Genomic DNA, 288,358 nt, shown 5'->3' on the forward strand with positions numbered 1-288,358 from the left:
ATTTACTAAAAATGCTATACCACCTCCTCCCGACCGAATTTTCACAATATTTTTTCGCGAAAATTTTTGTAATTGTATTACTTTACAATACATGTCTTTGACTTAATTAAAAAAAAAAATAATTTATGTTTTTTTTCTGGATTTTCTTCAAAATTACCTAAAAAGATTTTTTTCGCCATGATAAGGAGATTCTATCATTGATATAAGCACTTTTTGTAAAAAACTTTTAAATGGGATTTATTCTCTAACGACTACTAAAAAATGAAAAAAATATTTAAAAAATTATAAAGGATATGAAAAGGTTGCAAAAACCGTTTATATAAGACAATTTTGCTCAAAAATACGTAACAAATCGATGCAGTGTATGTAGATTTTTCGAAGGCTTTCGATCGTGTTCCTCATCAACTTGCTGTGGCAAAACTAAGTCCCAATGGATTTCAGATTTGGCTGACAGATTAGATTTCATCGTACCTTTCAAATCGCAGTGCTTCTGCGCGACTTGAAACTACACTCTCAGATCAGTTCCACATCCACGGATGTTCCTCAAGGAAGCGATCTCGGACCGCTTCTTTTTGTGTTCTTCGTGAGAGACCTCTGCAGTGAATTATCGTCGTCCTAAGTCATGTATGCAGATGTTCTTAAAATGCATAGTCTTATAACAACTATGGCGACAAAAATGGAATAAGTGTGAACAATCAGAAATTCAGCATAATCATATTCGCGCAATATTTTCAAATACTTGATGTGTTCTGTTCACGTAGAACGAGTTCCATCCATCAAGGATCTATGTATCACTCTCGACCCCAAACTACACATAAACAAATATGAATTTTATCGTTGACTTGCAGTTATAAGCAATAATTTAACAAACCGTAATTCACGAAATGACGAAATATAAACGTGCTCCGTTTAATTTTATATGAAACATATACTTTACATGCCGAAAGCCGAAAATGGAAGTGAATGAATATGATTTCTATATTCAGTATGAATTGAACTTGTAAATGAAACAGAATTTGATTATTCAATAAAAAGTTTGATCGATTTACACACAGTCTTGTTTTACCATTTTTAGATCGTAACACCCTTTAGTATTTTGTCATACGGGAGACCGGGGCTAATTGGCGGTGTTTTCAGTTTTCAATTTGTACCGCTTTGATGTAGGTATATCTTGCAAAATAGAACACACGGCATGAAAGAGCAGACTGTTGGCAACATCTTTGATTTTTAAAATGTTTTTCATAAATTGTCTCCATTTTTAGAGACAAAAATATGTGACGCGAAAAACCCGCCAACTTACCCCGGGTAAGCTGGCGGTATGTGAGGATACGCCAAAAACTAAGCAATCAAATGGAGATGCAATTATTTCAAGGGTCCTTTTGGAACGTGCTGAATGTCTTTTCGAGAAAATTTATATTAACCGACATTTGCTATTATATTTCAATTTCAATACCCCGATATTTTGACTTTGACGCGAACTCCTTATTCAAAAGCAAATTATAGAAATTATTCATGCAATTGGCCGGAATAAATGTCTCCTACATTGGTGAGATACACAAGAAAAAGATTTTCTTACTTTGGAGTGAATTTCAGAAAAAAAATTTTTGATGACTTTTTTGCACTGTAAATAGTACCGCCAACTTACCCCAACCGCATATTGTATTAAAAACTATTTAAAAAATAACTTTTGTTTGTGGATAGATGTAATATCTGTACGGATACTGAAAGCTCTTTTCACGCGCTATCGATAAATATAATCATTCGGGAAATAGATTGAAAATCAATCTAAATAACGCGAAGTATTTAAAATTTAGAAAATTTACTTGGTACGCTCAAAAACACAATATCACCCACAACTTCCACCAAACAAACCGTTTTGCAACAAAAACACATTGGATAACGGGTTTCACATAACATGAGGTACACAAGAAGAGGTAGCGCTATATGTCTAATATAAACTGAGAAAAAGGGATTCCGCCAACTTACCTCAACTGCCGGGATCCCCTATTTCAAGTTGAGTCCAATTTTACATTCGCTGTGATCCGTTCTTGCGTTACTCTCTGCACTATTGAAATGTGGCATAATATTTGCTGAATCAAAAATTTCAGCAATATGAAAACCGACCAGTTTCCCTAGCTTTTCGTCAGAATCCCCTGAAAGCATTGGCAATGCTCGTATCGACCGTGACCAAGGTAAATTACAAAACCAGTGCTCTACGAGGTTTCGTGGTAGAACAAACAAATCAAGGATGAAAACGTGGTCGAAGCGCTGTGGAAACCATCCAAACTAGGTCCATTGTGTCGCGAAATTGGAAAGCCTGATAAATTCCACTTTCACGCAACGAAAATTTTCAAATCATAAAATATGGTTATTCGTTTAAATAGCTTTTCGAAACGTGTGTGCTGGACTCTTGAATGCATTCCCGTTCGAGCTTCCAGCACACGACGATGGTTTGGGGGATCGGTTCTGCTTATTGAGAGAGAAGTTACTCACCTGAAATCGTGCGTCGAATTTACCGGCTATGCATTGTTTGCACAGTGCCAGTGGCGTGCATTTATAGCGTGGATTACCAAATATCATCACGCTTGCAAAATTTGTCCATCGGAATTGAACACGCATATACCACTTTTGCACAAACCAACCCCATTTAATCTGCTTCCCGGTATCTCGCGAAATAAAAATTTGATTAAATGTTCACCACACGTACGGGCTACGGGAAGGTCTACGAAAATGAACCTAAAGTATTTGACGTTCGGGCAGGGAAAAAATTGTTACGCGTAAAAAAAAATCGAACGGATACATCTATAATAGATAGTGTTCAAAGGGATAATTTTCATATATTACAACACGAGAGCGAGCAGAGAATCCTGGGAACATGGTTCGAGAAATATGGGGTTGAGGTCTATTATTTTACCACTGTTAATTTCCGCTCGCTTTTTTTGTTAGTAGACTTGTTCGATGAAGCCAAACCGGTATTTATTTTAAGCCTTGTCACGCTTTCATGTATAATAAATCCCCAGCACATTGCATACAGGTCTCTTGGATGTATGGTTATGCGGTTCTGAAAGTACGAGCAACTCGATGAAGCGCAACATTATTTTGCACATGAGCATTATTTATTTATTCTTTATCATTCAGATCTGCTTTCATCTGCAGTCAAAAGGCAATGTAGCAACAACTACGCCGAAAATGAGGACAAATGCATTGGAACATGGCAGTAAAACTCATTTCTAAACACCAATTCGATTCGCATCTCTGCTACGGCCGAATGATTCATAATCGGTTTAATTATCATGAATTTCTACACCCCTTAGATGATCCCTCAGTTCTTGGAAGCATGGGGATATTTCGGGAGAGATGCGCTCATTTCTACACATCAATCCTGCATCAACGTAAACCAAACAATACATGATAAAATCATTTTTATCAATTGCAACAAGTGTCTAAAATACACTGTAATGTTCTTGTTTTGAAAAAAAAAATCATCAAATCTTCATGAATAACTTTTAAAACAAAAGTTCTATTCCGGTAAGATTCCGCACCGTGGTCCTAAATCTAAAATGGGGAATTAAAAGTACTTTCTGGCTCTCGTTAATGTCTTCGCTATTCGGTGTCACCAGTAAGGTTTAATGAAACCTGATTACACACACACTTAATTTGAATTACTGGGTACAGTAAAATTTTGCTGGGGTTTTGAACAGCAAACCGTTCGGTAATCAATTCAGTAAGACAATTCGGTTACCGAACTCTCCGCAATCCGTTCTCTCCAAACGTCAAAAATACTAGCCAGTCAGCAGTTTCCTCTGAAAATGGCGACTTGACAGATGATTTGCTGTACCTGTTTTGTAAGTTTTTAACGAGGGTTTGTAATGTTGGTACAGTTTTGCGGAACAATCAGTCAGTATTTTACTGGATAATGTTTATGTACCGAAAAAAACAAAAGTGCTGATAAATTCAGTGAAAAATATTGCGGGTTTCAGCAAATCGTTGGAAAAATTACTGAAAATCGCTAAAAAATGAAAACTTTGCAGCAATTTTTTAAACAATTTGCTGGTAGCTCCGCAAAAATATCACTTTACTGTTCAAGTCGTTAAAAGAAATTACTGAACAACTTTTGGCAGGTTAAGTGTGCATATAAGTTGGTTTGCACCTTAACTTTCCTTAAGGGCGTATTGTTATAATCAGAAAAATCTTTTGTTTTCAACAATATAATTTTTTTTCGTTCGCTGCCTTGTGTAATGCTACGGTACAAGCCAAAGAACAAATAACAAACTCTCGAAACCCGTTAGGGAAAATCATCATCGATTTTCGGCGGGTTAAATTTTTGAATAATACTAAAACTACAAGGGGCAGCCCAATGGTTGCACGAACTGTAGATCTAGGACTATACTACTTAATGTAAAATATTTATTTTCTTAGTACATTTGGAGTAATAATAAATCAAATATATTTCTTATGTATAGTTTAAGTACAACCAATCAACATCGAATGTTACATATTGAATCAAACCGTCTTGGTTATCAGGTCATTTCATTTGTAGTAGGTGATCGAATCCGATTAAACTTATTTGAGAAGATCTAAGGAAAAAAGACAGAAAACCGTGACCGAACTAATATCTGGAAATAAATCTTTATAGCACAAGATCAGCTTTTAAAAATTGTAAAAACTTTTCGATTGTGTGTGGTAAAAAACCCGAACTTGTGAAGAAAAATCAAATTTTAGATAATATAATCTCGTTTCATGTATAGACCAAGCTTTCTAGTTATATTTTGCTATTATTGTAACTTTCCTAAAGTACGCGTACAAATGTAGAAAATGATCTTAATCATATATCGAAACTATAAATATACAAGAATCGAAAACAATTTTACATATTGACTTAGATGTGTATTCGCAACGGTTTCTCGAGTGACAGTGTATTCATTCATAAATAGGCTTTGTAGTGTATATCTATTAGCAGAATCGAAATAGGATAGGCTGAATGGAAATGAATCACGTGAAGTGGAAATGAATCAATGAATTGGTCGAACGTAAATAAAAAACTTTCGTTGTGCTTTCCATCGATCCGCGTTGTTGCTAAGAAAATTTTCGTCTTTGCGCAACGAAAGCACAGATTGCTTTCATGCAGGTTACGCATGCAACCGCCAACAAAGGGAGCTGCCACATTGAAATCTGTCTTTCGGTCAAAAATATCTTTTTACCATCTGTGTTAACTGAAGCAGGAAAAAAAATCTGTTATAAATTTCCGAAAAATCTGTGGAAAATCATAATATTTATAAAAAGCTGTCAAATTTTCATGAGAATGCCAAAAATCTGCCATCTGTGAAAAAGAATCTGAGATCAAAAATTGTGAAAAAAATGTGCGACATTATAAAAAAATCTATGAATATGGTAACCCTGCTAGATATACCTACCAACACATTCGCCTCAAACATTGAACTCAAGCGCACAAAGCAAAATGAGTCAACGCTGATGATGATGGGTAGAACGAAAGAGACAACTAGTATCACGTCACTATGTTAACAGTGTTTGCAAATGGTGCTCGAATGTACAAGCGATTTTGTGTACGAATAATTGTGTTCGAGATTGTAGGGTAAGGTGGGGCAAATCCGACCATTGGGTAAACCCGACCCCCTGTGCTATCGAAAATCGGAAGCACTACGCAAACTAATATCAATGTTGTCGTGTAGAGCATCGAAAATAATGGTGGTATGACTGCATTTTAGTCTACATTAAGATGCTCAAACGACAATAAGTATATTTTTACAACTTTTGATTTGATTTTTGTGCATCATTGACTACAGGATATTTCTGATTGTTAAAGTGATAGCATGAAAAATGTAAGTGGATTTAAATTCTTTGATTGAAGTCCTACAAAGTGCATTGATAAATTTAGTCCAACTTTTTTTTAATTGCACCGTAATGAAAAATGACGCGGTGGGGCAAATTCGACCTCTAAATAGTGCGGTAAATCCGACCGCTTTTTTGCTGTGAAAATGATTATTTATCAAATTGAAATATATTTTTATTGTTATTATTTATTTTTTGCACAATGGTTCATAATTACAAACGAAAGACACAGAAACGTGATGAATATAGTATTCGTCGAGCAATTTCTCCGATGCAAATGGGAATATCTTTACATGCTACTGCTCATGATTTTGACATTCAAAGATTGACATTGAATTTCATTTTCTTCATGTTGCAATTCAATAACACAACATTCATTGATTTATCATTGAAAAACATGTTTAATCCACCTAACAGTGTGATGAGACATTTCTTATAACTCTTATCACTCTCTTCGGATATTATATCGTTTGAGAGCATTTAGAACTTGATGCTTCGCGATGTTTTTGATAACACATACTACATGGGATAGTGGCAGGACTCAGAGAATCGCTCAAATCAGCATAGGACAACATCAGTGCTAGAAATCTCAAACCAAATCAATGGGAAAGCAAAAAAAATGGGCCATAAAATAGACATACCAACGAATTATTGTTAATGCTGTGTTAATAAAATATCTATATTGTGGTGGGAAAACTGAATTTTCCTAAAGGGGTTATATATTGTACTGAAACAAAAAAAATGATTTTTTTTGAATCGATTTGAAGTTTATATTTTACTCAAATTTACAACGCGACTGAGAACTGAGAAATCAACGCTTTTTCTTGAAAAGGGCGATACTAGCAGTGATACCATTCAAAGAAAATCAACAGTGAATATTTCCAGACTTGGTTTTATTTCCTATTTAAAAACTATTGTGTTTTTTGACATCCTAGCTTGCATGATTCAGTGATCGAAACCCAAAACTTCATAAAGTATTTGAAATTATTAAATTAAAATTTGTTTTTGCTATTGAAATTGACAAAATGATAGTATCACCCCTTTGGCGATTGTTTACTTTTTCGGTCCCACCTATCAGCATTGAAGTATCGCCCTTACGTTTTTTTTCCATAACTACCGTTTTACACCACCGATTTCGTCCGGGTTTTTTCAATAAAGATCATTGTTACTATTTACAGCTGGTATCAGTTTGATAATCCTAAAAAATACGAAAATAACAGATTCGCCTCTAAACTGCTAGCAAAAAAGTATCGCCCTGTTTGTTTGCATGGAGCGTGGAGGGCGAAACTTTAAATAAACAAACAAAAATACAGTTTCGCCCGTTGTATTTTTTGCTGTAGTTTAAGAAAGCAATATCGTAGAATCAAAATTATTAGGTTAATTTGTTGCGCTTCAAAGCCCTCATTCGCATGTATGAAAAAAGCCCTATGTTTACATTTGTAAGTATCGCCCTTTTCACAAAAAAGCGTTGAAATGAAATCGCAGCTCCTGATATCACGCTATCTCTGAAGTACATGCGTGCATAGTTTCAAATGTTACTTCGACATCGACTTTTTCTAAAGGTGACTTCCCAGTAGTATTCTTGATTTGAATTATTATCGCTAATCCTAATGCCAAAGAACAAATAAAAACCTCACGAAAACAAACCGTTTGGGAAAATCATCATCATTACTGGAACTTTCATTTTCACGAAACTTTTCGATAACCTTCCGTCACTTGCGTTAATGCACTGGGTGCACAGTAGGGTGACAAAAAAATGACCCCTATCGGCCCACCTCTGCGTCGATTCTTAGTCCCACCAGGAGTACTTGCACCAAATTTGAAGCAAATCGGACAAGTCTAACTACCGGACCAACGGACCTGAAATTTGTATGGGAATTTTCAACAATTTACATGGAGAAAACCCACCAGCACGCATTTTCGCCGCTAGGTGGCACTGTATGCATCGTATTATCACTGTAAGTGAAAATAAGAAGGATAATTGAATTGTCTGCAACTTTGTCGAAGACTGCAAGTAAATCCGACTTTGTTAAAAGAAGTTATTAAACTTTTAACGAAGTGATGTCTGAGTCAGTTTTGCATGGGGCCTAATAGTGCATGGTTGTGTATCAGTACTCGATTCACACGAACTAAACATTTTTGTGAAATAATCGTTAGGTTTAGCTCAATAGTATGTTCAGAAGAATTATAGTAAATAATACGAGTCATGCTTTGATTAGAAAATTTTAGTTCCACCTGTTACCGCATAGAGGGCGCCAACACTAACTTTTCAACGGAGAGAGATAGAAATTTGGTGTCTTCTACAAAGTTATAGAACAGGCATTTTCCAGTATTTCTTCTGAACATCTTGATACTCTATCTCTCTTCTACGAAAAGTTAGTAGTGGCGCCCTCTATGCGGTCACAGGTGGAACTAAAATTTTCCAACCAAAACATAACTCGTATTATTTACTATAATTCTTGTAAACATACTATTCGGCTAAATCTAACCATTATTTCACAAAAATATATAGTTCGCGGGAGTCGAGTACTGATACACAACCATGCACTGCTAGGCCCCATGCAAAACTGACTCAGACATCACTTCGTTAAAAGTTTAATAACTTCTTTTAACATAGTCGGATTTACTAGCAGTCTTCGACAAAGTTGTAGATAATTAAAATATCTTTCTTATTTTCACTTACAGTGATAATACGTTGTATACAATGCCACCTAGCGGCGAAAATACGAGCTAGTGAGTTTTCTCCATGTAAATTGTTGAAAAATCCAATATAAACTTCAGGCACGTTGGTCCGGTAGTTAGACTTGTCCGATTTGCTTCAAATTTGGTACAAGTACTCCTGGTGAGACTAGGAATCGACTCAGAGGTGGGCCGATTGAGTTTTCAAAAATTCATAATTTTTCTGGGCAGTCTAGTGCACAGTGCTCTAAAAATCTAGCGAAATCGTCTTAGGGCACCAGCGGGTCTGTAATGAATACTAAAAATTAATTTCTATTCCATAATTTTCAGTTCAGCAATTCGAGAGTTCGTGCTCACCGCAAACCATGAAAAATAGACTACGTTGTGAAGCGATGATCACTATTTATTAAAAAATCACGGTTAAATAAAAAATAAAACTATTAAAAAATTTCAAATAGTTTATAATTTTCACAAACCTATTAGGAAAAATTGTGTAATAAGCTTTCGTAATATTGTGTAGGAAAAAATCTGAAAATTTGAAAAGAAATCTGAGGATTATGATTGATTACAGAACTCTAGAATTTTCTATTGGAATGTTTTCAGGCATGAATTTGATATTGATGCTATTAGACAACTGTGAAATCAAGACCAATAGATTAGTTACATATCAGGACCCCATTCCGACAATTTATCAAAAGTCCTCTTGATGTTTACAACAACAGGTTATCAATCTACGGATCAGATAATATTATAGTAATATTGAATTAAATCAGTTTGCATCAATAAATTTTCAACTCCAATCCAATATTTTTTTTGTGTGGTGGGGGGGGGGGGGGGGTGTATGGTGTTAAAACCTTCTCTTGGGTACGCCGTTGCTTGGAGTTATTTATTTCGCTTTTCATTTTCCGAAAGGTTTCAGATCGATCCGATGGTCATAAGTTAGAAAAATTGCAGTCAGAAGGTTCGCACAAATGAACATTTTTGCACTGATAAGTTATCAAGTTCCTTCCAGGCAACTTGGAAGTGTTCGGTGATTATTTCTAGCGGTTGTAGATAGAAAAATTAAATACAAAATTCGATTTATCGAAATAATGTTTGGCTTATTTCAATGGATTATTTCTATATTGAACAATAAATAGGCGACAAAGAATAATCCACAAACAACAAGCCATAACTTTTAAAGTATTCAAAATAGATATTTGAAGTTTTCAGTAAAGTTATTCGCAAAAGTAAGAGCTACAAATTTGCTGAAGACATCATTTCGATATAATCACTTCCACGAAAATTTGTGAAAATATCTCACTCATAGGGGGATTAATCAGCAAAAGCACAATACTAAAAGAAATGGAATATTGCCTCCATCAAATTCTCCGAAGATACTATTGACCTAAAATAAGCCGTTTTGGCGTTAATAATAGATTACATGTTTTTGGTCATATTTCTGGCAATGGGAAATGATAAAAATCTTTCGTCCGCATTTAATGTTAAATATCTCTTTTGATAATAGTCCGATTTCAACAATCTATAGCTTGTTCGAAAGGTATTCGTTCGGTATGTCTAAAAACATATAAAATGTTAATCTATATTGTCAATTTCGGCAGATAATTCAAAAAAACCTACAAAAAACGCCATTTTTACACATTCAAACATTCATATCTTGGAAACTAAACATCAGAATCAAAAAAAAAATAAATAGCGTTCATACTGTTTTTAGTTCTTTCATTTAAAATTGGTTTGGATAAGATCGGTTCAGCCATTGCTGAGAAATACGAATGAGAATTTGTCCGTTACATACACACACATACACACACACACACACACACACAGACATTGTCCCAAATCGTCGAGCTGAGTCGATTGGTACATAAGACTCGGCCCTCCGGGCCTCGGAAAAAATCTTGAAAGTTTGAGCGAATTCTATACATTTCTTTTATAAGAAATGTAAAACCATAAAATTTGGATAATATCTGTACTAAATCAACCAAAAATAAAGGCGGTCGGGTTTACCCCACCATTTTTGAAAACAGCAAAAATGAAGGTTTTCGTAAAACGCTTGAATCTCAAAGTTTTTCCAGGATGCAAATAAAATGCTACACATGGAAAGTTGCCCAGAACCTTTAATTTGGTATACAAAACGACTTGATCCGATGTAAAATGAGCATTTTACAGCCAAAACCATTTTCTAAGTCGGATTTGCCCCACCTTACCCTACATATAAGTGTGCTGGAAACGAACACAACACAAAAGCAAGCATAGTGTTTGAACGGACATGCTTAGTCGCGTGTTGGACGGAAACGGGTAGCGCACTTCCACATCCAGTGTACTTCTAACTCAGCTACACTGGCTGTGAAAACACATAGCGCAGGGGAAAATATACTTTATATGTACATATAAAATATTTAAAATAATCCATAAAGAATTGTAAAACGATCCATAAAAAAGTTGTCCATGTTCCATAAAACAAAACTGAAAATTCATTAAACAGTGTGAATGATCCATAAAAAAGGGTGATTTGATCCATAGATTACGTAAAATTTAACCATAAAATGGTCGCAAAAGAGCACTAAAATCGTAATAAAAGATCAAATAAAATCGACCAATGCCCCATAAACATATTGGAAATGTTCCATAAAATGTTAAATTTTGCGCCATAAATTAACTGACATTGATCCATAGAATATTAACAATGTACATTAAATCACGTCGATATGTTCCATAATATTGACAAAAATGTTCCACGGTATTACAAAATGGAGCAATAAAATGTCAGAAAAAGTTCCATAAATTTGATGAAAATGTTGGCTAAATAATTTTTCTTGGTCAATAGAAGATGTAAAAATGAACATTAGAAATGCTATGTATTGATTAATCGAACGTTAAATTATGGTTCATGCATATTTATAAAACAATCCATATTATTTACAACATAAATACGGTTATGACGGTTATCTTATTACAAACAACAAGCTATTATTAACAAACAGGCAGTTTCACACAAATAGCTTTGCATAAAAGAAACAGAATGGTGGAGAAAAAATCAACAAAACGCCGCATGCTGCCTGAATACAATAGACTGATAATATTTCGTTGGCCATACCAATACAAAATAAATGGTACTCAATCTGTCTATCACTTAAATGCGCTCTCTCTCTCTCTCTCTCTCTCTCTCTCTCTCTCGCACGGCTTCTGTGAGAGATAGTTAACTGAAACACTATGCGAGGAAAATGGAAACGAAATAACTGTCATTTTTGTGGTGATACGGTTATTTCATATTTATCGTTACAATTCAAAGACCATCGTGAGTTGCACAGCGCTGGTTCGAGCTCTTTTGCATTGTTCCATTCCAATGATAAGGCGGACACTTAGATAACGAGGATAATGAGAATGCGGATTCTTAGGCATTAGAAGGTGATATTTATGAAACATCGCGTAGCTTCAAAGAGTGTTACAGTATTTATTGTCAGAGGACACTCAAAAATTAGTAAATTTCGTGGAACGATAGATGTTTAGGAATCCCAAAGGTATCTTTCAAGGGATGGATAAAGGTCGTGATTTTATTCGGGTGATATTTCGGGTCATGTCCAATCCACATTCAACGCACATCTACGGTGTATTGGTGTTGTGGAGCGCAGTATCTGTGCTTGTATCGACATCGCGACATTAAACATGTTGTCTGGTCGTACGCCAGATCTACATTAAACGAATCCCTTCTGACTGTCCAAGGTGTGCTCAATTTTGACCATTTATGAATTTTTAATGGTTCATGCATTTAATGATCTATGCATGTATGCTAACTAGTGGTTTCTCACAGTGAAAATCATCCGCCAAGTGGTATTTTGAGAGATCGTCTTTAGAACTGTGTATTGTGTTTTTCCTAGAACATTTTCATGAGATTCATCATTGATGTAAAATTCTGGATAATTACACGCAAAAACAACTACATGTCGGGTTATTGTTTTATCCAAAAAATACGTATGTTCTGGGTTGAGTAGTCACCGAAAAAGTAGTTACAGTCGTGATTCGCTGGTTGGGCCACACCTCTGTCCAACCAACGAATTTGATTCGTTAGTTGGACCGACCGATAGATGTCAAAAACTCTCCAAAGGAGACGTTAGTAGTGTAATTGCATTTATTCACATCTCTAATAGTTGTCAGATTGATTGTCAAAGTAAATTCGACATAAGATTTTGGCATTCAGATGCTTTTTTAGTTGGATAATGGTCCAACTAGTGGAGATACAACTTAAAAGCGGTCCAGTTAAAAAGTGTCCAACCAGCGAATCACGACTGTACCTCAGTATTGTACAAGCTTACAAGTGTCTGAATAAGTACAACTAGCTGAATCGACTAGTATGTTGACCACAACTGTCTTCAAATTCCATTTATTATGTGCTGAGTTTGTGTAACAAAAAATCAAAGTTTATGTAGACTTTTGCAATTAGCCTCCCTCTCCCTAGTAGACAAACGTAAACGTTGACTAGACCCCCCTCCGTCCTACCATGGGTCCTCGTGGTTTATGAACTGTCCTTCAAGACTTTTGTGACTTCCGCTGCTGCATGGCTGCTGCAAAACTGCTAGATTTCAATAACTTACCTTACTTTTATTCCTATGCTGATGGTAGCGTTTGATGTTTTTTTTCTTGGAAAGCAATATTATTATCGACAATCAACATAAAATTAACGATGAATCGCCAAAAGTTCAATTGGAACGACCAATTAAGCACAAATCAGTCATGATTTCGGAAAATAATTATAAACACATTGCGTTATTAGTCAACTGAAGTCCTATATATATTTATCTCCAATTAATTTATTACACGGTTTATTTACAATTTTGTTACTTTGAATCGTTCAATTATATACATACACAGTTTAATGGTTTAATGCGCTTTACGTTGCACCACAGTTTTATTATGTGCTGAGTGTGTGTGTGTGTGTGCGGGTGTAGTAGCGTTCGGGTTATATTGAATATTTGTTGTTGGTAAACTGCTTACACTGCTTTTTAAAACATTATTGCGTCTATTGGAGATTAGCGTTCAGTTTGTCACTTTTCCTCTGCGCTACAATGCTACCATCGTCGATCATAATTTGTGGAGAGTCGGAGGGATGTATCCGTCTTTTAACGTCCCGTCTGCCAAAAAAATTTATCACATATGTCTAAATGGGGAAAACACTAGATTTTATCGTCATCGATAAACTGAGATGAGCTTGTTAAGTTTAGCTTCCAGTTCCAGTGAAAAATGTTGTAAAAATGAGCTAGAAGCAACCCCCCGGGTAGTTCCTCAAACCTTAATCAGAGAACCTGGCGAATGGAAAATAAATACTTGAAGGCAATTCAAAAACGACCCATTCAAGAGTGTTTCGGATGGGCAGATCAGTCACACTTTCTTGTGCATAATTTCACACTCCATTCAATAAATGTGTTATAATATATTCACTGAAAGCATGGGTGTGTGCATGTATTTGATCATCGATGGATCCAATTTGCTTGCATGGCACTTGAATGCGGTTGTTATGCCATTATGAAAACCCATCAGCAGAGTCCATATAGCTGAGAGGGATTGCGGTAGGTTCGAGGCACAATTCATCCCACTTGTCGATAATGGGTGGTGTGATTGTGGTGCAAATTCTGTCGCTTCTCTATGTACTCACTAGGCATGCCCGATGAATTGTAGATGATTGGTTCAAGAGTTATAAGGAAGAAGTGTTCACCCATTTAGATAAGATATAGTAATACCAACCGTAGTAGTGCGACTTGACAGACTGAAGACGATTGTTCCCAATTGTTTGCTGCTCCAACTATAGTTTTCAAAATTGTTTTTGAATGCACTGTATCTGTACAAGACTGCTTACATAAAAAATAACATTTCATTTCATTTTCGTTGAATTCGGCTAGCTGTTTGCTTTTTTGTTGTCGCAAAAACTTAACGATAAAATTCGCGATATTATATTTTTGGTCTATTTACAGCGCCAAGTAACAAATATGTATTTATCCAAAATGTTGTAAGCAGAAATTGAAACGTAATGGGACCAAAACTAATCATTGCTTTGACTTGCAATATTCATCCTCTATATGCAGTAAGTGTGTAGTCGATATATATATTTGTTCAAAAATTTACACTGACATTGTATTCAAAATTCTACGTTCATCACTATTTGCTAAGTCATTTTGTTTACTTAACCTATTCTCTTATGCTTAAATTTGTTTCAAATTATCTAGTTCATTATTTCCGTGCAACACTTTCCGCCTCCTGATCGTTCAAAAAATATAAACCCCCTTTGTTTTGAACGTCAAGAACAACATCTCTCAGCTCTCTGGTGTACATATAATTAAACTGCACTTACTTTGCTTCATTTACAGCGTCATTAACGTCTATATTTCTCGCATTTTACTTCAAATTGCAATTCTGCATATTAAACACTAGTGGGATCTTTTATTCGAAAAAAGTTCCTCTTATAGATTTATTTAACTGTATAAACGGATTTGTTGTCATTTGTTTCGGTTCCTAAAGAAATTAAAATTACCTTAAATTTCGCTGATGAGTAGCAATTATATTCAAAGCTTGATTTTTTGAATGAGATAAAATCACTTTATTACGAATCGTATAAGACTAAACAAAATGATTAGTATAGCAACTGATCATGAACCACATGTAAAACTAAAAACTATATGGCTATTAACGTGAAATAATCTATACATGCAATTGATCACGTCAGAAACTAATTATCCGATAAAATATTTATCCCCACCGTAGGTGTTTTTGAAAAGGGATCATCTCACACAATGACCTTGAATGTTCATGAAATCACTTCTAACTAGGGTTCGTCGCGGTTGCGGTAATTACCGCAACCGCGCGGTATTTACCGCACCCGCACCGCAAAATCTGCGGTGCGGTAAGGTACTTTTTCCCGTAGATGCGGTGCGGGAAAGAGCTTTTACCGCGCGGTTTTACCGCAACCGCACCGCAAAAAAATAATTGATGAAAATAATTTTGGTTATTCTAAATTGATAAACAGCCTGCTATTACGAAAGAAAGTCTAGCTGTGTCCGAAATATTTTGACGCTATTATTTTTACGACATATTTTGGACACTAGTTATTTTATACTTCTAAGTAAAACTTCACAAACTAACCATTTCAAACACATAAAATGCAAGATCCAAATAGAGTCCAAATTATTGGATCATCTAAAAATAATAAATTTGTACTCTTAAATCCAATTTAAAAATGTATAACTTCTGTTTGAAATCGTATCAATTTTTCAACTGTGAATTTTGATTAATTAAAAGGAATTAGAGATGAACTAATTTTGCTGGGACTTAAACACAACCCAAAGAATAGAATTATCTTCATCAAATCAAACGAATTTGGAGTAATTGGCAGTAAAGGATACAAATGTATGAAAGCGTCCAAAATAAGAAGGGGTCCAAATTAGGATGATTATTCTATCATTCGTTCATCAACATCGTATTTCTATCTTCTTTGATTGCTGTGTAAATTCAATGTGAATTTTTCTGCAGTCAATTTTATTGGACTCTTTCTCAAAAAGTATGCTACATAACTTTTTTTCGCGTACTTCCACTCAAATTTACGATAGTTTTCTACCAAATTAAGTCCTAATATTTTTCAGTTAAGACTTTTTTGTAGCTTTCGAAGTTAGTGTTTTTATAGTGTAGGGTATTGCATCTTTTTTTGTAATTCTCAAAGCCCCCTCTCATATTGTGACAAGTGTGCAAGTTAGCTCAGATGCCAAATACCACATAGTTTGACTCCCGTTCACTTCAATTGAAGTTTTTGCCATTGGCTCTTTGGGAAAATATTAGAGGCAAATACATTAAATGCTAGAACTTTCGAACTAGCCTTTAGAAAATTACACTTCATACATTTTTAAAGGGAGCAATCATAGTTTCTGAATAAGAATACATATGTTCATTGAAAAAGCGGAATTAGAGTTTTGGGATATTTTGTCCATAAAACCCCTTTTAATAATATTTCTGCTGTATGTTACAAATCTTTTTGCAGTTTTTCTAATGTTCAATAATTCTGTACCGGTAGAGACCGGACTCCTGATTAGATGTAATGTATAGAGTAATTTTTTTTCGTCAAATATGGCGTCCCTCTTATTGATGAAATACAATATGTTTTTATTTCACTGTATTAGAATATATGCGCTACTATATAGAAGTACTGGTATTTCGACTTTAAATTTTTTGTGTTGAAATTCCTTTAAGAATGAAAGGTGGTTTTTACTACATAAATGCGAAAATGATCCATTTCATTTTCATAAATGGATTGAAAATAAGACATTTAAAGAAAAAAATATTTTGTTTCCTATTCCATTTTTTTCAATTAACTGAAGGGTTGCTAAAATAAGTTTTCCAATTACTGCAGTAGAACGTTTTTAAAGGTATAATGTTTGCCTTAAAATGTACGGAATTCTATTAATAGAAAATGAAAAAGTTGATTTTTTCTTGAACATTACATTCTGAGGAGTCTCTTAAAGTTAAATTTCGTGTAAATAAGAATAACATTTTATTATATATACATTATACAAATGAACAATTTTGCAACACAATTTTTAAAAATTTAAAAATTTTACCGCATCTACCGCATTACCGCGCGGTGCGGTGCGGTAAATAAAGTGCGGTTGCGGTAAGCGGTGCGGTTTTATTATTTTTTTGCGGTTGCGGTGCGGACAATCCATTTACCGCACACATCCGCACCGCGACGAACCCTACTTCTAACAGTTCAAAAGTTCAAAGGACGGGGCCTTTTTATTCCGTGCATTGAATTATTGTTTTGGCCCAATTTCAGTTTTCAAATCGAGTTTGATAAATTGTTTAAGAGATGGTTGATGGTAACGGATTAGAGCTATAGAGTTTGTCAGTCACGTCACCAGAGCTTAACGAGATTGAGAGGGCCGTCGAGTGCCGCGTCGGGCTCCAGGGCTGGTATTACTGATGGGTCCTTCTATAGCTACTTATTTGAGTCTTGATTATAATCGTGTATATGAATCGTATCGACATTTCGAAGGACCCTCTAGTACAACATTTAATGTTAGTACCTCTAGACCCCTTGAAAACTCTTGAGTTCCATGTCTTTATTAGTCTGTGGTTGACCCATATTACTACAACTTGTTAATCCGTGCTATCCAAATCGGCTAAAATTGCCATAGTTACGACTTTTTCAATTTTTGAATATCCGGGTAACCTTTCAGCCTGTTAAATGTGTACGTGTCTGTTAAGGGGTTACACACCTTTATGTGAGAATAAAATGAGGGAAGTTTGATTTTATTTTAAAAGTATGTGGCAATGAATTCATTACTACAAAGTTATTGTTTTTTCATTTTTCAGCGAAAAAAACAAGCATGAATTTTTGAAAAAATATTGGAAATTGATGGAGTTATGGTCGTTTTCCTAAAACCCTTTTTATTTAAAGGGCGAACACGAAATTATTGCGACACATTCAACAGGGCATAACTTTTTTACCATTGGGTAAAAATCAACCAAATTTTGCACACTTTCTCATTGATGTGTATTGTTTACATGCTGTCAAACTCGAAGTCGTGTTTTTCGATTCAACGAAAATGGAGGTGAACCAACGCGAGTCGAGAGAACAAATTCTTTCCAAACACCTGGAATTTCCTGACCTGTCGCACTGGCAGTTGGGAAAAATGTTGAACATTCACCATTCAACCGTCTCCAGAGTGTTGAAGCGGTTCCAGGAGTGGTTGACGTTGGACCACGGCAAAGGAGCTGGAAGAAAACCGGGACCGGAGAACAAAAAGACGGAGGGAAAGGTGAAGCGGATGATTAAAGCAAATCCCGTCTCAAGCCGTGATTTGGCTAAAAAGATCGGCATGTCGCAGAGCTACGTCCAGAATGCAAAGAAGAGAGCTGGACTACATACATACAAGGTACAGAACTTCCCAAACCGCGATGAGCGGCAACAATCGACGGCTAAAACTCCGGCACGGAAGCTCTACGAGAGGACGCTGACAAAATATGGCTGCTGTGTGATGGACGACGAAACGTACATAAAAGCCGATTTTAAGCAAATTCCGGGGTTGGAGTTTTTCACCGGCAAGAGCATGTTCTATGTGGACGACAAATTTAAGAAGAAGAAAATGTCGAAGTTCGCCTCCAAATATCTCATTTGGCAGGCCATCTGCTCTTGCGGACTGAGGAGTGAGCTTTTCGTGACAAAGGGCACAGTAAATGGCGAGATCTACAAATCTGAGTGCCTCGAGAAGCGCCTTTTGCCGTTCTTGCGGCAGCACGACGAAGCTCCGCTATTTTGGCCAGATTTGGCATCCTGCCACTATTCTAAAAGTGTCCTGGAGTGGTATGAGGCTAATTCTGTCCATTTTGTTCCAAAGGACCGCCAAACTGTCCGGAGCTGCGCCCGGTGGAGCAGTACTGGGCGATGATGAAGCGGGAACTTCGGAAGTGCAAGAAGACAGTCATAGACGAGAAGGACATGTTAAGAAAATGGAAAAAAAACTGAGAAACTGGTACCGGATGACACTGTAAAGACTTTGATGGAGGGCATCAAGTGAAAATGCGTTCAATTTTACACCCAAGGCTCCTTCGATTAACTTGTCTTTTGATTTTTGAAGTAAATATATGTATAAAACTACCCTAAAATTTTGGTTTGATTTTAAACATTATAAGAAAATTGGCATGACCTTTAAGCATGGCTCTTATCATCACGATAGAAGGCTCATGGTGATCACGATAGAAGTCCAGCAGATCAACTAACATCGCAAAACTCAAAAAGTTCCATTAGTAATGAAGTATTCCTCGTTCCTTAACGATTAGATGAATAATTAATATTTTTCCTGCATACGGGAACGTTTCTTCCCAAAAAATCGACGTTTTGAGCACTAGAAATTGTACAGTGACCCGATTTTATCAGCTACCGAGTTTATCTACCCCCGATTTTATCAGCTTTTTAACCCGATTTTATCAGCTTCGAATGAAAATTGATAGTTGGTAGTTTGATGGGCTCTAGCAGACGATCCAAGTTGAATCCCCTTAAAGGAAGTTTAAGCTAAATAATCGAAAAGGTTATGAGGCTATATCAAGGGACCAAAGAAGAATAGTTTTAGAGCTTTGGCTAGTTAAAAAGAAAGAAAAATATATGTCCCGATTTTATCAATGTCCCCGTTTTATCATCCTAAAATTCACCAAGGGGCTGATAAAAACGGGTCTTCACTGCATTAAAATGAAAATATATGCATAAAAATGGAATCGTTAAGGTACGAGAAAAAATATTTACGAGCAATTGAAAAAAATTGAAGTTGAGTAGCTTTTTGACAATCGTAATCATGGATAAGCCATTTTTGTAAAAATAACATTTTGAGATAATTAAAAAAAAGTTTAAAGTTTAAAATTTCAAGTTACTACTGCTCTAGGTAAACGAAGCGTGCTTCGAAGCGCTGTAACTTTCGATATACTTTCAAATAAAGCAAAAAAAAATTTTTCGATTTTTTGAAAAATAAGAAGGTATGTAACCCCTTAACAACGTTATTAGAGGTACACGGAATTTATTCGTGTATTCGAACCTCGATGTTCCCATCGCCTATATACAGAGGCACTCATGTCATATTGCCATATTCAACGATATAATTTGTTTCACTAAGCAAACGCTTCTGTTTGATTAACAGTCTGGAACATAATCAGTGCGCTATGTCTAACATGGTGAAATTGTAGGGTGTAAACATTAGCCATCAATAGCTCCATTAGCACTCTTAATATTTTTTCACTTATCAAACCGATGATTTTTTTAGGGGAACTGAATAGTAAATAGGAATATATTTTAACTACATCCCATTTTTGTACATGTTCGACACAGTAGGTATTTTATTACCTACTGTGTCGAACAATATTTTGCGTCGGGCAGTAATCAACATTCATTTTGATAATAATTGACTGAGACCGCCGTTCGAATTCTCATAGAAAATTGGACGTTATTCAGATTTCACAGGTTATGCACCCAGTTCCTATGTGCAAATTCAGCAAAAATCACTGCACAAGGGAAAACCTTGTGCGGAAGTAGCGAAGAAAAGTCCGCGTACTATAACCATAAACAGCAAACTGTTATCTTATGCCATGCCACCAATATCTACCGATCTGACAACTTCACTCAACAACAATCGCGCCCAGTATCTCCACGCCAACAACCGATGTATTTTATGCAGTTGTATTGAAATTTTAAATGCACAAGTCTTCTTTTCCGGCCATCACATCATGTAATGAGTATACTTCATACGTATGACTATGAATGAGGTGTGACACTCAATTACCTGACAATCCTGGTTTTCATATGATCGTGTGCTTTTTAGATATCAATCTAATAATATTCCAAACATCAGTAATAGGGTAATACGGCCAAATTCCCCCCGTGTAGTGCTAAACTGACAAGCCACTGCAAAAAGTAAAATTATTTTGTTTGTTCAGTTTGATAAGCTAGGAACTGATAGCGGAAATTTTAAAATGCATGGAAAATACGTATTGCTTGGTCTGAGTAGGATAACGACTGATGTTTCTTGTTATCAACCAATAAGTGATCTCTGATTAAATGGGGCTTTCAAGTATATTTTTACTGAGATGGAAACCAGTTAGTGTTGAACCTGTAGCCTTCGTCTGGCATGATCCATTCTCGTTGGTACAGATGTGTTCATGACTGGTTTATGAATGAATGTTCCTACTTACAAGTGGATTGATCACTTCGCTTGGTTGGAGATACATGTCGTCCTTGGGTAGGTTGTTCTAAATGCGAACGAGAAGCACTTTAGTTTGCATCAAACCAGAGAAAGTGCGCATTGTTTTCTTTTGTTTATTGCTACTGCTGTTTGTGGTTGACATTTCAAGCAATTTTGACGTTGTCAAACTGACTCCCATCAATCGGTGGAAATACGATGTTGCCTATTGTCAAACTTTGTATGTAGAGATAGGGATGCCAATTGCCTGAATTCAGCAGATCGCCAGAATTCGAAATTATTGCATCGCAAAGTTAGAAACGTCTCGGGGCAGTGAATACCACAGTTTCCAGAGTGCCCGATATTTACCGCCAGAGATAAATTTAATTTCGCCGAAAAATACAAACAAACGAAAATCCGTAATCGGCCAATTTTTTTGTCTGGCAAGAAATTTTCAGTTGCGCTAACGAAATAAGATTAAAGTTACAAGGGATCTTGAACTAAAGTAGCGAGCTTACCAAAAAAAGTGTCTTCATAAATGTAAAATATCTCTTCAGAAAAGACGGTTTCTTCTGATATTTAACCTGATTTGCAAAATCAATTCTAGAGTTGTTTTGAGTTATCAAAATAAATTTTGGGCCCAAAAACTGTAATACGCCAAACTAAATTTTGAAGCGTCAAATTTGGAACCCCAGTGCTTAATACGGTTCATATTTAGAGAGTAGCGAAAAATGAGACAAATCGCATTTTTTTTAATTTGTTTATTTAGCATCGCTCTTTGCAATGACTTAACGGACCCGTAAACATTTGCAATATTTACCATATGTAAGTAAACATATAAACAAATATTATGATCGCCGGATCTCGAGCACGCAGCTTTCGATTTCGCTTCTTTCGCAATAGGGAAACATTACTTTAGTCGTCCACTCATTTATAGTGTTGGCTGTTGAAGTTGGGGTGCTTGATGGTGCGTTTGTAGTTAACGTTATGGCCTGAGCAGTTGCCACAAAGTTGACAACCGTTTTTGGCTCAGATAATGATATTAAAGCCTGTGTTTTAAATTAATGTGCCGCGGATGAGTGGAAAACTGGTTGTGATTCATTCTTCTCACGATTCGAATTCTGCTCTTCATGGGTGCATAGTTTGTTTGATAGTAGTTCCGTGAGGTTTGAGTATAGTATAGTGAAGTAGGCGGGAATAGGTCGTACGACCTGCATCCACACTAAAAATAATACCCGAGAAGAAATTTATCCTAGTATCAGGAGTAACGGATTCTACTTCTCTTACTTGCGGAATGTATTTTTCAATTGGCCATATTGTCATTTTCCATATGCACGAGAACCTTTGTTCATAACTTTTTAGCGTGTGGGTAACAATAGATAGCTCGGAACCGCACAGTATCCCATTCGACCAAGATGTTTAAAGGGCACCAAAGCGGCAGGAAACGAGGGACAGTATAACTATTGAACCAGTTCAAACGTCAATCCGACATTTCGATTCAAGTTTCAATTTATTTTAAACAACAACATTCAAACGTTTGGTACACCAGGTATACAACATTTGGACCAACCAACCAGAAAACTTTGTTTGGATGGCGATCTGTGGATGTAGAAAATATGCAGTTCTGCCAACGACACGACTAGACACTTGCATTCCGAAACTGTATCGCAAATCTGACTACCCCTCAGTAACTCAGGTAACTGGTACTGTCAAATATGACATTTGGTAGGAAAATGTATGAAACCTGCAACACTGAATATTCTGTTATTTTTTCCAAACAACCTTCCGTGGCAACCCCTGGTTACGCTGTATGAACTTATTTGTTTACAAAATCGTTAAAAAAAATTCGGATAAATATTTTGAGTAGTGTAAAGAGTAATTTAACGTTTGATTGCTTTTTATAATGTTGTGGCCACATTGCTGATTCAAAAGCAACTATGAGTAAGCGGCAGTTCAAAAGTTAGCGCTATGGGTGATTATGCAGATACATTAAAGAGCGATTTCATCGGGAGCGGCTTCATCGAAAAGCAGCAAATCTACAGAAAAGCAATCTAAAGAAGTTGCCGGCCTGGAGCCAGCATTCAGCGAACTGGACATAGCTAAAGCAAATTAACACAGTGGTTTCTAACACCGATTTTAATGCGCACCGTCACCAAATATATGCTTGGTATATTTGTCGTTGGTATCAAAATCCTGTTAAGCATCCAACATGTATGAAAACATTCATACAGATTCACCAATACAAAGGAGGGTAATGCAATATCATGTAATCATTACTTTGAATGATGAAGGTCAACGGAGACTGGTGTACGTTCATCAGCACTAAGTTGAGCATGCCGGTAGCTACATGATAACCCAAAATTACGCCAAAAATTCGAAAAACTAAAACAGTGATATTAATACTTTATATTATTTATTTATTTATCATGGTAATTCATAAAAAATACTCGTTTAACATTTACTTTCCTCGCAGATTTAATTTTTTAACTGATTTTCTAGATTATTTTCGATACTCGAAACCAGCATTTTCCTGCTCCAATGGCTTTTTTTGGCTCATGATTGAAAATTTGTAGTGTTTTGTAAGCTCTTTTTTCACTCAATTTGAGTTCATAATTTTTAGACGCACCACATTGCAGCGGATTTAGCGTGAGTTCGAAGGATTCCACAATTTCTGGGATCGACGTTCAAGTCGTACGTTTGAATATGTTCACATATATACATTGGATGATATTTGTCGCCTGGTTTGGCGAATTCTTTAAAAAGGGGTGCATTTTGGGATGTCTGGATGGTTTGGACATTAGTACTCGCATTTGCGAAAAATGATATCAGTAAGAAAACGGGTAGTTTCAGAAACATGATAATTCGACATAGAAACAAATGTAATATTCCTAGCATCATCCCAATCGAAAGTTTTATAAATTGTCTCTTAGCTGCAAGACTTTTATAGAAATGAATTTTAGCTCACTATTAGTGTGATAGTTAATGCTGAATTGGTGTTTAGATCCGAGTAAAGAAAGGTGATTATTATTCATTTCGCCTTGGTGGAGCATCGATATGCCAATACCGATCGCAGCATGTTACTGTTTTATCTAATTTTGGATTACATATTGTCAAGTCATTGGCACTTAGCTTAGCTTTGCTGCTGAACGTGCCTTGGGACCGCTAGACTCCCCCAAAAGCATCTTCATGTGCTGAGTGTGGAGATTCGAGTGTAGGAATGTCAGGGAGCAAGTGTGAAATTGATTTTATTGCTTTGATCGTATCGCGTAGAGCACGATCTACCATCGCTTGCAGCAGTTTTTGTAACAAAGAATCGACTACTGTCATTTCGTTTAGGATTTGTATGTGTGGGGAAGGTTGATGTGGTCACTTTATCGTAGTAATTTTACTTATTATGGGTCTTTTAAGTGCACAAGTGCTCAACTATCTCGGATATTGTTGGCTGCTGAACAGGACTAGAATGTTTTTGATGTACTTGTAAGTTTATAGCGATATGCAGCCGGTGTGGTAGTCTGACTGTGAAAGATGACGTTACGAACTGCTGGTTCACTGCACCGTGTTACTGGTAATATTCGTTGTTTGTAGTCCGAATTTGTGATTTCAGAGGTTGTAATTAATTTTCGAACAAATTCGTCAACTGATTATTTTTCACATTGCTCTGAAATTGAGGGTGTTCTGCAGTCAAACGTAATACATTGGAATTTAACGTACCAAGTTTGTTGAGGATTTCCGGAAAACGCAGATAATTCCGCCGACTAAAAGCTCATAATTATTTTCTAGTTTCAGAAATTTCTTTGAGCAATTTGATGTTTTGTTTTCTTTCCTGTTGTGGATTGTTAGGATACGCATATCAATATTGAGAAAATCAAGGCAGTGTTGCCCGAGAAATTCATTTCATACCATTAACGAGGGGTTGCTCAATGTTCTGGTAACTGGTGGTAAATTTCTCGGACACTTTTTCTTCGAAATTTTTCATGAAGTTTCAGGTCGTGTCGTTGCCTGTAAATGGACAATTGGACACATGGAATCGCCCAAAAGTAACTTTTTGAAGGCGATGGCTCAACACTTTTTGGACAGATTTAGCATGTTTCAATCTTCCTGTTAAGTCTTATATTGGCACAAAACCAATAAGGGACTATCCATATACCACGTGGACAATTTGGGGGGGGAGGGTAGGGGGTACGAAAAAGTCCACGCTTGTCCATGGAGAGGGGGGTAGGGGTACAGAAATAGTCCACATGGACACATACTTATATTTTTTCGTAACGAGGTCGTAAAACAAATTGGCATCATTGGCATAAGTGTTTGATGTTTTCCTTCAAATCATCCCAAAACTGTGCAACATTTAAAGAGCTCCCAACAGCATAGCATGTGCATGCCACAAAATCAGTGGATATCAAAACCGAACAAAATGTTGCTTCCAGAAACACTTGCTACAATCTTGTATATCGTTTTCAACAAATACTTTAGAATTATTATAAATCATGTTGTTGATTTTACATGGTTCAACACAATACGAATATCTGAAATTGGAAACCCTTTTTATATTACTTGATAAAAACATCGTGAAAGTTCACGTGGACATTGCGTGGAGGGGGGTAGGGGTATATCAATTGTCCACTTAGGGGGAGGAGGGGGTCAAAAACGAAGGTTTTTTGGTCCACGTGGTATATGAATGGCCCCTAATGTTGTTTTGTATTGCATCCGCCCTATCGAAAAAAATTTAAACCGAAGACAAACGTTCATGACATCCCAAAAAATAGTTTGAAAATGCCCAATTGGAAGTGTTTAGACATATCAACTCTGGCTTTACTCTACATTCGATTAAATCAGTCACGGCAAATGTGCCTGCATTTGAGGATATATGAAGAAATTCGCACATTTGTTAGCGTAAATATTTTTATAAATATTCTTGTATGATGCCTCACACAAGCAATTCTCCTTGCTAAATACACCTCAGTTTTTGGACAAATGAGGAATGCTAAGGCATATTACGTGTCGCTGCAACGTGAGCTCAGCGTTTCGACTGTTTTACAGTACTGCAATCGAAACGAATTGTACCGATCATATCGATAAATTTGAGTAATTTTAAATTTCGTTCTGAGAGCAATGTTAAACAAACTTTACGTGACAACTAAGGTATTGAATACCTTTTTGTTTCACCTGTGACCGAGTAGAGGGCGCCAACACTAACTTTTTATAGAAGAGAGATAGAATATCGAGATATTCGGAAGAATTACTGAAAAATGTTTGTTCTACAACTTTGAAGAAGACATAAATTTCTTACCTCTCTCCTTTGAAAAGTTAGTGTTAGCGACAGTTAGTTAGTGGGAATCGAGTACCGATACACAATCATGCACTGCTAGGCCCCATGCAAAATTGACTCGGACATCGCTTCGTTAAAAGTTTAGTAACCTCTTTTAACAAAGTCGGATAGACTAGCAGTCTTCGCCAAACTTGTAGACAATTAAATTACCTTTCTTGTTTTCACTTATAGTAATAATACAATGTATACAGTGCCAGCTAGCGGCGAATATGTGAGCTAGTGCTTTTTCTCCATGCAAATTGTCGAAAAATCCCATACAAACTTCACGTTGGTCTGGTAGCTAGACCGATTTACTTCAAATTTGGAGCAAGTACTTTTTTAGATACCAGCGAAACGTCGAACGTCAACTGAAATCCAAGCCCAAGTCGTTTTGGAAATATGTGAACGAGCAGCGAAAAGAATCCGGGTTACCATCTTGTATGTCATTAAATGGAGTTTTAGGCACCGACACTAGGGAAATTTGCCAATTCTTTTCCGACAAATTTTCAAGCGTTTTTTCCGACGAGAACCTTTCCCCACAACAAGTCGCTGCCGCTTCAAATCTAACTCCTTCTCTTGGACGAACCATCAACCGAATTTGTGTCGATAACGCTGCCATTCTTGCAGCAAATTCCAAGCTGAAAGCATCTAGTTCCCCGGGCCCAGATGGCGTTCCCTCGATTTTTGTCAAAAAAGTGCATCAGCGGGCTTCTTGAACCACTTCGGCGAGTCTTTGTGCTATCACTCAATACTGGAACATTCCCTTCCTGCTGGAAAGCAGCGCACATGTTTCCAGTTTACAAAAAAGGAAACAAATCGAACATTGACATTTATCGGCGAATCTCGTGTTTAAGTGCAGTATCAAAAGTATTCGAGCTGGTTGTCTTAGACCCTCTTTTCTTTCACTGCAAACACTACATTGCAGACGATCAACACGGATTTATGCCTAAACGATCGACAACGACTAACCTGCTCTCGTTCACAACATATGTACTCGATGGATTCGCTGACGGATTGCAAACCGATGCTATTTACATGGATTTATCTGCGGCCTTCGACAAAATCAATCATGATATCGCAATAGCGAAGCTGGGCAAACTCGGTATTCATGGACAACTACTGCGCTGGTTTCGTTCCTACCTCGATGGAAGGCAACCCCAAATCAGCATTAAGGACTGTCTATCTACACCATTCTTCGTTACATCCGGCATCCCACAAGAAAGCCATCTCGGTCCAGTGATATTCCTCCTCTACTTTCATGACGTCAACATCAAATTACAAGGACCCCGCCTTTCTTTTGCCGACGACATGAAAATTTTACAACAAATACGGGATAAAACCGATGCCGAGCTTCTTCAGAGGGAACTGGACAGCTTTAGTACGTGGTGTAATCTAAACAGAATGGTTTTAAACCCGAGCAAATGCTCAATCGTTACGTTCACGCGGAAACGCCATCCGATTCAGTTTAACTACCATCTCTTCGACTCGAGTATTCCAAGACACTCTAACGTCAAGGATCTCGGAGTCATCATGGATTCGGCACTAACGTTCAAACCACATACATCATCCATTGTGGATAAGGCTTCAAGACAGCTTGGGTTCATCTTCCGAATAGCGAAAAACTTTAAGGACGTATACTGTTTAAAATCTCTCTATTGTGCGCTGGTTCGCTCAACACTGGAATATTGTTCTGCTGTTTGGAACCCTTACTACCAGAACGGTGTCGACAGAATCGAGGCCGTCCAACGCCGGTTCATACGCTTTGCACTCCGACATCTTCCTTGGCAAAACAGATTTCAGCTGCCGAGCTACGAAAACCGTTGTCAGTTAATACAGCTCGATACTCTAAGCATCCGGAGGGACTGCTCTCGAGCCCTGTTCGTCTCGGACTTACTGTCTGCCAGGGTGGATTGCCCTACAATCCTCGGACGCCTCGATCTTCAAGCTCGCGTTCGAGCTCTGCGCAATAACTTTCTTCTGCGAGTCCCGTTCAGGAGAACTAACTATGTGCGCCAGAGCGCTATTACCGGACTCCAGCGTGTGTTTAACAGTGTGGTGACGGCGTTTGACTTCAACCTGACAAGGAATTCGATAAAAACTAAAATAATGCGTATTCTGAAATGTAATTAGTTTAAGTAACCACCATTGGGGCCAAGGGGTCTGTTGGTGACGGTACAACAAATAAACAAGTACTCCTGGTGGGACTAGGAATCGACTGAGGGGTGGGCCGATAGGGGTCATTTTTTTCTTGTCACTCTAGTGCACAGTAATGTACCAATATTGATTACTTGCATGACTGCTAATTTGATGCCAAACTGAGAAGATACGGGAATACCAGCTACCATTTGCCCAAACAAATGCCGTCAGTCAGTAGACTTTTTGTTATGATTTTCAGATGGTCTACTAGGAACCTTGAAATTTATATTCTTTGCTGTCACTAATTGAAGTAAATTCCTCGTTTCATGAAATGCAGATTAAGAAAATTCCAGCCAACCCCTCGAAGCGGAGATGGCCTTCCCTTTCCGAGTTGGTATTTTCAGAAATACACCAAAAGAAGCAATAAGAGGAAAACTAGCACAAGTCCAAGTAGATGTTGACGTTGAAGGCCAGCATGTTGTGTTTCCCAGTCGCTGGCCAGTTGATTGTTATCCGATCCTTTTCGACGTAGGGTCGGCTCAATTTTAGATAAGTTGTCTATGGGTTTCACACAAGGAAGTCACCTATTGATCTTTGGTGCATTCGATATATATGCAGTTATGTTTGCAAAATTGCTCAATGGTGTCATCGTGATGACCAGCAAATATTGAGTTCTAGAAGCGATAACAGCGCTCCCAGTTGTCGAATATGAAAGCTTTTTTAAAGTATTTTGTTGTTCGTTAACAGTTCCGCTCGGTCTATTTATTTCAGAGTAGTTCCGAGATATTTCTCATGCAGAAGGAGAAAAGTGCAACCCGAGTGTCGGATTCGAACCGTTTACTGTCAAATGCATTCAAAGGTCATTCGAAAAATCAAGGCGAATTATGATTTCACGAAAAAAATGAATGCTGCACTGTACACAAGTTACCAAGCAAGTAAACAATCCAACCTCAAATAACAAATAGCGTTCAGCTCACTGCCTCGTAGGCTGTACGACCAAGTGCTGATGAAATTCGATGGATGTGACTTGATCGAGGACGAAATATATGAGAATTTCAAGCAAATCCCTGGGCTGAAATTCTACAAGGCGGGACCCACGGTAATGTTCCTAGAAGATTCGAATTCGTTTTCGAGAAAAATTTTGCGAAAAAAATATGATTTGACAAGAAATCTATTCCTGTGGCTACAAAACCCACTTTTTGTTACGGTTAAGACCATAAACATTTAAAAAGAAGTGCCTCAATAAACATAGTTTTCCCATCATTAAGCTCTATGATGGTATTGTCCTACGTTGGTACGAAATTAGTCAGTTGGTCATTACCCGATATTGGTCCGACGATAGTCCAACCATGGCCCGACATTCCATCTTATATCCACCATCATCACCTTTCAATTTTCTTACATGATCAATTTAGTTCACTATCGTTCAGCAAGTGAAATGTTACTGTTGAATTGATTTTCGTCCGAAAAGGTGATAGCTCAATGCGGGAGGATATCAGCTATAAGCTGACACCACTAAAATTGTTCCGCTCTGGACTGTTTCTGTAATTAAACCTAACAAACGTAAAGAACTGAATGAAATTGTTTATACGATGCAGTCTTTCACTGGCCTTGTTGCAAACTCATCAGCAAAAGATATGCGAAATAAAAAAATGTCCTTTGCTCTTATTTTCTCTTAACTTTCATTTTGGAATGCACTTTTTACAAACTTGTTCAATCCTTTTTTACTCTCGGCCCCCGTCAGTAATCCAACAGAGGAATGATACCTACGGATATTTGTTACTTTCATGCTTCGTCTATGTATTTTATTTCCATTCGGTTCTTTTTTCCGATGGAAAAGGCAATGAAAAACGAAAACAGATTTTTCTTTCTCGTATTCCCTCTTCTGTGTTTCACAGAGTAATCAAGTACGGTTTAGTGTGCGGTTATCATGCCTAGCAGGAATAGCATTTTTATGCAATCTACGACAAGTTTTGAACCTGTTTAACTTTCAAATAAATTTTAGCCGAAGAAAAGGTGGAAATTTTCATCAAATCTTAATGTTGAACGGAACACTTTACACTTGACTTGCATAAAAATGTCATCCTGAGATTGCACAATTTTTTTTGCTAAATGCGGTTTTGCGAAGAGGAATTTTCTCAGATTGCACAACGCTTGTGTAATTTTGTCTACATTTTTTTTACAACTCGTCTTGATGCTTTCTTCGTTCCGAGGGATGCCACATCGATGGTGATGTTGATTCCTGGTGGGGTGGTGCTATGTGGGTGGCTGTCTGCTGACTAGGCTCTCCGGCTATGTTACTATAGCTTCCAATGGCGATGTTCTATCATCTACCACTCCACTGACGACTGGCGGGATAGGTGCTTTCGACATTCAACTCAGCACTAGCCGCCATCAATGGTGGCGATGGCTGCGTTGAGGATTGTTTTTTTCGTTGTCGAACCGGTGTACCATCGAACTGCCGAGACAAATGGCTGTTGGGGGATTTCCACTCATCGCTTGTGAACCGTCGTGACCAACAGGGCGAAATTGCCAATCGAATACCATTCATCTGCCATCGGATCAGAAGCAGCCAACTGGTGAGTATGGTTCCGAAGGAGATCACCAGCAGAAATGGGAAACCTTGCCGCTTGCCAAGTTGAGAAGCGGCTCCAGTTTGCATTGCCTCTGGATGTTCGCCTGAAAGAACCGCCCGGACTGATATGAGCGTTAATAAATACACAATGAACCGTAAACGAGACGGTGAACTGATCCTGCACAGAGCGTGAGACGGTCAGTTCGATGTGTGACAGCTTTTGTTGCCATGTGGCAAATCCAAAAATGATGAGCTGGCAAACAGAATCTCTGTGCAGGATCGCTTACGGAAGGCTCGAAACAAACTTACCGTTCAACACGTGAACCCGCACGCTGGCCACATCTGCATTGGACGGCGAACAGCTGTATTTGCCGGAATCGTCCAAGTCAGCATTCTGGATTAGCAGGTGGGATGTGGTTACATCTCCCTTCTCGGTAATAACAGACACGCCACCGCGGCTCGAGTCGTAACTGATGACCTCGTCGTGGTGGTACCAGAAAATGTATGCCGGTGGTTCCGGGCTGTACTTGACGGCACAGGTCAAATTGATGGTGCTGCCCTTGTCGACGTGTAAATCCGGACCACCAATGATGGTCGCCGTGGGGACTGGAATGGGCGAGAAAATAAAAATGAAACGGGGATAAGTAAGTCGCGGCAAAGTTTATTATTTTGTGCTACCAATCGTCGAATATAGTTGCTAACGGATCCGGAACCCTCAATTATTTCAGTATAGGATTTGAAATATTTCCTTCCATGGGGTGGGGGGTATCCCCCAATGCTTTAAATCAGATTTACTTCCAATGGAGAAGCTCGTTAATTTTCTCCCTTTATTTTTCCTACATGGTTTCAAAACAGACCTACGCGAACGGACGAAGTAACGTGGGTTGTTTTTAATGGATTTTAGTACCGTGCGAAGCGTCAAAACAAAAAGCGTATTTTTCTTTCTCCTTTCCCCCATGAGATTTGATTTATCGTACAACTCAGCAAGATGATTTCTCTTCTCGCTGATTGCGGTGTTGATTAAGTGAGTCAGCGAATCTAGCATTTGATTGTGGTTTGGTTCGGTGTTGGTACGTGGCGTCGTTGATGAGAAATAATTTCAATTAATTAGTGTTTAATCAGGATGTTTCTAAATTAAATCAAATATATTACTAGATCAACGAATTCCCTCTCAGAATACTAAGCATAGATTATTATACAACATTAAGTAGTTATGAGTGGAACTCGTGTTGCAAAGTTGAATTGATTTTTTTGCCTTCACGGCGCTATGACTGGATTTTTTCGAATTCGGCGAATATGGACAAGAATTACATTCAGTGCCGTTGAACGCTAGATCAACGAATTTCAGCAAACTTGAGTCGCATATACTCCAGCATCAGTTAACATTAGTTGTGGTTTTTATAGTAAGGTTTAAAAAGCTTCAAAAGCCTGACCTGTACTGTATTGACGCTGTGTGGGACTCACGACTTACGTTCGTGTGTAACCACTTAAAACACACCTTACTCTTTACGCCCTTCTTCCCCATGGAACTACGTTAAGGTATTACTTCGTGGGGGGATCGTTGTGCTTTCGTCGCACCTATTTCTTCTGCTATATCTTGGAGCCTCACTTGGTTCATGAAATGGATCGCCATTTGATCTTTAATTTAACTCTCGACTGTTCTCATGGTTCTTATCTCCATCTATTACATCGCCGTTTATCTCTCGTCCTCGTGAGCCGTTTAGGTGCTGATATCTTGAGCCATTTAGCTCCTGTTTCCGTGAGTCATTCAGCTCCCGGCCTTTTCACGATCTACTTAGATAGTCCCCGACGGTGAACTCACCCTATTCCGACCGACAGTTTACCAACGGAGGAATTTCTCCCAACACCGATACTAACTTTCTTGAGCCATTTAGCTCCATGCTTTATTGAGATCAACTCGGATATTATCTTACTCCGACTGAGAGTTTCCCGGCAACGGAATTTCTCTCGGTACCGGTGTTTGTTTTGTGAGCCAATTAGCTACCCTTTTCGTCACGATTCTGTCGGGCAGTCCACGGCGGCGAATCTACCCCACCATGAATTCCCCGGCGGTAGATTACTCCCGATACTGATGTTCGTTTTCGTGAGCCATTTAGCTCCCCACTTCGTCTACTTAGTCAAGTCCCCGGCGGTAGATCTAGCCTACTTAACGGGCCATCGAGTAGCTGTTGAGCGTCCACTGGCGCCCCAACGCTCCAGGTTACTCACGAGCTTCCCGGTAAGGTGTTGAGGTCGGTCCGACGATTCCGGTGAAGCCTGACGTCCGGCTCACTGGTGCCCCGACGATCCGAACCCAGTGCTACGTCGCGTACTACTCAACTGGTCCCCGGCGGTGGACCCAGTTCCCCGGTGGCGTAATTTCTCCCGAAATCCGATTTGTGGTTTCACGGCGTCGTTCTAGCCAATGGCACTATTTTGTTGGTCCTTTCTCCACTTTCTCTGCTACTGGAAGAGTATACTCGTAGTCACTTTGTTGACAGCGTCCCAGATATGCTCGTCGTGGCACATCTCTTCGACGATATTGTCAACTGTCACACCAAGCATACCTCTATGAACTTCTTCGAACGTAGGGCATTCGAAGACCACGTGTTCCGGTGTCTCTTGCACGTCCACACACTTCGAGCAAAGGGGTGACGAAGCGTGTCCAAACCTATGCAGGTACTTCCGGAAGCATCTCGCAGTGCTCGGAAATGCCAAAAAACTTAATTCACTAGATGCCAAACCATCGAATATATTCACAGGGTGTCTTTGGAGGAATTGTTCGTATCAATATTCCCCACAATCTGATAAAAATTAAAATTAGTCATGGCTTACTACGATAGAACTAAAAAAAAATTATACTGATGAGGTAGAAAGTTGGTGTCTTTGACAAAGTTTTGGAAATGCTCATAGTGAAGAATTTTGTTGAAGAACTTGAGCTTATAAGACTAAAGGTTATCGATTTATAACGCCTTTGCTATAGCAAACCCCTTAAATCTAGTTTTATAATATAACTTTTTTCATTCTGACTTTTCGTGCAAACGATGCTTACGACAAATATGTAGGTATCAAAACTACATAATATTGTTGAAGACTGTATGCAAAAATACTCATTCGTTTCAAAGTTATTTAATTTTTTTACATATCTTTACACCAACTTCAACTACATATAAGAAATAAAGATGCAAGCCAAAATGCACGAACAGGCACTTTTTTCACTGTCTAAACTGTGTACAATAAATGTAAGAAAGTTTAGTTCGTGGCACTCTAGAACCCTATAAATTGAGTAAGCTTACCTCATCGTGTTTTTTTACTTTTGCCATACAAAAATCATATCAAAGTTATTTATTTATCTTTCAGCATAAATTTTTACATGCGAACGAAACCAGAAATACCTCAGTTCCAGATCATACCTGTCCCAACCTTTGAACGGAACGGATCGTTATATTTCACAGTGGTGTTCGGTGTGTAAATTTCAGTGATTGAAGGTCATCCTTTGTTCGTTCGTTAGCTACCATTCTGCTGGTGCCGGCAGTAAATCCAGTACATTGTTTTCGCTGGTGCGGAACAATCGACGTTGTTTGCAGATAAGTTTTGCTTTATTTTTTTTTCCTCGTTTGCTTTCTTTCCTTTTCCCTACTTTTACTCTACCTTGTAATCAAATAATAAGACACATTCCCGTTTATATAACGCTCTGCCCTCGTGCTTAAATGGCCGAGGGCGAAATACCATCTGATGTAATCATGGAAGTCCCTGATCCCCCTAATACTCGCATTGCTCGCCGTATAAAGCAGTACCCAGAAGGTTCCTCTGGGCCATGGGTGGTATATTTTCGGACCGGAGAGAAACCGGTTAATATATTAAAACTTTCTCGAGATCTGACTGCTAATTACCCGGCCGTAACTCAGATAACACGTGTTCGGGCAAACAAGATACGTGTTCTAGTGAATGATCTCGGCCAGGCAAACGCGATTGCTTGCTGTGAGCGCTTTACGCGGGAATTTAAAGCGTACGTGCCTTGTGTGGCCTGTGAAATCGATGGGGTAGTGTCCGAACCGGGCCTGAAATGCGAAGAACTGTTGGAGCACGGGGTTGGCTGCTTTAAGGACCCCTCACTTGAACAGATTAAGATCTTGGAATGCAAACAATTGTATACCGCAAACACCGAGGGAGGTAAGACTACCTACTCTCTATCAGGCTCGATTCGGGTGACATTCGCCGGGTCCTCTCTTCCCAACTACATCCTCCTTGACAAGGTTCGCCTACCAGTTCGCCTGTTCGTACCGCGGGTCATGAACTGCAGCAATTGCAAGCAGTTAGGCCACACAGCCACATATTGTGGAAATAAGAAACGATGCGGCAAATGCGAAGGAGAGCATGAGGATGACTCTGCGACAAAGAAACTGAAAAGTGTATTTGCTGCGGGGGCCCTTCACATGCTCTTAAATCATGTCCTGCGTACAAGCAGCGCGGGGATAAAATTAAGCGCTCCCTTAAGGAACGCTCAACGCGTTCTTATGCAGAAATGCTAAAGAATGCTTCGCCATCTGTCCTGTCCGAAAATCCCTATGCTGGTTTGGCTAACGTTGAGCAAGAATCTGACGACCCACGAGAGGGAACATCTTTGGTTAACCCAGGGGAATCCAGGAAGAGGATAAATCCAGCCTCCCCTACATTGCCTCGTAAGGGTGCCAAGGTGTCGTCCACTCAGAGTGCGCCATCTACAACCAATAAATCCAACGGAAGTGATGCACAAAAGCCGAAGCAATTTGCTCCAGGACTTGGAAATATTAATTCTAACAAGGAGTACCCACCACTTCCAGGGACACCAAAAACCCCAAGTGTCCCCTTTTTTCAAACAGATACTCAGTCCAGTAGCGGACTAATGAAATTTTCTGACATAGTGGACTTAATTTTCACAGCTTTCAATGTTACTGATCCTCTTAAAAGCCTTCTGATACGTTTTCTCCCTATAGTGCAAACATTTTTGAAGCAGTTGACTACTAAATGGCCCCTCCTTGCAGCGATCGTATCCTTCGATGGCTAAATCATCGAACGAGGTCACCGATTCGATCACTGTTCTACAGTGGAACAGCAGAAGTATCCTCCCGACAATCGATTCCTTTAAATTTTTACTAAATAGTTTAAAATGTGATGCTTTCGCATTATGTGAAACTTGGTTAACTTCCGATATAAATCTCAACTTCCACGACTTTAATATAATTCGTCTGGATCGAGAAAACCCCTATGGAGGAGTACTTTTGGGGATCAAAAAGTGCTATTCTTTCAACCGAATTAACCTCCCTTCAACACCAGGCATTGAAATTGTCGCTTGTCAAATTTTAATCAAAGGTAAAGACCTTTGCATTGCTTCCATCTGCATTCCTCCTAGAGCCTCGGTAGGGCACCGAACGCTTTGTAATATCACGGAATCCTTACCGGCACCGCGGCTGGTTCTGGGAGACTTTAACTCGCACGGTACGGTATGGGGCTGTCTTCATGATGATAATAGATCAACATTAATCCAAGATCTTTGCGATAATTTCAACATGACCATCTTAAACACGGGAGAAATGACGCGGATTCCTACACCACCAGCACGCGCAAGCGCGTTGGATTTGTCGCTTTGCTCGACATCGCTACAGTTAGATTGCATGTGGAAGGTGATCCCTGATCCCCACGGTAGCGATCATTTGCCTATCATGATTTCAATTGCTAACGGTTCAAGACCATCGGAAACAATCAATGTCTCGTATGACCTCACACGGAACATTGATTGGAAGAGTTACGCGACCGCGATATCCGTTAAAATCGAATCCACTCAAGAACTTCCTCCGGAGGAAGAGTACAGGTTTTTGGCTGGCTTGATTCTCGACAGTGCGAATCAAGCTCAGACTAAACCAGTACCCAGCGCGAATACCCATGGACGGTCTCCCACTCTGTGGTGGGATAAAGAGTGCTCAGAGCTGTACGCGGAAAAGTCCACTGCATATAAGGCCTTCCGGGAAGACGGGTTACCCGCTAGCTATCAACAGTACGCGTCGTTAGAAAGGCGAATGAAGAGTCTAATGAAAGCCAAAAAACGCAGTTATTGGCGCCGGTTCGTCGACGGGTTAACGAGAGAAACAGCGATGAGCACTCTTTGGGGTACGGCTCGACGTATGCGTAACCGTAATAGTACCAACGAGAACGTGGAATATTCAAACCGTTGGATATTCGCTTTCGCCAAGAAGATCTGTCCGGACTCTGTCCCGGTACAGAAAGCGTGCCGCGCCGCGTCTCCTCACGATACCGCGAACGAAACACCGTTTTCGATGGTGGAGTTCTCACTTGCTCTCTTATCGTGCAACAATAACGCCCCAGGGTTAGACAGAATCAAATTCAACTTGCTGAAGAATCTGCCTGACACTGCAAAAAGGCGCTTGTTGAATTTATTTAACAAGTTTCTTGAGGGTAACATTGTCCCTTATGAATGGAGGCAAGTGAAGGTCATCGCCATCCAAAAACCAGGAAAACCAGCCTCCGACCACAACTCGTATCGGCCGATTGCAATGCTGTCCTGTATTCGGAAGTTATTCGAGAAAATGATCTTGTTTCGCCTCGACAATTGGGTTGAAGCAAATGGCTTACTATCAGATACACAATTTGGCTTCCGCAAAGGCAAAGGGACGAACGATTGCCTTGCGTTGCTTTCTACAGAAATCCAAATGGCCTATGCTAACAAAGAGCAGCTGGCATCAGTCTTCTTGGATATTAAGGGGGCTTTTGACTCAGTTTTTATCAACATTCTGTCAGAGAAGCTGCACCAGCATGGTCTTTCGCCAATTTTAAATAAATTTTTGCTAAACCTGTTGTCTGAAAAGCACATGCACTTTTCGCATGGCGATTTAACAACATCGCGATTTAGCTACATGGGTCTTCCCCAGGGCTCATGTCTAAGTCCCCTGCTCTACAATTTCTACGTGAATGACATTGACGATTGTCTTGCCAATTCATGCACGCTAAGGCAACTTGCAGACGACGGGGTGGTCTCTGTTACAGGGCCCAAAGCTGCCGACTTGCAAGGACCATTACAAAATACTTTGGACAATTTGTCTGCTTGGGCTCTTCAGCTGGGTATTGAGTTCTCCACGGAGAAAACTGAGTTGGTTGTTTTTTCTAGGAAGCGTGAGCCGGCGCAACTCCAGCTTTTATTATCAACCAGGTTTTCACATTTAAATATCTCGGGGTCTGGTTCGACTCTAAAGGTACCTGGGGATGTCACATTAGGTATCTGAAACAGAAATGCCAACAAAGGATCAATTTTCTCCGAACAATAACTGGAACATGGTGGGGTGCTCACCCAGGAGACCTGATCAGGTTGTACCAAACAACGATATTGTCGGTGATGGAGTACGGGTGTTTCTGTTTCCGCTCCGCTGCGAACATACACTTCATCAAACTGGAGAGAATCCAGTATCGTTGCTTGCGCATTGCCTTGGGTTGCATGCACTCGACCCATACGATGAGTCTCGAAGTGCTGGCGGGCGTTCTTCCGCTAAAAAATCGATTTTGGGAACTCTCATATCGATTGCTCATCCGATGCGACATTCTGAACCCGTTGGTAATTCAAAATTTCGAGAGGCTCGTCGAGCTTAATTCTCAAACCCGTTTTATGTCCTTGTACTTCGACTACATGGCACAGAGCATCAATCCTTCTTCGTACAATCCCAACCGTGTCCGTTTCCTAGATACTTCTGATTCTACTGTATTCTTCGACACATGAAGGAAGAGATTCGTGGAATCCCGGACCATATACGCCCTCAAGTGATCCCCAATATATTTTATAATAAATTCCGAGAAGTCGACTGCGACAAAATGTTTTACACTGACGGATCAAATCTCGATGGGTCCACTGGCTTCGGTATCTTCAACAATACTATCACCGCTTCATTCAAGCTCAATGATCCCGCTTCAGTTTACGTCGCAGAGTTAGCTGCAATTCAGTACACCCTTGGGATCATCGACACTCTGCCCACAGATCACTACTTCATCGTTTCGGACAGCCTCAGCTCTATCGAGGCTCTTCGTGCGATGAAGCCTAAAAAGCAACTCCCGTATTTTCTGGGGATGATACAGGAGTCCTTGTGTACGTTATCTGAAAAATCTTATCAGATTACCTTTGTTTGGGTCCCCTCTCATTGTTCTATCTCGGGCAATGAAAAGGCCGACTCATTAGCAAAGGTGGGCGCATTAAATGGTGACATATACGAAAGACCAATCTGCTTCAACGAATTTTTTAGTATTTGTCGTCAGAGGACGCTCAACAGTTGGCAAACCTCGTGGAGCAACGGGGAACTTGGACGATGGCTACATTCGATTATCCCAAAGGTATCAACGAAGCCTTGGTTCGGGGGGATGGATGTGGGTCGGGATTTTATTCGCGTAATGTCCCGACTTATGTCCAATCACTACACCATGGATGCGCATTTGCGGCGTATTGGGCTTGCGGAGAGTAGTCTGTGCGCTTGTGACGAGGGCTATCACGACATCGAACACGTTGTCTGGGTATGCGCCGGGTATTGTGACGCCAGGTCTCAGTTAAAGGAATCCCTTCGGGCCCGAGGTAGACCACCCAATGTACCAGTCCGAGATATGCTGGCAACTCGTGATTTCCCCTATATGTCCCTTATTTATACCTTCATAAAAACGATAAATATCCCAATTTAGCCCCTCTCTTTTATTTCTCGTTTTTAGAGTTTCCTCCTGCCTTGTGGAACCGATCAGCTCCAGAGTGCCACTATGTAACCGCCGTCGCCCTTACCACTACGCCTGCACAGAAGGAAACTGAAGCGAGAGCGACTCGAGGTCCGATGACTTTTGAAGGATTCCCCGCGGGTCCGAAGAATACCATCCGCCAATCCGGTACTCGACGACTTACTAGACTGAGGCGCAAATTTGTTTCGCTGATCCCCCTCCTCCCCCCCCCGTTCGAGCGAAAGTTGCAAGTTTTGCTCTTCTTTCCCTGTCTCTCCCCTGTCCTTGATACAACTGCTGCTACACTGATGCGGAAATAAGCCACCCTCTGAATATCTTGACCAAGCATAAGTTTTAGTTAAAAAATTCAAATTAGTGTTCTGTATTCCTAGTTTTAAGATAGCTATAATTTTTACTCTTTATTGAAATTCTTGTCCTCCATCTTGTAAATAGAATTGAATCCCTAGTTTTAAGATTTCTGTGAAATTTCTCATAAATATTTGTTCCCCCTTTTGTGTACTAAACTATATTGTTAGTTTTAAGATAACCGTAAAATATTTCGTAAAATACTATTACTCCCCCTCTTGTATATCAAAGTGAATCCCTTGTTTTAAATTTTTTCATAAAAAAATCTTTTGGCCCTCTCTTGTATATTGAATCTTATTTCTAGTCTTAAGATAGCTGTAATTTTTTTTTTCCTTTGTAAAAAAATATTTCAACATTGTAACCTCCTAGTTTTAAGATATCCAAAATGTAAAAACATAAGCATTTGGCACCGCCAAGCATTTGTGCCTATCAAATAAACGAAATGAATAAAAAAAAACCTCAGTTCCAGATTTCTCTCGGCGACAATAACTGACATGGAAACTGCCATTAATCACGATGTAGCTAGTGAAATGCGAGAACATTTTTTCCGAAAATATTTTACCGTGAAATCGGGATATATTTGAGCTTATATGAGACTTCTTTTAGTAAATTTTCCAAAAATCATCTAAACAAACATCAACTTTATTCTAAACAACGTCAGATATTCTTCAGCGGTAAATTACCGTAGGCCATTTAGCTTCTGATTCCCTACGCCGTTTAGCTCCGCTTTCCGTGAGCTATTTAAATTCCAGCTTCGTTGCGATCTACTCGGATAGTCCCCGGAGATAAACTAACCTTTTAGCGACTGAGAGTTCCTTGGCAGCGGGATTTCTCCCGATATCGATATCCGTTTCCATCAGCGGTAGTGGAATTTCTCTCGGTTCCGATGTCCATTTAGTGAACCAATTAGCCACGATAGTGTAACAAGCCTACCCAACGTGCATAACGGTAGGTGCCGAGGTCTGCCTCATAAGCTATACGTAGCTTATAAAAAATTCTTAGAAGATAACTTTTTCAAAAGGAACTTAGAGAATTTTATTTCAAATGTTATGCACATTTTTGACGAACATATTACATTTTTTTATACGTAGAATATTTTCGGGAGTGTTTTGTCAACTCGACACCACCCGCTACTACGCCACTGCACAGTGGTCCAGAATGCAAATTTAGCAGGAATTTTGAGATTCTACTAAAACTAAACAACTTAGCCTTATTAAGTCTTTGGAAAAGTTGTCGTAGTTTTTGAGCCTCCTCTTTTTGTTAAAACAACGGTTTGGGTGGTTCTAATTTTACCAAGATCAAAAAATTAACTTTTTAATCATTCTAGCTAGAGTCAAACGGCCTTCAGCGAAGTTGTAGAACGACAAATTTTGGGAAAGTTTGCTGAAGACATGTAAGCTCCATCTGTCATACTTTTTATTTTACGACAAATTTAAATCCAGAGTTTAGGGTGTTTCTTCGAAATATAGTTTTATTCCAATTACTTTTGCTGTATTCATTTAAAACTAAAGTAGTCTTCAGACAACTTTAACATTGTTTCAAAGCGAACAATCTGTTTCATGGCACCATATATCTAGCTATTTCCATTGAAAAGTTATGAGCATTTTTTCGCCAAAAATGGTATTGTTTGGAATAACAATATCACTCATTTGGGGCAAATAAAAGATAGTTCTTTTTGAACTATAAATAAGGTCATGATTAGAGTTATAATTGAGCAAAAAATGGCGAATACGATATTTTTTTAAATTTTATAAAATTGATTTAACTGTTATGTGTCCAACAAAAAAACACCTTTAACAGGCCAACGAGGGTACCCGGGACCCACAAATTGAAATGCTCATAACTATGGGTTCCTTTATCCGATTTGGACGCTTTTAGATTTTTTGGAATCAGGAACTCGTCCACTTTTTGATTTGTAAAAATGATCGTAAAAATGTAAAAATCGGATAAATGGATCTGGTGCTTGGTAATCCGGATTTGTCGCGGTAATGTTCCAGTACTAGGGTATGATTTGTAAATTTTAATAATCTCCAAGCAAAATGAGTATCAAAACTCTTCAAATTGTCTCGGAAGTTTGATATTTATTGTTTCATTGACTCTATGGCAATTTAAAAAATGGAATTGGAATGGAATGGCCACTCACGGCCCCACGGGAACCTGCTCTGGAATGTCCGTTCCGGGGTCAAATCACCCGATGGTTCCAAAGCCACGAGATACAGTCTACTGATGCAATTCCAAGAATATTGATACCCATATTGCTAGTATTCCATTGAAGTTCACAAATAGTATCCCAGTACTGGAACCTGCTTCCGGAAATCCGGATTCCCGGGAACCGAATGAAGTAACCCGATTCATTTTTACCAAGTCCAAAAGCGGATGAGTTCCTGAATCCAAAACACCCAAAAGCATCAAAATTGGTTGGAAATTACCTTAGTTATTGGCATTTCAGTTTTGTGGGTACCCACGTCGGCCTGTTACGTAGTAAAAAAAATCAGGAGCCCCTCCTAACTCCCCCCTTACTATATCAAATATATTATTAATTCAAAAGCTTGACTTAGTGAAGTTCTAAGATGTCACAAAGTTTCAATTTCCAGCCATGGCTAAAACAAAGGAATTTCATTAATTGAAACCTAAAAAGGTACCCACGTTCCGCGTCGGATACATAACGGTTAACAAAATCTATTTTTGAATTATTAAGTGCTTATATCTTCTGAACAATAAAAGCTAGAGTTTTGATGTATTAGAAATAAATGTTCGTCTTCAAAAACTCTGAAAAACATCTGAAGGATAGGTTGGAAAAAATGAAAACTGAAAAAGTTATATTAAAAAATTGGTTTTTCATGAATTGACTCTTTGTAATATGTTTAAATTACTTTCACGGTGAACAATATAAAAAATGTAGTTTCGTTTTCATGATAAAATATTGCACTTTACAATACTTTTCTATTATTTTAAATAGTGGTTCAATTTTTTTTAAAATCATGAAACTAATTTTTTAATGGTTTGAGATAGAGTTCCAGAAATTTGAAGAAAATGAAATTTTAAAAAAACATTGTCGAAGACACTAAAACTCTATGTCGTTTACTTTTCATTTTACAAGAAAATTTGCCAAAAAAATTTAGGGTGTTTCTTAAAAAATGGTTTTCTTTGTAAAACTTTTGCAGTTTTGATTTTTCATTAGGAAATACTTTCTGATATTTTGGAGGAGAACAATTTGGCTTAATATATTGAAACTCTAGCTTCGCTCGTTAGAAAGTTATATATACTTTTTACTAAAAATAGATAATTTTTGAGTAAATATTGCAAGATATAAAAAGTATCGTATCTGACATTTTTGGTGATCTCTACTACAAAGCATGCTATTTCATACGAAAGCAACAGTATTTAATGTTCAATGCCCGAATCGAAGATAATTCTTATAGAAGAAGTTATATTTTTTATATAAAAGTTCTTATAACTGTAAAACGAAAAAAGTTAAATAATTGGTGTTTTAAAGCAAATTATGCGCCCTAAAATAATCTTCAAGTTGTCCAAAGCGTAAAATAAAAACTTCGAAAGTTATAGAAATAAAACCGTTTTTTTAAGGAACACCCTAAAGCCCCCCCCCCCTACATTTGAATTTCTCGTGCAATGGAAAATATAAAAGCTTGCATGTCTTCAGCAAATTTGTCTAAAATGTGTTGCTCTACAGCTCTATTTCAAACCGTTGAAAAGTTCTTTTTTAAATATTGCTAAATTTAGAACCACCCTAGCATCGGTTTAAACAAAAAGAAGGGCCTTGCAAAGTACAACAACTGTGCCAAACATGTTGTGAGGCTAAGTCATTTAATTTTAGCAAAACGTTAAAATTTCTGCTAAATTCGTATTCTGGACCACTGTGCACTGGTTCCCTCTAAGTCTAAATTTGAGATATTTTAATTAAAACTGGTTAGCAGCTGCGAAAGAAATTTGACAATACTAGTACACCTACTGTGATATGTCAATTTCATCACTATCCTCTTACAAACCTCCACAACCAAACCACCGACCACCGGCAGTGCTGTTAGAATATTATCAGAAGAGCGTTCGTTCTGTTTATACGTTGGTAAATACAGTAGACCAACAACAGCGACTGCGTTCCGGAATGCGTTGCACTGCGCTGCTTTCCAACGGAAACCTTCACTAGGTGAACGCGGTGAGATGCTCTCGTGTATCAGAGTCATTAAATTTAAATTAAAGTCTTTCCGTTTAATTAGTAGAAAATCATGTAGGACGGAGAAAATGAAGTTTGCTTCGTTATCCTTCCCGTATTCCATTTTCTCACTGCATCGGATAATTCCACCGCATGGCACTCTAATGGTTCGCTTTGCAGGAGCTGCACGTTCAACCTGTGATCCTGGTAAGGGGAAGAGAAGCACGTTGATCGGATGGTGGCACTCTGTCGGGCTTGGATGTTTTGCCTAGATAGAGACTCATAATGCGTATTCATGTATGTATGTATAGTTGTGGAATTATGCCTATATATGTGCATAATTTAATTACAGTCTCATCAGCAGCTCTAAGAGCCTGTATCGGATCTGGCACAAATCGGCGCTAGATTGGTGATGCGAGCATCAACCAGACAATACTTCTTAATGTAATAATCACCCTGTAGCTAACGTGTAGTTATCACACATAACTGATGTTGGCAGGTATCTGAACAATTATTGTGAGTGTCACTCTTAGGAATTTTGAGACCAAAACAAGCGATTTAATTTATCTTTAGATGAGATTAGTTATCATACCAGAGAGGAGTAAATAGAACGCAGCAATGAAATCGTGTTCTACCATAGCTAAGCAATTTTATATATCGGGGGGTACATATAGGACAAATTTAAAATCACTTCAAAACTGCATTGAATTTTTTTTCGTTGTTGTTTGCAAATTCTTCGGATCGAAACACTAGCAGAAGTATTAAAAGAAGCTGAGCGTATTCCAATTAAAAATGCAGTGAGTTTCCAAGAAATCATTTATCATTAAGTTTAGATTGATTCAAATACTCGATAGTAGTTCTCCAATTGAAGCACGTGTATTCTTTGAAGCTGGTGATACAAGTTATAGTCATAAACAGAGGAGGGATCGATCTATTTTTACTGGTAATACTTACCAACAGCTTCTTGCTGCATGGAGAGTATAGGACACCAACACATTAATCAAGGGAAAGTAGTTCAAAAAGTACTTGCGTTACCTAAAGGGTGTTTCAAGACAAGCTGCTGACAACTTAGATTAATTAAAACCGTGCTTCTTTTGCAAGGATTGGAAAGTTTTTTTTCGCTTTTTCTTTTCTGTTACCTTTAAACTTTTTGAAATTGTAATTGAATCTTGCTAGTTTTAGCTTTTCATTGACTTTCATCCTTTTACAAGAATTGCAAACAACAGTGCCCGTGTACTGTTACCGTCAAAAGGCAGTGATTAATGTAGAAAAGTTTTAGACTATTGTCGTTCACGCTGAACTTTTCTGTGTTGACTTTCAATTCTACCATTCTCAAAAACGGCACTATTGACACGAGGTCAATATTTACACTCCAAGCGAAGAATTAAGTGATTCGTAGCAACGGCGAAGATACGCCATCGTTTCCGCAAATGGGGCCCAGAAATTTGCGAGAATGGTGTTACGCCCAGTTGATAGTGTGGGAGTGGGAATGGGAGTTCCAAGCCACTCCCACAAAGCGTGCGAAGCTGGAGCAGCATCTCATCCCGCCTGCTGTGTTGCGTGTTATTATGATGAAGAAAAACAAACATCGCGATGATGATGATGGTAATTATGACAGAAATTAAGCGGAACGCAAACAACTGCTTCCGCGGATAATTGTTAAAAACGTTCGAAAGTGGATGGTGTAATAGGGTGGCCACTTTCAATTTTTGACGGATGAACTGATAGATTTTTTTGAAACCCCAAATACGTAATCTTCGTATTGTCAATTCAGAGTTTACTGACTGAATTAAAAAAGTTGCTTGCGAATTGGTGTGTCACACTAGAATGGTACAAGCTTCACCCGGAAATAATTAGACAGTCAAATTAGTTTGCTAGGTAAACGTAGGTTGCTATGCTGCATATAATGATCGATTTTCATAGTGTTGGTCTTTTTAGACTGAAGCTATAAACTGAAAATAACAACTCAAATTAAGTGGAAGAAGCTGCTACGCTACCGGCTAATTGGTTGGATACAATTATGTTGTTTAGATTCAGACAATTTAGATTTGCTAATCTTATTTCACTGGCCTAATTGTTTAATTATGTCTGCCTGAATAATCCATCCAATATTGATTTTGTGTGTGTGTTTTTTTAATTATAGTCTAGCCCGTAGGGTATTGGCAGTGTGTGGGACTCATTTTCGTGTCCAACCACTAAAAACACTCCTTACATTACAACTCGTTGGGTTTTTGTGGCATCTCGTTCTTTTGTTTGTGAGTTTCCTGCAGCTATCTCGAAGCCACATTTGCTGCATGAAACGATTCGCTCTTTGAGCCATTTAAAGGGCGAACACGAAAATATTGCGACACCGAAAATGTCATGCCAATTTTCTTATAAAGTTTAAAATCAAACCAAAAATTTAGGGTAGTTTTATACATATATTTACTTCAAAAATCAAAAGAAAAGTTAATCGATGGAGCCTTGAGTGTAAAATTGAACGTATTTTCGCTTGATGCCCTCCACCAAAGTCTTTACAGTGTCATCCGGTACCAGTTTCTCAGTTTTTTTTTCATTTCCTGGCCATGTCCTTCTCGTCTTTGACTGTCTTCTTGCTCTTCCGAAGTTCCCGCTTCATCATTGCCCAGTACTGCTCCACCGGGCGCAGCTCCGGACAGTTTGGCGGATTCATGTCCTTTTGAACAAAATGGACAGAATTGGCCTCATACCACTCCAGGACACTTTTAGAATAGTGGCATGATGCCAAATCTGGCCAAAATAGCGGAGCTTTGTGGTGCTGCTGCAAGAACGGCAAAAGACGCTTCTCGAGGCACTTAGATTTGTAGATTTCGCCATTTACTGTGCCCTTTGTCACGAAAGGCTCACTCCTCAGTCCGCAAGAGCAGATGGCCTGCCAAATGAGATATTTGGAGGCGAACTTCGATATTTTCTTCTTCTTAAATTTGTCGTCCACATAGAACTTGCTCTTGCCGGTGAAAAACTCCAACCCCGGAATTTGCTTAAAATCGGCTTTTATATACGTTTCGTCGTCCATCACACAGCAGCCATATTTTGTCAGCATCTTCTCGTAGAGCTTCCGTGCCCGAGTTTTAGCTGTTGATTGTTGCCGCTCATCGCGGTTTGGGAAGTTCTGTACCTTGTATGTATGTAGTCCAGCTCTCTACTTTGTATTCTGGACGTAGCTCTGCGACATGCCGATCTTTTTAGCCAAATCACGGCTTGAGACGTTGGGATTTGCTTTAATCATCCGCTTCACCTTTCCTTCCGCCTTTTTGTTCTCTGGTCCCGGTTTTCTTCCAGCTCCTTTGCCGTGGTCCAACGTCAACCGCTCCTGGAACCGCTTCAACACTCTGGAGACGGTTGAATGGTGAATGTTCAACATTTTTCCCAACTGCCGGTGCGACAGGTCAGGAAATTCCAAGTGTTTGGAAAAAATTTGTTCTCTCGACTCGCGTTGGTTCACCTCTATTTTCGTTGAATCGAAAAACACGACTTCGAGTTTGACAGCAGGTAAACAATGAACATCAATGAGAAAGAGTGCAAAATTTGTTTGATTTTTACCCAATGGTAAAAAAGTTATGCCCTGTTGAATGTGTCGCAATAATTTCGTGTTCGCCCTTTAGTACTAGCTAGGAAGCAATCGCCCATTCATTGTACAGTATGAGTAACTTTGCAGGATATTACAGAGCTACTTTCAGTACCGAACACTGATCTATGAAACAGACAAGGGAGAATGACAACTACGACTGACGTTCCTTGGCCCGACGCTGTGGAACACAGTGTACGATGGAGTATTAAAGCTGAACCTTCTCAGAGATGTAACGATTTTCAGTTTCATGGATAATGTGGTGTTCCAAGTAACCGAAGAATCACTAGAAGAGCTGGAGGCACTCGCCACGGAGACGATTACCCATCATAAAACAGAGTTGGTGTTTGTGAATGTCTGAACTGTTGTTTAGAAAGGAATCGTGTATTACCTGTAGGACAGTTGAAACCTGAAAGAGGCAAAGTAAAAGATTGCTTGGATTAACTGCATATGTTGTCACTTACAATGAGTGCAAGTGCACAGTGTGATTCCGTAGATGTCCGGTATGGAATGCACTGTATAATTAGAGCTCTTAAGTAACCCACCAGGTGTTGACTAGCAGCCGAAAGACAGCAACAGGCGAAAATCGCGGTCGGAGAACATATCATCGACTCGAACTTTTAAAGTCACGACGATTATGCTAAGCGGAAGACTATGATAGTAACCACAGCTTTGGTTGAGGCGCCAGTGTACCGGGCACCATGAACCATCTGGAATCGCCGGACCGAAGACCGTGAGCAGACTAGTTACACCGTCAGGAACTAGATCGAGTGAAGCGCCAGCGGTTGGTCGTCGAGTTTTCAGCGAAACGGAAGCAGCGAACCAGAAGCTACGCTCCATCCGGTATCGCCGAACCAACATCGCCAAGTACTGGACGGCCATTTGAGTAGGATTTATGTAGGGGAGAGAGGGTAACAATGAAACACATTGTTTCTACAATTTAATTTTGATGATAATACATGTTATTTGTGTAATCAAAAGTGATACATAGTGCCACTATGTTGTTAACTAATACATATATTTTTTCCAGCTGGTAAAATTCACGGGAAATAACATTTTTTGGATAATAAACAGTTGGTGGTAAAATGTATCAGTGTGCCCCATGGGTAGGAACTATGAAACACGATGTCGTCTATAGTGAAATATTCTACTTATAAATTTTATTCTTTTGTTTTGACGAAGAATGATCCTAACGCTTTGAATTAAAGTTATATTGAGGCGAAAATCGTTTGTTTACGAAAGAATCCACTATATCATCGCGTAACATCGAACCGCCATATATGCATATTAGCTGCAATCCTGAAATAAGAGACAATTTCTACAAAATTTGGCCAAATTTACTAATTTTGCACTATATGAGTAGTATTTAGTGTGGAAAATCGGAACCCATTGACATTTTGAGACAGACCACAAAAACAAACAAAAATCACTGTTCCCCATACGCCATCGTTTCACAGTTACCCAATGGGAATTGTGAATTGTGAAATCACACAGAACCATGAGTAGTTACCAAAAAACTTTGTTCGCGGCAAATGTTGAGCATAAAATTTGCTATAAATAGCAAGAGACTAAACATTTATTCAATGAATGGTAATTCATAAAGATGGAATAATGTTTATCATTGCAAATTTACTCTGGCTATCACAAAACAAACAAATATCCATTAAAAGAGATAGAGTTAGCAAATCTCTTCCAAAATATAGCAACACGTGTAAAGAATTAGAAATTGTGAAATATGAGGGAATTAGACGATTGCGATCATGCATTGTGATTTTATTGCGAATGTTTCATAGTTCCTGCTGATCCACTGTTACCCTCTCTCCCCTACTATCCGAGTAGGCTGCGATAAAACTGGGAGCTAAATGACTCACGTAACGGGCATCGGTATCGGGAGAAATTCCGCCGCCGAGGAATAAATGACTCACTGAGATGACTCGCGTAAATAGGAACTAAATGGCTCACAGAAACGGGAACCAAATAGTTCACGGAAGTTCCCCACTGCGATTAACCGAATAGGTGTTCGGATCTAAACGGCTCGAATGTATGCTCTATTGTATCATTTTGTCATAACTTGTCCGGAATATATATAATCATTTTTATATAAAGACATACCTTAAGTACCACCATTAAAGCTGAAATAGATTGTTAAAATCATGTAAATGGAACAAGCAAATGGAAATTTCAACAAAAGAAATATCTTGTGATCTCGATCTTGTACAGGGTATCTATCTTCGGAAAACCTGTTCGGAAGATCAAGAGCTGTGAAAGAGCAAATAGTTTTCAACTCTACCACTAGGTAGTGCCAGTGATCATGTTATTTTTTGAGTTCACTGTATCTCAAGACGGAATCAGTCTCCCCACGATATAACGCTTTGATGCAGTCTCGTGGGGCAGAAGGAAGGAAGAAAAGTAAGGGCTGTTTTAAGTGGTTATGCACGAAAGTGAGTAACAGGTAGTGTCAATGCACTTTTAAAACTTTTCAACTTTACTATAATAAACACACACAGACATTTTCACATCTCGACGAACTGAATCTAGTGATATATGACACTTGTAACGGACTTACTTTCTAGCATCACAAATTATTCCCACAAAACCAATCCCTACATGCACCAATGTGAATCCTTCTCAGGTCACAGGTCATAAAAACCAAATTTAACATACCCTTTAGTCAGGCCACTTGAAACGAGGCCACACTCATATTTTCCCACAGATCGTAAATTACTTGAACGATCGTTTTCAAATCCAACTTGCATAACCAGATGGGCGCATTCCAGTTAAACCATTCTGGGTCGCACCACTTGTTATAGCAACATTCTCACTAGGTCATTATTATGCAGAGGCGACAAATAAACAGCGTAACCAAACAAAAGCACCGATAGCAACCAAGGCACCCATACTTATTCATTGATTTGTTTTCCCTTTTTTACGCTACCCGTACATAATTATGTACTTTGAAATTGTAACTGACTCCTCCCATTTTGATGTACATAGAATAGTTTAAGTCAGGTTAGCTAGGTTAGCTCGTAAGATTTTTAAATGGAATAAACCAGATTATGAAAAACTACCAACAAGGGAACAGCCTTGCGTTTAAATTATCAAATATCCAAAACACTCGACACTCCGAGTCTAGCTTGACAAGTCGAGTTTCAGAGTGATTGCATTCCTTATATGAAAAAGGCAAATATGAACTGATGATTCCTATACGTTTCGTAAATCCATACGACTGCACAACAAGATGGGGGAAAATGCAAGTATTTTGAAGATGTGCACGGAACAGAGCCAAATGAATATCATGTACCAAACAAACAAATCTACAAGTTTTCAAAAACAAGCAATAAACCAAACCTGCCGTTTCCACCAGAGCTCGAAAAATTATAGTATGCACAGAATGTACGCTCGCCAGTTCGCCAGTCCATATGTAAAATGCTACAATCCTGTTTCTGTACATTGTTATCAAGCAGGGTCATCTTTGACCAATTTGTGTAAAGTCGGTCCATGTGCCACTACAACGGTACGAAACTATCCAAGCAACCAAAAGTTCGGATAATACCTAAAAGTTCTCCTTAATGTTCATATTAAGTTCTTGCTGATCATTCAAGCTTTTATTGGGAATTTAGAAACAGATTAAACCGCTATTAGAAATTGTACTGCTCGGAAAATTATTTAAACGAAAAACTTAACCATCCCTTTCTTATATGAACTTTTGAATGATTCAATAGTTTGCTTGAATTGCTTTAGTAAAACAACCCCGCTATCCGAAATCACCCTGCGGAAACGTCCACGAGAACGATCGCAGGAAAATGTAAAATGAAAAAAAATATATGCTTTTTTTTGTTTTAATAAAAATAAATATTTATTTTTTGTTTGCCACCTCCTTCAGAAAAAAATGTACTTGGACATTATTTGTAAAAAAGATTTGTAATGGCCTTAATTCTCGACTCTTCTCTTACATTCCATTTCGTTCCAGTGCACAGAGGAGTATTTGACCCAAAAAGCTGGCCAAAAACGAAAACATCAAACTCGTGCAATAGCTTCTAATCATACATGACTGGTTTCCTGGATAGCTACTACACAATTTGGAAGCCTTGTTTAATTTGCTTATTTAATTTGCATCCAGCGGTAGCCGTCGGAGTCAAAATAAAATAAAAGCGATTAATTCTCGTCAAAAAAGTTACTTCAGATATTTACCTTCATTTCTCCAAGAACCTGTATTATCTATCGTCTAGTCCTAAAGTATCAGCTAAATCCATTGGTATGTACATTCGAAAATCTAAACTAACCGCATATATCAATGAATATGACAGTTATAATTGAGCTGAATATATTGTACAATATTTTCCAAATATGTTGGTATATGACACTTCAAAAGTGATATTTACTTATATTCTCACCATTTCTCACCTCAAATTTCAATACCATTAGATAAATCAGTGTCCCAGTAAGTGAATCAAGAGCAAAATTGCTGCCACTTTCTGCCATTTTGTGTTTAATAGGCATTTTACAAAACGATATATTATTCAGTTTCATACCACTTATTTATGCAATTTTGGAATGGACTGCTTTTTCAAAAATTTTAAACAATTAGTCTACTTTCTGAGAATATCTGTGCAAAATTTGAGTGGTTTATTCCAAATATTGTAAAAGATACAACGTTTAGAACTAAATAGAGGCAACACAAGTCACGCACAGCATAACGGTCTCCTTTGCAAACCGCACTTTAAGATGCATAAAAACATAATTACAATATAATTTCATATGAAAACTTCTTAGCACATCTTATTACACTGGTTTCCAATTCATTACGAGATCGTTTTCGTAGAACAAAGTATATTAATACTTTTGGCCAGCTTTTTGATACGAATACTCTTCTGTGCAGTGATCCGTTTAGCTCCTGATACCATTAGCCATTTATCTTCTGTTTCCTGTGATTGTCTAATTTACTGAACCCTTCGGCTCTTCTGTGCCATTCATCACCACAACTTTATGAACCTTTTGGCTCCCTGTCCAGTTCCATTCAGCACCGTAAGTCCTTTAAGCTCCCGACTTGTTCGAGAACTACTCGTTCTAGTCCCCGTCGATGAACCTAGCCCACTCCTACGGAGAATTCTCCGGCGAGAGAAGTTCTCCCAAAACTGAGCCGACTAGCCAGGTGCCAAGTTCAGTTCGGCGATTCCGGTGGAGCATGGCATCCGATTCACCATGTCTGGTGGTGGTGTCTCAGCGCGGTCTAGTTAGTCTAGTCCCCGGCGGTGAATCTAGCTTACGCCAACGGAGACTTCCGTGATGAAATCTCCCTGTACAGATTCTACTTTAGTTTTCGATATATTCCTCTCGGATCAATCGGCAGGGTATCGAGGTCGGTGAATCCGGGTGGAGCCTGGCGTTCGTTTCGTTAGTACCCCAACGACCCGAACCCGATGCTGCATCGCCTACTACTCAATTGATCTCCGGTGGTGGATCTACTCTACTCCGGTGGAGTGTTCACCGGCGGCGGAATTGGAGGTTATGTCGATATCAAAACCAACACTAAACTTCCATGATGCATACTCAGAGCACAAGAGACTATCCTCCTCGAATGAAGTATTATTTTTCCTATGTGCGCTATCTACATAGGTTCTGGAATAATACAGTGCATCCCACATTTATAGGTTCACCCTAAGTTTTCAGAACAACTTATTTGCTATTCAAACAAACTGCGCCAAAATTTCAGCGCTTGTTTTACAGCTTATGTTTCTAGAAGTTTGGAAACTCTGGTGCATCTTGTTTGTTTGTTTGTTTGCAATTTAAATGAAATATGTGTCCCACATTCAATTGGTATTACTTTTGTAGTTAACTTTTTCCATCATGCAAAACTCTGGCATTTGATGTGAAGAATTTGTTGCTTTATGTTGAGTCGAAATATGTGGGATTTCAATATTAGAAATAGAGAAAAAAAAGTTATTTCCTACTATATTTAGGTCATACGATGACGACGTGTGTGATGTTATAATATGAGTGAGTGAGTTACGTTTCATGGTAGTGTTTTATTTTGCCTTGCTGGCATAACGCACGAAAAAAGATAATAAAGAGTTACACACAGTCACACATGCTCTAATATAATAACAATCCAAACGAAAGAAGCGAAATGAAATGCCCAAGTGTGTTGGTCTAATAGTGCTATGGCAGAGAGCACTTCGTGTACAAACTCAAACACGCTGTTTCGTGCCAAAACGCGTGAACATGTTCGCCTGCCCACCCGAGACCCATATACGAGCACGGTATTCGTACACATAGGTTCGTTGCAGCAGTTTTCGCTCTCTCTCACTCTCATCATCACTAGCGTTGACTCTTTTTGCCTTATAATCTACCAACCCTGCCACTAAGCGAAAGCCACACCATAAATATTTTTATTTGTCACACAAAAGGATGGTCTTCCATCTGTACCAAAAAGTTAATAAAAGAGATCACCTTGCGTTACATAGTGTTCATTTGACATGAGCTGCGAAAGAGAAATGTTCGTCTGTGTGTATGCAGCAGAAACGAATCACCGGCAAGGTTCGAATTGTTTCAAACGATTCTCGTCCCGTATCCCAAAACATAGTTATTAGCGAACTGTCCTTATTAGGACGAATATATAATGAAAAAAATTGATTTATGCCTTTAAGGGTTAATAATGCTGCATTTTTCATAACTCTCCGAGCTCTCGATCGAAGCAGTTCGTTTTCTGGTGCTGTGCATAAAGTGAACAAGAATATAGATTGACAGTGAAGGTCAACTATTGTTTGAGGCAGTCTTTGTTCACCGGTGCCCAGGCTGGTGAAGTGAATACCAGAATTGCCGGACACGCCGCTATATAAACTAAGTATTATTTTTCTTTCTTTCGTTTTCCTTTCCCCGATCGGTCTACTTTTCCCTTTCCCCTGAATACAAGTTTCATCTCTCGTTTACACCACGTACTATCCTCGTGCCTAAATGGCCGAGGGCGAAGGAACATTGGATGGGAATGATATTCCCATGGATTTACCGGATAAACCCGATATTACTCCCTCCCCTGATTCCCCCAGTCCTCCCCGTATTAAAACATATCCAGCCAGTTCAAATGGACCCTGGGTGGTGTATTTCCGGCCCAACACGAAATCGCCCAATATTCTAGAAATATCACGGGAGCTGACTGCTAACTACCCGGCCGTAGCTCAGATAACACGTGTTCGAGCTAATAAGATACGCGTTATAGTAAATGACCTCGATCAGACAAACCAGATTGCTCGCAGCGAGCGTTTTACGAAACAATTCAGAGTGTATGTGCCTTGTAGGGCAGTGGAGATCGATGGAATAGTCGCCGAACCGGGTCTAAAGTGCGAAGACCTGTTGAAGTACGGGGTTGGCTGCTTTAAGGACCCTTCACTTCAAAAGGTGAAGATTCTGGAATGCAAGCAATTGTATTCCGCAAAAACAGAAAATGATAAGACAACTTATTCTCCGTCAGACTCGATTCGGGTGACTTTCTCCGGGTCTGCTCTTCCCAACTATGTCCTCCTGGATAGGGTTCGCTTACCCGTTCGCCTGTTTGTCCCGCGGGTAATGAACTGCAGCAATTGCAAGCAACTGGGCCACACAGCCACTTATTGTGGCAATAAAAAACGGTGCGGCAAATGCGAGGGAGAGCATGAGGATGACGCTTGCGGTGGAGAAACTGAGAAGTGTATTTACTGCGGGGGCCCTCCGCATGCTCTTAAGTCATGCCCGGCGTACAAGCAGCGCGGGGATAAAATTAAGCGCTCCCTTAAGAAAGCAGAAATGCTAAAGAATGCTTCGCCATCTGTCCCTTCCGAAAATTCCTTTGCTCTTTTGGCTGGCGTTGAGCAAGAATCTGACGACCCACAAGAGGGAACATCATTGGTTAACCCAGGGGAATCCAGGAAGAGGAGAAATCTAGCCTCCCCTAAATTGCCTCGTAAGGGTGCCAAGGTGTCGTCCCCTCAGAGTGCGCCATCTACAATCAATAAATCCAACGGAAGTGATGCACAAAAGCCGAAGCAATTTACTCCAGGACTTGGAAATATTAATTCTAACAAGGAGTACCCACCACTTCCAGGGACACCAAAAACCCCAAGTGTCCCCTTTTTCAAACAGATACTCAGTCCAGTAGCGGACTAATGAAATTTTCTGACATAGTGGACTTAATTTTCACAGCTTTCAATATTACTGATCCTCTTAAAAGCCTTCTGATACGTTTTCTCCCTATAGTGCAAACATTTTTGAAGCAGTTGACTACTAAATGGCCCCTCCTTGCAGCGATCGTATCCTTCGATGGCTAAGTCATCGAACGAGGTCACCGATTCGATCACTGTTCTACAGTGGAACAGCAGAAGTATCCTCCCGACAATCGATTCCTTTAAATTTTTACTAAATAGTTTAAAATGTGATGCTTTCGCATTATGTGAAACTTGGTTAACTTCCGATATAAATCTCAACTTCCACGACTTTAATATAATTCGTCTGGATCGAGAAAACCCCTATGGAGGAGTACTTTTGGGGATCAAAAAGTGCTATTCTTTCAACCGAATTAACCTCCCTTCAACACCAGGCATTGAAATTGTCGCTTGTCAAATTTTAATCAAAGGTAAAGACCTTTGCATTGCTTCCATCTACATTCCTCCTAGAGCCTCGATAGGGCACCGAACGCTTTGTAATATCACGGAATCCTTACCGGCACCGCGGCTAGTTCTGGGAGACTTTAACTCGCACGGTACGGTATGGGGTTGTCTTCATGATGATAATAGATCAACATTAATCCAAGATCTTTGCGACAATTTCAACATGACCATCTTAAACACGGGAGAAATGACGCGGATTCCTACACCACCAGCACGCGCAAGCGCGTTGGATTTATCGCTTTGCTCGACATCGCTACAGTTAGATTGCATGTGGAAGGTGATCCCTGATCCCCACGGTAGCGATCATTTGCCTATCGTGATTTCAATTGCTAACGGTTCAAGACCATCGAAAACAATCAATGCCTCGTATGACCTCACACGGAACATTGATTGGAAGAGTTACGCGACCGCGATATCCGTTAAAATCGAATCCACTCAAGAACTTCCTCCGGAGGAAGAGTACAGGTTTTTGGCTGGCTTGATTCTCGACAGTGCGAATCAAGCTCAGACTAAACCAGTACCCAGCGCGAATACCCATGGACGGTCTCCCACACTGTGGTGGGATAAAGAGTGCTCAGAGCTGTACGCGGAGAAGTCCACTGCATATAAGGCCTTCCGGGAAGACGGGTTACCCGCTAGCTATCAACAGTACGCGTCGTTAGAAAGGCGAATGAAGAGTTTAATGAAAGCCAAAAAACGCAGTTATTGGCGCCGGTTCGTCGACGGGTTAACGAGAGAAACAGCGATGAGCACTCTTTGGGGTACGGCTCGACGTATGCGTAACCGTAATAGTACCAACGAGAACGTGGAATATTCAAACCGTTGGATATTCGCTTTCGCCAAGAAGATCTGTCCGGTACAGAAAACGTGCCGCGCCGCGTCTCCTCCCGATACCGCGAACGAAACACCGTTTTCGATGGTGGAGTTTTCACTTGCTCTCTTATCATGCAACAAGAACGCCCCAGGGTTAGACAGAATCAAATTCAACTTGCTGAAGAATCTGCCTGACACTGCAAAAAGGCGCTTGCTGAACTTATTTAACAAGTTTCTTGAGGGTAACATTGTCCCTCATGACTGGAGGCAAGTGAAGGTCATCGCCATTCAAAAACCAGGAAAACCAGCCTCCGACCACAACTCGTATCGGCCGATTGCAATGCTGTCCTGTATTCGGAAGTTGTTCGAGAAAATGATCTTGTTTCGCCTCGACAATTGGGTTGAAGCAAATGGCTTACTGTCAGATACACAATTTGGCTTCCGCAAAGGCAAAGGGACGAACGATTGCCTTGCGTTGCTTTCTACAGAAATCCAAATGGCCTATGCTAACAAAGAGCAGATGGCATCAGTCTTCTTGGATATTAAGGGGGCTTTTGACTCAGTTTCTATCAACATTCTGTCAGAGAAGCTGCACCAGCATGGTCTTTCACCAATTTTAAATAACTTTTTGCTAAACCTGTTGTCTGAAAAGCACATGCACTTTTCGCATGGCGATTTAACAACATCGCGATTTAGCTACATGGGTCTTCCCCAGGGCTCATGTCTAAGTCCCCTGCTCTACAATTTTTACGTGAATGACATTGACGATTGTCTTGCCAATTCATGCACGCTAAGGCAACTTGCAGACGACGGGGTGGTCTCTGTTACAGGGCCCAAAGCTGCCGACTTGCAAGGACCACTACAAAATACCTTGGACAATTTGTCTGCTTGGGCTCTTCAGCTGGGTATTGAGTTCTCCACGGAGAAAACTGAGTTGGTTGTTTTTTCTAGGAAGCGTGAGCCGGCGCAACTCCAGCTTCTATTAATGGGTGCAACGATCAACCAGGTTTTCACATTTAAATATCTCGGGGTCTGGTTCGACTCTAAAGGTACCTGGGGATGTCACATTAGGTATCTGAAACAGAAATGCCAACAAAGGATCAATTTTCTCCGAACAATAACTGGAACATGGTGGGGTGCTCACCCAGGAGACCTGATCAGGTTGTACAAAACAACGATATTGTCGGTGATGGAGTACGGGTGTTTCTGTTTCCGCTCCGCTGCGAACATACACTTCATCAAACTGGAGAGAATCCAGTATCGTTGCTTGCGCATTGCCTTGGGTTGCATGCATTCGACCCATACGATGAGTCTTGAAGTGCTGGCGGGCGTTCTTCCGCTAAAAAATCGATTTTGGGAACTCTCATATCGATTGCTCATCCGATGCGACATTCTGAACCCGTTGGTGATTGAAAACTTCGAGAGGCTCGTCGAGCTTAATTCTCAAACCCGATTTATGTCCTTGTACTTCGACTACATGGCACAGAGCATTAATCCTTCTACGTATACTCCCAACCGTGTTCGTTTCCTAGATACTTCTGATTCTACTGTATTCTTCGACACATCCATGAAGGAAGAGATTCGTGGAATCCCGGACCATATACGCCCTCAAGTGATCCCCAATATATTTTATAATAAATTCCGAGAAGTCGACTGTGACAAAATGTTCTACACTGATGGATCAAATCTCGATGGGTCCACTGGCTTCGGTATCTTCAACAATACTATCACCGCTTCATTCAAGCTCAATGATCCCGCTTCAGTTTACGTCGCAGAGTTAGCTGCAATTCAGTACACCCTTGGGATCATCGACACTCTGCCCACAGATCACTACTTCATCATTTCGGACAGCCTCAGCTCTATCGAGGCTCTTCGTGCGGTGAAGCCTAAAAAGCAATTCCCGTATTTTCTGGGGAAGATACAGGAGTCCTTGTGTACGTTATCTGAAAAATCTTATCAGATTACCTTTGTTTGGGTCCCCTCTCATTGTTCTATCCCGGGCAATGAAAAGGCCGACTCATTAGCAAAGGTGGGCGCATTAAATGGTGACATATACGAAAGACCAATCTGCTTCAACGAATTTTTTAGTATTTGTCGTCAGAGGACACTCAACAGTTGGCAAACCTCGTGGAGCAATGGTGAACTTGGACGATGGCTACATTCGATTATCCCAAAGGTATCAACTAAACCTTGGTTCAGGGGGATGGATGTGGGTCGGGATTTTATTCGTGTAATGTCCCGACTTTTGTCCAACCACTACACCTTAGATGCACATTTGCGGCGTATTGGGCTTGCGGAGAGTAGTCTGTGCGCTTGTGACGAGGGCTATCATGACATCGAGCACGTTGTCTGGGTATGCGCCGGGTATTTGGACGCCAGGTCTCAGTTGAAGGATTCCCTTCGGGCCCGAGGTAGACCACCCAATGTCCCAGTCCGAGATATGCTGGCAAATCGTGATTTCCCCTATATGTCCCTTATTTATACTTTCATAAAAACGATAAATATCCCAATTTAGCCCCTCTCTTTTTATTTCTCGTTTTTAGAAGTTTCCTCTTGCCGTGTGGAACCGATATGCTTCAGACTGCCACTATGTAACCGCCGTCGCCCTTATCACTACGGAATCTGAAGCGAGAGCGACTCGAGGTCCGAAGGATTCCCTTTGAAGGATTCCCCGCGGGTCCGAAGAATACCATCCGCCAATCCGACCTACTAGACTGAGGCGCAAATTTGTTTCGCTGATCTCCCGTTTGCCCGAAAGTTGCAAGTTTTGCTCTTCTCTACCGGTCACCATCTACGCCTTCTCTCCCCTCCCCTCTTGATACAACTACTTCTACACCGATTTTGGAAATGACCAAGCATAAGTATCCGATAAAAAATCAAATTTGTATTCCGTATTCCTAGTTTTAAGATAGTTGTAATTTCTACTCTTTGTTAAAACTATTGTCCCCCATCTTGTAAATAGAATTGTATCCCTAGTTTTAAAACATCTGTGAAATTTTTCATAAATATTTGTTCCCCCTTTTGTGTACCAAACTATATTGTTAGTTTTAAGATAACTGTAAATATTTCCTAAAAAACTATTACTATTGAATTCCTTGTTTTAAAAATTTTCATAAAAAAAAAAATCTTGCCCCCTCTCTTATATATAGAATTTTTTTTTCTAGTCTTAAGATAGCTGTAATTTTTTTCTCTTTTATAAAAAAAATATTTCAACATTGTAACCTCCTAGTTTTAAGATATTCAAAATGTAAAAACAAAAGAATTCGGCACCGCCAAGCTAACGCATTTGTGCCTATCAAATAAACGAAATGAAAAAAAAAAAAAAAATGCTGCATTTTTAATGTAACTGCGGTCGTGTCTTGTACACAACCCTTTAATTTTTTGTCCAGTACAGTTGATAATCGGCTGAAAATGACAGCGTTGCTATTGTTTTAGTATTAGTCGTCCCAAAAATATGTTTGTGCTATACATCAAAACTTTGAAGGTATTTTATGTGATATTTCCTAGAAATATTATCCAAACGAAGATGACGTTGAATGAACTGTGGGACATTTGTGACCAAGCAGGATCGCTTCAAACATGTACGGTTCATTAAACTGGGGAGCGACTTTTTTTATAAAAATGTACAATAAATTGAATCGATCGATCGTCTTCGTTTTTTATTATCCGTCACGAGAAGCTGAAATGGAAGCTCTATGTCGTGCCACGAGTAGAAACAGCTAAACACTATCATAGCAGAGAAACTACTGACTGATTGCCGAACAGCATAAGTGATAAGTTCACTGATTGGGTTGATCATTTACGTGATCGGCAAAAGCAACGGAGGAATAAATTATACCGTCGACTTTGTGCCATTTTGTTCACATCATTACCGGATAGATTACAGTATACTGAAGACTAATATTGGTTCCCAAGACGATGCGATGGTGAGCAATCCGGCACACTATCGATGGTACACGTCTTCGCAAGAACTTCTATATATATTCAGAAAAAAGTTTGTCATGAAAACAGAACGCTTTTAGCTATGAGAATCGAGTATTGAACTTTTCGGTGCTCTTCCTTCCTCTCCATACCAAAGAGGTTTATGGCAGGATCGGTTGGAAAGCAGACAAACCAGGCGCCATGTTCGTTGCATATGAGAAGATACTAAATTTTCTTCGGATCGTTTGCTTTTGCTTGCTGCTACCAAAAACCATCCACATGCAGAGGGAAAGATTGTGTGGCCAAAACCACGATAAACACGATTTATCATAATAATTCAAGAGAAATTGCGGCGGTTGATGTATGATGGAACCATTCCAGGGTATGCCCGTAGTTATTTACTTTCCGGTGGGTGGACCGTGCAAAAATGCAGGTCAATTCAATTTCATTTGTTTTTCCCTCGAGTTGAAACTTGCAGAGTGTGTTGTTATGTAGCTGGTAACTTTCCTGCTAAAGGGAAGTTTTAGACGGTAGCCGTGGGTGTGGACAGTTGTAAACTGTTGAGAATTGACAACCACGTCAATCGGGAAAAGTTTACGTTATGGTGCGACTAGTTGTATCGAAACGCATTTTAAGTGTTTCTGTAATTAGTCATTCAATAAATAAAGTTGTACTTGTGTTTGTGGTTTTGAAGTGCTGGTTTTCAAACTATTTCAAAATATGTTAATGCAGAACACTCCATTGGCTTTCTACGCAGATATTAAATTTTGTAATAATATTTAGTCTTTCGATATCGTCCGTCACAAATGTGGGAATGGGAAGTCTTCTTGGACGGTTAGACTCAAATAGAAGGTTTTTTGAGGGGCAGGAAACTGATAACTTTGCTGATTTTGCTTATGTGGACACATTGCCCAACACAAGACTGCATATTAAAATAAAGTCGATTGACTACTCAGCAGTTACAACAGGGATTATAGAATTACCAAGCTGTCTGTTTTATCACTACCATCCACGCTGATGAAAATCAAAGAATTGGGGAAGGAATGGGCATCGAATTCATCGCTTCATATAGTCTGATGGTCCGAAAGAATCTGGAGTTAAGTGGTGAATGGTTAAATAATCGTGGCAATAAATACACGCGCTTAAGGGGGTCTTCTACTCTCACGGTTTCAAAAAATCGATTTTTTTTCTTTGTTTAATATATCTGAGAATATGCCACAGAAAGGATTTGGTGAAAATTGTATTCCTTGGCATGTTTCTGGGACCCGAAAGGTACACATCTCCGGCCGTTTCTGAGATAATATAAGCGCGGCGCAAAACGATGGCGCTTATCTATGGAAAAATCATTGTTTAAAGAATTCACCGGTCCATTCTTGACGGTTTATGTATATGTGAGCATCTGTGAATGGTTCCTTGTTTTTTTTGGACGATATTATTGTACGGAAAAAAGAATGCGTCTGGCATGTTGAGAAGCGTATAAGAACAAGATTACGAAAACTTAAGAAAGTAAATAAAGGTATCGGTGGGAAAGGAAAGGGAAAGTTGACGGACAAATCAATCGGCCAGCTAGAGAAAATTTTATAGACTGGCGATTCGAAGAAACTCAAATTCTGTAGAACATATGCGAAATGCAATCTGGGCTTCCCTTGAACACTGCTCGTCATCGAACGAAAATCCCCAACACTCAAAGTCTTCACCCGGCGAGACCAGTTGGTGCTAGTGGCGCCAGGCTGAATTAAAAAGAACTTAAGAACTATTCGAACATGTCAGGATCTACTAAAGTTTATCATCTAATGATTTATTAGAAAGATGCTTTGTAGCTTACACCCAAAACATCAATGAGTCTCTGAATAGAGGATCTGTTCCTTAGCGCCAAAACACACGCACAAATTCTGGCAGGCAGGTGGTCAATGTTCTGACTTATTTGGCAGTTAGTATCTTCAACCAAGGATTTCCATCGACCTTACAAGCTATGGAAGTGATGGGAATTACCTTGGGGACAGAAGCTGACAGATGTGCTACTCTACTCGACAGTGAACGTATAACTCGTTCTGAACGCAAAGTGGGTGTCGCTACAAAACAGGTCCGCAATTGAACAGAGGGAGCAAAATGTGGACAACCAACAACATTTTCGTGATGAGGAAGGTGAGCTCTATGACCCCGGTATAGTAGATTAACTAGTAAAGTACTACAATCGAGTTATACACGGAACTTTATCTTTAAACGCGTTTTCCCGAAAGTAGTGTTTTTTAAGTGGTCAAGTAAGACTTTTCATAGAAGTGCTGATTCGATTACAATAATTTTTTCTTCAATTGTTTAGAAAACATACCGCTATGTTTGATCAAGAGGGTTTTGCAAAATGTCAATATGTTCCATTTTTATGGTCCCTAATAGGCTAAAAAATATTGGAAATTTTCACAAATCGTTACATAAATTTTACAAATTATAAAATATATGAAATCCCTTTCGTTTAAAAATAGCCAACGTGACTATGATTATAAAAAATATGAGTTTTCTGATTACAGAATACCCAATTTATCACAACTTTACTTAAGCGGGACCCATGCAGTTTCAACATCAATGAAGTTTCAAGGTCGTGAGAGATTTTTCTTTTCGTCTTCAAAAGTAAAATTTAAAAGTCAAAACATGTATCTTCAAAATAAAAAAAAATTCTAAATCCATTGAGTAGATGCTTTACAATTTATTTCCAAAAAAGTGCTCAATTTTAAGCCTCGCGAGTAGAAGACCCCCTCAATAAAACCTGAAGTGTAGAGTAGAGTGGGGTCAGGTTTCTTTGGTGAGCTCGCGCGATGGTACTTTTGGACTGAGTTTGACAAATAAGCACTCGTTGGAAAGGTTACACATCTGGTAACGTTTTGGCTATAACGGTTTTGTGCCAGGCTAAATATTTTTCAAGACACATCCAATAAGGCGAAAGTTTTTAAAATCTGGGGGTACGATATACGAGGATAAATAAAACAATGTACACACCTAGAAAATCACCGGGTAAACTTTTATTTGAAGTGTATTAATCCTACAGATTATTTAGATATTAGTGAGACAAATAATAAATGGAATCCATTGACGTCATTCAGGTAAGAAAATGAGGAAGTGGCAAATGATGTGAAAGTCATGAAACCGCGGAAGGGTATAGTGAAAAATCGTGTTTTTCAGCACCTGCGTCTGGTATGTACTTGTGAATGACTTCTTTGGTGTCCTCGTCGTCGCCAGAGTGTGGAATGGAAATTGTGCATTTCAGCTCACATGGTTGCCGTTCACTATAAAAAAGCACAAAACTTTTGCCAGAATATATACCGTAAAACGGGTGAACATTGATCATTTTTTCGAATAACTTTCTTCAACTTAAGTTGATATAACCGTTTGCATTTTTAAAACAAGTACTGGTACCCACAGATTGAAAATGTTCAATTTTTTTGGGTATTTTATTTCGCTTTACTATAAAAATAAAATCACTTTGTTGTAAATTTTCATCCGTCGTTTTCGGGGTAACTTTGATCAGCAAAATATTTGTACCGAAATGAGTTCGAAATGTTGTGTAAATTGCATATCCGTAGGCAATTTCATGGCCCGATATTGTGTCGTCTCGTAAGAAAACAAAATTGCTTTGAAGGATTCAGTCGACTTTAATGGAACTTTTCGGGAAAATAGTCCAAATTAAATAGTTAACAAAAATCTCGAATTTTTAAAATTAAAATTGGAGAAAAATATTAACTCATATCATCTGATATGACTGTCCAGCTGTAGCGCAATTGTTATTTCGAGTTTTCGGCCGTCCTTACATAGACGCCACCATGTTTGAACGACTGAAACTCAGAGACATACTAAAGTTTATTATCCAATGTGTTAAAAAGCTTTAGACTTACTCGCAGGCGAGTTGAACTGCTTGTGAGATTAACTTACCTGTTTGTTTTTGTTTTTGTGCTATTATTTTGCCCACGCTTCCAATTCTACTTCCTGCCTCCTCCTTCTCCTTTCCTTCCGCTCAGGAAGTGATGAAAAGACACGACAAGGCACAAATCCCCGACTACCTACGAGGAACGTGCCAGTTGAGCCAATATATTTGGATTCCTGATTCTGTCATTCAGTCAGCACATTTTTTCGTTCTAGTCGAACTGAGTTAATTGTTATATGAAATTCATCCCTTCGGGTTTCAGCAAAAATTTTGGCTTTCATGCGATTGCATCATCTTTCTACATCTATATGAAAGCGGCAAAGATACCCCAATCACCCGAGGCTGCAATTTGGCTAATGTTCGCAAAGGAAATAAATCAGTCGTAACCATTTTGTCGGCCTAAATCGTCTCACAATACAACAGGGTACTGAAATTGGGCTGAACATACGTGCTTAATATTTTATCGTCCCAACAGAGATGCTTCTCCCTGGTGGCACACTCTATCAGTTGGTGCGGGGCAAAAGTTTCTGGTGGAACGTTTTGTTCCAACAAAAACTTCACAGAGTACACTTAATCTCCGACTGTGGCTTGTTTTGATTCTAAAAAGTACCCAGTCACCCGCCCGTCAGCTCACAGACAAATCCAATTGCGAGAAACCGCTGCCGGAAATAAATGGAAGCATAAAAATATTGATTCGCTAGCTACTTCAAAATTTTGCTCACGTCGTTTGTTGGAAGATGCTCCAAATGTTTCGTACTACTTTCACAAGGAAGATTGAGTGGCATCAAACTTTTTTGGTGCTGGCAAACAATCGCAAACACGGAAGTGTCATTTAGGTAAATCTAAAATCCTTGCACAATTACAAAACTCCACGGTTTTGCTTATGTAATAAAAGTTTAAAAAGTTTTTGTGACAGTTTTCAACTTTCGAGTGTCAGGATTTGAGTGTGGTTGAATACATGCAGAGTGGGAGCCGTGGTAAAATATCTGTACTGTGAGTTGAATCAAAAACGCTATTTTAATTTTTTTCAAAAACATGGAACATTTTTCAGCCGTTTAAAAACCTGAAAATTGTCTTCTTATTTTTCCCTTGAAGTTTTTTTTGCAGTCTTCATCCTTGCTGAAAACAAGGCCGCTTGCTGTGTTACGTTTCCAACGATGTGTTACTTAGTAATAATGAAATTTTCTTTTATCTCATTGATGTAGCCGAAAATTTCACTGTGGGCTTGAGGAAAATTGTCGTTTTTTTCAGAAAATGTTCAAATCATTACACACCGGACATGCTTGATACGCAGCTTTCATGAATTGGGCTCGTGGATGGTGGAATTTGCGCTTTTGGCGACAGTTATCATGGTATCGAACATACTACACGTCTTGTCGTGCGCCGAGTATTGCTCAGCAAGGTTACGGCTAATGTACTTCATGCGATCCCAAGAAAGATCATTTATCGTTCCAGTACGAATTATTCTGACACGTTGAGATATTCTCTATATGTCACAAATCTACCAGTTCTTAAAATCTGTCAATACCAAATATCACGTTTTTCACTCTTTTTCATACCATGTCCCACTGTGTTAGTGTTATCGCTGATCAAAGTAGACACCAGGTTCTATCTCTTCTCTATCATCAGAGGAATTCTACGAAGATCCGTCCGAAAATCTTCATTATAATGACCGACCATCTTATATTTCGATGTAACTGTACAGGTTTCACAGGTATGGAAGACTTAATATTTTCCATAGTTTTTTTTTTAAAGGGGCGTAGACGTTGCTAGGTGCATTAATTTCAATTTTATTGTTCAATTTTATACAACAAAATTATTTGAGAATGAATACTTCTATACAAAAAATACTATACACTCAAAAAATGTTGGGTCTTTTTTCACAAAAAACAAAAATTTATATTAAAAATATAAATTGCGAGAAAAACCATTTTTTTTTAATTTTCTATATTTTGTCAACAAACACCTAAAGAGAAATAAATATTTTAAAGTGACTGAATTATGGAGAACTTATCGGTAAAAAAGTTTTTCCAACAATAACTTTATACATTTTTTAAATTTCATACTAATTCACATACAAAACTGTAATTTTATTACAGAATATAATTCTAAGTGTCATTTTTAATCAAAATGCATTTAACAAAAAATCTTCCAAAATGCGAAAGTTTTCGAGATATTTGGAATTATACTCATTCCCTGTAACTCGTTCTCATATAGTTTTGTTGTATAAAATAGAGTAAGGGACCATTCATAAATTACGTAACGCTTTTAGGGGGAAGGGGTACAACAAGTTGTGACATGTTGTGACATGTTGTGACATAGGGGGGAGGGGGAGTTAGCTAGATCGTTACGTAACATGTTTTCACCGAAGAAAAAAAAATTTCTGGGAATTTGTTACGTAATAGGGGAGGGGGGATGGAGAAATTTGTGACAATTTGTTACATGGAGGGAGGGGAGAGTCAATTTTGGGCAATTTTTGCGTTACGTAATTTATGAATGGTCCCTAATCAATCGCACCTGGAAATTAATGCACGTTTCTACGTGCATTAATTTCCAATAAATTTTTTATTGGAAATTAATGCACGTAGAAACGTCTACACACTTTTGAAAAGTTGCTCTTATATCAAAATATTGCAATTGCCAGAAAAAAATCATGAAAATTCATAAACCGAACACATCTGCAAAGTTTCGTTCGAATCGATGATGGTCATATTTTGCGGTCGGCCGCATTCTCATAGAATCCCTCATCATTGTCCGCCCTCTCACTTTTGTTTCCGATAGGAGGTTTCCATAATGTTAATTAAATTGAATAATATTTCTTCTTTAAACATTTCCAAACTGTATCCAGAGTCATTAAAAATAGCTCTTTTATTGATTATAATCGCAAGTCAGTTTGATATAGATAGGAAATCCCATAGAACATGGGACAAATGTGCGATTAGTATTACTATTTATTTAGATTCCACTTGTGCATGAATCTGTATTTCTAGCTTAGAGAAAAAATATTGGCGAAAATGTTGTGATAAAAATGCGGTTGACCAAACCTATCCCTTTCTATCTGACTTTGGAAGCAATAGGAAGAGAAACTAATTATAAGTCAACAACGTTTTGTGGATACCCCGGGCATGTGTCAACGTGCCAGTTTTGTTGCAAGATGGCACATTGCGAAAAGCCAATGACAGCTAAAAAGACACAGTCGAATACAATTAACACAAATCAACAACACAATCAACCTTCGACATTTGCTGCTAAAACAATATCCAACCATGAGTTTTGAATTTTAAAAGCAACAGCCAGTTTCAATAGTGAAGTGACAACAGTTGCACCCAATATCTCCAAACAAACGACCAGCACCAGCAATGAAAAGCTAACGCCGATTAAGAAGGATACACATTAGCTACCTGTAAGAATAAGAAAAAAACAAGAGCTGTACCGATGATAACACGTATGTGTATGCTAAGACGAGAGAGAAGGTAGACCAAATGGATTTCAACTTGCAGTGGAAAATACTGAAAATCATTCGGAGCAAAGGAAATGGATGTCTTCACACGACAGCAAACTACATCTACTCAATGGACAAAAACAAATTTTCATCAGTCAGGCAAATTAACGAATTGAGCCGTGTGCGCAAGCTTCGGCCATATTATTGTATAATACTTAACCCAAAAAATGTCCACCATTTAAATTACAATACATGTTCAACATTTGATAGATATAGTTTAAAAATAGACCCAACTCTAGTTCAAGCAACCAAAGCAAATATTCTATTCTATTAAATATTTGTTTGGTGACAAATCACCAACCACCTGAGTGTATCCACCTTGAATTAAAGAAACGTTGCAAACACCAAGGGAAAGGCGGAAAAGATGGTAAGAAATGATGGAAGGCGAAAAGTCGAAACTTCACCCGAAAAGCTATAGGAGTTTCTTGAATTTTTCACATAAGAAGAACAAAATGATACTGTTAGCGTTTTTCGGTAAGTTATCTTCTCTAAAGAAATGAGTCATTTTGTAGACCAGATTTCATGAACATCATTATAGAAACAGTATTATTAGGAAGACATAATCTGATAAAATCGGAAACAGGAGAAATCGAGTGTTAACAAAATTAGGTCATCACTGTTTCATTTTGCTATGATTAAATAATTTCTGGATTCGAAAAAAAAATTTTTTTTATAGATTAACATCTCCAACTTTTCTTTCTGTCTGTTTTTTTTTGTATATTTACATACATAATGTGTGGTTATATTGCGTGTTGTTCTGATGAACAATTAAATGTTACCTCATATGTCAGTGGTTAAAATCATTTGGAACAAAGAACAATACCGATGCTATTTTCTCAACTCTCTAATTATTCAGTATGGGAACCTTTCCTGATTCAGCAACATTTATCACAGAACCTTCAATTACTGTTTTTCACCACCCACGTATACATTCTCCTGTCGTTGTTCGAAAACCACACTGGGAAAGAAAAAAAACAGTCGCCCTAAGCAGAACAAATTATTCATTCATTTGCATATAAGTTTTCCTTGTTCTTTCTAGACTTTTCATCCCAAGAGTGAAGCAATTTTTTCGCGAGATTTGAAACGCGAGATAGGTAGAATGGCTGGCATGCTTAATCATCATACTTAATTGCATTTTAATTTCAAACACATTGGACTGTAATTACACTGCATATCAGGCCTCAGCGGGGCGTGCGGATGTGCAACTTGCAGTCTGTGGGTGCATAAGTCGGATCCGAGCAATAGGAGCTCACTGTGCTGTTGAAAGCCTTAGCAATTCCTGCCTGTCGGCAGTATTTTTTTTCTCTCGTTCGCCTGCTCCAGGACTTTGGCTGCGCCAGGTGTAAATTATGCAGTTTAGATTTAATCAATTCCATGCTCTGCCCTTTTCTACCGTCTTTATAGGTAAAGTGTGTGTGTCCCTTTAAACGTATACTATGTACTGTAACGATGGAATTTCTCGCGCTCTTTTTTCCATTGTTTTCCATTTAAATCTGTTGACTTTTTGCTGTGTTTTTCTCCAGTTTCTGTTGGATCCGCCCATACATGCACTTTGCACCTGACTCTGCTGACCTGACCGTGTGCTGCACAAGTACAGGTAGATTGTTTTTCCAGTGCATTCGTGTTATATTTAACACCCAATGAATTATTCATGCGATACTTGACCGGACGGAGCACAGGGTAAAGCTCTGGCAGGTTGTAGGTATTTCCGTTCTCTACTAGCCTACCTATTTACATTAACGATCTACGACGTGAAGGGCAACTCAGGACCGGCCTTTGTATGCATAGGAATCTATTTTTGATTACTTTGAAACAATGACACCAATCTAGCTACAAGTCGGTATCTGGTGAGAATCATCTTCTATTTGGTGTAGTGAGATTACAGAATGGTGGATTCGGTTCCTTTTCCATATATATCCACCGAAACTGTTTCCGCATCAATTTATCTAATTAAGAAACTAGGTCAGCAACAAAGCATAGTTGTAATGAGTAATGCCAGTACGCTTCCTGGTGGAGGATTATTCCCAGGAAGAGATTTTTGTATTGCTGCCATCTCAATTTTACTAAGGACTAAGGGCTGATTCCTACACCTTCGCTTAACGTTTAAGCCAAGTTTAAACGTACTGGAGAACCTGGTTTAAAAGTTAAACGAGGGTGAAGAAATCGGTCCTACAATTGAGAAAGTACCAACGCACGCATAAATTATGAAATAATTTTGTTTAATAAATAAGATGAACTGATAATACAAACACTTACCACACCAACGTTTTTACAAATTACAAATCTCAAATAATAGGACATTTAACTGCTTATTAAAAACGCTTGGACGCAACCCATGAAGCGGAGTATATTTTTTACTAGGAAAGTTTCATTTCAAAGTATTAATTTTTCATTTCGTTAGTAATTTGTTTCTGATCATTTACTCATCATGTAGAGTAATGTACCCTATTATTGAGTTTACCGCATTATTTTGTTATATATCGATGGAATGCACACAAATTGGTATCAATTTCTTTGAATTAATGCGAAGAAGTAGTTTAACAACAAACGAGGCATACACACTTTTTTGTGCGAATCAAAAGCCCGAATCGAGTGTCCTAATTGTCGCCCTACGATTTAAGGCAGGGTTTTTTTTTCAAAAAGGTGGGATAAATTATTCACACTAAAACGGCAAAATGTACGGAAATGTCTTCTAGGATGTTTATGGATGATCCAAAATCTCCATTTTAGTGATTATATTTTAAGTGTAATATTTGGTAATTTTTGACGTAGGACTACGTCTTGGTTTCGATATGGGGGTGCACTTTTCAAATTCTACAAAAATGGTATGTAACGAAAAGTGGTGCAATTTTAAACGCATATAATTCAGCCATCTCACGACAAATTGTCATTTCTTTTGCACATATCGCCCCGAAATACTTCTAAGAATATATTCCCATAGATAAACCGAAAGATTTTAGACATCATGACACTAAAAATTTAATTAATGTACAACGTAGTCAAAATATCGCGCATTTACACACAGCAGATAGCACTTCCCAAGTCCGGCATGACAGATTTGTGTACCTAGTGCGCTACGCTTCTATGAATGACGTCATCATCGATTATTTAAAGAACGGATTTGGCCGGACAAGCTCAGTTGCCTGTTGAACGGCAGGCGGAGCAGATCACTGCGCTGTGTGTTTTTACAGCCCGTGTAGCAGATATTAGTTCGGTTACGGTTTTCTGTCTTCTTTCTTCAGATCTTATCAAATAAGTTTAATCGGATACTACAAATGAAATGACCTTATAACCAAGAAGGTTTGATTCAATATGTAACATTCGATGTTGATTGTTTGTGCTTAAACTATACGTAAGACGCCCCATTCACAAGAAAGGCGACCATTTGGAGTGTGAGAACTTCCGAGCGATCACCATTTTGAATGCCGCCTACAAAGTGGTATCCCAGCTCATCTTCCGTCGTCTATCACCTAAAGGAAATGAGTTCGTGGGAAGTTATCAAGCAGGCTTCATCGATGACCGGTCGCCAACGGACAACATTTTCACCGTACGTCAAATCCTCCAGAAATGCCGTGAATACCAGGTCCCAACGCATCACCTGTTCATCGACTTCAAGGCGGCATACGACAGTATCGACCGCGTAGAGCTACGGAAAATCATGGACGAAAATAGCTTTCCCGGGAAGCTGACTCGACTGATCAAAGCAACGATGGACGGTGTACAAAACAGCGTAAGAATTTCGGGTGAACTTTCCAGTCCATTCGAATCTCGACGGGGATATTGAGAGAAGGTGATGGACTCTCGTGTCTACTATTCAACATAGCTCTGGAAGGTGTGATGCAACGAGCCGGGCTCAACAGCCGGGGCACGATCTTCACGAAATCCGGCCAATTTGCATGCTTCGCGGACGACATGGACATTATCGCCCGAACATTTGGAACGGTGGCAGACCTGTACACCCGCCTGAAACGCGAAGCAGCAAAGGTCGGACTGGTGGTAAATGCGTCCAAAACAATGTATATGCTGATAGGCGGAACCGAAAACGACAGGATCCGGCTAGATAACAGTGCTACGATCGACGGGGATACCTTCGAGGTAGTGGAGGATTTTGTCTATCTAGGATCCTTATAAACGGATAACAATAACGTGAGTCGTGAAATCCGAAGACGCATCATCAGCGGAAGTCGGGCTCCAGAAGAAACTGCAGTCAAGAAAGATTCACCCCCGCACCATATACAAAACGCTTATAAGACCAGTGGTTCTCTACGGGCACGAGACTTGGACCATGCTCGAGGAGGACCTGCAAGCGCTAGGAGTTTTCCAGCGACAGGTGCTAAGGACGATCTTCGGCGGTGTCCAGGAGAACGGTATGTGGCGGCGAAGGATGAACTATGAACTCGCTGCAGTCTATGGCGAATCCAGTATCCAAAAGGTGACCAAAGCTGGAAGGATACGGTGGGCAGGGCATCTTTGCAAGAATGCCGGATAACAATCCTGCAAAGATGGTGTTCGCTAATGATCCGGTTGGTACAAGAAGGCGAGGAGCGCAGAGAGCACGATGGGTGGAACGTGATTTGGCGAGTGTTGGGCGTTACCGAAGTTGGAGAGCTGCTGATACAAATCGAGTATTGTGGAGGCGAATTGTTGATTCAGTGTTAACATGAAATTGATGTTGAACTAAATAAATGAAATGAGTATAGTCCTACGTCTACAGTTCGTGCAACCCCATAGGCCTGCCCCTTGTAGTTTTTTGATGAAAGATGATGTGAAGTTTAAACAAGCGGGTTACTGTGTCTAGTAGTGTTTCCATGACAAGGTCTGCTAGAGCTGGTGATAGGGGGTTCCCCATTGCTGTGCCGAATATTTGTTGATAGTGTTGGCCATCGTATTTGCTGGAGTCTACGCAAAACTCTACTATTTACAGAAACAGGTCTAGATTAATTAAGTACTTAAAGTTCTACTTGTACTCGTAAAGGGCGCAAGCATTTTAATGATAGATTTAAAGGACCACTTCAATATAAAAAAAATGTTGACAATATCCTAGAAACACTGTTGCTTACTTTGATTGATTTGACAAGACATGCCAATCAAAAATCTGGCGTTTCATTTGAAAAAGTCGTTTTTAACAAATGTTTATAACATATAACAACATAACAGCATTGCTCACCAACAAACATGGAGTGCAAAAATAGGATCATATTCTCTAATTTGAGTAGTGCGTTGAAGCATCATCTGGCTTATTATATTAGGCGAGTAAAAATCCAGGACGGTCGAAGGAGTAACCACACCCCCTCCCCTCGGTTATTTTTGCTCTGCCATTCGAATTTTTGCTACATCGCAGACAGCGAAGGTTTCAAGGTACTGTTAGAGATATTTTCAATCCGCAATTGAACGAATGAAGCGAAGTCTTCGGCACTAAATATACGCCCTTGAAGTAAAGCAGAAACATCAGCGGTCCCAAGTAGCTTCTCTGGGCTGCTCCTGGCGTAGAAGTAAATGTGTGTGCCTGACCATCATTTCTATGACAATTATCTATTCATATGTGGTGGCGATCAACCGCTGAATTGTTAATGAATGCAAGTAGGCTATGCACAGTAAAAAATGACAGTTCTATCATTTCATTTGTGACAACTATGGCGAAAGTAGTGAAGCATCTACGTTCGATAGTTTGTGATCACCACCGTCTTTACCCCGAAGCGAAGAAATCAACCAGCCTGTTGGAAGGTGAAGTTGTGATATCCTTCTGCGCCTTGAGCCGGGAGGTTGGTGCGACCGTCCAGGAAATCAATTACAAAATTTTATGGTGTGAAATTCGGCACAGACCATATTTATGGTCTTTTCAAACAGGTCTCATTTGATGTGACATCATCAATTTATACAGGAATCAATAAAAAATTGTTTTGTTTTTTTCTATCTATCCGAAAGTTGTCTCTTTGTTGAATGCAAGCATCAAGTAAGAAATCATTGAAAAATTTTAAGAAGCCGAGTCGCAAACGTGCCAGAAGGAATCTGTTGGGTCCTGGATTGCAAGACGATTATGATTCGAGTATATTAGGCTTTCTTCCTCGTACTCTGCTAGAGAGTGAATTGGCGTTGCAGTTATTGTTGCGTAACAGCAAACTGGACCCGAGTAAATGAAAATCAAAGAAAACAAATATTTTAGGCTTATTAAAAAACCCAGGACAAATAAATCGTTTTCCCCGACATTCTAGGACATCAAGACATTCAGTTGAAAACCAATGCATGCCCTGGGAAACCAAGGCATATGGTCACCCTAATTATGATAGTTACTGTGGTCTATTTTTTTCATTATTGGCTATTGATTTTATAACGGTATACATAAGCGAGACAAAACTAGACTGATTCGGCGTATATAAACCAATCTTCTCAGTCTAACAGCAGGGTAGGAAAGCAAACGTATCTCATTATTATATTTACGGAAGCCTTCAAAATATTCTTCACAAACCATCGTTTTGGAAATGGGCACGCAATCGGTACAAATGATATTTGAATCTGCTACACGTAGTAATTATATGCTATCTTTAGAAGCCTTATTCATTATGGCACATCGAGTTTTGATATAATCGTAACCATCGATTTATTTTTTCATTTTTGTTGCAGTTCCAAAAAATTATATACATAATCCCTTTTCAGTTGGCTCGCTAGCTAAAATATTTGACAGCAATGAAAATGATTTCAGTAGTGTCAACAAATAAGCGAAACTATGAGTAGGTGGCCATGGGATGTAATTTTATGCAACGAGCTTTCACACTGTAACTAACGAACAACTCTGAATTATGTCAATTATGTCGACATATTTCATTCATTTGTTGAACATAAATCGAAAGGAAATAAGCATCAAAATTATTTTTTTCGTATCAACATGTTCTATTGATGCGTTGGTTCATGTATGTGCATAAGGATCTTTCAATATTTATGTCCCAAAAGATTTAATATTGAATTCTGACAACGATGCAACAAAATACACACAGTGCACACTAACTGTTTCAAATTCCCTGGTGTTGCCGATTTAAATGTAAAAAACAGTTTACTTTTACAAAATTTTCAGACAGAAAATTTCGATTCTTGAACCGTTTGGCTGGATTATGGTGCTATGAAATACTTCCTTTAGGTGTTGCAAAGGGATCAAGGTGAGCTGAGTACTATCTATTTGGTAGAGGCTTAGATAAACTATCCTGAAAGCTGCAGCGTCAGAAAACGCCGTGTTGTTTCAATCTGTACTAGGCTTCTGGTTTTCTGGACAGGATATTTTCGCTAAGAAGGAATACAATAATGTTCATTCTAAAATATTCTCTATGCTTTGTTTTAGGTATTGAAGCGAATTGAATGTGGGATACGCCGTATGTATGATGGAAAAAATCGGGTGTACCCCATTAGGCATAAATACGTTAGGCATACGAACGTTTGGCATACGTACGTTAGGCATAATGGACGTTAGGCATAAAGACGCTTGGCATAATGGACGTTAGGCATAATATACGTTGGGCATAAAGGACGTTTGGCATAATGGACGTTAGGCATAAATTATCATGTTGATATATCCTTTACGAAAATAACTTTTTGATGGTGACAGCATCGGGTTGTAAGAGCGCAAATCTTTGAAATTTTTTGATGTTGTAGAATTACTCTGGAAGCTGATAGAACTCGATCAACATTTTATTCTATTGTAAATACCTTAAAAAAGCTTAACTCAAATAAAAGATGTAGAACGAATGCACATTGAATGAACGAAAAAAAATTGCACCTCTCTAAAATAGGCTAATACTCTTGTTTAAAATCGGTCTATTTTGTATTAACGTATGAATAACGCACATCCCTTCATGCCCATTATTTTTGTAAACAACATTTTTAAACTGATAAAATTTTTGATTTAGGCAGAATTTACTCAAAAAAATAAGTAAGACCAGTAACTGGTACTATTATAACCTAGAACTGAAGTTATTTCTATTAGTGTGATATAACTCTGTTGGAGTACTACCAGAGATATTTACAGTTAGCGTTGATAATCAAAATTTTGGTATATCTTCATTATGTTACATTGAAAACTGATAAAATGCATGAATTTGGACCGGCTTCTACTATCTTTTCCTAGCATATAGAATATTGAAAATTTTCTAGGAGAAATTTTGTTGAGCACCGGAAGGTAAATATTGAGCAGCTTCCAGCACTGCAAAAAAGCATCTTTCAAAGCGGGTTTTTTGTGTTTCTTAAACTCTATGAACACTACAAAAAGTTGGGCATGTAAGGGTTAACTTAGATTAGTTTTTCATGCATGCAAGATGAAATTATCCAAGAAAAAAATACATAACCTTGAAGAACAGTTTATAAAAGAAAGAATGATGCATTTTATTATTCATTCAACGAATATACTGATGGTTCTATATTGATTGTCTCCCATATTCTTGAGCACAATGATTGTATTCTCGAGGCCATCACAAATAGAACTACGGAATCTCTTTGATATGAGAGAAAGTTTAATCCTGTACTGTGACGAGTTACCGAAACGAAAAAGGTATCATCACAAACGTAGAAACCGTAGCCTAATGTTGATTCTGTACATGACACTGCCAGTTTCCATAGGATCAAAAACTTAATGTCTATTCATTATTTTGTTTTTTTTTAAATATTTGGATGCAACTGTATTAGTAATAAATCCAAGAGGCTTGAATTGTTCTTGTACCAAAACTGTTCACTTAAATATAGGGATATTTTCTTCATCTCTACAGAAAAAATAGAAAAAAACTACACCTGCAAGGGTTAAATATCTCACATGGTATTTTTCCTTTTGGAGTCTCCAGCTAAAGTTATGCGAATGTATGGTATAGCGTCCATTTTTTCAAATCTGAAAAAGCAAGCGCAATCTCTATAAAAACGAAAGGCTTCCGATTATTTTTATATTTTTGTGAATTATGCCTATCGTCCATTATGCCTAATGTACATTATGCCAATCGCCCATTATGCCTAGCGTCCATTATGCCTATCGTACTTATACCTAACGTATTTATGCCTAATGTCGCGCACCCGAAAAAATCATTATATGTAGTAAATAAATATTCACAGTTTATTGTGAAGTGGTCCGTTAAGTATTTCAATCTGAACAGTTTTTCTTTGTGAAGAAGTTTTATGGTTTCAGATGTTTTGAGGTAGTTTGTAACATTAAAACAGATACCGTCGTGCGGGGTATCTTTGCGCACTTTTTATCAATTTTTCAATTTTGACGAATTATAACTCCTTTAATAATCGATGGATTTGTATCATATCAGCACAGATTTATCGTCATCGTGTATGTATTATTTAGGCCAAATATGAGCAGAATTGGTTCACACATAAAAAAGTTGTTCATATAGCGTTCAACAAGATTTTTTGTGGACTATTTGGGGCCTACTTTGCACACTTCTTGAATTCGATATAAAAATTAACCAGTTTTATTTACTTTTATTGAAATATCATTAATTTATCATAGGCTTTTTCAACAATAAAGCATCACCCATCTATCGCATTTTCTTAAATGAGTGATTCATTTTAATTTAACATTTACAACGTTACTTGTCAAAAAACTTGAATGAATTGAGACTGCATATTGTTTTTCGTAGAGAGAAAAGAGGAAAATGATGAAAAATGGCAATATCGGTTTACTTCTAGCATGTCAGAATAGGTTTTTAAGAGCATTTAAAGATTTTTTGTGCTATCAATTATAAAAATAGCCACACGGTGGGATTGAAAATTTCGCAAAATAAAAAAAAGTGAAATAAGGGGCTATTTATGATGTGCATTTGAGTGATAAATTGATGGTCCAATTACTACACAAGACCACATTCTCAAGTTATGCACTTTTATGTCAATAATTCCGAAATAAAGGTTCGAAACCAGTTTTTTCATGGCCAAGATCACATTATTTCGCTACCACCAACTTTGGAGGTTCAATGTCTTTAAAGAAATTATACAACATAATACAGACCATCTATTAAAAAAACAATTTTGATAATTAATTCTCTTGGACATAATTATGGAGAATAAACTCAAAACATTATTTAGAGGCTCGCTATCTTCGGTAAAGTTGTTTATAATGATATTAAAAACAACTTTTTTAAAGACACAAAAATCTTCAAATGCTCATAAAAACCGATCCTTACATACTAGAAACAAACGAAAAACGCCATTTTTCATATTTTTTCTTCTTCTTTCCAAAAAAACAGTATGTGGTTTTTGTAGAGTTTAGATTTTCTGTTTTGTTGAGCAGTTTTATTTTACAAGCCTCCAATCACTTTTATCGACCCTTGAAGTGTTTTGTTTGTTTTGGTAAACAGTGTTAAGAAAAATGACAAAAGGCATATGCAACATGGTTAAAAGACATGACTCTACGAATGTCAAAGGTATATTAAAACTAATAAAAGCGCGTCTGTTAGTAAATATTGAAAAACTACAGTGTGCCAAGTAGCCCCACATATCCAAAGTAGCCCGGCACGATGGTAATGAATTTGCGTCGTGCCTTATGACGCATTAAAAAAAATCGGAAACGAATTTGGGTTGAAACTTCAATTTTTCGGATTTTATGACTCACACTCAATTTCTGATCTTATGACACACAGCTTGTGCGTCTTAATGTTGTTGCGTGCCATGCTAATAAATACATAATGGCATCGACAATCCGCAAATTTTTAAAAAAAAGGTGCCCTAATGAAATATAAATGAAACTCGTGAGTCCGCCGCGGCGTCTCAAATAGTCTGTGGTTTTGTGGTCCTAACGGTTGGTCGGTGTTAAGTCAGACCGGACTAAGTTGCAAAACATAAAAAAATGAGTTAATGATAGCACTGGATAAAGAGTTTCTTCATCTACATTCCATTTTTACCAGATTTGAAATATGAAACAATAAACAAGAATTATGGCAAAAATTATTTTCCAATTATAATGGAAAGGATGCTGCGATTCAAACTTTAAACGCGTTTTTCTCGAAATCAATGCACTGTCACTTAGTCCGGTCTAACCTAACCCCGGCCAGTTTTGTGTAAAAATGGTTGTTCTAGGAAACAGTTGGCCATGCAGAGGTTAAGTTTTATAGGTATAAAAATGTGACAAGGAAAGCTCGTAAACTTAACCCAGCTCGTAGTTGGTAGTGAGTATGGGACCAGTTGGCTGTACGCCACAATAAGGCAATCAACTAGAGAACATGTTTATTCCAAAACTTGATAGAAAGTATTGGATGTCATTTCCAAAATGTAATTTTGGTGCATATTAAATTTTCAAAGACAAGTTTTCTATATTTGGCTTTTGTAACAAATTTTAAGGTGTTTAGTGAACCCTAATAGCTAAACATGCTGAAATTGTTCACGGTGTGAGCGGAAATAATCACTGACAGCATGCCCCCTTGCCTCTACTTCAAACCACCCTAAATACATAATTATTAAAAAGGTGCGATACAACAACTTTGTCAGTTGTGAAATATGAATGGAGAATAATTTTAAACACACCATGTATAACACCAAAAGTGTAAACAAGTAAAATTTACTTACCACACTTGGAAATTCAATATCGTCCACAACATTCACAAAATAAAATAAATTGGAGCATAAACACATTGGCGTTGTATTTTATCTACACAACGAGCGGCTGTGCTACCTGCCAACCCAAACGGGGTGAAAAAGGTTTCGCCAACTAACCCTGGACTTCAAAACTACAAGACCAGCACCTTACCTCTTATAGCTCCATGCAAAACTAGCAAATAGAGATGGATATTTTTTATTACATGCGAACATTTCTAGAGTGTCGTAATTGAAGACAAGATAATCGAACCCAAAGTAAAACTGGTTGCTTCAGCGATTTTTTTTTTGATTTGTAGCACCATGTTCTTAACATCGAATGATTCCAGATTGTAAGATTTTTTTCATAATACCTATTCGTCGACTTCCACATTCTTAGTTTTTCTAATTACCGTTTGCCCAAAACGACTATTGAAAATCGATGTCGCAAAACTTTGCGACTGATATTTAAAACCTGATCATTTACTCCTCCTTCTCTAGATTGCTTTCGATAACTTTTTTGTGTGCGGTTCTCTCGACTCTTCTTTACAGATTTAGCTAATCATTATCTCCAAACAGCTTCATCATCCTTCCTTCGAATGCTGCCTGCAGTTTTAGGTAAACTGTTACTCGTCTAGAGCCAAGCATCGCCGGCAACCAGAAACTGCTCTAAATTCCTACCCGACTATAGCGCCATTTCTTGCACCGCACCGCTTAAGACCAGCCACTGAACGTCGCCAGAGGAAGGAAACTTTCGAAAACATTTATGATTAATTTCTAGCGGAAATGCGCTCGGATACACCGCATAAAAGCTGGAACGCTGCCGGCACCGGTCTGTTTGAAAGCTCTCTTCCGTGCACTAAGCCCAGCGACGGAGCGAGAGCATGTCTCAAGTAGGTCTCTATATAGATTTTACAACCTCGACACATGCACACATACAAAGACTGTGCGTGGGAGAGGTGGAATAACTGGAACGTTTGTGAAGCTGCCAGTGTTAAACAAATTGGTCGGGAAGAAGTTTTTCCAAGTGGTATTTCACTGCCTTTTACAACTGATTTTAGTGCGATGCCATCCGGTGCACACTACACGATCAACACACAGTTCCGAATAGGGTGGCCAGTTGAATTAGGTATAATTAGGTTTCAAACTCAATACCATTTTTAAAATGGAATTTTGGTCCAGAAATTTATCAGCGCTTCTTCCGTGTTTTGTTCAAAACATGGGTTAGACGTTCCCTAATCTAGCAACCAACAATTGTTTGTGCTGTGGGGAACCTTGCGAATGAAATTTGGAAAGAAAATGGCATGTTCACAAAAGGATCTCCAAAAGAAACAATTCAATTAGAACTAAATTATGTGAAAAGTTAAGCCACCGACTAGGGGGCACAGTGCAGGGCTGAATAAGACTAAGAAAGAAAGGTGAAAATTATTGCCACTTTGCTAAAAAGATGAATGGATTCTAAACGAACTTTGTGCGTGCAACTGTGGTGCAATCATTTCGCTCTTGAAACTGGTAATTTTGTTGGTGTTGCTTGATGTTTTTCGAAGGATACTATAATCTTCTCCCATGAGATGCTACGTATTAATAGCTGGCGGGCAGAGACAGGGGGAGTGAGAAAGATTGCCACATGAGATTTAGTTAATTAGTTTTAAAGTTAAACCGGTTGACATTTAAGGGGGTTAAACCACAATAGAACGGTTTTTATTGGTTTGGAAGTGCTTGAGGGGTTATATACATTTTATTGGGTACAAAATTTCGATTTTTTGCGTTTTCTTTATGTACGTTTTCTCAAAAATGTTTTTTTTCCCAAAATTTCAAAAGAATTTTACACTTATAACTGAAGTTACAGTATTAAATAGCCGAAGGTGTTCTGCAACCTGAGTGACTGTTCAGTTTTCGTGCGTCAGAGTTTTTCGCAAAAGACAAAACGCTCATATATTTGGAATGAATACCGAATACTCGTTCATTCCGGAAGTTACTTTCGTTGGAATGTACATTAGCGTTAGTGTATTTTGACATATCTACTGCTTTTCGAAGTATCTAAAGCCGTTGTCAGGAATCAGTAGCGGTTGGCTCAAATGGTACGTTCGCCATGTTGATCGAGCATTTGTGCCTGAAGTATTTTTTATTCCCAAGAGAATCAAATACATTTCTCGATAAACGGATATATCAACGCCCCCGAGGGGATATTGAAATAACAGACCGACAACAACCCCCCCCCCCCCCCCCCAGAAGAGACTGTCGTTCAAATTCGGCTCAAATTCTTTTAGGTTTATAAACTTCGCTGTGACGTTTTGGAAGCCATAATACAGTTTAGAACCCTTTTCGCCATAAATTCCAGAGATCAGACGTCGTTACTGCAAAAATAATGTTGTATTTTTCTGTATTCGACTTTTTTCTCAGAACTTCCCAGTAAACCACGTACCAAGATTATGGAAATCTAGCCACATCATATATTAGTACTCTTTAAACATTCCTTGGGATTCCACGAAATGTAAAAAAATACGGACGTCCTGTGACCTCACTCCTTCAATTCCTGTTTCAGTCAGGTACAGCTTAATTTGTTATCCGGAGAGAACCAAACAATACCATGCTTCAAGTCAAACCCACTAAAAGGAGGGATTGAAAAGAGCCACCCGTGAAAATATTTCAACAGATTACCCTTCAGCGCAATCGAAAAGTGACATTACCTCAGCATTACGCGATAAGTATTGAGGCTCTAAGACTTTATACAACGAGCCGATGCGTTGTTCGAGAGTGCAGCTCAGCGATAGCGATTTTTCTTTGATTTTATCAAAAATTTACCCATTTTTAAGGAATTAGAAGAAGCACACTTTTCGTAGCTCTCACTATTCATACCTAATATTGTGGGAAGTGACTCAATTTTCGATTCACCGAAAATCCGAAAAAGAGTGAGAATGATCTGCACATAGTAGAACCGCAAGAGGGTGCTAATCTAGACGTTTACATGACTAAAAACGATGTACTTCTGATCAGATAACGGCGGTTCAAGCTGGTTGGGTTCAATCCAATTTGCCAGCTCATGCGTAATACCGATAGAGCAGAGAATTTCTTCTAACAATTCTCATCTGCCAGATCGTGCAAATGTTGGGCGATTTCCTACATTAAGTGTTTGTAGATTTGTTCTATTCAATTATAATACAACGCTTTTGAAATCATCAGACGCGACGAATATGCCGAACAAATATCGTGTTTGTATTTATGTTTTCAACATTGACTGTGACAGATTGATAACTAGTTATAAAAATTGTGACACTAACTTCAGTCAGAAATAAATAGCGACTGGCTCAAATGGCACGTTCCCCATCTTGATCGGAGATTTATGCTTTGCGATGTACTGCTTTTTCATCATTTCCCTGATAGTAAGTTTTGGGGAAGTGTTAACCCAAGTAACAGTTGAATTTTTATAGCATGCTATAAATGCAATCTAAGTTTTATGAATGGCTATAAAACTACTATAAAACCTCTATTGTTACTAGGGAAGGTTAGGGGTAAAGAAAATAACAATACAGAACAATTAAAACAGAGCATGCTGAACGATCTACAGGTGCTACAATAGCAGAAATAAATTTTCCAACCCCCGGAGAGATTTAGAATTTTTATTTTAACAGTGAGCGGATATATCAACACCCCCGAGGGGTATTGAGATAACAGAACGACAACACCACAGCAGAGATATCGTCATTCCAATATGGCTTACACTATACTGCCCATATAAGCATAAGAGTCCCATATGGATTTTTGTCAAAAATGACCACCACTGTATCACCACTGAATTATAATGCACAAATAGGATTACCAGGTTTGTTCAGAAAATATCGAAAAAAATAACACAACATGGTTGTCCCATCCATAAGGCTCAATGATAAATGTAAATCTTGAACAGCTTTTTTCTCGGCTTGCTGTTTTTCAATGTGGGACTCTTATGCATATATGGGCGGTATAGATCTTTACTGCACTGGTTTAGGGACAATAGCATATCCTTGAGATTCTGCTCTCTGTACATAGGTTCATCTATATATGAAGAACTAAAAATCCGAATACGCAATTGCATTATTGCTGGGCAGTTACATATCAAATGATCTGAAGTACCGAAATTGCATTCACAAAGATCACATCAATAATACAGAGCACGCTAAAAAGTAGCCATGTGGAAATTGAGTTTTCAATGTCCAGTCAGAGCCTTGACTGGAATACTGGAATTGTGCTTGGAAAAACGCAAGAATTTTTTTTGACATTTTCGGACTCACATCCAACAGAAACGTCTTTGTTTGAACACAAGATTGCAAGCTACGCCGATGGTTGGCATGTTTGGATGCAGCCCAAAAGCGAATCTTTTGCTTTATCCAACTTATCGAAAGTTTTAGAATTGGTCCTGGACGGTCGCAGCAACCGCTCTAGCTAATTCGTCCGCCTATTCGTTTCCAGTAATACCAGATTGACCAGGAACTCATAGAAGGTAGATAGCATTTGAAATGCTAAGATCTTCGACTTGAGTTCGACATGCGATTACCAATTTCGATCTCGAATCTATCGAACTAAGTGCTTTCAGGGCAGCCCTACTATCAGAGCAAAAATAGATTCTTTTACCACAGTTTCCCTGTTGAAGTGCCAATTGTATGCCACACAGAATCACGAAGATTTCTGCTTGGAATGCGGTGCAGTATCTACTAAGCTCATGAAATTGGTTTAATCTCATTTCACGACAATGGATTCCAGTACCGGCTCGGTCCTCCAACAAAGAAACGTCAGTACAAACTATATATTCTTCAAGTTGTCACTCCATCCAGCCGGACAGCCATTCCTTGCGAGGAGGAATTCTCACATTGAAAGTTTTAAAAGGAAAACTGCATGTGAGTGTAAGGTAACCATTTGGTGCCACAGTCTTCTGTGGCTAGTTGCACGATTTTTTATTTCGATTATAGAGGTTTTAACCTTCAGGTCGTTCGCCTCTTCGGGTTAGAAATGTCTCTTATGCAAAATTTCTAGCCCTATGTGCGGGGTCGGGACTCGAACTCAGGTGCGCTGCATACAAGGCAATTGATTTACCAACTACGCTTCGTCCACCCCCAGAAGTTGCACGATCTATTGGGTTACTGTTCCAAAGCCTAGTAACTTTAAGACGTTGTGCACAAGAAAGTACTTCTTGTTTCATACAGTGGCTTTATGTTCAAGCGGGACTCTAGAGCAGCAGTAGGTGTTGTCGAGAACGCACTGGTCATCGCCATCTCCTGAAGATGGTTTAACTTTGAGTGGGTTGTCATGACTTCTCCCTTCTGCCAAAGGCCAAAGGCCATGCAAGTTTTCTTGATTCTGAAAGCGATGTGAGCTGCCCAATTAAGTTTTGAGTCAAGAATTACTCCAACGTACTTAATTTGATCTGCAACAACAATTTAAGAGTCAACTGCAACGGACGAGCTCCGGTTGTGATCCTTCGTTGCGTGAAATGCACCATATATGTTTTATTTGAATTTACTGATAGTCCAAAATGAAGACAACATTGCTCGACAACACACGCGACTTGTTGTTGCATAATATCAAACAGTGTGTTAAAGCAAATACCGGTGATCATTAAATGATAATCATCGGCGAAACCATATGTCGGAAACCCAAACTCAATAATTTTCCGCAACATTCCATCGGTGACAAGGTTCCATAGAAGTGGTAACAGCACACCACCTTGAGGACATCCGCAGACAGTCAGTTTCCTTATCTCTACTTCCTTTAACGATGAGCACAGATATCGGTTGATAAGCATTGCGAGTATCCAGTTTGTGATATACGAAGGTACTCCATGACTTCGTGGTGTTACAAAAATGGATTCGAAAGACCTGTTGTCCAAAGCACCTTCAATATCGAGAAAAATTTCTAAACTTGATTGATTTTGCGAAACAGCTTTCTCAATGTTGTAAACAACATTGTGTAACGAGGTGGTAGTAGACTTCCCCCGCTGATATGCATATTACATTGCATACAGCGGATATAGTATTGTTGAGACTTGAGACATTTGTGCGTAGGCCTTTCCAACCACTTCGCTCAGGAAATCGAAGGACATTTCTGTATGCTTTGCGAGCTTACTTAAATGCCTCCGACCCGTCCCTGCGTCTGCGGTTCCAAGCTCTTCTACTTAACTTTTTGAGTCCGACAAGTTCGGTATTCCACCAAGGTGTTCCTCTAGAAGCACATATAACTTGATGCGGGCAAGCCTCCTGGTGTGCTGCTGCTATGAGTGAGTTTGTTTTATCCACGACCTTATGCAAGTCACTTGGAGATTTATTCGTCGGAAAATACTACTGAAACCTAGTTGCCAAGCCCTCTTCGTAGAGGTCCTAGTTCTAAGATTTGGGATCACGATATGTGACGATATCTAGCGAGACGCTTAAATGATCAAAGACGATGTACTTATGATCAGATAATGACGGCTCGAGCTCGTTCGGTACGAGACAGTTTGCCAACTTACGCGTAATACTGTCAGAGAAGAGAGTTACATCTAACACCTCTTCTCTGTCAGCTATTGCAAATGTTAGGCGATTTCCTACATCAAGTATGTGCAAATTTCTACTACTTAAGTCTTCTATCAATTCGGTGCCTCTCAAATTGTTATCTGAGCTGCCCCTAATTATGTGGTTGACATTTGCATCACTGCCGATTATGTGCGGAAACCCATTTCTGCCGCATTATGCTACAACCCTTTTGAACTCATCAGAAGGTGGTTATTCATTATGCGGCAAATATGCCGAACAATAGATGTATTTCTTATTTCTTATTTATGTTTTACATTTCTTATAAAAGAAATGTATAGAATTCGCTCAAACTTTCAAGATATTTTCCGAGGCCCGGAGGGCCGAGTCTTATATACCAATCGACTCAGCTCGACGATTTGGGACAATGTCTGTGTGTGTGTGTGTGTCTGTGTGTGTGTGTGTATGTAACGGACAAATTCTCATTCGTGTTTCTCAGCAATGGCTGAACCGATCTTATCCAAACCAATTTTAAATGAAAGAACTAAAAAACAGTATGAACGCTATTAATTTGTTTTTGATTCTGATGTTTAGTTTCCAAGATATGAATGTTTGAATGCGTAAAAATGGCGTTTTTTGCAGTTTTTTTTAAATTATCTGCCGAAATTGACAATGTAGATTAACAATTTATATGTTTTTAGACAGCTTTAACGAATACCTTTCGAACAAGCTATAGATTGTTGAAATCGTACTATTATCAAAAGAGATATTTAACATTAAATGCGGACGAAAGATTTTTATCATTTCCCATAGCCAGAAATATGACCAAAAACATGTAATCTATTATTAACGCCAAAACGGCTTATTTTAGGTCAATAGTATCTTCGGAGAATTTAATGGAGGCAATATGCCCTTTCTTTTGGTATTGTGCTTTTGCTGATTAATCCCCCTACGAGTGAGATATTTTCACAAATTTTTTTGGAAGTGATTATATCGAAATGATGCCTTCAGCAAATTTGTAGCTCTTACTTTTGCGAATAACGTTACTGAAGACTTCAAATATCTATTTTGAATACTTTAAAAGCTATGGCTTGTTGTTTGTTGATTACTCTTTGTCGCTTATTTATTGTTCAATATAGTAATAATCCATTGAAATAAGCCAAACATTATTTCGATAAAACGAATTTTGTATTTCATTTTACTATCTACAACCGCTAGAAATAATCACCGAACACTTCCAAGTTATCTGGAAGGAACTTGATAACTTATCAGTACAAAAATGTTCATTTGTGCGAACTTTCTGACTGCAATTTTGCTAACTTATAACCATCGGATCGATCTGAAACATATCGGAAAATGAGAAGCGAAATAAATAACTCCAAGCAACGGCGTAGCCAAGAGAAGGTTTTGGGGTTTAACACCATACAACCCCCCCCCCCCCACAACACCCAAAAAAAAAATTGGATTGAAGTTGAAAATTTATTGATGCAGACTGATTTAATTCAATATTACAATAACAATTATCTGATCCGTAGATTGATAACCTGTTGTTGTAAACATCATGAGGACTTTTGATAAATTGTCGGAATGGGGTCCTGATATGTAACTGATCTCTTGGTCTTGATTTCACAGTTGTCTAATAGCATCAATATCAAATTCCTGTCTGAAAACATTCCAATAGAAAATTCCAGAGTTCTGTAATCAATCATAATCCTCAGATTTATTTTCAAATTGATCTCGTTTTTGTAGAGATGTACTGTAATAAGGGTCTTTATTTAATAGGAAGCGAAGTTAAAATTGATTTAATTCTATGAAACATAGAACTGCTCAACAAAAAATGCATAAATTTCAACAATTGCTTAAAATGTTTTTGCCTTTCTCATTCACCGGAGGACCGAGTGTCATATGCTAATCGACTCAGTTCGTCGAGATCGGAAAATGTCTGTGTGTATGTATGTCTGTATGTATGTGTGTGTATGTGTGTGTATGTGTGTGTATGTGTGTATGTGGAAAAAATGTGACCTCTGTTAATCAGAGATGGCTGGATCGATTTGCACAAAGTTAGTCTCAAATGAAAGGTACAATCTTCCCATCGGCTGCAATTGAATTTTTTATTGATTGGACTTCCGGTTCCGGAGTTACGAGTTGAAGAGTGCAATCACACAACAAATTCCCATATAAACTGAAATGAAAAATTTTCAAAATCAAATTTGTATTTTTGATGCCAAATGACATTATAATGCATGAAACATTGAGATTTGATGTAAACTCGAAAAAATAACGTTTGACAAAAATTGATTTTTTTGGACTTTGGTACTTATTTGCTCTGTTACTATTTTCTGAAAAATTAATTCTGCATAATTTTAAAACTTCAAAAATTACGGTTTCGGAATTATGCCGTTTAGACATTAAGATCGATTTTCACCAAACCCCCACCAATTGTAAAATTGGTATTGTAAAAAAACGTAAGGGCGATACTTCAATGCTGATAGGTGGGACCGAAAAAGTAAACAATCGCCAAAGGGACTATATACTATATATACAATCATTTTGTCAATTTCAATAGCAAACACAAATTTTAATTTAATAATTTCAAATACTTCATGAAGTTTTGGGTTTCGATCACTGAATCATGCAATCTAGGATGTAAAAAACACAATAGTTCTAAATTGGAAATAAAACCAAGTCTGGAAATATGCACTGTTGATTTTCTTTGAATGCACTATGAGTCACAAGGGCGATTTTTCGGTACAAAAATCAATAACTCCCAAACCGTTCATTTTAGAGAAATTATGCTGAGAGAATATTTTTGGGGATTAAATTCGCTTTCTTTTAAAGTAAAATGTAGCTAGGGTGGTCCTCTCAAACATTCTTTTCGAAAAATTATATTTCGAACAAAATGATATAGCAAGGTACTTACTTCAGCAAAGTTGTAGAAAAATGTTTTTCAGTTAACATTTTCAAATGAATTAAAGTTATAGCACTATCGGTTTTTATGTTATAATTATTTTTATTCTTTAACTTAGGGTGTTTCTGAAAAAGTCAGTTTTTTAACTATAACTTTTTAAATAGTTAGTCTATCTTCATACTCTCTATGAAGCAATTTTAGTACTTTTCATTGCGCATATTTCTGCTGAAGAATGTGAATCGATATCATTTTTCGTTATCGAGTTACGATCATTTTTTTTAAATAAAAATGATAGTTTTCAATGTCCTCTAACTCAGAAGGTTGCAAAAACTAGCAGCTAAATTTGTACTCTTTTGAAAGTGCATCAAAAATACTATAAAATATTTCAAAATCAAAGTCAGCATTTTTGCCCTTCGATGTCAAATATAAACAACAACACCACGAGTCGTGACAGTTTAATTGGTATCAATCTCATTCATGAATCGAATCGCAGTAGCCGACGACTGCTTTGATCAACGCGTGTAGTGCTTTGTATTATTAGTGCTGTTAAAATGGATAAAATAAAGTTGTTCGATCTCTGGAAAGTGGCCAAAGGTGAAAATAAAAATAAAATAAAAGTTGTGTTTGAGGAAATAATGAGATAATTTGATGTGGGACAAAATGAAAAAAATAAGTTCACTCAGAATGCAAAAGCTGTAACAATTAAAACATGTAAAAGGTTTGATCAATTTTGGAAAGACAGTAATCGAATTGAGACGAAAGTGCTCGATAAAAATTCGAAATATTTTGAGAAGCCGTTAACAGTTCCTACAAAAGATTCAAACTGCACTTCCTCCCAAACCAGCATTCACAGAAATTCGTCGCTTACTTAGAACAGAATGAAGGGTAATCCTTAATTCATTTGCTTTTTAAGGCAAAATGCGCTACATTTTATATTATGTCAACACTTCCATTACCAACAAGTTTCATGAGCGAACAAGGAGCTGAGGCTCGGAACGATCGACTGAGTCACGGTAGAAATTGTTCAAGAGTCGCGAACATGGAAGATGTTTTCTTTAGAGCAATGGACTCGTCTAATCCGGTTCTTGCAGTTAGAAGATCCCGATACAGTAAACGCACTGAAATAAGTTCAATATTAAATGAGTTAGCACTTTGAGAAAAGAGACACGATTCAGATAACTATAACGACGACGATGCTGATGATGTTGATGATTGTGATTATAATAATTATGAGGATGACGATGATAATAAAGTAGTTACGTAGAATAGTAAAATAAATATCTGTCTGAGCCTAACGTTTTCAATATTTGTGTACATATATTTGACAAGTTCAAAAAATCATTTAACAACTCGACTTTTTGATCTAGTAAAGCAGGTTCTAAATGGCAATGACCAGACCCTTAAAAACAGCCGAATGCTGATGTCATTTAATCATAATGTTGATGTCAACATTTTTCGCTGAATGACAAAAAAACAAAAGTTGATTTTGAGATATTTTACAGTATTTTTGATGCACTTTCGAAAGAGTACAAATTTAGCTGCTAGTTTTTGCAACCTTCTGAGTTAGAGGTCATTGAAAACTATCATTTTTATTTAAAAAAATGATCGTAATTCGATAACGAAAAATGATATCGATTCACATTCTTCAGCAGAAATATGCGCAATGAAAAGTACTAAAATTGCTTCATAGAGAGTATGAAGATAGACTAACTATTTAAAAATTTATAGTTAAAAAACTGACTTTTTCAGAAACACTAAAATGACACCCTAAGATAAAGAACAAAAATAATTATAACATGAAAACCGATAATGCTATAATGCTATAACTTTGATGCATTTGAAAATGTTACTTGAAAAACATTTTTCTACAACTTTGCTGAAGTAAGTACCTTGCTACACCATTTAGTTCTAAACATAATTTTTCGAAAATAATGTTTGAGAGGACCACCCTAGCTACATTTTACTTTAAAAGTAAGAAAATTTAATTTCCAAAAATATTCTCTCAGCATAATTTCTCTAAAATGAACGGTTTGGAAGTTATTGATTTTTGTACCGAAAAACCGCCCTTGTGACCCATAGTGGAATGGTGGGTTTTTTAAAGAAAAAGCGTTGATTTCTTAATTCTCAGTCGCGTTGGAAATTTGAGTAAAGTATAAACTTCAAATCGATTAAAAAAAATCGATTTTTTTTGGCTCAGTACAATATACATAACCCCTTTAGAAAAATCAGTTTTCCCACCACAATGCATTGATTGAGGAATTTAGATATTTTATTAACAGAGCATTAGCAATAATTCGTTTGTATGTCTATTTTATGGGCCATTTTTTCGCCTTCCCATTGATTTGGTTTGAGATTTCTAGCACTGATGTTGTCCTATGCTGATTTGAGTGATTCTCTGAGTCCTGCCACTATCCCATGTAGTATGTGTTATCAAAAACATCGCGAAGCATCAAGTTCTAAATGTTCTCAAACGATATAATATCCGAAGAGAGTGATAAGAGTTATAAGAAATGTCTCATCACACTGTTAGGTGGATTAAAAGCGTTTTTATTGACTGTAACAGCACAAATATCGCGAGTTGTGAAACCGGATATTAGAAGTGCGTCAATAGCACTATTCGCAAGAATACATGCACGAGGCATTTCATGTGGATTCGTCATGCCATTTTTGTTGATAGCCACGAATACGGAGTTAAGTAGCTTTCCAAAATGTAAGTATCCTTTATGGAAATACGGTTCTTGAACCAAAGTTATAGAAGCTTTTCCTTCCTGCACAAGGCGGGATAGATTCATAGTTGCTGTGCATTTATGCTGAATATAAATTTGGGCTACTCTAACCATACTCGATTACAGTACTACACATTTCATCATCAGTACTTGTGGTACAGAAGCTAGAAGATAGTGTTTGGTATCTTATAATCGCCTATAGCGAACCCCGAAATGGGTATTAGGGACATGACCATCATTTGAATCCCACGATTTGCGAAGAATCAAACGTCCACTGTGTCAGAGATTCGCTTAACACAGTAAGGATAAGACTCACGACACTCCGTGTGCGACTGGCATATTTTAGTCCTGCCAGCCATTCGACACGGAGAAACACCTTTACTTGAGGAATCTTGTTTTAAGTCGCCTTTCACAACGTGGGAGCAGGAACCCAGTGGGTCAATTCTTGGATGAGAAACTTCAACCCGCCGGATGCCACACGGCCTCTAGTCTGGTTTTGTCCGGAGAAAGATAACAGACCGTTATCAACCCCGCAGTGGACCCCAGTCACCGTCTCATCAGAATCCGACACTAACTTAGTGACAGGACAAACTAGCTCCAAAGACGAAAACATTATTTGTGTTTCTGAGCAAACGCCTAGACCTTCGTAAGATATGGATGATAAAGCTCATGCGAAATCGATACTTGGTTTGGCTAGCAGTCCAAAGCAATATGCACTATGCTATATTTCTCCCTATTGGAGAGAAATTTTGGTAAATACCATTTCTTCCCACTAAGGCAAAAATTGTTTAAAACCCGAGAATGGCATAAAACCTGTAACCAAACTAGTTATGGAATTTACGTTTCGACTGTTTCATCAGAATCCGATATAAACTTAATGACAGGACTAAGATAGCGCCGGATTGACGCAAACTTCAAAAACGAAAACACACTCGCTGTTGGGATATCTTATTACAAACACCATTAAACAAGCACATTTCCTGAAAAAAAACGATTTTTAAGATTTAATATCTCTTCATCAATGTTAAAAGCTTTTCGGAGAAAACAACCGATTGTTTTATGTTTTCTGTAGTAAATTTTCGATTTATGTGAAGATCGGTTGACTATATTGCAAGTTGTTACATAGGTATCACAAGTGTGCATTGATGATAAAATATGGCTGACGTGTCACGAATATACACAGAAGATTTCTTATAAAAATGAATCATCAATCATTTGTTATATTATGCGGTTTAGATCACTATGCCCAATGGTATACTTTTCCACACAGTAGCAGCAATAACAGGCTACAAAATTATAATATTAGAACACAACATTTACAAAATTTTCGTTTTTGCGAAAAAAAAATGGATTAAGAGTCTTCCCATAAGTCATCTTAAAAAAATTGATTTGTTTGTTTCAATCGTCAGAATGATTATCTGACAAAATTCTTGCAAAGTTGCAGAGTCCAGCTGATTACCACCTTATGGAGGGGCGGGCATGGCGTAGTTAGTAAATCGATTGCCTGGGACGCAACTCACCCGGGTTCGTGTCCCAACCCCGCACATAGGATTAGAGATTTTTTTGAAGATTTTTCTAACCCGAGGAGGCGAATGACCTTAACGTTAAAACCTCTATAATCAAAATAAAAAAGAACACCCCGTGTTCTTTATTTTGTTTTTTTCGCTTCTGTTGCGTTTAATGAAAACCATATCTTTGAAAATTCCGTGCGGAATCTATAATAGCTATGTAAAGTTAAATACTGTTTTTAGATACTTATTTTGTGCCCACACTGAACTAAAATTTTTTTGAACATATCATTTCACAATGGTATTAACGCACTTAGAGTTAAAAAAGCTGAAAAATGCAGTACTTCATCAAAAACGACTGAAATATTTGAAATTTCAATTTTATACAGTACAATTTTTTTTTTTTTCAATTCGATTACACTATTTTATACAGTAAAACTATCTGAGAACGAGTTACAGGGAATACTTCTGCACGAAAAAAATACACTTAAAAAAATTTTGTGTCATTTTTCACAAAAACAAAAATTTATGATAAATTTACAAATTGCAAAAAAAAAACATTTTGTCTAATTTTTTATATTTTGTCAACAAAACCTAAAGAAAAAAGAAACATTTTGAATGTGATTTCATGATGGAGAAAATAACACCAAAAAGCTTTTTAACAATAACTTTATACATGTTTTTAAATTTCATACTAATTGACATTCAAAACTGTAATTTTATTACAGAATATAATTCTAAATATAATTTAAAATTAAAATGCATTTAATAAATATCTTGCAAAATGCGATATCGAGATATTTGGAATTTTGCTCCAACAAGAGCAATTAATTCATGTAATTAAGTCCTTTTTAAAAGTTATTTGCGTTACCCCATCATAAATTGTGAAAAGTCTCATGTTTATCGTTTTACAGACATAAAAAAAGCTTTTTCAGTGTATTTGTATCATGGAGAAACTTTAACGCCCTTTTAAATCAAAATTCTTATAACAAAAATTTTCTGAAATGTAGTAGTTCTCGAGATATTTTAAATTTTGTTTTAACAGCACAATTATTTTGTTTTATTACGACCTTTTCAGAAGTTATTCGCGTTTTTCAACCAACAGCAATTAGTTTTTTGTAAGGCCCATAACATTTTCTGTAACTTTTCCATTGACATCAAGGCGATATTGTAAACTATTTGAAAGCTATATAAAATCAATCATAGTATTATTCAACCATAGGATCTGAGGATTAAACTATATAGTAGAATTATATTGTGGTTGTTTTCATGTAGCTTTCAAATGGTTTACAATATCGCCTTGATGTCAATGGGAATGTTACAGGAAATGTTATGGGCCTTAAGAAAATCTAATTGCTGTTGATAGAGAAACGCGAATAACTTCTGAAAATGTCATAATAAAACAAAATAATTGGGTTTTTAAAATAAAATTTAAAATACCTCGAGAATTACAACATTTCAGAAAATTTTTGTTATAAGAATTTTGATTTTAAATGGCGTTCAGAATCATATTCAAAAATAAAATTCTACTTTTGACTGCAAATAGTATGAATTATGAAAATTTGTCAAAAGTTGTTGTTAGGAAAAAATTTTTATTTAAAGTTTCTCTATTATCCAAATACACTGAAAAAGCTTCTTTTATGTTTGTGAAACGATAAACATGAAACTTTTGACAATTTATGATGGTTTAACGCCACTAACTTTTAAAAAGGAAATAATTTTATGAATTAATTGTTCTTGTTGGAGCAAAATTCCAAATATCTCGAAAACTATCGCATTTTGGAAGATATTTGTTAAATGCATTTTGTTTTAAAATTTAATTAAAATGATTATATTCTGTAATAAAATTATAGTTTTGTATGTCAATTAGTATGAAATTTAAAAACATGTATAAAGTTATTGTTAGAAAAAAAAAATTCTGATAATTTCTCCATCATGAAATTACATTCAAAATATTTCTTTTCTTCTTAGGTTTTTATTGACAAAATCTAAAAAAAGTAGAAAAAGTTTTTTTTGCAATTTGAATTTTTATCATATATTTTTGTTTTTGTGAAAAATGACACAACATTTATTTCAATGTATATTTTTTCGTGTAGAAGTATTCATTCCTTGTAACTCGTTCTCAGATAGTTTTACTGTATAAAATAGTGTAATCGAACAAAAAAAATTAAATTATTGCACGTAGAAACGTCTACGCCCTTTTGAAAAATTGCCCTTGTATTAGAATACTGCAATTACCAGAGAAAATCATGGAGATTCATAAACCGAACACAAATGTAAAGTTTCGTTCGAATCGACGATGGTCATATTTTGCGATCTGCCGGTTTCTCATGGAATCCCTCAAGGAAAAATGTTTTGGGTAAAAATTACGGTCTGAATTGTGCACGGAGTTTGAGTAGCCTGCGGCGAGTAGCTGTGCGAGATTCTTTACAATTCCGCCATTTAAAAAAATTATAAATATATGCTCAAAAATACACTAAAGATGATTTGTTTTTCTTGTTGTTCTCATGTTAAAAAAAACTCCTGAAAATCACCTTTTTATAAGCTACTGTCAAGGAGACTTCTTTAAAGTTTGTTTCATTGACAATTTCGAGACACTAAATAGTTAACAATGATATTATTGACATGCGACTAGACGAAACAACGTTTGTCTTGCATAATCCATCATTACATTTCAGCATACTTTCCAAAAGTACCGCAAACCGGGGTGACTTTGATCATCGGGGTGACTTTGATCACTCGAAACTTTTTTCGTAGATCGCTTATTTATCCAGAATAGTCTACCGAATCGTTTTAATTTGAAATGATTTTTACTCTAAACTTATAAAATACTGGTTTTTTAAACTTTTTGTCTACTTTTTATAAAACAAATAAATCTCAGATTTGAGCAAGAGTAATAAATTACAAGCGAGTTTTTATTTTCCTTTAGAGTGAGATGTGCCAAATTTACTTTTAAGAGTTTGTTTATTTTAAACACAATTTTTTGTGAAACTAGTTGGCAATTATTTCAAATTATTTTAAATTGAAATACGCAACATTTTTTATATTGTTCAATATTTCATCCTGTTAAAATGGATGAAACTTTTTGTACATTGATAAAGCACTGAAATAAATTAATTTTAGCAGTGTTAAAGATTTTCAGAATCTTTTATTCTAGTTGGACACAAATTATACGAATTTTGTTACTCGAATTTTATAGTACAATTAAATACTTTGTATAATATCAACTAACATCTATTTAACAATGAGTTTAAACAAACATTTGAATGAAAAACATTGACATCAATAACTTAATGTGAGGTAAGATGCAGGTTATCAAAGTCACCCCGGAATACGTAAACGGACTTCAACTTGAAATCATCTTTGGAAAAATAGCTGAAAGCGGACAATTTTAGGTAAAACCATTCAATCTTGTTCTCCATACATCAGTACATGGTTTGAAAATCTTAAACTTGAAAAAAATGAGTTGCGTCTAAAAATATGTAATGATTACTTCGAAAAGTGATCAATGTCACCCCGGTTTACGGTAGTGAAAAACTCGAATGAAAATTTGTTTATTATTTTGACGATACTAGTCAACCAACAGCAGAGAAAACTATTGTAGGAAAAATTTTGTTCCCGAGACAAAAACCTAGCTGATAATTATGGTAGATCTGCACAGGAATGATATATGTCATCAGAGACATCCCAAGTAGCATTCCTAGTTTTATAGCACACTAGAAGTGCATTCTAAGTTTTAAGAAGGGCTTCAAGATTGCCATAAAACCTCAATTGTTGCTAGGGATCTGTTTTATTGCTTTAAGCACTTGATACTAGGATTGTTGTCTGGTTGTTTGTTGTTACAATATAATATAACTCGTTCAATCGAGAAATTGGCGCTTGTCATAATCGTGTTGCGCTATATTCCAGTAATCAAACAAACTTTCATAACATAGAATTCATAACACAGAATTCTCATCAGCTTACTCAGACCTTCTCTTCTTGCGGCACGCAGGCTTAGGAGTTTGCTCAGAAACACAAATAGAGTTTTTGTTTTTAGAGCTAGTGTCAATTTGGCGCTAGCTTCATCCTATCGTTAAGTTAGTGTCGGATTCAGATGAGACGTATGTAAATTCCCTAACTGGTTTAGTTATAAGTTTTGTGCCCTTCATATGCAAATATGGTGTTAAACAATTATCTCCTTAGTGGAGAAAAATAGTTTTTATCTAAATTTCCCTCCATTTGAGAGAAATATAGCATACTGTCACACTATATTCGGAGAAATCTCAATCTTGTAAAGTGCGCTTCGGCGATACGAAAATGACGCACATATCTTCTTCTACATACCAGAAAACTGTTCTTGATTATCCTAATATCGAATCCGGTGCTGGTTCTCCACCTCCACGCTGAATATTATTCACGCCACGCTGGTTCCACTTGAGCGAACTGCTTACTTCAAGGTGTTCTGTAGGATCTATACATATGTATGCATATATGATGAAACACCAAACCTCTATGACAGTAGGTTGTTTGATGTGGCGCTTTATGCATCCTTTTGTGCTATAGCAGCTACTAGCTAACACATATATCCTAGTGAAGTGGTTGCTTACTGTGGGCAATCCTCTTTATATCGATTCGACACGAGCGGAGGATGAGAAGAAATTACGTTCATTGGAGGTGTACTTAATTGTTGTCACGGGTTCTAGTAAGAAATATACCACTACCCTCATCATCGTCATCATGATCATCATCATCATTATCCAAGCTACATTCGATAGCTGCCACGTGTTCGCATTCTGTATAGCCATGGGCATCTGGATGGAATGCACTGAGTCCACAAGATTTCAATCCCATGAGCATATTTGGACGATTTAAACCAGGTCTGTGGGAGACGTAATGAAGGTGTAAATTGTTGGCACAGGCAAGTACGAAGACCACGAGTCTAAACATTCCCACCGGAGGCTCAGATGAGGATTTTGCATTTGTGCTTCAGCGGTTTGTAAGTGGGTCGAGGCTGTGCGAAGTGAACCGAAATGTAATGATGTGCACGCAGTTCGCAAAGAGAAATGAGTACATGAGTGCTACAAGCACAAACGTATAGATATATCATACACTCGATTCGATGTTTCATTGCGCTCAAATATGAAAATTGTAAATCATTTATGTTAATTTACTATGGTGCTTGGGAATAAAGCAAAAATAGTACCAACCAGAGTCTCTCAAGGAAGTCACCTTGTGCCACTTATTTTTATTTTATTGATAACCGATCTCTGCACTTGAATCAAATCTGGAAAACTCATATTCGTCTACGATTTAAATTTTTTATCGTTCCATTGCTTCTGGGCTTACCCTGCTGCTCTTTAATATGACATACTTAATATTAAACAATGCACAATCATATGCAGGTAAACGTCAATAAATGGAAGATGATAAGTTTCAGACGATCGTCCACGCCATTATGAGTTCTTGCTACAATGCTGCGTTATCGAAAGAGTGGTGTCTATTCATGACTTCGGAGTACTGCTTGATAGAAAGCTCAGCTTCTCGGATCACTTTACCGCAACGACGGCGAAGGCGTTCACAACATTTGGTTTCTTGAAGCGATATACCGCTGGCTTCACGCTGTGGTCACGCATACCATTCAACCACAGGTGCCGCCTTAGATCAAAATTTGGTCAAGCAAGATTTTTTTTATCAAAAAGAAAACTTTTTCTAGAAGTTAATTAGAGTTTTTGTCCTTGGGCGCCACCTAAACATGGTTGGCGTCAATCCCACTACATGTCCTTTTTCCGGAACAGCAGGATTCAAAATCCGGCCAAAATGGTATGGAACAATCGTGTTGCTTTATGAAAGCTGAGTAAAAATTTCTGAAGTGGCCCCCCCATTTTTCACAAAGTGATGAATTTTGCAAAACATGTTTTAATTTTATTGTTTAGGTACCCCTAAACATCTTCGTGAAATATTTTGTCGTTATTCGAAATATTTCTAATAGTTTTAGTTAATTGAAAATTTATACACCTTTTTATTATAATATTTTTTACAGCCAAAGCTTAATTTCGAATTGCACCAAACTTCACTGGTGGTTTAACAAATGTTTAGTCTAGAAAATGTCGAAAAAGGTTTTAACAAATGTTAACTATTTCTACTATTTTTTAAACAATTTTTCAAAAAAATGCAGTTTTAAATGGTTTCTTCACGCGATATTCATACCGTTTAAGTTGTAAAATGTTGCATATATTGTCAGCTTTCAATTCCAAGAAAAAAAAAATTGAGCAAACATAAGGTTTTTAAAATCTTTGATTTTTTGTGTTACCCGGCATGCGAAAAACAACGCGCGAGCGAAACAGACGCTGGTCGCCACGGCACGCTTCGACCAACATCGCATGAGCGAGTCGGTGGGAGCTCGCCACGACTCTGACTACATCAAATGCAAAGCAAAAGAATGAGTTTCGTTGCGATAGTCTTATCGATAATACCCAGTGTAACCTGTGTCATCTGAAAATTTACCATCTAATTTACCTTCATCAATTGTTATTGCATATCCAGGACAAGTTTTTTTTTTGCTGAGAAGCGTGTATTTCATAGTGTAAAATAGAGAATCAATATTTTTGAAATAACTCTTCGTCCAATCAAACCATTGTAATTTTATAATAATTGTACAAACAGTATAATGTAAAATCAGTACAAACTAGCTCTATACGCGATAGTTCATTTATTGCTTCATTAAAGATCTGTTCTTGCTCACGGGAGAAAAACCATTTCTTTAGCATATGTAAATATCAATTCGATTGCATATTTGCAATCGAAATTTTATTTATTTTAATTTATGTGTATCAATCAACGGAAAGATTTTCCCTCGCGCATTGGTTATGTTTGTTTTATTTTATGCAAAGAATTACTGCATTCTTCCGGGTGACCTATCAACCACAGAACAATAACTTATTTCAACAAACGAAAACGATGATGTAATAAACAGTATGTACAAACAATATAAACAGTATGTATGTATCAAGTATAATCGCACCAACTGGTCTCCTAAAACTGATTGATTGAGTCCATCACACGCCATTTGTCAACCGAAACTCATTATTGCCAACTTTTATACTTGTCTAAACGTGTCGCGGAGCGTACGGCAGGTTCGCTAGTGAAATGTTGGTCCAAGCGTGCCGTGTCGACCAGCGACTGTTTCGCTCGCGCGTTGTTTTTCGCATGCCGGGTAACACAAAAAATCAAATATTTTAAAAACCTTATGTTTGCTCAAAAATTTTTTTCTTGGAATTGAAAGCTGATAATATATGCAACATTTTACAACTTAAACGGTATGAATATCGCGTGAAGAAACCATTTAAAACTGCATTTTTTTGAAAAATTGTTTAAAAAATAGTAGAAATAGTTAACATTTGTTAAGACTTTTTTCGACATTTTCTAGACTAAACATTTGTTAAACCACCAGTGAAGTTTGGTGCAATTCGAAATTAAGCTTTGGCTGTAAAAAATATTATAATAAAAAGGTGTATAAATTTTCAATTAACTAAAACTATTAGAAATATTTCGAATAACGACAAAATATTTCACGAAGATGTTTAGGGGTACCTTCACAATAAAATTAAAACATGTTTTTCAAAATTCATCACTTTGTGAAAAATGGGGGGGCCACTTCAGAAATTTTTACTCAGCTAGCAGACGTTTTTGCATACACTCTTTCAAGTAAATTTCCTGGTTGACGGTCTCGGTCGCAATGAAAATGTCACTTTTCAAACCACCGGTACAGAATGCCTGCCAAAACATATATTTCTGTGTGAACCTCGACGGCTTCATATGCATGAAGCTATCGGTCACTTTTTCCTTCCGGTTGCCATTACGCTGGTGACAGTTGATTTGGCCACCTTTAACGATTTCGCTAAATCGTTGTGCAAGTAGTTCAGATTCATGCGATACGCGAGCAAATTTTCACTATGTTTACATCTTTCGGTATGCAGGCAAATGAAGGTTTATCCGATTTTTGGAATATCGTGCAAAGAAATGCGTCAAATCGACCAAATTTTGATGGCGGAACCTATTAGGAGCCGATTTATCAATAATTCATATATATCCAGAATTCGTTAAAAACAAAAAGAACATTAACACTCTTGAGGTAAAGAAAGTTATTTCCAAGCTACCTGCGTCTGCATCAACCGGATTCGATGGAATCCAAACAAAGGTGTTCAAGACATTGAAGGACGAACTTTCACCATATATAGCAGATGTTATTAATTCTTCAATGCAGCCATCTCGGATTCCAGCGGATCTGAAAGTATCAAAAATTACAGCCGTCCCAAAGATACCGCTGCCCAAGAATTTCTCAGATTTTCGACCAATCAATATCCCTAGTATCGCTGATAAGGTTCTCCAAAAGGTCATCAATAAGCAGCTCATGAATCATTTGGATGAGCATAAATTACTTTCTTCACGACAATATGGATTTCGACCAAAGTCCAATACACAAACTGCACTGTTTGATGTGGTTACTGAAATCCAGTCAAACTGCGATAAAAAGAAAAAGGTAGCAGCAGTGTTTCTCGATCTGATCAAAGCTTTTGATACCTGTGACAAAACAGTACTCGCACGTAACCTTACTGAGCTTGGTATCAACGGTAAAACATCACAGTGGTTTCGGTCGTTTCTCACCGATCGTTTACAATTTGTACGAGATAAAAACATATCCAGTTCAATGGAAAAGGTTGAATGCGGCGTGGTACAAGGCAGTACTCTAGGTCCCACATTGTTCAATTGCTATGTAAATAACTTGAAGGATCTACAGTTGCATGGTACGATGTTTATGTATGCAGATGATATTGTGCTGATATATGCTGGTGATTCATGTACTAAACTGCAACAACTAATCAGTGAAGATTTGCTCCTGTTAAGAAGATGGATGGAAGATGGAACACAAACTTTCAGTGAATATTAAGAAAACAAAATACATGCTGTTCAATGTAGAAAAAAGTTTTAATTTGGATGTGTTGTATAATGACATTCCAATCGAGCGTGTTGATGAATTCAATTATTTAGGTGTTTGGATAGACAGTGATATGAAGTGGACTACCCACATTAAAAACTTAAGTACCAAGTTGGCCCAAATCGCCGGTGTATTTAAAAGGATTTCTGAAGTGATTCCTGTTGAAACCAAGAGGAACCTCTACTATTCTCTCTTCCATAGTCACTTGGTCTATGGGATTCTTATGTGGGGTGCAGCTAACAAAACAGCAATCAAACCAATGCAAGTGCTGCAGAATAAGGCAATTAAAAATTTGTTCGGATATAATCAGAGAACACCTACGGAACACATTCACAATAAACACCATTTACTACTAGTTGAACATGTGTATAGTACTGTGGCATGTTTGCACATACAGAAAATGTTGCACAACAGTATCCACACAAACACAGCACTATCCAGAGTCTTCGAGCAGCATCAGCACTACACACGCGGAAGAGATCGCCTAGTTACTTGGAGAAGCAATACTCGGAGATATGGGCAGAACGCAGTCCTCTACAAAGCAACTGCACTCTACAACAATCTTCAAGATGAATTAAAGGAACTTCCTGTAACTAAATTCAAACATCGACTGAATCAGCAAAAGCTCTCTGAACAACTAAACGTTTTTTCTTAGGCTTCAATTAGCGCTTTTAACTTTGTCTCTATAATAATTTTAATTTAAATTTTAATTAATAATTTGGATAATATTGTCATTTTTATGTCTTGATTAATATTTTTATAAATTATTTAGATGAAATCTCCTAACTTACAATGATAAAAAAGTATTGTTTGCTAATTAAAACTAGTCAGCCACTAAGAGCTTTAAGCTCAATGGCAAATGTTAAGTGAATAAATAAATAAATAAATAAATTAAGGTGAAGATATGTGGAAGCCAGGAACGCACGCTTGTTGCTAGACACCGACGCGCTTGTTTATATTGAGAAAAAATGGAATTCGAAGTGAAAATTCAAACGCACAAATGAGAGTTTTCGGACATTTTCCTTCGGTCATCTGCACATTGGCAGAAAATTTGAAGTTTAGTTAGTAAACGATTAAAGTTTCACGGGTGTTTTTTCAGTGGTTTGTGATTAAAGTGCATTTGAAAGTGTTCTGAAAGTGAGAAGACGAAAAATAAAAGTGTTTCGTAATGAAACCCCAAGTGAAGAGGGATGATATTTTCGCACAAAATAAGAGCTACAGATGGAATTCCGTCAAAAACTCGGGTTGACTGTATAGGAAAATGTACTAGCTCCTCAAGTAGCAGTTTCGTGGTACACCGGCAAGGTTAGGGTATTGAAAAACGTATTTTTATATTTGCTCATGTCAGATACTTGGTTCGGCAGGGAAGAGGGTTGTATGCGGCGTAGGAGCTATGGTGCAGCTCGCATGTATAATGTCCTTAAGTGGAGGGAAAAATTAAAGAGAGAAAAACAAAAAAAGAACAAGCTAGGAAAAAATTACTAAATAGATCGAAATGAAACGAAACGAGAAAGCTGAAAATGGAATTTAAAATAATGGAAAAAGATTAATCATATGCAAATAGTCAAAAACCTACCAATATCGAAAATTGAAAAAAAACTCGAAAAACGGAGAAACAACAGAAAATGGACAGAATTAATGCATTGAAAAAGTTAAAATTTGAAAGTATGTAAACAATTTGAAGACATAGAAAAATAAAATAGATTGAATAATTGAAACGAACAAATTAAACGAAGGAATTAAAAAAGGAAATCAAACAAAAAATGAAGAAATAGAAAAATATTGCTAAATAATTAAAATAATGAGAAACGAGTAAAAGGCAAAATTAAAAATAACATCGAAAGCACGAAATATAACAAAAAAGGACAAATGGAAGAAAAATGAATGCAAAAAAAGTGAAAGCAAAGCTACAAAAGCGTAAAAAAATATTGAAATGACCAAAATGGATGAGTCAGACGTAGAAATAACAATAATACAAAATGTTTTTGGAAAAATGTAAAATTAAAATGAATAAAAGGGGTAAAATGAAAATGCTAGAAGAAATGCGAATATTACAATAAAGAAGGAATATTACAATATTGAAATATAAGAGAAGATTTGAAAAATAAATGGGTTACATAATAAAATAAATTAAAAGGGGGAAAAAATTCAAATTAAGCGAAACACAAAAAGATCAAAATGAAATACTGGGCAATATGTTCTAATGAGAAAATTTTAAAAATAGAGAACATGAGATTCCAAATGGGTAAAAAAGGAAAAATGCTTAAGGTGATGGAACATAACAATTAAGAAGCGAATATTGAAAAAAAATCCATACAAAAGAAAAGTATAAAGTTTGAAATAAATGGAGAATATAAAAATTGACAATTAAAACGAAATTTAAAAATTATAAATATGGAAAAAGGGCGGAAAAAGAAAATACCAAAATTGATTTGTTGGAAAACAAAAAAAAGTTAAAATATAATATTAAATAAAAGATTAATGAAATAAATTAAATAAATAGGGTAAGGTGGGGCAAATCCGACCTAGTAAATGGTTTTGGCTGTAAAATGGTCATTTTACATCGGATCAAGTCGTTTTATATACCAAATTTAAGGTTAGACTCCTGGACAACTTTCTGTATATAGCATTTTATTTGGATCTTCGGAATATCTTGAGATACAAGTGTTTTACAAAAATGTTCATTTTTGCAGTTTTCAAAAATGGTGGGGTAAACCCGACCCCCTATGTTTTTGGTTGATTTAGTGCAGATATTACTCAAATTTTATGGTTTTTCAATGATAAATCAATGAATGTTGTGTTATTGAATTGTAACATGAAGAAAATGGAGCTCAATATCAATCTTGGAATGCTAAAATCACGAGTAGTAGCACGTAATGATATTCCCATTTACATCGGAACAATTGCTCGACGAATACTATAATCATCACGTTTTTGTATCTTTCGTTTGTAATTATGAACCATTTTGCATAAAAATAATAAATAATAACAATAAAAATATATTTCAATTTGATAAATAAAAATTTTCTTAGCAAAAAAGCGGTCGGATTTACCCCAATATTTAGTGGTCGGATTTGCCCCACCGCGTCATTTTTCATTACGATACAATTAAAAAAATATGAAAAAGGTTGAATTAAATTCTTCTATGTACTTTGTAGGACTTTAATCAAAGAATTTAAATCCACTTACATTTATTATGCAATCACTTTAACAATCAGAAATATCTTGTAGTCAATGATGCACAAGTCAAATCAAAAGTAGTAAAAACACACTTTTTGTCGTTTGAGCATCTCAATGTAGACTAATTAAATGCTGTCATACCACCATTATGATTATTTTCGATGCTCTACACGACAACATCAACATTAGTTCGCGTAGTGCTTCTGATTTTCGGTAACAGAGGGGGGTCGGGTTAACCCAACGGTCGGATTTGTCCCACCTTACCCTATAATAAGATCAATTGAACAAACGGATACAAAAGAAACCAATCAAACGAAAAGATTAAACAAATTGAAAAAGAGAAAATATGGAGCAAAAAATAGGTGAAACCGGAGTGATTCGGGTCTACCTAAGTAAATAGCCTTTTAGGTAGGTAAATGTAAAATAATTTATCGGTTAAAGGTGTTAATTGTTTGTTTGAAACCTCAGCAATATTTCGGAACCACAAAAATTATTTTGCATTTCATTCAATTGATATTCTAATTGAGAAAATCAAATATTTGTTTTCCAACATGCTGCAATTATGAATTTAAGCAAGCTAATCTAATTAAAGCATACCAATATTGAATTTCTAATTGCATTTTCAAATAAATTGTTATTGAAATACTATTTGTAGAATCATTCCTTCTGTTTAAAACCCGGGCCCCTTCTACAACTCCGTGCCCGGGGGGAAACACTCCAATTTGAAGAGTTTTTATACTCATATTGCTAGGACATTATTAAAATTTACAAATCATACCCTAGTACTGGAACACTACTCTGGAAAATCCGGATTACCATGAACCAGATCCGTTCATTCGGTTCTATTTTACAGAATCAAAAAGTGGACGAGTTCCAGAGTCCAAAACTTCTGCATCTACATTTAACATGTTTTTATTTATTTATTAACAGATTAAGGCCGAAGTGGCCTGTGCCGTATACAAAAGATTCCTCCATTCCACTCGGTCCATGGCCGCGCGTCGCCAGCCACGCAGTCTGCGAAGGGTCCGTAAATCGTCTTCCACCTGGTCGATCCATCGTGCTCGCTGCGCGCCACGTCTTCTTGTACCGGTCGGATTGCAATTGACAACCGTTTTCACCGGGCTATTGTCCGACATTCTGGCTACGTGCCCGGCCCACCGTAGTCGTCCGATTTTCGCGGTATGACAGATGGGCGGCTCCCCCAACAGCTGATGCAACTCATGGTTCATTCGCCGTCTCCATGTGCCGTCTTCCATCTGCACTCCACCGTAGATAGTACGCAGCACTTTCCGTTCGAAGACACCAAGTGCGCGTTGGTCCTGCACGAGCATGGTCCAGGTCTCGTGCCCGTAGAGAACTACCGGTCTAATCAGCGTCTTGTAGATGGTCAACTTCGTACGACGGCGAACTCTGTTCGACCGAAGTGTCTTGCGGAGGCCAAAGTAAGCACGATTTCCTGCCACGATGCGTCTACGAATCTCTCTGCTGGTATCATTGTCGGCGGTCACCAGTGAGCCCAAGTACACGAACTCTTCAACCACCTCGATTTCGTCGCCACCGATGCAGACTCGAAGCGGGCGGTTCTCATTCTCTTCTCGTGAACCTCTTCCTATCATTTACTTTGTCTTCGACGTGTTGATGGCAAGTCCGACGCGCTTGGCTTCTCTTTTCAGTCTGATGTAGGCTTCCTCCATCTTCTCAAAGTTTCGTGCAATAATATCAACGTCATCGGCGAAGCCAAGTAGCTGAACGGACTTTGTGAAAATCGTACCACTCGTGTCGATCCCTGCTCTTCTTATTACACCTTCCAGCGCGATGTTGAATAACAGACACGAGAGACCATCACCTTGCCGTAACCCTCTGCGTGATTCGAAGGGACTCGAGAGCGTCCCTGAGACACGTACTACGCACATCACCCGATCCATCGTCGCCTTCACTAATCGTGTCAGTTTGTCCGGGAATCCGTACTCGTGCATAATCTGCCATAGCTGATCTCGATCGATAGTGTCGTATGCGGCTTTGAAGTCGATGAACAAATGATGTGTGGGCACATTGTACTCGCGGCATTTCTGCAGTACTTGACGAAGAGCGAACACCTGGTCCGTGGTAGATCGTTCGCTCATGAAACCCGCCTGGTACTGCCCCACGAACTCTCTTGCAATTGGTGATAGTCGACGGCATAGTATTTGGGAGAGTACCTTGTAGGCGGCGTTCAGCAGGGTGATTGCTCGGTAATTACAGCAATCCAGCTTGTCGCCCTTTTTGTAGATAGGACTCACGACAGCTTCCATCCACTCCTCCGGTAAAATCTCCTTCTCCCAAATCTTGGTAATCACCCAGTGCAGCGCTTTAGCCAGTGGCTCGCCACCGTGTTTTAGTAGCTCGCTTGGTATTTGGTCAACCCCAGCGGCTTTATTATTTTTGAGCCGGCTAATCTCCTCCTGGATTTCTTGGAGATCCGGAGCCGGTAGTGTAATGTCTTCCGCGCGTGCTCCCAGGTGCGTTACCGTGCCATCCTCGTCGTCTGCTGCATCGCCGTTCAGGTGTTCTTCGTAGTGCTGCCGCCACCTCTGGATCACCTCACACTGGTCCGTGAGAAGATTCCCGTTTGTATCTCTGCACATGTCGGCCTGTGGTACGTGGCCCCTGCGCGAGCGGTTCAACTTCTCGTAGAATTTCCGTGTGTCTTTAGCGCGGTACAGCTGCTCCATCGCTTCGCGATCTCGGTCTTCCTGCTGGCGCTTTTTGGTCCGGAAAACCGAGTTCTGCCTGTTCCGTGCCTGTTTATATCGCGCCACGTTCGCCCTCGTGCGGTGTTGCAGCATTCTCGCCCATGCTGCATTCTTCTCATCGACTAACTGCTCGCATTCGCCGTCGTACCACTCGCTTCTTCGGTCCGGGCCCACCGTACCTAGTGCAGTGGCTGCGGTGCTACCTATAGCGGATCGGATATCTCTCCAGCCATCTTCAAGGGCAACTGCGCCTAGCTGCTCTTCCGTTGGTAGTGCCACTTCCAACTGCTGCGCGTATTCTTGAGCCACTCTGCCATCTTGTAGCCGCTCGATGTTTAGCCGCGGCGTTCGGCTTCGACGAGAGCTATGCACTGTTGAAAGTTTTGAGCGCAAGCATACTGCAACCAGGTGGTGGTCCGAATCTATATTCGCACTGCGATAAGTGCGGACGTTTGTGATGTCCGAGAAGAATCTACCGTCGATTAGAACGTGGTCGATTTGATTTTTTGTTACTTGGTCCGGTGATCTCCAGGTGACTTTGTGGATATCTTTGCGAGGGAAGAAGGTGCTTCGGATTACCATTCCACGGGAGGCTGCGAAGTTCACACATCGTTGGCCGTTGTCATTTAACATGTCCAAATTGGTTAAAGGAAACCATAGTTATGAGCATTTCAATTTGTGGGTACCCGGGTACCCTCATTGGCCTGTTAAAGGTGTTTTTTTGTTGGACACATTACTGTTAAAAAAGTATACTTCGTATTTTAAATCTTTTAGTTCCAGTGGAAAGGTGAGAAAGGTACCTATTGAAAGGTCTCTACATTTGTTTCAGTTAATCAGGTTAAGTAAACTTTTAGAACTAATTTATTTAAAAGTTAATATTTTTTATCGATTTTTCGTTCAGTTCTCGAAAATCTTAATAGTTTACATCGCCATTTCAATGATTTAGATTGTTCGTCTGGAAGAGCTGCATAATTTGTTCCTTGTACATTATATACTATGATATGATAGGTTATAAAGCATACATATTAAGGGACATCAAATGAACAATCGATACAATAAATTTTGGTAACTAATAATTTAAATAATTATAAAACTCATTTGAAAAACGCTAATTTTAAGCTATTTTACTAGTTAAAAGTCATTTAGTGCTCCTAACTAAAATATATTTGTACATTAATTCGGTAGGGATTTTTGTTTTGTTTTGATTATAGAGGTTTTAACCTTAGGGTCATTCGCCTCTTTGTCGGGTTAGAGAAATCTCTTTAGAAAAATCTCTATGTGCGGGGTTGGGAATTGAACCCAGGTGAGCTACGTACAAGGCAATCGATTTACCAACTACGCTATCTCCACCCCCCTGGTAGGGAATTTTCTCAGCTTTTTTAGAAAGCTCGAGAGTAAGGATATAAAGAACATTTTTAGACTAGAGTCTCTTAAGCACTTGCAAGTCGACTACAGAAAAAGTTTATTAATGAAATTGCAGAAAAAACTAAAAGAGACAGCTATACGTTGTTGCGAAACAATCGCCATGAAATTCGCCTTTTGGATAATAGATACACCTCCCTAGTGAAGTGTCGCCGCAGAAGTAGTAACAACACCGGAAAAATTCAGGAATGTTTGGTATACTTATCTTCGCCACCTTAAAACGAAGGGTTAGTCGGGCAAAACAAATCTGAATCAGAGTAATAGTAAACTTAGACTTTTTAAATATTTTGCAAAGAATCAATTAATTTCAACAAAATTAAAATTATGCTTTTTCTCACCAAACCCGGAGAAATTGATTTAAAACCCGGAGGCCCGGAGATCGCTTTCGAAAACCGGAGCCTCCGGTTCAAAATCGAAGGGGGGGGGGGCAACCCTACTCCTACATGTCCGTCTCACCCCCACCATATGTCCGTTTCAACAGCAATCTGACAAAATCCAGATATTTCTTCATTTTCTAATCCTCTGAACACTCAAAAACCAACCTATGGAACCACAACGTTGGGTATTAAATGCTGACAAAAATAGTATATTCTTAATGCCTGTCTTACCCTCAGTTCCCCTACAGACGATAGGTTACAATAAAAGTTGTTCGTAATTGCTCAGGGTATCTTGAAAACACTCAATTTTACACACTGTCTTGCCGTCAAGATATTACCATACCAAAGGCAACCAAACCCAAGCAAATAATAAATTTCAACTTGGTTTGCTATATCCTTGGGTTCTTTCATTCAAGCAAAACGTAAAAATTAAAATCATCTTGCGGAAACACAAAGTTTTCTTCAGCAGCTTGTTTACTATCAACCCGCTCACCGCCATTCTCTTATTTTCAGCTTGCTGTTGTTTCTTTTCCATTACAATATCATTGTCATAGCCGTAATCATGTTCTTTCAACCAACAATCTCTATCAGGATGGGTGAAAGTATATACTTCAAGATAAACACGACGAAGAACACAATTTAATTTATCCTGTTACTTACGCAGAATATTACAAGAAGGTACCTAGTAGTAGAAGCATCATCAGCGTCAACAAGAGCTCCATTATGTTGTAGGGTTTATAAACGACGAAAGAAGGCGACCGGGAAGTTGTATTTTCCTTCTCAGAATGCTTCCGGAATGGTATATCTTTCTGTGGAAGAATCAACTTTTATTTGCACACATGGCACGAGCGTTAGAAGCTATACCTCAGCTTCCTGATGTTAACTTCGTCGCCTGCTGCGCTGTGCCCTCGAAATCTTGGATATTTAAAAATACACCAAAGTCCTTATTGTTTAGAGGGACTTAGGGTACACACAAAAATATATCGATTTTACAGTTGACTTGAGCATGAATGAATGGATTTTTCGACAAATGGATCTGTGTTAGTATTTTCTAGTTACAGAGCCGAACTCAGTGATCAAATGATTACCGGTTGCCATTTTTTAAATGACGCTGTAATCATTAAACATTCATATTGCATCACGTAACATTCCGTTATATTTGATGGATGTTTTTTGTTACAGCTAATTTAATGGATTCATTTCTAAAGTGCAGGTTTTTATAATTACTACTAACTACGAAGTAAATTTTTACCATCATTTTACTATGTTTATTTCACGCGGAGTTTGTGAGAGCTTTTATGCGTCAAAGTTTCTTTTTCTGCATAACATGTTACAATAAAGTGACCAGTCGTCCATTATTAAACGGGACAGTCCCGGATTTCAAGGTTTTGGTCCAGCATAGTAAAAGTTCCGGAACGAGTCCCGCTTTTACCAAAATGCTGATTGTTATTCTAAATACCCAGAGTACCCAATTTCTTCTGTTTATTACGGTTTCCATTTTGACCTCTAATATAAAGCAGGTCATGCATCCTTACGAAAGATTCTCAGTCTTAAACAAGTTGTGTAAATATTTGGGAAACGAGCATCGTTAACAGGTTTCTTGAGCGTGTCCGGCATTCATCGTGAAAACTTCTGGCCAATTTTATGTTACAATTTCCATTATAATAATCTTTCTCCCAATTTCCAGCTCCCTTTTTTTACTTTATTTATTTACTGATTTGCTTTGCCATCCTAATGATTTTTTCCATACTGTCTCTTTGTCTTCATTATATCTGTACTAACTGCCAGTCTTAAGGAAAGCATTTGTATTATAGGAAATCTCATTTATTAACGATTGGCGTGGGTTACGAGCAGGACAGTTTAAATGCGATACCTAACTCAGGACAGTTATGGTTTTCAAGAAATAATGGCTTTTCTCGGGCTCCCAAGGAATACGCCAATTTGGAAGTGCCTTCACTCTGTTTAGTTCACAACCACGACATGCTTATTTTTTTCGCAATCCTTTACATAAGCACAATGAAGAAAACAAATCTTGATTTGGGAATAATAGTCCTTTCCAAAACAGTATAAATATTTAAAATTAGTTGAAAACTAATGAGCTAGGAACAGAAACAAGGATTTAAAACAATGGGCGAATGACCATTTGGTTTAAGCCCCCAATAAACAAAATTACAAAAATTACAAATTTACGCAACAAGTAGTAAGTTTGAGGTTGTACCAAAGTTTTTAACATGGTTTTGTGCTAAACTCGACCAGACCTACAACGTCACTCCAAATGTTAATTCACATTTTTAATCTAATTCGTTGAACAGCACAATATTTGATATTGACGGAAACCCACGTTGATGAAGTTAAACTGAACGAACATCGATGAAAACTGAGTCTTACATGTCTGAAAATACAGAGTCCATTTGTTCATCTTGTTCATAAGCAATATGAATTTTTGATGGAAATTACACAAAGCAACGCCGGGGGTATCTGATAACAATTCGCTTAGATCAACCTGCTTGCCGAGATGGTGTAGAATAATTTTCTCCAGCAATTCCCTGATGAAGTATAGCATTGCAATCGGTCGATATGAGTTTCCCCTGCTTTGAAATGGCAATAACTTATAGCTGTCTTCACGATGCTTTTCCGCGTAAGGACTACGAGCTTGGGTAAACTTGTCAAACTAATTTGACAAATTTCGAGTCTACATTCTTCTGTTACAAACAGGGACCCATTCACAAACTACTTACACTTGTGGCTGGACGGGTGGTCTAGCACAATTTTACCTTTGCCTACGTTTGCGAAAGTCTACGTAAACTTTGATTATTCATTATTCTCGTATTACTTATTATAAATGGTATTTAAAGAGTGTTCTGCTCAACATACTAGTCGACTCAGCTAGATGTATTTATGGAGACTCATAAAACATTTTCTGATATATTCATTTTAGTGATAAATCCTCCTAGACATAATCATGGAAAATCAACTTAAAAAAATAGTAAGAGACTTGGTGTCTTCAGCAAAGTTGTTGGAATTTAAAACATGGTTATTTAAGGTATAAAAGCTCTATGTATGTAGCATATCGAAATATAAAACAATATTTACGAAATTATGCTTAAATCCAGTTTTATTCAATATTACTGTAAGCTTCAGAGACACATGGTTTGGATAAAATGTTTATTTTATTGTCTACTAATAGCAGTAGAGATTGATCATATTCAGTAATATCAGAATAACTTGTTTTGAAGGTTCACTTTCGCAAATAGATTAATATATCTCGATATCCTGAACATATTCAGCCACATTATTTGTAACAAAATACTGGAGAGCTTTACTGAAGACACTAAGTTTTTCGAAACTAAATTTGTTTGAAAAATTAATGCATCCATCTGGGAGGATTATTCACCAGAACTATTTTATCAGAAGCTGTTTTTCGTTGCAAAATTCGTCGAAAATACCAAACCTTGACGGTTTCGAAGCTATGTGATATTGACCTAACACTGTTTTCGACCATTTGTTTTACTTTTTCGCTATAAAATTTCATAACATAACAACAAAACCTTGTATACCAAATTGAATTCAGTACTTGGCCACTTATTTTTTTTCTTCATATTTTTGTTACATTTTCTTCATTTCTGGTCCTATTTAGTAGTTATTCAAATAATTGATAGTACAAAAGAAAGTCAAACGCTCATAAAAACTCATCCAGACCTACTACAGGCCAACAGAAAACGCAATTTTTCATCAATTTATAAATGTTTTCATTCAGGTATTTTATTTGATATTGACATGATTTGTCAACTATGAGATCAGCATTAAGAGATCAGTCCCAATCCCACAATTTACCAAAAGTCCCCATGGTGTTTGAAACATTATGTTCTTATGCGATGATCATATAAAAAATTTCCAAAATTATTATTTAAATATTAAATATTTTTTTTTAAATTTAACTAGTCACCACCAATAATTTTTTTTCGAAACCATTAATTTTGGTTGGAGGGGTAGGGGGTATTAACCTCCAAAACGTAGCCACGAGGGCTACGCCACTGTTGGACTTTGTGAACAAGTTTTACATAGCAAACAAGGTATCAGCAGCAAGTGTTTTTAAGTCGTTTAGTACGAAGAATGTTATTAAGGTTCGAAGTGAACGTAACGATTCCACTGAAAATATTGAAGTAACACCTAGTGGCCAGTATAGTAAAGAAAGACGCAAGTTTTATGTCGAAACTGTTTTTTCGCTACCCTTTACACAACTGAAAACCAATTGATGTATTCGAGACATTGTTAGAATACTACTCCAATGGTGTTGCTTGTTGCATTGCTCTTTCCATTTTCATAGATGGTCAGGTGTGCAAACATTTGGTGATTTCGGTTTAAGATCAGAGTCGCTCGATCCTGTCATTTTTACATTTTACGAACATTAGAGCGAACATAAAGCGACCTGAATTCACAAACTACATTAGGCGTTAGGTGATTATTTTCAGACAAAAACTGACAGTTTAGCCGTTACTGGGTCAACTAGTTTCCTCGTTGTTGGCCAATGCTCGAAAATACTATATAGCACGCTGCTGCGCAAATAGAAGTGAAATCTATCTTTTTTTTTCCACCAAAACGTTTCCATGCCTGCCCATTTACAAAACTATGTTCCTACCATATATCGTAAGATCAACTAAACTGCCAACCATGGCATCCGTAATCGCGTTAGGAATTGTATCCCAATTGCAAGTAACGTTGTCCTAGAGTCGCAATACACCCGACCGTAACTAGGTGAAGCAACTCGTGCCAGCACAAACGCACTTAATTTACTCAGAATTGAAACTTATTTCCATGGATATGGACTAACGCTCACAGGCCGATGTTCAATGTTACCTAACGAACAGCTTTACGAGGAATCAGATTGTAACGTTTCCATCGTTCGCATCCTGTTTCGTATTGTATAAGCTTACGAATTGGTTCTGCCCGATCTATCCGAGGGATCAGACTGGTACTAGCAGGAGCAATAGAAGCAATAAACAGACAACATCCCTATGCGGTTACATCGTCCATACAATATTCATACTTTCGGCAAGGATCGCACAAAGCACAAAATTTAATTCATTCAGGTGAATATATAGAACTACCTACAATCAATAATTATGATTACGCTCACCGAGCCCCAAGCCTGACCTGCTTAATCCCAAGCAATTCGTGCATAGCCAAGCGTAAAGCCGCAAACAATTATCAAACTCTCAATTATCACAACTGATAATGGCTTGTTGCTCTTTAATATACGCAAACATACCACCACCCGTCACTGATGCCGGGAGTAAAGTTCATTCTAAAGCTTTGCGACAAATAGTTTGCTAATCATGCATCGATTCAACAGCCTAAGCGTAGCCCCACAAACACACAGTACGATTCGCGGAGAAACGAGCCGGCTATAATTGAATTTGTTTCTGTTTATGATCCACGCCTCCCACCGTTCACTGTGCTATTGAAGGTAAATAATTAGTGCACCTAGACTAATCAGTTGTTTGGAGTCTCATCGGGTCGGATGCCTCCGTAATTAACATCGTGGTGGCGATTCCGTCTGAATGCAATTGAATTTCGGTGCGGCTCGATTAGTGCCGGGCAATAAATTATACTACGACAGGATAAAAGCCACAGTGACTGTCTGCAGCGATTGGTAAGGTATTGAAATGGTGTGAAGGGTGTGATAAAGGTAATTTATTATAGATTGTTAATCTGATTTTCGGCACGTAATTGTAGCTTCATGTCTGAAATCCCACATTGTTCCGGTTAATTTGGGTACGCGATAACGACCCGTGCAAATATTAGCGTGATAATTGTATAAAATTACGACATTAGCCTACCGAAGATGGTACCTTACTCAGTGCTAAGTCACGCTTTCTACCATTTTCATTGGTCATCGAGCTGCATTTCGTGGATACGAAAACTTGCTGGTGTATTTCAGCTAATCAGTTAATATCATTCGGGTGCATGTGTAATTGGATTAACCCTCATGATGTACGTACATACGTACATCGTTTGCTGGCTACCGTTCATGGATCACAAAAATTTATGCCGGTGCAGAAGAAGCGCCATCCACTAACTTCGAGTTGTTACGTCCTACATCGAAATTGAGCTGTTTCATGAGTACTCGGATTTTTCCCCAAGCCTCCATCCATTTAGTTTTATTTTCAGGAACATATGCGGTTCGCTCTTACCGACCACTCTCTCAACGGGCTAAATGTTCAGCAAATACATCCCATCAAGTAAAACATTGCTAGACCTCGAGAACGCTTTTTGAAAAGGGTGGGCCTGAACAAGTGGCTCTTCAACGTATCCCAGATAGTCTTTAGTACGTACTATTGCGTACGAATCGCACGCAATCGTTTATTAGAAAGCTAAAAAAAATCAAAAAAAATCTTCAAATTGAAATGATCGATTGGTGAAATTCGTCAATCGGAAACCGAGACATACTTTAAAACTTTACAACATGTCTTAAAATGCATTCATCGATTTCCGGTCCAAAGACAAAACATGTTGGATTTCTCGAGTTTTGACGGGTCGATATTCGGCCGTGACATAAATGTCAAAAATTCACCCAGATAAGCTTCTAGTGGTGGTGAATAATTTGTAGCAGGCAGACGTTATCGCTGGTCACTCTGATGAACCCTAGGAGGGAATATCTTCTACTGTACCTAGAAGCAATAGAAAAAGGAAGAACATTTCCTCTTCTAAACTCCGTTGTAAAAGCCAGAAGGTGTCTCTTCAAGGTCCTCCAAAAATAACAGCTCGAGGAAGTCCCAGAAATCTGATTTAAGAAAAGGCACTTCCTAGGACACTAAAAACTCCAAGTGTTCCCATGTCTTCGGAGAAAGAAACCGGCGCTGGATTAATAAAATTCTCTGACATTGTGGTCCAAATTTTCACAGCTTTAAATTTAGCATCTTGTTAACCTTTTTTGATGCAGTTGGCGGCAAAATTCATTGAACGAGGTCACAGATGGAAGCCTTATCCCGAAAGCTGATTCTCTTAAAATCTTATTCAATAATTTAAAATGTGATGCATTCGTATTACGCGAAGCATGGCTTGCTTCTAGAGTAGACTCAGCTTTCACGATTTTACATTATTTGCTTGGATCAAGAAGATTCTTATGGAGGAGTACTTCTGGGGATCAAAAGGTGCTATTCTTTCAATCGAATCGACCTTCTCTCGACACCAGGCATTGAAGTTGCCGCTTGCCAAAATATAATTAAAGGCCAACATCTTTGCATTGACAACTTCAATATGACCACTTGAAACATGGATGAAATAACAAGGATTTCTGATCCCCCAGCGCGCCCGATCGCCACAGACGGGTCACTCACTATGCTTGTCATCGTTGCGCACAGTAACGTGAACTTAATTCACTAGAGGCTAAACCGTCGAATATATTCACAGGGTGTCTTTGGAGGAATTGGTCGTATGAGTATTCACCACAATCTGATAAAAATTAAAATGAAGCATCGCTTACTATGATCGAACTATAAAAATTAAATTTTTTTACTGACGAGGTAGAAAGTTGGTGTCTTCGATAAAGTTTTAAAAATGCTCTTAATGAAGAACTTGAACTTTTAAGACTTAAGGTTATAGATTTATAAAGCGTTTTCTATGGCAACCCCCTTAGATTTAGTTTTGTTAATATAACGTTTTCCATTGCGATTTTTCGAGCTAACCAAGTTCCAAACAAATGCGGAGGAATTAAAACTCAGAATATTGTAAAATACTCATTCGTTTCAAAGTTATTGAAGATTTTAACATTTTTTACGCTAACTTCAACAACGTTAAAGACAGAAAGGTGCAAACCAAAATGCACAAGCAGGCACTATTTTCAATGTCTATACTATGCACAATAAAGACAAGAAGGTTTGATGCGTGGTACTCTAGAACCCTATGAATAGGGTAAGCTTACTTTATCATGTTTTTTTTAACATTTTCCATACAATTTTTTTTTTGGTTTGCACCTTTCTCTCTTTTTGGTTGCACCTTTCTCTCTTTAACGGTCAAGTTAATGTAAAAAATTAAAATTCTTCAATAACTTTAAAACGAATGAGTATTTTTACATACAGTCTTCAAGAGTATTATGTGATTTTAATACTTCAATATTTGTCTGGAACGTCGTTTGCACGAAAAGTTATAGTGAAAAAAGTTATATTAAAAAAACTAAATTTATGGAGTTGCCATAGAAAACGCTTTTTAAATCGATAACCTTAAGTCTTACAAGTTCAAGTTGTTCGACAAAATTCTTCATTAGGAGCATTTCAACAACTTTGTCGAAGACACCAACTTTCTACCTCGTCAGTATAAAAAGTTAATTTGTCTAGATCAATCACTGTAAGCAATGCCTCATTTTAGTTTTTAACATATTGTGGGGAATATTCACACGAACAATTCCTCCAAAGATAAAACCCTCAAAATTTATTTTCGATTTCCGTGTCTTTTATATTTTTTCCTAAATGTACTATATCTAAATCTGTATTCGCCAAATTTTTGAGTAAATCGCTTGAAAAATATAAGTGCACATTTTTTGACCCGTGCAAGGTCTTGTAAATATACAAGTATTTGAGCGACCAAATTTTTTGACATTGAAAATGTCTCTCTGCGCTATCTAGGGCAGGGTGTCATTCTAAAATCTAAAATCAAGCGATGTCACGTTTTTGCGTCACTATTTTGAACGCTAATAACTTTGTTATTTATGAACGGATTACCGTCTGTTTGTTACCAAACAATTCGGAATTAACTGAAATTATGTTTTATTGCTATATTGTTTTTTGTATTTCAATAGCAAACTATTAAAAAACAAGCAAAAATGAGTAGATCTCGGAAAACGTGAAAACTCCCATACATCAGTCAATTTATCCTGAGGAGAGCCGTCAATAGAGAGTACCTAAGCAACTCAATGGGAGGCTATTTATAGAGGTACCGCATGTTCGTTTGCGTCAGTACACCATTGATGGTTTGTTGCGATTTCAAGGTGACACGAAACATCTCTGTCGAAAGAGTTGACAAACATGGGACCTACAGCATTAACATCACACCCGCAACTAGGTGTGTTGCCGATCCGCATCTGAGCCATACCACGCAATCGTCTGGAGGAAACCCTGCCGGTTTGGTTTTCATTTTCCTTTTTCCCGAAACTGGCAATCAATAGTTCTTTCTCTGATACCAAGATGTATGAATTCACTCTCTTCCTGAATATCTAAACCACATTTGCCCTCTCTTAGTTTTTCTAGTTTTAATTGCTTGATTCAATAATCTCAATGAAAATACCCAACTGTACTACTGCTCATAGAAATAGCTCTAATTGAACTCACATCTTAATGAAATTCAATCACTCCCTCTAGTATACCGAACAGTATTCGTAGTTTTAAGATGGTTGAAAAATTGTGTTTAGGGTTACCGTACAGAAATTCCGATGAGAGTGTAGGGTTTACTCTGTAACCCAACTCGCGCACGCTAGCCGTGTATCACTTTCGTCTTCTACTTTTTTCGTCACCCATACTACGATGATGATCAGCTGCAGCGATACGAAAGACACGCAAGGAGCTGATAGTTGAATTTAGCCGTTAAAGAGCGCACATCGCTGGAAATAAAGCTGAAGTACCAAGTACTATTTCTTTTCTTCGCGTCGACATTGACGACCAGAATTCGCACCCGTACCAAATTTACGTCGCGAGTTGAAGGTTTTAAAACCGCGATTTACGACCGATCACAACAAATTGTTTCTTGTTGTTGACCGGCCTAATCTTACTAAAATCATATTATTCCCTTTTGTATATCGAAAAGTAACCGTATCTTCAAGATTAGGGCATTGCAAAAAAAAACTTTTTTTTGAATTCTCAAAGGCCCCCCCTCCCATATTATGACAAATTCCGAAGTAAGCTTAGATGCCAAATTTCAGATCATTTGGACAATTTTAGACCCCCGCCCACTTCGATTGAAATTTTTGAAATTGGTACTATGGGAAAATATAGAGGAAAAATATACTAAAATTTATAATTTTTGAAGTAGCTATCAGAAAATTACAATTTATACCTCTTTTTAAAGGAAATGACCTAAGTTATTGAAAGGAGATATTCCTCCATCTAGAAAAATAGGGGAAAGTGGGGTACTGGGTCATTTTGGCCCCAAAATCCCCTATTTTTCATAATTTTTCTGCTTTGTGATGTAAATCATACATATTTTGGAGTTTTTCTAATGTAATCAAATCTCAGAAATCGAACGGAACCTTTTTGACTCGTGTCCGAATACGGGAAGTTGGGGTTATAGTTTTGTCATTAATATTAAATTTTATAATTTTTTCGTGCATATATCTCTATTATTCTTCAATCAATTTTCATGAAATATAGCTTGTTGAACGCGGAATATTCTTATGAATACAAAAAAAAATGAATTTGTTAGCGGTAAAATTCAGAAACATCAAATTTTTGAACATTAACTCTACAAATCACATTTTTTTCGTTAAATGTCCTAATACTTCAACTTCCCCTATTTTTCCAGGATGCAAACTTTTCTCATGCGATCCTCAAGCGTATTTTACACTAAAAGTAGTAAATTTAGTAAGAATTTTGTTGTTAAACGGACTTAATATGTGCAATTTTATGATAAAAATGTGAAATCGAGACTATTTATCAGATAATTTGATGTTTCTGAATTTTACCGATAACGAATCTATTTTTATTGTGTTCCTAAGGATTTTTAACGTTTAACAAGGTACATTTTATGAGAATTGATTGAAGAATAATGGAGATATATGCACGAGAAAATGATAAAATTTAATATTAATGACAAAAGGCCCTATAACCCCAACTTCCCGTATTCGGACAAAAGTCAAAAAGGTTTCGTTCGATTTCTGAGATTTTTCACATTATAAAAACTCCAAAATATGTATGATTTGCATCACGGAGCAGAAAAATTATTAAAAATAGGGAATTTTGAGGCCAAAATAACCCAGTACCTCACATTCCCCTATTTGTCTACAAACAGGAATGTCTTCCTTCAAATACTAAGGTTATTTACTTTAAAAGAGGTATAAATTGTAATTTTCTGATTGCTACTTCAAAAGTTATGGCATTTAATATATTTTTCCTCCATATTTTCCCATGTTACCAATTTCAAAAATTTCAAGCGAAGTGGGCGGGGGTCTAAAATTGTCCAAATGATGTGAAATTTGGCATCTGAGCTTACTTTGACATTTGTCACAATATGAGAGGGGGGGCCTTTGAGAATTAAAAAAAAATTTTTTTTGCAATGCCCTATTCAAGATAGCTGATAAATTTCCTTAGCCTAATTATAAAAAAAACATATTCCAATGTTTTAAGAAATTTAAAATGTTAAGCAAAGAAAGGCCACTTCCAGCTAACATAAACGTACCTTATCAAATAAACGAACGAAATAAAAAAAAACACATAATTGCAATTTTAAAAGAATTGTTATCTATGCTTATCGCATTCAGAGGAACAATATTCTTTAGAGTTTAATTCGAAAACAAAAGTAGGAGAACCGGGGCTAGTTGGCGGTTGGGGTAAGTTGGCGGAATCCAGAGTAGAGTACTACTGTACCAAACGAACAAAGGGCAGAAGGCAATGCGAGTCGCAGCGGGCGTTCCTCAGGGCTCCATTCTCTGTCCAACTCAACGAGATGTACGATGGGGTCTTAAGATTACGGCTGCCCGGAAAAGCGAAAATCGTGTATTTCGTGGATGACGTGTCACTAACAATGATGAGTGAGACACTTGAAGAAATGGAGGTGTCGGTGACGCAGACAATAGATGCGATCGAGAGCTGGATGGATGGGGTCAACCTGCAAAGAGCTCACCACAAGACGGATGTGTTGTTGATCAGCAACTGCAAAGCGGTTCAGCGGATACAGATCATAGTCGAAGAGCATGTGATTGCATCGAAGCGTGCACTGAAGCAATTGGGAGTGATAATCGACGACTGGTTGAGCTTTAACAACCAAGTTGAATACACCTACGAAATGTCGGTCTATTATCTAGTGTTTCGTCATCGATACTGAGATATGGGGCTCCCGCCTGGGTGCGGCACTGAAAACCAAGTGGAACCGCGAAAAGCTGAACAGGATGTTCCGGCTGGTGATCGTACGAGTTGCGATTGCGTACCGGAGGCAGTATGCGTTATCGCCAAGATGATCCCCACCTGCATCGCCCTGGTTGAGGATATCAGTGCTACAATCAATGAAACGTCAAAAACGTGAGGAAGATGATGAGAGTCGATTCGATGGCATCTGGAATGGGACAATACGGAGAAAGGAAAGTGGACCTACCGACTCATCCAAACCTGTCGACGTGGGTCAATAGAAAGAACGGAGAGATTACCTTCTACCTGAAACAGCTCCTATCGAGCCACGGCTGCTTCAGGAAGTATTTTCATCGGTTCGGGTACACAACGTCACCACTGTGTCCGGAGTGTGAGAACGTCGAGGAGACACCGGAGCATGTGGTCTTTTAAGGTCCGAGGTTTGAAGTGACGTGCAGGGAGCTACTTAAAGCGGGAGGACTGGATATCAACCCGGATAATATAGCCTACAGAATGACAAGCGACGTAAAGAGGTGGAACGCAGTAAACAGAGTTATGACGTAGATCATGACCGTCTATAGCGGAAACGGCGTGATGAACATCGAGCAATGGTTTCGGGAGAGCAATCACCGCCAGGGAACTCTCCGCAGGAATAACCTAGATCCACCGCGGAGAACTAGTTGAGTAGACTCCAACAGAGCACCGAGTATGAATCGTCGAAACGCCAGCGAACCGGACGTAACGTTCCATCCGGAATCGCTAGACCGACCACGGCACCCCACCGGTTGTTCCAATAGAAAAATAGAAAAAAAAAACAAAGAAGAATCGATATTGGGAGAACTTTTTTCGCCAGGGAACTCTCCGTCAACGTAAGCTAGATTCACCGCTGGGGACTAGACTGAGTAGACCGCGACGAGACACCACCAGTCGCGGGTCATCGGGGCACCAGTGAATCGGACGCCCTGCTTCACCGCAATCGGCAAACTGACCTCGGCATCTGATTGGCTCGGTTTCGGGAGAACTTCTCTCGCCGGGGAACTCTCTATTGGAGTAGGTCAGGTCCATCGTCGGAGACTAGACCGAGTAGTTAGCGAACATGTCGAGGAGCTGAATGGCTCATCAAGGAAGTAGTTCTAAATGGCCCAAGAAAAGAAATAAAGGGCTTAATGGAGTTGTGGTGCTAAATGGCACCGGTCACGGAGCCAAAGGGCTCAAGAAGTGGTGGTACTGAAACCAAACAAGAATCGGTATCCGGAGAACTTCTTTCGCCGGGGAACTCTCTGTCAGCGTACAGTCAGATTCACCGCCACAAACTAGACTGCGACGAGACACCACCAGTCGCGTCGCGGCTCCAGCAAACCGGACGCCCTACTCTACTGGAATCGCCGAACTGACCTCGGCACCTGGCTGGTTGGATTGCTTTCGAACTTCTCTCATCGGGGAACTCTTCGTCGGAGTAGACTAGATCCATCGTCGGGAACTAAACCGAGTAGTTAGTCGGAAGCTCAACGAGAAAGTGATACTAAATGGCACAAGGGAACTGAAGGGCTCAGTAAATTAGATAGTCTGAAGTTTGCCGCCCAGATTGTCCTCGTAGGGGAAGAGCACTAATTCTAGACCCACAGCTAGCTTTTCTACTACTATACCGAAATTGCCATGTTGTGTGGATGGTTGAAAACTAGTAGTGTGTTGACGATGGATGCTGTAACCCTACTGAAAGAACTAGTTGGATAAGAGTGTGTGCTGTGCACAAAAAAAAACTCTTCCCGAAGCAATGCCGTAAGGGAATGCCGGGGAGGAATCAGGTTCCGTGTAAGATTAGTTGTATTAGCGGGTCGGGTTGTTGGTTTTTGTGCATTTTTTTCTTGCTCAGAATATTTTTGAAAAATTTTTCATGTTAATATACAAAAATATTCAAATCCTCCCCCCCCCCCCAAATTTTCTTACTACGCCACTGGCAACTTAACCAATACAGAAGGTTGCGAAAGAAAAATATGCTTAGATTGTTGGATAAAATCAATGTTTCTTGAAATTGAAGCACCCCCTTAAGAAAAGTGAAGGTGCTAGCCGATTTGTAGTTGTAATCAAGCCTCATGAATCTTAGTTGAAGTCACCTCATCTCGAAAACATCAACGATATCTAAAAATACTTGTGTCTCCCGAAATTACCCTATTTCCTGTCTATGGTTCTTTCCAACATCATCGTTGTTAGAGGGTGATTATCTTCAAAACGAGCTTTGCTACCTCAAACCAGAAATGAACATATTTGAGCTACAATGGCGCACACCAGTCTCCTCGGGAAAAAAGTTACCAAATAGAGCAGACTACAGAAAGTTCATTAAAACCGAACGAGCAATTTGCTTTTCCATTAAAATCGCATAATTGAAACCTGTTCATGCTTGTTAATTTCACCTTCATACCGGGTGTGCTCGAGCACGGGTCGCTTTCTCTACCTTTTTAATCCATTGCAACACACTGGATTTGAAAAACCTGAGTAAAATTGTAAACTTCTACCATTTACGTGAACGAGAATGCTATGGGGATGTTTTAGTTGGTATAAATGCATGTCGAACTCCACAGCGTGGTCTATTTAGTAGGAAAGGTGAATTTTCTCGCTGAATATAAATGATGTAATTAATTATATCGCTACTACCACACTGATTGTGGTTTCCGTGGTGCATCTTGAGACTTTGGCTATGGGACCATCTATCTATTGAAAAAAATACCGCTCAATCTGATTGTGTGATGATAATCTAGCTTGGGATACCACAAAACACAAGACAACGAACTTTCAATACACAAACAATACCTCCGCAAAAATCGATGCGCAAGACGAGACTCGAATGTTGCTGGCAGAGTACCAACAAGTCTTAGCTATCTTTTAATTTTATAACACACACTGCTTTTGAACTACATATTCCATTTGAAGTTTGGTTGTTTTGGTGCTTCAAATCGATTTAAAATATTTGTAGTGTAAAGTTTTCTCCTTCAAGATTTTAGTACTACGTTTTTTAGCCGGTTGTACATTTTTGAACTTCACTATACATGCCAAACCGTTCAGGATTGGAATGAATTCGCGAGACATACAAGTACATGTGTGTATATAGGATTTATTGACTTGGAACAGCACGATTTTGATAGCTAGTTTCATGCAGCGCCACACTTGGAAAAGGTGACATGTGCTAGAAAAAAGGCTTTCTGCCACAAGCCAGCAATTCATTCGCTACCAAACGCATCAACCATACCGACAGGGGATATTCGTGTACTTCCGCAACATTTTTTTTGCCTGACCACGGCTACCATTCATATACCACGTTTAACCAAACCAGCGGGATTGCTCGGTGTTCACCGATTCTCCACCAGCCAGGAAGCTAATTACTGTTTCAGGCTGGGATCCGCTGCGTACAAACATATCTGCGGCCAAATTCACGTTTCAACCAGTACTCACCGACAACGCTCAGCGTGACGAAATAGCTGCGCACCGGTTGTGTCGAGATCTGACACTCGTAGATGCCTGCGTCCCGCTTCTGGGCCCACTTGATCTGCAGCGTCCAGTCATCCGTGTTTTTGTGATGCGTCGCTTGGAAGCGCTGGTCCGAAGTGTACGTGTAGCTTCCGACCGTTAAAATATGGATATCACGATGCCGTATCCAGGATACCTGCGGATTTCGTTTGCGTGTGTGTGTCCATTTGTGGCAGCATATTGGTCCCCGGGGCCGTGTTTCCATTGAACAGTTGAATCGGGAAAACAGAGAGATAGGAAAAAATGTTTTAAAAATATCATCACAGATGGAATATCTTATACATCCGGATGGGTAGTATGGGGGAACATAACTGAAAAGTTTCGAAATGGTTTTGAGTAAAAAATATTTGTTTAAATCAAAACTTTATTAGCGTCGGTAGTTCTCGGATTGTTGGCGAACTGACACAGGCGGTCGTAAAAATAGTGGAGAATCGAACGGCAAACGAATATTGCATCATTCCACTGCAAGATGCATTTCACCCATCGTCAGCAGTTGAGTGTTATTTATTATGATAGGTACCAACGGTGTGTGTGAAAAGAATCACGACAGAGGACTGTTTGATTAACCTCGAAATGCAAAATATGATCCGTTGAATTCGAGTTTGGATTCCCCTGGATGTCGCACGATGGAATTTTAATGATATTGTTATCAGTATCCGGAAATGGAAATTTAATTAAATTGTTGAAAAAATTCCCGCTGGTAGAGGAAATATGCACGAGTTATACTCACTATTTATTGGGAAAAAATGTAATTGCCTTGCACTGCGACATATCGTCGCTGTTGTGCTATCTTATGACAAACGCCGTTTTGGGGTAAACTGAGTTAGATATGTCACATTTCTTGTCTAAAAAATCTCTACAAAGTGGCGTTTTTAGAATTCTGACATTCTGACACATGTGAGTGCGACTTTTGTTTACATTTTTTGTTAAAACTCGCAGTATAGTCAACCGATTTTTGTAATATTTGAGAGATTAATACAGAATAGATAGTGGCATCAATTGCCTTCTCTGAATTGTTTATACCATTCATAAGTTTTAGGATATTCAATCTCAAACTTTAAAAATCGTTTTTCTCGAAATTTGCCAAATGGCGCTTGTCATAAGATAGTACAACAGCGAACATATATGCTTGGATATTCCTCGCTGTTTGATCAGACGCGACGTTCTTAGCTTTCAATTAAACTCCGTATATGTATTAAGGCGAAAGGTTACAGGATCGACTGCGGTGCTTTCTCGAATTTTTAAAACTTTTACGTAAAAGATATCGACAATTCCCCTTGTTTAAAGTTGAGTAGAGAATTAAGCTATATTTTGGTATAACTAAAATTTTAAAAGTTTGATGATCCACCTCGGTGGCACGGCTGTCATCTACATAGATTTGTCTTGAAGCCAAAAATTTTGGTTGTTTGGTTTTATTAGCTGTCAAAAAATGCGTTTAAGCTATGTTCATATCTAGTTTTGTGCGACATCGTCTCTGTGCGTAATAAATATTTACTAAACAATTAATTATTTTATCCGTCATTATGCTAACTGAATATTGTTTAACTTCATAAAAATGTATAAAATGATTGCAGTTGGTATTAAAATCGCAGAGCAACATTTGAAGATATAGTGAATTATTTTATTGATAAGTTTTGTGTTTTTTTATTTCGTTTATAGAGGTTTTTACCTTAAGGTCATTCGCCTCTTCGGGTTAGAAAAATCTCTTATGAAAAATTTCTAACCCTATGTACGGGGGTCGGGACTCGAACCCAGGTGCGCTGCGTACAAGGCAATCGATTTACCAACTACGCTACGCCCACCCCTAAGTTTCGTGTTTAAAATTTATTGGCTTTCCACGTAGCTTAACAACTTGTTGAAAAATAACCACTGTAAGCAAATTTCATCCCTCTGATTTAACCAACGATACGATTTTTGCAACAACAGGGGTAAAAAATCTCAAGTGACAGATAGTAAACAAATCTTTCTCGGGGTTTGAAATCGATTTGAATTTGCAATGATTACAGTAAAACAACGAAGTCATGAATATCATTTTCCCATTTGTGGAGAAAACGGCTTATTGTCATTCTAATGTTCTGTGTCGAAAATTCAAAATGGTAGAATTAGAGTAACCAACCAAGTTTGAGGTAGTGACTTTTCGTTTACGTCGAAAAAGATGTATTACTCCGGTTAGACATAAACTGTCAATGGATGTTTCAATAATTGGCATTACTTTTTTAACATCATGAAATTCCTCATTTTGAACCCTTCCATTTAATTTTGACGGAGTCAAAAATATATGTTGGACACACTGAATGTGATCGAAAAATTTTTGGAAACTGTAAAGTTCATTCAACTAAACCGGTCTTATTGCAGTATATTAAATGTATTTGAGATAAACTTAGTTAAGACAGTTTTCAAATAAAGTATGCATGGAAGAATATCATAAACAAGTCAGACAAAACATCTATGTAACTGATATTATGTCGTTTTCTTCACTTATTTAACAAGCTTAAGTTATTCCGCTTGGTTTATCTGGAGCAACTCCAGATCTTGGCTGATGTTCATAGCGTTTATTCACCAAGCATTGTATCTTGGAATGCCGTACCGTCCACAAGATGATCTGATTGCCATATCATTGCGGATTTCACCCCAGCTATTTTTAATAACTCCTCCGTACGAGACACTCGATGCTTTTTGTTATGTTTTCCATTTCGTATCAACTGGCAAACAAGACTGTTAGCCTAAGTAACCAAAAGTTCGGATAGTACTTAAATACTTAAAAAGTGGATTTTAAAGCTCGCATAAATTTCTTAGAGTACTTTCAAGCAGCCTATGCTTTAAGGGTACTTGAAAGCTGCTTAAAAGGCTATTATTACATCATATGGCTAGAAAAATTACTTTAAATGGGAAACTAGAGCACTGCTTGGGGGCACTCCGTGTAAACTACGTTTGTAGTTAGCGAATGTTTAGCAACAGCATTGTTAGGAAAATTCCTCCGTAAGAACGATAGAGTTTTACTTTTTACCCCACAATAGAGCAACATAATCAAACATTTAATTGTCATAAATTCCATTGACTTGCTAATTATTTGAGAAGAAATTCGAATGTAATCCGCATTCGTCCCACCGTTACTTGATTTTTTACATGTTGGTTGTTCTAAATTGATAAAACACTGCTATTAAGAATGAAGAACTAGATGTGTCCAAATAATTTGGTGCCAATTTTTGCACGACATATTTTAGGCACTATTTATTTTATACTCCGAACTAAAACTACAAAGGAACCTTTTCAAATACGTAAAATGCATAACCCAAAGACAGATTCAATTATTAGATCATTGGAACACTATTAAATTGTACTCTTTAATCTCATTTGAAAGCTTCTACCGTCTTTTCTTGCAACCGTGGAGTTATGAATTGTTTTCGATAACTGTGAGTTTTTATTGATTAGCAATTAATGATAAACTAACGGTGCTGTGACTTAAACAACAATCTAAATATTGGAGACGGGCATAGCGTAGTTGGTAAATGGATTGCCATGTACGCAGCTCACCTGGGTTCAATTCCCAACCCCGCACATAACGTTAGAGATTTTTCCAAAAAAAATTTCTCTAACCCGAAAAGAGGCGAATGACCTTAAGGTTAAAACCTCTATAAGCAAAATTAAAAAAAAAAACAATCTAAAGAATGTGGTTTCATAGAAGTCCAAATTTGGTTGGTTTCCCTAAATGGCTTTGCGGCGAGCATTTTAAATCTGTAGAGCTATGCGCTATTGAAAATGCAGCAGAATGCAAGCATGGAAGGTCTGTTGCCGAAACTTCATCTATGGAAATGATGTCCCAATCACCTACTGAGCATTTTAATGTAGTACGTATATATCCGTGATCTCTATTAAGTTTATAGTTTAAATAATACTTTCGTATAAATTGACCAACTTTTAATAATTCTTAGTATTTCTGTAATTGGCGATTTAATTTTTTTCAAAAAATGTCTCGTTTGTGGTTATGGTATTTTAAATATATGAACTATCCTCGACAAGATCGCATGAATGAAACAATAACTCCTTGGGGACATCCGCATACACTCAGTTTCCTAATCTTTACTTATCTTGAAGATGCTAAGTTAGATTGCTTATGCGAAAAAGCTTTTCGAATGTTAAATGACATTGTAGTGTCTATATCCTATGTAGAGTTTCATGTCTAATTGAAACATTGGAATAAAATCCCATATCTAACTTATAATGTTTTTAAAACGTTTAGTGCCCCTGTAAAACTAAAGCCGGGGACATAAAATACTCCTTCATGTTCAATTACAAAAGTAATTCAGCTGATTAAGATCAATTGTTTTCCTCGACCTATCAGAAAATTATAATAGGATGATCAAAACAAATCGTTAATCACACTAATCAGCTACAGATTGGAAAATATTCTATACCCCTGAAGATTCCTATCACACCGCACGTTAGGGTTGGGTCATCACATACTGCTTCTTCAATCGATATTTCTACTCGTTCCTTATTTCATCTAAATTTTTAGCTCAGTCTTTGTGTCGAAACAAATGCAATTTATTCGAATAACATTGAAAACCTTTTAATAGATTCTTATATCTCTGTATGCATGTGCGCCATACGTAGTAACAGTATCAATATAGCTTAATAATTTGTTGACAACAACGCCACCACAACAACAAACGGAGGTTTCAGGAAACTATCATCGTGCCACCGGGGTGCATTAATCACGGGCAACATTTTCTAGTTCGAACCTTTTTTTATTTCGATTATGGAGGTTTTAACCTTAAGGTCATTCGCCTCTTCGGGTTAGAAAAGTTCGAACCTAAATATCTCAGATTTTTAATTCAAAAGTACCCCATTATATTGCATAGGATTGTAGCCTGTTTTATGTAAAATTTTTCGTTCGCTTACATTATAACATTTTTTTTTCAAATAAATAAATAACCCCTTGATTGAAAAATTATCTCAAAAACGTAGGGGTTAGGTATTTTTTACATAGAATGTGTATGCAAAGTTTGAAATAAATTGGTCAAGTAGTTTTTGAATGGCAATTTACACCGCAAATCATGTTTTTCCAGAGACGTTCTAAAAAAACGCTTCGTCACCGAGTCCCTTGTCGACACTTTTGTATACAAAAATTACAGTATGTTACTGAAATGATACGGTTCCCATATCGTAAGAAACGACTGAAAACAGGAGTCCTCAAGTCAAGGTGTCGGCTACTCCGAAGGATCGGTTAACGTTTCGGAAAGCTTCGATATTAGCAAAAGTAGTGAGTAGACAGCAGATGTCGGTCAGCGGGCTAGCAACGGCAGTCAAGGAAGAAAAACACGAAGTTGAAGAAAATCTGGATATCGTTGTCTTGAGAAATTTTACTGCCGATGATTATTCCGTTAGAGTGGCAGCGAAATGGATCGCGAAAATGGGCATCGGTATAGGGTGAAATACTGCCGCCAAGAAGTTCTCAGCACCAGCTAGCAGATAAATAGGAACGACAAGCACCAAGAAGGATAAGAAACCCGACAAAGGTGGTTGTAAACAGATGTAAATTCTTATGGTCGACACCCCCAGATCGGTTCATGTCTCAACAGGGTACGATATTTGCAGCAGACCTGAGCTGGTGAGATATATCGCGAAAGTTTGACAGCAAGTAAGGAAAAGTAGCTATGGATAAAAACATGACAATTAACACAAAACAAAATAAGCAAGAACACAATCCTTACTAAAGCAGTACTTCACGGTTGCCCCGGATGGATGAGGATTGCGAGATACAAGAGGTTTAAGTTTAGTCGGTTGGCTTAATAACTACTACAAACCAATCCGAATCCACCACGAGCCAGCAGGCAACGCACAGTGGTCGAAAATGCCAAAAACGTCACTAGATCTGAAATAAAAATTAAATTGAGGCATGACTCACTATGATTGAACTAGAAAAAAATAACTTTTTATACTGACGAGGTAGAAAGATGGTGTCTTCGACAAAGTTTTAGGAATGCTCATAATGAAGAATTTTATTGAACAACTTGAGCTTGTAGGACTTAATGTTATCGATTTATAAAGCGTTTTCTAAGGCAAACCCCTTAAATTTAGCTTTTTAATATAGCTTTTTTCGCTGTGACTTTTCGTGCAAACGATGTTCCAGATAAATGTTGAGGTATTAAAACCACATAACATTGTTGAAGACTACATGTAAAAATAAAATTATTGTTGAACACTGTATGTCAATATTTTTATATTTGAACACTGCATATAAAAATTGTACCTGAAATCGGCGGAGTGGCGCACACCTCTTGTAAAAATACTCATTCGTTTTAGAGTTGTTGAAGAATTTTAATTTTTTTTACACCAAGTTCGACTGCGTTTATGAGAGAATGGCGCAAACCAAAATGAACGAGCAGGCACTATTTTCAATGTCCGGACTACGCAAAATAAGGGTAAGAAAGTTTTAAGCTCATTTTGCAATGTTTTTTTTTACTTGGGTATTTTTACTTACAGTCTCAACAATATTATGTGGTTTTAATGCCTCCACAATTGTCTGAAGCACGGTTTGCGCGAAAAGTCACAGTGGAAATAGATATTTAAAAAAAAAATTTGAGGGTGTTGCCATAGAAAAAGCTTTAGAAATCGATAACATTAAATCCTACAAGTTCAACTAGTTCACCAAAATTCTTTATTACGAGCATTTCTAAAACTTTGTCGAAGACACCAACTGTCTACCTTGTCAGCATAAAAAGTTTTTTTTTTAATTTGATCGTAGTAAGCCATGCCTAATTTTAATTGATACAAAGGTTTTCTTACGAACAATTCGTCTAAAGATACCCTGTGAATATATTCGATGGTTTGGCCTCAAGTGAGTTAAGTTCACGTTTTTGGAGTTTCCGACCACTATGCAGCGGTGACTTTTGATGACTCCTTCTCGATAACAAACATTTACCCAATTTGTTGAGCAGAGTCGTTTGGTTCACAAGACTAGGTCCACGCCTCTGAAAAAAATCTTCAAAGTTTGAGGGTTTCTATACGTTTCTTTTAAAATATCAACACCACCCCCCTCCCCCCCCCTTGAGGAAGTACATCGTCTGTGATATTTTAAACTCACTATATATCTTTACATATCGTAGTCCCCAATCTACGAACTGGGACTTCACCCCCGGTTGAAAACCACTGTTCTAGAGGAACACCTGGGTGGAATACCGACCTTGTTCGACTCAAAAAGCTACGTAGAAGAGCTTGGAATCGTAGACGCAGGGACGGGTCGGAGGCATTTAAGTTGGCTCGCAAAGCATACAGAATTGTCCTTCGATCCTCTGAGCGAAGTGGCTGGAGGGGCCTCTGCACAAGTGTCTCAAGTCTTACCGAGACTAGTAGATTAAATAAGTTGCTTTCGAAATCGAAAGACTTTCATTTCAGTTCAGTTGGAACTGCTAATGGTGAATATTCGTTTGACGCGCATGTAGTACTCAACTATCTTTTTGAAACACACTTTCCAGGCTGTACGGAGCCATCACTGACGACTGCCTCTGAATTCTTTTCAGGTGGTTCTGATTCTTGGGCATTTGCTCGTAGAATTGTGACAACCAAATCGATCAAATGGGCGATAGAAAGTCTCCGGGAAAGATGGAATCATTCCAGTAGTATTACAAAAGGATACGAACCAAGGAAATAATTTGGGCCCACTTTAATTCACATTCTTTATTGATGGTCTAGCTACAGTATTACCCCCGGGGTATATTGGTTGACATCAAATTATGATCACCAAGTGCATCATGGATTGCTTAGTTATACAACAGCTCTTCGATAGCTTCAATGACTGATGCTCTTTATACTCACTTACAGTTAGTATTCATCGCAAGCACAAGCCACATTCATACGACTACTATATTGGAGATTAGCATCTTGAGTGTGTACTACAAATGTGTGATCTTAGTATCACTTCAGAGCTAGACGTAGGATGCAAAGAGCTCGCACCGAGGATGCAAGAGAGAACCGCCGTGAAGCGTTTCGAGCTGCGAAATTAGCCCTTAACAAGGCTATTAAAAGCAGCAAGAGAGCGTGTTTCGACAACCTGTGTGAGAGTGCCAACGCGAATCCGTGGAGTGACGCCTACCGGATTGTGATGGCCAAGACCAAAGGGGGCTCCTCACCCCCAGAACGGTCTCCGGACCGGTTGGTAACGATTATCGAAGTACTCTTCCCGTCTCGAGCCACAAGCCCCTGGCCACCTGCACTACGAGACAGTGCGGGCACGGTCGAAATGGTGGCTCCAGTGACGAATGAAGAACTACTCGCAGTGGCTAAATCCCTAGCAATGAACAAAGCTCCAGGGCCGGATGGAGTTCCAAACAACGCTCTCAAGGCAGCGATCATAGCGAACCCGAACATGTTCAGGCTAGCTATGCAGAGATGCCTTGACGAGTGCCGTTTCCCCGATAGATGGAAAAGGCAGAAACTGGTGCTGTTGCCGAAGCCCGGGAAGCCGCCAGGCGACCCATCGGCGTACAGACCAATCTGTCTGATAGACACGACTGGCAAACTGCTTGAGAGGATTATCCTCAACAGGCTCACCCCGTACGCGGAAGGTACGGACGGTCTGTCAAGCAACCAGTTTGGCTTTCGGAAGGGTAAGTCCACAGTGGACGCTCTCAACTCAGTGATAAATACTGCCGAGATAGCGATCCAACGAAAAAGGCGAGGTATTCGATACTGTGCGTTAGTGACACTTGACGTGAAGAACGCATTCAACAGCGCAAGCTGGGATGCCATCGCGCTCTCGTTACACCGGCTTAGCCTACCGGTGGGTCTGTACCGGATCCTGGAAAGTTACTTCCAAAACCGCGTACTGCTATACGAGACCGATGCCGGTCAGAAAAGGGTTCCGATTACCGCCGGAGTCCCGCAGGGCTCGATCCTAGGCCCGGTGCTATGGAACCTCATGTATGACGGGGTTCTGAGACTGAAGTTCCCTCCTGGGGTCAAGATCGTCGGCTTTGCCGACGACGTAACCTTGGAGGTCTACGGGGAGTCAATTCCTGAGGTAGAACTAACCGCAGAACACGCGATTAGCACGGTGGAGGAATGGATGAGCGCGAGAGGCCTGGAGCTCGCTCATCATAAGACGGAGGTAGTTATCGTCAACAACCGCAAGTCGGCACAACATGCAGTTATCCATGTGGGAGAAGTCGCGATCACTTCACAGCGAAGTCTGAAGTCTCTCGGAGTCATTATAGACGACAAGCTGACCTTCGGCAGCCATGTCGACTATACGTGCAAGAGAGCGTCGACTGCTGTTGCGGCACTATCAAGAATGATGTCCAACAGCTCAAAGGTGTGCGCCAGTAGACGTAGGTTACTGGCAGGCGTTGCCGTATCTATCCTCAGGTATGGCGGCCCGTCATGGTCAAGAGCACTGAGGGTAACCAGTTACCTACAGAAACTGGAGAGCACCTACCGCGTGATGTGCCTCAGAGTGATATCTGCCTACCGCACGGTATCACACGATGCATCCTGCGTGATAGCGAGCATGATGCCAGTCGGGCTGGTCATTCGGGAAGATGAGGAGTGCTTTGAGCTACGTGGAAATAGGGGAGCCCGCGAGCGCACCAGGGTGACCTCGGTCGCCAGATGGCAGCGTGAGTGGGACAACTCCTCGAAAGGTAGGTGGACCCACCGGCTGATACCTAGCATATCGAGCTGGGTGGGAAGACCCCATGGGGAAGTTCACTTCCACCTGACACAATTCCTGTCAGGCCATGGCTGTTTCCGTCAGTACCTCCACAGGTTCGGGCACGCGGAGGTCCCAGTCTGCCCGGACTGCCCAGGTGTAGATGAAACTGCCGAACACATACTGTTCGTATGTCATCGGTTCGACGTCGAAAGAAGAGCAATGCTTGACGTCTGTGGCTGGGACACAACCCCGGATACCCTTATTCAGCGGATGTGTCAAACGGTGGAGAAGTGGAACGCAGTCTCGGCTGCTACCATCCAGATTGCCAGTAGGCTACAGGTAATCTGGCGAACCGAGCAACAGATGGCGGGCACGGCTAACTAGTGATTGGTTAGCTGGAGCGAAAAAAGCCAAGCGCAAAATAAGAGAGTGAATGGTCTGTTCATGCCGAGGTAGGTTGGCGCAGCGAATGGCAACCGCGTAAGGGGTAAACCCAGCCACCCCGAAGCAAGACAGAAGAGTGAGTGTATAGGCGTATAAGTGGTCTGCCTCATGCCAAGACGGGAGGGTCGTAGCGTAGTATGTTGGAACTAAGCTATCGATGCCTCATGGCGTGGCAGAGGAGTGAAAGGGTGAGCATCCAAGTCAGTCTCACATTGCATGTTAAGGGTGAGCATAAAAGTCAGCCTCACAGGTTGGTAGAGGCTAGCACAAAAGTCAGCCTAGCAAGGAATGAAAAAGGTGAGCACAAAAGTCAGCCTCGCATGGTATGTCAGAAGTGGGGCCTAAGAAAAATGTCCCACATGGGATGCCAGAGGGAGTGACAAAGGTACAATAGAGTGGCACGATTGAGAGTGAATCAGGTGATAGGGTGAGCACCCAAGTCAGCCTCACATGGATGGGTAGGGCGAGCACAAAAGTAAGCCTAGCAAGGAATGAGTAAGGTGAGCACACAAGTCAGCCTCGCATGGAACGTAAAAGGTGAGCACAAAAGTCAGCCTCATGTGGGAGTGTTTGAGAGTGAATCAAAGTGTGATTGAGAGAGCACCCAAGTAAGCCTCATACAGGATGTATGATCGCGTGAGCGAGAGTGAATGAGTACATTGAGTACAGCCATCCCCCCAGAAGTAATACCGAGAGGTAGTTCCTGGGAGGAATGATGGCGGAGCCCAATGGAGTTTAGTCGGTATTAATGGCTGGTCACCATTCGAGTCCGACACGCCCCCAGTGCACCCCGTGTGGTAGATTGGACCCTACCGTTAGCACGTGTACTGGGCTAGGACATAAAGGTCTTCTCCACTGTAAAAAAAAAAAAAAAAAAAGTATCACTTTGGATTCTGCATTCATTTTCCAACATCATTTCGACTTTAAGAAGGCGAACCACCAGATGGAATTCATGGTTAAAATTTAGAAATAATTGAACGACCCTCTCTGTCTCCGCTAACTGCACTGCACATTGGTATAGTTGATATTGGAATCTAACTCCATAATACGGTGCCAGTATCAAGCAATATGGTTAGCATGAATTGAAGAAATTCAAAGAAAATTCGTTATATATGCATTAACCCTTAAATGCGCAATGTTGTTTTAAAACAACATTTCGAAAACCATCTCAAAATTATCATAGCAACGTATTAAAGCTGTGAGACAATTTTCAGAAAATTTAAAAAAAATCGATTTGCGCCTTTAAGGGTTAAGACGCCTTCCGTGACACAACCCTACTTCCGTCATACGAGAACCACTGTAGATTATTAGGTCTAAATACGTTAGAAAAAAAGGAGAAGAGTACCCCAAGTTGTATTCGTCCTTACGATTCTTTTAGGAGAGTTAAATTCGTCGGAACTTTTGGGTAAACTGCACCGGAACGTGTGCTCCGTCAACGAAGTTTTTTGCTGTTGGAATATAGAAACTCACTGTACGGCGGTCATGACCCGACTCGCTTTATAACTGCCACATTCGACGAAGTGTTGGACGAACTTCGCGCTAAATCGTATTCAGAGTTGGCAGCACCCACTCAGATTTTAATGAAACTTTCTGTGCATGAATGCTTTATCACAAAAAGCCAATTTGCATACTTTGTTTTTGTCTTTTGAAAAGACAGTATAGATCATTTTTATTAATCAAAAATCGCCTTGAAAAAAGTTTATGTCATTAAACAAATATTACATTATTACTCTTTTATTTTCTTGTTTAGTTCTGAGGAAGGACAAACCCGTTAACGTATAAATGTTTGAGCCCTTCTCGACCATCCACGGCACCTACACGCGCGATCTCGCAAACATAATGACATCCCGTTGATCTGGTGGACGTCTCACTGCTTATAAATTTTCAAACGCGGTCTCAAGCGTGAACCTAATAACTCCCGCGCTCGCACGATCATGAATCGGTCACTTCCGAAAGTTTCTATCTTTGGTATCAACAGACATGACCGGGAACTTCAGTGGTATGGGGCAACTCACTCCCTGTCAGAATGTGAATTGTACACCGAAAACTAAATATCGGAATGACGGTCCGCGTGACCATCCACGAATATGTGAATGGCCACACGGTTACAAAATCGAGTTTTAGGTACGCGAAGTCACATGCACGCGAGCACATGCGACAAACATGCTAACATACGAACGCTTAAGCCCTTCGCGATCAGCCACGTACACCTACTTACGCGACCGCGCAAATTTGAAAACACCCCGGTAATAAGATAAACGTTTGGGCACTTACGAAGTTTCAAACACGGTCTCAAACGCAAATCTACTAACGTCCGCGATCATGAATCGGTCACGTCCTGAAAATATTTCCCTCCGTCCTAGCAACTTAGGTCAATACAGTTCTATCAATAAAAAAATAAAGCTCATATCCACTAGACAACACGTTCCATGGCGACATGACCGGGAACTCTAGTGTTATGGAAGATCTTACTTTCTTCGAGCATCTAAACCGTACACCGAAAATTAAGTACCAGATTCACGGTCCGCGCGCGATATTCCAACAACACACGGGAATATGCGAAAGGCAGACGGTTATAAAATCGAATTTATACACGCGAAGTTACATACACGTTAGCACACGCAACATACAAACGCACACGCGAATAAACACGTTAACGTACAAATGCTCAAGCGCTTCGCGATGATACGCGAGATCGCAAAATCTCTACGCCCGCATGTATCTGAACCGTACAATGAATGTAACAGTCAGAATCACGGCCCGATGCAATTAGCCTTAAGCAGTGTTTTAGTCGGCGACATTGCATGCCTCGTCTGCAATTGTAGTGTGTGATTCTGACGGAGAGCCCTTCCGAGAACCTTTACAGCTACAGTAGGACAACTCTCGAAAAAAAAGATTTTAAGCATTTCAGTTCCACAAAATTGTTACCATAATAGAAATATACTATTACATCGAACAGTTCTTGAGTTATTCTCATTTTTTGTTTAAAAAAGGCCTACCTTGTATTCCCAGTCAGCTTCAAGACACGAACGCGTTCGGTTGTATAATTGATTGCGAATAGTTAGCAAAACCAAAATCGGTCCCGATTACTGTATTTTCGGTAGATTTTCTATTGTCGAAGTGCGTAGTTCACATAAATTGGCATTGTGGCAGTCGTGGAAATGTTTTTTGTGTGATAAAGCATAGGCACAAGCGTTGAAAAGTGTTTGAAAAGCCAAAATTACATGTTGTAAGTGGCATCAAAATCCGAAGAAAAAGTGAGAGAGATAGGAGAAAAAACCTGTGTGGATAATATTACCAGGTAGAAAAGATAGGAAGAAAAGACCCACGATAGCAAAGTGGGCACAAGTGTGGTTGTGTGTGGCTCTAGAAAAGCTCTATAGTAAAAAAGAGAGAAAATGAGAGTGCGTCGCACTCACGAGAGGAATTTGCGCATCAACCGAAGCTTGGTGCTTCTCGCGTCCACGTGAAACTGGGCGATAGGAATAAGAGGCTGTATGGATAATATTACCAGATAGAAAAGTGTGGAAGAAAAGGCCCACGAGAGAAAAGTGAGCACAAGGGTGGTTGTGTGTGGATGTTGGGCCAGAGCTATAGAAAAGCTCTGTGGTAACGAAAGAGAGAGAGAGAGAGAGAGAGAGAGAGTGTGTGTGTGTCGTTGCTCACGAGTGATAACTGCGCATCAACCGAAGCTTGGTGCTTCCCGCACCCCTTTTGGTAAGGTAAAACTGAGGGCATCGAGATAGCGGTAAGTGAGTTACTACGAATTTATTTTTATGCGCGCGGCGCTGTTGGACGGCATCCGACCTATTATAATTGCAGCATGAGAGGCTATAGAAAAAGCGTAATGTGTGGCGGAGAACAGAGAGAAGTTTTGTTTTCTCCTTCTGGCTCGATGGTGAGCGCTTTAATCCATCAGCTAGAGAGCAACGTCATGCCATTTCAAGCATATTCTTTTTCAGAATGCGAATATAGGATATTGATAGCAGATTACATTGAGAATAGTCGAGAATGTTTTATGTTATACTGGGGAGAAAAGTACATAGAGATTGCAGAGAATATTAGAGAGGGAAAAGAGGGGGCAGATATGGAGATGTTGCAAGCTACCGGAGAGCTATTTAGAGTGTCCATTAGCATAATGCAAGACAGTGAGGAGGTGTTCAATGTAATGCCCATAACGATGGAGGGACGTTCCCAGCCAGTTCCCGAACTGAGAGTTTTTTTCAAACATGAAATGGGAAAGGACGCTTTTGGCAGTGTATCCAAAAAGGTGGAAGGAGTGAGAGAAATGATGGATGAATGTTACGTACAAGATCCGCCGGATGCAATGCGAGAAGTGCTGCATGATTGCATTTCGAATGAACGGTTGATACTAGTTGGGGAACGAAATGAGGGGAGCCAATTAGAAGAGGCTGTGGAAAACAAGTTGCGACGGATAGAGGAAAACGCAGATAACTCTACCCATAAACATTCAAACGAACCATTTTGTAACGAAGAGGCCAAGTATTACTGGTTGAATGAGTTTAATTCGCGGAATAAACTAAAGGTAAAGGAAATCGAGAAGGATGGGAATTGTTTAATAAGGGCATTATTAGATCAATTAGCAGAATCGAAGGCAGAAAACCAAATTGAGGAGGAAGATATAAAAGCATTTAGAGAAATGATAGCAGACTATATCGAAGAGCATCGAGAACGTTTTGAGGTCTATCTCATTGAAAGCTTGGAACATCAAGGCTTTGAAAATTTTCTAGAATATGTAAGAAGAATGGGAACATGGCTAGGTTTTGAAACCTTAGTGGCAGCAGCAGAAATATTTGATAAGTTTATAATTATCTATCAAGAAGATAATCCGAACCTCCAGATCGGTGTAGAAAAAAACAACGATGAAGATATATTGAGAATTCTGTACACGGGTGAAGTTGTTAAAAACCACTACGACAGTGTGGTAAATGTCATAGGAAATAATGAGATTCCGATAGGTGGGTCTTCAACCATAAATGCGGGAAGACGTGAGAAAGATGCAAGTGACAGAAATGAAAACTTACAGAACCAGAGGAGAGAAATGTCAAAAATGGCGAAGCAACAGCTACAGGAAGACATTCATGCTAGAAGTAAGAGCCTAGAAAAGAAGGAAGGAAGACATAGGAATACCAACACAAAGGATAGACGCAAGAAAGATGCAGATAAAAGAGAAGCGAATGACATGCAGATAGGTGGTCCGAAGCTAAGTAAAACCGAGCAAGATCTTCAACGAAACCGTGTGGAAGGAAACAAGAAACGCAGTGATAGTACCAAGACAATTGAATTTAGGCGTGAAAAAACAGGTTTGTTAAAGATAGGTTCCTTGAATGTAAGAGGTTGCAAAAGACAGGAAAAAAGAGAGGAGATCGATGATGTTTTAAGATACTATGATGTAGATATCGCCGCATTGCAGGAGGTCAACACCGATGGGAAAATTATAGATTCACGTAATTACAAATGGCTTATAGCAAGAGAAGGTCAGAACAAATCAAGAGGATTAGCCGTTTTGATTAAGAAGGAAGCAAACATAGTAGTACAGGATATAAGAAAGGTAGGGCATTCAGCAGTTTCCGTAAGATTGCAAGTGGAAGGAGAGATGGAGCTCGTGCTAGTGAATGTACATGGTCCCAACAAAAAAGCGTTTAATTTTCTGTCCAGTATAGGGGCAATCGTAGACCAAAATCATTTAAGAGACAAGTTATTATTAGTAGGAGACTGGAATGCACAAATCGGTAAGGATTCAGTGACCGAAGAAGATAGTAGATGTATAGGTAAGGAGCTAGGATTCAACAACTGCAATGATAATGGAGAGGAGTTCAAAATGTTTCTTCATATACATAAGCTTATAAACATCTCATCTATGATTGGAGTCAAAGTAAGGTCAACTTGGCGAGTTAGAGACAAGGAAAGTCAGATAGATCATATTGTGAAGCCAGTAGATGGAAAGGTAGGCATCAGATATATAAGAGGTATATGGACGAGAATTAACACAGACCATAAACTATTATTGGCAGGAGTACGACTTCCGAAAATGATTAAGAAGCAGTCCAAAGAGAAAAATCTCGTAGTACTAGATGCATCAGCTCTTAAAGAAGAACAAATAAAGAAAAGATATCATGAAGCATTAAAAAGTCACGAAATGGGAATAGATCCAGAGAAAGTAGGCATAAATGAAGCATACCAGGCTATAACAAATAAAATGAAAAAAGCATCCAATATCGCCTTGAGTTCTTCAAGAGTACCCTTGACTCCAGGAAGAAAATCGGCATTAAATAGACTCAATAAGGCACTTAGTTTGGCTAATAAATATCCGGATATGCTCCCATACAAGTGGAAGGTGAGGGACAGGAAACAAGAATTTCAAGCGGCAGTAAGAAATCACAATGAAACTGAGGTACGAGAGTTTTACATGAAACTGAACGATTTCGACGCAGCAGTTAGAATACGGAAGTCGTACCAGTTCATGAAAAAGTTCACTAAAAGGAAACAGGCGAGAAATGCCTACATACCAACCAGATTATGGGGAGAAATTTTGAAGGAAAGTGAGGGACCGAGACTGGAGCTACTGGAAGAGCAAGACACATGCCCCCTAACTGAACCCCCAACGATGGATGAGATGAGTGAAATTGTTAGGCATTCATGCAATGGAAAATCGGCTGGGGCAGATGGAGTACGGATGGAGTACATCAAGTATGCGGATGAGGAAACCATGGAGCAGATGATGGGAATTTGGAGGAGAATTTGGATGGAGAATGTGATGCCGAAGGATATGACTGAATCTATTCAGATACCAATACCAAAAATAAGCAGACCTAGAAATGTGGACAATTTCAGAAGAATTAGCCTATGCAATGTAGGATACAAGCCATACGCTAAGTGGATCAGGAAGAGGCTAAAGGAGTTTACGGGAGAATTGGATCTATACCAGGCAGCATTCACAGAAGGAAGATCAACGGATGATCAAATATTTATGGCCAGGCGAACCATGGAAGAGTTCTGGAATGCTGGAAAAAGCTTAATCGCAGTAACACTCGATATCAGAAAGGCATTCGATAACATCAGTTTGGATAAATTAAAGGATGTTTTGCTAAAAATAGAAGTGCCATCGCATATAATTAACAGAGTGCTAAATTGTGTGAGAGAAGATAGGACAAGAGTACGATGGCAAAACCAGTTGTCTGAAGAAGTGAGTAGAGGTAAAGGCATAAAGCAAGGTTGCCCTCTTTCCCCTTTTTTGTTCAACCTTATAATGCAGAGCGTCCTACGAAAAGTTGCCGAACTCGTCCCAGATATACACATGATTAGGGAAGGATCATTTAAACTCCCGTGTATACTAGCATTCGCAGATGACCTACTAATTCTGGCGGAAAAGAAAGAGGATCTAGAGAGGATTATCAAAGCTATCGAGGAATGCTTATCGGAAGTCGGGCTGGACATCAATAATAATAAGAGCCAAATCCTTATGAGAGTGCCGAATCCCGCAGGAGCCACACCAGATACGATGATGCTGAATGGCAAGCCGTATGAAGTAAGTGATGCAATTAAGTATTTGGGAATCCACCTGACTCGAACGCTTGATCGTCCGGCCACTGTAAGGCAAAGATGTGTGAATGCAGTAAAGGCTGCGAAAGTGGTTGTGGAATTTTGCAAGAAATTCAAACCCGCATGGGAAATTGGACGCCTTATTTACAACACAGTGATAGCACCAGCAATGCTATATGGGACAAAAGTTTCAACACTAACTAAAAGGAGTAGACAACAACTGGCAAAGTACGAAAAGTTGATTGTGAAAGACATCTGGATGAATTGTAGGAAATGCGACAACAGAAAACTGAACGTTAGGAAAGAACTCAATGGTAAGACCATAAACCGGAGAGTCAGAGTAGGAAGGCTCAAATATTACGGACATATTATAAGACGAAATAATAAGCACCCGTTGAAACTGGCATACAAAATGGAATTCGAGAAGAAGAAAGAAGGTCGCCCCAGTTATACGTGGAAAGACTCCTTGACTCAGGACTTCAATAAATTCAACGAGATAGGAGGGAAACAATGGGAAGATCTGGCTAAGGATAAGATGAAGCTTAAACAGAAAGTGGAAGAAATCTACAAAATGGAGGACAGTGAAATCTCAGATGGAGAGGAGGAGGAGATATAGACAAATGACACCAGTACAGTAGATATGAAGGCGTAACAAAAGTCAGCCAAGAAGGAGCTAATCGTAAGCAAGTAGCGAATAATAGAGACGATGCAGTCCGAACTTGAAAAGGAGATATGCGTAGGGTATGTATGAGTATGTAAATGTCGACTTAGGGTATGATTGGACGAATGTGAAAATGGGAATGTGTATAATGAAACATGGAATGCGAGAATGAGTGTGAAGCACAGAGAAAAATACAAAATACTACAGGAGAAAAATAAGGGACATAATGTAGCTAATAAATTAAAAATAATATCAATAAATGTATTCACGTGCAACAATAAGAAAGGAAGATTTGAAAGTTATAAAATTGGTTAAAACGGCAAGAAATCAAAAGATAGATATAGGCTTTTTAACGATAGATAAGCAAAAAAATTCAACGAATGCCACAATGCTGAAACATATTTACATTAAGTCAAACATCTTGAAGCTGGCTCCAAACACAAAAAACATAATGCACAAATAAGAACAATAATCATATTTATAATAGGTACAAATTCGTAATACAGAGTCGTAATATTCTAACCGCATGCATTGTTCAGTGCTGTACGTCCACATGGATTATATTGTTTATCCCACAGATGCCTTATAAACCCTTGAATTTTCACCAGCTATCCTTCAGTACATTAACTAGTTTGCTATTTGAACCACCATATCAATCATAATTCTATAATACACGCCACATTTTATCAAATTTTCAATAATTCAGACCCCGAGGCAAACCATTTCATATGCATTTCTCCAAATTAACAAAATTATTCACAATTCTATCTATCCCAAACAACAGAATGGATTTTACGATACGAGCATTATGACATGGCCCTACAAGAAAATACCTCTACGCCCAACAAATAGCCAACGAAGTGGACCAGTGGGAGACGCAAACTGGACAAATTCTTATTCTTTAGAATGATCTTAAATAGTACCACACAGTCCATACATTATATTTTATTGTTATAACTATTAACATCTTACTACTTGCACTATAGTTAGGTATTATATGAATATATTACATGTAGCATACTGTTCTTACATCGTGATCATTGATACATATAATTGTATAGTAATTACACATTAATTCCTACCATCAAATGGGGCCAAAGCAGAATTTTATTTTAATTTCAGTAGTAAATATTACCGACAGACAACCACCAGAGAATGATCCCGGACTAGCCAAAAATCGCGTCAGTAGACGGGGTGATTTTACGTCAACAGATAATATACATCCTAGCCGCACACCTTTCATATGTCATTATATTATTTAAAACGCATGCTGTAACATAAGACATTGAGATTATTCGGCACATTCATTAACATGCTGCTATATACCTATCATAACTATAATTAGTATTCGACTAAACTTGATTGTACTCTGCAAGCTAGTAGCAAAAATTCTCGTAGTACCAGCGTTTCAGATACTGTTTAAATTATATTCAAAATTTTCAGGTAGTAGTTATTAAATGAATTGTTTTTAGTTTATATTTACGATATCCTTTTAAATAACAGACAAACTAAAATACAATTCTCTATTTCATTCTAATCTGCCATCGAAAGGACACTGGTGGATTATCATATCAGTCAACGACAGCCATAAACTTTTCTTTTATATATTATCTGCATCACTCATCACATATCATCGAGCTCATCGACCTGATACATTGATTCAAGCATATATAGTCAACAGGAATTACTATTATATTTTACAGGAGAGGTGCTACCTACCGATGAAGTTATTGCTATGCGTAGTTATACCTGGAGACACCATATTCAAAATACGTGATAGTTGGAACAAGCTTTTTGAAATGATTATCCATTATAGTAACCGATTAGTTTGAGCTGTATACCCAAATTTTCATGTAAACAATTGTTGTGATTAAAAATAAAAGATGAGAAGGTTTTGTGCCTACTGGAGAAGGGGTTCAAAAGGAACAACACTCCAGCGGGCTTTTCCCTACTCCAAAAAAAATATATCAAATCATAATATTCATAAGCCCATTGTTTATTGTACCATACTAAATTACTCAAGCCATATGCAATATTTTATACAACATACATTAAATAAACTACATAACAAATGCGGGGAAGGAATTGGGAGCAACTGGGTATCATTCGAATTGAGGACTGGACAAAGGAACGTGGATAGCCAGCCTGAGTCACTTGAAGGAAACTTCAGAAGGTCTGATATGAGATTGACGCACCCTTCTCAAAACAAACCATCAGGTGGGTTCAAGCACGTATAGCGAGGTGTTTTATCCTTTAACTGGATGTTATTGTTGGAAGGGAATCTTTCTGATCACGTATCCGCACAACCCATTTTGACCTCCTTCATCAACAGCAATAACTTGAAAGTTTCATGGTAAAATATGTCGGAACTACGGTAAGTCTACCCGCATTCACTGGAAAAACCTTGAGCTGATGGTGGCTTCATATCACATCACATCACATCAAAAAAGGCCTACCTTGTATTCCCCCTAGGTTGAGGGGTTTCACGGTATTGCCCAGTACATTGTGTGCATCAGTGCTAAATAACCTCTGACAGACAATTGTTTTAAGATGGTTTTTGCATTACGCCTCGATAGTAATGCATCGAGGAGACCGAGAGAGCTTATGGGCCTTTTTTATGTGTGGTGCTTTTTCATACTCCGCACCTGTTCAAACAAACGACTATTGGTCTGAGGTAGGGAACATAATTACCTATTTTGGAACAGAATTTTATCCAGATCAAAGATGTTTTTTTTGTAAATCGTTTTTAAATTTTCAAAATCGATTTTTTTCAGTGTTGGAGTCGATGAAGAATTTTTTCAATATTTTTATTCAAAAATTTGACTAATCTTGTGAAAATCTCTCCTATAACATTTTTTGTAGGATTTGCCAATTTTAGATTATATAGATTAGATAGGGAACTGCCAACATTTGTTCGAGGTGGCGCGAAATTCGTCGTTTGCGGATTTTGATTTCAACGTGTCACCTTCAAGACCCGGTTATTGAGGAGTATCTGAGCTGCCAGATATCCGCTGCCGAAATTTTATTTTGAATTTGTATTTTCTGCTATTCTTTTATATTTTTACTTTATTTCATATGTTAGTTTGTTTTGTTGTATTTTTCATTTACTGTTAAGTTTGGTAATTGAAAACGTTTTATGCCAATTTGAGTAGAGTTGATGTTTTACTGAAATTGGCTTTTCCCCATCCCTATAACATTTTATTAAGACTAACTAGGTTAAATGATAAATAAATAAATAAATAAATAAATAAATAGATAAATAAATAAATAAATAAATAAATAAATAAATAAATAAATAAATAAATAAATGAACAAAAAAAAATTAATAAATAAATAAATAATTAAACTAGTGTTTGAACCACTGGAATCATAAAAAATTTAAAATTTTATGAAACCACTTATAGTTAAAAATGAAGTTTTATTACTTAACTTTAACAATTGATGAACTTTTAATGGGTCATGTATTCAACAAAAGCTTTCTAACTGGTAGTGTCTCGGATGATAATTCGCGACTGCAGGACTTTCCGCGGAGATGAATTTTGGGTGTAAAGACGCTATTTCATATTTCTTCAACATTTGTTTCATGATGTCAAACATGTATCTAAATATACGGATAAAACAACAACGTATCGCGTTGTCCGTTGGACAAAAAAAAACGGAAAACTATTCCCTGAAAGCAACCCTTATCTATCAGTTGGGAAATAAATAAAGTCGAAAACTGTCAACTCCCCGTCGAGTGCCGGTCGACTTCTAGTCTCGCTCTTTCAACCAATCTCCGATATTTATCGCCCACCAGAGCCGCACCGCATTGAAACTGGCTGAAGCAGTCATTTTTATCTTTTGTGTTTCGAAAAACGAAACTCTCGCATCCTTCTATCTCTCTGCCTCGGACTCGTACTGCAAAACTGGACCAGACATTGAATACCGACCGATCAAAATCCCCCCCCCCCTCAGCGAGTGACTTTCGTGGATCCGGATAGCACCCCGTTAGATTCGTTCACGTTGAAAGCAAAGTGGATCTCATAAATCTTTAAAATCCGTTTTAATCTAAGATTTTGATGAATGGAAGCTCGCCATCACCTTTCATCACTGAGATCCTCTATATTGCTGCTAGTACTTGAAAAAGTGTCCGCTAGATGTTATAGAAAGGAATGAACATCCAGTACGGGAACGGGGCAGTAACGGTCGATCCATCGTGAACACACGTTGGAGGAGCATTTAACGACCGAGTGTCCGGTTTTTTGCTTTTCACTAACCCTAGACGCAAGGAAGAAAATTAAGGGTGATAGAAATCCTTTCTTTCGCTGCCTTCTCGAGACACTTTTTTGCCTCGTGGACAAGCACACGGACGACGGAAATTCGCAAGGTAATAAATGACTTCCTTTTTCTAATTTAGTGACGGGTTCTATTTTATTTAATAGGTTGCGTTATTCGGTTCTACCCATGACAGGACGCGGGAGTTCCGAGTGAGTCGAGCCGATTTACAGTGTGCGTCGAGAAAAAAAGTGACTTTCAAAGAATGCGATAGAGTGCCGATTCTATAACCAGTTCTGCGTTTAGCCTCGTCAGTGTGACGGTACGAAGATAAAAATGCATTCATTATAATCTAGGGGAAGAAGCAGGTACGAACGAAATTTACAGATGCATTTTTTTCTTCTTTCGCACACTGTAGTAAAGTACCGGTACGTGTCTTGATTTTCCAGTTGAAAGAGTGAAAGAGGAACGAAGAAAGCTTTCTCCGTGCGGTGCGTAATTCATTTAAATTTCAAATCCGGTGCACATCCTGCCGTGATCTATTACTGGGATTTAAGATTTCGAGTAGTGCTGGCAGGGACAAAAAAGAAGCACTTCCGCTTGCTGCCAAGGGTTGCTAGAAACGAGGCAGTCATTTGCATCACGATAGAACCGGAGACCCGGTCGTAACTCAAGCCTAATGGCGTGAATAGTTCGTTCTATACGGACTGTACAGCCCAGTGGATGAAACAAATCAAGGTTATAGAGATTTATTGGCGAGTTTTCCGTACTCCGACGATTTGATAATTCGGAGATTTTCAGTCATAGAGGTTGTACCCTTAGGGTCGTTCATCTTTTTTCGGGTTCGAAAAAGTTTAAAACCATGTGAGGGGTTGAGAATCTAACGCAGGTAAGCGGCGGCGATTGTTTTGCCAACTACTCAATACCCCCTATCCCCCTCTCTACAATTGAAGATCGTTTTCACAAATTTTAAAATTGTATGACTAAACATATAAATTTGATTATTTCACATTGCTTGAACCTTAGCAGATAGCTCAAATATAAATATATAAATGCTAAACATACAATTTCTTGTAGTTGAATGAGCTGAATCAATTGTGGATTAGTAAACAGTACCACTAAACCTAACAACAAATCCATTATTCATAGATGTTATTCCCCCATAGGGTTTACCGGGACTGATGTTGCATCTATAATGTTTGCATATGTAAACATTCTGCCACCATGAGAGCAATATTCGCGTTAAATTGGTTGTTGAAATCACTGACGAACGAGTTGGTCCTAGCGACTACGTTCGAAGCTTGGCCACCACGCTGAATTAATTTATCACAGAAACAACAGAGTAAAGTGCGTGTTCACAGCAAAGGAAATTGTAAAATTTGTTTCAAGCCCAGTGGGAGATCTAAATAATTAGCGCTTGTGTACTGGCTTAGCTATCAAATCTGGTTGTTTAGACTATCGGATGCTGGTTGTTTTGATTGCATTGTACATCGCATTATTTTGAGAATCGTTGCTATATTAATATCAATACAATTGTGATGATAGAGCAAACCCACCTAATTCTGAACTATCGAACCGGAGAAAATTAAAACAGTTCCTTAAGGGGGTGGCCTGCTTTAGCAATCAAACCATCAAATCATAACCATCCGTAAAATCTTGATTGTTTTACGAGGTTTTCGTGCACAGAACATGATTTGTCCCCGGCACATATTGCGACTCATGCCAGCCTGTATCAGTGGTCTAATAACTTTCAGAGCGCTAATGTTATTGATATCCTGCCGGTTAAAGAGTTGCCATAATGATTTCAGGTTAGCTAAGGTCAGTTATCTGACTAGTGGGGTACGAAAGTTTAAGTTTAACTATAATGTATGCATTGTTTGTTGTAGTTTGACATTACAACCAAATGTAATAAACTTTATTATTAGTTTGAATAGCAAAAATTGCCATGAGTTCATTAAGTTTAATTTTTCTGGTTCATAAGCACACATTGATGGGTCGTTTTACATTTTCTTTATTATGGATCGTTTTGTAAATATCCATGAACCAAAATTTAACGTTCTATATATAAATCAATACGTAGCATTTCTAATGTTAATTTTTACATTTTCTATGGACCAAGAAAAAATATTTAGCAGACATTTTCATCAAATTTATGGATCTTTTTCTAACATTTTATAGCTCCATTTTTACCGTGGAACATTTTTGTCGATACTATGAAACATATCAACGTGTTTTAATGTACATTGTTAATATTTTATGGATCAATGTAAGTTAATTTATGTCGCAAAATGTAACATTTTAAGGAACATTTCCAATATTTTTATAGGGCATTGGTTGATTTTAATTGCTCTTTTATTATTATTTTATGCTCTTTTGCGACCATTTTATGGTTCAATTTTACATAATCTATGGATCAAATCGCGCTTTTTTATTCACATTGTTTTAGGGATTTTCAGTTTTCTTTCATGGACAACTTTTATATGGATCCTTTTACAATTTTTCATGGATTATTTTTGTTGTTTTAGCGGCGCAAACTTAGGGCTGCCGATACCTGCCAAGATTTCAGTGAGACGGAGGCAGCGGTACTGTTAGCCTACTCGCCATTACAGGTCGATGTCATTATTCCTTATTCAGGGAGTAGAACAGCCCAATTCTTAATCCGTGACCCGTTAGAAAAAGTAGGGGAATTGTGGGAAAAACCGACACTGTGTGTAAAACCGACACCCCACAACTTTCCCTAGAAATCAAATTTTTATTTAATGACACATTAAATAAAAATTTGACGTTTATGTAGAGCACTTGAAGAAAAATTGGGTTTACGTTGGTACGCCTAATCTCATAAAAATAAACAAAACATACGGCAGCAGCGTTCATACTCGTCTGGATGGAATTTTTTTTGGTAGATTTTAAGGTTTTAACCGTTTTTAGTGCCTATTATTATCGGCCTTCCTATGATCAACTGGGTGCATTGAAGACGAGTTTGAGAAATTCAATATTTTTAATTGCTTTTTAAAAAAATGTGCCCTGTTGGGGTAAAACCGACACCCTATGGTTAGGATAAAACCGACACGCTGTTAAGACGGTTGTGTTTACTTGCAATTCATCACAAAATGCTGGGGATCTTTGTGACACTTCAATTTCACTATTAGAACACTATAGTAATAGCAGGAATACACAGAAATACTTTTATTGTTTTTTTATTTTAAGTCTCTATTAAAATCAATCATTGGAATTTTTGCTTATCTGATTCTATCGAAGTTTTTGCTATTTCTGCAAAAAGCTCATCAAACAGAATTACTAGTGTTCTCTTGGGTTGTCATGGACGAAATCTGTCACAATGAGACAATGATCTTTTGTATACCCCGGTAGATCGTTGATGATCAGAGTCCGAAAAATCAAGTCTGAAAAAGGTAGTTTTACTAAGAAGCGTGTGTCACTTATAAGTGAATGAATCCGATTAGCAGAACGTAGAACGCTTGCAAATCTTCTCTTACGAAATAAAATGACTCTGAAGATTGCAATAATGTGCGTAAGCATTATTTGGAAATACCCATTTCAAGAAATAATCTTATAGCATAAAATATTCTTATTTATAGCACTACGCTTTCGAACTCTCTTCCCATCACTACATGATGAAGCTATAAAAAGCACATATTTGCATTACACATACTCACACTTTATTAATCACGCATATATCTCATTTTTAATAAAGATAAATATTTTAATAAAGTGGAGATAAAATTTATTAAAGGGGGTGTCGGGTTTGCCCGCAGTGCTTACAAAAAGGCACTTTGTTTTCCAAGTTTTAAAACCAATAGTTTTTAATTAAATTAATTTTTTGAAGCGCTGAAAAAATTAAGCCTTGTTAAGAATTTTCTGAAGAAGAACTCTGCATAGAAATTATATTTTTATTGGTTTTGTGGCAACCCAGAAAAAGTGTTAAGCATAAGGTGTCGGTTTTAACCATAATTCCCCTAGGTGACCAGTCAAGTGTTTCCCCGCCACGAAATAAGCGCTATAGAAAGTTGCGTGTACGAAATCAGAGGGACACTCAGTAACATTTGGTTTTATTTTTAGTTACATTTGGCTATTATAATTATAAATAGAGTTTATTAATCGTATTCGGTTTTTCAGTTCTTTCATTCATGAAAAGGGCAAAAGGGGATATTGATTTCAATAAGCCTGTCAATAAATTATAATTTTAATTGTGGAAATTTTTCATGCAAATATGGTTTACCATTTATGTACATGAAAACATGGGTTTTTAACTTTGTGAATAACTTGCTATGAACTCTGGAAACATCTAGCACAAATCCAGCGAAATCGTCTTGGAGCAGCTACGCCTGCTTGTTCAGTGAGCCATTTGCGCGACTTCCGGAGGGTTAACATTACGAAACAGGCAGGGCCGGCGGATACCGTGTTAGTATGGGTAGTACTACCCACTTGAAAATAACTGAGAGAGGACATACCCACTCGAAAGTTTGGAACAAACTAAAACCTGAAATTAACCGCATATTTGTCTTGCGCACAAAATGTATGCGTCTAAAATTCTCCATGCACAATAATGCCATTTTTTGAGATCTAATTTTTTTTGGCTTACAATTTAAATTTCTTGAAAATATGGTATAATAATTTGGATTTGTTTAAAATTTAAAAAACTTATTATTTTTAGTTACACTAAGGGGAATTTATTTTGACAAATCTACATCTAACAACAAGGAATTCAGATCGATATGCAGAAAAAAATATGTATGCATTTTTTCAAACTGAAGGATGTAGTTAGAAATATTTTCAAAGACTAGATATACAATTTGTTATTTTTTCAGCACGAACTATTATTTGATTATCAATTGAAACGAGGAGAAACACTGTTAGGCTTATTATAAGGAAGGCAAAAGATCAATACACAAGGGAAATTGATTTCAAAATCAGATTAGCAGAGACCGTATCAAGGAAAGTGAGGAGAGGGCGGACAACAATGACAGTGAAAAGAAGAAATTACACTTGCAGCTTTTCGGCAAACGGAAGAATACTGCAGGACATCATGAACCGAATCGTCGGCTGCCCTACTTGGATCTGCCGGGAACTCTTTTGGGACCAGATTTCCAGGTATGTGTTAGCATATCAACCATATGAGAAGAGATAACTGAATTTGCCTATCTATCATGTTTAAAAATCTGTATATGAGAGACATACATGGAGATCGAGGATAGCTAGTACATCTCGTACTGGAACGAGGCCAAAGGGATTTGTTCAACGGAGGTCTGACGCTAGGGCACTTGGCGCACGACCAGACAACATGTTCAATGTTGCGATAATCGTCACCATAAGCTCTCCACGACCCACTACACCGGAGATGCTCATCCAACGTATAATGACTGGACATGACCCGAGATATCATCCGAATGAAAACATGAGCCTTATCCATCCCCTTTAACCAAGGCTTGTTTGTGTCTTTGGGATTCCTAAACCTCCATTGTTCCATGAAATTTGGCAATTTTCGAGCATCCTCTGACAAAAAATACTGAAAAACTCGTGGAAGCTATGCGATCTTTCATGAATATCACCTTCTAATCCTAACCATTCTAATCAAAGTGTCCGCCTTCTCCCGATCTTGCGCCCGATCTCGTTTCGCCTGACCTTTAATCGCAGTGTCGATAATCAAGCCAGTTAAAATCTTGTATGCTTCCACCGGAGGAATTTCTTGTTTTGATTCGTTTGCTTCGGATATAGTGGACGCGTAGCTGTTCCAATCACTAGAAACACTAATTGAGGCAGACTACAATGATAAATCCAACGCGCTTGGCCGTCGTGGTGGAGTAGTCATGATCATAATGAAATTGTCGCGAATATCATGCAGTAAGATAGATTTGTTTTCAACGTGAAGACAACTTTATGGCATACCGTGAGAGTTGAAGTCTTTTTGAACCGACTGAGGTGCTATGTATAGGGGAACAATGTCTGCCTTTGATTCGGACTTGACGACTGACAATTTCAATATATGGTACCAAGGATTAATTGGGCCCTGGCGAATAATGTTGAAATTGTGGAAGATCTACGTCAGAAGTTGACCAAATACATCGTGTTAAATCTAGGAATATCATTTGAATATTGTAATTTTCCTAAAGTACACATAAATGTAGCGAATGCAGTGGTCTTAATCATATATCGAAGCAAAACATATACAAGAATCGAAAATAGTTTTATGGATGGACTTAGATGCATTTTTCGCAGCGATTTTTTGAGTAACAGTGCATCCATTCATAAATAGGCTTTGTAGTACCTATGTATTGGTAGAATCAAAGTAGGATAGGTTGAGTGGAAATGAATCTCGTGGAATCAATAAATTGATGAAACGTAAATAATAAACCTTCGTTGCACTTTCTTCTATCCATTCGCATGAATTTGTTGCTAGGAATGTTTTCGTCTCCTTAACCTGTCATGGAGACGACAACGCAAAGAAAAACCGAAAGCTTTCGCATCGCGCAACGAAAGCTCAGATTTCTATCATACACGCAACACTTGGATATACCTACACATTCTCCTCAAACAATAAACCCAAGCGAACGGTGTACCGTGCTTGAATCAAAAAGCTGTGCCGGTACATCGTGTCCGTACACGAATGGAAGATACGCACCAAGCAAAATGAGTCAACGCTGGTGATGATGGGTGGTGCGAAAGAGACAACTAGTACCACGACGCTAGCCTCTGCTACACTGGCTGTGGGAGCATGCAGCGCAGTGCTCTGCTCTGCCTGCTGTCCAAGAGTTAACTGAGCTTGCCCGACCAAATCTGCTCTTTAAATAGTCGATGGTGACGTCATTCATAGAAGCGTTGCGCGTTAGGTACGTAAATCTGTCGTGCCAGACTAGGGAAGCGCAGCCTTTTGTGTGCAAATGTGTGGTATTTTAACTATGTTGAACATTATTTAAAATTTTAATGCCATTATATCAAAAATCTTTGTGTTTATCTATTGGAATCTATTCTTAGAAGTAGTTCTGAGCGATATGCGCAAAAAATGAAAATTTACCGAAAGATGGCTGAATTATAACCGTTTAAAATTGGACCACTTTTCGTTACATACCATTTTTGTTGAATTTGCAACGTGCACCCCCATATCGAAAACATAGACGTAGTCCTACGTCAAAAAGGAGATTTATTGGTATTATTTTGCCATCGGGAAATATTCAAATCGACCTCCAGAGGGCCAGAGGAGCTGTCTGTTGTAGGAGATACTTTCATGCGGGCTTCCGTACCATCGCAAAGGTTTTATCGGAGGAAACAGAATATTATTGCAACGAAATTTAAAAAAATATAGTAATTGGTACTGTTTACGCCAGTCTTGGCATTGTTGGATCATTTTAGCAAGAACCCACTGTAGTTCAAAACATTTTATTACTAGCCTAAAATTCGAGTAGCTGTACGTTAAGGAACAGCTTGAAGGAATCAATTGCGTTTCACGCATACATAGATAAGGTTCTAGAATATTATCATTTCCTGTATGAATAGTTGTGTTCATCTAATAGTGGCAACAACCTATATATAGTTCAAACAATTAACAGTTAAGTCAGTCATCATGCAAAGTGGATATTAAGAGCTAGTATCAAGAATTATCCACAGCCAGTCAGCACTAAACAGTTATCATCAAACGAAAACCTCTTTACAGTACTGCACTGTACAATAAATTACAGTTGTATTATATCGAATAAGCTCTTGTTTTATACTGGACAGTTTGAGCTTATGATAAGTATGGAATAAGACCACTGAAATTAGTTAATGTGACCGCGAGTTCTTACTGCACCGCGAACCGAACAGTGTCCCTTGTCATAAATATCCGACAGCTCTACAGACGCTTGAATGTGCGCGAACAGGTACTTAGCTGTGGAAAAAAAACACATTTTCGCTGAGTCGTTATAGGGTAAAGTGCCTATTTTCACCATACTAAGCAGGGTGCCTCACTAATTCAATAATTTCTCGGCCTACAATCAATGGATGCGTAAAAATTGACATCAACAGCTTTGCTTCGTTGTTAAAAACCAATATAATAACACAAAAGCGCTGAAAACAGTTAAATTCTCATGTTTGAGCGCAACGAAAACTCGAATTGAGTGCCCCTATTGTTGCGCTACCATTTGACTCAATGCGTTGAACAAAGATGGCAGACGCTGCTCTAACTAACGGCTTCAAATGGGTAGGGTGATAATAGAAACATGGCGAAAATGGGCTCATCACCCTATGTATTCTGTAATTCAATACTGATTCTTTCAAAAGGGCTAATAAGGTTTCTGTAAACAAACTTATTTCGCTCATTTTGTCACTACAGAGTAGTTTGCATGAAAAATACATAGGAGAAGATGGGGTAAAACGCACCCCCGGGGCAAAATGCACCCCTTGTTTATATCGAAAACTGCTGAAAATTTTTAGAAAAGGATAACACCAGTCGGAAGTCCGTCATAGTTAAATTCAGTAAAACATTACAGAACAGCCAGCAATTTGTCACTTTTAAGATTGTTTCGTCTTTTATGGCGAAGTGTAAACAAAAACGCGATAGTAGTTTTTTTTTCCAAACCTGGCGTGGTAGTCCTTCTCGTGAATTAAAAAATGCCAAGAATTTGACGATTGCATATGGCCGTAAAATGCAATTTTTTGCTGTTTTGTTCTGGCAAAACACAAAACCATCAATCTATCCAGTAATGAAAACTTTTCCCGTGAAACTTAACCCCAATTATTCACACCTTTCTTTCGTAAGCGCTCTTATTTTGAAGATAATAAGAAACGCAATTTTTTTTTTAATTTTTCCTTGTTACTGAAATGAACAGTAAAAATTGCCGATCACAAATGTACACGGAAACGAAAAACTACCTAAAATTGAGTTCCTTTGACTCAATCTCGTGGTATCATGGGGAACTTAAAATTAGGTAAACCGTGTTGAAGGTAGTTTCCATTTAACCACGGCAAAAATTACAACTCATTGATAGGTTTTTTATACTCAAATTTAAGTAGAATTTACCTAATTTTGAGTATACCCCAAACAACTCAAAAGTACCTTCCTCCACGGAAGACTGAGTCGAATCTCTCGTTTTGTTTTTGACAACACTATTAAGGCTCAAGTTACCTCATGGCTTGGTAGTGTGCGTAAGAAAAATTGTGCTCAGCTTTGCCACCAGATTATCCATTTAAACCTTTTCAAAACTCTAAAAGAAGAATATCAGTCGATTTATTAGATCATCATGATTCAATTCATGCAAAATACCTGCCGGAAAAGCCATCGGCTTAGCTGAATGGTGCTTTTGAAAATGTGGCTGTGGTTTTTTCATTGCGCTGTTGTGTTGCGTGCCCCAGCACGGTGTGGTAGTGTGACAAAAAATCACAGCCACTTTTTCAAAAGCACCATTTAGCGAAACCGATAGTTTTTCCAGCAGCTATTTTGTATGATTTGAATCGTTGTGATCTGATAAATCGGCTGATATTCTTCTTTTAGAGTTTTGAAAAGGTTTAAATGTATAATCCGGTGGCAAAGCTGAACACAATTTTTCCTACCCATACTACCCAGCGTTCAAAACTAACACATGCTCAAAAAAGGTAACTTGAACCTTAAGTGCGAAAGCGACGCACAACTCAAAAGTAAGTTAAAAGAACTTATGCTGCAGGTTGTTTTATTTAACCCTCTAGTGCCCAAATTTTTTTTGGCTTGAAAAAACTTTTGGAGGTGGGCTTCGTGATGAGAAAAACGAAAATAATGTTAAAAATTCTTGAAAGTAATGGATTTTTCATTAAAGCCTTAAAATAAGTAGGCCGCCTAGAGGCGGTGTTGGGAACCTGGGCGAATAAAAACAAAAACTTGGTTTTCCTGGTTACTTCAACATAAGCGAATACAGATGGTTGCTTATATTTTGGACTCCATCAGAACGCAAAATACCTAAACTGTAGGTGCTACTGCTTTGGTTGTTTAATTATTGACTTCTGATTTATAGTAGGGGAGTCCAGGGTCTGCTGGCGATGGTTTCACTTATCATGTTTTATGTTTTAATTTAAGAAGATCGTGTAAAAGTGAATGCGTTGCATAAAAGAGCGGACTGTTGTCTGCATTACAGAATTTTGAATATGTGACGCATAAATCTCGTCAATTTACGACTATACGCACAATGAAGCCACATGGCCACTTTTGATAATAAAGTATGGATCGCGTGAGATATTTTTTGAATAAAACTGCAAATCAATGGTACTTGTTATTATTTTTCAGCCTCAATGCTCCTGCATTTTAATTTCGGCGCACACTTTGTATTCAAAAGCTAAATTTTCGAACAAACAAACAAAAAAACAATTTTTGCTTGTGGTTACATATACGGCCAAGGAAAGTTGTTTTCGCGCGCTATCGAAAAATCTAGTCATTCGTGGAATAGCTTTGAACTCGCCCTAAATAACAAAAATGCTAAGGTGATGAGCTTATGTTCGACCTAACCATGTAAAACCGTTGGTTAGAGCGGCGTTAGCCATCTTTGTTCAACGTATTGGTTCAAATGGCGATTTTTGATATCATAATGGTTCATAAGAAGAAAGCAAAGATATTGATGTCAATTCATACGCATTGCATCAATTGTATTCCGAGTAATTAGAAAAATGGTGAGACACCCTTCCTAATACGACTAAAGTAGGCTCTTCACTCTAATACGCTCACCGCAATATCACTTACAACGTGTACGAAACAGAATTTAATGAAACATAAACACATTGGAGAATGGATTAAACAGTACTCGAAGTGCAGAACTAGAGACAGTACCATATGTCTAATACAAAAGGAGAAAAAAATATTCCACCAGCTAGCCCCAGACTAGCTTCATTCACCCAAAGTTTTTGAAACATACTTCTTTTCAGCTAAAATTGCACATAATGCTAGTTTCGGTACGATAAGTAAACACTAAAGACTGAAAAAAAAAATCGCTCAGATGCCCAACACCGCCTCTAGGCGGGCAAAATATTTTACCAAAAAATCTAAACTTCCGAATTATTCCACTAAACCAATTCACATCTACAGTGAAATGCTAGTAACAGGCTACTCAAAAATATTTTTTTTAGTTTTTGAAATTTCCAAAAATAGTTAAAATTTGTTTAAAGAATATTACCACTAAACACACAATATTTTTTTTCCACGTTTTCCTCGAGTTTTCAACTTTGAGCTTCAATTGCCTTTGAAAGAAAGCTACGAATATTCAAATAATGTGTGTGTATGAAAGGTGTGAGCGTTGGGAAGAAATGCTAAAGCAGATGACAACATACAATCATGTTTTAGTAGTTTTATTTAGATTTTTATGGAGGCCGCCTAGAGGCGGTGTTGGGAACTAGAGGGTTAACCGTGTAGTATTTAATGATTCATTTGGTTATTCCCAAACGTCAAAACAGTACTATAAATTCTGAATCATCGTCGTTTTTCTTTCCCGCTGCCGGCCGTTCATAAACCACGTAGACTCACAGGGGGGACGGGGGGAAGGTTCTAGCAAAAGTCTACGTTTGTCTACGAGGGGGGAGGGGGGGGTTTGAAAAAGTCCACGTAGACTTTTATTTTTTAGTTATTCTCGTATTACTAATTATAAATTGCATTTAAAGAGAGTTGTATTCAAAATATCGGTCTATTCAGCTAGGTGTATTTATGCAGACACTTCAAAGCTAGTATACTATTGCGGTAACTACTCATTAAGCGACCACTCAACCCAGAACCCACGTTTTTTTTGGACAACCTCACACGTTGTTGTTTCTTGCGTATATTTTGATGTAATTTTGATCTAGAAATAATACAAAATGAAAGTTCTAAAGATGATCGCCCAAAATTCCTCTCGACGGAAGATTTTGACTGTAAAATCATCTGAGACACCACTAGTTAGCAGACATGCATGGACTATTAAATGCATGAACCATAAAAAGTTAAAAAATGGTCAAATTTAAGCAATAAACCACCATTATAGAAAGTGGATTGATTTTTTTATTTATCGATTTTGGTGGTTAAATCACTAGTGTAGTTAAACTTCTACAACAAAATGTTTACTCGTGTGAATTAGTTTCTTTTGCAATCATTTACAGTGATTTTAAAATCTTTAAACACCCGTTAAATTTTACGTCTTGACCCTACGCAACTCGTGCAAACCGGTTCTACTATATTTATTTTCGAAAATATTTGGAGTTAAGCTTTGATACTTTGCGATAATACTCTCAGGTGATATGGCCATTAATTATATAACAAAAATAAATATTTTTGGAAAGATTTAAATAGCTTCGTTCCCTTAATCAAATAAGGCAATTTAGATTATCTTATTATCTTAGAAATACTGAAATTTGTTCACGAAAAGTGAAATTTGTGTGCATGTTTGGTTTATTATTTTAGTCTAGATGATACTACACATCGACAGTATTAATTTGTAATTGTTTCATATAATTTAACAATTTTGAATGCACCAGTAATGCTCAAAAAGTGTTTAGAAATTCTGCATTGTTGGCGTAGGTCGTACTTCGGCCAAAATTTAAGCTAGTTATAGTGATATATCTTTTTACATATATTTGAGTGACTAACCTTAAAAAGAAGTATTCCGCTATACAAACGTTGGAAAGCACCTTGAGTCGGTATTAATTGACTTGATCAATCATAGACAAAAAACCCAATGTGAAAAATCTTTCTTTAATATTTAAAAAGCTTGAAATAAATCTGAACGCTAATTTTAAATTTAACATTAAAATGTGCTTCTTGCTAATTTCACATTTCCGGCGAATAAAAAAAATAAAAGTCTAGGTAGACTTTTTGGCGTAGGAGGGGGGGGGGGGGGGTGGTTGGTAAAAGTCTAAAAGGGCACGGAAACGCTCCCGATCGCATAGCAACTAATATATTAGTCAAATTTCTGAAATCGATTGGTTAAAATTTGGTACAGCTAAACGATTGTTGATTTTTCTAAACTTTAATTTTTGTTTTTGAATGAACAAAATAGTTGCTGAAACAACTAAATCATCTAGTTGAAAATGTGATGCTGTCAGTTAGCAAAGACACACACCATCCGAATCAGCTCATCAAATAGCTGTAACAACTAATATAATTGTCGATTTCAAGATTGGTGCGAGTTGAAACTAAAAACCAAGATGGTTGTTTCAATCAATTGTATTATTGAAAAATATCCCAACCAGTTGTAACAGCTAACGATTTTGTTAATTATAAGGAGGATTTGTTACCCAGTAATAAAAAGCCAAATTATCTTCGAAGAAGTTTATTGCTATCATATCAATGGCTTGATTTATCCAAACGCGTTGTATCACTAGGAAATATAAATATTAACACTGTTCAGCGCCAATACGTTTACATTAATTTTATTTTATAAAAAAATATATAGCATTGACTTTCTATACGAATTATGGTTCCATGTTCCACTAGATTCTCTATTTGCATGGAACAATTATTTATGCAATGATAGAATATACAGATCAATTTACTGATGGAGACTAATGTCCTATTCTAATGTCTAACATTTGTTAACATGTGAGAAAATTGGATGGCTGATTTGTAAAAACACATGAAACATACACACCTGGTTCCAGAAGATTTGCTCACGTTCGAACATCAGTCGAATCATACAATTTGTTGTCTACCTGATGTATTATATAAAAATACTTCCATAAATTCACATATATATATATATATATATATATATATATATATATATATATATATATATATATATATATATATATATATATATATATATATATATATATATATATATATATATATATATATATATATATATATATATATATATATATATATATATATATATATATATATATATATATATATATATATATATATATATATATATATATATATATATATATATATATATATATATATATATATATATATATATATATATATATATATATATATATATATATATATATATATATATATATATATATATATATATATATATATATATATATATATATATATATATATATATATATATATATATATATATATATATATATATCACTAAATTAGGTAGGCACTTCTAAGTATTATAACTGGTTTATTAATCTAAACTTCAAAATCAAGCTCTTTTATGTTAGCCTCAAAAATTTTACAAAATGAACATAGCGAGAAAACTGACGTATCCTTTTCAACTAAAGAAATGGTTAAATAAAATTTGCAAATTTTTGTTTCCTTTTTGCTGTCTTTATTTTCTGAAAACTGACAGCTTTCAAAAACAACTAATTTATTCAGCCAATTGATGATGCGAAAATCAACAGGACAGTTAGTTGAATCAACAATTTTTAGTTGAAACAGTCAAGACAAAAATCAAAAATTGCAATATTCATTTTTTGTGATTGCGGGGTTTTCCGTGGGGGGTGGGGGGTTAAAAATTCTCAAATTTCGGTCTACGTGGTTTATGAACGGTCCCTTACTTCCAAACACGAATCACTTCAGGCTGAGAGTATAAACGTGTTACCGGTCTGGGCGGATCTAGAAAAAAAATCGAGAGGGGTTCGAAAATTCGATTTTAAAAAGAACATTGTACATTATGGGTGGTCAAATTCGGTTTGAAAAAAATTTGAGTATAAAACTAATATAAAATTTAAACTAATATAAAATTTCTCTACAAATTGAAAATTTTGGAGAGGGGTCTGACTCCCAAAACCCTCCCCCTCGATCCGCAACTGTTTACCGGCATATAACTTTAATCATATGATGAAAATACAACTTGTGCAAGAAAAAATTAGTTGATTGTATAAACTTCGCCCAGGCTCACAGTGATCACCTTCCATACAAAAGTCGGACAAAACCTCAAAAGTGGCCCGAATTTGATGAAAACTTCACATTAGGGTAATTTTGTGACGCTGAATTCATATTTGATGTTTATTTTTTGTTTTTTTATTTCCTCAAAAATTTGGCACTTAGGGTGGTTCGAAAATTCAACATTTACAAATATAAAGTGCACTATTTTCAAAAAATCATTTTCAAAAAATTAGGTGCGGTGAATTTTTTAGCAGAACACACATTTTTTCAATTGTTGATAGTGATAAGACACATCTATAAATTATATTGCGAACCCTGGGTAGTCAAAGGCTACCATGCGTCTCCTTCAGACGTATCATGAAAAATCACATTTTTTCATACCTCGGGGCAGAAAGGGGCAAAACAAGATATTAATTTTCGGAAAGTACACTGATTTTCAAGTATCGTGAACAACAAGCGATCTTTCCGAACCGTTTCAAAAAAAAGTACAGCCACTTTGAACATTATAACTTTAAACTATTGCTCGATTTATTATTTGTTTTTCATGTCTGAGCGAGAAGAAAGTCTTGTATCGACTAAATCGAATGGCAGCTATAAGTCCAGCGAATAACCTTTCACATGAAATCAGTTTGACCCCAATCGAAATCTTAAGTAAAAACGCTTTTAATCCACCTAACAGTGTGACGAGACATTTCTTATAACTCTTATCACTCTCTTCGTATATTATATTGAGAACATTTAGAACTTGATGCTTCACGATGTTTTTGATAACACATACTACATGGGATACTGGCAGGACTCAGAGAATCGCTCAAATCAGCATAGGACAACTATGTGCTAGAAATCTTAAACCAAATCAATGGGAAAGCGAAAAAATGGCCCTTAAAATAGACATACCAAAGAATTATTGTTAATGCTCTGTTAATAAAATATCTAAATTGTGGTGGGAAAACTATATATTGTACTGGGCCAAAAAAATCGATTTTTTTTAATCGATTTGAAGTTTATACTTTACTCAAATTTCCAACGCGACTGAGAACTAAGAAATTAACGCTTTTTCTTGAAAAGGGCCATACTAGCAGTGATACCATTCAAAGAAAATCAACAGCGAATATTTCCAGACTTGGTTTTATTTCCTATTTAAGATCTATTGTGTTTTTTACATCCTAGATTGCATGATTCAGTGATCGAAACCCAAAACTTCATAAAGTATTTGAAATTATATAATTAAAATTTGTTTCTGCTATTGAAATTGACAAAATGATAGTATCGCCCCTTTGGCGATTGTTTACTTTTTCGGTCCCACCTATCAGCATTGAAGTATCGCCCTTACGTTTTTTTTACAATAACTACCGTTCTACACCACCGATTTCGTCCGTGTTTTGCCTTTCTCAATAGAAAGGTATTGCAATTGCTCTGAAAACCGACTTTTTAACGGAGGCCCGGAGGGCCGAGTGACATATACCATTCGATTCAGTTCGTCGAGTTCGGCAAATGTCTGTGTGTGTGTGTGTGTGTGTATGTATGTGTGTATGTATGTATGTGTGTGTATGTGCGTATGTGTGTGTGTATGTGACCAAAAATGTCACTCGTTTTTCTCAGAGATGGCTGAACCGATTTTGACAAACTTAGTCTCAAATGAAAGGTGCAACGTTCCCATAGGCTGCTATTGAATTTCTAATGGATCCGACTTCCGGTTCCGGAATTACAGGGTGATGAGTACGAACACGCAGAAAATGTCGATTTTAATAAATTCTGCAATGAATGTATAAAGGTGAATTTTTTTCCAAAATATGACCACAACTGCTTCGATTTGTAGTATTAGGTCACTAACATCCATTCAAAGTCTATTTGGCCACATTGGCCACCATCATCGGTTCCGGAAGCCCCGGCGGAAGTATCTAAATTCAGAATAACAGTCACATCGGTTTCTCGGAGATGGCTAGACCGATTCGACTAAGCTTGGCCTCAAATGAAAGGTATTGCGTCCCCGTAAATGGCTATTTAATTTCATCCCGATCCGACTTCCGGTTCCGGAGTTACAGGTTGTGGCGTGCGATCACATAGCAAATTGTGATTCAAACCGATACTCCGATGAAAGCAAAAAAGGTAAAAATTTCGCTAAAATGTCTCTCAAGCAACTTAAATTTGCTGTTCTAGGTCACCGACGGCCAACCAAACTTTCGTTGACTACATTGACCACCATAGACGGTTCCGGAAGTGCCCGGGAAAAGCGGCCATCTTTCAAAATTTACGAACTCACATCAGTTTCCCGAAAATGGTTGGGCCGATTTTCACAAACTTAGTCCCAAATGATAGCTATAATATCCCCATAGATGTCAATAAAATTTCGTACGGATCGCTTATATGGGTTCGGAAATATAGACTAAATCGTCCGGTCACATATGAAATTCCCATATAAGCCGGAACACAAATTTTTTTTTCAAAGGGGGGACCCCATGAAATTTCAGAAATCGAATTCGTATTTTTGATGCCAAACATCTTTAAAATGCATGAAACGTCGAGATTTTATGTTATCTCGAAAAAAATTTTTTTTTCTAAAAATCGACTTTTTGGGACTTTGCCGATTTCGCACCTTTTTTCAGTTCAATATTACCATGGCTGTTTTTTCTTTTTCAAAATTTTAGAACTCGAATAATGATTGATTTTCTTGTATATAGTTGTCATGTGTTGTATAATAATAAAATGTAATATATGCATTTAAAAGTTTTTAATGAATATGAACAACGCACACATTCTCGTGATTCATGATTGAGAAAGGAACAATTGCACCGCTAGGTGGATTAAAATAGGTTTTTTCAATAGCGATCATTGTTACTATATACAGCTGGTATCAGCTTGATAATCCTAAAAAAATACGAAAATAACAGTTTCGCCTCTAAACTGCTAGCAAAAAAAGTATCGCCCTGTTTGTTTGCATGGAGCGTGGAGGGCGAAACTTTAAATAAACAAACAACAATACAGTTTCGCCCGTTGTATTTTTTGCTGTAGTTTAAAAAAGCAATATCGTAGAATCCAAATTTTTAGGTTAATTTGTTGCGTTTCAAAGCCCTAATTCGCATGTATGAAAAAAGCCCTATGTTTACATTTGTAAGTATCGCCCTTTTCACAAAAAAGTGTTGAAATGAAATCGCAGCTCCTGATATCACGTTATCTCTGAAGTGCATGCGTGCATAGTTCCAAATTTTACTTCGACATCGACTTTTTCTAAAGGTGACTTCCCAGTAGTATCCTTGATTTGAATTATTATCGCTAATCCTAATGCCAAAGAACAAATAAAAACCTCTCGAAAACGAAGCGTTTGGGAAAATCATCATCATTACGGGAATTTTCATTTTCACGAAACTTTTCGATATCCTTCCGTCATTTGCGTTAATGCACTGGGTGCACAGTGCTCTGAAAATCTAGCGAAATCGTCTTAGGGCACCAGCGGGTCTAATTCAGAGCTATCTGCGCGGCGAGTTAAATCTGTAAAGAATACTAAAAATTAATTTCTATTTCATAATTTTCAGTTCAGCAATTCGAGAGATCGTGCTCACCGAAAGCCATGAAAAATAGACTACGTTGTGAAGCGATGGTCACTATTTATTAAAAAATCACGGTTAAATAAAAAATAAAACTATTAAAAAAATTCAAATAGTTTATAATTTTCACAAACTTATTAGGAAAAATTGTTTAATAAGCTTTCGTAATATTGTGTAGGAAAAAAGCTGAAAATTTCAGTATTTTCTCTATCTGCAACATATAAACCCTTAAGTATACCAATTAATTGGTATACGAATTGGAATAGGTTCGCCAAATTTTGGAAGAAGTCTATAAAATAACCCCTTGAAAACTTCCTAAAAATTGTTGTAGTTCGATGCAATAAAAAATCCCCAAAAATGAAATGTACCTATTAATGTAAAACAAAGTGAATAATACATACAATAAAGACCCATTTTTATCAGTCTCATGGTGTATTTTAGGCTGACAAAATGGGGACATTGACTAAAGCGGGCAATTGTTTTTTCTTTAAAATAAACTGAAGCTGTTAAAATATTCTTCCCGTCCCTTGATGTAGTCTGATAACTATTTCTGATTATGATGAATTTTTCATTTTTGCGTATTTCCATCTTCATGATAAGGAAAACATGCTCAAGAAAGGATTTACTCGAATTCAGTCTTGTTCGTCTGCTAGAGCCCATCAAACATATGTTCATATTTGGCTGATAAAATCGGGGTTTCAATGTATTATAATAGATATTCAGCATTCGAAAAAGTTTCTTGTGAACGAGTGTAGAACGACCTTGTTTCTACTTACTTGAAGTCAGCGGCGTAGCCAGAAATTCGGTTCGATCATATTGTCCAAACGGCATAATTCCGAAACCGTAGTTTTTGAAGTTTTAAAATTATGCGAAATTATTTTTTCAGAAAATAGTAACAGAGTTCGTGTCTTTAGCGAATTTGTTGAGACTTTATTGTAGTCATGGTTATTAACCTGAGAAAATTCACCATTAATACTTCTTGGACGATATACCGTCAAAATTATTTTATCAAATGATGCGCTGTTTAACGTTTGTAAAACTCATTGAAGATACTAAACCTCCGAAATTGGCGGTTTCAAAATGATGCTATCTTGACCTTAAATTAGTGTTTTTAAACATTTGACCTATACATATAATTGGTCATACAACAAAAATCAAATGCTCATCAAAATCGATCAGAACCTGCTAGAGTCGAATGGAAATCGTCATTTTTCATAAATTTCTCTCTATATTCGGAAAGTGTTATCCTCGTTATTAATTATATTACGTTTTCGTCTCAACTCGACGCATTCCCAAAAAAAACCTGTCTTAATTCACCTAGTGGTGCAATTGTGCTTGTCTCATTTGTCCAGACTACGATTTTTTCATTTCAGTTTATATGGGAATTTGCTGTGTGATTGCATTCTTCAACTCATAACCCCGGAACCGGAAATCCAATCAATAAAAAATTCAATAGCAGCCGATGGGAAGGTTGTACCTTTTATTTGAGACTTTGAGACTGTGCAAATCGGTCCAGCCATCTCTGAGAAACAGAGGTCACATTTTTTCCACATACACACAGACATTTTCCGATCTCGACGAACTCAATCGATTGGCATATGACACTCGGCCCTCCGGGTCGGGATTAGAATGACGAATTTTAGAGTGAATGAGAAAGACAACAACATTTTTAGCAAATGTTGAAAGTTATGCATTTTTTTGGTGAGCAGTTCTATGTTTCATAGACATTAAATCAATTTCAACTTCGCTTCCTATTAAATAAAGACCCTCATTACAGTACATCTCTACAAAAACGAGCTCAATTTGGAAATAAATCTGAGGATTATGATTGATTACAGAACCCTGGAATTTTCTATTGGAATGTTTTCAGGCAGGAATTTGATATTGATGCAATTAGACAACTTTGAAATCAAGACCAATAGATCAGTTACATATCAGGAGGTCCCTATTCCGACAATTTATCAAAAGTCCTCATGATGTTTACAACAACAGGTTATCAATCTATGGATCAGATAATTGTTATTGTAATATTGAACTAAATAAATAAATTTTCAACTTCAATCCAATATTTTTTTTTTGGTTGTGATGGGGGGGGGGGGGGGTTGTATGGTGTTAAACCCCAAAACTTTCTCTTGGCTACGCCGTTGCTTGGAGTTATTTATTTCGCTTTTCATTTTCCGATATGTTTCAGATCGATCCGATGGTTATAAGTTAGAAAAATTGCAGTCAGAGGGTTCGCACAAATGACCATTTTTGCACTGATAAGTGATCAAGTTCCTTCCAGACAACTTGGAAGTGTTCGGTGATTATTTCTAGCGGTTGTAGATAGAAAAATGAAATACAAAATTCGTTTTATCGAAATAATGTTTGGCTTATTTCAATGGATTATTTCTATATTGAACAATAAATAGGCGACAAAGAGTAATCCACAAACAACAAGCCATAACTTTTAAAGTATTCAAAATAGATATTTGAATTCTTCAGTAAAGTTATTTGCAAAAGTAAGAGCTACAAATTTGCTGAAGACATCATTTCGATATAATCACTTCCAAGTAAATTTGTGAAAATATCTCACTCATAGGGGGATTAATCAGCAAAAGCACAATACCAAAAGAATGGGCATATTACCTCCATTAAATTCTCCGAAGATACTATTGACCTAAAGTAAGCCGTTTTGGCGTTAATAATAGATTACATGTTTTTGGTCATATTTCTGGCAATGGAAAATGATAAAAATCTTTCGTCCACATTTAATGTTCAATATCTCTTTTGATAATAGTCCGATTTCAACAATCCATAGCTTGTTCCAAAGCTGTCTAAAAATATATAAATTGTTAATCTATATTGTCGATTTCGGCAGATAATTTAAAAAAACTGCAAAAAACGCCATTTTTACGCATTCAAACATTCATATCTTGGAAACTAAACATCAGAATCAAAAACAAATTAATAGCGTTCATACTGTTCTTTCATTTAAAATTGGTTTGGATAAGATCGGTTCAGCCATTGCTGAGAAACACGAATGAGAATTTGTCCGTTACATACACACACACACACAGACACACACACACACAGACATTGTCCCAAATCGTCGAGCTGAGTCGATTGGTATATAAGACTCGGCCCTCCGCGCCTCGGAAAAAATCTTGAAAGTTTGAGCGAATTCTATACATTTCTTTTATAAGAAATGTAAAAGATATATGTATTTGAATAACTTAGGTTTGAAAATAGTTTTCCTCAGAAGTTATCATCTATTTCACCTTTGATGTCATGTAAAAAATCGAACTATCGTTCTCGGAGCTTAATATTTCGAGAAGACTCTATTTAACCTGTTAAGAAACAGAAAAAAAATGTTAAATCATGAAAAATCAAAAATAAAATTTTGAGGTTTTGTCCGGCTAGGCGACACTGTGAGGCTCTTTACTTTGATTTTCTGGAACATTCCAAAGACAGCTTGAACTTCCAGTACCGGATCCTGCGTTAAATGAACATAATAAGTGTAATAAGTGTAAGAGTATTAAAAATTGCAAATCTAAACTTTAAGTGATTTTATAATTAAGCCTGGTTCAATTTGTAAACTAAAACAAATGTTAGTTTTAATGTGGAACTGGAACTAAACTATTTCATCCGCAGTATACCGTTTTGTTTTACAGTTTTGATTTTTTTTTCAAAAGTTTAAATTGGTATACACAGCCGTTCTTTTTTGTATAATCAAAACACGTTTAGAAATACTTTGTCGGTGAGATTAAGGGTGCTGCAGCAGGTCCAATTCTGATCATGAGATGTCGGAGCAGCTGTATTGATTTGCAAAGTAGAAAGCAACTATTTCATATGCATTTGAAACCAGGTATTGCCTTAGCTGATTAGATTTTTTTTGTATTACGATACATCTTCATTGTACCATTTGCCTGTTTAGCAAAATGGAAAAATACTCGCTATAATATCGTTTCTAGCAACATACGTTGTCCCGAAAGACAGCATGAATATAAAGAATAATTCGTTGCTATTTGTATAACACCTACTCCTTCAATCTGTTCTGACACGTTTTCAAAATTATTAGTCCACGCGTACTCAACTTTCACACTTCCGTTCAAAATATGTTCACTTCAATGCGTTTCGACTCGCCATTTCTGGTAGTGTTCTTACAACCCTGGTTGTCCTCATAAAGTATATTAGTTCACCAATCCCCTCCAACTGATTTAAATTTCCGTCCCATTTGCATCTACATCACTAATTCGCCTTTTTGCTTCCAATAGGATCACCAATCTGCACGGGACATGATGAACCGACGGCCCAGAATAATCTTGAGTGCTGAAGGATGAATGAATTTGCGTTAATTAATTTGTTTGCCGTCTGCTTTCGTTGCACGGCCACGTGCTGACGTCCGTCTAGGCCAAGCATATCATTGTCGGACAGGAACAAGGAATCTGAAAGTCATTGAATGCATTGCCATACATTGTGCTAGAGCGTGGCATAATGAGACGAGTGTTAGCCAGTGTACCGGTTCTGTTGATTCACTTATCGCACGGGAAATAAAATATTCATTAATCTCTGAGAAAAGAACTGCTTTAACTGATAATCTACTCAGATGTTCTGAATTCCAATCCTACGATAAACCCAAGCGACTTGTACCAAACAACGCTTGTCATATTAATATTCATAATCCGCATTTAAGCAAACGATGTGTTGGATCTGTAACAAGCACCTTTGGTCAGCTTACCATTCGATTCTCACTGGGCCACAGTCACCCATCGCATCGGTAAAGAACAACTGCCCCAGTAAATCAAAGTGCCCTGAATGGAGTGTTTCGAAATTTACTCACCGTTTTATTGCCCAGGTTCTTCACCCGGCAGCTGAGATACGCCGATTTGCCGACCAGAGCGGTAACGTTGCGTGGCGTAGTATCATCGAAGTACGGTTCCTCCCATTTCCCTGAAGATCCGATGCCCACACCGGTCGATTGGGGAACAGTGGCGCTACCGGCCGGTTGCTGATGCTGCTGTAGCTGCTGATGCCGATGACTGCCGCCTGCGCTGGAGGTTGATGCCGCGGCCACGTACGCACTCAGCTGGGACGTACTGGTCTCCAGCGGTAGAGATTTATGGCCATCGATCGGATGGTTTTGCTGGATGCCACAACTGGTGATATCTGCAATTGAACGCCAGATGGAAGGTAAAATTGTTTTAGGTTCAGCAGGACTGTAGAGCCATCGCATGCTGGGTCTAGGTCGGTCGGTTGGTTGGTCTGTCGGTCAGTCAGTTAGGAGTACGTACACGAATAATCTTCGGAATGAGCAGCATACTTGCGGGGGCACGATCCGTTCTGACAGATATTGTTATCATTATACGAATAGAACGGGCTTTTGGTCCGAGGGAAATGGAATTTGCCACCAGCAGCGGAAGCAATAATATAGGATTTGAATTACTATATTGATTGTGACCGAGTCGAAATTTCGTTCGCAGTTTGGTTTGTAAAGGAGTGATTTATTAGGTGTTTTATTTGCGTTTGGCACGTTTGTTGGCATTTTGCTTCCGTTGAATTGGTTGGAACTTTTCCAATTGCTATTACAGTTTTGCTGGAAAGCTATACCAAACCAAGATATTGTTGAATTGATTAATTACCAGGTTTTTGCTTCATGCCGGACGGTTTAAATCTTTTTTGCACAGAATGTGTATGGAAGGGAATGTTTGATTGGATTTAATTTGATTTCAAATAAAATAAATAACTTGATAATATGAGGAAACTTATTAGTAGCCCCAAGTACGAGAGCAGAGTAGTGAACGGTAGAAAAAATGTACCAGCTGTATAAGCTGGAATGGTTTGTCGTTGGAAACAATATTAAAGCTAGTGGTTTTTATCTTGTTTAACACATTTATTGCTTTCTTCCGTCTGCACGAGCGCTGACTCCGTGCGTTGATGTTTTCGATGGTTCCCTCTCCGGATGGTCAAATGGAGGTTAAATCGGGTTCAACTCCCAAGGCTCCCCCTCGGTCCAAATGCTACCCAGAACTCTTAACTGGTCCATTTGTGGTATTCTTTCGGCCCAAGACTAAATCGCTGTATCTTCTCCAAATTTCTAAGGACCAGATAGAACGGTTCTCGGCTATAACCGAAATTCCAAAAGTCCGTTCGAACAATTGCTAGCCAACTCAAAGCCGATAAATTATATTGCTTGTTTTGAGCACTGTACGAGGAATTACAACGTGTATATTTCAGCGGTAAGGGTAGAGACGAAAGGCGTGATCATCGATGAGAGTTTCACATGCGAGGATCTGCTGTAGTAGGGGATTGGCCATTTCCTAAATTCCCTTGTAAAGACCAGAAGGTGTCCCTTGATGGGGCTCTAAAAGTGACATCTCTAGGAAGCGTTGCAACCAAACCGAAGCAAGTTGTCTCGGAGAATTAAACTCAGAGAAAGAGTTCCCAATACTTCCCGGAACACCAAAAACCCCAAGTGTACATTTGTTTAGGTTCGATAATAATCGCGGCACTATTATCTTGGCTCTCGGACATTGTGGACTGGACTGGATAATAAAAACTTTCAATATTACTGATCCTATTAAAAGTCTTATGTTAGCTTTTCTCCCTACAGTGAGAACATTTTTGAAGCAGTTGACTGCTAAATGGCCCCTCCTCTCAGCGATTGTATCCTTCGATGGCTAACTCATCGAACGAGGTCACGGACTTGATCACTGTTCTACAGTGGGCTTGTAGAAGTATCATCTCGAAAATCGATTCCTTCAAAATTTTAATAAATAGTTTGAGTTGCGATACATTTGCATTATGTAAAACTTGGTTAACTTCCGATATAAACTCAAACTTCCACCATTTTAATATGATTCGCTTGGATCGAGACACCCCTACGGAGGAGTACTTTTGGCGTCAAAAAGCGCTATTCCTTCTACAGAATTAACCTTCCCTCGATACCAGACATTGAAATTGTCGCTTGTTTGTAACCGTTTGTTACAAAGTCTTCTGTTTATTTTAAGTATGTGCCTAAATGTTTAATGTACTGTCACGTTTCTAAATAATATAAGGGTTAATTGTTAGTAGGGTTAGTAGTAATAAAATGTAAATACTAAAAGTTATTTGTTATTTGTTAAAATTAGGATTAGTAGGATAAGAATGAACACAAATAATTGTCAACACACTAAAACAACACTGTAGGTACAAGTGGGTGGTAAAACCAACGAACACCAAACCGTATAACAGATAATGAAAAGGGGAGGAAATCTGTTATACGGCAGGCGAAAAATGGTAGCGCGACACTCCCAAAGTTCGCACCCAAAAAGCCGTGGAAAACCGCCAAAATGCTTCGCCACCTAAGACTTTTGGACTACTTGATGAGCCCACCAAAGTTCAGACATAATCTGGCGTTCGTGTGCTTTAAATAAGTTTTAAGTTTTAAATAAAGTTAAAATTATCGGTGAGAGGTGACACATTTGTTCAGGTAATATGAAGGTGGAAGTACAGCTTGATGCGAGTAATCAAGGGTTTCACTAATACCCGTCTCCTGAACACCCTCACAGGACCTTTTCTTGGTATTTTATATAATGTTACGTGCCTTGGGTGACGCGATCATCCTCACCCGGCAGCACACGATTCGGCCTAGTGAGCCTTGGATGCTCGCTACGTCTAACCCGTCAAAGACCAGCGATCGTCTTCTGGCCTTGGGCCATAACCGCTAAGGAGGACTTACCCCTCTCGGCATGGTCACTCCGGTATCGTCCTGGGCCTGTCGGTACAAGTCAAGACGGGAAGACGCCAGCAGCCGCCATTAGACTCCAGCAACGCCGTCAAGAACCCGCCAAACCCACCAGAGAAATAGCGTAGCCACCATTGTCACCAGTTCCCGAACCCCATCGTCGTCAGCAGCAGCCACGCGAGCGCTCGCAGGACGGCCCCGAACCACCAACAGCTTCCAGCAATAGCAGCGGTACGTACCGGTAAAAACCCACAACCCATACACACACAGTTCAATGAAAAGCGAATTAGTTAAAGTTAAATTCATGTTAATAAAACAAGTTTTGAAGTTTACATTTCGGATTCAATTGCCAATTTCACAACCCACAGTTTTGTTAAGTGATAGTACACTGCACAGTAGTTCGCGAAACCCCTCCGATTACCCAGTAGTAAGCCGACCCTGAGACCCAGTTCGAGGGGACTCTTGCTACTGAGCTTTACCGGGATACACGTAGAAGAGTTACATGTTAAGTAACAACCAAAGGCACCTGCCTGCACCGCGAATAGTTTTAGGAGACTTTAATTCTCATGGTACGGAATGGGGTTGCCTTTATGATGATAACCGTTCTTCTTTAATTCACAATATTTGCGACAACTTCAATATGACAGTTCTAAACACGGGTAACATGACACGGATTTCTCCCCCACCAGCGCGCCCAGGTACAATAGATTTATCCATTTGTTCGACTTCGCTACAGTTAGATTGCGCGTAAAAGGTAATCCCTGATCCCCACGGTAGCGACCATCTGCCGATCGCAGTCTCGATCACCAACAGCTTAAGACTATTGGAATAAATCAATATTTCGTATGACCTCACACGAAATATCGATTGGAAGATCTATGCTGCCACAATATCCAACAGCGCGAACCTACCCAAGAACTTTCTCCGGAGGAAGAGTACTGCTTTTTGGCTGGCATGATTCTCGACAGCGCGAGTACCTGGCGCGAACATACAAACACGTTCTCCTAATCCTTGGTGGGACAAAGAGTGCTCAGACGTGTACGCGGAGAAGGCCGCCGCTTATAAAACCTTCCGGAACGACGGGTTACCTGCTAGCTATCGACAATACGCGATGTTAGAAACACGAATGATGAGTTTGATAAAAGCCAAGAAACGTAGTTACTGGCGCCGCTTCGTTGACGGACTAACGAGAGAATCATCGATGAGTACTCTTTGGGGCACGGCCCGGTGTTAGCAAAACCGAAACAGCACTAACGAGAGCGCGGAATATTCAAACCGTTGTATATTTGATTTCGCCAAGAAGGTTTGCCCAGATTCCGCCGCGGCACAGAAGATCTACCGCGCCGCGTCTTCTAACGATAATAATAACTCTCTTATCATGTAACAATAAAACTCCAGGGCCAGACAGAATCAAATTCAACGTGTTGAAGAATATGCCGGACTCTGCCAAAAGACGCTTATTGAACTTATTTAATAAGTTTCTTGAGGGTAACATTGTCCCACACGATTGGAGATAAGTGAAGGTCATCGCCATCCAAAAACCAGGAAAACCAGTCTCCGACCATAATTCGTATCGACCGATTGCAATGCTGTCCTATATTCGGAGGTTGTTGTAGAAAATGATCCTATCCCGCCTCGACAATCGGTTTGAGGTAAATGGCTTACTGTCAGATACACAATTTGGCTTTCGCAAAGGCAAAGGGATGAACGATTGTCTTGCGTTGCTCTCAACTGAAATTCAAATGGCCTATGCTAGCATAGAGCAGATGTCATCAGTGTTCTTAGGGGGCTTTTGATTCAGTTTCGACCAACATTCTTTCAGAGAAGCTGCACCAGCATGGTCTTTCAGCGAGTTTAAACAACTTTTTACTAAACTTGTTGTCGGAAAAGCACATGCATTTTTCGCATGGTGACTTATCGACATCACGATTTAGTTACATGGGCCTTCCTCAGGGCTCATGTCTAAGCCCATTGTTATACAATTTCTATATCATCGACATTGATGAATGTCTAGACAATTCTTGCGACTCCGCTAGCGAATGACGGATCTCAATAGTAGCATATCTGTAATAACCTACGTACTTGCATTTATTGAGAACCAGAGCTACAGGTCCAAAGCCCTAGTAAAGGATGGTTGTGATGATGTGGGCCGCGGTCACCACGTAAAGCAAAATAGGTCATAACCCCAAGTCCTAGGCGTGAAGCGACCCGTGCCGAGGGATGAGTGATCTAAGGGGGTGAAAAAGATGCTCGATCGTTAACGGAGCCTGTGGGATACCTGGGAAACCCCCACAGTAAGCGTCCCTTACCACGTAACTGCGGAGCTCTGGCATGGCGGACCTTTCTTTCTCGCGCGACTCGTGGGATCAATGAGCGACGTGAAAACTAACAAAAATGAAAAACGGAGGTGCCGAACCGCTTTGCTAAAGGTGGTTTGATGAGGTCTTCCCCAGTGGGGAGAGTAGTGGAGCGACGAGGGCTGTATCCGACAGCACCAGTGACCTCCCAGCAGTGGTAGAAAATAGCCCTACCAACGCCCTGGACGGGTCACTATCCGCGATGCATAAAGTGGTGGAGCAGCTCGATACTATAATCGAGTTCACTAACGCGAAGCAAAATATCAGCAAGGAGCTGAAACAGAGCCTGTGGGTGCTCCGGAAGGCTGTCCGTGTCGCAAGACAGGAACAGCAGGCTTACGCCAAGAGGGTGGAGTGTGGAGAAAAGTCCGACAGAGGAACCCACACAGTGGTCTCCAAGAGGGTGGGAAGGGAGAAGGCCGATATAGGTACCCAGACAGGGGCCCTCCCCTTCCCCTTCTATGGAGCAGCCAAGTCACTCGAAGCGGCGGCTGAGTTCCCCTCGAAGGGCAAGGGCAAGTGCAAGACAGCGTCGAACGCGAAGCGCCCTAGGAAGTCACCAGGCGAGGGTGCAAAAACCAACACCATACGGCGTGTAACTGTCACGGCCAAACGCCGCGGCGGAAATGACCCCGCCGGGCAGAGAGAAGGTACCAGCAACTCGGCGCGACCGGGGCAGGGGGGCGTAAACCCCTGGACGCTGGTCACCAAGAAGAAGCCGACACCGACACCGACACCGGATGCACCGTGAAGAAGGCCAAGGACAGAGGCGAGGCCTTGTGGTTAAAAACTGACAAGGACAAATATGCCGACGTCCTAAAGTCGATGAGGGCGGCCGAAAGCCTTTCGGCCCTCGGGCAAGATGTGCGCAGCGTGAGACGCACCAACACAGGAGAAATGCTTCTGGTGCTGAAGCGCGGCACACAATCTAGTGCGGTGTACAAGGCCTTGGCCCAAGAGGTCCTGGGTGAAGGCGCCCAGGTGAGGTCGTTAGGGGCGGAAATGACTCTTCAGTGTAAGCATCTGGACGAGTTCGCGACCGCAGACGATGTCATCGCAGCCGTCAAGGAGAAATGCGACGTAACAATTGAGCGGGCCTCTGTGCGCTTGAGAGGGGGACCCTCCGGCACCCAAGTAGCCTACCTCAGGCTACTGAAGGCAGATGCCAAAAAGGTTACCGTGATAGGTAATCTGAAGATCGGCTGGTCAGTATGCCCAATTAGCATACCCCAGCCGCCTTCAGTGGATAGGTGCTATCGGTGCCTTGAGTCTGGCCATAAATCGTACGAATGTAAGGGTACAGACAGGAGCAAACTATGTCGTCGCTGCGGCGAGGAGGGGCATAAGGAGCGGGGATGCACTAAGGCGCATAAATGCCTTATCTGCACCGCTAAGAAGCAAGCCCGTAATCATGCTATGGGCGGACCTTCGTGTCCCTTCGGTGAGGCAAATAAGAAGAAGCCGTGAACGTGACACAGCTAAATCTTAACCATTGTGCAGCAGCCCAAAAGCTGTTGTGGCAGTCGGTCTCGGAGTCGAGGACAGATGTCGCCCTCCTATCAGACCCGTACAACGTCCCTGCCGGCAACGGCAATTGGGTGTCGGACGGGCCTGGGATGGTGGCAATCTGTACAACGGGACGGTTCCCGGTTCAAGAGGTAATACACTCCTCCGCCGAGGGTGTTGCGATTGCCAAGATGAATGGTGTGTTCTATTGTAACTGCTACGCTCCACCAAGGTGGCCCATAGAACAGTTCAACCAGATGATCGACAAGCTCTCGTCACACCTAGTGGGCCGAAAACCGGTAGTTATAGCGGGAGACTTTAACGGTTGGGCAGTAGAGTGGGGCAGCCGCTGTACAAATAGCAGGGGCCAAGCGCTAATGGAGGCGCTGGCGAAACGCAATCCGCTTTAGGATCAACTATGGTGTGCAGCATCCGAAGGCGGGAGATCCCTGTCAGGTACGCGGGTGGAAGTCCAATCACTTCGACAGCGAAGCTTTCACCGCGGCCCTGAGACTGGAGGCCAACACCGACAGTCTAAGCGGGTATGCGCTGGTAGTCGTTCTATTACGCGCGTGCGACGCCACTATGCCGAGAAAAACCCTGCCAAGAAACGGCAGATGCCCGGTATACTGGTGGAGTGCCGAGATTGCAGCTCTACGATCAGCCTGCCTCAGAGCTTGACGTAGGATGCAAAGAGTCCGCACCGAGGATGCAAGAGAGAACCGCCGTGAAGTGTTTCGAGCTGTGAAATTGTCCCTTAACAAGGCCATTAAAAGCAGCAAGAGAGCGTGTTTCGACAACCTGTGTGAGAGTGCCAACGCGAATCCGAGGGGTGACGCCTACAGAATCGTGATGGCCAAGACCAAAGGGGGCTCTTCACCCCCCAGAACAGTCTCTGGACGATTATCGAAGTACTCTTTCCGTCTCGAGCCAGCCACAAGCCCCTGGCCACCTGCACTACGAGACAGTGTGGGTACGACCGAAATGGTGGCTCCGGTGACGAATGAAGAACTACTTGCAGTGGCTAATTCCCTAGCAATGAACAAAGCTCCAGGGCCGGATGGAGTTCCAAACAGCGCTCTCAAGGCAGCGATCATAGCGAACCCGAACATGTTCAGGCTAGCTATGCAGAGATGCCTTGACGAGTGCCGTTTCCCCGATAGATGGAAAAGGCAGAAATTGGTGTTGTTGCCGAAGCCTGGGAAGCCGCCAGGCGACCCATCGGCGTACAGACCAATCTGTCTGATCGACACGATTGGCAAATTGCTTGAGAGGATCATCCTCAACAGGCTAACCCCGTACGCAGAAGGTACGGACGGCCTGTCAAGCAACCAGTTTGGCTTTCGGAAGGGTAAGTCCACAGTGGACGCTATCAACTCAGTGATGAAGACTGCCGAGATAGCGATCCAACGATAAAAACTGGAGAGCACCTACCGCATGATGTGCCTCAGAGTGATATCTGCCTATCGCACGGTATCACACGATGCATCCTGCATGATAGCGAGCATGATGCCAGTCGGGCTGGTCATTCGGGAAGATGAAGAGTGTTTCGAGCTACGTGGAAATAGAGGAGCCCGCGAGCGCACCAGGGTGACCTCGGTCGCCAGATGGCAGCGTGAGTGGGATAACTCCTCGAAAGGTAGGTGGACCCACCGGCTGATACCTTACATATCGAGCTGGGTGGGCAGACCCCATGGGGAAGTTCACTTCCATGTCACACAATTCCTGTCAGGCCATGGCTGCTTCCGACAGTACTTCCACAGGTTCGGGCACGCGGAGGTGTCCGCCTGCCCTGACTGCCCAGGTGTAGACGAAACTGCCGAACACATACTGTTCGTATGTCCTCGTTTCGACGTCGAAAGAAGAGCAATGCTTGACGTCTGCGGCTGGGACACAACCCCTGATGATAGTATGTTGGGACTTAGCTATCGATGCCTCGTGGCATGGCAGAGGAGTGGAAGGGTGAGCATCCAAGTCAGTCTCACATGGTATGTTAGAGGTGAGCACAAAAGTAAGCCTAGCAAGGAATGAAAAAGGTGAGCACAAAAGTCAGCCTCATGTGGAGAGTGTTAGAGAGTGAATCAAGGTGCGACAGAGAGAGCACCCAAGTAAGCCTCATACAGGACGTATGAACGCGTGAGCGAGAGTGAATGAGTACATCAAGTACAGCCATCCCCCCAGAAGTAATACCGAGAGGTAGTCTCTGGGGGGAACGATGGCGGAGCCCAATGGAGTTTAGTCGGTATTAATGACAGCGTCACCATTCGAGCCCGACACACCCCCAGTACACCCCGTGTGGTAGCTTGGCATCTACTAATAGCACGTGTACTGGGCTACTACGTAAATGTATTCTCCATTGTAAAAAAGAAGATTCCCGCACGTTAAGGCAACTTGCAGACGATGGCGTGGATTCTGTAACGGGACCCAAAGTTATCGATCTACAAGGACAATTACAGAATACCTTGGACAATTTGTCTGCTTGGGCTATTAAGCTGGATATCGAATTCTCCACGGAGAAAACTGAGCTAGTTGTATTTTCAAGGAATCGTGAGCCAGTATAACTACAGATTCTATTAATGTGTCACACTATCGCTTCACAGTAAAATATCTAAGGGTCTGGTTCGGCTCGAAAGGTACTTGGGGATGCCACATTATCTGAAACAGAAATGCCAACTAAGGATCAACTTTCTTCGTACAATAACCGAAACATGGGGGTGGGGCACCCGGGAGACCTAATTAGGCTGTATCAAACAACGATAATGGCGATAATGGAATACGGATGCTTCTGCTTTTGCTCCGCTGCGAACATACATTTCATCCAACTCGAAGTCCTATCGGGCTTTCTCCCGCTGAAAAATCGAATTTGGGAACTCTCATTTCGATTGCTTATTCGATGCTATATCTTGAACTCGGTGTTAATTGAAAATTTCGAAAGGCTTATCGAGCTCAACTCTCAGACCCGTTTCACGTCCCTGTACTTTGAATTCATGGCACAGAATATTAACTCTTTTTCTTACAATCCCAACCGTGCCCATTTTTTAAATACTTCTAAATCTGCTGTTTCAAACATTTTCTATAATAAATTCCTAGAAGTTGACTGCTCTAAGATGTTTTATACTGACGGATCACTGGTTCCGGTATTTTCAATCAAAAGATCACCGCTTCCTACAAACTCAGCGACCCTCCTTCAGTTTCCGCCGCAGAACTAGCTGCTATTCAGTATACCAGTGGAGTGATTAAAACATTACCCGCAGACCTTTACTTCATCGTTTCGGATAGCCTCAGTTCCATTAACGCTATTCGCTCGATGAAACATGGTAGCATTCCTCGTATTTTTTAGGGAAAATACGGGAGCTACTGAGTGCTTTATCTGACAGATCTTTCCAGATTAGCTTGATGTGTGTCCCTTGTCATTGCTCCATTCCGGGCAATGAGAAGGCGGACTCCTTAGCTAAGGTGGGAAACTGTTTTCATCCCACCTCTAGTTTGGTGGCTACTTCGCATGTGTTCTGAAAACTAATGAATGATCCCACAGTGATATATGTAGGTAATGTCTCATATCACTGCTAGGTGAATTAAATCGATTTAGGGTACTATCGATTCAGAGGTTCTAATTTATTGAAACAGCGAATTTTTAATCCCCATAATTAACAATAATATATCAAAGCAGCGAAAAATGCTTCTCACATTCTAACTTCACGCTAGTATAATAAAATCTTTTATGTTTATATGAGAGAGCAGTTTGCCTAATTATATATCAAATTTACATAGAGTTACCAGTTTCTAACTCTTGTATGCTTCAAACAATTCAATGCGTGCTTTTGACCCACCTTGCTCAAATCAAACATGTGCATATAATGAGGAAAAAAGCGCACTTTTATCATATCAAGAATCACAACACAATTTTTTCATTGTCTGAACAGAGCAACAATAAGTCAAAATGAACATGAAAAGAAGACCTATTCAAAGTACTATCAAATGGAATCACAACCATTTGCTGTACTTGTCATCTTTTACCGCATTAGAAGCACAGCCTTCTCAGAAACTAGTCTACAATGATCCTGCTGTTTGAATCACTCAAGCTGAATTACAAGTTGCCGGCGGTGACAAAACTTTATGCAAACACTATCTTCCACGTCCCTTGCTGGTACACACCAGCAGCATCAGCAGCAGCAGAAGCAGTAACATCAGCATTCAAGACGAGCGGTAATGAGCAAAGTTGACTTATGTCAGCACCAGGGTTCCAGAAAGTGTAGATCGGCGAGATAAGCAGCGGACTGTTCCCTTTAAAATTATGCTGATTATTTATGTCATCCATCTTTCGTCGTCGTTGCACTCGGGAATTCTTTCTCGAATCTTAGTCCATAACCTTTGCAGGACGCGTCCTCAGGATGCTTTCACTGTCATGCTCCACAATGAAATGCCCTTCCGCCCACCATCCGATAAAACTAACTCGGACAAGTCAGAGCAACGTCCAGTCAGTGTGGCACTGGTGTGGTGGGATTTTCACGTATTACATCTATTAAGAAGTATATTCAACTCTTGCATTCATTACTTGATTGCATTATTGAGGATTAAATGGAGAAAATGTGCAATGTTAAACTCGGAAAATTGAAAATTTTGCTAAGAAGAAATGTTCATTAAAGTATATCTTCCAGCTTACAGACACTAAGTTAAATTGCAAAACCAATTACTCTGTACAGAGTTAACTTGCATGCCACACCAGACAAGCCGCAATCGCATCATGGCATTCTTAGTATAACACAACGGCCACAATTTCAGCAGCTGTTATTCCAAGATAGCGAGCCAGGCCGAACGACAGGGATACGTTCTCACAGGCATTGCATGTGGGAAATAGACTATAGCGCTTTCTATTGCTTTAGTCAGTCGTCAGGCGTTATAAATAGTTTCAAGGGAGTTTAAGTTTAAGATAGGTAAATAAATGTGTTTATTAACTCGCTGCTGCCTAAATTGTCGCCTAGCTTAACAAGGCTATTGTGGATTCTTCTGTAATGAGAAAACCGAAAAACATATTGTCACTTGATGACAGTTACGATTTTTTTAATCCCCCAAAATTTTCAACGCAGCCATTTTGCAGAATTTCACAGCTACAGTGAAGTGATATCAGGTAGTATCTTATCCATACTTTTTTTATCACATTTTTTTTCAAAGTGTGATGGTTTTTTAACTGCCCAGCACGAAAAAGGTTAGGGGGTTTCTGGCAGTAGTGACACCATAAAATGGTGTTTTGAATATTCCACAATAATTTTCACGAAACCTGCCAAATTACTCGTTTGGGCGATAGTGGGTTAAAATACTTTCAATATAGTTTACTTTTAAACTCATAGATTCGCTATCAGCTGCTGCCAGTAACTTACTATTGAAATGAACTTCTATGTTTTTTTTGGATTTTTGTTCTGGTAATATTTTTAACTTTGCGCTGATGTTTTGGAAATTTACAAATTGAGCATAGTTGCCTGTACTGGTAGTGGTTACGTTTCATTCCAGGACCAAAAATTTCTGGTATATTTCCATAGCAGTAAACATTGAAAGCCTCTTCAGTACCTGTACTGGAAAATACTTACAGATACTCCAGGTATTAATTACAATTACTTTCCAAATTTACATACAATGAACTACAAATTGATTCATTATAATACATCGCCAAAGAATACCAAAGGAGCCACTCAATCAGTCCGCCCAAATCCAATATTCCTCAAGCAATCACGAGTAGAAACACTCACTCACTCGTTGCGATGAAGGTTTCCTGCTTCGATATTTGATTTCGAATTCCGTTCGAAATACCACCCCCTCTAAATTCACCGGCAAAAATTTGCCAAGCTTAATCATACATCCAGTCATAATTACAGTCATCTCCTAACTTTATTATCGAACCGTATCCTTTGAACCACAGCTCGCTCGATGCCAACTCCCCCTGTAGGCCCCGAGCAATATCCTCTGGACCAAAGTGAAATTTCCCAGCACGTTGCGGCAGCAGGAGGCCAGCCCCGAACATCAAAGCTCAGTTGCAAATGTTCATCTCCGCCGGCTGAATGGACCTCACCTGGTTGGTAGTAAAACACAATAATGTTTCTTGCTTCTCTTGTTGTTTTGCGTACCGACCGATACAGCCCGAACGGAAGGTTGCCCCTGTTGAGACTTTCGGGTAGCCCTCTGATGTTCTGCTGACTAAGGGATGGGATCCGCACATAGTTGGTGGAAATAAATTTTCATCATATTCATGGCACAAACAGGTAATGCAATCACGCATCATGTAGCAGCAGATTAATTATTTATGGGAAACTTAGATTGAAATGTTTATTATATGAGCATATTATCGTTGGTGATTAGTTGCATAACGAGGCAACGTGGGATGGCGGATGGAACAAATGATTGGTGTGAATTTCAACGGGTGTGTGTGTATGTGCTATAAAGTATATAGCTCATTGAATCGGAAAATTCAAATGGTTATTTAATGAAGTGTCCATAGTATTTATTCTGCCCCATTATGATGCAAAAAGGATGTGCCATTTAGTTCGTGACTGGGATAAAAAATATTAAACTGCTCGATAAAAACCTCAAAATAATATATTTAAAAAACTGTGAACAAATAAAGCAAATAATAATGCTAGTTTAAAAATTTTGGGATAATGCCGTTAAAATTAGCAAATGGTGTTTTTTAAATCAATCAAAACAGCGTTTTCGAAAGAAGCGTTTCGAGATTCTTTTTAAAGACAATCCTTTAAAAACATTGCAGTTATTTGTCAATATCTCTCAGAAACATCCAATCGACGTAACACTTACAGGAAATGATCTGCTCTTTCTAAAAATATTCGACATGTGTAGATCAAAAAAAAAATTGAAAAACTTTTCAAGCGACCGAAGTATAATATCGACTATTTAAAAGTTTGTTTTTAATTCGATTTTGGTCACTTGTAACTCTGAAAATATGCATGTGATTCACACAATATAAATATTTTTAGGATGGGTAGGAGAAGGTGATCGGTTGCCGGCACCCCTACGTAACTTTTGACAGAAAGTAGATATGGACATTCTGATAAGACGAATTTCGCGCCAACTCGAACAAATGTTGGCAGCACCCTCTCAAATTTCAATGAAACTTTCTGTACATGTGAACTTTGTCATAAAAAGCCACTTTGCATACTTTGTTTTTCCATAAATGATCTAGACTGTCTTTTGAAAAGGGCCAAACTTTTTTACCAATTTTTTTCAAATGTCTAAAAATGACAAATCCTACAAAATAATGTTCTAGGAGTGATTTTCACAAAATTTGTCAAATTTTTGAATAAAAATATTGAAAAAATTCTTCATTGACTCCTACACTGAAAAAATCGATTTAAAAAATTTAAAGTCGATTTACAAAAAACCCCATTTTTGATTTGGATGAAATTTTGTTGCAAGATAGGTAATTATGTTCTCTACCTACTGTCAAACACTCAAGATGGGCACATATTCGCACCAGTTTTTCACATACACAGATTGTGGTTCTGATTAAGAATGATGTTCAAAATGCTTTCGATGGCTACTGAAATGAATAAATTTCCTTTTCACTTTGAATCTTGATGGTTTTCGTTCATATTTTTCCATTTTTAGTAAATTTTTCAAAATAGTAAAAAATTATCATTTTAATAAATAAAATCAAACCATTGAAATATGGCCTTTTGAAGTAAACATTCCAACTTTCATTCATTTTTTTAGTTTTCACATTATATTTAACGTTTGGTAGACAACCCTATTTTCATATTTTTTCAGTGCACCATATAAATAACACCTTTTGTACATTATATTTATGTAATTAAATGGTAAGGTTTTTCTTTAAAAACCGCGACACGTATAAACGATCTAAATAGTCAATGGACAAACATGGATTCACGCTTGAAGTCTGGTAGAAAACCCATCTATGACCGCATGCCACATCCAAACCGTTATAAATTCCGTCAATGAAATATTTTCAAACTTGCGGGAGATATACTTGATTACTATATCTTTCGAATGCCATGTACTAAATAAGTAAACAAAAAAAATTGTTTGTAGAGATAGGACCAAACCCGTTGGTGTTTGCTGGTAGCCTTATGAAACGTGTCATAAAACTTCAGAATGCAATTTCTCTCGAATCCCTCGATGGATCATTTTGAAATTCACTGAGAAGATGCTTGGATACTGTATCTTTCGAATGCCGTATGACAAATTTATGGTCATTTTTTGTTAATAACGGTTTTAGGAACACCGTGATATTGATCCAAAACTAAAATAAGAAAAAAAAAAATTGTTTTCCGAAAAAATCTCTTCTGCAAAAAATTTGAATTTGGTTTCGAGCTAAGCAGCTTAGCCTAGAAAATACTTTTTCGCGCAACTTATCTTTTTTGTGAACAAGTGTAATCGCTGCTCGAAGAAAAAACGCGATGTATTTTGTTAGAAGTGTGGAAGGGTTAACCACCATGCGTTTACACATTACCGCAGAGGCAAGAGAACGCCTGGTAGATTGTGGCAATTGCGACAAGTGTCTAAAATACGCTGAAATGGCTTTCGCCGTGGCAAAATAATTCATCGAAATTTCACGATTTTTTTAAAATATAGATCGATTTGGGAGAACAGCCGAACCATTGCACAGTGATTTCAGTGGCCTGAATGTGATGAAAACTTGACATAAGAGTAATTTTGTGACGCTGAATTCATATTTGATGTTTGTTTTTTTATGTTTTTTTTCGGAGAATTTAAATCATACAATATGCCCTTTCTTTTGGTATTGTGATTTTACTGATTGATCCCCCTAAGAGTGAGATATTTTCATAAATTTTCTTGGAAGTAATTGTATTGAGATGATGCGTTCAGCAAATTTGTAGCACTTACTTTTGCGAATAATTTTACTGAAGACATCAAATACATATTTCTAATACTTTAAAAGTTATGGCTTGTTATTTGTGGATTACCCTTCAATATAGTAATAATCCATTTAAATGAGCCAAATATTATTTCGATAGAACGAATTTCGTATTTCATTTCTCTATCTACAACCGCTAGAACCGAACAATTCCAAGTTGTCTGAATGGAACTTGATTACTTGTCGGTGCAAAAATTTTCATTTGCGCAAACCTTCTGACTTATAAGTATTGAATCGATCTGAAACATATCTTGGAAAATGAAAAACGAAATGAATAACTCCAAGCAGTGGTATAGCTAAGAGGATGCTTTGGGAATTAAAAACACCCCCACCCCCACACAAAAAATGGATTGCTGCTAACTGATTTAGATTTAATTCAGTATTACAATGATAATTATCTGATCAGTACATTTATAACCTATTGTTTGAAACATCATGAGAATCTCTGAAAAATTGTGGGAATGCGATCCTGATCTGTAACTGATATATTCAATATCAGTTCTTCAAATGTCTAATGAGATTTTTGTAAACAAACTTATTTCGCTCATTATTCCGCTGTCTAGTTGAATTTCATGAAAGATATACATGAATCAACAGCTTTACCCTTGGTATAACCAATTTCAAATGTTTCTGTGTTGAAATTATAACAAATTAAGAGAAATCAGCAAAACAAAAGTTTGTTTACAAATCTTATTACCCCTATTCAAAAGTTGATATGGTATTGGTATTGATCTCACAGTTGTCTAATAACATCAATATCAAATACCTGCCTAAAAACATTCCAATAGAAATTCATTCCAGAGTTTTGATATCAATCATAATTATAATCATAATCATATTTTCTTGTCATATTGAGTTCAGTTTTGAAGTGGTGTACTGTAATATGGATAAGGATTGTTTTTTTTATAGGAAGCGAAACTGGGATTGCTTTAATGTCAAAGAAACTTAGAACTGTTCACCGAAAAATTGCATAACTTCCAACATTTGCTGAAAACGTTTTTATTTTGGGAATGCGTCGAGTTGAGACGAAAACGTTATAGAATTAATAACAAGAAAACCACCTTCCAAAAGTAGGGTAATTTTTGAAAAATGGCGTCAATGATTTTTACAAAAAAAATGATTTTGGCATTATATCCTCCTAGAAGTGTTTACAGCGAATTTACTCTTCAAACAAATTTAGTTCCAGACTTAATGTCTTCAGCACAATTTTGGGGAGTGCTATTACAAACCACTTTGTTGAAGACATGAAGGCTCCATGTCTTCAAGGTATTAACATATTTTAGGCTACTTCTATTTATTTTAAATTAAATTATTATGATTTTACTGTTTGTGGTAAATCTCTTCTATTGTTTATAAACCATAAAATTTACTTTTTATCCAAAGCGAGAGATTGTGAAGCTCACAATAGAAAGTTATTTTAGAAAAAAAACTATATTAAGGAACACTTCGTAAATATCATTTTATAACTCGATAAACACCATATACGTAATATTCATGCCTAAAATAAAGTTGTTTTAAATGAAAGTCTCAACAAATTCGCTAAAGACAGGAACTCTGTTACAATTTTTTGAAAAACTAATTGTCCATAATTTTAAAACTTCAAAGATGGCGGTTTCGTAATTATGCCATTTGGACAGAAAGTTAGATTTTCACCAAATCCCCACCAAACCGAATTTCTGACTACGCCGCTGACTCCAAGTAAGTAAAAACAAAGTCGTTCTACACTCGTCAACAAGAAACTTCTTCGAATACTGCCTATGTATTATAATACATTGAAGACCCGATTTGATCAGTCCCCAATTTTATCAGCCTCATATGAAATTGTTTGATGGGCTCTAGCAGAGAAACAAGGCTGAATTGGAGTAAATCCTTCTTGACCATGTTTTCCTTATCATAAAGATGCAAATATGCAAAAATAAATAAATCTTTTTTTTTTTTAATTTTTGCGCTAGAAGACTATACTAAATAATCAGAAATAGTTATCACACTAAATCAAGGGAAGGAAAGAATATTTTAACAGCTTCAGTTTATTATGAAGAAAAAAATGTCGCGATTTAGTCAATGTCCCCATTTTGTCAGCCTAAAATACACCATGGAGATGATAAAAACGGGTCTTGACTGTATTTATTATTCACTGTAATAAGTACATTCCATTTTCTAAGGATATTTTCTTTCAATTGAATCAAACTACACCAATTTTTAGGTAGTTTTTAAGGGGTTATTTTGTCGATTTCTTCCAAAATTCGGCGAACCTATTCCCATTCGTGCGATAGTTTTTGTTAAAAGGGTATCCTAAATTAAATGATATGCTTAAGGGTTTATATGTTGCAGACAGAGGTGGGTAAGAAAACCAACCGGTACGTACATTCACTGGTATGGTTCCCAAAATCTCAACACGTGTAAACGAGTGATGTACATCGTATTCGGTTTGGATTTCGTAAACGAAAGAAAAACCTCCACCGAGTCTCAGTTTCTAAAACCAAACCTAGTCACTCAGCACCGTTTACATGTGCGTACGAATTTCAACTTGTGTTGATGTATTCTCAGCAGCGGTTTCGATTTGGCTTTAGAAAACCGAGCCTGGTTTTTTCTATCCGATCATAAATATATATTTTTCGATCATTTTGATGTCACCTTCAATGTGGTGACATATCGTAATCCTAAATCTACAAACTGGGACCTCTTTTTGGAAAACTTGGCGACTAAATTTCATGGATATTTTCCAACAATTAGTCAACTAGACGACTTAGATGACGTCGTGGATACGACAAACTTATTCATATTAGCATCCTACGAAGAAGCTTGTTTACTTCGTACTGTTAAATCGACTAGGGGAACCCCTTGGTGGAGGGCTGAGCTTGAAAGAATGAAGAAAGTTATGAGAAGAGCTTGGAACCGGCGTCAGCGTGATGACTCCGGGGCTTTCAGGTCAGCTCGTTGTGCATATAAGAAATGTCTTAGATCTGCAGAACGGGCTGGCTGGCAAAACCTATGCACTAATGTCTCTAGTCTGAATAAGGCTAGCAGGTTAAATAAAATTCTCTCCAAATCGAATGATTTTCAGATGAACTCCTTAAAAACCAGAGATGGTGTTTATGTGACGGACGAAAAAGATGTTCTTAATGGTCTCTTCGACACACACTTTCCAGGTTGTATCGATCCGGAGTTGAACAATGTTCACAGCTCTCATTCTGGTGATTCGGACTCGTGGGCGTTAGCACGCACATTGGTTTCCACTGAATCGGTCAAGTGGGCAGTTGACAGCTTTGCTCCATACAAATCACCCGGAAAAGATGGAATACTTCCCGTGCTACTGCAAAAGGGATTTGATATTCTTAAACATGTTTTGAAAAAGATTTTGCTCTCCAGTCTTGCTACCGGGTATATCCCGAAAGCATGGCAAGAAATAACTGTTAGATTTATTCCCAAAGGGCGGCGCTCAAGCTATGAAGAAGCCAAGAGTTTTAGGCCTATCAGCTTAAGTTCTTTTCTTCTGAAAGCTTTGGAACGGATAATCGATCATCACATCAGGAACGTTAGTTTAATTGCATATCCACTGCACAAAATGCAACATGCATATCAGTGTGGGAAATCCACGATCCCTCTGCTTCACGATGTTGTTTACAACATTGAGAAAGCCTTCTCGCTCAAGCAATCTAGCTTGGGTGTATTCCTAGATATTGAGGGTGCTTTTGACAATGTGTCCTTCCAGTCTATTCTGGATGCGACGCGCGGTCATGGGATACCTGCATGTATCTCAGGTTGGATAAACGCAATGCTTAGTAACCGCATACTTTGCTAGTCACTGCGACAGGCTGAGATACGGAAGTTAAGTATTTGCGGTTGTCCTCAGGGCGGCGTTCTGTCACCTTTGTTATGGAACTTAGTAGCTGACGGCTTGTTGAAGAAACTCAATGAGCTTGGATTTCCAGCCTACGGGTTTGCTGACGATTACCAAATACTAATTGCTGGATTTTGCATCGGAACAATCTTTGACTTAATGCAACAGGCATTAAGAGCTGTCGAACAGTGGTGTCGACAAGTTAGAATATCAATTAACCCAAGCAAAACTTCAATGGTTCTTTACACGAAGAAGCGAATAACAACCGGGGTTCGTCCCTTGCAGTTCTTTGATTCTGAGCTACTGTGTGCAGATCAAGTCAAATACGTTGGAGTCATTTTGGATTCCAAACTGAATTGGTCTGCTCGCATTGAGTTCAGAGTCAAGAAAGCGTGCATGGCCTTCGGGCAGTGCAGACGAACTTTTGGAAAGACCTGGGGTCTCAAACCTAAATACATCTATTGGATTTACACGACAATTGTACGTCCAATACTGTCATACGGATGCCTTGTGTGGTGGCAGAGGGGAGAGGTGGTGACAGGCCAGTCAAAGCTAAACCATCTGCAAAGAATGGAGCTCATGGCGTTGACTGGTGCTTTCACCACGACTCCGACTGCTGCTCTAGAGGCACTTCTAAATATCAAACCATTACACATACACTTAAAACAAGAAGCAATATCATGTGCATACAGACTGCAGGTTACTGGGCTTTGGAACAGTAATCATGTTGATCTTGCTACCAGTCATACACGATTGTGGTCACAAATGGTTACATGGGGTGAAGATATTCTTGCTCCCAGCGATATTACACTCAATTGTAGTTTTCCTTACAGGACCTTCCATGTGAAGATTCCCTCTCGAGAGGAGTGGTTGTCGGGCTTTATGGAAAGACAACAACAAACGCAAGTAGTTTGTTACACTGACGGTTCTCTGATGGAGGGACGTGCTGGTGCTGGTGTCTACTGTCATGAAATGAGATTGGAACAATCTCACTCACTAGGTAGACACTGTACTGTATTTCAAGCAGAAATCTTTGCGATTATGTGCGGGGTGCAATCGGCCCTTCAACTGAGTTTGTCCGGCAGAGTTATAAACTTCTGCTCCGATAGTCAGGCTGCAATCAAGGCCCTTAGCTCAGACAAATCCAGGTCCAAGCTAGTGATCGCGTGCCGAACCCAAATCGAAGAACTAAGCATTGTCAACACTATCTACCTTGTCTGGGTGCCCGGACATTGCGGTATTACTGGAAATGACTGACGAATTGGCCAGGGCATGTTCAGCGATTGACTTCGTTGGTCCTGAGCCCGCGCTGCCAATTTCGACAACTTGGATAAGGGAAAAAATAAGGTCCTGGGCTTCGTCCGAGCACCGCAATTATTGGAGAAATCTACAAACGTGTCGCCAAACAAAGACGTTTCTAGAACAACCATGCCCAGTGGTTTCGAAAAATCTCTTACATTTTTCGAAGCTCCACTGCGGCATGCTGACCAGGGCTTTAACCGGCCATTGCAAACTCAATTATCACATGGCAACTATTCAGCGCGCTGAGTCTTTTTCATGTGATTTTTGTGAATCCGACTACGGAACCTCATATCATCTGATATGCAACTGTCCAGCGGTAGCGCAATTGCGATTTCGAGTCTTCAGCCGTCCTTATATAGACGAAACCATGTTTGGACGACTGAAACTCAGAGACATACTAAAGTTTCTTATCCAATGTGGTAAAGAGCTTTAGGCTTATTCGCATGCAAGTTGAACTACTTGTGAGTTTAACTTACCTGTTGTTTATTTTTGTTTTGTGCTGTTATTTTTCCCACCCTTCCAATTCTACTTCCCCACACCTCCTTGTCCTTTCCTTCCGCTCAGGAAATGATGAAAACACACGGCAAGGCACAAATCCCCGGCTGTGTACGGGGAACGTGCCATTTGAGCCAATATATAAAAAAAATTAAATGATATACTTAAGGGTTTATATGCTGCAGACAGAGGTGGGTAAGAAAACCAACCGGTACGTACATTCACTGGTATGGTTCCCAAAATCTCAACACGTGTAAACGAGTGATGTACATCGTATTCGGTTTGGATTTCGTTCACACGGTAAACGAAAGAAAAACCTCCACCGAGTCTCAGTTTCTAAAACCAAACCTAGCCACTCAGCACCGTTTACATGTGTGTACGAATTTCAACTTGTGTTGATTTATTCTCAGCAGCGGTTTCGATTTGGCTTTAGAAAACCGAGCCTGGTTTTTTCTGTACACGGTGCTTCAGTTGAAAGAAGAAGCAGTAAATTCGCCTGCAGTACTGCCGAATAGACAACTGAATTGAGTTCAACAATTGATGTTTGTTTCAATGCTGAACCATGAAATTTAGATATGTTTGATTTGGCAAAATTTTCTAGAGCATACAAATTGATGTTAATGTCAAAATGTTTAAATTGAAGTTAAAGAAAACAATGAAATCAGCGATGTCAATAAAATAACAAAAACAATAAAATCAATTATATTAATGAAATCAATAAAATTAATGAAAGCAATAAAACATGACTTGAATCACTTGAAATTTCACATTAACACTCAATGCATTTAAAGTGGCCTGTATTTATATTGCCAATAGTCGTTTCAATGAGATCTAATCCACGTCTGGTTGCGCTGGTTAGGCGATTCTCAAATATTCTCGAGCACACACTCGCATTTTGTATACATATATCCTTATTAATACTGCTACGGCGCACAGAGGCAATTGCGTGTATGTGTGTGTTATTCACATATGGTAAGCAAATCAGACGCAAGGGGGGGAAACTCACGATTAGGTCCTTATTTATTGAGTGCTGGTAATACGGTTATTTATGCTATTACTGTACATCGTTTTGAAACATCTAGAAGGTTTGGGCGCGAACATTCGAGTTTAGAGAAAACTACCACTAAATTATTCAATTACAAAAAAAAACTTAATTCGTTGAGAACAGCAACCAACTAACGAATAGCAAAAACACTTTCATTTTATAGACCGCCGTTAAAAACTAAATTTCTTTAAGGAATAAATATTTCCGGCGATACCAGTCGATGTGTGTATGTAAATCTACTGCAGAACATTTAAATTTTTAAAAAATGTTGCGCAATAATTTGAATAAAAATCAATTTCTTCACATTGTGTCCAATCACGAAGTTGTCTGTCTCATTACAACAAAACATGTAAAACGACCTTCAATCATTAATGTGGAGATTGGTCCACAATGTAGCCATGCTAGTTGTTAAATCATCATGAATAAGCAGCCATTTTGAATTTCTAATTTACGATGCAATTCAAGTTTCGTTTCCTTGGAAATATATGCCTATTTAAATATGCATGCTTTTAAATGCGAATTGGTCGTGAAAATAACACCATATTGGGATGCAAAATGACGACGAATAACAATTTTTAAACTCTACACAACTTTTCGATATTAAAAATACCCTTGTTCCATGATATTTTTTACCATTAAAACGCTATTGAATACCAGTAGTATTGAATATAGCTCGCCTTTTCAGATTTTAAATGACGGCAGGCATCAATTTGAGATCTTTTGACATATTTCTTATATTTAAAATGTCCATGTCGCGTGATTCTAGATGACAGAATATATTGAATATACCGTCATCTTAAATTTTGATCTGCTATCATAGGTATAAACACAACCAGCGATAAGGCCGCACACAATGTAAAGAAAACATAAACACTTGTGGAAATTTGGTTTACCGTACCGGTACTCAACTGGTATTTTCCCACCTCTGCTTGCAGATAGAGAAAATTCATAAATTTTCAGTTTTTCCTGCACCATATTACAAAAGCTTCTTAAACATCTGTTGCTAATAAGATTGTAGAAATTATAAAGTATTTGAAATTTTTTTAATAGAAATAACGGAAGGTTATCGAAAAGTTTCGTGAAAAAAAATTCCGGTAATGATAATGATTTTCCCTTACGGGTTTCGAGACTTTTTCAACTTGTTATTGGGCATTAGGATTAGGTATAATAATTCAGATCAAAGATACTACTGGGAAGTCCTTTTTAGAAAAAGTCGATATCGAAGTAAAGTTTGAACTATGAACGCATGCACTTCAGAGGTAGCGAGATATCAAGAGTTGAAATTTCAGTGTTTAGTACTCAGCCGTGTTTGGAATTTGAGTAAACGCTATTGAGTATGAACTTCAAATCCATTCAAAAATTTGCTTTTTGAATTTTTTGACTCAGCACAACATATATAACCCCTTTCATTCCCTGCACAGTTTTCCCTGCACAATGCATTGATTGAAGAATTTATATATGTTATTAACGGAGCATTAGCAATAATTCGTTTGTGTTTCTATTTCCACTTTTCCATTAAATTGGTTTAACCTTTGAGATTTCTTGCAATAGTATTGTCGTATGCCAATTTGAGCGATTCTCTGAGACCTGCCACTATCCCGTGTAGTATGTGTTATCAAAAACATCGCGAAGCATCAAGTTCTAAATGTTCTTAATCGATATAATACCCGAAGAAATTTATTCTTTTATTTTCAAGGAAACAAGTCATTTTTTTATTTTTCTTATGTATTCCCGAGATTTCTCGGGAATTTTTTTATTTATTTCCCGTCCGGAAATGGAAGCTCTAGAACCAATACTTAGATACAAATCGCCAATTTAAATATATAAATAAACAGACTCATGTCACGGTGTTAAGTCCGTTAGTTTGAGGATATACCTTATTAAGAATCTATACCTGACGCAAACATTCATTTAAACAATGCATGCTCATGTTGTTTGTGGACAACAACGTTTTTAAACAGCTATAACTTTTGATTGAGGCAAGATTTCCTCACAAAAACAAGTAAGGGTAATAAATGTGAATATTGGCTTTCATTTGAGTTATAACAGTTACATGCAGCAGCTCTAGAACTGAAGTTATTGCAATTAGTCTGATTGAATTCCGATGGAGCAGTGCTGCCAGGGACATTTCACGTTGACGACGGAAAATGAATTTTTAATATAACTTCGTTATGATGCAATATTAGTAAAAACTTATAAAACATATCAATTTAGACTATTTTTGGCTACGTTTTCCAAGCAATCGGACTATTGTGAATATTCTAGGAGAATTGTAGTGAGCATTGGAAGGCACCTACCTTTATGAAAAAAAGTTTTTTCGAGTTTCTTAACCCCACCGTTTTCAAGAAAAAATAGTTTTGAAACCCTACATGCACTAGAAAAAAGTTGGGCATGAAAGGGTTAATGTCATACCGATGTGAAAAAATGCATTTTAGCTTCGCATCCTCCATCATCGAGAGCGGCATCTACGAGTGAGATTACCCTAGTTTCGTAAGATGTTGTACTAAACACAACGGCGCGAGTGCTGGAATGTTAAACAAAACGATGGCTGTATTCACAATAATTGTAGAGAATCGGTTGATTAGTTTTCATATATCTTAGCTTCCAACTCAAAGGGAGATGATCTGAGAAAACGCATTAGAAAATGCAAGAATGTTCGATGTAAACAATCTCTGGACTCACCATCATTCTTTTATGCCCGGTTCATATAAAACAACATTTTGAAATTAAATTTCGATATTCTGCCACAGTATAATTCACATTTGACGAATCCACTGGCTGTTATAAAATGTAATGATTATCACTTTTCTGATTGATGAAACAACCCCAGCTGAATCACTGCTATTAAATAGAAATTTTCTAGCGCACAAAACCCGCAGATTTGCAATTATTGTTGCCATCAGCTTTTTTATGTAACTCTCAGTGTAACGGTGGCGCTTAGTACCACGATCAGAAACATCACGAGTATTCCCGACATATGCCCAGATTCAAGCAAAACGTGCATCGGAGGAGGACCTCAAGAATAAGAGCTCATCATTTCAGCAGCTCTCTTCAAGCGAGCAGAAGACCCTCCAAAGCACATTGCCATTGCAGCACTATCGCCCAGCGCATGCAAATTCTAATTAGTTTTAGTACCTACCCTCGGTTGTCGACGCTTCTGCTTCAGTTGCTATAAGAATGAGAATAAATGAGTAACCCAGAATGAGCCATTCAATTTGGATGAAGATGACACTTCTTCTGTCACATGAGGTATGTAGGGCACAGCATAGAGTGTAGCAACAACGCTCAGACAGTAGTGCTTTCGAATTAAATTGCATTTTTAATTGGTTTTTGTTGTTAGTTTTCTGAGTGGGAGATAAAGCTTGGTCCCGTTCTCATACATACATTTCCACTAATTTACGTTACCAGGTAACTTTTGTATTCGGTCAACTATTTAAATCCCAAACACTGCAAGTCCCCTTGGAATTGCGTGTGAATGTTAGATTTCCAATACCTCACGCAGTACTACGTTTTTGAAAACATTTTTTTCAGTCTAGCATAAAGGCACTCACTTATGCACACCTGTCCCGAGGGTGATAGCTAGAGTTAATACTCAATCAACCTTTGGCATACGAAACGTCTATGATTTGACTGTAGAATCGTTCCAAACGAGCCGTAAAAAGGGATCAATGCACGTGGCCTTACTCATGTCCTATTGGCACATGCCCCTCCCATGGTACATGGTACCCGTTTCTTAATACTCGACAAACACCCGTCCGCATTATTTTCGGTTCATTTCTCACTGCAAACTGGGCCCCCTGTGCTAGCACTAGATTCTGCTTCAACCGCACCACAATGTGAAATGTGATTTCGCTTCGCACACGCCGGTTCGTCTGATGTTGGAAAATCACTGCTAACCATATGCTGCAGCAATATCCTGTGGTTGATTGACTGTGAGTGAGTGATGGACGCATACGGTGCGGCAATTGTTAGTTCATTAGACTCGTACATTTTCCTCACCATGAAGCATGGTCAACATTTTCCCCGTCGAGTAAGGTGAGACTTTTTGACAGAGTTACACATTGTCGGAAAAATCGATTAAATCCTTGTTCACCTTTACATGTCCAACAACTTACAACTTACAACTCTAACAAAGTGACATGGTACCCAGCAATCCATTCAACCTATGATGATTTTTAGCTGACTTGGACAATGTTGAATGTATTTAATTCTGGAATTCGTCAATTTGTTGTATGATGATTAGGCACCACTAAGGTCATTCCGAAACCGATCCACGTGGGGCCATAATTGATCATTAACTGATTTGATTGAAACTCTAGAAATAAGTATTGCAAATTCGTGGTGTGCTTCAGAAGATCGATTCTTATCTGCGCAAGATCAATTAATGTCTTGCCATTGAACTGGTTACAATTGAGTTTAGTTACGAAATACTTGAATCGACTAATCAGTTTATAAAGTATACAATTACTCTCGACTTCAATTCTTTACGCACATTGGGTCAGAGCCAAGGGAGCAGAAGTTAGGATAAAATAAAATATAAAATCTTTCTAAGCACTACATTCGAAAAAAATAGTTGCAATAGGCTGCTAGCAACCTGTAATAAATACGAGCAGTAGATATAAGAAAACTATTAGAACCTCGAACATCGTTTTTCATTTGATAAGGTTTAGTGTGATATCCGCCCAGAAAACAATACTCAGCACCAAATATACATTATAGATCCACGGTATTCGTGATATATTTTACAAAACAAGATACCTTGAATCAGTCACACTTCTATGATCCAGTTAAAATTGCCACGTTACTCCGAATAACAAAAAATCGATTGTAAGGCGTAGAGAATTTACGAACAACATGATAAAATTGATGATATCATGGACATTGGTCATATTACACCATGTATCTATAATAAGTTCAAGAAAGAAATGCACGATAACATGTATATAAATTACAAAAATCGTTACTAAAATCCTAAATTCGTGAACATAAATCGCAGTACTCAGCCAGAAAATCCGATGCGAAAATAGATAATTAAACATCACGGTAACAAGATTGGAAATTATGTAAATCGTGACATAGGTCCCGAAAACATGAACATAAATTACAGACCCCGCCAGAAAAATTCGATAGTTGACACATGAATCAAACATCACGGTAACATGATAAGAAATTACGAAAATCGTGATAATGCTGCTGAAATAACTTCCCAAATTATGAACAAGAATAATAACAAAAACTAGACATGTCCAGGAAAGAGCCGCAATAACCTAAACAAACATTCGAATGTAACGCCATGCATATTTTTGGCACCAACTAGTTTGTTGGAAACAACAATAGTTTTATTAATACGAGGTTTATTTATTTATAATTTCAGACTTTCAGAAACTTGATCACGATTTTCGTAAATCGCTCAGTTCACGAATTCGTGATTTTTTGCAAAAAAATTTTAAACGGAATATTTTTCGTGTACGATCGTATAGTATTTCACGCTTTTATTATTAGTCGCAAAATCCTCTATAATAATTCTGAAAACAAATTTCGGGTTCCGACGGCTTTATAATAACATCGCAATCCAGAATCGCGACTAATTTGATTGATCCACTTTCATCTCAAATTTTTGAGCGATATTATCAAATTTAAGTTAGACTATACTTGAAAAATGTGTTTTCAAGAAAAAAGTTAAAAATATGGATTTCATTTACCTTTTCATCTTCTTACCATCTTTTAGTTATTTTGAGGTCGTGCAAGAAGCATCAACAAGTTTTAGTAAAAGACAAACATGGAAAATTCTTTTAGGTTAGCATAAAATTAGAGATTAAATTCATACGGAGAATAAATAATTTGACGTTAAAATTGATCAAAAAAAAATTTCGCTTGTTGCCATTTTCGAAGCTTTGACTATTTTTGTACAGTCGTCTTGGTTGCCAAGGTACACTTCTGTCCACTTGCACGAGTGTATCCTTCCTTCTACGAAACGTAAGATGCCTGATCTATAATTCAATAAAGGTAAGGGGACACAGCATAGCTGAAAAAAACCAACAAATGAAGGCATCCATCATGCGTAAATATTTATGGCTATGAATTTGCTGATTCGAGATAAATTGGTAACATCTTCAAAGCGCTACATTCCGCACTAAGGACAGGGATGTAAGGACCGAAACCCGATGCTCTCTTGGCAACACGGGAGCGGGTTTCCTCCATAGAAAGCTAACGGATTGAATTTGGATAAAATTTCCATTCACATTCTTCGCCTGCTTTGGTCTGTATGCTCATTTCCCTTTCCCCGTCTACACACGTATTGACGATGCTATTTGGAAATGTTGATTCGAGTCAGGTTTCGACAATAACCTGATTGAATAGCGGAACTGTAGAATGGGCTGATTTTGCGCAAATTCAAATTCCATAGCTAAAGCAGAGGCTTTCCGACGAAAATCAGCTAGCCTATGTAAAATACTGCACTGTACATGTGTACAATAGAAAGAGAGAAAGAAAAACATTTCTTTCGACAAGGCTTAGCGGTGATGATTCTGCTGACGACCTAGCAGCATTTTCGAGGAGATAACGCTTTTGAGGATTACATCGGCTCTGTAATAAGAGGTTAATTTAACGTTATTGGTCGTTAGTGTTTCTTCGAGCATACATCGAACAGCAAGATTGGGCTTGTGTGGCATAGCCAAATTACCCATCTTTTGCGTAAAAATTAGTTAGACATGAACATCTTTCGATATGCATTACAAATGTTCATTCTCGAGCTCATGCTTCCTCAATGATGGATTTTCAATACACCCAGAAAGTACTTTCACAAAAAATTAAACTTTTTATTTTTACCGTTGATTAAATATAATCATAATTTGGTGGAAAACATAAAATTGCTTAATTTAGAGCCAAATAAGAAAGTTTGAGCAATTGCTTAATAAGCACAGAGACTTCACAAGCTGTTCGATCTTATGGTATCTACAGGACAGATTTTTCATTGTATTACTTTTTAGGAACGAAACATCGATGTTGAAACCAATTTAAGCGTAATCGAGTGACAGTTGTCCACAGTTATCAATGAAATTGTGTAACATCCTGACTAATGAGATGAATAAGGGCTTGTCGACTGGCCATGATGAGCAAGCGAACAACAAGGTTTGGATACATCTCACAGTCTTTCTGACATGAGACCGGCAAACTATGGTTGCAAAAGCCTTGGCTGTTGTTGCAGTGATGTGGTCGGCGAAAAGAAGTTTTCTGTCGAATAACTCTCTCAAGTCGTGGAAAGAATCCACTATCTCGATGCCACTGGCTTGAAGGGTATATTCGCAACGCCTCAGATTGGCCTTACATTTATCGACGATGATCTGCATGTCGTTCAGTAAACATCATTCTTCTAATTTGGTTATATTATGTTGGAGCACAGCAAAGTCCTGAAGCAATTAAATGAAAGATTTTCAGATCATCAGTATAGATGAGTTTTCCAGACCTGATGCGGGTGCGTTGATGAATAAGAGAATGATCAATGGTCCTGGGTGTCTTCCTTGAGGAACACCGATTGGAGATTCAAATGCGCTGTTGTGAGGCACTTTGTCGAATGCTTTCGCGAAAACAAAATATATTGCGTCCACTTGTTGCCGCTTTTTAACAGTTGGAATTAGAGAGCTTGTGTAAGTTATCAAGTTTGAAGCGGCGGTATCAGAGTTGACATTCGTCAACTATGTTGGAAGAAGCAGTATACATCGCATTGAGCATGAGGATGATCATGATGATCGTACAATTCGTAGTTACTATTCCGTGATTGACCAGAACAAGCGAAATTGCACACAGAATCTACGAATGGGCCCTGGGAGCAGCTTTCCAAGCTCAATGTGCACATTTCGAGAGTTCTATACTTTGGAATGATAATAATGGCGCCTGCCACGTCCTTACAGTCATCAGAGAAGGGAAGGAATGTTAGTGTAACAAACGTTGTTATGGAAACCGTGTATAGCACTGCATCTCCGCGTTTGTCACGGGAAGGAGTTTTATGATAATAGGGTGAGGTAAAGAGTTTCACAAGTCTGGATTCACCTTGATAAGTGGTACGATCTATGCAACTCTCAGAAGTGTTATCATCTGTTTATTGCTCTGGGCAGCCGGCTGCCGAGAGTTTGTGATAGATTTATCGCTTGTTAAATTAATTTTGAAATGCTCGGTTTGTACAAAAGCAACTTTAGATCCCAACAACCGACAGTCGGTAGTGTTTCTAATGTTTAATCGAATCAAACGACAGGTGAACGATTTTATTATTCCTTGCTTTTTCATTCCGGCGAAACACGGAATTCCGAAAACAATGAAATATAATGAAGAGCGATTACATTTAGTGTCTCTAGACATTTGTCGATACACGGGAAAAAAATTGTTCCCAAAATCGTGAAAAAAGTGCCATGAATTCTGGAACAATCACGTTTTTACGTTACGAGAACAGGACCATGAACAAAAATCATGTGTTTTATAATTATGTTCAACTTCCCTTCAGTAACGCCCGCATAACGCTTTTATTAGTGGAAACATTTGGTTTTGTTTTGTGAACTTCAATCACGTTTTCCGCCATGTCACTACCAAATCGATTTCTGTTCGTGAACTAGTTTACAATTTTATTAATATTATTCATAAAACCAAAGGTTCACTCATGATGTTGTTCATAGATTTTTTTATATTTTAACGACATTCAATTAGCTAGAGATTACTGGGTAGGGAAAGTTATGAAAATTAGGGCCATAGTACTCAAGTGAGAGCAAGGATGTGAAGTAAACAGATCGGAAAACTAGAAGTGGCAGGGTCATTAGAACAGGATTAATATCGTGCGGGCTTAATCTTTGTCTTCTGTTAATGAGGGTCGAGCTTAGGCAGTATAACTACGAATCACCCGAGTTCACTAACATGTGTCCTGGTAATGATAGACGTTTCCATCTTTGCCGTGACTCACTTGAGTACTATGGCTCTAATTTTCATAACTTTCCCTACCCAGTAATCTCTAGCTAATTGAATGTCTTTAAAATGTAAAAAAGAAAATGTGACTAACATAGTCGAAATAAAAAAGGAAAAAAGTTGTTCATAGATTTAGGAACATTAGTTCACAAAATCAAAACATTCTGGATATTTTGTCGTGAACTAGTTCACGAAACTTGGAATTTTATTCATGAATCCCTCCAATCCTCGTGAACTAATTCATGATTCCTAATATATTAGTCACGATCCAATATCCGCGCTCGTGAAATAGTTAACAAAATTATGAAATATTTTTCATGTATTCGTGAGCTGGTTCATGAATCCTAGTGTAATAGTCACGACTTACCATTCATGCTCGTGAAGTAGTTCACAAAATCATCAAATATTGCTCATGTGTTCGAGAATTGTGTCATGATACCTAACATAATAGTCACGCCTTACTATTCGTGATCGTGAAATAGTTCACGAAATCATAAAATATTGTTCATGTATTCGTGAATTGGTTCATGATTTCTAGTATACGTTTGACAATTCGTGCTCGTCAAATAGTTCACAAAATTATAAAATATTATTCATGGATTCGTGAACAAAACAAAAACTGCGTTGAGCTCCACAAATCGAGTTGGTGATATAGATCACAGAACAAAACTGCTGATATCTTGAATATGAGTCGCATTACGCCACCTGTCAAATTGAAAAGTAAGCTCTATGATAAAATATCAGGATGGAGTGAACAGAAATTACGAAAGTCGTGACTAAGATCTTGAAATCATGAACATAAACTACATTATTCGTGACAAAAATGTCAAAAATCGTAACAAAGATCCAGAAATCAAGAACATAAATAAACATAAATCTCTACTCGTGACTAAAATATCACTACAACGTAAATAGAAATCACAAAAATCATGACAAAGTTCCTGAAATCATGAGCATAAATCACATTACTAGTGATTAAAATATAAAAATCGTGACTAAGTTCCTGAGATCATGAAAATGAATCACTGTACTCATGACTAAAATATGACGATAACGTGAATAGAAATTACGAAAAGCGCGACGATGGTCCTGAAATCATGAACGTAAATCTGACAGTAAACTCATGAATAAAATAGCATAGTAACGCGATGAGAAATCACAAAAATCGCGAATAAACTCCTGAAATCATGAACATCGTTTGAGTTGGCTGTGTATTCCCAAAGTGTGAATAACAATCATAAAAAAAATTAAACATGTCTAGGGAACAAATACAGTAACCCAACCAAACATTCCTATGTAATGCCATGTATATATTCGGAGTGAACTAGTTTTTTAGAAACACAAATAGTTTCATGAAGCGAGACCCTTACACTTTCAACATCAATGTAATCATTGATGTTTTAAGGGCGCCAATCAATTTTTTGGTCTTCACAATTAATATTGAAAAATCTTAACATGCAGCTTCAAAATAAAAAATTGAAATTGAAAATTTATTCCGTAGATGCACTGCAATTTAATTCCCAAGAAATAGCTTAATGTCAGGCCTCGAGAATAGAGGACCCCCCTAATCCCTCAGCCAAACAACATTCTCGTTAAGTATTCATCTAGCCTATATTCTGAACTGAGAACCGATATCCATGTTCCTTCGAATGCTTCACGAATAAAAGTCGGTCGAACAGCAGCCACAACTTTATAACTAATCCCATCGAATTTTAATCAACCATCGGACTTTCAACTTTCGGAAGGTCGATTTCATCGGAGCCAATAATGAAATTCGTTCCCCGTCACTTCAATCTTAGCGGATGCTCTTTTCGACATATCCTTCATAGAAAAAACACTATAGAAAGGTTTTTGTAGTCACAGTGCTCTGACTACTTCAACGCGAACCGCTTTAAGGACTAATTTTTCCCTGAAAAATTCACAGAACCGCAACGATTATGTTATGTCGCTTCAAATTGTTGCTCGATCCAAATATAGTATATAGTGCCTCCTGCGCTCGTTTCGTTCTGGTTCATTGGGAAAATTTGTTCGTGCCAAGTTCCGGACCCTTTTTTGTCAACCGCTCCAGCAAGCCATCGATTTGTGGCGTGACAAGTATTTATGATTGGCAATAAAAATAAATGAATCGTCCACTTGTTTCCAGACCTTCTTCGAGTGGAGGCTGTTGCTCTCCACAGAGTCCATGGTCAATCGGAGTGCTTCATCGAGGACACACTTGCTATCCAGTGGCGGAGCGATTACTTCGAAATAAATAAGAGTAGGTACGCATTTATTTTCAAATCCAGCGACCGACGAAACGAAGGACAAACCGCAAACTAATACCGTCCCAAAGGAGCACCGGATGAGATCCATGTTGGAACATTAGCCATTCGAAGGATAGGGTTGTAGGCGAATAGGTTTTTGTGCTGTATTACACAGATGAATGTGCTGTCTAATGTGACATGAAATCGGACCGTGCCGAGGACCGTAAAAAAATAAATCACCTGTTCGACGCTGGTCGAAATGAGGTCGCATCTGTTGAGTTTTACGATGTGGCACTCAAGGATGAAATGATTTCGATCCGGGTGCAGCTGTCTTATGCGAGGATAGACGATCGGGTTGGACTTTGCTGGGAGATTATTCGCTAAAGTTGCTGGTGTGGTGGGCAAGTGCGTTCGTCATTTTGAATATAACTGTAAATTTAATAGTATGAAGTTGTAGAAGATCCTCCTAGTGAAAATTAAATAAAATTATCAGAACAAACTTTTCCTGCTGTATCAAAATTTTTGAAAGTTTTGCGGTGGTCAGATATTTTTTCCGCGTCATTTTCTTATAAAAGACAAAAATCGGGGCGGAACAAAAAAAATCGGGAGGGTTTGAAAGATCAATTTCAAAATAAACATTGTACATTACGTAATTCATAAAAACTTCATTTAATGAAAATCAGCTTTGGGTGTCAAATTTGGTTTGAAAATATTTTTAGTGTGAAACTAATATAAAATTGAAACTAATTTGAAACTTGAAAATTTTCGGGAGGGATCCGGACCCCCAGGACCCTTCCTCTGGATCTGCCACTGACAAAAATATAATGAAAAGTTTACGTGCACATTTCCAATACCCCCATCCCCTTTCCATGGACAAGCGTGGACTTTCTCGTGATCCCTACCCTCCCCTTAATTGTCTACGTGGTATATGGACGGCCCCTTATCCGATGTTCAAATTTTTCTGGATAAGGTGACTTGCAAAATGCTTGGTCTCCTCAAATTTCTATAATATATGGGATAATTATTAGGATTTGCTTGAAATTTTCAATTATTTTTTATATTAATACTAAGGGGAATTTTGACTCATCTATATCTTAAAACAAGGAATTCAGATCGATTTACAAAAAAATAGTCATGTAATTTTATTCAGACTAAATGATGCCGTTAGAAATATTTTTAAAAGCTAGTTATGCAATTTGCAACTTTTTAAGAAGAACTATTTTTTGATTGACAATAGAAACAAGGAGAAACACTATTAGCATTTTTCAAATGAAGGCAACAGTCACAACTGATTCCAACATCAATGTAGCAGTGACCATATCACTGAAAGTGTAGAGGACGGACAACAATGACAGGGGAAATAAGAAATTAAACTTGCAGTTTTTCGGCAAATGGAAGATCATTGGCAGGACATCATGAACCGAATCGTCGACTGGCTTCCTTGGATTCGCTTGGATATCTTTTGAGACCAGATTAACAGATTATATCATCCAATAGAGAAGACATAGAGACAGACATTTTTTCCCAATTTCAATAGTGTATGAAGCAGACGTGCTGTACTGTTTTGATTTTTCGTTGTGTTTTATTTGTGTGAATAACTCATCAAATCTCCTGCATAGTTTTGTACGAGTAGCGAAAAGTGTTTCCCACACGTCAAAAAGGCGGATAGAAACTAGCAATGAATTTTGCTTGCAAAACATGTGTTAAACATCCTGTTAATGGGATTGAGAAAATTACATGTCGTGGCAATTGTTTAATAAGAGCTTGTACTGGCTGTGCGACAATTGTGCTTGCAGTTTCAACAAGTGGATGGAGCAAACCGATTCCGCTGCTTCCATCGTGGACACTAAAAAATTGTGCGAACAGTAGATAACCTGGACGCAGTTGTATCTAATCTCTCCAACCGCATTGAGACACATTTTCCGTCTAATTCTGGTTCTGAAGCTCAAAGGGGGCTGTCTATCAAGCGACTTCCGGTGGATTTACCTACTCTAAAAAGAAGTCGCGAGAATTACGCTAATATTCGCGCCACTGCAGCCGCTGTCTGTGGTACTCGAGAAATTCAGCGGGAAATCAGAACAGTTGCTGATGAGCGGGAACAGCTCTGGGTCTACCTCAGCCGCCTTGATCCGAGCCATACAGTGGATGATATCGTCGCCATGACCCAAGCATGGCTGGGAATAAGCAATACCCCCAAAGTAATCTTGTTGGTTAAGAAGGATACTGATCTGACAAAGCTCAATTTTGTTTCCTTCCGAGTCGAGCTTCCGAGTGAACTGAAGGACGTGGCACTCAGAGCCTTTACTTGGCCAACTGGAGTGCTGGTTCGCGAATTTAACTTCGACCAGCAGAGACAGGATAGATTTCGTCAATAGGTTACACCGGACTCCGGGATGCACCGCTGCTTGTACTATGGAAGCCCTCCCCCAGTACAGTCCAGCTACTGCAGCCAGCGTTCACCAGTCGTCCTGGTCCTGTGTGCGGGAGTGGAAAAAGAGTCTTCCAAGCTTCATACTGCGGCAAGTATCCATCAATTTCGAATCCTTCTAGCACCGAAATTTTCTTCGATTCCAGCTCACCGTCAATTGCGCAAAGTTCCTATCGGTATCAGACGCCACCTTTCAACCGTTCAGGAGTGGTACCTAGCCCAACTGCATCGAGTACAACCTTCGGTTTCCCGTTTTCCCAGTTACCGGGACGCACACTTGCCACCAGTCCTGAGGAAGCCCTTACTCCCTCCATCACAATCGAGCCCCTCCAGCAAGCGACCAGCAGCCGTCCCGGTCCTGTGGGGGGAGTTGGGACGAGGGGTATTCCGCAAACCTACAGCAGGCAAGTATGCAGCATCTGTGAGCTCTTTTTTGCCTCAAAACTCATCGATTTCCAGCCTTGGACAACGATGAGACAACCTGCTATTGTACTACCAAAACGTTCGCGGCAACAATTCAACCGTTGAGGAATATCTCCTTGCAGTCTCCGATAACAGTTTTGATATCATCGTCTTCGTAGAAACGTGGTTAAACGATGACACGCTTTCCAGTCAGATGTTCGGTACTGGATATGAGGTTTTTCGTTGCGACCGGAACCTTAGAAATAGCCGTAAATCTACTGGAGGTGGTGTACTAGTAGCAATCAATCGCAGCTTGAAGGCACGAGTTGTTGAGAAGACTTGCTGGGATTGCCTCGAACAGGTCTGGACGATAAAAGTCGATAGCTTGGCGATCGTAAGTTGTACTTGTGTGCGTTGTACGTCCCACCCGACCGAGTCCGTGACATCGAATATGTTGACGCACACTACAGGTCAGTTTTTACCATCCTCGAAGACGCCAAATCGGTTGATGAGATCATCGTACTAGGAGATTTCAATCTCCCCAGCATTTCGTGGAGATCTTCCGGCAATGGATTTCTTTATCCGGATTCCGATCACTCCGTTCTTCACTCAGGGGCTTCTTGACAGCTACAGCTCAGGCACGTTACTACAAATTAATCCTATTGCCAACGAGAATAACCGCCTTGATCTTTGTTTTTGTCAGCAATCAGGTTTCTGCTACATCAGTAGTGATGGCTCCCTCTCCTCTAGTGAAACCAGTAGCATATCACCCACCATTGATCGCCACGATCGATCGCACCCTGGCGCACGATTACAATGTTCCTCCGGTTCCCGTCTCATACGACTTCTACAAAGCTGATCATCACAGTATCACAGACCGTTTTTCCACTTTCGATTGGCTAAATATTCTGGACCCTGAAGATATTGACACGGCAGTTCAAACATTTTCCAACGTTTTGGGTTATGTTATTGTCAGGCACGTCCTGAAGATAGTTAATCATCAACAAATCGGCCCTTCTTGGCAAACGAGCACGATCCGAAGTCCATTAAGAGAACTGCTCTGCGGAGGTTTACCAAGTATCGCACAATTCCACTTAGAAACTATTACGTCAGTTTCAACCATGCTTGTAAACGAGCTAGTCAGGATTGTTTCTTTTGATATCAGCAAAACATTCAGCGTAATCTCAAGTTGTACCCAAAATGTTTCTGGAAATATGTGAATGAGCAGCGCAAGGAATCCGGACTGCCGTCGTCTATGACTTTCAACGGCCGCACAGTTACCACATCCCAAAATATGTGCAGACTTTTTTCGGAGAAATTCGCGAATATGTTCACAGATGAGGTCTTAACAGTAGATCAAATTGAAGTCGCTGTTAGTCAAGCTCCGGTTGTGAGCGCTATCCATGTCAATGAAACGATGATTACCAGAGCTTGTTCTCGGTTACAATCGGCTTTCAATCCGGGACCCGATGGCTTCCCTTCAGTACTTTTGAAAAGGCAAATCGACGATTTAATCAGTCAGCAGCGTCTGGCTCAAATGGCACGTTCCCCATGTTGATCGGAGATTTGTGCCTAAATTTGTGCATCTATTGCCAGTGGCATCTTTCCATCCTGCTGGATTTTCGTGAATATGTTCCCAGTCCATACAAAAGGTAATAAGCGAGACGTCAATAATGACCGGAGAATTACTTCATTGAGTGCTGTCTCGAAGTTGTTCGAGCTGGTGATTATGGAACCGCTTCAGGCTCACTGCAAGCAGTACTTAGGTGACGATCAACATGGCTTCACGTCTGGGCGTTCGACAACGACTAACCTGCTTTGCCTAACATCCTACATAACAGAGAGTATGGAACGTGGCACTCAAACCGATGTTATCTATACAGACCTATCTGCCGCTTTTGACAAAGTGAACCATGACATACCAATCGCTAAAATGGAGAGATTTGGAATTAACGGTAGTCTGTTGCAGTTGTTTCGATCCTACCTTTCAGGTCGAGAAATAGTGGTTGTCATTTTAGGCACCCACATTTACTTCTACGTCAGGAGTACCCCAGGGAAGTCACTTGGGACCGCTGATGTTTCTGCTTTACTTCAACGACGTTCACCTAGTTCTGAAAATTTAACGGACATTTAGTGTCGCAAAGCGCTGTATTGCTCTTTGTCGCGGTCAATCCTGGAGTACTGCTGCGAAGTTTGGAGCCCAAACTATAACAACGGTGTAGAGAATTGAGTCCGTGCAAGGACGCTTTTTACGTTTTGCGCTTCGTAGGTTGCCGTGGAGAGATCCCATCCGTCTGCCAAATTACGAAAACCGGTGCCCGCTGATTAGTTTGGAACCCCTGCTTGTTCGAAGGAATACAGCAAGGGCTTAGTTCGTTGCTGATACTTTGCGAGGTCATCTGGATTGCCCAGCCATCTTGGAGCAAATTAACATAAAAGTCGCACCTCGAACAACGCGTAACAACCTCATGCTCCGATTGCCATTTCGACGCACTAATAATAGCATGCACGGGGCCATCACTGACCGACAAAAGATCTTCAACCGAGTCGCATCAGCTTTCGACTTTAATTTGTCTCGCCCAACTCTACATCTACGATTTTACAGAACCTTCAACGGACCCGCTAATTTCGGTTTATTCCTTCATATTTGTTTTTTACTGTATTTTTATTATTTTTATCAACAATTTTAACGATTTAACTGTTAGCAATAAGTTTAGCATTAAGACATCATTAGGGCTTTGAATTGCCTCTTGGTGTATACATGACAAATGCAAATACAAATACATAACTAAATTCGGATATTCATCCTGTTTTAAAATATGTACATATGAGAGATATATGGGGTAGATCGAGGATAGCCAGCACATATCGAACAGGAACGAGATCGAATGGATTCGTTTAACAGAGATCTGGTACTAGAACACCAGGCGCACGACCAGACAACATGTTTAATGTCGCAATAATCATCACTACAAGCATTGAGAACGCTTTCCACGACCCTGTAGATGCGCTGTAGATGCAATACACAACGGAAGGCCTACCTACCAGATGAAACATTGTTTCTCTCGTTAATCCGTCGACGAACCAGTGCCCATAACCGCGTTTTTCAGCTTTCATTAAGTTTTTGATTTGCGTTTCTAACATCGCGTATGTTCGGAAAAAATCGGGCTATTCGGCGTTCAAAAAATCCTTTTCGCGTGCAATTCGGAATAATCTCTGGCCACCACGGAGTGGAGGACCGTCCATGGTTATAGACACCAGTAAATCATTTCGTCTGACCTTTAATCGCAGTGTCGAGAATCAAGCTAGCTAAAACCTTGTACGCTTTACCCGGATGGATTTCTTATTTTTATTTGATTGTTTCGGATATAACGGACGTGTAGTTTTTTCAATCAATGGGCACACTAAGTGAAGAGAGATCGAGTATAAATCGAAATCTAACGCACTTGGCCGCTCTGGTTGAGTAAGAATCCGTGTCATTTCTACCGTATTTATGAAGGTCAAACTCATGGCATACCGTGGGAGTTGAAGTCTTCTAGAACTAACTGGTGCGAAGTATATGAAAACCATGCCAATTAGTCTTTGCCTTTGATTAAGACTTAACAAGTGACGACTTCAATACCTGGTACAGAGCAAAAAGGAAAAATATAGAGTCTGAAATATAGGGACGCTTGGAGTTTTTGATGTTAGGATTTCCGAGACCAGGAGCATATTACTTTGGTTTTGTAACAGCACCCTTCGAGGGACATTTTTAGGCCTTTACGAGGAAGCTTAGGAGAAGAATTGATTTTCCTCTTTCGAAAATTTATAGGCACATTAGAAGATAATCCCACAATGTCATGGCTAGACTCTCGCTCTTTAGTGAACAAGGGAGCGTAGAAATTAGTCGTGGCCGGTGGCGTAGCCTTCTTCAGTATTATTTCTCAGTGTGCGGAGTCTCTACAGTAGGAAGATTTTTCATGATTATCTTCGATTTTGTCACACCGCGGCTCGTTTCCACAGTAGGTTGCTGTAGACCAAATTGTTTGCAGCGACGGCAATCCATGCCCTGTGGCACAAAAAGGCGAACAAGGGGACGAGCCCCTTTCAAGAGAACAAATTCTGGAAGAGTAGTTAAGGCGAAAGGCTTGAAATGAGGCTGATGGAATATTTTTTGCGGGACACAATTGCTTGCAAACCAGAATTTTCACTGACTGGAGCAAAGGGCTCTTGAGCCAACCCCATGGGCACCTGTTGGATACTATACCATCAATCTCTACTTCCCGGGCTGATAAGTGTACAAGATACTTCTTCGTACACGGCCAAGTGTTTTTAGTTAGATTACGAATATATCGATGATATTAAATGGATTATCTTTGGTCCGAAAGTTGACCATCCAGGAGCCGGTTGTTTTAGATGGATATAATTCGTAGCGAAATGAAACTTCTCGGAATTATTTTTGCAATCGGAGAAATATTCAATTCGACCTCCATTAAGCTTGAGAGGATGTCGTTTGTCGGAGAAGGTCCATTAGCCGGTACTTTAATGCAGACTTCGGTACCCGCGGAAATAAGATGGTTTCGAAGGAAACGGAGAATTGGTGAACCGAAATTTAAAAGAATGGAGTAATGGGTACTTAGTTGTGGAACATTTGTAGTATCAGTAATCAACAAACTCATTTTCGCAGTGCCGTCGGTTATACAACCCGTTAACACACAATTAACCACCAGCTGTTATCCAGGAGTTTTCATTTTCACTTACACACGCCATGTCTCAACTTTTGTTACTACGGGTAGAAATCTTGGGAAAAAATCGTTTTGCTGGCCCTGAAGTTGTGTTAAAGCTTTATTTTCAAGTGAAAATGTGAGTATTTATTTTCGAACTTAACTTAATTATCTGGACTTCATGGTACGCTAGGAGATCAATGTTTAAATAGTGATAATATCCCACGTCACCAGGTCTGATCACGTTTGGAGGATCCTCTGTGCGTCCGAAGAGTACCACCCGTCGACCCGGTTTAGTATGACAAGGCAACCAGAGGCTGTAATTAATGTTGCTGATCGTCCGATTACCCTAATCCAGGGGTGGTCGCACAAGCTCAAGCTAGTTATTTTGATGGTGTTATCAATTTCTATTTTGGAAAGTTACTTAACACTGCCTTCATTGCTTACAACAAGACAGGCATGACTAACCCACGTGAAATGCCTCGTGCTTGCATTCTTACAAATAAGGCTATTGACGCTTGTCTCATATCGGAGCTCACAACTCGCGATATCTGTGTTGTCACAGTTACTCTGACTAGCGGTAATGTAGACAAAAAATACATATATTGTTCAGCTTATCTACCGCATAACGAGTCATCTCTTTCTGGTGATTTTAAAAGCGTTGTATCATATTGTAGCAGAAATGGGCTTCCGCTCATTATCGGCAGTGATGCGAATGCTCATCACATCATTTGGGGCAGCTCAGGCATCAAACTGAGAGGTTCTGAACGGATGGAGTACCTAAGTAGTTCAAATCTCCATATTCTGAATGTGGGAAACCGACAAACTTTTGCGAGGTCTGGGAGGGAGGAGGTGTTAGATTTAAAGCTTTGCACTGATAGAATTTTGCATAAGTTGGGAATTCCAAATGAAACTGAACCGTCTCTATCCGATCATAAATATATATTTTTTTATCATTTTTACGCCACATTCAACGTGGTAGCATATCGTTATCCTAAATCTACAAATTGCACACCAAAAAATAATAAAAATTAAACGACATGTAAGTCAATACGAATGTAAACATACAAAGCTTGAATCAAAAATTTGATTGAAAATTAAGTTGAATTCGATGCACTCAATGAGAGCATCAGAAAGCATATGATTTTTCACTTTCGTTCGTGTAATATTACATGTCATTTATTTTACAGCAATATGGGATTGAAAATACATTGAAGTGTATTGGTTTGCCGTTTAATGAAACTGTAATTTCCAATCAATGTGTAAAATTACAATAAATATCGCTGAAAAAAGCACGACAAGTTGTGTGTATTAGTGCTGGAACTTAATTTTACATTAATATTTATGCTCCAAATATGTGCATGAAAATAAATTTAAAATTACAAAATATTTTTTTCTGTGTGGGACCTCTTTTTGGAAAACTTGGCGATTAAATTTCATGGATATTTTCCTACAATTAGTCAACTACACGACTTAGATGACGTCGTGGATACGACAAACTCATTCATAGTAGCATCCTACGAAGAAGCTTATCCGCTTCGTACTGTTAAAACGACTAGGGGAACCCCGTGGTGGAGGGCTGAGCTTGAAAGAATGAAGAAGGATGTGAGAAGGGCTTGGAACCGACGTCAGCGTGATGATTCCAGGACTTTCAGGTCAGCTCGTAGTGCATATAAGAAATATCTTAGATCTGCAGACCGAACTAGCTGGCAAAACCTATGCACTAATGTCTCTAGTCTGAACGAGGTCAGCAGGTTAAATAAAATTCTCTCGAAATCGAAAGATTTTCAGATGAACTCCTTAAAACCCAGAGATGGTATTTATGTGACGGACGAAAAAGATGTTCTTAATTGTCTCTTCGACGCACACTTTCCAGGTTGTATCGGAGCTGGTCAATGTTCACAGATCTCATTCTGGTGATACGGACTCGTGGACGTTAGCACGCACATTGGTTACCACTGAATCGGTCAAGTGGGCAGTTGACAGCTTTGCTCCATACAAATAACCCGGAAAAGATGGAATACTTCCCGTGCTACTGCAAAAGGGATTTGATATTCTCAAACATGTCTTGAAAAAGATTATGCTTTCTAGTCTTGCTACCGGGTATATCTCGAAAGGATAGCGTGAAATAACTGTTAGATTTATTCCCAAAGGGGGGCGCTCAAGCTATGAAGAAGCCAAGAGTTTTAGACCTATTAGCTTGAGTTCTTTTCCTCTGAAATTTTTGGAACGGATAATCGATCATCACATCAGGAACGTTAGTTTAGTTGAATATCCACTGCACAAAATGCAACATGCATATCAATGTGGGATATCCACGATCCCTCTGCTTCACGATGTTGTTTACAACATTGAGAAAGCCTTCTCGCTCAAGCAATCTAGCTTGGGTGTATTCCTAGATATTGAGGTTGCTTTTGATAATGTGTCCTTCCAGTCTATTCTGGAAGCGACGCGCGGTCATGGGATATCTGCATGAATCTCGGGTTGGATAAACGCAATGCTTCGTAACCGCATTTTTTGCTCGTCACTGCTACAAGCTGAGATACGGGAGTTGAGTATTTGCGGTTGTCCTCAGGGTGGCGTTCTGTCACCTTTGTTATGGAACTTGGATGCCGATGGCTTGTGGAAGAAACTCAATGAGCTTGGATTTCCAACCTACGGGTTTGCTGACGATTACCAAATACTAATTACTGGACTTTGCATCGGAACAATCTTTGACTTAATGCAACAAGCATTAAGGGCTGTCGCACAGTGGTGTCGACAAGTTAAATTATCAGTTAACCCAAGCAAAACTTTAATGGTTCTTTTCACGAAGAAGCGAATAACAACCGGGGTTCGTCCCTTACAGTTATTTGATTCTGAGCTACTGTGTGAACCGTTTCTGCGGATCTACAAATCGCCTGCTAAATCGGAAGTTTTAGTCAATCGTTATTCTCTTCGTTCAAACATTCTAACAATATTTTTCTACTCATTTCGATTTAGCGTCTTCTACACCTTGCAAACGTGTAGTTTAGATTACATTGCATTTTTGCCTTCCTCATAGAAAGAAAGGCTATGCAATCACTGTAAAAATCGACTTTTTAACCGAGGCCCAGAGGGCCGAGTGTCATACACCATTCGATTCAGTTCGTCGAGATCGGCAAATGTCTGTGTGTGTGTATGTATGTGTGTGTGTATGTGTGTGTGTCATTTAAACTCACACAATTTTCTCAGTGATGGCTGAACCGATTTTCGCAAACTTAGTTTCATCTGAAAGGTATAACGCTCCCATAAGCTGCTATTGAATTTTTAGTTGATCCGATTTCCGGTTCCGGAGTTACGGGTTGAAGAGTGCGGTCACACAGCAAATTCCTATATAAACTGGTACCACCATGATGTTCAAATGATGTAAAACATATTAAAATAGCTGAAACATTACTCTAGTTTGCGGGTCTGGATCACTTATGATCAATCAAAGCAGCTTTGACCACATTGGCCACCTATGACGGCTCATGACGCCCCCGGGGAACCCGCCAAGTTCCTAAGCTAATATCACACCCATTCCCCAACGAATTCTCTACCGATTTTTACAAACTTGATTTCAAATGAAAGATACAGTAATGCCATTAACTGCTGCTGAATTTCATTCGGTTCGGACTCTTGCTTCCGGAGTTACAGGGGTGTTAGTAAGGATACACTGGAATTTCCCATATAAATCGGTACAATCGTAATACCTCAGAGGCTAAAAACTAATGAAATGATCACCAAATTACTTCTAATCGCAGATCTAGATCACTGATTGCCAATCAAACATTCTTTGAATATATTGTCCACTATCGACGATTCCGGAAGTCCGGAATTCCGGGCATATTCCACAATTAAAGTCATATCGGTTCTTCGGTGATGACTGAACCGATTTTCTCAAACCAAGTCTCAAATGGAAGGCAAAATATGCAGTTGAGTATTGCGTCGCTGCCCCTAGACCCCCCCCTCCGCCTTGCCCTTACACACTCCTCCTTCATCACTCCCCTCCCCTTGGACCACCCTCACGAACGCATTTCCTTCATCCACCCCGTATACCGAAATAAGATGAAGGATTTCTGACGCATCCTCCACTCCCACTCTACTAACCCCACATTCCCTCCACTTTCAAACCCATTCCACCAACATTTCAAAATATAATCACATGAAGATAACATTGAACTCATGCTGATTAAGCTAATTAAATATTATTCTTTTGCCTTTCTCATATAGAAAGGTTATGCAATTGCTCCAAAAACCGACTTTCTAACCGAGGCCCGGAGGGCCGAGTCTCATATAACATTCGACTCAGTTCGCCGAGATCGCAAAATGTCTGTGTGTATGTATGTGTGTATGTATATGTGTATGTATGTGTGTATGTATGTATGTATGTATGTAAGTATGTATGTGCGGATTTATTAACAAAATGTCCACATCGGTTTCTCGAAGATGGCTGAACCGATTTTTACAAACTAAGATTCAAATGAAAGGTATAATATTCCCATGGGTTGCTATTGAATTTCATTTTGATCCGACATCTCGTTCCGGATTACGAGTTGAAGAGTATGGTTACAAAAAAAAATTGTTATGATTTGTCCACATCGGTTTCTCGGAATTTTCTGAACCGATTTTGACAAACTTGATTTTAAATGAAAGGTACAACGTTTCCATCAGCTGCTAATGGATTTTGTGTGGATCCGAGTTCTGGTTCCTTGATTACAGGGTGATACGTACGATCACGCAGCAAATCCCGATTCTAACGAATTCTGCGATGAATGTCAAAAGGTGAAATTTTTTCCATAATGTAACCATAACTGCTTGAATTTGTAGATCTAGGTCACAAACAGTCATTCAAAGTCTCTTTGGCCACACTGGCCACCATCGACGGATCCGGAAGCCCCGGCGGAAGCATCAAAATTCAGAATAACGGTTATGTCGGTTTCTCAAAAATGGCTAGACCGATTTGATCAACTTAGTCTCAAATGAAAGGTGTTGCGTCCTCGGAAACTGATATTAAATTCCATCTGCATCCGACTTCCGGCTCCGGAGTTACGGGTTGTGGAGTGCGATCACATAGAAAACTCCGATTCAAACCGATACCGCGATGAATGCAAAAAGGTACTCTTATATATGCTTACCAAGTGTAATAAGAATGTAATAGACATTTCCATAATGTTATCTTGTACGAACCAGCTATTAAATCATAGTTTGGATAAATGAGAAAGGCACAATTGCACCTTTAGGTGGATTAAAACAGGTTTTTGTACTGTCATATTCGGTTAACTCTTGAGTATCCGTTGTTGTAACGATAGTAAATTGTAAATAATAAAAATTAAATTTAATATCAATGGCCTTTCCTGTGACAAAGAACAGGTTTTTAGGATTCTAGTTTCTATTGTATTACATTTGAAATTGTTTTCATAGGGAACTTCTCAAAATTTCATCAGATCAGGATTAAAGATTTATGCAATAATTTTAAAGCCCCTCCCGAAACGAAATCCTGGCTATGGGCCTGTCAGAGGCGTAATAAACATCGGCATCGGCGCAGCGCCGTCCTATCGTATGGGATCTTATCTTATGTTAATCTTCCATCTTATGAAGCACGTTGTATGTTGATAGATATTCAAACATGGAAAGAACATGGGGACTATGCTATGATCTCGTTTCTAAACGACATCGTCATGCAGCGTATTGACTCATCTTACATACTGTCAAAATTAAATTTATATGCTCCTACTCGTCAATTACGCAATAGAAATTTGTTCGCGATAGGTCATCACCGTACAGACTATGCTAAATTCGGACCACTAAACCAGATGATGGCTGTGTATAACGAGCATTGTGAAAGTATTGACCTTACCATGATCCGAACAAGTTTAAAACAGTTTTTCAACTCTTTGCGGCATCATAGTACATAGGAATAGTATACAGGATAGTATATAAGCAATTAATATTTGTATAATGTAGTCTACAATTGATTGACGAATAAATAAATAAATAAAAATTACCGGCGACGTACTCTTGTTAACAAAAGGGCTACAAACTATCTTCAGCAGTTTGCTTGAATCCTTCCACTGTTGTAGGATGAACAAAATCGTAAATCAGGCCCAAGTACATTTAAGCTGCTTGAATCATTCTGTAAATGGGACAATATGCTTATCGTTTGCTTTGAAAACACATTTCCTCGTCATAAAAACAACTTTTTGCAAGCAATAATCACACTGACGCAAAGCGCACGAACCAAAGAAAATAAAACTACTTAAAATTAATAAGAACAATTCTTGCTCCAGAAAATTTCCTTATTCCACCTTGGGAGCAATGTACTCATTACTGGAACAACTTTATAATGCTGTTTGATCTTTAGTCAACCTGCACGGAGTGGTTTGATACAAAAAAGCAAGCTAGAGAACGAAGTGGGAGCGGTTTTACGAACGATGCTGTAAATGTGCACGATGAAGTGCCCACTCTCCTAGCTCAAACAAAAATCGCTTTTAAAGGGTTCAGCGGAACTTTCGAACAAAGTTGCTGAAAGTAGCGCGAAAATCCGAAATAAATTTTCCACCACCTCCTCCAACCCGAACAGTGCTGAACCCACGCGGATGATGGCGGGCGAAACCCAAAATTCGTGAGCATGTGTGAGAATCGTACGTGACCGGGTAGCTTGAAACGAGCCAACGGAAGCTTTTGTGGAAAACTTGTCTTTACCGTTCACTGTTTGCAGGCTCCATTGCCGGTAGCATTCGGTGAGTTTAACAGTGGAACCTAGCCGACCAGCAAGTGCAATAAAGTTTTTGTAGGTACTTGAATTATTGCGCTTGTTTGCTGTAAATTACGACTATCGTGCAGGTGGAGGACAACTAACAGAGGAAATGCGCTGTGTTTTTTTCGGTAACAGTGTATTCGCTATGGAATAAGTTACTGAAGAGGAATTTTGTTTTGAAGAAAATGGAACAATCACCTTTAGGCAAAAATGGCAATATTTACCTTTCCAAACCAAGTGACGGGGATGTTAGGAACAGAATCAATGTTCGTTATAGTCGATGTAATTTAATTGACAAACTGAGTGTGAGCTGAAAAATTAATATTAAAGACAAAGAGTATTCTCAGTCTATGAAATGAAGCCTTGAAATTTATCGGAGAATATGTTTACTTAACTTTAGACGTAAACAAAAATAATTACCCAACCTCTCGATTTCCGTACATTCTTCGGGCGTAGTAAGTCATTATCGAAACCCCCAAGTCCCTAACCTGACACACAGATAAGTCCATCGAACTTGTTAATTATTTATAGTCCCATAAAACCACCAGCCTCTTCTTTATGCAAAGCTACCCGCCCTCGAAGAAAATCAAGTCGTTCCTTTTCCATAGCATAGTAGAGTTGGCCATTTCCTATTATATCTATAAACCCTTCCAGCAATTCAGTTCGCTTATAAATTTCTAGCAAAGTTCAGCTTACCGTAAAAGATTGACGATGATATGTCCCTTCTTTATCGGAAAATATTTGAAGCAAAGTTTTTCCAACTAGAAACCAGTTCCTCCGGATTCGAGCATCAACTCCCATTGGAGCCACTCCTTTCATATATTAGTAAAGTATCCAACTGCAAATCGATTCCGCTCTGGTGACGTGGGGTTTTCCACAGGATCTGGCCAGTCAGGTGTGTTTGAATTTATTGAGATTAAAATTCGTCGACCGTAACCGACCGGAGTGATCTGAAGGAGAGCTGTAGCGCGCTGGCTGCCGTCGGTACAGTTCCGAGCAGTAAGACCACCGCTGCCAATTTTATATCATAATTTACAAAGTTTATATAGATACAGCCATTTATCACGATAAAATACGTTGGGAGCTCTTCAATCCCATCGCCGGTGATAGCCAACGCACGCTAGGCGCCAGTTCGCTCAACTCAGCCATTTAATGTGCCGTTATTCGTCCCATTCCGCTACTGTTCACCAACGAAACAAAAATTCTACGTTTCCGTTGCGGTAATCACTAATGAAGAGTTGCTGCTTTAATGTTTGGCTATTTAAAATAAACTCTTCAGTCGCAAGCACGGTACACGAATCTGCCTCAAAAATTGGTCGCACAAGGTCCGTATGTTGACTGAGCTCATCATAATTTCATAACTCTCACAAAAGTGACGCCACCCCTGCTGCCGCCGCCGGTGAGGACGGGGACATACAGTCAGCGTTCCGGAACCGACCGCGCACGAGTTGTCGAACAGTGGCCCATTTGACGGCGTGGAATTGTTCATTTGAGTTTACGAGGTGGGACATAAAAAGCGGTATAATGAGCCCGCATGAAGAAATAAATTCACCTTTTACCTGAACCCGACGGCGTACACTGGCTCTTATGCGCGAGTTTTTCCGGGAGCGAAAGTGGCACAGGGAAACTCGTGTCAAATCCGACCGTACTGTGTTACTGTTGGCTGAGGGGTTTTAATTTTGTCGTTTGTTGTAAATAACCCAACCAATCTCCCAGCTGGGAATATTTGTCCCAACGCAAAGCTTGTAAATGTTTAGGACTATAGCTTTTTTTCCCCGAAAGGTAAGCCAAAACAGATAAACAACAGATCATCATGTGACGACGAATCTGTGGGGAACGGGTTGAGCTAGTGTGTAAACATATATAATGTATATTATGTCTCACGTTTAATAGAATTCTCATGATCCATTCGGGTGGTTTGTATTGTTTTGGCTGTGATTTCTGGAACTACTATTAGCGATAGGGAATTTAGAATTCGCATTGAAATAGATGCTACCAGTCATTGCGATTGGGAAGTCAATTATTTCGTGGTTATTGCAGTTATTATTATTGCATTCAAACGGGGAAACTATAGAAGAAGATAACAGCAACATATGAATGCAAATAAATTTCAGCTTTAGGTTTTAAGCAATGCTTCAGAATTGGCATAGATTTAATATATTATATTTCTGTCTAGTTTAGTGTAAATTTCTAAATGGGCGTTGTTACACCCGCTACTTCCTGACAATACCATGTAGACCAAATTTTGGCAACTGTTTGACCCACGATTTTAATACTATTCGCTTGGATCGAGGTACCCCTACGGAGGTGTAATTTTGGGGATAGAAAAGTGCTTTACCTTCTACAGAATTGATACTCACCGGAGAGCAGACATTGAAATTGTCGCTTGTCAACTAAAAACAATCAGTAGCGTCAAATGGCACGTTCCTATGTTAATTGGTGATTTGTACCTTGTCATGATTTCATACTCAGTTGCGTTTCGGCTTCGCCTCATCAGAAACCGACCCTAGCTTATTGTCGGAATAGATTAGCGCCGGCTTGACGCAAATCCCTTAAAACTAAAACACACTTTGTGTTTCAATTTCACCCTAGTAAGAAATTTTGGTTTTTACCAAATTTTCCTCCTTATGCTGTAGTATTGTCATGATTTGTTTTTTCGTCATTTTCTTATTGGGAAGGATTGGGGAAGCGCTAAGCTTAGAGATAAGGAAAACAACAACACAGAGAACATCGACAATACGGAAATATTCTTCAAAGAATAAAGACACTTCTCGAGCGATGACAGAATTTATCAACACCCCCGATGGGATATTGAGATAATAGAACGACAACACCACCGAAGATATATTGTAAAATATGGAGTACCTTCATGTATCACGAACTGGATACACGTAATGCTTAGCAACCGACATCTGTGCTCATAGTTAAGACAAGTAGAGATAAGGAAACTAAGTGTCTGCGGATGTCTTCAAGGTGGTGTGCTGTCACCACTTCTATGGAATCTTGTCGCCGATCGCTTGTTGAGGAAACTTGATGAGGTTGGATTTCCGACGTATGGTTTCGTCGATTATTATCACCTAATGGTCATTGGTATTTGCATTAACACACTTTTTGATTTGATGCAATAAGCCTTATGTGTTGCTGAGCAATGGTGTCTTCATGTTGGACTATCAGCTAATCCAAATAAAACATCAATGGTGCTTTTCACGCAATGAAGGGTTACAACCGGAGCTCGTTCATTGCACTTCTTTGACTCTGAAATTATTATCGCAGATCAAGTTAAGTACGTCGGGGTAATTCTTGACTCAAAACTTAATTGGACAGCTGACATTGATTTCAGGATCAAGAAAGCCTACATGACCTTCGGCCAATGTAGACGAACATTCGGCAAATCTTGGGGAATCAAACATTCAATGGATCTACACAACAATTGTAAGACCAATATTGGCCTAAGGGTGCCTTGTTTGGTGGCAGAAGGGAGAAGTTATGACAATCCAATCAAAACTAAACCATCTTTAGAGGATGGTCTTGATGGTGGTGCGTTCTAGACAACACATACTGCTGCTCTAGAGGCACTCTTGAACATAAAACCACTACATGTGTTTCTGGAACAAGAAGCACTTTCTAGTGCATACCGTCTTAAGGTTACTGGGCTCTGGAACAGTCACCCAATAGATCGTGCAACTAGCCACACAAGACTGTGGCCCCAAATGGTTACTTGTGATGAGTACACTTGCTCCCAGTGACCTAACACTCACATGTAGTTTTCCTTTTAGAACTTTCAATGTGAAAATTCTTCTTCGAGAGGAATGGCTTTCTGGCTGGATGGAACGGCAACTTGAAGAAAACGTAGTTTTGTTATACGGCCGGTTCTTTATTGGAGGGCCCATCCGGTGCTGGTGTCAATTGTCAGGAAATGAGATTAAACCAATCTCATTCGCTTGGTAGATACTGTACTGCCCGTGACCACATATCAGTTCCATAAAGATAGGAACTCCCATAGAAAACGGGACAACTATGCGATCATGGGTAGTGTACCGTATTCCAAGCAGAAATCTTTGCGATCCTGTGTTGCGTACAATCAGCTCTTCAAGGGGGAATTTGCGGTAAAAGAATTTATTTTTGCTCTGACAGTCAAGCAGCCTTGAAAGCACTTAGTTCGGCAGATTCGAGATCGAAATTAGTAATCGCATGTCGAACTCAAATCGAAGAACTTAGCTTTTCAAATGCTATCTACCTTCTATGGGTACCTGGTCTTTCCGGTATTACTGGAAATGAATTGGTGGACGAATTGGCTAGAACTGGCGCTGCGACTAATTTCGTTGGTCCAGATTCAGTTCTACCACTGCTCTTGGGCTGCATCCGAACATGCCAACCATTGACGTAGCTTGCAAACTTGCGTTCAAACAAGCACTTTGCTGCCGGATGTTAGTCCAAAAATGACAAAGAATTTGTTACATTTTTCCAAGCACAACTGCAGTATTCAAATTAGGGCACTGACTGGACATTGCAAACTCAATTATCGCATGGCAACTATTCAGCGCGTTGAGCATTATTCCTGTGATCTTTGTGAATCCAATTACGGAACATCATATCATGCAACTGCCCTGTAGTAATGCAATTACATATCCGGATTTTTGGCTCCATACATAGATGATCCTATGTGCAGACAGTTGAAACTGAAGGATATGCTATTGTTACTAACCCAGTGTGGTAAAGAGCTATAGTGTTAGCCGTATGTGAATGACAATATCTCTTCGGGTGTGTTGTCGTTCCATTATATCAATATCCCCTTGGAGGTGTTGAGATACCCGCTCACTGCTTAAATAAAAATTCCCACCGGGGATTGGAAGTTTAATTCTTGATATTGTAGCACCTGCAGAATGCTCTGTTTTAATTGTCCTGTGTCGTTATTTTCTATACCTCTAACCTTACCACTTCCCCAATCCTTCCCATCAGCAAATGATGAAGACGCAAAATTCATTGCAATGCACAAATCTCTGATCAACGTGAGGAACGTGCCATTTGAGCCAGACGCTACTGATTTCTGATTATGAACAATATTCATAAAACCAAAGGTTTACCTATGACGTTATTCATATATTTAGGAACATTAGTTCACGAAATCAAAACATTATGGAGATTTTCTCGTGAACTATTTCACGAAACTCGAAATTTTATTCATGAATCCATTCAATTCTCGTGAGCTAATTGATGATTCCCAATATATTAGTAACGATTCGATATCTGTGCTCGTGAAATATTTCACGAAATCATGAAATATTATTCACGAATTCGTGAACTGGTTCATGATTTGATACTAGTACAATAGTCACGACAATGCTTGCTCGTGGAATAAATCACAAAATTATTAAATATTCATGTATACGTGAACTAGTTCATTAATCCTAGCAAAATAGCCAAACCTTACAATTCGTGCTCGTAAAGTAATTCACAAAATTATTTAATAATGTTCATGTATTCTTGAAAAGGTTAATAATTCCTAATATATTTTGTTCACGATCCAATATCCGTGCTCGTGAAATAGTTTACCGAATTATGAATGAAATATTTGTCATGTATTTGTGAACTGATTCATGATACCTAGTATTTAATAGTCAAGACTTACAATTAGTGATAGTTCACGAAATTATAAAATATTATTCACGTATTCGTAAACTGGTTCATGATTCCTAGTCACGTCTGACAATTCACGCTCGTCAAATCGTTCATAAAATCATGAACTTCATGGATTCGTTAACTAGTTCATGTTTCCTAGCACATGATTTACGATCTATTTTGTGTGCTTGTAATATTTCGAAAACATTTCTAATTGTTTTCAATTTCATGCAACATGGTAATGAAATTCACGTGAACTATTTCACAATATTGGGAGTACTAATCTTGGAATCATTTTTGTGCACTTATGCACTTTTTCATGAAATATCCATCTGCTGGTGATCAGTAATAGGTATGACAGTAGATATGAGAAAACTATTTTGGACCTCGAACATCGATATTTATTTGATGATGTTCAGTGTGATGCCTGGACAGAAAATGAAAACTACGTAGAGCACCACAAATCGTGTTCATGATATATTTCGCAGAATAAAACTGCTGATATCATGAATATGGGCTACATTACTGCACGTGTCACATTCGAAAGCAAGCTCTAGAATAAAATATCACGATAGCGTGAATAGGAATTACGATAATCATGACATAGTTCTTGAACATAAATCACATTAGGCGTGTTTAAATTGCCAAAAGTCGTGACTAAGATTCTGAAATCATGAACATGAATCACTCTACTTATGACTAAAATATAACGTTAACGTAAATAGAAATTACGAAACTCGCAACTAAGATCCTGAAATCATGAACATCATGTGATTGGCGAATGTGTATTCTCAAATTATGAACAAGAATCATAACAAAAACTAAACATGTCCAAGGAACAACAACAGTATCTTAACCAAACATTCGAATGTACCGTCATTTATTATTCACAATTTCAGGAATTTGGTTACGATTTTCGTAAATAGTTCAGTTCACGAAATCGTGATCTGTTCTTCATGAATTTATGGACGGATTTTTTCCGTGTACACTAAAATATCTCCAGGAGATTTTCCTGAACATATTTGCGTTCTCTTGTATCGCAGTTTCCAGAACCAATTTGAAGCCTGCTCTTGGGCCTTCCTTCACTTTCATGGCTTTCGCCATATCGATTATCTGTTCATTGGTAATTCGAGCTTCATCTTCACAATCATCCTCCTCAGTCTACGATGAAAGCAGCCAGATCGTTGGTTAGTGCTACGGGAAAAGCCTTTAGATGATGACTTTCATCTTCTCCGGGCACCTTTCAGGTGGTGCAGTTCGGTCTTTTAACTTTGCCATAGCAACTGTGTAGGCGTCTTCTCGAGAATTCGCGTTGGATTTCTTTATTGTTCAGCTTGACTTTCTTGTTTTTTTCCGAAGAAATCTTAACTGATAATCAAATCTCCAATGCTGCTAATGTCGTTCCTCTACAATCTCCAATTAACTCTCACCCTATTATTACACCCGCTAAGTCAGCAGAGCATTTTCTACGCTAAAGTCATCGTCCAGCCCAGGGCCCGATGGAATTCCATCTGTCACATTAAAAAATTGCTCAGATAGTCTCCAGCTCCATATTATCAATGATGTTCAATAGCTTTCTGTCGTCAGGAAGATTTCCTGACTTATGGAAAAATTCAAATATTTTCCCAGTGTTCAAAAAGGGGAACAAAAGCGTTATTTCTAACTATCGAGGAATAGCTGCATTATGTGCAGTATCTAAGTCATTTGAACTGATTGTTCTTGATTTGATCACTCATAACTACAATATTAGTATCTTACACATCTTTCATCAGTCAATGTTTTCAAGCAAGGCTGCAGGTAGATGGAATTTACACCGACTTCTCCGCGGCATTTTACAAAATTAATCAGCAGATAATTATTTCCAATTTTTTTCTATTTTGATTATAGAGGTTTGGACCTTATGGTCATTCGTCTTTTTTCGGGTTAGAGAAATCTCTTTGGAAAACTCTAACCTTATGTGCGGGGTTGGGAATCGAACCTAGATGAGTTGCGTACAACGCAATTGATTTTCCAACTACGCTATGCCCGCCCTCCGTTTCCAAATTAAGTAGACTTGGATTTAATGGCTGGTTTTACTCGTACCTAACCGAACGTGAAATGGCAGTGAAAATTGAAGATTGCACGACAGCACCTCGGGAGTCATCTCGGACCTTTCATATTTTTGCTCGAATTAAACGACTTAAACTATTTGCTGAAGTGCATGAAACTTCCGTTTGCAAACGACTTCAAACTATTTCAGTTCATCAGTAATGTCAAAGACGCAGAATTATTGCAGTCCCAGTTAATGCTACGCCAATAGGATGATGCTAAATGCCTTCAAGTGTTCGGTTATATCTTTTACTCACAAACAATCGATAGTTAATTTCGACTACAATATCCCACAAATCGTTTTCAAACGAAAATCATCCGTTAAAGATTTGGGAGTCTACTAAGATCCCAAACTAAACTTCAAGCACCAAATTGAGTACACTAAGGCCTCCAAGCTGTTAGGATTAATTTTAAGAGTCACTAAGAACTTTACTGCCCATATATGCATAAGAGTCCCATATTGAAAAACAGCAAGCCGAGAAAAACGCTGTTCAAGATTTACATTTTCATTGAGTCTTATTGATGGGACAACCATGTTTTGGTATTTTTCGATATTTTCTAAACAAACCTGATAATCTTATTTGTGAATTATGATTCAGTGGTGATACAGAATACAATCCAACAGATATCTCATTTTCGACAAAAATGCATTTGGGACTCTTATGCTTTTATAGGCAGTTTACCAACATACATTATTTAAAAGCACTCTATTGTGCTTTGGTTCGCTCTACACTCGAATATGGCAATGTGGTCTGGGCACCTTATTACCAAAAATGATATTGAAGCTATTCAGCGCAAATTTGTTTGTTTCGCACTTCGTCGGCTCCCATGGAGGGACCCACTGAACCTACCGAGCTGCATAGATCGCTGTAAGCTTATTGACCTGGATCTCCTGTCTGTACGCTGGAATGTCTCGAAAGCCGTTTTCATTGCCGATCTACTGTAATCTCGAATCGACTGCTACGAACTTCTACAACTTTTGGACATCGACATTCATTGTCGTAGTCTTCGAACCCATCCTTTCTTTTGCATCCTGGTAGCCATAACAAATTATGGTTATAATGGACCTTTCGTCAGTTTGTGTCGTCTTTTCAATCGCTGTTCCAATGTGTTTGACTTCCATTTGTCCCGTAATGCTGTCAAGAAATCGTTTCTAAGATCATTGGCTTGGTAGCTGTGGTCTAGGGCTATTTCCTAGTTATTAAGATAATGCTGTTAGTTTCAATTGTAGTATGTGTCGAAATGTATCATTTGGATGTCTGTTATCTGTTGACGTAGAACATGAGGAGGTTTTATGCCTGCTGGAGAGAGAGTTAAAATAAAATTCAGCTTCAGCGGGCTTTTCCCTGCTCCCCAAATAAACAATTAAACTTGAAAAGCGCTCGTTCTGTGCCCGAGAGACATGCGTGGAAGATGGGTTTGTTCCAAAGTTTCGAGCGGTTAATTGACCACTCGGTTAATTTCGAGTGGCTAGTTCTTCCCATGCTACAGGTGTCCTCCGCCAGCTGCGATAAATTTTTGTCTAAATTACTTTATCCCGCAGTATGCCTCCAGGTTGATTTAATCCACATAAAGAGAATAGATTACTTCCAACCTCCTAGTGGACCACAGTTACCTACTCTAAATTGTACACCAGCCTATACTGCTGACAGCTGAAGATTAAATTTAAGCATGCTTTCCGCGGAGTGTTCCACACGACGAACATCTGTATGACGTGAATGGTACACGGATTAGTTTCCTCGAACAGACAGGCAAGTCCATCGCAACTCGAATATTTTCTGGCGGCAACGATTTCCAAGTAGCCGATAGCGATGAGTTTTCGTCGCTCTGACCGTGACTGGAGCATATTTACAAGCAGCTTTCGGCACCGGATGCTTGCGAAAGCCGCTTTTCAAAAGTAGCTTTCTGACGAAAAATTTATCACCATTCATGCCTTTTTAGCGCTGCTTCCAAGTACCTCCTCCGCTAAAAGTGGCTTTTCTATTATTTGGTTGTGAAAGTGTTCCTCTGAAATACAAATCAATATTGATAGTGGAACAATGTATAAAGCCTAGCCTCATTATTATTTTCGTAAAATCAGATATAATTTTTAGCTCTGGATTTATCAACATATTTTAAGTTTTTTTTTAATCTTAATGCACACTGCTGCTGTGGCAAAGAATGTCTCAGATTACATCATAATATTTGAACCAATACAACAAATCGAGCTTTCTGCCAGTGCACCTGCTACATTTTGGCGCCCAATCCTACACCCTTCGAGTACTTAAACTCATGAGCCGATCAGCCAAAGCAAAAAAACATCTGAACCCCACAGATTCAAGTCTTTTTTCTCGCATTAACCCTATTTTTACTGCCAGACGAATCGAATTGAATTTAGTATCTCCGCTAACGCAATAAAGCCCCAGGTCACGGGCCATTTGACGATCGAAAAGGGGGGAAAGTGAGAGCCGTCGAAGCGAAACCCTAACCACGCCGTCAACGATGTGGCATCAGCAGACGCAGTTGCACAACATTCCAGACGGGACTTTTGTAACTCTTTCCACTTTAGTTCTGGGTCCACCATGGTTTGTACGAAAGGATTCGTCGGAACCCAACAGCAGATCAGTCAGCCACACAACTTCGGTCTTCGGTCGATTGTGAAAATTACATTTACCAAAGTCTCCGCCCACCGACTTTCCGTGTACTTTTTTCCAGCACAGTTTGCAACGAGAAAACTATAGCTGTAAGCTGGAACTGAACTAAATTATGGTTGGATTTGGATGGATGAGGTTTTTGTGATCTGACAATTTCTGCGGTCGAGCAGATGCTTTGATTCTCTCATCGTCCCACATTTGGGGAGGCAAACGCTCCCGAGCGGCACTTCGGTCTTCCGGAGTGGAAGTTGAAAAGTATTTCCCTGGCTAAAATTTACGCTACATTTGCTACCTCCGCTCCCGATCCGAGGTTGAAGGAGTGAAAGCTATCGGAGTAAAGTTAATACAATAATTACATTTTGTGGCTTTCTGCTCGGAACTTGTTGAGAAATAGTTTCTTTTTTTTCTCTACAACATGCTTTTTGCTGGCAAAATTAAGTGAACATTTGGCGAAGTGGAAATAAATATTGTTCTACAAGGTCAAGAGAGAACAAGCTTTCAAGTTCGTGAAAGCAATGGTTTCGATGGTGTTTAACGTTATGTAGCTTCTGTCATAGTTGATGAAGTAATCTGAGCAGTGGGCGTTACGCAACGCCTTTGGGCTCTTGAACTATTCTGGGAGCTACATTCTCCTCACGAAATTTATCTCAATTGTAGCTAGTACCGCGCAACAATGTTAGCGAAGCATAACAAGATTCATTTATCATTGGTACTGCTTATTTTAGCACACCGGTGGGAGTTTGGATTTTCTTGTGTTAAATTGTTCTATTCCGCGGGAAATAGATAGGGGCAAAACACAAAATCAGCAAATGTGATGCATGTCGTCATAAATATACGCGACTACAAGTAATCTTTTTACCTTCTACGACTTGGAGTCGAAGCGAGTCTCTTCGGCGGAACATTCAAGACATTGTTTTATCTGTAGAGTAGAGTGGGGTCAAATGGTATTTTTGCATTGATTTTGACAGACAAGCGCTCGTTGGAAAGGTTATATATCTGGCAATGTTTTGGCATTAATGATTTTATGCCTGGCTAAATATTTTTCAAGCTAAATCCAATAAGGTGAAAATACTTTTTTCGATGTTTTTAAAATCTGGGGGTACGATAGGTCACTATATTCGAGGTACATACCTTGAAAATCACCGGTTTAACTTTTATTTGAAGACTATTAATACTGCAGATTATTTAAAAATTAAATTGATCCCATTCAGATAAAAAAATGAGAAGTGGCAAATGCTGTGAAAAATCATGAAACAGCGAAAGAAAATGTTGAAAAAACATGTTGTTTCGGCAGCTGCGTCTGGCTTTGTGCTTGCGAATGGCTTCTTCGATGTCCTCGTCGTCGCCAGAGTGTGGAATTGAAGTTGTTCATTCTGGCTCACGCTGTGAGATGATCAGTAGTGACCTATAGTGCCCCCAAACGGCTGACCTATCGTGCCCCAAGCGTATGTTTCATGTTGGTTTCCGTAATTTTTCAAAAGCAAAAATATCGAAAAACCAACACAAAACTCGTGTTCACCATTATTTTTACGTAAGAAAAAACTCACTTGACATTTTTACATTGATTAAATGTACTGTACAGAGAACGAAAGACAATGCGTTCTCGCAGAACAACATGCGAAAACATAAATGCTGCCGTAACTAATACAGCTGATCCATGGTAATAGCCGAGATGACAATCGTCAACGACGTTCTCTACCGTGTATCTAATTCACACAAGATGAGTGACCTCTGCAATAACATGGCAAAGATAATGCTGTATACCTATTGTACCCCCATACCTATTTTACCTCATTCTACTCTACTGTATCAACTGCATACATCACGTATGATAAATTGAAGGTGGTTTACGTGTGACTTTTCGAAAATTCAAAAATCTATTCGTACACGGAGGAAGACGAGCTAGCTTTGTATTGATACGAATCGTTGCGTTCTAGTTTGGGATTAGTAATGAATGATTGTGTATTGTCTCCTATTAGAAATATTACATCCAATGGCGGATCCAGGGGGAGGGTCTTGGGATCCGGACCCACCCCCGAAAATTTTTAACTTCTTGAGAAATTTTTAAAATAGTTTCTATTTTAAATTTATTCTAAGTTCAAAATCATTCCAAACCAGATTCGATTACCAAAACTGATTTTAATTAAATGAGGGTATTACATATTACGTATTGTACAATGAACATTTCAAAGTCGAAATTTTGGACCTCCTCCGAAATTGTTTTCTGGATCCGCTCCTGATTACATCGCAATAACTACACACTCAGCAAATTTAGAAATTGTCAGCTGCTGAAATTTTGGCAAAAGATGCGAAAAAAACTGAGATTCGGCAGAAAAAATGAAGTGTGTAAATATAATCTAACTATAAACCAACAATTTTTAATTTGAAGGATGCTTTAAGGTGACCATATCAGACGAGTAAAAAACCAGGACAGTCGAAAGGGTACCGCTTCCCCCCGTTACCTCTCAATCGACATTGCCTTTTCCGCATGTTTTAGGCAGTTAAAAAGTTCTGGGGTCTGGCAGGCAAAGCTTCGACAGTAAAAAAGTTCTGGGAGTCCGGGAGGAAGAGCTCTGCCAGAAAATCTTTCATCGGCATTCAATCACCAAGAACTTTTTCGGATTTACATAAAGGTTTGTTTGCTACACGACCATCAGCCAACGTTTCATGCTGAGATGGTCTGTGCAGGACAGGCGAGGAGTTTTCAGTACTAAAAATACGACATTGACGTAAATCAGAAACATCAGCGATTTCAAGTAGCTTCCCTGCACTATGCCTGGCAATCTCCAATGACGACCATTATCTCTCGATTTGAGAACTGCAACCTACCGTTGTTACCAACCTACCGTTGTTACCAAAAAATTGCAACCTACCGTTGTTACCAAAAAGTTAATGAATGAGGGAGACGGTGAATGTTAATTTAGGTTTCGATAAATACAAGCAGAAATAAATAACTGATTTTAAAATTTCGCAGCGCTGGTTTGAGCGCGACACTCCATACTCCCTGTTATGTAGGATGCTAGACTCGGCGGTTAGTCGCTGTTCAGCGTCCAGGCGTGAGGGCATGTTAATCGTCCATTAGCTATTTCATTTATTTGACAAGTACAAGTGCAATCTAAGTTTTATGCGCGGCTATAAAACTACCATGTATTCCACAAAAAAATCGATATGGAAAATAAGAAATACTTTCCATGATTTATAACATCTCGCGCTATCTTTGCCAGTATAATGTGTTATCACTCGGTAGTTTTAAGGCCAATAAATATATCGTAGAGAAGAAGTAGCAAATTCTGTCTAAATACTGTTGCAATAAATAGTGATCCGGCTCATTACGCAGATAAGATTGGCTTATCTAGGCAATACTCCCACGGTCGGCTGTGTGGAGTTCAAATTGCTTTTGTTTAGGGAACATAGGATACTCTCGGTAGCCGGCTGCCCAGAGTTTAAAAAGAACCAATTCATGCCCGTCAAGACAAGATAGACTAAACAAGATCTTTTCTTTTTCGAGTCATCGTGTACTCGAAGACTAATTAAACAACTACCTAATAAAATATACTCGCATCGCTTGCTTGGAGCGAATCCTAGACCTGATACCCTTCCAAACTACCAACTCCGCGACACCTATGGAAGAATCTGATAAATCGTCTAAATCGTCGTCGTTCTGTTAAGTAGGTGGAGCATCAACACTTCCTGTCTACCTTATCCTTTATCCTTCCCCGTGAGCGATGAAGATGGGGGCGGCCGGCAATGATGGCTATTATGCTGTTGAGGTTTTAATGTGGGTCGGATTGGTATGAATTCCTACTTACCATTTCCTAAGCAACTCTTATTAGATAATCAGCAGTCAAACATGATGAAGTCAGTGTGCAATCCGCCAAAATCATCGTCACAATGCAGCGCAACGCAACGCATTAGCTATTTCATTTATTTGACAAGCCTCTATGCATTGCCTAATCCGTGGATCTTTTAATATTATCTATGTGAAAATAAAAATAAATAATTCGAATTTTCTTGTATATCCATCGGATCTTGTGTACGCGATTTGTTAGTTTGCGTAAAGATCTTATTTCTTGGTGAAGATCTATTTAGGGACCATCCATAAATGACGTAGCATTTTTTGAGTGATTTTTAACACCCCCCTCTCCCATCGTAGCATTTCGTCACAAACCTTTAAATACCCCCTGGTAATTACGTAGATTGACAGTAACTCCCCCCCCCCCCTTGTCCCCGCCATTTTTTTTAAATAAAAAACAATGTTAGTAATTCCCCTTTAAAAAAGCTACGTAGCATGACATGACCCCCTACCCCCTGTCGTCACACATCATCACAAAATACAAACCCCCCCCCCCCATCCCACATATAATGCTACGTCATTTATGAATGGTCCCTTACTTCATTGCCTATTATTGCTTGTGGATCACTTAGTTCGCTTTCTCTCGGTTTATCATTTTCGTTTAAGCTATCCTTGTATGGGCTTTCACGATTAGCTGGTTTGAGTTGTTTGTGGGGCCTACGGGTCACGATCGCGCATCCGTGTTCTTTGTTATTTACTTTATTATCGGTGGTGCTGATAGTTGATTGGTAAGTAGTAGGCGCATCACAATGATCGTTCACGCTGTGCGTAGGTTCTGTTGTTCCAGTATTCGTTGGTAACTGAGCTGCAACTCTGGTGGTTTATGATTTAGTTGATGTTGATGAAGGGCTGTGTGATGGGAATGCTTGCAGTTGATTTTGTTTCGTTAGAGGTTTGTGTACATAGTTTCTCGTAGTGTGTCTTCTTGTGTAACAACGTAGGGCATACAGGGGTCTGTTCTTCATACGTGCACAGCGTGATTTGAGATTTGGTCACGCGTTTTGATTTGAATTGAAAGTTCAGATATGAAGGAATAGGTTCTGTCACTCGCATTATCACGAAACAAACACCGTTGGAAATAGCTTGAAAATTTTTCTCCAGGTTTAAACTTAAAGGATTGCACCGTTACGTATTCTGACATGTTAGTTTTAATAAATTTATTAATAGTACCCAGGTGTAGATCGTACAGACGCACATCTATCTTATCATTGTCAATATAATCGGGTATCTTTGTCCTAACATTATCATACTCAAGGACGTATGGTCACTAGACTGCCCAGAAAAATGATGAATTTTTGAAAACTCAATCGGCCCACCCCTGAGTCGATTCCTAGTCCCACCAGGAGTACTTGTACCAAATTTGAAGCAAATCGGACAAGTCTAACTACCGGACCAACGTGCCTGAAGTTTATATTGGATTTTTCAACAATTTACATGAAGAAAACTCACTAGCTCGTATTTTCGCCGCTAGGGGGCACTGTATACATCGTATTATCACTGTAAGTGAAAATAAGAAAGATATTTTAATTATCTACAACTTCTTCGAAGACTGCTAGTAAATCCGGCTAAGTAACCTAACGATTATTTCACAAAAATGTTTAGTTCGTGTGAATCGAGTACTGATACACAACCATGCACTATTAGGCCCCATGCAAAACTAACTCAGACATCACTTCGTTAAAAGTTTAATAACTTCTTTTAACAAAGTCGGATTTACTTGCAGTCTTCGACTAAGTTGTAGACAATTCAATTATCCTTCTTATTTTCACTTACAGTGATAATACGATGCATACAGTGCCACCTAGCGGCGAAAATGCGTGCTTGTGGGTTTTCTCCATGTAAATTATTGAAAATTCCCATACAAACTTCAGGCCCGTTGGTTCGGTAGTTAGACTTGTCCGATTTGCTTCAAATTTGGTGCAAGTACTCCTGGTGGGACTAGGAATCGACGCAGAGGTGGGCCGATAGGGGTCATTTTTTTCCTGTCACCCTAGGATTATTTACTTATTCTAATGTTTCGATTTGTTCGTGTACTTTGTACTCTAATTCAATGGTTGTTCTGCCAGCTTTATTCTTCATATATATTCAATACAATGAAATATTGAATCAAATAACTTTGCGTGAAATATCATTACATCTTCCTTCACTTTAAGACAGCTCCTCCTTACTAGTACTCTAAACGGTAGTCGTCCAGTCGTTGGTGAATGTTGCAGTTCGTTGTGTGATGACTGACACGGCTTATGACTGGAGCGAATGGTCGGAGTGCTTGGGTGCTATTCAGTAATTACAAACTTACCGCTAGACGTCGAATTGTCCAAAGATGTACTAGTGACCAGTCCATCTCGTCGACTGGGTGCAATGAGGAAGCTGTTAGCTGAAGTTCCATCCTGTAGATCGCTAGTGTTGGATTGTTTTGTAGAGTACTGGTATCCAAAGAATGCCGATTTATTAGCATCTCGAACATTACGGCCTATTACGGCGATATACTGTTTCTCCTATTCGTATACGGTAGTCACGATCGTTCAGAACTTCAGCTACTTTTTCTAGGGTCCACTCGTCAGTGCTTTCTGGCTTCAACTACACGTACACCTTCTGGCCATGCTGTATTTGCGACAACTCCTGTGCCGCCCGATCATGGTAGAATTTGGACTTCACCTTTTTTAATTCAATTCCATCTCTGAATCGCTATGCATCCACAATTTGCTTTCCGTAATGTAGCTTGTTCATCCTGATAACTATAGTGTAATAAATTTCATGTTTTCATTCGACTATTGACTGGGACTCATATCTATCACCTCTGAGAATCACTTCATCTTGCATCACCAGTTCGCTATGAAACGGGATATAAGGCTTTGTGCAATTCTACACCAAGTTCTTCTCTTTCGGCCAACCGTTCACTATGCACTTCTTCAGCTCTGCACAAACCTGGCCCTTTTCCGTTTCATGTTTGATATGCTGCAAGCGTTCATCTTGTATCTCGATATGTTGAAGAGCATTTTTCAAAAGGCTTCCATTTCTTTATATTTCAACTTCCTGTTCTGTGACCACACTCCGAGATAGGGTGTCCGCCAGAATTAGTCTGCTCCCTTTTACGTACTTTACTTTCAGGCTGTACCATCCGCTGGATTCTTTTCGGTGCTGACGAAATCGGCATCTTGAAGATTGTTAGTAACGGTAGATGATCAGTTTCTATTGTCAATAAACGACTCCCGAAAATATATAACCTCTTACACGCGTACAATATTTCCCGAGTTTCTTTTTCAATTTTGGCGTATTTTTGCTCCGTCTTTGAAAGCATACGTGAAGTGAACAAATTAGGTTGACCCTGCTGCATTAGAACCTCTCCTAGAGCGTAACTGCTAGCGTCACATTGAATCGTTGTCTCGAACCCCGGATTAAAAAAATGTAAGGGATGTTATCTTCGCAATTTGTTTCTTCAAAGCTTCGAATGCTTCTCGGCGGCCCTTTTTCCAAGACCATATGTCTTCCGATAGAGCCTTTCAAAGTTCCACACTCATTCCTGAAAGCTTCGCGATGAACTTGGACATGTAGTTAGCAAGACCAAGAAACCGTTGTGCAATTCCGCCACGTTGCTAGGCTGGGAAATTTTATTAATCGCAGTTGTTTTATCTGGATCTGATTTTAAACCATCTTTTGAAAGTATATGACCAATAAAATGCACTTCGGATCGGCTGAATCTCATCTTCGTTCGATTTATCTTGATCCCCATCTGTCTGCAGCATTCTAATAGAGCAATCAAATTTGCGTTGTGATTTTCTATCGCCTCAGTTTCGGTTATCATAGTATATCATCTGCTAGTAATTCGATCCCTTTCAATCCTTGTACAGGTTTGTTACAGGTTTATATCATACTATTCATGATCATGGATGCCATTATACCAGATTTATCTGGCACAGCTAGAGTTTTTTGCAGCTTCCAGACAAAAAGACAAACCTCTCATTCTGCCAGATTTTTAAATTATAGAAGTGTTTGCACACACATTTGGGAAATTTGGGGCATATTTTCCCAAATTCGGCCGCGCCGCCGATTTCAGGTAAAAAATTTATATGCAGTGTTCAACAATATTTTTACATGCAGTCTTCAACAATAATTTAATTTTTACATGCAGTCTTCAACAATATTATGTGGTTTTAATACCTCAACATTTGTCTGGACTTATCGTTTGCACGAAAAGTCCTAGCAAAAAAAGCTATATTAAAAAGCTAAATTTAAGGGGTTTGCCTTAGAAAACGATTTATAAATCGATAACTTTAAGTCCTACAAGCTCAAGTTGTTGAACAAAATTCTTCATTATGAGCATTCCTAAAATTATGTCGAAGACACCAACTTTCTACCTCATCAGTATAAAAAGTTAATTTTTCTAGTTCAGTCTTAGTAAGCCATACAGTTTAATTTTTATCAGATTGTGGGGAATATTCTTACGTACAATTCCTCCAAAGATACCCTATGAATATATACAATGGTTTGGCCTCTAGTGACGTTTTTGGCATTTCCGACCACTGTGCGTTGCCTGCGTTGTTGGTGGATTCGGATTGGTTTGTAGTAGTTGTTAAGCCAACAGACTAAACTTACACCTCTTGTATCCCGTAATCCTCATCCATCCGGGGCAACCGTGAAGTACTGCCTTAGTAAGGATTGTGTTCTTGCTTATTTTGTTTTGTGTTAATTGTCATGTTTTTATCCATAGCTACTTTTCCTTACTTGCTGTCAAACTTTCGCGATATATCTCACCAGCTCAGGTCTGCTGCAAATTTGCCGGGTTTCTTATCGTTCTTGGTGCTAGTCGTTCCTATTTATCTGCTAGCTGGTGCTGCAAATTTCTTGGCGGCAGTATTTCACCCTATATCGATGCCCATTTTCGCGATCCATTTCGCTGCCATTCTAACAGAATAATCATCGGCGGTAAAATTTCTCTAAACAACGATACCCCGATTTTCTCCAACTTCGCGTTTTTCCTCCTTGACTGCCGTTGCTAGCACGCTGACCGACATCTGCTGTCTACTCACTACTTTTGCTAATATCAAAGCTTGTCGAAACGTTAACCGATCCTTCAGAGAAGCCGTCCAACTTGACATACATCCCTTTCCAGTCACCCTCGCAAAGTTTCGTCATTGGTTTCTTCATTGACTTGTTTCCAACCAAACGTGGTGCTGAAAGCTGCGATCCTGGCATATCCGGACATGTTTAGAATGGTGCTGCAGAAGTGTTCAAATGAAGATTACTTCCCCGAAATGCGGAAGGTACAGAAGCTGGTGTTGCTGCCGAAGTTAAAGAAGGCACTGGGTGATCCTGCCTCGTATAGGCCCATATGTCTTAGTCTGGATACACTCGGAAAACTCCTGGAAATAATCATCCCAAACAGGCTGACGAAATGCACGGAGAGTGAGCGCGGAGTGTCCAAGATGCATTTGGATTCAGCAAAGGAGCATCGACGATGGATGTAACTCAAATAGTGCTCGAGAGTAAGAGCGTAGAAGTAGGCTTAATCCACCGCCGGGGATTAGTGCAAGTAGATCGCGTGAAATAACAGTGGGTCGTTGGGGCGTCAGTGAACCGGAAGCTATCATACCTATCATACCTCAGCACCTAATGGCTGGTCCGTTTAGTAGACTAAGTTCTCCGCCGGGGACTAAATCGAGTAGATGGGGACGAGGTTGGGAGCTGAATGGTTCACGGTACCGAACATCGGTATCGGAAGAAATCTACCTTCGGCGAATTAGCAGTAGGTTAGATTCATCGCCGTGGACTATCCGACTATATCGTGATAAGAATGGGAGCTAATTAGCTCTCGAAACAGACATCGCTACCAAGAGAAATTCCGCTGACAGGGATCTCTCAGTCGGAGTAGGGTAGTTCGGGGACTATCCGAGTAGATCTTAATAAAGCCGGGAGCTGAATGACTCACGGAAACAGGAGCCTTATGGTTCATGGAATCAGCATCTTAACGGGCACGAGAGCTAAATGCTGACGTAATGGATGTAGACAAGAACTAAGAGAAGAGTCGAGAGTTAACCCAGAGCTCAAAGGTCTAGCTACTTCAAAAATAAAGGGAGGCGACCAAAATATAGATCAAAAGAAACGGGTACGACGAAAGCACAACGAACCCTCCCCCACGAAGCAATACCTTGATGTAGTTCCGTGGGGAAGAAGAGCGATAAAAGAGTAAGAAGTGTTTTAGTGATTAAGCACGACCGTGAGTCGTGAGTCCCACACAGTGCCAACACACTACAGGCCAGGTTTTTGAACCATACTATAAAAAACTATTTTCCGATGTCGGCGAGTTGAGTCAATTGGTATAAGAGACTCCGGGCCTCTATTAAAAAGTCGAAATTCCGAGTGATTGCATCACCTTTCTATACGAAATCTGCTATGCTTGAGCTTGAGCTTGTGCGACCACCCCTGGCTGCCACTCCGTTATCGATCTGGACTAGCTGAAGATGCACAGAGGAATCTGTAATTATGCTTGGTAGTAGCGAAAACATCTTTTTCAATGTGCAACTCCAGGTAATCCTAAAGTGTTTATTGATCAATACCGGCGCCGGCCAGGCCCGAACGTAGATGGCGGAAGGAAAGGGAAGGAATGTTAGTCCGATACTTGCTTTTGCTGGAGGCCGTATATACTACTGCGCACTCCACAAGTATCACGGGAGGATATTTGTTAGTAACTATAGAAGTTGGATTTTACTTCTTCTTTACCGACGCCAGAGAGGTGACTTCACTATCTGGACTAGATATCGATCCATCACAACTCATGGACCGGGGACTAACGGCTTTACTTTCCTTCCGAAGAAAGACGTGACCACAGATATTTTCACTTCAGAGAAATCTCTACGACCTCGGCTGGAATTGAACCCAGTCCAACTGGAATGATTGGCGGTCACACTTAGCACTCAACCACCGGCGCCGTCGAAAAAAAGACGAAATCGGCTATGTCCTAAAAAATCGATCTTTGTCAAAAAAAATTTCGAGATAACAACAAATGTATGCAGACTTTTGAATTCACCACAGTTTCATCCAATGATATCAATCTAGAAGAAACAAAATGTATTAACCGAAATTTCGCTTAAGCACATAATCTAGCTACTGCACCATATGGCTTATATGAGATCTGAGGAATCTGATTTGTTTACGAGTCCCTTTTTTAAATTTTGATTATAGAGGTTTTAACCTTAGGGTCATTCGCCTCTTTTCGGGTTAGAGAAATTTCTTTTGAAAAAATCTCTAACCCTATGTGCGGGGTTGGGAATCGAACCCAGGTGAGCGGCGCACAACGCTATGCCCGTCCCCATGTACGAGTCCCTTCAATTCCTTTCTTTTTTCCGGATCAATCATTCTGGCAGGAACTGATGAAATCATGCTGTGATTTTGAGTATTTGCAGCCTTGTCTTACTGCATTGAGATTAACGTAATTAAAATGAAAAAATAGGTTGAAAAATATCCAGAAAATTAACTTCCTTGAATAGCATGCTCCGTTAATGGCTCTTGAATAAAGTGGTACAGGTGTTGGTAATAATTGATTATGAAAACTGTTCCTTTCCCGACTCGATAATAGCCGAACTTGATCAAAAAATCACCTGATTTCCATTAATATCAAATTCAAATTTTAGACAGACGTTCAATCTTCGATTGCAACATCTTCTCCAGTTCACCAGCAGCCGGAAGTGGAGGCCAGCAAACTCGTTGAAATCCTTCATATCCGCCTGTCCGAACACGGAAGGGGAGCAAATTTTATAAATGGATTTTGACATGATCGATTGAGGCGAATCCGTTTAAAATGGAAATGAAAAATCTATTTTCATCTCAGCTTTGAACGAACGATCGAACGAACGAACGAGCGGTGCTCATCAACATCCGGCTGAGCGGGAACGAACTGAAGAGAGAGAGTGATAGAATAAAAAACACATCCTGATGGCTGACGCATATCTCTTGTGCGGATGAAATTTTCTTCCTTCTGTCTTGACTTGCGAAGGAAATGATGGAAAAATGAACGGTTGGAAATTTCCTTCCCCATTGATGTAGAATTGGCAAAGTGGAAGGCTCTCCCAGCCACGTCAGCATTATCGGGTGAGGATTTACCCATTTGCACCAAATATGCTTGATTGATGGTGATTGTAGAGCGTGTAACCAGCGGCGGTGACGGGTTAGAGTTTATCTTTTCAATTACCATATTTTACTGCCAGCAGTGATACTTTTTTGATTGGCGATAAACGATTCCAATCGACAACAATTTCGTCAATTTTTAACGAGTTTGTTATTCATGGTGAAACAACTCGGTTGGAAGCGGCGTAATGAATTCTTCATAAGTATCAATCTTTTTTCAAAAGTTCAGCGTTTTTGGGAAGCTGTTTTTTTTCCACTGGATGAACTTCGTTGAACAATAATCACAGCATGGTAACTGGTTGGATGTTTTCTCTAATACAGCATTCCTAAATGAACAATGAAAATCCATTTTTCTCGCATAACCGTTAAACAAACTGTGCAGCAAAACACAAAAGCTGCTCGTAAAAATGCTCGGAACTCGTGTTTTCCCTACGTGGCCGTGGTGGTTTTTTTATGAACAGTCGGAGTTTGCTGCTTATTTTATAGTAGTGCTGTCGAGTTGAGCTAAGCTTAGCTGAGCTGAGAGTAGCATTTTTACGAAACTTGCTTTGGTGGGGTTTTTTTTTCTAGCGGACGGAATCGCGCCAGACTGTTTCCTTCAGGTTGGATCTTGAACGTGGCTTAGTACTGAATTGTTGATGATTTATGTTGCCATTTTTTTTTTCAAATTGCAGAACTTAACGCTCGAATAATTGCGAGATTTGTGGCGAAAACTTGATTACGATTTTTTACCACGTCTTGGAAAAATTTGTTTCTGATTGTTAAGGATAAAAATTGTTTAAATTTATGGATAATTCAATGTCAGATTCGGACAAATTTAAATGAAAGTTAATTCCCTCTTTGAATGATTAAATGCTGTAATGCGATGAACGGGGTCAAATAGGTATGGGGTTCATTAGGTCTTTGATATGATATTATAGTTGTCGCTCGCATTGCGTGAATTAGATAAACGGTAGAGAACATCGTTGGCGACTGTCATTTCGGATGTTAGTGTGGATCAGCTGTATTAGTTACGGCGTTGTTTATGAGGAATTCCACAAAGATCCGTCCGAAAATCTCCAAAATCATGACCAAATCTTATATTCCGATGAAACTTTGCAGGTTTCACCGGCATGGAAATTTCATGGAACAGTCAATAAGACTATTTTGACCCGCGCGCGGTTCTACGTGCATTAATTAAAAAAAATGATTCGGTTACTTTATTTTATACAGCCAAATTATCTGAGAACCAGTTACAGGGAATGAAAACTTCTTCACGAAAAAAGTAAACACTGAAATAAAAGTTGTGTTATTTTTCACAAAATTCATGTTAAAAATTTAAATTGCAAAAAAAATTTTTTTTTGTTTTTTTATATTTTGTCAATAAAAACCTAAAGAAAAAAGAAACATTCTGAATGTGATTGCATGATGGAGAACTTATCGGTAAAAAAGTTTTTCTAACAATAACTTTGTACATGTTTTCAAGTTTCATACTGATTGACATGTCATGTATGTATACAAAACTGTAATTTTATTACATAATGTAATTCTAAGTACTATTCTTTTGACATAATTGGAATTATGCTCCAACAAAAACAATTAATTCGTGTAATTATGCCATTTTTAAAAGTTAAAGACGTAAAAGAAACTTTTTCAGTGTATTTGAATTATGGAGAAACTTTCAATAAAAAAGTTTTCTCAACAACTTTTGACCTACGTTAAAAATTCATGCTATTTGCAATCAAAAATACAATTTTATTTTTAAATATGATATGCCATTTTAAATCAAAATTCTCTTAACACAAATTTTCTGAAATGTAACAGTTCTCGAGATATTTTAAATATTGTTTTAGCAGCACACTTATTGTGTTTTATTACGACCTTATCATAAGTTATTCGTATTTTTCAATCAACAACAATGGGTTTTTCATAACATTTCTTATATCTTTTTATTTGACATCAAGGCTACATTTTTTTTTTTGACTATACAGGTTTTAATCTTAGGGTCATACGCCTCTTTTCGGGTTAGAGAAATCTCTTTTGGAAAAATCTCTAACCTCATATGTGGGATTGGGATCGAGCCCAGGTGAGCTGCGAACAAGGCTATCGATTTACCAACTACGCTATGCCCGTCCCCAAGGCGATAATGTGAACCATTTGAAAGCTACATGAAAACAACCAAAATATGATTCAACTATATATAGTTTACCCTAGTAACAATTGTGGTTTTATGGCGCTCTTGAAACCCTTCTTAAGACTTAGAATGCCCTTGTAGAGTGCTATAAAACTAGAAATGCTACTTGGGTTAATCATCCTATGGTTGAAAAATATTTTATTTGTTTTTGTATAGTTTTCAAATTGTTTACAATATTGCCGAGAGTTTTTTGGCATCACTGCAATGGTGATGAATTGATTTTTTATCGCTCCGTTCCATAAATAAATTTGAGATGTATAAAATTAAATTTAGTCAAAATTTAATAGAAACTTAGTAGTGACCAGTTTTGAAGGAGTTCCTCAAGTGTGTTGTTAAATTCGACTAATTCGAGAATGGATGAATGGTTTAGGTGCACAAGAAGTAATTGGAAAATTTCGATTACCAGAAAAGAGCGATGCCCCATTTTCTGCAGTATTACGCAAGCGAGTATTTTTAATTCACATAATCCAATTGGAATAGACAATTCCTTCAACGTAGCATGTTGATTTCGTGGTTTAGTTGATTTACTCGCCGCATGTTTGTTTTGATTTTCGGATAGCCTCTACACGCTCACTAAATTCAACTCACTTTATAGAGAATAGTTGCGCAGAGTGTGAAGTCAGGGGGAGTCTTCCTGTCGAGCACAATTGGAGTCCATCTCTGATATCTCGGCAGCAAGGTTGAATTCTGGTTTTGCTCGATGGGTGGACTTTTTTTGGCTTCACTCTGCACACTCTTTGCGTACCTTAATACTAACGCCGTTGTCCTAATCAACTAGCGGTGCGCCTACTCAAAGATGTTGACATGGACTTTCTGATTGTGACTGAATTTTTGAATACTACCTTTGCGTTTGCGTTACTTGAAAACTGATCACAGTTTGTTGAGCGTGTGGGTTACCGAATGGTCCATAGTGTAAACTCACGCAGGTTGATCTGTTCATCGGCGAAGGACATATTGTGAAGAAACCTCACGATAAAAGTGAATTTCGGATTTGTAGTGCATCAAAGATTACGTATTGTTATTTAGTGTATAGCTACATCGCCATTCCACATCAGAAATTTTCGGGTTGGCGTCATTGGTGGGGTCAACGACCCAACCTTCGTCGTGGTGTCACGAAGTGCTATTCGTTCTCCGCTCTCTCGCTCGTCACTATTACGGGAGAGAGCCTTTTTCCGTGTATTTTCGTAGTATTACTCGCATCGATACATCGTACAACACAGAGAGCCGATCCTAAGTTGTAGGTTGATGGGCTGCAGTGAGTGACTCTGCACACAAATAACGCTGAATTACCTCACCAAAGAGTCAGAGCAGCTCGTCCGCCCAAATGAACGATAACTTGCCCCTCCCCCCTCAAAAACTCACAAAAAAGTTCGCTACCAGCATGGCTTAACCATAACGGGGACGCCATTGATGAGCAAGTGCTAGTGATGAAGGTGATTAATTTAGACGAGAACATGCAAGCTCCCCGTCTCCCATCGAACCCCATACTGATCTACGAATCAGTTCCTTTTGGCAAGCGGAGAAAACCCTAGAAACGAGATAAAAGTCTCCAAAGAAGGACGAGGAGCCAGGTACATCCTGCGTACGAGAGCCACGTACTTCAACCTCTTGAGAATGAACAAGCTGATCCCCTGTGATAGCCACTCCTCATCCATCTCTGAATGTGGCCTAACGGATTATCTATGACCACCGAGGTTGACACCGAACAACTTCTATCTCACCTGCAGGTGCAAGGAGTCACCTATATCAGAAAAATTACGAAGAAGGACAATGGTACGGTTAGGAACCTACCACTTCTAGTATTGTCATTTCAAGGAACCGTGTTTCCTACCCACGCGTATATGGGACTCATCGGACTACCCGTACGTCAGTACTATCCAACTCCGTTGCTTTGCTATAACTGCTACCGGTGCGGATATTCCCGTAAGAACCCAGAAGTGAACCGAACCCGCTCTGAGCGGAGATCCAGAAAAAACAATTTCGACCAGAATTATAACACCAACTAAAATAGCCAAACCATTAGTAAACCCACGAGTATCAACGCGTCACCGGAGAGGGGCATTATCACGGTCCACGATCATCTATTCGATTAAAATTAATCTACTAAAACCCATCATAAACCAACCAACTGGAGCCGTTTCATCACCCCCAGAACAAGCACGCCACCCGGGTTACACTGATGACCCCCCCCCCCCTACGCACCATTTACAGCTGGTATAACCATAACACCAGGATTGCCAGATCCTCCCTCCCAATTCCCTGTACTGTACCTATCAACCACAGCATACAACAAGTGACTAATAACTTCAATAGTTTACAAAACATCGAATATAAAAACCACTACCAAGTACATACCATGCCAAGGCAGCCGTTCGAATTGGGTAAGGGGCTCTAGCAGAATGCCTGTAAGAAGGACAAATGTACTCATCCATGAGAGGCATTTTAGGGCCCTTCTCGACCTCCAATCACCAGGCGGAGATCGTGCAAAGGAATCCCATGCCCCCGTGGCTTCATGTAATAAAAAACAAGCCATTGGCATATCTTCCTCCGGTACATGCTGTAATATTCTCAACTACGGCACCCACGTCTAATATCGGGGACTGTTGTGATTCTATCTCAAATATCAACACAGAAAAGGAGATTTACAAAATCAGTCAACTTCGTCCAAGGTGCGGCCTTGTCCAAGCAACCAATCAACTTTATTCATCAATGGCTACCAACAACAACAATTCCCATCCCACAAGATTTCGCTCAAGTCGTTGCACCCAAGCCTATACTTCACACGTGCGATTAAATATGTCAACCAAGACCGTCATCGTGCCCGCCCTGACCGAGGAGGTGCCGGCAAAAACCGATGCACACTCGGCTGCTGCGGGAACTTCTCAGGCAAGTATCCCTCACCTCAACACTAAAGGTACCCAGTCATTTGCTTGTAAACACATTTCAGTGTCAACACAATTCGAGGCAGCACCCAAACCAGACCTTCTGCCACGTCGAAGACCAGCAGACGCCCGGCATGTTTCAGCTACAGCAGCGTGCCTTGCACCAGAGCCAATAACTCTTTCGACCAGCATCGGCAGCGAAGATCTGGGCGGGCCCTTCACCAGTACACACACTATCGAACGACTTCGAGATAATGCAACAACCTTAAACTCGACAAACGGAAAAGGTGAATCACCCATCAACTGTACAACCACAACGACTGAACCGAGAAAACCATCCGTCCGGAAACAGCAGCAAGAAACATTACCTTGTGCTCCAGTGGAACATAAACGGCACTGGTCTTGACCCCAGCAACTGGCTCGGCGGACACTTTGAGTGGCACGCTAAACAAGGAACCAACCTATGCCGAACAATAGGTATTGCCGTCAGCTCCGACTCCAACGCCACTACAATCCCGGCATAGAACTTAGAGAACTCTTCAAGCTGCTTGAGAAACCTTTCCTCATCATGGGGGATTTTAATACCCGCCACACACATTGGGGGAGCAACATTGATAGCAGGAGAGGAAACGTACTACTATCGTTAGTGAAGGAGTTCGACGCTATTATTCTAAATTACGGTAACGCTACCTTTTCGAACAGCCGGGTGACATCGGCAATCGACCTCACCATCTGCTCCAGCAACACAGCCGGACTCCTTAGCTGGCAAGCGTCAGAAAAGACTTTCGGTAGCAATCCATCCATCCCATCATTGTTCACTGTAACCGACAATCACCCTCCACCACTCGTCGTAGGAGGTGACTCTACGATCAAGCAAACTGGCCGGAGTTTGAAAACGCGATGCTTGATAATATAACCCGTGACAGGACCTACTCAGTGGAAGAACTCACGTCAATAATAACACGAGCCGCCCAAGATAATATTTCTAGGACAAACGGCAAACCACCATAGAAAGTTGTACACTGGTGGTGTCTTGAGGTAGCAACAACGCTCGTAAACAGGTGACGAGCGCTTCGTAGACTGAAAAAACCGCTTTTGATCACCCCAATCGGGAATGTCTTGCGAAAGCTTTTCGGGAACAGAGAAATGCCTGCAGAAAGGCTATTATTAAAGCGAAAGGGACCAGTTGGAACACTTTTCTTGATGGGATTCACTTAGACTCGACAACAACGGAATTATGGCGTCGTGTGATCGCCTTCACCGGCAAAAAGACGGCATAGCGGCTACAATCTCCTAACAGCCCCCACCTGATAGTAAATGAATTAGGACAAACGGAAAAAACATGGCTATTTTGAAAAACCCGATTCAATTTACCGCCGATAACGTTCCGTACAACCGTACAATCAACACGTTCAAACTGGCCTTCGCATTGAGCATCGCCCGTGGAAAATCAGCCGGCACGGACAATCTCGGCTACGCAATGTTTCAGCATCTACCTGACCCTGGAAAAGGGGCTTTGCTTGATAGCCTCAATAATATCTGGGATAATGGTAATTTCCCCGATGCGTGGAGGGAAGCTCTAGTTGTACCAATCCTCAAAAAGTGCACGGGTCAAAGATCAGTGCAAGACATTTGCCCTATCAGTCTCCTAAGTTGTTTCGGGAAAATTCTTGAGAAACTGGTTCATCGACGGCTAGTTTGTTTTCTGGAGGACAACAAACTACTTGACGACCGCCTTTCAACAATGAAAAGGTAGGGGAATATACATCGGTGCCCTTAGCTAGACTATTCCACAAGCAGGAGCCGACGGATTCCACATCGATATTGCAGCGATTGATCTTGCGAAGGCCTACAACACCGTCTGGCGAAACGGGATCCTTAACCAACTACGGGTTTGGGGAGTAGGTGGGAACCTGGGAAAATTTGTCCAGGAATTTCTCAACGACAGACATTTTCGGGTCGCCATAGGAGGAACTAATTCGGATCGCTTCTCTGAGTCGGCTAGAGTACCACAGGGATCGGTACTGCCGGTAACGATGTACCAAGGGAAGAGGATATAGCGAACGCAATTTTATCTGCTCAAGATGGCGCCAGTACTTGATCAGCCTCTAAACAATTCACTCGTGTGATAGGAAAGTGCTTGTCATCACTGATAGCGCGTCAGACGTTTCGCGAGACTAAACACCATATTTAGGGAGTTGCTGAAGTAGATAATCGAAGAAAAACTTGATCGAAAAAGAGAAGCAAAAGGAATCCAAAAAAAAGCTCCGAAACGCAAACGAGATCGTCGCTCAGCTAAGCAACCACGTGAACCGGAATGCACAACTTCAATTCCACACTCTGGCGACAACACGGACACCGAAGTAGTCATTCACAAATTCCATTCGCGGTTTCGTGGTTTTTCACATCATTTATCGCTTCCTCATTCTCTTACCTGAATGACGTCAATGGATTGCATTTATTATTTGTGTTATGATTCTTTAAATAGTCTGCAGTATTCATATTCTTTAAATAAAAGTTGAACCGCTGACTTTGTTTATCCTTGAATATAGTGATCTTTCGTACCGCTAAATTTGAAAAATATCGAAAAAAGTACTTTTGCCATATTGGATTTAGCTTGAAAAATATTTAACCAGGCATAAAATTATTATTGCCAAAACGTTGCCAGATGTATAACCTTTCCAACGAATGCTCGTTTGCCAAAATCAGTGCAAAAATACCATGGCACGAGCCCGCCAAAAAAACTGACCTACTAGACCTCACTCTATTCTATTCAGATTTTCTCCAATTCAATCCTGTTTCACATGCAATTTTAACAAATAGTACGAATTAAATAAGTCGTTTTTAAATGACCAGTTGTGGTACAAATCAAAGTCATTCGTCATAGTTCATAGAAATGAGATGGAATAGTGTAACTTACTCATATTGTAGGGAGTATTTGGTCGCATACCTGCAAATAAAATAAGAATAAATCTCCATTAGTCCACAATAAACCTACATCATAATCAATTCGTAAATCAAATCAGAACACATCACAGTAAAACTTCTGGCGTAGTAAATCAACAATTCCTCAGCATTACGCTTGAAATGACCGATCAGAAGCTGCTTATGGCGGAGAAACATTTGTTCAACTTTCCTTCCCTTATTTTTATATCAAATCCGACCCATCAATAATTCAATTTTATTGTCAGCTTTCATAACTTTTCCTTTGTGTTAAATTTTTTTTATTGTCTTGAACGACCGCTTGAAGTGTGACGTATTTCTTTAGGTTCGATTGTTCCCCCTTGGGGAAACGTTTCCACGTGGAAGCCATTGCGCCACTGTTTGAAAACTTTCCACTGCTCGAATAAGCAGCTTTCGGTCTTAGAACATCAAATCCCTCATCAGGCGACGTACGGCTTCCAACAAACCCCACTCGATCGGTGAAACTTCGTTCGGTTAGCCATAAACATGATTTGTTTTGTGCTACGGACACAATTCAAATTCCACGATTGTTTTGGATCAAGAAATACGTTTCAGAATTTAAAATGAAATTGCTTTTTGCTTCCACATACCTTCTCGGTTCAGCATTCGACTCGACACTCGATTCCGAAAAAAGTATCCAATGTCCCCGCTTGCCATAAAGACATTGAAATGCTGTCACGTTTCCTGCTTTTTGGCAGCATAGCGCCGTCTTTTGACTAGACCAAACAAACGTTTGGGCAGGACATGAGTGAAAAAAGAAATTTCACTTTTTGGAGCGTAGGATCAGAAATAGACTGGCAGGCGCCAGAAGCAGCACCCGTCAGGTTTATTTTGAAGGACTCAAATTTACGACTGCCAACTTCGAAATCCAGCCTCGCGCTTTGCTGCTGGCAATAAATCTTGACATTTGTCATAGGACCTTTCGATTGCTCCCGGACTGCTAGCAGATTCCGGTGGGAATTGGTTACCATTGTAATTGTGTCGCGATTGTAGCGAGTTGTTACCATAAACAATTTTGCGGGGTGTTGAAGCTTCATTTAATATCAGGAAATGGAATCTGTTAGTTGTGTTTTTCCATTGAAACAACAACCTTGGCTACAGACTTCTATTATCGTGCAGGAGAGTCCTTTATCATTTTAACTTTCGACGAGTTCAAGTAATGAATAATGCTATATCATTCTCTGTAATGTTCCGAATCGAATGAAAATTACCATGACTCTTTTGAATTCCGCTTAAAATAACTGAAACACCCTAGCAATTTAAGCAAACGCATGATGCAATGGTTGTTTGCCATCATGCTCCGCTACACGAAATGTTAAACGTTGTGTTACGAATGCCATTACACGACCATTATTTCTCGAATAATTTAAACTCTACTACAAATGACGAAGGAAGAATCACTGCATTCTCACTACGCCACAGTCAATGGTTCATGTTTCCTTTCCGGCATCCCCGAGGCAGGATATTCTTGTACGGTGCGGACGGACATTCATTCGAACAGTCACGTCTAGCAAGTGTGACTGGAGAGCACTTGAAAGCATGTTATGCCAACGCATCAAACCATGGGACCTTTGTGTACTGCAGATGACAAAATTGAAGCTTCGTAGCTTCGGGATAGACACCTTCAGCCGCCTGTACCAATCTACATGTACTACCTATACTTGGACCGTGCAATCAGAAGGATCTGCTTTGGTATCGTTTCGCTTGTTCTTTGTGGGAAAGGTGAATGGAAATCACCACCCTCCTTTAAGCGTATCCCAGCGCGGCATGTCCAAAACAAAGCATTTGGGAACAAGTCGCAAGGTAGATACATTGTTTGATATTGTGTTAACAACGTTTTATTTGCAGAAAGCTGGCGTGTTTTTCTTGGTTTAGCACATGGGGCACCATTGCACATTTCTTCAAGCAGAACTCTCTCATCGTTTCAATTGCCACAGTTACATTCTTTGATCATGAAGCCGTAATGGAAAACGAAATATCATTGTATGTTGGGAATAATCGAGGTATTTTTGGTGAAATAGACAGACATTCCTGGGGGGGTAACATTCATCAATTTCCGCAGAGTGAAACAAGCACAATAGTTAGCGAATTACATTTGTGCCTTTCATTTTGAACCAACGAGCAACCAAACCAACTACTAGAACAAAATACTGATAATACGCTCCTTCTCTACGATATATTTATTGGGTTGAAAACTACCGAGTGATAACACGTTGCACAGACATAGAGATATGATAGCTCGAGTTGTTATAAAACAAGGAAAGAATTTACTATTTTTCGAATCGGATTGTTTGCGAAATACACGTATACGAACGATAATATCGAACATTGAAATGAAATACAAAGGATCGTTAATCTTATGCACGGGATTGTTAGCATTAACGGAACTTGAAATTAGATTCATAAAAACAGACAAGGCTACATTTCAGTACGTAGTGGCCCGTGATCATCGATTCCAGTCAGATCAAAGTCTTGTAGGGGCTGATTTCCGAACAACTATTTATTGAGAAAAAATATTAATCGAAGGGTGGTATACAAACCGAACCTACAAAAGGAAACCAAGAAAAAAATTTAAGCCGCCCAAAATAACCATTAACTGTACCGAAAGATTCACACTAGCAGTTTCACGTGCGCGTCGTTTGTCCCTCTTCTCTGTCAGCATACGACCATAGATCCTAGCCGATCTTCACTAGTGCCACTCCCGCTCGAATCGAAACTGAGACAGGCTAAAATCTGTCAACTGAAGTGAATGAACTGACAGTGGTTAGGGATAGAACCCGAATCAGTCCCGAGTTTAAGCAAAAACGGCCTGTACCGGCCTTACCGTGGGGAGGTAAGGGATAGGAGTTCTGTATCAGAGATGAATGGCGACATAGATTGGCCTCATGTTGCACGATAATACAGCTTTGCCAACCCTAACGTTATTTATTTGCTTTAGATAGTATAACACAATTCCGAGTTTATCTAGGTGAACTTTTTATTGCTGTTGAATATGTCAGCGTCAGTTCTTTAGAAATCTTTAGAATACTTAGCGGATTATATTTGAACCGAAGCTAAGATATGATTCGACCGAGTTCAATATTTGTAAATGGGTAGTCGGAGTTGCTAGTGACTTGTTCGACATTCATTTTGACATTTAGCCTTTTCAGGACATTGTGTGAGGAAAGCCTGCCTGCTCCATATCCTTTCGTCTCGGGGATAAAGAGTACAATCTCCGAGACGTATGAACATGGAGCAGGCCTGCTATTTCCTTACACAATGTGCACAAAGAGCGAAATACACCGATGAAAAATGGAACAGCAAAAATGTGAAAGATCCGTATCCAAGAGATACACAGCCATGCACAAAAAGTCATCAGGCAGAGCCACGTTTTAGTGCAAAATGAAATCAGAGGTGTGTTTCGCATAAAAAATGCAAAGAACGTTATGGTATGTCTGTACACACATTTGAAAAGCCGAAAGAATACTTTTTTTAAAAAAGTCACAAATTGACGCAAACGTTACTGTTACTGTTACTGTGACAATGCCAAAACGATTTTAAATCATCTAACAAGCTCACTCCTGATAGGTTCCCGAGGTTTAAATCGAAGGCGAAGTTTTTGTTCAAAGCTCCTCCTCTTTGTTGGTCGAAGCAAAACGGATTTCATTCGATAGCCGGCCCATTTGACTTCGAATGCAAAATGAACCAAGTACAAAACCGGGGTCGTATGCGAGTGCAAACATCATTCGTGTGTTACAACCGTACTGGCAACGTACGCTTGTTTGGTCGCGATATAGGAGGAAAGATGTAGAAAAAGCGACAATACCGCTTGGTTCGCGCCAGTCTCCAGTTTCCTGTCTATCGTTCGCTGAGAAAGGGTCTACTGGCACTGGCAGTAGTGAATATCTTGCTATCGTATCGGAGCTGACAGGAAATGCTGCCCACGATAAAAAGATCAAAATCAAAGCCATTTTTATTATCATATTGATTCTTAGAAAGGAATCAAAGAGTCTGATGCCAATTCTAAATATTGTAACTGGTTGAATCTATAAGTCAACAAGTTGGAATTATTGTTTCGATTTCATGTATTTAGTACGTGCCAGTCTTTCGTTTTACTGTTGTACGCTTTAGAATAAAATGAGAGAAATGATCAAAAATCATGACGCCATCGTCCGTCTTGCAGCAGTCGGTGTATATTTTGCGATGTTATTGGTACTTCCGATTGATGAGTTCATTGTAATTCGATATAATGCTCCTCGGAGGTTGCCAACCTTCATTGTGCGGGTAATGCTATCGTCGAAGTTTGGTTCAGAGTCGTGCCAGGCTCATGGTCTCATGCGATGCAGTTGGGCGATGGTTGGTAGGGGCTTGTTGGTGAACTCCTGGTGGATATTTGCTGTGATGGTCAGAAGATGACATTTGTTACTCGCTGTCTTCTCTAGGAAATTTAGTGCCCGTTTGAGAGCTACCCTGGCTACTTCTCAGCTGAAGGGGAGTACTCCGGCTTCGACACAGGCTGCTTCGTTGTAGTTCGGAGCCTAACTGCACCGCTCCGTGGTATAGTAACCCGAGGGTAGTGGAGACCCTCTCTAACTTGCGGCACATGAGGTAGACCCCGTACAATATTTTGCTATTTATTAGGGATCCGGCGGATTTAGTGGTTCTGAAGAGATGAAGTCGAAACGCAAACAGCTGGACTAATTATAGTTAGGTGTTGTGCCCTTCATGTATACAGACGGTTTTTACCAATTTTCTCCTTAGGGAGTAATATAGCATTTGCTAGCATTCGCTAGCTGAAAACCAGGATCGATTTCACTAAGTCTCATCAGCAAACAGAACCTCTTCACCTACGGGACATCGTTCATTTAGCGTGTTCACAAGTAGTGTTTCCAATTTTGGACTTAGCGTCAGCCCGGTGCATTGGTCATGTGCCGTGGTTCGGAAGAGACGTAGTCGAAACGCAAATACTTGGACTAATTGGGGATTCAATGTTAAGTGTCATTCTACGGTTGTTTTCGGGATTACTGGGGCAGATAGTGCGCACTAGCCTTCTGCTTGCACAGTCCTTTTTTATTTGTCTGAAGTAGGCGTCAACGTAAGTTTCCTGTCGAAGGTGACTCCGAGGATAAATGGTTCATCTTCATGAGAAATAGCGTAACGGTTAGCACTGAGCCTTGCAACACTCCGTTGGTCTCGCTGAATTCCTGGGATAAGGTCCCGCCTATTCAGACCCGGACAGTTGCTGAGGTAATGCTGGATGAATCTACCGAGGTTTCCCTGCAGACCCCGTCGTTTGAGATCTTGGAACACGTCTTCTCGCCACACTATTATGTAGGATTTTACTACGTCGAGGATGGCGATGTCGGCATGTAAGTTTTCTGATATGGTCTTGTCGAGCACTTCCTCTGAGTCCTTTTCGGAAGACGAATTGGCATGAGTCAAAGAGTTTGTGGTCTTTCAGCCGCGCAGCCCGTCGTTGGTTGACCATCCTTTCTAATAGTGTTGTTGACCGATGTGGAGTAACTATTTTGTCAGCGCTTTCCGCTGAGCGTGTTTACTCATCTCCATAGCTCGGCGTTTGTGGAGTCCGGGTGGATGGCGTCGACGAAGTTGGTCCATCTGTTTTCCTTAGCTGTTGGGATCATTTTTCTTGCGGGATTTTGGAGTGTCCTGAAGTTATCTGCCTTTTTCCGGAAGTTAGTGGTTGGGCGGTGTTTTTGCAGGAGGCGAAGAGCTTTCCAACGTGCTTTGATGGCGGTGGCGACTTCGGGGCTCCACAAGTGAACAGCTCGGTGTGGTGGTGCACCGCTGCTTTGGGGGATACTTTTCTCCATTATGTCCGAGAGTTCGGTCGGCAAGTATATTCGTTCTCGGTCCAGTTAGTTTTCTATTGAGACTTGGTAGACATCCCAGTCGGCACTATCATAGAGCCAGCGTCTGCGCCGGGTCGTACTGAATGGGGTGCGGTTGATGTTTACATCGATGAGAAAGTGATCGCCGGTGTCGTTGGATGTGGCTCAACCGCACATAATGCACTTTCGGAGTCTGTAATTGATGCCATTCCCGCTTGTCTGAAATTGAAAAGTAATATATTTTCCCCATGTTATCATTATCTATTTTTTTTCTTGCCTCTTACACCCAGATGTATGAATTTGTAACTCCCACCCGCCCCCTGAATATCTTCTAGAAGCATATTTACATAACCTCCCTGTGTGAAGTCTGCTAAATTCAATAATTTCGTTGAAAATGATTAACTGTACTACTACTCATAAAAATTTCTCTAATCGACTCCCCTAATCCCAATAAAATTATATTAATCCCTCTTGTTAATATATCGCTATGTACCGCTAGCTTCAAGAAAGTTGCAAAACTCATATTTTCATTATATGAAAAAATATTTCAGAAATTACCTAGTATTAAGAAATTTCAAATGTAAAACAAAGAAATTGGCACCTTCCAGCTAACGTAATCGTGCCTTATTGAATAAAATAGGAAGAACCTATCTAGATCAGTTTTATCTTATCTATTTATCTTATTTAACTTATTTAAAGTTGCCAAAATAATGCTTAGTACCATCTAAAATACATTGCCTTAGATAGCAAACTTCCAGAGTACCTATAGTCAGAGGACCTAGAAAGTAGCATCCTGGTGTCATGAAATCTGTATATGTATATTCAAAGTATTATCAAAGATTTCAATAGGAAAAAAGATACCCAATATGCATGCTTTTGGAGACATAGTTGAAACTTGTTCGATGTTTTGTACTGAAAAAGAAATAACTTTACCTTTCGAAATTCGAAGGCAATTTGCATACATATTTGATAATCTCAAATAATAGAGAACCAAAAATGAGAACCAGAAAAGAATACTTCGTATTCAAATATTGCCGATCTTCTAAAATTTCTAGTGAAATATCGTGTATCTTGATCAAATCGTATGACCGTAACCAAAAATAATACAAACTTCATATATACTAGTTTACTTCGCATAGAGAATTGAAAAAAAAACTCTTGCCAATGTTAACAGCGAAGGGTTGAGCTACTTTTGGTCTAGTTGTCTCCCATGGGAATCGAAATGCCAATGCAACCAACATTTTCGGCCTGAACGGTCACGGGTTGATACTTCAAATTTCATTTCATGATTCTCCTACTCAACAACCGTTATATAAATTATACCGTCATGCACCCTTGCCAGGGTTACTTCGAGATACATAACTGTGGTCAAACGTTAATTCACTGTGTGCTGGATGTTATCTGGATTGATCTCTGCATACATGGTAATGTGACCTGCTATTTGCAACCGCGCGCGGTTACCCATTTTCGACAAACGGATGGAGACGGTAACCATGATTCACGAAGTGAATATTAATAAAGATCATTTAGCTCCATTTTTGCTGACCCGCAATGTGTGTCCTGTATGTATGTATGTATGTGTAGCTTGCGGTACTTCATCGAAAATTCATCGAGTGATGGCACATGGGAAATGATAGGTTAATTGCCAATGCATTGTGTTATTACGGGGTTTCGGCTTGTTTTAAGTGGCGTGTTCTAGCGTGGATCATAGAAGTTGAACCACATCATCGCTGTGAATAGCAGGAAATTGATACAGTTAATTTTTCCGATTAATGCAGAATCGATATGAGTGTATTGCAGTGTAAAACTGTTGCGCGTGGTAGGTTAAATTGTCACGTTTCGAACAAGTCAAGTAGATGAGAATTATTTGCAAAGTTGAATTGCAATAATTATAAATCGTTAAAACTTCACAGCTGTTCATCATTTTTTTGCCTTTCTCATATAAAGAAAGGCTATGCAATCATTCCAAAAATCGATTTTTTAACCGAGGCCCGGAGATCCGAATGCCATATCCCATTCGATTCAGTTCAAATGAACGCTATAACGCTCCCATAACACGCTATTTAATTTTTAGTTGATCGGACTTTCGGTTCCGGAGTTACGGGCTGAAGAGTGCAGTCACATAGCAAATTCCCATATAAACTATCCTTACTGTCATCGCTGTTGGATGGTTTTACTTGTCTGGTGGTCGAATGGGTAACAAACGAGTGTTTGGCATCTGCTACTTCGATGGTAGTGCTGATTGTTGGATGAGAGGAACTTGGCACATTTTTATTGTTGCCTGAACAGCAGCTGTAGATCATACAACTGTTTGGAATATAGCTGAAAATGTTAACGATTGATTTGATTTTGGTACCTACGTGTACAGATATTTTCCTTTAGCAGCCCTCGTACAAAGTTTTCCGTGGTGTGTCATGCGATTATTGGTATATGCTTGTGTGATTGTGGTTCCTACTCTCCACAAAACACCGTTAGAGATACTCAAGAAATTTTCTCCTAGTATGTACCGTTTTTGCGTCTCTCACGGATACCCAGCGTTATGAATGCTACAGCGGAAAATAATTATTGCCGGAACCAACCAACATTTGAGCCTCCGGAAGCAGACCAATTATGCTGCAAAATGCAGATTTTAAACTATCGACACTTTTGCGCCATCCACTGTATTGCAGTGGATGTGCCGATAGCGTTTTATGCCCGGACTAGCTTCCCAGGGGAGGTTCAATGCAGACTCGCACAAAATGGTGTCGGTGCAGCAACTTTAAAAGAAACGCGGCGGATCCGCAGTGGAAATATTCGCCGGAATTCGCAATACCGTTTCCAATAGGCACAGCTCAGAGATAATTTAAAAAAAAAACAGCAGAAGTAAAAAAACTTACCAAATGCACTGTCCTCCGTCTCGCAAACGACGCACAATCAATCTTCTCCGCGGTGTGGACAAATGGCTGTTCCGTAAGCCTTTCTGCCCTCTAGATTGCTTCTAGTCACTTTGCCATTCGCGGAGCGCGATCGAAAATTCGCGTTATTTCACGTTATATACGCACGATTCAAAGTGGGAAAACTTCACTTGTATCAACTTTCACACCGTAACACCGCGCACAACTTCGCAACTTCTTTGGCGACTACTTCTGCCAATCAGGACTTGCTCGCTCGACGACAAAATGGATAAGAGACCGCCAACTTTATTTTGGGCGCCCAGGAAAACCTCACAGTCATCTCTCCGTCGGGATTGTACTTACCATACGCGTTACGGATAACAGCATATACGTCAGTATTACTGTCATCCCTTAGAGAAGGATTTCGGTACATCTAGCTTATCAATTTACTTAGCTGCGTTTAGTAAAACTTTTCTGAGACTTATGTGCCTATGTTCATTCGGTACTTTGGATTATCCTAGAATATTTCCACTGCTAATTTATCGCACCAAGAGCGAACCGCGACAAGTACCTATCAGTTAAAACGGATTGCACTGGAAGGTATGCAGAGCTAGGTCTTATAGGTTCATTTTTATTTTATCATCTTCAATACATTTGGAAATGCGTAAGCCTAAACTCCAACAAATTCAAAGTCAACTATCGCAGTCGCGAAAGCATTGCTTTTTTATCAAATATCATGGGGGCAAGAATAATTGTTCTTCGGCCAATGCTCACTAGATGGAGCGACTGTGAGTTGTTGTTTAGGCAAAAGTAGAAAGCAGACTGATTTCGGATATATGTGAAGTCTACTTATTCTTTTGAGAAAACTGATGCAAGGTTCTCAAAAATAAATCTACTCTTATTTTAACTCACAACAATTGTAGTTTGATTATTTAGGTAGCGTATGGCGTACAATATAATACTGCTTGGGTTTGTCTATTTTTTGCACTCATTTTTAACAACGGCTATTGGATAAATTTCTCGAACAGACTGTTCAGCAAAATAATGAATTTTTGAAAACTCAATCGGCCCATCCCTGAGTCGATTCCTAGTTACACCAGGAGTACTTAGTCCAAATGTGAAGCAAATCGGACAATTCTAGCTACCGGACCAATATGACTAAAGTTTGTTTGGGATTTTTCGACAGTTTACATGGAGACAAGCCAGTAGTTCGCATTTTCTCCGCTAGGTGGCACTGTATGCATCATCTTATCACTCTAAGTGAAAATAAGAGAGATAACTTAATTGTCTACAACTGAATGTTTAGTTCGTGAGAATCGAGTACTAATGCACAACCATGCACTGCTAGGCCCCATGCAAAACTGACTCAAACATCAGCTTGCTAAAAATTTAATAACTTCTTTAAACAAAACCGGAATGACTTGCAGGCTTCGAAAAAGTTGTAGACAAATAAATTATCTTTTTGATTTTCATATACATTGGTAATAAGATTCATACAGTGTCACCTAGCGGTGAAAATGCGAGCAAGTTGGTTTTCTCCATGTAAATTGTCGAAAAATTCCACACAAACTTCAGTCACGTTGGTCCGGTAACTAGATTTGTGCAATTTGCTTCAAATTTGTAGCAAGTACTCCTGGTGGGACTAGGAATCGACTCAGGGGTGGGTCGAGAGGGGCCATTTTTTCCTTGCCACTCTGGGAATCAGGGCCAGCGGAATACGTGGGTAGTATGGGTAGTGACTTCACTCGATGCAACTTCGATGAAGTCTCAATGGCCATTGGTGCACTCAATTGGCGTGAGATGCTGGTTGGAAATGACTTAGATCAGGTAGTTGTGGCGTTCTATGATGCCATATATGAGATTCTTCGCCGTAATGTTCCTAAAAAACTTGACAACAGAAAAGCAGAATATAAATTTCCGTAGTGGAACGCTGAGCTTGGTCGCCTACGCAGCGTAGTCCGGAAACAACGAAAGCGATATTTACATCATAGGACCGACGACAACAAAACTATTCTTCATCAAACTGAACTGCAATATGAAACAGCTCGGAACAGTGCATTCGGTGAATATCTGAACCAAGTTCAGCGCAGCCTTCGAAATAATCCTTCGACATTCTGGATATTTATAAACAGCAGAAAACGTTCCGGGGGTGTCCCAGAAAATGTCTATCTTCGAGACAAAAATTCACAGTCCGCTGCCGAGTCGGCGAACCTTTTTGCAGATCACTTCCGAGATGTGTTTACCAGCCCTCCTGTCTATCCATCGCAACAGTACCTTGAAACATTGCCAACGCATAATATCAACCTTCCTCTTCCTAACGTAAATGATTCTGATGTAGCGAGCGCTCTGTCCAGCGTCGATCCATTGAAAGGGCCTGGTCTGGATTGCTTGCATCCTGTGTTTATAAAGCATTGTGCCCGAGCACTTTCTGCACCAATAAGTATTATTTTTCAGCGTTCTCGTAAAATATTTTCCCAATGGCATGGAAAGAAACTGTTATAGTTCCTATTCATAAGGCTGGAGATAGGTACAATGTTGAAAACTACAGAAGAATGTCGCTGCTGAACTGCCTAGCTAAAGATCTGCAAAAGTTTGTGTACAATTCGTACGCTGCTTCTTCCAACATAATCGACGAACGACAACACGGATTTATGAAAAACGCTCCGCCACTTCGAACTTGATGACGTACACGAGCTTTCTAGTTCCAGCTGTAGAGAAGCGTCAACAAGTGGACGCTATATATTTTGATTTCGCAAAAGCATTCGACAAGGTGCCCCACAACATGGCTGTTTTGAAGCTGAAGCGACTAGGCTTTCCTGAGTGGGTTACTAGATGGCTGCATTCTTACTTCTCACAACGATCTGCCTTCGTTAGAATTGGCACTACATGCTCAAGCGCATTCGTAACGCCAACAGGTGTGCCTCAAGGAAGTCACCTAGGGCCACTGATCTTTCTCTTATTCAACAACGACCTCTGCATCCGCATCAACTCTGAAAAACTGCTCTATGCTGATGATCTGAAATTCTTTCGTTCAATTGCTTCAGCACTCGAATCTGCTGTGCTCCAAGACGATATAGCCAATATAGAGGAATGGTGCTTGCTGAACGGTATGCAGATCAACATTGATAAATGTAAGATGATAAGTTTCGGACGTTCGGCATATATAAGGCGTTGCGAATATACTCTTCAAGCCTGTGTCATCGAGCGGGTGGATTCTATCCATGACCTGGGAGTGTTATTTGACAGAAAACTTCTTTTGGCCAACCACATCACTGCAACAACGGCGAAGGCTTTTGCAACATTGGGTTTTATAAAACGGAATGTGGTCGATTTTGTGGATTTCTACGCACTCAAGTCTTTATACTGCGCACTGGTCCGGAGCACTTTGGAGTATGCTGTACAAGTATGGACGCCATACAACGCCGTTCAAAGTAGCCGACTGGAGCGCGTTCAGAGAAGTTTTGTACGATTTGCTCTCAGAAAATTGCCTTGGAACGACCCTATCCTTCTTCCCCCGTATAATAAGAGATGCATGTTGCTAGATTTGCCAACGCTGGAGTCTCGCCGCGCGTTCTTGCAAAGAATATTATCGATATGTTGTCGAACAATATTGACTGTCCCAACATTCTCGCAAGGATTCATTTATTTGTTCCCCCTCGTGATATAAGGAATCGTCCGCTTTTGTGGATTCCCCGGCACCGTACAGCATATGGCCAGAACAATCCGCTAGACAGATGTTGTAGCAGATTCAACGAAACTGTTTTAGTTTATGACTTCCATACTGTTACTTTGGCGACACCAGATGGGTGCCGCTTAACGACCTCGATCCCTGGCCAAATCCACGGGGATCTAGTGAGGGTGGGCTCTACAACAGCCTCTTTTAGGGCGACGAGCTCGGCCGTGAGTAGCGTTCTCGCTCTCAGGGTCGGCTTTTACAGGGATGCACCGACCAAGAGATCAATAATCGCGGACGAAGTTCAATTGGACTTTTATTAATTAAGCTAACTTACAATGTGTGTGTGTGGTTTGCCGGCCGGCGGGTGACGGGATGCTGATACTGCTACAGCTGCGGCTACTGGCGATTCGGCGGGCGATGCTGTCGCTGCCAACGTGTTTGCGGGTGATGCTTGTGCAGCCACGGTTTCTGCCAATGATGCTGGCTGTATGAAGGTGGTTGCCGATGCTGTCGACGAACGGTGATGCTGGTGCTGCCCACGTGTGAGTGGGTACCGTTGACACCGCAAAGATTACTACTAGCAAGCTGGGCTGTTCGGCTGGTGATGCCGAGCGGAATCCTCCTTTCCGGGGTGACTTATGAATCGGCGGGATGCCGGGTTCTTACACTGACGAAAACGATACCGACCACGGTACTGTAGCGGGTTAGTCACGTGGATTGCGCTTCGGGGATGGACTCGATTACCTCTCGAATTTTGCTGCTAGCGACGGGGCAGATACGAATTGCAACGAAATTCGGTAGGATGGTAGCGACAGTATCTGAGGCAACTGCGGTTAACTCTTGCGCACGTTGTTGCAGGCAAGAATTGCGGATCCTGAGGACAAAGGTGTTGAATGGCGGGAAGGGAACAATTAGATGGCTACTGGCTCTACATTGTGGTCTTAAGTTCGCGGAATTTTATTACTAGACAGCAAAGCTTTCTGTCTACAAATCATACCTTATTCGACGTACTAGTCCGTTAGCACAAATCTTCCAATATATATAATTTTCCTCACTATAATTCACAAAATTTTAGATTTTTGCTTTTATAAATTCGTGTCGTTCACTCGACGTCTAAAGTGGGAAAGACCGTGTAGTTTTTCCCGACCCAGTAGCTGAATCCCTTTTCCTTTTTTCCTCTCCTCTCCCTTTTAAGTTCCCTTTCTTTTCCATCTTGTCATCGCGACAATAATATTCTCTTTTGGTAGCAGCATCAGAGTAGTGTGCAGTGTGATGTGTAGGATATAATAAATTTTGTTCTTGAAATCGCTAATTTTAATCTGTCTTGGAGTGTATCTATTATTTATTTATTATTTTTAACCTGGGCTAAGCTCTTTTTAACGTGTTTGTCTATTCAACATATTTATTTACACTTTTTTTAAATACCATTCCTTAAACTTGTAACCCGTCAGGGTAACAATTTAGCACTGGGTGGAAATATACCCTTTCGTGCGTACTCTCTCCGTAGAGTGTATTGTTTACGAAAATTTATGCTCACCGCTGTTTCGATACCGTTCACTTTTTTTTGTAAATTTTTGTATAGTTTCGCGTTTGTGAACGGCTTTGTGCGTACAGATAGGTGTAGAAAATTTTGTTAAACATTTGTCAATAACTAACATAGGGCTTAGGTAGGTTACCGCGCTCCTCTTGCTGTTATATTGGTTGCTGTTTATGCTGCAAAGGAGATGACAGTTATGCGGCGGTGCGGTTTTGTGGTGATGGTGTTTGTTTTGCTGGAGCGGAAAAGGCGGCCATCGTGAAAAAAAAGAGAAAGTGACGGACCACAGCCAGGAACAGACGTCCCAAATTTGTTCTTTTTTCGGGACAGTTTCCCGCCACCGTTATAAAGTTCAGTGCGCGCGTGTGACGAGAAGTGAAATCCGTCAGTGTGTCGGTGTGTGGTCCGGGCATTCGGAAAAAGTCTGGTGTCGGGTCGCCGATTTGGGAAGCTAATCGTTAAGGAGTCACTCGCTTCCCCGGCTAACCATAAAGGACCCAGAAGACGCCTTTCCGCTCTCGCTGTGAAGGATCAGCCGAACGAGCCTAGCTCTCCTTCACAGCTAAACGTCAAGGAGAGCGAAGCAGGGCGGACAAAGGTTCCCCCTGGGAAGTTTACTGCGGTAACTTCCGGGATCGTTTACGGCGAGTAGACGATCCGGCGATTCGTCGCCAACGTCGCTAGGGAGGTTCCAACAAAGGAGCCAAGCTCACCTCCCTAGCTAAACGCCAAGGACCGCTGCCGGAGTAGCCAACGACCAAAGGAGAACGCGGCCGTTGTTGTCCCGGCCGGTCGGAGGAAACCGCCCGCCTTTCCGCCCGCAGCAGTGAGCCACCAGCAGCAGCAGTGAGGTGGAGAGTTTGAGGACAATAAAATCGGTAAATTTAGTAATTTATTTTGTTTGTTTACTTTTGTTTTTTTGTTGTTACGAAAATCCGAAATTCTGTAGAGGCACCTAGGCCGCCCTGAAACGAAGGGTACGCCGGGCAAATAAGAACCCGAGTAGTGGGCAAACCACTACTTACATTTGGCGCACAGCGCAAAACACACTGAAAAAAATATTTTCCTATTTTGGAAAATATTTTTTTCTTCCGGAGTGTGGGGTGCTTCTACTAAATCAAGGATTTTCGTAGAACAGTGGTGAGGTTTCTTCCGCAATATTTTTCCGCGGTCGTATTATTTATTTATTTACATTTTTGGTATTGTTTTTTTGATTTTTGCATTTTCTTTTTTTGTCTGAATTTGTGGATTGCGTTGTTTGTGTTTGGTCTGCCGGACGAGTAGTTTGAAGGTTGTTCTTATTATTCGGTTGCGGTGGCCAATCGCCTTGAATTCTCAATCCGGTTTGAGACATTTTTGGAACAGCTTGATTTCTTGAAATTTTAAGGGAATCGTTAGTGGACGAAAAATCGAAAATAATACCGTGTCAGTACTTACATGCTTTGTGTCTTGGTGATTTCTTCCAATATAGCGCAAGTTATGATGGCGTTGGAGAAGTTCAACCAAGCGTGTGTGTTCATGCGCGTCGATCATTTGCATTTCGATGAGCTGGATTTTGAGTTGCTATCTCGAAGCATTTTTATCTCTCCTGATTCGGATCTTTCGGGTGTCCAGCGGCAGCGGCGTCTTCGGGGAATTTTGTCGCATGAGCGGTCGTCTCGGAGGGAATTAGTTCGCAATTTCCGGGGTGACGTGGGTGAAGAAAAGGAGATCTGCCTTGGTAAATTACTAACAATCAAGGAAGATCTCCAGTACCGGTGCCCAAACAAGGAGATTTACCGAACACGGTTGCTTCATTTGGGGTCTAGGCTCCAGGTTATCCGAAATTATGCGGCAGGGGAGGTCAACCAGGAAATTTCGGGGTTGCTGGAGGAAGTTCTAGCAGTTTATGCCAGTCATTTCAGTGACGAACAGGCAGCACTTCCTCCCGACAACCAAGAAGGGGAGGATGGAGAAATTTTGGGAGATTTGCTGAGTACAGACGTACCTGCAATTCCACAGGGATCCAATCCTTCCGATAACGAAGGATCTCTTTCCAAACAGCTCGTAGGAGACGACCTGTTGCGTATCTTGTGCGAGATGAGGGACGAGATTCGACAATTGCGACAGCAATCCGACGATAATAAAGCCCTAGCGTCTCAGGGGTCTGATGCTTTTTCAAAAGCTACCGAAACGCTAATGGGCGGGATTGCTTCACTGACAACAATTTCGTCAGTTTTGAGAAAGACGGTTCAAGAAGTTGTCTCACTTCGTGAATCCGTGAATGAACTTCGGGCACTAGTACATCAGAAGGAAAGTGCTTCCGAGAAGGATCTGCAGACCGATCTGGAAGATTTGCGTTTGATGGACGTACCCGATTCATTTGATGCACCAGAGATTCCTCGCCCAACACTGGCGCCCAGTCCCGATCAATTTGTGTTGAAGCGAGGATTCTCGGGTCAACAAAATCTATGTCCATCACTTCCTATCGAGAAACCGAAACAGAATACTGGATTCACAGCCCCGTACCAAACTCAGAACCAGCCTTACGTTCCTGAATTGACCGAACAGCTGGCGGGACCATCATATCCGAACTTTTCGATATCCACCAATGCGGGAAACGGATCGATGGTGGCCCCCAGGTATTACTTGCGAAACCCGCAACGCGTCGCTGATTGGAAAATTCGGAAGTATGCTGGAACTGATGAAGGAACTGGACTTAATGAGTTTTTGGACACCGTAGCAAATTACGCTGCGTGTGAACAAATGTGCGAAGATGAACTTTTCAATTCTGCGATGCATTTGTTCACTGGCAATGCTTTGACCTGGTATCAGGCTATGCGTGCGCAAAACCGGTTGTTTAACTGGAACCATCTTGTATGCGAGCTCAAGGTAAATTTTGTACATCCTGAACTTGATGCTACGCTCAAAATGAAGGCTCTCCAGCGCCGGCAGATGCGTAACGAATCTTTCCAGGAATACTTCCTGGAAATGGAAAAAATATTTCGTGCTATGACGGTTCCAATGGCACCGAGCGAAAAACTCGACGTGCTCAAGCGGAACCTGAAAGCCGATTATAAACAAATGCTGATTCTCAGGCCAGTGAACACGCTTTCAGAATTGATGAGTCTTGGTAAATCGATCGACGCCTCCAAGACGCCGATTTATCAGAAAGTTTTCGGTTCTTCTCGAGAAGTTGCTGCTTATTCTGATAATCCACCACAAAACAAACAAAAACAAAATAATCAAAACCAAAAGGGAGGTAGACAGAATAACGGCAACGCAAAATCCATAACGTTTTGGAACAAGAATGCCAAACCGGCAGGTCTTGATTCAAGCAAGCCTCCTGACAACCAGAAAAAGAAACAGCAAGGGAATCAGGATGGCAAGAATCTCGAGGGAAACAATCAAAAACCAATCGAACCACCGCAGAAACCTATAATGTGTCTGGAGTATTTGGTGGAAAAGCATCGTCCTCCCGTGCTCGGCGTCTGCTATAATTGTGGAGACAAAGGACACGAACATGAGGAATGTCGGAAACCAAAGCGGGTCTTCTGCATCGTGTGTGCGTTTAAAGGTTTTGATGTTTCTCGTTGCCCTTACTGCCTAAAAAACGGGATCAGAACCAACTGAAGTCGCAGTTGGCAGTAAAACAGCGCTCCAAAGAACAACTCATTATTAATCCCCAGATTTATGACAGTTTTCGACCGGCTCGTGATGAGGACTATGATAATTCTTTGTCTGTCGAAACCATCGTCCTTGACGACCCGCTCGATAACCGTCCATTTGCAATTGTCGCAGTGTACGGCAAATCCTTCAAAGCCTTGCTCGACAGTGGTAGTAACGCCACAATTATAACTAAAAAGCTATACCGAAAGTTTTCGAAAAGTCCCTTGAAAAGGTTGGAACGACCATTCGAACTACGTTCTGCCAATGGTCAATCCTTACCAATCATTGGACAAGCGTATCTCCCGTATACTTTTCAAAATTTGACAAAGGTCCTATGCACTCTTGTAGTAGAGCATCTGACCGTCAACTCCATTCTAGGTATGGACTTTTGGCGCGCCTTTGGGATTTCTCCTGAGATACAAAACTGTGCTCTGTTGAACTCAGGTCAGGAATCGGAAGACGACGAAGAAGATGAAGTACCGCGTGAGTCGATACTCACTTCGGAACAGTTAGCGCGCGTAGAAGAAGTAAAGAAGTGTTTCCAGGCAGTAGAGCACGGAAAGCTAAGCCCAACCTCATTCACAGAGCACAGGATTGTCATCAAAGATGAATTCCAAGGTGCGGCACCCGTTTGCCGATATCCTTATCACATGAGCCCAAAGAAACTGTCAAAGGTCTGGGAAGAGGTTGACCGATGGCGGTCTATGGGAATTATCGAGGAGTCTGATTCGGATTGGTCGCTTAATATTGTGGCGGTCACGAAACCAGACGACTCAATCCGCCTTTGTCTAGACGCTAGGCCTCTCAATGAGCGTACTGTACGGGATGCATACCCTCTGCCCCACCCTGGGCGAATATTGGGCGGCTTACCCAAGGCGAAGTACCTGTCTACTATATACTTGAAGGAGGCCTTTCTCCAGGTACCCCTGGCCAAGGATAGTCGCAAATATACCGCCTTCAGTGTTCCCGGCAGGGGTATGTTCCAATTTACTCGTCTACCATTTGGTCTCGTCAACAGCCCCGCTACTCTGGCGCGACTGATGGACCAGGTTCTAGGACGAGGTAAATGGGAACCTTACGTTTTCGTCTACCTAGATGACATCATCGTGGTAAGCGAAACGTTCGAGCATCACATACAGTTGCTCAAAGCAGTGGCCGATTGTTTAGCAAGAGCCAACCTAACCATCAATTTGGAAAAATCCCGTTTTGGAGTCCCCGAACTAAAGTTTCTTGGTTATTTGTTGAATCGGGACGGACTGAAGGTCAATCCTGACAAAATTCAGCCGATTCTCGACTACGAGAGACCGGTTACCGTGACGAAACTTCGTCGTTTCCTAGGTATGTGCGGTTATTACCGCCGCTTCATTGATCGGTTCAGTGAGGTCACTGCTCCCTTGACCGATCTGCTCAAAACGAAAACCAAGAGCTTAGTTTGGAACTCCGAGGCAGAACTCGCGTTCCTTAAAATTAAGGAACTTCTAGTCACTCCTCCAGTTTTAGTCCCACCAGACTTCTCCAAAGGGTTCATCCTTCAGACAGACGCTAGTGACGTAGCAGTCGCTGCTGTTCTGGTGCAGGAGTATCCCGAGGGTGAGAAAGTAGTTGCTTACTTTTCGCACAAACTGACCACTCCCCAAAGGAACTATCATGCAACTGAAAAGGAAGGTCTGGCGGTGATAATGGCGGTTGAACACTTTCGAGGTTACTTGGAAGGTTATCATTTTCGACTGGTCACTGATTCGTCAGCGATTACATGGATACTGAAGACTAAATGGAAAACCAGTTCACGCTTGAGTCGTTGGAGTTTAGAATTGCAACTCTACGACATGTCTATTGAGCACCGGAAAGGCAAGGACAATGTCGTTCCAGATGCGTTATCCCGGGCCGTAGCAGCCGTTTCAGCTTTGTCCACCTCAGACTGGTACTGTTCCATGAAGTCCAAAGTTATCCAAAATCCTGACGACTATGCCGACTTCAAAGTAGAAAATGATCAAATTTTCAAGTATGTAAACTCGAAAGTTGTTCCGTGCGACTCGCGGTTCAGTTGGAAACTCGTCCCAGCACCCGAGTTCCGTCAAGATTTGATTCAACGTACCCACGAAAATTTGCTTCACGTGGGATACGATAAAACGATCCACGAAGTGCAGTTACGATATTACTGGCCTCGTATGGGATCTGAAGTAAGAAAGTTTATTCGAGAATGTGGGACGTGCAAGGAAATCAAAGCTCCTTTCGTCCCAGTCCAGCCCGAAATGGGTCAGTCGCGTACGACTAATGCACCATGGCGAATGGTTTCTGTGGACTATATTGGTCCTCTTCCAAAAAGCAAACGTGGCAATCAACACTTGCTTGTCGTCCTCGACGTCTTCAGCAAGTACGTCATGTTAACCCCCGTTCGCAAAATCGCTAGTACGTCACTCTGTACGATACTGCGCGAACAGTGGTTCAATCGCCATGGTAGCCCGGAAATTCTGCTAAGCGACAATGCCTCCACTTTCACCTCGAAGGAGTTCAGTCAATTCATAAAAGAAACCAACGTCAAACATTGGCTGAACTCCCGCTATCATTCGCAGGCTAACCCAGTGGAGCGAACAAATCGCTCGATAAACACCGCAATCCGGGCATATGCTCGAACCGAGCAGCGCAACTGGGATGTCCACATCACCGATGTGGAGCGCATCCTAAATACTACCGTTCATTCCTCCACTGGGTTTAGTCCACATTTCATTATACACGGGTGTGAAATGGCATCTGCCGATGACTTCAGCAGGATTTCCGGTGAGGGTGACCTAGAAACAAGACACCAACAGATAGACAAAATCCGGGAGATTGTGGTCAAAAATTTGGCAAAGGCAAGCGAGGGCATTCGACATCAGTACAACTTGCGTCATCGAAAGTTCTCCAAACCTTTTGAAACAGGACAAATGGTATACCGTCGAAACATGAAGTTGTCGAATGCACTCGAGTCTTACAATGCTAAACTTGGACCACAATACTTACCGGCAAAAATTGTCTCACAAAAAGGTGTATCCTCCTACGAGCTGGAGGATTTAGCAGGTAAAAACCTCGGAGTTTGGCCAGCAAATCTCCTTAAACCAGCATAAAAACTTTTCCGTGCCGTCTGTGGACTGACGGTATGCTTTTATATGGATTACTCACTTGGGAGTTTTCCAAAAGCAGCCGTCAGTTCCCGACGACAACAACACGGACTTTGGTCCGAATAAAAAAAAAAACAATAAACATTTCTCCGTCTTCTCTATTTTTATTGTGGAAGACCAACTCTGCCGCGAGAAGGTTCTTCAACACCTTCTTGCAATTTTTCAGAGCCACACTCTCGCAGTGTGGTAAACAAACACTCGCACGAAATATAAGCTCCGGCCCCGATGACGACTACGGTAGGGTGGAATACTCTATTAAGAAAAAACACTAATCTTATACCGTGCCGTTCTCCCGGGCACCGGACGCATAAATACACTACCTGCCGTGTTCGGCAAACAAATACAAAAAAATTCTTTTGCGCCCCACTCGCGCAGTGAGGTAACCAAATTATCCACTAATTTGCTTTGCTCCGGCGGTCGAGACGGTTACGGTAAAGAAAACTTTCTCACCAAACCAGTACCAGTGTTTGGCAGAAACAAAACGAATCAATCGTACCGTCTTTTCACCGCCGGATGCATACACATCATTCTTCTGCCGTGTTCGGCAACATAAAATTTTTCAAAAACCCCTTTCGGTGGGGAACACTCGCACCTACGGGTGCACTAAATTATATAAAATTTCTCCTTATTTGGGTCACTATATAAAAAAAAAACCACCTTTCCCCTCTTCGCCGGGGACACTTCGTTCGCGTGAGTGGTTCCACTACTCCGGGACCGACCGTAAACGGAATAATAAAAACAGTTTGCGAACCGATTTCGCGAACTGTTTTGTTTTTATTTATATTTTGAGGATGATTCATTCATCCATTCAGATGGATGAAAATATCATCATCAATTTTGACAGTTTCCCCGATGTTCGCATCAATGCTCTGCATCATGCAGGTGTAGCCCGATTTGGATCAGAGTAGTGTGAGTGGAAGAGCGAATGGGGTAAAACGATACCGCGTCTTCGATTTCAAATCAAATAATAAAGCTTTATTTCGCATAATTTTGGGTTTGTGGTTAAACCTGGGATGGTTCGTTTGATTCCAGCGGGAATCATTTTGATATTTTTAAATTATGCGAAAGACATTCTTTGGTCCCTCTCAAACGTTTCTTTTCCAATGTACGAAGCGTTTTGAGGCGAAAAGGGACGAATATACAAAATTTTCCGGAATGTCTGTGAGTGGGAGAAACGATGACGTGTTAAGCGGTATGGTATGTGTGAATGTATGAGTGCAGAATCATATTGAAGGAATGAATGCATGTGTGAATGATAAGATGAAATTGTTTTGGGGTCAGTTCGAAGCGCTTATCGGAATGTGAATGATCGAGTAGGCCAGTGATTGAGAATGAATGAATGGGATAATTGTATGAATGTATTTGGATTGAAACCCCAGCACAAGCTTGTAGTATTGGTACCGTTAGGACACGAAAGACATTTTTGGACAGTCGATGAAAAAAACGAACAATGTAATGCCGACAACCGTTCCCCTGCAAGTTGAAACATTGAAAATTGTCAATGCCACTTGCAGAATTTTGGGAATTTCGAGTTGTTACCAATCTTGTTTTCAGATTGGATTTAGGGTTCAACCCATAGCCGAGTAATGACGATGGCTGATAGCCTCTCGCTTCGCGTATGCTGTCAGTATTATCAGACCAAACACAGGCAAACTTTTCACCAATGAGGACCGCCGGTCGATTAGTTTTTTTTGACATGAATTATTGATAAATTGCGGAAGAAATAATTAGGTGTAGTTAGTTTTTCTTTGTTTATTTATTTATTAATTTCGTTCATAATTATTGTATCGGTGTTAGGTGTTAGTTTAGAAAAAAAATTGTTGTCAATTTTTTTTCCACCCGGTGTGGGCGAGATTGTAACCCGTCAGGGTAACAATTTAGCACTGGGTGGAAATATACCCTTTCGTGCGTACTCTCTCCGTAGAGTGTATTGTTTACGAAAATTTATGCTCACCGCTGTTTCGATACCGTTCACTTTTTTTTGTAAATTTTTGTATAGTTTCGCGTTTGTGAACGGCTTTGTGCGTACAGATAGGTGTAGAAAATTTTGTTAAACATTTGTCAATAACTAACATAGGGCTTAGGTAGGTTACCGCGCTCCTCTTGCTGTTATATTGGTTGCTGTTTATGCTGCAAAGGAGATGACAGTTATGCGGCGGTGCGGTTTTGTGGTGATGGTGTTTGTTTTGCTGGAGCGGAAAAGGCGGCCATCGTGAAAAAAAAGAGAAAGTGACGGACCACAGCCAGGAACAGACGTCCCAAATTTGTTCTTTTTTCGGGACAGTTTCCCGCCACCGTTATAAAGTTCAGTGCGCGCGTGTGACGAGAAGTGAAATCCGTCAGTGTGTCGGTGTGTGGTCCGGGCATTCGGAAAAAGTCTGGTGTCGGGTCGCCGATTTGGGAAGCTAATCGTTAAGGAGTCACTCGCTTCCCCGGCTAACCATAAAGGACCCAGAAGACGCCTTTCCGCTCTCGCTGTGAAGGATCAGCCGAACGAGCCTAGCTCTCCTTCACAGCTAAACGTCAAGGAGAGCGAAGCAGGGCGGACAAAGGTTCCCCCTGGGAAGTTTACTGCGGTAACTTCCGGGATCGTTTACGGCGAGTAGACGATCCGGCGATTCGTCGCCAACGTCGCTAGGGAGGTTCCAACAAAGGAGCCAAGCTCACCTCCCTAGCTAAACGCCAAGGACCGCTGCCGGAGCAGCCAACGACCAAAGGAGAACGCGGCCGTTGTTGTCTCGGCCGGTCGGAGGAAACCGCCCGCCTTTCCGCCCGCAGCAGTGAGCCACCAGCAGCAGCAGTGAGGTGGAGAGTTTGAGGACAATAAAATCGGTAAATTTAGTAATTTATTTTGTTTGTTTACTTTTGTTTTTTTGTTGTTACGAAAATCCGAAATTCTGTAGAGGCACCTAGGCCGCCCTGAAACGAAGGGTACGCCGGGCAAATAAGAACCCGAGTAGTGGGCAAACCACTACTTACAAACTCTAAACAAACAAGTAACAATAATACAAAATAACGGTCAATTCAAATACGGTTACCATGAGAGTTGTACCGCAACGGTAACAATACCACTAAATCTAAATATAGGTTAGCAATTGGAAATTTTTAACATTGACACTAGCAATAGTATTAAATGTAATCTGTACGATATATATATCGAAGATGAAATAAATAAATAAATAAGTACTGCCCACTCGAAAATTACCGAAGTGGGAATTACCCACTCGAATGTTTGGAACGCACCAAAATCTGAGATTAACCACGAATGTGTCTCGTGCACAAAACGCGAAATTACCCGGAATGGAGCAATGCGAAAGAACTCAATGAAATATTTGTATCTGGTAATCTGGTATGATTTTCAGAGAAAGCACTCAGGAATTCCCCATTTTTCCAGGTAAAACAAGAAGTGCTTTACATGCTTCATAGAAACGGAAAGCCTAATTGAAACTGTAACGATGTGGGCATGGTCGTTGATAGGTAAATATAAAACCATAAGATTTGTGAGGAGAATGTTTGCAGCAATGTCTCTTTTATGATCGCTCTCACCGCTACTGTCATAATAATTAGCATAGAAGCTATGCATAGCTCCCATCATCTGTTGAACGTAATATACGCAATTCAATGCTTAGCACGAGCATCTTTGCTGTCAGATAAATTTGTGTGTTTAAAGAACAATCATTACGTTTATATACAGTATTAGCATTCCATCGCGAAACGTCTCTCGTTTGAATATGGATCTACATGGAATGCTGTTGTCGCCGAAAATGGATTCTTGGTTCTGTGTATTCCGATCAATCTTCTACAACCAGCTGAGGTACGATGCATATGGAAACAATATCAATAAATTTTTGCCTTTGATTCGGATTTGACAAGCTGCAACTTCAATACCTGGTACTGCGCAAAGGATAATCCGATTGAACTAATAGCACATTTAGATCCCCAAAACGCTCCTACATAGTGTTTTCTCGGCCCTGGCGAATTTTGTTAAAATTGTGGAAGATCTACGTCGGAAGTTGGCCAGGTTTTGCTTAATGCAAATGCGTTGTGTAAAACCTGGGAAATAATACGACTAGCAAACTTACGTCGGTATTGTAACAGCACCCATCAAGGGACACTCTCAGGCCTTTACGAGGAAGCTTAGAAGACGAAATAATTCTCCTCTTTCGAAAATTTATAGGCATATTAGCAGATGTTCCCTCAATGGGATTGTCAGCATTTTGCTCTTTATCGAACAAGGGACCATAGAAATTAGTCGTGGCCGGAGGTGTAGCCCTCTTTAACATTTCTTCTCGGAGCATTTCTCAAAAGAATGATTCAGTTTTTCCCCGTATAATTTATATACGGGATATGTCGACAGTTCATACGGAGTCTCTCCACAGAAGCAAAACATTTCATGATTCTCTTCGCATTTTGCACACCGTGCCTTGTTTCTACAACGGATAAATCTATGGCTCCATTGTTTAAAACGAAGCCCGGCGACACAAAAGCGAACAGGTTGACCCGCTCCGCTAAAAAATGTTTGGAAGAACACATCCAGCGAAAGGCTCGATATGAGGCTAATGGAAAATAAGTTGTTTTCTTATACTCCTTGAGTTTTGCTGAACGCAAATGCTTTCGTACCAGAATATTCACTGACTGAAGCGAAAGGTTCTGGAAGGAGTCAACCTCATATGTCGCAATGAAGGCCCCTCTCGGAGAATACACCATCAATCTTTACTTTCCAGGTGGGTACGTAGACAAAATAATTCTTCGTACACGCCCGAGTAAGGTTGGGAAAACCGAGGCATTTTAAAAAACCCGGTTTTTTTTCGGTATTAGAAATGAAAAAAACCGATAAAACCGGTAACTAGACCGAAAATAAAAATAACAAACGGTATTTACAATGCAGACGTTTTCATCTTGGTTTGGTACCAATTCATTCTTCATTAACCAAATAATCGTTCAACACACGTTACTTCAGTATCTCTGATGTATTTAGGTAGCTTGTTTTGCATCGTAACATGACAAGTGGGCATGTCGGCATGTTGTCTAACTCGCTTATTGGACCAAAAGGCATGCACGTTAGCTAGATGCAGTCGGCGTCCCGAGATTTGACAAACAAGTGCTTCGCACCTAAAGTTTCGGTTTACAGCTTATCCAAATGCTTCAATACGGACTGTTCAACAAAAGTTTAAACAGATTCAAGCGCATCAAAGACGCTTCAAAGTTATAGATTCCATAGGTCAGGTATATCCAGGTCAAATTTGTCACAGGTCCCCAAAAGGTCATTTGAACAGTCATACTTAGTTTATGAAACCACTTGAATATCAATTCCACTTCGTCATAAAAGCCAGCAGATTAGCAAATAATCTTTCCAATTTATTTTTAACGTAACCTGTTGTAATATTGATGGAAACCTTTCGAAAAGAATATTCAATATAGTGCTTTTTCTTAATTAAAATTGTAGAATCTATTAACAGCGTTTTATGAACGTATTGAGCTATAAAGGTTTGCACAGTAAAGGACAAAAAAAAAATACAAAATGAAGTATGTGGGAATGTGGAATTGATAGATTTTGTCTTGCAGATCTACTTGTTCCAGTGTAATTTGATATTCACTGTTTCATATAAAAGTGTTTTGGATTGTTATATCGAGCTCTATTGTCCCGAAATACGCGATCTTACTATAAATGGGACCTTATTTCAAAACATTATCTAGCGAAAAGGTTTTAAAATGTTTCGAAAGCTTTGAAGTTTTGAATAGTTCATCCTAACAAAAATACCGAAAATACCGGTTTTTCATGCTTAAAAAATCGGTATTTCGGTATCGGAGATTTGGACGGTGTAACCGGTTTTCGGTAACGGTAAAACCGGTACTCCGGCGTTATTTTTGCCTCCGGTATTCAAATCGACCTCCATTACACGTGAAAAGATGTCGGTCGTCGGAGATACCTTCGCATTAGTCAACACTATCATGCGGGCTTCAGTACCCACCAAAGAAAGTTCAATCTCAGGGAAAGGAAAATGCGACGAAATTTAAAGGGAAGGAGCAATTGTAACTTAGCCGTACAAATGCTCCATCTAGTATCAGTAATCAACAAACACATTTTCGCTGAGCCTTACACACGCCATGTCTGAATTTTCGTCAGTACGGGTAGAAATCATTCCGAATCTTACTACCCACTCGGGAAAAAAGTGTTCAGCCGGCCCTGCTAGGGACCACATTTCCCTATGTGGTTTCATGAAACGCCCACCGATGTCAAAACGAGCAATCACGAGCTAGTTCACTATTCTAAGTCTGATCCAGTCAGGAGATATCTCTTAACCTTCCGTCAGCCCCACTTGTGCATTGATCGCACACCGCTCTGAAAATCCAGCAAAGCCGTCTTCAAGCACCAACCATTTTTGTACAATTTCCAAAAAAAATTCTTATGAAAAGTTTTACAAAATAACATGGTATTTTTGGCAGTACATTCTGTTCATCATAATTCGATATTATAAATTTATGTAAATACGTTAAATGATTTTAAAATCAGAACGAAGCACTGACAAACCGATAAGTGCTCCTTAAATCATAAATCACCAATGGAATGACAATCACTTGGTGAAAATTTATTAACAGCATCCCTTCTTCAAGATTCCAAGCGGGTAAATGCTCACAGGAAGTAATCAAAGAACAATTTGCGTGATTGATGAATTGCTTTCTAATTAAATTTTGACTACCTTCTATCGTTGCTCCCGGAGAATCTCCTCTAGTTATGTAATCAGATTCGATTCTGATATGGGTTACAAGCTCTTCGCAAGATCCTACCTATCCTAGCTCAAAATTACGAGCCTTGGTTGTGTGGTGAGGTGAGGTATATACATTTTCATATTTATATGAATTTCATTTGATTCTACCAACGTAGATTGGGTGTCGGTTTCTGTTTCTGCAAATGAACATTATATTTCCAATCCACTCATCGATTCATCGTCAGCCGGTGGCTCGATTTTCACCTTACGCGCGCGCATAATAATGGATTCAATTTACGAGTTCGAGGGTAATTAAAAATGGCTATACTTTGATGCAGGAAGCTCGAAGTTTCCCACGCCCAACACCCAATTCGGTGCGAGCTGGAGCAAACATGGTTCGTAAATTGGAACAAATGGGAAATTTATCACTTTCGCAGGTGCACCAGTGCAATAGCAAACTTGACCGCAGCAACCGGCGGCGGGACTCGCTTTTTAAGTAATTAGTCGTTTATTAATAATTAACATGGCTTGTTAATTAGTTGCATGAGCTAATTGCCTTCATCAGCGTTTCATACTAATGAATTATCCGACGGGGGAATTTGGAAAGAGGCGGCTTCAAGCTACCCATGGGTACGACGGTGCAAAATTTATAAAAAATTCGCTTCTTTGCTTCTTTGTTATCAAACCCAAATAAGGTGCAACTAATTAGATCCGATGAAATTAATTTAGATCCATGGAAACCTTTTCCACTTCCAGATGGTTGTTAGCAAATTTTCCAACTCTCTGATGTGGTCTTCGATAGGTGCATCGATTCCTTATCGTAAGAAATTGGATCCTTGTGAGAAACACGTGCTGATATGCAGTTTGTATCATCTGACAGTAAGAGTACTAGCATGGTACAATCAGTCATGATTTGAAGATGAAACTAAGTATTCGAGCTTCTACGCCTGGTGAAACAAGCTTCAACCACGCAACATCACACATTTTACCACACTGCATCCCAACCAGCTCCCAAGTCTTAGTGTAAATTGAACACTTCCTCTGGTATTAAATTCAAGCATCGTCATCACCCTCGTCGGCATCCTTTCCGACTGGTGCACACTCCCATTAATTTCATCTCGTCACGTGGAGTAATAAAACAGCTCCCTACCATCGCATATGATTCTAGCCAGCAACGCGAATGGGATGGGGGAGGCGTCTGACATTCTGCTGAAAGAGGCACGATTTACAATAAATCGTAATACTGCAAGGTCGCAAACAGGAGTTAGCAGCAGCAACAACAACAACAGCAGCAGCTGGAGCAGTCAACGATCCATTACAATCCACTTTCGCTGAAACGAAACTGTTTCATTGTTGACGAAATGCCACGCGAGAGCGCCACTCGTGAAACGAGCGAATTCTCTAGCATCCGTAGCGGATTGATCTTTTGTTTTACGCCGCCGCCGGAAGAAGGAAGGTTTTAATGATGGTGGGGTGTCATAAAAAGAACAATAATCGGAGATAAATCTAGTTCAAGAAGATGCCGTTCTTGTTGGTGAGCCGTACATTTTGATGAGCGTTTGCTGCATTGCACATCCAGATTGGAGGTTGTGTGTATTTGTTTTATGTGTCATTACACTCATTACACATTGTAGGCGACTTGTCGTGTTTATTGCTCAATATGTATATCCAAGGAGAAAAAATGGATTGAACCATGTTGTGCATTAAGGGCACAAGACCTAACGTAAAATTAAGTTGGATTTTTGTGCTTCGACTTTACCTTGTCAGTAACCATTACTTCCCTGGACATCGCTCGGGGTTTCCAGTTGTTTTAGGAGTCATATGTGTCGTTAGACTGTTTTGATATTGTGTCTAAGTAGGGCTAATTTAGATACTAGTTAGATACATCATCTAACTTGGTACCAAGTTGGTGCTAGTTACTGACGAGATCAATTAGAAACACAAAAACCCAACTTAATTTGATGATCATTGATTTCTGCAATCCAATCAATAACAATACATACATCAATCCTCTACTTTCATTAACGAAATCACCACACAGCTGGGTTAAATGGTGTGATTCGTCCCCTTAATGGGTGGATTGCCGGTGTGATGAGAAAAACGGAAAGAGAGTGAAGTCTAGTGGAGCATTTAATTATCCGTGGGTGGTGTTATTTGGAGAGTTGAGCAGATGCAAAATTTACGTAAAGTTGCGACCATTTTCAATTTTCATACTGCTAATAATAAATGAGAGCTACCAGACAAAAGGAAATAACGTAACATTTTATTTCACATACCAGTGGTCCTCGTAGAGAAGAGGATGTGAATGTTTCAATGCTAGTGTGGCTGAATTTTTGTGTTTATTCAGAACCGTCGGGGATATTGGACCTGAGCCAGCGGCCCGGAGATGTTGGAGGCCGCAACGAGGATGGATATAAATCCATACTAACGCCTGTGTTCGAAAAATTATACACTCGAGTATTTATAACTCTTCAGTGCGTTGCTAAAAATGGCAGAAAACTTAATTGTAGGTCGTTTATAGTTCAAAGTTTATATTTTTATTAATATTCCCCTGCCTCATATTGATAAAGCACTATTTACACCTATCCGATCCGTTTCAGTGGCGGTTCAGTACCGTGCACGGACACCAGTGTTCTTTCATTCACACTGTTAGTGCAAGTATTTGATACATAAATAAAAGAATATTTGTGTCCGTGCACGGTACTGAACTGTCACTGATTCGGATCAGAAAGGTGTAAATTCGGCTTAAATCGGTAAAAGTTAGTAGCTACAATGTTATTATTAAAAATGTATCGCATTGTTCATTTTCTACGTCTACCCAAATTGGCATAATCACCAAGTGTAGGAAACGTCTACTGAATTATTTAGCAACCTCAACCTCAACTCTACCTCAACAAAAAATTTGGGTAAAAGGGAAATATTACAAAGGTCTGTTATTTCAATTCCTAGAGCGAGGATGGAACATGAACGAACCTCAAGGCAATATGCGCGCTTAGAGTCGGCATTCTCCGAAGTTAGATGTTGATTCTGATCAGTTTCATCACATCAGAAATGTGTAGTTCTGCTCACAACCAAGAAGTTCTGGACAAATCGTCGCTGTTGTGCTATCTTATGACAAGCGCCATTTAGCACATTTCGAGAAAAACTATTTTTAAAGTTTGAGATTGAATATCTTGAAACTTATAAATTGTACAGACAATCTAAAGAAGACAATTGATGCTTCTATCCATTCTGCATTAATCTCTCAAATATTACGAAGGTCGGTTGACTATGTTGCGAGTTTTTACTATAAATGTAAACAAAAGTCGCACTCACACGTGTCATAGGCGTGTATTGATGACAAATTTTGTATGACGTGTCATAATCGTGCATGGAAAATTTTCCATAGAAAAAAATCATCAATTTTTAACTTTTATTCATATTTTTGCATTCATATGATCTATAAACAATCAGTGAAATGCATTTTGAAGGAAATGAGTCAGGGAATCTAGAAAAAATGTTATTTTAGGTTACAGTGTTGCCAAATATCCTTTATTTCCAGTTTAAAAGTAAAACTGTGTTTTTCTCACAACTCGTGTAATTTTCTTTTGAAAATGTTTATGCCATTGTGTTCCTCAGACATTTTCACACATAAAAACATCTAAAACTTCAATATAACTTGAGAAAATCTCTAGATACAGTGATTTGAAGCAGCACAATCACAATTTCTCATCATGTTTCTCGCTATATCTAAGTAACCAAGTAGAATTTCAAAATTCTGAAAACGTCACTTTGTAGAGATTTTTAAAACAAGCAATGTGGCATATCTAACTCAGTTTACCCCAAAATGGCGTTTGTCATAAGATAGCACAACAGCGACGAAATATAAACGGGAAAGGTGGTCAAAAAACTAGTTAATCTTATTTGACAATGAAAAAATTCTGGTTGCATTTTTGGACTCAACGTCTACATCGTGATCAAGATGGCTGTCATACGTTGAGCTGACCAACGCACAGTAAAACGACTCAAGACAGTACACGTCCTTGAAGTTTTTCGCTATTCGCAAGATAGATGAACCCAAACCGTCTTGATGCCTTATCTACGATGTATGAAGTATGTGGTTTGAACGTTAGTACCAAATCCATAATGACTCCGAGATCCTTGATGTGAGAGTGTCTAGGAATGCTTGAGTCGAAGAAATGGTAGTTAAACTGAGTCAGATGGCGTTTCCGCGTGAACGTAACGATTGAGCATTTACTCAGGTTTAAAACCATTCTGTTTAGATTACACCACGTACTAAAGCTCTGCAGTTCCCTCTGAAGAAGCTCGGCATCGGTTTTATCCAGTATTTGTCGAAAAATGTCCATGTCGTCGGCGAAAGAAAGGCGGGGTCCTTGTCATGTGGTATTGACGTCATTAAAGTAGAGCAGAAATATTACTGGACCGAGATGGCCTCCTTGTGGGATGCCAGATGTAGCAAAGAATGGTGCAGTCCTTAATGCTGATTTGGAGTTGCCTTTCATCGAGGTAGGAACGAAACCAGCGCAGAAGTTGTCCATGAATACACTGAAACCTCCGTTTACGAACCAAACCGGGGGTTCGTAAATTGAATTAGTTCGTAAAAAAAGTGTTCATTATTTGGGATTTAGTTCGTAAAAAAAGTTTGCTTCACATTCTTATTAATATTCGTTGGTTAAGCAATATACTCGATAACCCTAGCAATATGGGTATTTTTGGAACGGGCTTGACAATTTTGAAATCCAAGATGGCGACTTCCGGTTAAGCTATATTCTCAATAATCCTAAAAATATGGATATTTTTGGAACGGGCTTATCAAGTAGATGCTGACAATGAACAATTGGAACCTTTCCAAAATCCAAGATGGCGACTTTCGGTTGAGCAATATACTTAACCCTAACAATATGGGTATTTTTGGAACGGGCTTGACAAGTAGATGCTGAAAATGGATAATTGGAACCGTTTTGAAATCCAAGATGGCGACTTCCGGTTAAGCAATATATTCGATAACCCTAACAATATAAGTATTTGTGGAACGGATTTGACAAGTGTATGATAAAAATGGAGAATTGGAACCGTTTTTAAATCCAAGATGGCGACTTCCGGTTGAGCAATATGCTGAAAATGGACAATTGGAACCGTTTTGAAATCCAAGATGGTGACTTCCAGTTGGACAATATACTCGATAAACCTAACAATATGGGTATTTTTGGAACGGGCTTGACAAGTAGATGATGAAAATGAACAACTGGAACCTTTTCGAATTCCGATTTGACGATGTTGAGCAATATTCTTGATACCCAACAATATGGGTTCTATTTCCGTTATGAACTAGTCAATTACTAGTGGATTATAGATAATTTATCTAAACTGGAAGTCGCCATCTCTGATTCCAGAATGGCTCAAGACATTGATTTCCGTCATGCACTCGTCAACCCCATTCCGAAATTAACCGGAAGTCGCCATCTTGGATTCCAAAATGGTTCAAGACATCGATCTCCGTCATGCACTCGTCAACCACATTCCGAAAATACCCATATTGTTGAGTTTGTAGAGAATTTATCTAAACTGGAAGTCGCCATCTTGGATTACAAAATGGCTCAACTTTTTAAATGCAGCTCGTTTGGCAGTTTTAAATCGTCTAAGGTTGATTGCTAGGGAGGGTGTTGATCGGTACTAATTATTCGTTTTGGCACATGGCTGTCGATAAGGTAGTTCAGAATACTAGAAAACGTCATCGCTGCTTCGTTCGCGTCGTCATTGTTAAGATTTTCGTCCCAGTTTATATCCAACAGCGTGCGTGCTATCGTAGTCAACATTTTTAAAATTGTACATGATAGAGCTTGAGACGTCTTCAAAATTTACTCCAAGGTTACCAGCGAATACAAGATGTAGTGGGGGATGATGACGCATCTGCTTGACTAAAGGAGTCGGTGCAGTGCAGCAGTACGGAGCGTAGTCCCGGTCACTTACAAAGCGGAGGTCCAATGTACGTCCATTCTCGTTGGTGACATTATTAATTTGCCGAAGAGTTGCGCTGCTGTAGTTGTCCAAAATACAACTGGCATTGTTAATAAGCGCAGATTTTTCGTAGAAATCCATTACAATCGTAGAAATCCATTACTTGCCTGGCACCACGTCAAGCCAGGTAAGTTGAAGTCGCATAGTATAACAATATCATCAGACGGGGCGCCGAACGAGGCGATAAGAGCAACGGTGGAAAGATGTACATCAATCAGGCTGGAGTCACGAATTCTGCCAGGTGGAAAATACACAACACACAGGAACAGATTGCAAGTTTCACTGATATCCACACTTGCTCGGAGCTCGCCCACCGGTCATCGTTGATCACTCGGGCTTTTATACCATGGAGAACGGCGATAAGCACACCACCGCCCGATGTCTTGTGACTGTTGAGGGCATTGCGGTCACAGCGGTAGACATCTGGATTTGAACCAAATGTAGCTTGGTATAGTGTCATGGCCAATCGTTGCGGAGTCCTCTGCAGGACCATTGATGGGCCGGTTTGCATTAGAGAAGTGCATGCTTCTTCTGGAGGCGGTGGAAAATCAGTCGGCGGGCTCCAAATGTTCTGGGTACGGCTGTCCTCAAATTTCCTGATGATCCAGTATGCCTTGCGGCCATGTGTCAGGGCCAAGAGCTGCATCACGGTACTTTGGGTGAACTCCAACTTTGAATGGTATGAAGTTCAAAATACTGACGCCTATGCCTTTTTTAACAAGCGGAATAACCTTTATCTCATCGTTACAATTTAGTCCTTCTTTAGACATTTTTTTGACAGTCTCTTTGCTAACGCTAGGATGAAAGCAGGAAAAATACATCCAGAGCAACGGCGCGGGAGGTGGAACCATAACAATGTTGCTATTATCGACTAGCTTTCGACCACCAACAAGAATATTGCTCGGATCACGGCCATCCTCGCGACGACGTTTCTGAGGTGATCGAGAGGTAGTGGAGTTTGGTCGGACTGGAGTAGCTGCTGAAACCTTTCTAGCGAGGCGCGAAATTTGTTGGTTATTTTTGGATAACTCGGCCTTTAGTTCAGCACAGACGTCATCCGTTTTCCCAACGATAGCAGCGATAACACATCTAAGCGAAGAAACGGTGTCGCGAAAGCGATCAAACTTCATTAGCTCGGCACATTCATTACACATCCAAAATAAATTTGGGGTTTTCAAGGGTTTGTTGAGTTGTTTCGCACATTGCATGTGCACCACATTTTGCAAAAGCCCATACAGCATAAGCATAAGCATAAGAGATCGCCCGTAGTTGCTACTCCGTTATTGACCAGAACCAAATTAGGTTGCAAAATGTTCACTGGAACAACATGCTTGGGAATAACATGATGAGCCACATTGTACAATCTATTCTGATCTCTGCATGCTGATCAATACCGACGCCGGCCACGTCCGAATGCAGATCTTCTGGGAAAGGAAGGAATGTTAGTCCGATACATGTTGCTACTAGAGACCGAGGAATCCTCTGCATCTCCACATGTATCACGGGAAGGGGACAGTTGTTAGTAAGTGTGCCAATAGCATTATCATGTAATAATTGCTCTGGGCAGCCGGCTGCCGAGAATTCGGGAAATTTATCATTTATTGTATTAATACGATTAGCAAAATAAGCAACTTGAACTCCGGATAGCGGCTATAAGGAGCACTGCTTATATTGTTTAATAATATTCAATCACGCGACGAATTTTTCGTGGTTTCTATCGTGTCAGTGCTGATTTTACCCGGCGATCGCTTGAATAAAATGAGGAATCTTATACAGAATGTTCATCAGACTCTTCCATAGGTATCGCGGAGTTGGTGGTTTGGAAGGGAATAGGGTCTAGGATTCGCTCCAAGCAAGCGATGCGACCTGTAAAGCATAGTTTATTAGGTAGTAGTTCAGTTGGTTTTCAAGAAGTTCGCTCGAAAAATAAGATCTTGTTTAGTTTTTGGTTCTTTTAAAATCGGGGTAGCCGGCTACCGAGAGTATCCTATGTTTTCTAAACAAAAGCAATTTCACATCCACACAGCCGATCGTGGGAATATTGCCTAGAAAAGCCAATCTTATCTGCATAATGGGCCGGATCACTATTTATTGCGACAGTATTCTGACAAATTTCACTATTCCTTCTCGACGATATATTTATTGGGTTGAACACTACCGAGTGATAACACGTTATACAAAGAGTTATGATAGCTCTACATGTTATAAATCAACGAAAGTATTTCCTATTTCTAATATCGGATTGTTTGTGAAATACACGTATACGTACGATTATATCGAACATTGATGAAAAATACAGAGGATCGTTAACCTGATGCACGGGCTTGTTACCAATAACCGAACATGAAATTAGATTCATTAAAACAGACGCGGCGAATTTTCAGTACGTATTGACCCGCGATCATCGATACTAGTCAAATTAAAGTCTTATTGGAGCTGCTTTCCGAACAACTTTTACGGTATCATTTTCTCGGCTAGATCTGTTCGCACACTCTCATTCGGCTACTATCGGTAGAAGGCTGATAGCTCCCAGTCGTCGCCGGTCTAAGGACCAAATGTCATCAATAGACAGACTCGCGTGGAGGCATGAGATAGAATTGAAAGCTAACCAACGAAAATGACAGCAAAACGCTTATTCTTCGTGCTGACATAACTGAAGGTAATTGCCAACCGGTCCCCGATCCCTCTCGCGAATTGTAAATTCTCAAACCTTATACACGATTGAAGTCATCATTCCACTCAAATAAGGCCATGTGTTTTCCCTAAGCACATTGAATGCTATGTGGATCAGTTCCCCCGTTGGTAAAGCAAAGCCTAAACAAACATAGAAATTAGTTTGCTCAGTCCAAAGAAAAGTTGGCCGACCGGCAGAGACGTGTTCCCTTACAGCGCCATTACAACAACGAACAACCAAAATTTACATGCGACAAAATATCTGCAATCCTGAATATAAAAGAATCAAAACCTCTACTCATTTGCAATAAAATAAGAAAGTAAAAAAACAGTTGAATATCCAAGACGGCTCATTTTCAAAGATAGCACCGCCGATGAAACACCCAATAAAAAAAAAAAAAAAATAGGTGACAAGGGACGCGGACGAAATTAGCTGAGCACCGACCGGCTGGTTTGCCACCTATTTTTCGGACGAAGAATTTTGGGGCGACACCTGGTAGTCGCTAGTCGCTGGTGAAACGCCAATTGTTTGAATATGTCATTTCTTCTTATTGCCATATTTTTTCACTTTTCGGATCGCATTTTTTTCTCTGAAAAACCATTTTGCACTATTTTTACAATGTACACTGTGTTTCTAGATGTTTTCTGTGAACTTTTATTGTCCTTGCCTCGGGAATCGACGGCCCGTAATGCGAGGAACAGATATTTTTTCATTTGCCGGAATTCGATTTTCACAAACTGTCACTACTCGCGTCTGTCGAAAATATGCCGAAAATGCTTTTATAAGCCACTTCACTTTATATAATCATTGAATTGCACTGTTATTAACACTTTTGATAACCGGGAGGCAGTAAACTGTGCCGAAAATGATAAAAATTAACCGACTCGAAGGGAGCTCTACGAGAGTCAACCGCTCGCGACGAAGATACACACTCGAATCCCACATTTTGCAAAAGCCCATACACTCGATAAAGTCGTCGTTCGATTTGACGGTTTTCGCGCAGTGATCGCATGCACTTGCCATGTGTGCCGATCTGAGAATGCGAACAATGAAATATAGATGGGGCTGCGTTCGGTGGAAAGTTTTGGTGGTTAAGTCACAGAAGTTCGATTGCGTTCTTCGCTATTTTTTCACAACACAAAAGCAAAATGGAGACACTTTTACACTGCGATAATAACGGTAAACACAAAATTCTAGGTCGATTAATACGATAGAAGCTTTACAAATCTCGTCAAAAATTAAAAATTGTTAGAGCGATTCATGTAAACTAATCGGTAAGAATACACTGTGAAAAAAAACATCTGGCACATCCGATGATTCCAATATCCTGGGCTCCTCACACGAAAAAAACTGTGATCATAAATTATTCAACCAAATACCATGAATTCCGAATCATTTACTTTATTACGTTACCCAAGCAAGATTGTGATAAAAAATCACGTACTTTTGATTGGTTTCAATTTTTCTTCCGTAACGCTTGCGTAACGCTCTGTGGAGATGTATGTGCTTTGTAAACCTCAGCCGCGGATTCCGCTAATTCATAACTTTATGAACATAGTTCGTAAACCAAATGTCGATTCGTAATTGAGAAATTCTACGATGAATCAGGTAATACTTCCATGAAAATATTAAAGAGATGGCGCTGCTTTGGTGATGGCTAACGTGAATTAAAATGTATGGAAAAGATAATAAAACTTGGGATTTTGGAGAAAACACAATATTGTGGTTGTAAAAAAGATACATATTTGATGCAGAAAAAATATGAGAAAAGTTTGTAGAAGTTGATTTAGATAGTTACCTGAAAATTAAAAAAAAAATCTAAAAAAAAACTGTTTTGTGCCCATACATTCTACCCATTAGTTTCCACCAAGAGAAAAGTTGAAAAACTTGAAGGTATTTTAATTTATTCTTTATAAAAATGATGGTGGTCCTGAAAATGACCGTTTTTGTTGACGCTGACGTCGTCAGCGTCGGTGGAGAGATGCGTTGGCGTCGATTCTCGTTAGATGCTTCTGATTTATTACTATTTCGGGCTTAATTGTTTCCTGGATATGA

At 39.3% G+C, this 288,358-nt stretch overlaps 1 protein-coding gene across 1 annotated transcript; it reads right to left on the minus strand.

Moving 5' to 3' along the window:
- Positions 1–13,295: 13,295 nt before the first annotated feature.
- On the minus strand, positions 13,296–198,350 carry LOC131687189 (uncharacterized). Its single transcript, XM_058971240.1, has 5 exons — positions 198,143–198,350; positions 172,030–172,355; positions 126,241–126,451; positions 31,556–31,852; positions 13,296–31,350 (listed from the first exon to the last, which is right to left on the minus strand). Exons 1-5 carry the CDS (start codon positions 198,348–198,350, stop codon positions 30,998–31,000), a joined length of 1,395 nt encoding a protein of 464 aa, XP_058827223.1. The 3' UTR covers positions 13,296–30,997.
- Between the last annotated feature and the right edge of the window lie 90,008 nt (positions 198,351–288,358).

The sequence above is a fragment of the Topomyia yanbarensis genome, chromosome 3 (genome assembly GCF_030247195.1).
Source record: "Topomyia yanbarensis strain Yona2022 chromosome 3, ASM3024719v1, whole genome shotgun sequence".
Lineage (NCBI taxonomy): Eukaryota > Metazoa > Arthropoda > Insecta > Diptera > Culicidae > Topomyia > Topomyia yanbarensis.

Excerpts from the sequence above, each read along its gene's own strand:
- LOC131687189 (XM_058971240.1), bottom strand. The coding sequence starts at position 198,350 with ATGTACGAGTCTAATGAACTAACAATTGCCGCACCGTATGCGTCCATC. Across the intron at positions 172,356-198,142 it reads CACAGGGGGCCCAGTTTGCA|ATATCACCAGTTGTGGCATC; the intron begins GTGAGAAATGAA and ends GTTCAATTGCAG. Across the intron at positions 31,853-126,240 it reads CGTCACGCTGAGCGTTGTCG|TCCCCACGGCGACCATCATT; the intron begins GTGAGTACTGGT and ends CGCCCATTCCAG.